The sequence below is a fragment of the Lagopus muta genome, chromosome 11 (genome assembly GCF_023343835.1).
Source record: "Lagopus muta isolate bLagMut1 chromosome 11, bLagMut1 primary, whole genome shotgun sequence".
NCBI classification, from domain to species: Eukaryota; Metazoa; Chordata; class Aves; order Galliformes; family Phasianidae; genus Lagopus; species Lagopus muta.
In genome coordinates, this window is record NC_064443.1 from 6,539,869 (window position 1) to 6,765,406 (window position 225,538).

General features: G+C 44.0%; 4 protein-coding genes across 11 annotated transcripts; 1 reads left to right on the forward strand and 3 right to left on the reverse strand.

Moving 5' to 3' along the window:
* Positions 1-13,845: 13,845 nt before the first annotated feature.
* NINJ1 (ninjurin 1) lies at positions 13,846-32,078 on the forward strand. Its single transcript, XM_048957173.1, has 4 exons — positions 13,846-14,236; positions 22,711-22,945; positions 27,147-27,308; positions 29,739-32,078. Exons 1-3 carry the CDS (start codon positions 14,165-14,167, stop codon positions 27,290-27,292), a joined length of 453 nt encoding a protein of 150 aa, XP_048813130.1. The 5' UTR covers positions 13,846-14,164; the 3' UTR covers positions 27,293-27,308; positions 29,739-32,078.
* A 3,920-nt stretch (positions 32,079-35,998) lies between these two features.
* CARD19 (caspase recruitment domain family member 19) lies at positions 35,999-57,011 on the reverse strand. Of its 4 annotated transcripts, none has more exons than XM_048957170.1 (6): positions 56,866-57,011; positions 48,975-49,117; positions 47,466-47,619; positions 43,789-43,830; positions 41,737-41,808; positions 35,999-40,342 (listed from the first exon to the last, which is right to left on the reverse strand). In XM_048957170.1, exons 1-6 carry the CDS (start codon positions 56,879-56,881, stop codon positions 40,230-40,232), a joined length of 540 nt encoding a protein of 179 aa, XP_048813127.1. In that variant the 5' UTR covers positions 56,882-57,011; the 3' UTR covers positions 35,999-40,229. The 4 variants fall into 4 exon arrangements, with proteins under 4 accessions (XP_048813127.1, XP_048813126.1, XP_048813129.1 ...); XM_048957169.1 differs by having other exon boundaries at positions 43,771-43,830; XM_048957172.1 differs by lacking the exon at positions 56,866-57,011 and adding an exon at positions 54,610-54,848 and having other exon boundaries at positions 43,771-43,830.
* A 1,761-nt stretch (positions 57,012-58,772) lies between these two features.
* Positions 58,773-111,268, reverse strand: SUSD3 (sushi domain containing 3). 2 transcript variants are annotated; one of them, XM_048957166.1, is made up of 5 exons: positions 111,154-111,268; positions 72,527-72,715; positions 70,922-71,069; positions 68,119-68,286; positions 58,773-60,934 (listed from the first exon to the last, which is right to left on the reverse strand). In XM_048957166.1, the coding sequence occupies exons 1-5, from the start codon at positions 111,251-111,253 to the stop codon at positions 60,721-60,723; spliced, it is 819 nt and encodes a 272-aa protein (XP_048813123.1). In that variant the 5' UTR covers positions 111,254-111,268; the 3' UTR covers positions 58,773-60,720. The 2 variants fall into 2 exon arrangements, with proteins under 2 accessions (XP_048813123.1, XP_048813125.1); XM_048957168.1 differs by lacking the exon at positions 111,154-111,268 and adding an exon at positions 85,368-85,512 and having other exon boundaries at positions 58,775-60,934.
* Positions 111,269-113,065: 1,797 nt separating this feature from the next.
* FGD3 (FYVE, RhoGEF and PH domain containing 3) lies at positions 113,066-213,451 on the reverse strand. 4 transcript variants are annotated; one of them, XM_048957160.1, is made up of 19 exons: positions 213,252-213,449; positions 160,496-160,666; positions 155,254-155,422; positions 153,721-154,318; positions 144,864-144,953; positions 144,035-144,171; positions 142,070-142,226; positions 138,015-138,153; positions 137,138-137,196; positions 133,875-134,021; positions 133,204-133,296; positions 132,688-132,767; positions 132,213-132,243; positions 131,594-131,695; positions 128,809-128,868; positions 124,157-124,279; positions 122,122-122,274; positions 119,021-119,161; positions 113,066-114,052 (listed from the first exon to the last, which is right to left on the reverse strand). In XM_048957160.1, the coding sequence occupies exons 1-19, from the start codon at positions 213,397-213,399 to the stop codon at positions 113,828-113,830; spliced, it is 2,823 nt and encodes a 940-aa protein (XP_048813117.1). In that variant the 5' UTR covers positions 213,400-213,449; the 3' UTR covers positions 113,066-113,827. The 4 variants fall into 4 exon arrangements, 3 of the variants coding, with proteins under 3 accessions (XP_048813117.1, XP_048813118.1, XP_048813120.1); XM_048957161.1 differs by lacking the exon at positions 213,252-213,449 and adding an exon at positions 193,560-193,602; XR_007379238.1 differs by lacking the exon at positions 113,066-114,052 and adding an exon at positions 120,353-121,354 and having other exon boundaries at positions 119,053-119,161; positions 213,252-213,451.
* Between the last annotated feature and the right edge of the window lie 12,087 nt (positions 213,452-225,538).

The following is a 225,538-nucleotide window of genomic DNA, read 5'->3' on the forward strand; positions in this document are numbered from 1 at the left end:
CCAGGAGGCACAGTTCTGCACAGCAGCTGAGGTCAGTTTTGAGCTAGCTTTGCACAAAATAAATTGGCAGATGACCACTTCAAGTTTTGTGCTTTTTTTTTTTTAAATAAATAAATAAGAAATTATATTAACATTACTTTAATAACTTCATTTGGTTGCACAATAATCTATTCCCTCCCTAGCTGCGTGCCAGAACTGGCTGAGACGTCACAGAGGTAAGTGATATAAATGCTGCAGCCATCTCTATGGAACTGCCTAGAGATATCTGACTCATGCTGTTCCGTGCAGTTAATTCTGTCTTCAACCACTTTTTTCTTTTTTTATTCATGGAAAGAAGCTTATGCATTAATTCCCTAATTAACGCCATTAATATTCTATGTAAATGAAATGCCTTTCTTTCTGTGTATTTACATGATATCTCAGGATGTACTACAGCAAGCAACAGACCAACCATTACCAAGGGTATAGAGCACTGCCTGGTGTGCCTGTAGTACATTCAGCATGTGCCAACACATCATCTACATTTCAGATCTTCCATTAAAAGGAGAAAAACTTGCCACAAAGCATACCAAAGTTCTACCTGCTTCTTGCTGTCTGCTGTACAGCTCAGCCAGGATAGACTCTGAACACACAAAACTCAGTATCTTAAAAAAGATATTCCCACTTACACTTTAAATTGTAGGATTGTTTATGTAGTCAATGCTTCCCCTGGCCTGGAGGCTGAAATTCCTGGTTTGAAATTATAGCTCTAGTAAGGGCAAAAGGTAATGTCAGCTTTGGGATCTTACCATGCCTCTCCCTATCACTGAGAAAAGTGAGGCAAGCAGTGATGACATCCAATCACTTAACAGGGCCATATTCCAGGTGGGTTTACATGGGCACCCACAGCCACACATACGTTGTCTGTATATGGATGCAGACTGGAGATACATGATCCTTGAGGTCCCTTCCAACCTTGGCATGCATACAGCATACATATATAAATGTATGCACTGGTTAACTCTCTCAACTATGAAGATCTTTCGGCTATCAGCAATAACTCAGAAAAGCTGCTCAGATTGCTTAAATTAAGTCACTACCATTTAAGCAGGAGTTACCTTCCAAGATTTTTATTATTATACATCACTGTAAGAGCACTGCAGAAGTCTCACGGCATTCCTAGAAAGACATCACTGTGATGGTAAAACCTTCAAGATGCAGAAACCTGTACTTCCCTGCATCCCTCAGGTACCATTATTCCATGTGGAGAATGTTTTTATAACGTAATGGTAACTCGGTGGTGTTACTGTTATTGCATCTTAATAACACATGTTTAACTATGTAAGATGATGGACATACATGCTGTGAAAAGCCATGGCACTGTAATCGTATTCAAAGCAACCACCCTCACAAAAAAGGAAGAAACTAGAAACCTGATTTTATGTATGTTAATTACAGTGGGGAAAAACTAATGGCAGGCAACAGAATAGTGCAGCAGTTAAAGCACAACAGTCAGGCAAGGGAAATTACAGATTTCTTTTAAAATTAAAATCAAACACCGGCTCTAGACACAAAATATGCAAATATCCCTACTGAAATTCAGCTTCTTCTCAGAACCAAATCTCAGGCTCCTCTTTGGAGCACTACTGCAGCAATCCTTTGTGCGTTTGCCTAGCAACAAGCCTGCTGGTGCCCGTACTCTCAGGAGTGACACTATTACCAAGACAGTCAGATCTCTACATTTTCCTTTATTTTTTTTCTGATGTTTCATTTATTTATTTTGAGGCAGGGCAGTGCTTGAATATTTCTCCTTGCTTGTTCCACCTGAAACAATGAGCAAGCCAGCATGCAGTGGGGCTCTATGCAGCTGATGCTGAGGTGTGTTTTTCACCTGCAGTGTCACAGAAGACATTGTGATGGAGGAGTCAATGACCTTGAACAAGCAGTGTCTGCCCTACTCATGCTTTGGGCCTGAGAAGCCCAAATGCAATTCGTGTAACCTGTAATTTGTTATACTTTTGGGAAAAGTAAACTGTAAGTGAATCCCAGGGTGGAATGTGCTGATCCTAACTGGGCCTGCAGCACATTGAGGAGGTAGTGATGCACACAACAGCTTCACCTGAGCAGATACAGGCCCATGCTGTGCTGCACAAACTCCTTGGGTGCAGGACATTCTCAGCCAGGTCTCTCACCAAGTTCTCATGAGAACATCCTTTAGGAACAGAGTTGTTTTCTTGAAAGGAAATCATCTATTAATCATCTAGAGTGAGCAAAAGGGAGAGCTTCTCTCCACAGAGAGGATCTGCTCTGCACAGAGCACTGAGGGAAAGTCTTTTCTGGGCTCCATCCGATTCCACATGAACACAGGATGCTCGACATCTAAAGATGTAACATTTGTTCATGTTCTATACTCTTTTCATGTCTTATTAAAGCAGTTATCTCATTAAGCTGTTTGTTGTCAGGCCTTTTTATTACTGAGGTTCAGAAAGAACCCTGCACTGCCTCTCTTACCTCCTCACCCCCTGTGCAGGACAACAACCAGCACAGTGAGGAACCAACTCCTTCCAGCCCTCTTGCTTATGTTTATTTAGCCACTGTACATATTTACCATAAAAAACTGAAGCCAATTTTTAATGTTCTCTCATTGTACAGTTCTATTCACAATTACATAATCTAATACATGATGTAACCATGTTTACTGGCAAAAGCTGTTTTTTAAATGATGACCAAGGCACCTTATGGCTTTAATTTATTTATAGCAATGAACAAAAGATCTAGATACAACTCTTGTTCTCATATTGCCAAAGGCAATCATTAAATTTTAATGGACAACTTGAATCTGCCCCAAGAGATATTTCCTCATCCCTTCCACAGACTTGCAGGGTCCTGTTCCCTGGACCTGCCTTCTACTCACCCCGAGTTGAGAAGTGCACATGTAAGCACTAAGATTTTGGCCAAGCTTGATTCAAACCCTAAGTTCTAGAAATGATGAGTAATGCACCAAACCTATGTCTGATCCAAAGGCCTCACATCTTTAAATGATGGATTAGAATACTTGGGGCAGATGTTGTTCATTCCCCATGGGTAGGATTTCCAGCGATGCATTGCGCCCCAGTCTGAGCACAGAGAATCCTTCACTTACTGTCTCTGACAGTCACAAACCTTGTCCTTCAGCAGATGGGATTTGAAAAGTTCTGCAAGGAGAGATCTTCACTCATCAGCCAAAGTGACAGCAGAACAAGCCTGCCACTAGAACCAGGGTTCTACAAGGCTTCTAATGTAGGGTGGGACCTCTGTGGCTTTCCCTCAGCAGTGGCAAGGAAGAACCTGCAGAGGACAGCACACCACACACCAAAGCCTTGGCTCTGTAAATGTGCACCTAGCAGTACATTCCCAGACCATCACTGCCAGAGCTGCCCATGTGACTTTCAGAACACACATGGGGCTGCACATTGCCACACTGAAGCACTGCCTCCACGAACCAGTATTTCTGTTAGAAAACAAACAAAGGTAACAAAAGTGGCTGTCGTGATGTTATAATGTATTCTGGTGACCGACACATCCATGTCAGTACAGATCCAGCCATAGACTACAACTGATGCTTCAGAAGTTGGAGTGTTCTTTTTCCACCCTCTGCACAAAATACATGTGCATTCCATGGCCCATGTCTATTTCAGGATATAGACAGGTAATGAAAATTTAATTGCATCAACACTAGCATAGGAAATTATGACGATGAAGTTGTTTACATGATAAATACAGTAAATAAATAAGGAAGATTGGAGAGAGCTGTAATATTGCTTCAGGTTGTGCTTATGCACTTCCATTTTTCACCTGAATATTAAAATTAGCTTATATTAAAAACTGCATAGAGAATCCAAGACACATGCTGGCTGCAGCGTTTGAGCTTTTCCCACAGTAAGCATCTTTCTATCTCATGAATCCTTTTTCACAGGCCTGTTGATACAATAAAAAGCTACCACTGATGGTGCTGTGAAATAGGTTATGCTGCAAAGTTATAAAATCGTTGCTCTGGAAATGCAGATGGACCAAAAATATCCAAGCCCTCATGCAGGGCTGTGGCGCAGATCCTGTATACCATGCAAGCACAGATTTGCTGCTTCCATATTAATCTGCAGCTCCCTAATCTTAAAACAGCAAGCACTTTGTAAGGAAGAAAGAATTTTGCCCTCCATGGCGAGCTACCACAGGTGCTCAAAGAGCCGTGACGGAAACATTTGCACAGAGCCTACAAAAAGGAATTGTTCACTCTGCACACATAAAGGAACTGTTGAATATGCTCCAGAGGATTAAAGAGTAGTTAAAGCACTAGGTACAGCAAAGAGATCACAGTAAGACAGAGCAGAAAAACGCTGCGTGGCAAGGAGGGGTCAAAGACAGATAGTCTACTTAAGTAACATCAACCCTATTAAAAAAAAAAAGCAAACAAATGACCAAAAAGCTCCAGACCACACCACCAATGACAAAACAGATCAATATGGACACTAAATATGTTTTTCCCAATTAAGTTGTAAAGGTAGCTGGAGCAGTTGGCTCAAAACAGTCTGGCTGTCGCTGCTGCTGCTGTATTTTTTGTTTCTACAAAGGACTACCAGTTAAGGAGAGAATCTCACAACTACAGACTCTATCAATTAAAAGAGTGACATCCAGAAAACCTAAAATAGGCAAGGTTATGAAAAGGTATGGCAAAGGGATAAAACAGGTAAATTACACAGCAGGTAACAAATCATCACCTTACATCTTTTACTGCAGTCTTGGTTGGTTTTGAATGCACTCAGCAAAAGCTCACTGCAGGATTTGCTTCAGCAAGGGCTGGATCAGCTTATGAAAACCTGAGCGTTCTTCCCTGTATCATAAGGATGCACAGAGCACAGGCAATATTAGCAAGGTGCTCAGCCATGCCTCTACTACTTGGAAATCACACTGGTATCAGCTCCATCCCCATGAGCTATTTCACTTTAAAAATCAGCTGTCTCTTTAAAGATGCATCAGAATGATAGCTTGGTCTCAGTGGGATTGCACTAGCAGGTCCAGGAGTATTGTCTGGCAGGCAGAACACATGGCTATTTTCTGTGTTATAGTATTACCTAGCTAGGATATAAATGGTGAGTGGGCGAGATAGTTTATGTTTCTCTCCCTGGTAAGTCTTACTGTATATGTTAATGGAATAAAATACAGCCCTGTGCCTGTTTGCTTCTTAAATTACTGGAACCATGAAACTATAGCAAGGTGGGAAATAGTGTTATTAAAATTAGGCATGTACTCACTTACCGAGGGCTTCTTCCTTATCCTGGCTCTTGGTCATTACAGTAACATGAAGCTGCTTTCCACACCAACTTCATACTGAATTTTATTTGAATAGAAGGGTCAAGATATCATTAAACTTCCAAAGCAAAGAAGACCATTTCTAAATTTGAACATATGTGTAGAGAGACAGAATACATTTTAATCTTTCTCTCTTTTAAATTAAATTGCTGGCTCTACAGCTGCGTAACAGGAAAGCCTGTTCAAAAGCCTACAATTGCATGCTGTACTCATACTTCGACAGAGTAACCCAAAGTATCCTCGAATGTACTGCCTGCAGTCCTGGCTTACCTTTAATAAGAACCCTTTTGTCCTCTCTGAGTAATTTCTGAAGGCAGGTTTCAACATACTCTCCATTTCTGGCTTTTAACTTCTGCTAGAAAGGCCGACAGTGGCTTTCTTTTCAGCACAGATATCAGCATGGACAGGAATCTCAAGGTATCGGATGGCCCCTGCAACAAGCTGTGCATTGTACCTGTTACCCACCATCCTCCAAAGGGATGGCATGCAGGTCCTGCAGCAGGACAGCCCTCAGCACACTGCTGCACCCCTCATCCTGCATCCAGGCAGAGCAGTGAGGAGAGCTCTGCCACATACCCTCACCTTAATCTGGCACGCTATTACTTACAGGAACAGTTTTATGGCTTCCTTTGTTTCCAGCTGCTCAACCAAGGTTTAACTCACAATTCTGCTCCTTCCTCCAATTACTCAAGAGGGTTTAAGAGCTATCTTTGTTAAAAGCCTTGAGAAAAGATAAACAAATCAATCACCTTCATCAGCCATTTTTCAGTCCCTCTGAAGAATGAAAGCAGATCAAGAAACTGCAACATACTCTTAGTTAAATTGTGCTGTTTGGGCTTCCTTGGGATATATGTATATATATTTCAGGTCCTGTGTAACTGTCCTTAATTATAATTTTGATTAATTTCCTGAATGGAAAGTAATACCAGGTACAACGAGGTGCACCACTTATAAACAAAAGAAATCATTTTGGGGATTGTTACTGCAGCACGGTAATACGGACATCTATTTTCTACCCTGAGCAGCAGTGAGACAAACTTCCTCGTTGCACTGCTTACTGACAGCCTTGTTGTGCTTCCAGCTCTTCCCAGGCTAAGGCATACGCACCTCTCTTACATGTCACCCAGTTGTACAGCTCCTTCTAAGTCCACACTAATGCTTTTATTTTATTTTATTTTATTTTCCTAGATAGGAAGATGGCAGAGCAGCAACAACTAAGTACTTCAGAGCAGTTTCATTTTCAACATTTTGTATTCATCCTGACAGCAGTTGCTTAGGAAGCTATATATTCACAGTAATAAATGCTTTGCTTCCCAGATAGCCAGCACCACTGCAGAAGCCTTTGCTGAGCAAACTTGCACATTATCACCAAGACATTAACCATAATTGCTGACAACAATCTAAATATGCAGACCATACCATAAACTGAGGCTGTAGAACACTGTGACTGCTTAACAATATTAGACAAAGTGAGGATTCCAGATTTCCTTCTCGCCTTCATGATTAATTTCATCAGGTCACGGATATGAAACAATGCAGCATTTCTAAGCTAACAATATTATTTTTGCCTGCATCCAGAAACCCCTGTTTTGTCTTTTTTTTTCATTTTTTAACCATTTCAAACATACTGTTCTGTGCTCTGAGTTTCTGGCAGCCATGCCTTTAAGATGTCCTGAGATTGCCCAGTGTGCTGGTATAAGCACCCATTATTCTTACACCCTACCATTAGAGTTTTGCTTCTGAAATGAAACCCAAGTCCCTACAAGTGCAGCATGCAGCAATATCCAAACCACAGTTGTCTTGAGCCCAGCATTAGAATGTTTCCTGTCTCGCAGTCATTGATTATCTCTTGTTTCTGTACCAATAATCCTGCAGAAAAGAATGCCAGAGAGAAAGATAAATTCATGTCTCACCCCTTCTACCTACTTAAGGAGCCAGAAAAATGATTTGGTGGTACTCAAAGAGGAAATCCTCAGAAGGGACTAATGACTTCCCCTTTGACTGTAACCCTTTTACAATCCATCACACTGACTGGTAGATTTAGGGCTTCACAGTTAAACCTGCTGGCAACAAGCTGCACAGCAGACAGGATTCACACACAGTCTGCAGCAGAGACGGTTCTCACCCAGGGAATTACAGCCTGCATGCATCAGGGCCTTCAAAGCAGCTTTCCCTGGGACCACAGACCCTGGCACAGGGCTGTAAATGAGAACAGCCAGATGTACCCTGTGCTTAGGGTTGCTAGAACGTCCCTTAGAAGCCAGATCATCAAATCACAGAATGGCTGAGATTGGAAGGAGCCTTAAAAATCATTGAGATCCAACTCTCTGCCATGGGTGGGATGTCAGCTTCTGGAGCAGGCTGCTCAGGGCCCCCTCCAACGTGGCTTGAATTCACTAGACAACTTACGTATTGAAACGCTTCATCCTGAAGCACCTGATCCTAAAGCAAATCTGGGGGTTCCATGGGCTCCAGTCTTGTCAGCACAAGCTGCATGTGCTGTGGTGTACATGGTGAGCAGAGATCCAGATCCAGAGCCCTCAGGGAGACAAATGGAACGGCCCTTAGTATTCAGGCTCCAGCGTGGGCAGCTCCTGACCTTAGATAGAAGCACAGCTATTTATTTTCATCTCCAGCTAGACAGAGGTTTTAATATTTTTGCATCTAAATCTCACCCACCTGTGCTCCACTTAAAACACTGTTTATCAGTTCTGGTTCATTCCCTCCACAGGTCACTATTTCAGTTTGTAGCACTGAACGGATGCTCAGCTCCTTCACAGGAGCAGTGCAAGCATTAAGCAGAGATGCTTGCAGTGCAGTTTGGCAGATGTTACAAATGCCACAGTAGCCGAGGTCCTCAAGAGTCCCAGGTGACTCAGGCTTTAAAATTAAACCGTGCATCTCAACAGGGCAGTTGCCCTAAAGTCACATCTGTCATGAGCCTCACAAAGCTTACAAAACAAACAGATGTGAATGAATTAGAACGAATTCCTCGTAAAAACAGATATGTTTTCATATCTGTGAGCTGTGTAATTGACATCACAATATTCTTGTTAGCTTTTTATACTTCTTTTATGACCTGCTAATGACTTATATATTTATAAATTGTAAATCAGGCAAGATTATTCACATCTCATGCAAACATTAAGGTTTAATAAGAATATAAAGGTCACACAAGTAAAACTACAAAAGCCAACAGTGAGGAATCTTTGCAAGCATAGGCACCTAATGAAGTGAAAACACAGCGCTAGTAAAGTGGCTGCACTGGAAATTATTCTCACACACAGCTTCAAACAGTCAGTCAGTAGAAGAAACAAAAAGCCAGATGGCGCTGCTTTCGTTAGGCTGCAGGCTGCTGACGGCTTACACGTCTGTGCATTCCTGGAAATAGGAACCACATGAGAAAACGAAAGCGTTAGCAGTGTATTTCTGAGGGCTGCCACAAAAATACCAACACCAAGCTGTGTTTCCATAGACACCAGGAACAACGTAACTGCAGAGGGGAAAGAGTGGCTGAAGCTCATACGTGCAATGAAAGCATCTGCAAGTTCTGCCAAATGTGCACAGCACTTTCAAGCCTAAGCTGATTAAAAAAAAATCAGCTTATGTATTATATTTTATTGCTTTAGTTCAGCCTCATCTGTAGGCTGATCACTGACTGTATCTCAAAGCTGTTGAGCACGTTTATGTCAGTTTTAAAAGCAATGCAAAGGACTTACAGGTTTTCTAAAGCACGTGCTCTGCCACAAGCTACTTGGCAAACTAAGTGGTGCTGAGTGACATTCAAGCAAAAGGATCAGAGTGAAGATTTCTGGCCTTGAAATGTGCATTTGAGGTGGAATTTCCTACTGATACTTTAACCTGTGACTTGGTAATAAAGGCACAAGAAGAGCGATCCAATTGTGCAGGCATCTTATGAAGTGATACAGAACTACCTAAAGATTTCATGGGTTCCTCCAACCAAAAAAAAAAAAGAAAAGAAAAGACAAGACAATCAAAACAAAACTATGCTGCCCAATTCCTGACTTTCCAAAAACCTGCCTGTCAACGTGATAAAAAGACAGGTGTGAGTGTGAAAGGAACATAAACTGCTGTTTGTAAATTGATATATCAGAATACCATCATGGCAAAGAAGCTATAAATAAAGTCTTAAAAACTGAAGATCATGAGCCAGCAGTGTGCTGTGCTAGCAGTGCCTGGTCCCATCCTGGACTGTATTAACAGGAGTGTAGCCAGAGATGGTAGGAAATGAACGCCTGAGCACTCTGTGCCTTTGGAAAACTGCTCCCAGGGTTGGGCTCCCAGAGCAGACAGACATCACTAAGCCAGTGAGAGTTCAGCACAGCGCCAGTGAGGTGGTAAGGGGCCAAAGCAGTCACCCAGTGGGGAAAGGCAGCATGAACAGGGTTTGTTCAACACTGAGGCTTTGAAATCTGGTCCCTCTTTGAGTGAGGTACTGGACAAGAGAACCTACTGGGGCCTTTCTGCTGTAATTCCATATACAGAATTCCATATATACTTTCCATTTAATCAGACTGTTCAGGGATTGATTTTTAATCAGTAGAACTTCCATGGTCTTATTCTTTTCTTATTTACACTATTGTCGACAAGTTGTGTAAGGATGTACAATTCAGATTCACGCCTGTGCAAAACCTGGCGTTTTAAAGAGATGCACTCTCCACTCCTGTCTATAGATAACCTGCCACCCTCTCTAATACAGGAGACTTTCTTTTTCATTAAACTCATTGTCCTGTAAAGTAGCACTGACAACACTTGTGTGTCTTTACATGGAGAACATCTGCACTGCATCCTGGCATGCCATTCACAGACAGCATCGTGGGAACTCCTTTTGGTCTATCCTCTCCCTGAGCACTTCACTTAAACACAAAGAGCAAGGTGGTTAGATCAGTGGAGCACAAGAAAACAACTAAGCACATAATCCAGGTGAAAACAGAAAGAAAAAGAGTAAGGCTCTTCCCTAGGCTTGCTAGAAGTCATGCTCTAAGAAGAGATCAGGGACAATGAATAGCTATTTTTTTTACAGTTAATTTAAGCTTGTGGGAGAAAGGTTGGCATATTTCATAAACTAAGCATTACATACGTTATTTATTTTTAATGTTAATTCTAGAACAATGGTTTTTGGAGAGTGTAATGCAATTTTTGGTGGGGAAATGCAAGTTTTTGAAGGAATAACAGGAAACCAAAAAAGGAAGAAACAGCACAAAATAATATGCTTTTGCCCCAAATAGTTGCAGTGATACAACACAAATCCACCCCTTCCCAAAAGAAATAAACTAACTACATGTCTTTCAAGAGAGGAAGCCTTTTTTGCTGAGGATAGCTGACAGAGCAAGGAAATAAAGTTTCATGAACATAATAAATCTACAAGCCATTAAAACAAAGCAGAATGTGCTGATGGAGGCAGTTCTATCTGATATCAAACACTGTTTTTTAAATCACAACCTCTCCATTCACGTCAGTTAGTTTAGGCTGTCTCATTTCTCCAGTACCAGTGCTCTCCTCCTTACACCTTTCTCTCATTTTACTTTATTGAATGGCTGATCTGTTTTTCTCATAGAGTGATCTTACCAAAAGCCACTTTGTTTACTTAAACTTGTGCTCTAGTGCAGAAGTACCAATTTGCAGAGTTACTTGTTTTAATAGTGACCACAGAACAGGCAGTGCCACATACTTTTTGTTCTGGGCTTCCTTACACCGACTCCATGCACACATAATAGTAATTGCTCAGGGAAAATGAAGGCCTAACTTGAAAGTAAAAAAAATTGTAAAATGCCATTGTAATTTTAGCCAGAATACAAAATGCTGTTCTCTCTCTGGTTAGGTTTCATTAGTATTCTAGCATCATTTCACACCTGTGACATAGAGTACATTTGAAACAAAACCAAAACCAAAACAGTTATCCATGATCTATGGCTGAAGTGCCAAATACTGACTGTAACAACCAAGTTGTAAAGATGGAGAACAACACATCTTTTCTCTCTTGAAAACTGCCATGCAGGTTCCAATGGCTGTTGTTACAGTGGTCCCAAGGACCCTCTGCAGCCTCCAGTACGCGCTCTGTGTAACGCTCATCAAAATTCCTGACTCAGACCCACGTGGTGACACTTGCAGAGTTCTCATTTTATAATGACTATGCACAAATCCACACAAATAAGAAAGACCTACCACATAGTTTTGTCATCACACAGCTGCAAACCGATCGCTTCGCCAGCCTATTAACTCTTCTGCCACCAGCTTGAGTCTGCAACTATTTTTCTACGTGGATCACAGCAAAATATAATGGTTGTTATTATTATTAACCCAGCAGAACTAACCCAAAGGCTGGGTAACAGGAAAACTTGTTAAAGTTTATTGTTAGACACTGAGCTGATGAGCACAACAACATACAGATGCAATGCAGAATCGACTGCTGCAGACCGTACACAAATGCTGGCTCACAGGTAATTTCAGACTCAGGCTAAGCTGTTTCTCTGTTTCAGAAGGACTGCACCCATTTCCTAAAGGCTAACAACGGGTTCTGTTTGCATAAATCTCTTTGGTACGTGGCTGTGCAATGCAAATGTGAGATAGCACAGATATCTTCCATTCCAATATACCTTCCATTCCTAAGTGACACCTACAGAGAGCAGATCTTTAATTTTTTAGGCTTAACGGCAGAATATTTTCATCAGTGTCAATGAAACCTCTACAACTACCAACAGAAGCGATAAAAATGCATTTGCCAAGAGCTTTAGAAGATGAAAAAGGGGCAATTGGAAATATCCAGTATCTCTGAAAACATCAATGGACAGTTAATGGAAAGGCTTCTAACCAGCTCCTCTTGGCAACTATACCACAGCAACCATGTTCAAAGATTTTTAAGTTAACTGGTTAAGTGCCTGATTAAGGCCAGCCTAGTTGAGTTCATGACCAGTATTTGGGCACTACAAACCCTAAAACTAAGGGAAGTAATGTGCTTTTTCAAGCACTGGACTTCATAGCAGCTGACATCATGGTGTAGTTTATAGCTTTGCTTCAAAGTGACCCTAGTGTCACCTCTCACTGTCTTACTCTATCAAAACAATTGTGCCCACCCTGACAAACTGTACCACCACCCAAACAACTAATATAGAATTCCCACCCTCTAGAAATGCTGCGGGTGAGGTGATCCACACAGCACTGGATCAAAATCATTCAACAATGTTGATTTTTCTTTTTAGAGCTTATTTTATTATCTGCTTTTATTGTATATCCTCCTCACCATAAGAAAAAGAGGTACAAATATCTTTGCTTTCATATGTTGCTTCTTCCATTTTCTATAAGCTGTAATAACAAAACTTCCTTTCTCTTTCCAAATAAGTGTATTCCAGCTGGCTTTTCTAAAGAGAAGCAGAGAGGGCTGCAAGGAATCAAGATGGATGAGGGCTTCTTAGAATGTCCAATTCAATAATTCCAATTGAAGACAGTAACTTGTAACTGCATGCTTCATCAAGGGGATTTTCTAAGAAGAAAATTAATTATTAATTCAATGCGTTTCTGAGAAGAGTTGAACTGGAAACTTCTTTGACCTTTAGTATTAAGATTGGAAGCCTAACTTGGGCTCAGTTTGTGATTACCCACATCTGGTTGCCCGTATGCTTTTCCATGAAATCTAAAAGTGAATTCAGCTGACAATTATGCGTCTTTAAACTAAAAAAAATTATTGTAAGCTCAAAACCAAAAGTCAACAGTGAGGAGACATTGCATCTCAATGCTGACATGAACATGAATTTTGGAATTCCAGTGGAGGAAGTTCAAAGGACAAGAAAAATCACAAAGACTCATGAAATGTTAAGGCCATCACCACAGTTCCTCCCATTTCTCAGTAACGCTCTCATATTAGACGAAGCATGCCTATCTATTGCATGAGGAAAACTGCAGTCATATGGCATGTGATATTTTATCTGATGTGGCAAAACAGCCCTAGATCTGCATTTTAAGGCAGACACGCAGCAGGGCACACTGATGTTCAAGACCTCACACACACCTCCTGTCCAAAGACGCACCCCTGCACAGCTGAGCCCCCTACTCTCCTTGCAGCTGAGGTGCTTTCTCAGAGCACATTTGTGAGGCTCAGACTAAGGACCAATTTCCAAGCACACACCTGATGTAAAGTGAGAACAGCCAAGTGCCCAGACCTCTTTTTGCAAATGCAACATGTTCCTAAGTGTAGGTCCTACAGCTCTGCATTTATTGCACCAAGCAGTGCAGCCAGCTCTTCCTTGTACAGGATCTGCCAAAATCCTGCGTTGATGATTGAAGAGCAGAAAGTAATGCTTCCACATTGTCTCTTTACGAGTATGGCCTAGCAGGAGCCGGGTCTGTACTTCGTTTTCAGTAGGTGTTTATTTACGTTCTGTAAAGTATGTTTCAGCACTATTCAGGGCATGAACTAAACCCAGCGGGAACAGTTTGTAACACAGACGACTCCGAAGGCATTAACCTGCGGGGTACGTTGTACCTCAGACGCCGGCACAGACCTCTGGAGAGCATTTTCAGCGCAGATGCAGCGCTGCCAGCCCTGCTGCCCACCGAGGAGTTCCGCAGAAAGAGCCTCCCTCAGTCCCACACAGCGCCAACGGCGTCCTGCAGGGCCGCGCGCAGAGCCCGGCCCGGCTCAGCTCAGCTCAGCCCAGCCCAGCCCCGGGGCGGTGTGCGCGGTGCCGGCCCTCCCTCCTCTGCGCCGCCGGAAACTTTCTCTCTTAACCGCGGCCAGAGGGGGGAGCCGATACAAAAGGGGTTCCCAGAGGTTGCCGGCAGCAGCTGCCGAGGCCTCTCCTGCTCCGCTCGGGGAGCCGAGATGGACTCCAGCGGCGAGACCCACGAGCTGAACGGGCGGGCGGAGGGAGCGGAGCCGGCGGTGGTCGAGCGGGTAAGGCCCGCGGGGCTGGGGCGGGCGGGCGGGCTGCCCTGGGGCTGTCACCGCGGAGCGCCGTGCTGCCGGCGATCCCGGCTGTTGCTGCAACTCGGCGCTCCCCTTTCTGCGGGGTACGGCGCGCACCTCCCGTTTTGTCTTGGATCAAAGACGGGCCGGGGAGAGACTGGAAGATCCTTTTTAGGCCTGGCGTGGTGGCTGCAGAGCTCCTGCGCGGGCCAGCGCCCAGCCATCAGATGTCCTCCTCACCTAAAATCTCGGTACGGAGACAGATTACTGATAGGAATCTTGATAGGGCAAGAGGGGTTGGCCTTAAACTGAAAGGGGGGAGATCTAGGGGGAAATTTCCCACTCAGAGGGTGGTGGGATGCTGAGCACGGGCTGCCCAGAGCTGCGGGCTCGCCATCCCTGGAGGTGCCGAGGCCAGATGGGATCGGCCATGGGCAGCCTGAGCTGCTGGGGGCAGCCAGCCCACGGCACAATTGGGGCTGGATGATCTGCAAGTCTCTTCCAACCTACGCCATTCTATGCTTGTATGATTTCTTCCTGGGAGGGATTTCCTGCAGGAGCTGAGCTGCCCTGAAGTCCAGGACTGCACGTTTGCATGCAGTCATCACATACCAACAAGGGAAAGCACAGCTTTTCACTACTCCATGTAGTCAAAACATGTCTAGAGATGTGCACTGGAAAACATTTCATCCCATATTATGTTTACATATAAAGGGTATTTTCCAAGCATGCTGCTTTTCTAAAACGCCAAGCGGCTAAAAGAGCATCTTTCATGTTCTTCTGAAAGAGACCAAACTCTGAAAAGCTTCTCTCATTCTCACTGAGGACTGCCACACAGGAACAGCTGCAGCAAACCACTACCCACATTGCTGGCTGGTCACAGGTGGTTGCAAGACCGTGCCTTCCCTTCCTGGAGCCCTTGGCATGGACAACAGACCAGAAAAATAAAAACCAATCTGGTTTTAATAAATCCTGGAAAGTATCTAAAGAGAAACAAGGGATGTGCAAATCGAACTGCTGGCCTTTAAGCCACTGAATTCTCAGAATTTGCATTTATTTTTTAACAGCCAGACTCGTGATTGCATCACAAGTACATGTAATGGGGATTTTTTTTTTTCTTGGTCTGTTCTAAGAATTTTTTTTATGACTTTCCTGTTTTGCTTCATCTCTGGTTGCATGCGATTATTGTTTCATTATTGCTTTCCCATAAAAGCTGTGTAAGTAAAAGAATAAGCAGAGAGACTTCATATCGTATTATGCATACGCTCTATTTAACACTTCAGAGAACTTCCCAAACACCTTTTCATTTTCTAAAATATATATTAAAAAATTATACACACAAGATGAAACAGGCGACAGATTTCTTAAAAAACAAGTTTTGAAGAGTAGATACCTTAAGAATATGATCAAGTCCAGCATTCACACAAACAACCCACAGGGCCTCAACGTGCAGGGACTGGAGCTGGGGGTGTTTATGTGCCTGCTGTGAGGAGAGCTTGCTGATATCTGTGGCAGCCCTGAAGTTCTTACTGCCCATCCTAGCATCAGCCCCGCCTTCAAAATCCATTCTCTTGCACATCACTCTCTTAATGGATTTCTCTTGCGCTAGCTGATACAAAAAGCAGGTACCATCAAAGGAAAAATGGCTTAGTTACCTTCAAAGCAGGGTAGAAGCACAGTGATTTTATTATGTTGAGCTCACTGCAATTCTGAATGAGTGGTTGCATTCACTCTAAATTTGATTTATTTTAACTTGGTCATTAACTTGGATAATATTTTTCACCAGCTGTCACTCTTTTAGAAAGAAGCTGGGCATTTCTTCCAGTGCTGGCCTGGCACACCTCGCTGACTAATGGCAATAATTATGGCTGGAAGCTGTGCTTGCCTTTTGTGCAAAGGATCTGTTTGATGCCAACAGTAACTGTTTTTTCATGCTCCTGTGTTTGCTTCCTTTGTTCATGCCCCGTATCGAAACAGTCCAGGAGCTGCTTTGCTGTGAAAACTAGCACAGCTTGGGCTTCCCATGATGGCAAGGAACGCCAGTGGAAATGATTAAGGGTCTGTGAAAAAGTGAACAACTATTGGATGGTTGAAGAGAACAGCTGTGGAATATTTGCTTTCTATAATGGTCACATTGTTGCTAAAAACGTATTGAAGTTTGTGTATTGATTCCTAAGCACTTTGGGACGTGTCAGTTTCTTGGCATTGCAGCACAAGTAACAAAATTTGTAAGAACTTGTAATAATTATCCTGCGCACAGAATGACATGGCACATTCCAAAGAGGTATGGTGTACTTCCCATCTAGTCTGCCATAGTGGTGCTAGCCTCACAAGCAAGTAGCTAGGACAAACAAGCAGTGCCTTGGCAACACAGGACAGGCAACCTGCTGCCCAGTGGTGAGGAACAGCTTCTGTTCCAGTTGCTCTACAGACAAGTCTCATTTATAACTTCACTTTGAAGCCATCAGGTATGCTGATTACTGATGCCGTCACAGCTTTAGGAAAACAGTGCTCTGCCCTGAGCTAACAGGACTGTACCGTTCCCTTCTATTTGTGCAAGGTTTCTGAAACTCAAGAATTAACACAGCTACCACTTGTTAGCTTTTTTTTCTTTTTAAACATAGTTGCATTTTCATTTTCTGTTTTCCATATACAGTGTGGCTCTTATTCAGTATAGGCTTTTAAAGGTGCTAGGAAACTGAACACAGGCTGAAGTGTTGCTTTGTTTGTTTTGGTTTTTAATATATATTTTCTAGATTACCTGCAACCACACTGCCTCCAGACGTGACTGCAGCAGCCTCCTAAGCTAAGTAGTGCTGTGTTAGGTTGGTGCTTGAACAGCCACATCTCCCCCAAATGGAATTCCTACAGGAAATGGCACTGATGATTCAGAGCCAGATTTAGGGATTTTTTTTATGAGTCAGTGCTGAGTTGAACAAGTGGTCTAATGTTTTGCTGGGGGGGAAGGAATCACATCTTCCCAAGGAGGTGTACACAGGATCTAATATTCCACTGTATGACTGGCACAACTTGCCTTGGGAGATAGTTGTGTTTTTTTTTTGAGAATATTTTTCCCTATTTTCTTTCCATATCAGAAAATCACAGAATTGTAGGGGTTGGAAAGAACCTCCATGGGTCATCAAGTTCAACCCTCCTGCCAAAGCAGGTTCCCTACACCAGGTCACGCAAGAATATTATTTGAAACAGGGGGAAAGTCTGATTTCAGTGGCCATATACTGACCCATTCCATTTCTACTATGTAGATGACAGATATTTGGACAGAAATTCTACATCCATCAGCATCATTAAATAACTGTATAAAGTCAGTGGTTCAATTCTACAATGGCAGGGTTAGTCTTAGAAAGAATAAATTTAAAACCTCTGAAATTGTGTTTTGTTTCAGTTCTATGTAATTTCTTTTATGTCTGACCCTTCTTTGATATAAGTGGAATTTTGTGCTGGATGTTTTCAGCTTATATTTAATTAGAAACACTACTTCAAAACACAGCAAAGAACCATTGACTCTGAGATCTCCGTGACTCAGCCTTATATTTGCACAGCCTGGTTATTACTTAGCAACTTTCCATCATTTGAAAATAGGGACTGTCCCTAAACACAAGGATTTCAGGAAACTCACTCTGTGATGTTACAAACCCAGAGGTTCTACTGGCCAACAACCAGACCAAAAGTTCATCCCGTCTCATTTTAAAGCAAGGTTGCTTGGCTTTTAAGTGTGTAAGAACTACCCTGCAATTGCAGTAATCACTAACCTAAAGTAGGAAGAGGACTGCATACAGAATTAGAGCAAGCCAAGGGTTTTGAAGATTGTTTCAGAGTAAATGTACTCAAAGGCAAAAGCAGGTGTCACTAATCAGACACACAGATCTTAGAAACCTTGTTCTTAATATATCAGCAATAATCAGTGCTATCTGCCCAATCATCCTGAACAAAACCATGGGCCTACTGTGTTTAATAAGCACTTTCTACTGCAAAATGATTTAAAATTACAATATTGTGAATAGCTGTACTCACACCAAAATGAGTATTAAGTATTAATGTTTTAAGCATAGAGCTCTGGGTCCTGCAGTCCCAGATGCTGCTAGGCAGCTGCCGTCACAACTGCTAATCAAGGCCAGACCTCTGACTTATGGTGTGTGTGTAGGATGTGTGTAGAATGTTTGCCTGGCTAACTGCAACACTGGCTTTCTAGGTTTTTAAATAAAAAAAAGGTAACCGGTCCTGTGCTACTGCAAGTACTTGCTAATGTCATTCACAAGAACAGTCACACAAACATCAATGTTCATAGCAAATCTCAGTCTTAGCTTGGAAATTTCAAGGTGCTATCAGTTCAGGCAATATTTTTCTCAGATGTGTTAATTTGTAAGACTTTCTTAACATAATCCCTTTAAGAAAATATGCATATGAGGGGAAAAAAAGAAGCTAAGTGAAGTACCTGGGTATATCCCAAAAGGAGAGAGGTGAATTCTCAAGATTTGCGCTCACATTTTATCTTTCCTCCCCCATTCATAGGGCAGTGGCAGAAACAAACATAACTAAGCTTTAAAATATTCTCAGTTTTCACTACTGCTCTTCTCCTCTACCTGTCCCAGATGACTGGCATGTGAAAAACTCCACCTGCCTTCTCCTGGCAGACTGACTGGTACCATTCTGGGCAGCTCAGAGTTCAAGCTGGACAAGACACCAAAACAAGACACCAAATTGCTCCTTCTCTTCCTCTTTCTCAGACTTCCAACAGACTAACTGGACTGCTTCAGCAGTCACTAGTGCCTGACAAATACCCCGTTCAGCAAGCAGCCATATAAACTTTGTCACACTAAGCAATTTACTGTCATAGTGGAAGCATGAATCCTTACCATAACTGGTCACTGCATTTAACAAAGATACTTTATGATTTGTTCTCAAGGGTTTCCATTTTCAGCACTGTTTCCTGCCTGTTAAATCAGCAGGTGTGCCTTGGATCTGATTCAACTCAATATTTAAGGACATCTACCTCAGTGCCGTGTCTGTTTTTTAATAAGTGTAGTGAATAAATCCTTTCTGTATTTCAGGGGGACTTTCAGTTATTCTGGGTGTGCCATTAAGACAACTAGTGAAGCAAAGCAGAGGCAAAGCCTGTACCCACAGAGTTGTCAATAAGATGACGTATTGTAGAACTCAATTCCCAGTGTGAAGTGAACACAAGGTTTATTTTTGTGGAAGCAGAAAGCGTCAGCTTCTGGTGCAGCATCCTGGCATCACCCCTGGGAGCTGACTGCCCTGTGGGCACTAAGTGCTGCTGCCCAGAGACAAAGCAGCTCCATACAGCCCTTGTGCAAGCACCTGTGACTGTGTGCTGCCTTTCCTTGGACTCGTTTGACAACACAAAGCACACTGATCACTTAATCTGTACCAGGCAGTTGCTGTGATTACATCACAGGAGAAACAGGTTACAGGATTCCCCTTGCCCAGCACACATGCTGTCCCAAGTGGCACCTACACATCTCACAGGGAATCTCCAGTGGTTTCACTCTCCCTGCATCCCAGCAGGTGACAGTAGCACGGTAACTGCCACTCAGTGCAGCCATTTGGCACCTCCCTGAAACCACAAAGCCACATAACAGCATCCCCGTGTAATTTCTTCATGCAGGACTATCATTAACCAGAGGTTAAGGCAGCAGCTCTCCTTTCATTGCCTGTCTATATATTGCCGTGCAACACATTGTCTGTTAAAAACTGCTTCCAGAGTACTGCCTGCATTTGTTTTGATCCTTTGGGCAGTTGCCTTCAAGTTCTGCCCTGAGTCCATGCTAATTTGCATTCTTTTGGTTTTATGGTTTTCCATCACGAGACAGGAGGCTCTATGTCTTAAGAAAAGGGAAACAATCATTTCTGGGGCTTCCATGATTGCACACCCTTCTTCCCAGCACGAGGCACAGCTGAGGACACTCTGTGCCACAGATCTGGTGCCTCTGCCCTCCCTGTGCCCAGCTCCAACTGTGTCTAGTCTGCTGGCAGCAGCACTGGCTGGAAGCCTCCTCACAGAGTAAAATGCCTTCCATTAGACTCACACCTAGTAAACAGCTGACTTGGGGTGCTAGAAGCACAAAGTTTTACTTCTTTGCTAAAGTCTTCTCTGCTTATCAGAGTCCAGAGGTGACCCAGCTTTTGCTTCCATAGCAATTCAAATGCCATTGGCTGCTGTGTGCTGGCTGGCCATGCAGAAACGGGATTAGCAGACTGCAAAGTCCTGACTGTGCAGTCCTGTACTTGCCCCGGAAAAGAAAGAGTCTGCATTCTGCTGACTGCATAGGAAGAGCCCTGTATCTCATAGAGGTAACTAAAAGAAAGATGTAATCCAGATTGTTTATTCTCCAATATAATTTTTTTAAAAAGTAGTCACCTCAAGCTCATGATCACATTCCTAAGTAGAGTGAAAGCTGTCATCAGTACGCTATCAGCACAGCTCCTGCTGCAGCCTCCTTCCATCAAGGTTAAGACTACAGCATAGCTACCTTTGCCTGTGTTACATACTGAAGCCTTGTGAACTCAAGGAATAATTTAGAGGTTTGGATGTTTAGTTTTGGTCAGGAAATAGTTAATCTATCAGGAAGTCACTACAAAATTCTGATGTTTGCTGAGAAGAGTTTCTTTTTTAAACTCATACCCAGAAGTTTTGCTGTTCCACATGTAATTCCACACCCTGTCTTACATATTATGTAAGGCAAGAATAAAGCATCTTAATCTTTTTTTCTGTGCAATTAATAGTGAAAAATCTTAGTCTGGATTTTTGTAGTGAGTACTGCCAGTGTATCTTTCCTGCTGCTCTAGGTAAGGAAATGAGCATTCACACCTGTTGTGGAGCTTGTGGCAGGGCTGCACTAGGAGCAGACACTAACTCTAAATATCCCAGTGCTAGGGCAGCTTAGTGCAGCTGGGAGTGGAAAGAGGAAACTGCTTGGGGAGAGGAAAGGTGATGAACTGAGGCACAGACCCCTGAGTCACAAATTTCATTTTTAGGCTGCAGGACACAGACGAAAGCAAACTCATAACTAGCTTCCCCACTGAAGCTGCTATCAGTTTCAGAGCCATTCTCTTCCCTGAGCAACGGAAGAGTAAACAAGCCACCTGCACGAAGCTATAGTTACACGGTTTAATTCCCTCTGCAGAAAGAAGTCTGCTGCTGCTGCCCCATGACATTTTTCTCTCAGTAAAATATTTAGACTGTGGTTGGTTACGGCATGTCTGGTGAAAATAGGTCAGGTTGGGCATTTGAATGCCCTGGAAAAACTGGGAATGTGTTTGCTCTATGTATCAATATCTGTCCTACTAATAAAATGCTTTTAAGTCTGGTTAGTGGCAAACTTGGCTCTGGAGTTGGAAATTGGATGGTTATTAGAGCCACTAAAGAGAGCGATCTGAGGGCGTTTTCTGCATTTCTCTTTAAAAAGAAATTTCCCTCACAGTATTTTCTGGCGAGCACAACATACTTGTGCAGTAAAAACATCTCTCAGAAGCAGGTTTGAAGCAGTCAGCCAAAATAAACTGATATTTGAATATTATTTTTATGAAGTCTACAAGTAAGATCCACAAGAGTGAAATCCTAACCTGTCTGGAGACTGCAGAAGAGCAACACCTCACCTTCCTTCATCTAAGAGTTATGTTTCCACACCTACCCAAGTTACACACACTGCATCCACCCCATGAGGAATTAGGAACCACTGGAGACACGCTGCCAAATTCCAGGTTAGGTCACCTGAATCGTCATCAGGAAATGCTCATTTTATCCAGCCCTCCAGATTGACCAGCTCTGGCTTTGCCCCACAGTAGGCTGTTTTTTTCCTATTTGTTTGCTCAGGAATTCAAAGACCTCTGCTGATGGGAAAAAAGCTACCCTTGTAATGGGGCAGTGCTTGGCAACCACGAGTCATACGATATTTCAACAGAAACCGTTGTCTGTGCGAGGACCTGGACGGTGGTACAGCAGAGTGAAAACAGCAGGAAAAGAGGTCAAGCAAAGCTCATACAGTGAGCAACTCCCATGTAAATCCTCAAAATGAGACTCAAGACCAATGAAGAACTAGGCAGATCTGCGATGTCCACTGAGTGTGAAGTTAATAAATATTTGTGGCTTTAAGTATGTCTTTGGGAGTTTCTTCCTCCCAGCCTTTCTCAGTGCAAGCACTGCAGATTTTCCAGTCCTTACTTTTCTCATGGTAGAAACAATGATTAGAGTGATCCTTCAAGATGGACAAAGTTTATCTGCCCAAGTCTAATACAATCACTACAGTTCTGCCATCAGATGGAGGGCAGTGGTAGCAGTGAAGGAGAGGCATGTAGAATCTTAGTCCTACTGTAACTTTATCAGTATCCCTACAGAAATCAGTTGATGGGCTAAGTCATCTCTGACTCTCTACACTAACTAAAATAGATACGAATAACCTTTTTTCTTCTCCCACTTTCAGTACAGACCATCACAGTGGTTTCAGAGAAATGGACCTATGAATATCAACCACTACGCAAACAAGAAGAGCGCTGCAGAGAGCATGCTGGACATTGCGCTGCTGATGGCCAATGCATCACAGCTGAAAGCTGTGATTGAGCAAGGACCTTCTTTTTCATTCTACATGCCCCTTATTGTTCTTATCAGCCTGTCGCTCACAATGCAAGTTATGGTGGGAGTACTCCTGATATTCCTGGGTATGTAGCAACTGCAAGAGCCACTGATGTGTATTTTTCTTACGAAATGCAACCTGAGTATGTAGACTCCGTTTATTTTTAAAAATAGTTGTTTTTGAATGCCTTGATATCGAAATTGATTACATTTTTCTTTAAGACCATAGAGATATTACAGCACAGAATCACCGAATTGTAGGGGTTGGAAGGGACCTCCAGAGATCATCGAGTCCAACCCCCTGCCAAAGCAGGTTCCCTACAGCAGGTCGCACAGGTCGGCATCCAGGCAGGTCTGGAACATCTCCAGAGAAGGAGACTCCACCACCTCCCTGGGCAGCCTGTTCCAGTGCTCCGTCACCTCACTGTAAAGAAGTTCTTGCGCACATTGGTGCGGAACTTCCTATGCTGCAGTTTCCGGCTGTTTCCCCTTGTCCTGTCTCCACTCACCACTGAAAAGACAGCAAAAGGAATAAGGGCAGCTTTATGTGGAATCTTCAGTTCTGATTAAGATCCTCATATTCATTTGTGAAGAGCATGAATATTCCTCTTTTCAGAAAGTCTCAAGGAGGAAGGAAACTGGTGAAATACCATAAAGGAAACATTAGTAGGTCAGATATGATCATGCAGCCTGCCCAGTTTCATAATACTGTTTTTGGCAAGACTTGTTACTTAATCTTATGACCAAGATATATTTACTCCATATCAGTCATATCATAAGTGATATTATAAGAATATATTGTGAATATAGAACTGTGGAACAGAAATGGAGATTGGATTGTCCATATTCACACTGGTGTTTTATATTATCATCATTGGCTTGCTTGTATTTCTGCAATCAAGTCAGAGCTTTGATAACGCGTGTTAAAAATTCCTGTTTTTAAATTTAGGGAATTATTCAAAGCATCTTAAATCTCTGGGGAAGGAATCATAGAAATGTACTCATCACTGGTTTTTCAAACCCATGTTAAACTGAAATTAAAGCTAAAAAGATAAGTTCTCTTTCCTCGGTAGGAGCAAGATTGTACCCTAAACGCATTCAATGACATTAGTCAAAACCATGACCTAATATCAACATACAGCTTCCTTAGCCTACTACAGAGTGATAGCCAGTATTCACATAGAGCATTTACTAAGCTATATGGGCTACCTTGGGCATTCTGATGCTCTGTCAGTGTTCCAGTTTCACAACTGAACAGCTTTGTGATCAAGGAGGAAGTTCTCAGGAAATGAGGATACATCTGGCTTGTAATATGGATGTGCAGCTGACATAGCTTTTTTATTCTTACGAAAGAGACTGAGAACATCTGTCTCTGCATTTGGCAGAGTTGGCACAAGGGCAAAATCCAGGTCCTGGCACAGGGGAGATTCCAGAAAGGGACTGGAAAAAGTAAGCTCATGGTACTGGGGAGTGTGGCGAGAGTCACAGAAAAATGAGCAAGAACAGCAACAACCACTTATCTGTATCATGGTTGAAGGCATCTCCCTGGTGGTTGTGTTAGTTGTTTACAGCCTAAAAGCCTGCTTAAGGACTCATTTATCATTTCTGCCAGGCATTTCCAAACTGGCTTCCTCCTCAGTAATTTCTTTGACAAAATTAGCAAAAAAAAAAAAAAAAATTACAGAATAACCCTAACTCCAAAGCTGTGGTTCACAGACTGCTTCATGAATAGAGAGATGCATCAGGAGCCCAGCCTGGGCTCAGCAGTGGCTGTATGTCTGGGTCTTGGAGTACACCAAAGTCACACAGTATGCTGGTTGGGGTAACTTTTGTAGAACATAGTTTTGCTGAGCTCAAAAGGTACTGAGGATAGGAAGCAGGCACGAAGGTACAAAGATGAAGGCACTGCAGCAATAGCTTGCTTTCTACAGTGTGCATTTGGTAGTTTTGGCCTACAGAACAATTTGCTGTTGCCTTAAGCCCTCTCAGAAGGGCACACAAGTCCCAACAGATGTCCAAACCATTGACTGGTTTCTTGCCTTGAGACACTTTCATCCCAGGAGCTACAAGTTCTCACTGTTCTTTATTAGGGATTAAAAGCTTTCCCTCCTTCAAAATTGCATTTTGTGGTACTCATAAAAGCCCTATTTTTGAGCTCTGACAAAGAAGGCGGGCAAACGTTTTGTACAACACCAAGAGGCCCTTTTCCTCTCAGAGCTTCCCAATTCAGCCCATGGTTCTCTCCTAGCTTTTACGCTTTTACGCAGACTTCCTCCCATTTGTCTTTCTGATTCGAGACAACTCTTCCAGAAAGTCACACCAATACAGTTGTGAGCCTGAAATAAGGGGTGCTCACAGTCTTTTTTTATGAAAAAGGAAGTGTTGGAAATTCCCTCTCAGACTAAAGCAGCACCAAGACTCCTCCAAAGAATCTCTATGTCCTTCTACAATCACATGTTCAGAATATGTAGCTTAAAAAACTGTAACAGATTTTCCAAAATTGGTATTTTGAAACTGATTTGGCAGTCCTAGCATTTTAAAATAAAAGTAAAGTATGTATTGAAATAGTAGAGTTGGCATGAAATGGCAGCATTCTAATCCCGCTGTAAAACACAGAGAATAGCTCATCATTTTTGCAAACAGTATGATTTGAAGTACTGTAGTAACAGAGATAGGATTGCTGCAATCCTGCTTCAAAATTTAAAGCCCAACCTCAACTACTAAGCTGCCTTTTCTGTAGTCCTCATTGTGGACAAAGGGACAGCTCTGAAAGTGGCAGTTCTCCTTCAAGCATGATTTCTTCTAACTCACAAAACATGTTAGGCCATTAGAGCCTTTTTATTAGTGTTAAAGCCAGCCAGCTGTCTGAAATGTCTTTCCTACATACTTAAGGATTAATGTTCCATTTCATTTATTCTGCTTCATTTACATGAAAGCACCGGATTCTTTAGTGGCACTATTAGGATGCAAATCTCCACATAGCTCCCAATGCCTTACATTCACATAGAAAATCATTTTCAGGTTTAAGTATTGCTGAGCTTAAGTTATTCCAGGTCAGCACAAGTGTGCAGTAGCTTAAGCTGTTGAAGTTGTTCCCCCACACTGTCAGTGCTTTGACCACTCTGCCCAACCGTACAGCAAACAGGAGTTGAGCAGGTGCCCAGAATTCCTTCAGACCAAAACAGCAGTAGACTTCCTAATTGGAGACACCAAGGGAATCTGGCTTTTAATGCTTCAGTATCTTGGATATGTTTGCCACCACTTAACTGATTCAGAGTGAGCAAGCCCTGGTTCTGTGGTTAAGTTCCACAGTGTTGACAGGGACATTTTATTAAAAATAAAGTTTACTTCACACAGCAGAGCTGTAAGCATATGTATGCACCTATCATTAGAAAAAAAAGTCAGCTTTATTTATGTTGCTGAAAGAACCTGTCAGGTATAAGCTTTTCCCTGCAGGAGAACAGAGGCAGAGAAAAATCTTGGCTTTTCACATGAAGACAGCCAGGCCCCCCCATTCTTCTTTGCCTTAAATAAGCACATTTTAGTCTATCAAGTCTGTTATCAGTACAGTGTAGCTTATCTCTGTGTTTTCACAAGGCCAGGAATCAAAGCTTAAGCTAAATTAATAGTATCTGCCTTGTGTGGTCTTCCCTATCTTCTATTAGCAGTTTAACCAAAGAACTGCAAGAAGCAGAGAAAAACATTTACACAGCTGGTGCTGCCTGTGACAAGAACTGCAGCTACACCGCTCTGAAACCTTCCCCTGTTTAACAGACAGTGCCTTCTGAAAAGTCAGTGCAAGAGCTGGAGAGGGGAAAAGCTGCACAGCTGGAAAAGGCACCAGGACAAAGACGTGCAGCACTTGTTAGGAGGGAGGGCTGTCTGGGAATGGCCTGGAGCATCTAACTGTAGGAAATGTACTTTCGTCCCATCCCGTCAGGGCTTCAAGCTCCATAACTGAAATTATTTTTAAAGGTTTGAAATCTAGTTTTGTTGCAGACTTTAAGAGATCAAGAACTCAGAAGGTTCCTTGTAATGTTGTGCATGCCTTTGTGCATTCACAGAGATTAGATGCTAATTACTGGAGGCTATTAGGCGCCTTGTGATTAAAGATCTTCTCCTTAGCTCTTTTACTGACAGTGCAAAATCGTCCTTCCCTTTTAAGTATGAGTGCTGCAAATAGCTCCTTGTAAGAAATTCTTTAACTACATGAATAATGAAGACTTTTATTCTGGATTTTGAAATATTCATATGCTTAAATCTCTCTTTTCTCCTTTCTCTTTGAAGTAAAATATGACCTTAACAACCCTGCAAAACATGGCAAGCTGGATTTCCTCAACAACCTTGCAACTGGACTAGTGTTCATTATAGTTGTTGTAAACATTTTCATCACTGCCTTTGGAGTTCAGAAGCCAGGTACCAAGTCAGAGTAAAGGCAGTAAGCACAAGGTGAGTATTGCCTCTGTGCCGTAAGACAGTGGGATGTAGCACACAAGAACACACTGTCCACTGTGGCATAACTTGTAAAAACAGCAGTGAGTTTCCCTGTGTCATTCCAGGCTTTACAGATAAATGAGTTGTCTTTAGACTGCTGCAAAAGCAGATGCTATACTGTAATAACAGTAGGAGTTCCCTGCATTTGTAAACACAGAGTTCAAAAGTTGACAGCAGTGCCTAACTTTGCCAGGGACCCAGTGTGTGTGTCACAGATAGGAAGTGACAGGGCCTTCCTTCTGGCTTAACCACTCCTTTTTCTCATTGCTGACTAAGCCAATTATGAAAGTAATAATACATTGCTTCCTCCAAATGTCTTTTTTTTTTTTTTTGGCAAGGAAAATTCTGCAATATATGGCACCCAGTCTGTGAGGAGAATTCTTAATCTTTAGTCAGGGAACTACTAGGGCTGATAAATCCAAAATACAATATGGACCTCATGGGGGCCCTTCAGTACCTGTGCAGATAAAGCGATTTCTCTTTCCTCCCAAGTTGCAGTTTGTTGTTTATGGCAGATTCAGCCCAAAGATGGACACTATTTGATGTGTGGACATAAGGATAAATATGGAATTGTGAGAATCAAACTGGGCATCTTCCTGGTGTCATAGCTATGATGAACAATTTGAGAAGAAGTAAACCTAAACTGCAGGCTTGCAGTCCAAGAAGCACTGTGTTCCAACCTCTGCCTTTAAAATAGCACTGCTGAGTCAGCACAGGCCAGCATTGTTCTGGCTCTGTCTTCCAAATCTCAAGTCACAGATCTCCAAATCACCTTCAGAGGACCTCCTGAAGGAGCTGCTTAGTTTTCCTGGCAAGCCTAGGTAGTCTGGCCAAGCCTGTAATATTGTGTTTGAGTGAACTTCCAGACAAAGCCCTCTCAAGATACAACCTGCTATGAAAAAGCAGCTCAAGGCCTTACACTGAGACTTTCAAAACACATTCTGCTGGTATTAACACTTTGTATGAAATGCAAATTGCCCTTACACCTCTAAACTCATTCAGTCAAAAAGCAAAGTACAAAGCATTAAAGCCTATTAGTCTGAAGAGGAACAACAGCAGAAATCTGTAGCAAGAATGGAAACCAGACAATAATCTATTGAGATGCTGAGCAGGATGGGGACCTAGGATGAAGAGTCTGCTTTCACCAAGATCTGTGCAGTTCTGGCATAGAACTGAGATAGTTTAATTGCAAGTCCTGGCCATCTTTTCTACAAATATTAGGATTAGTTTTAACAGTAGATGCATGGATTCTCTGAGACATTATCAAAGAGATACATCCATCTTAGCAGCACACATGAGAACAGCGCTGAAACACTAGCCACAGAATTACACTGACAAGAAAAATAGGCTGAAAAATTGCTGGAGTTTTAGCTGTCTTCACAAGAAAAAAAACACAGAACTCAGTAGCAAAGGGCTTAACAGAACCCAACAGACTGATGGAGAGCTTTGTGCACTACAGGCCAGTTCATCTTGGGGAGGCATTAATGCACATTAATTCTGCATGAGGCCGGGTTCTGAACATCACTGTCATGAGCTGTATAAATGTGCAGAGTGCTTCCCCCTGAAAATTTTGCCACCTGTCCACAGACTTTGTCTCCTTCTCGCACAGCTGAGTTGTATGGAAGCACCAGTTGCTTTGTGGGCTCCTTCTGTAATCCATATACTCTCAATCCAAAGGATGTTATGGTCTAATTATGAGTAGGACCATGGATCACTAGTTAAGGAGTTATACTTTAGGTGAGATGTCAGTTTCCATGTAACTCATCTGAAATCAGCATGACAGCATGAAACAGTTGTGCCTAGAGGCTGGTGATACAAAGCTGTATTGCTTTGCACAGCCAGAGCATTCTTCTCATAGAGAAATGTGATCTGTATCTACTGCTGAAAATGGTTTAATAAGTTTGCAATGCCTTGATAAAGGGGAAATAGATAATTTATGTAATCTGGGGTAAAGACAAGACCAAATTTTATACCCTTAAAAAACAATAGCTGCATCTTCTCACCTTCACGCTTTTTGCACATGGAGTTTCCTTATAAAATGGCTGGATGCAGTGCCTGGAATTCATGTTTTTTAATCCAGATTTGTAAGATTTGGAATTTATTAGTTAGTTTGGATAATTACATCTGTTTGCTAATTTGTACACATTGCTTCTGCTAAAAATACCTGTATGTAATGATCATCTGAATGGGGTTTGAAAGAGAAGTGTTTTTCACAGTGGGCTTCTGTTACCTCAGAGCCCTAAGAGAAACAAGCAGTCATTTGCTGGCCTCATTTCTACTACACACTCTTTTGAAGAGAGAACTTAATTCCCCCCCAAGGTAAATTTGTCATTTACTATAGTTCCTGAACCACTAATATCTCAGTATCTTTGTTTCTAATTTCAGAGATCTGAAGCATTCGTTCTTCCATAGATGCCATCTGCACTTGGGCCAGCTACACTTGGACACACTCAGAAAAAAAACTGAAGAAGCCAGACACACAGAGCAGCTTTCTCAGGTTTCCAACAAGCAACACGTCATTGGAAACCTGGCGTTTTCCAATGTGTTAATACTTCAGTTGTTTGGCATCTAAGAAAAGATTGCTTTTGACCCAAGGACACTGCTTTTCCACAGACTGGCATTTCAATTCGTAGATCATTTTTCAGAAAAGCAGCATAAGCAGGTCGTATTGACTGATGGGACTTCACACATTTCAGGACTTTCAGTTTCTGTGCCTTTTGCTTTTACAGTGACTTGACATTTACACAGTGGTAAAAAGCTGCAGGCCTCCAGTCTGGCATGTTCCCATTGTCCTTCATTTCATTCACTTGACACCTATGCTGTCCATAGCACAGCAGTATTCCCTTGCCTTTTCCCAAGGTAGCTGTGTCTTGTTCTCTTTCCCTCTCCCAGTTCCATTCTTTAACTAAAGCAGTGCTACAGCTACAAGCAGTAGACTGTCTTCCGGCCAGTTTTTCCTCACAGGTAGTCCTGCATTTTGTTTCTTCATCTCTGGACCACAGTTAAAGCTCTCTTCTGCGTGCACAGACACACAGAAGACCTCACTGCTCCATTACTTACTGCTACCCTCCATGTTCTGAGCATCAGACATATTTCTAGGAATCCTATCAAAATAGCTACGTATTCTGTGTCCAGCTGGAAAACTAGAGGATACAGAGTAAACTTCACCTGCTAAACTGGTGCTGAGAGCCTGCCAGCAGCTCTAGTAGGAAGCTCGTGACTTGCTTTGTCCTCTTTGAGATAGCAGTTGCTGCAGTTATGCTATTTTTATGAATTTATGGCTAAAATAATTTTAAATACATACATACAAATATATGTATAGATATATATATATATATCTCTTTCAGGTTATTACCTGCTGGCTCAGGGACTGATGCTTTTTCTAAATACAGTATTGCAAGACATGGTGTATATTAAAAAGATGGTAGCAATTTTTACACTTTCAAAGAATCACATCTGCAGTTACAAAGTCCTGCTTTACTAGATCATACTTTCTTGCCGTTGCAGATTCGTTCTAATGCATTTCCTTACAATTAAGTTTTAAATGCTGTCTTGCACATATTAATAGAACTTTGTCTTCCATGCATCTCATCTCATTTCTGTTTTATGTTCCAAGGTCCATTCATGTATCATATCTTCATTTACATGCTCTATAGCAGTTATTGACAGGAAACAGATCAAAACTTGTCAACTAGTAGTAAAATAGGCCACATTCTTTTTGATTTCTTTTTTGTTGCTTTTAACTTAACATGCATTTAACCAGTATTTGACTAACAATGGCTTTAACTACGTGCACTGTACAAATTTAAGCGTAGCTCCAAACAATGAGGTATTCAGGACCTCAGGACAGTTTTGTTTTTTCTTTTTTAATACAAACCAGTGAAGTGTTTATACATGCTTGTGTTGCAGCAGCGTCAGTGCTGTACTGCAGTGAACTGAGTGGCCACACAGCACTGCAGAAAGCCTTAAACATATTTCCATCTTGGGAAAAGGTGACTGTAGGCAGCAGCCCAATGTGTTTTTGGCAATTAATGCTCTAATATTCTGATTTGTCCTCACTGCTCTAAAGGCAGATGTTGACAAAGGCTCTACTGATGCATACTCTATTTATACATGGTGATAACATGGCCTGGTTTTGAATGGAGCTTTCCATTCCTGCACCACTTGTTGCCACAAACATCTCTCACGTGCACTAAAGGGCTGCAGTACAGATGTATCAGAAAGACAAAGCACAGCAGCAAGGCTCCCTATCCCATCTCTCAACCACCTGCACTGTAGCAAAGAAAAGTAACAGTGTGCAGAGCACTGGGGTGTGAAGCATTCACCATGTGATGATATGTCAACTACTGATTCCAGTGGACCCTTCCAAGACAATTTTGGGGGCATACAGGAGGAAAAGAAAAATACTTAATGTTGAGTGCATTGCTGAATGCCAAGGGCTAATCTGTATTTAGGGGAGATGCCTGCTCACCTCTACTGGAACCAGACTTAGCACAAGAAGTCCTTCAGTCATCCTGAGCTGCTGGAGGTGCAACTGCAACAGCAAAACAGGGATGACTGCAACTTCAGAAGGCCTGATTTCTTCTAATCCTGGCACATGAAAGCCTGATCCTAAGGCCATCCATCTCTGCTGGACATCAACAGTATTCAACTTACAACCAGACATCTGGGTTTTTTGTTTGTTTGCTTTCTTTTAAAAATAAAATTAAAAAGGATGATGGTTTATTACTGCATGTTTTGTTGTGCTTAAGTAGAACATGAAACATTTCTTCAGACATGCAATCTGGGTTTTAAGTCTCTGAAGCCTCCAGAGGTCATGTATTTTTTATCAGACAAAGGCATCTTCAAGTTGGTTTCAAGTATAAATAATTCAATCTCATGATTACCATTTTTTAAACATTAGGTTCTTATTTTAAATCTTAGTATGCATTTCCTAGGGACAGCAAACAAATACATCAGTTTGAATGAATCTTTGGTCCACTGTGCTTCTCCAGAGTTCTTGGTTGTAGGCAAACATTGCACTTAAAAAGAGGTCATCAATAATAAAGCGAAATGAATCTTCGCTGGCTCTCTCAGGAAACAGTTCATGCCAGGTCATCTGTTTACTTGTTTCATAAGCTGCTGGGCAGCGTAAGAATTACACATGCTGCTCTGGTTGTTCTCATTAGTCCCTCAGCATCAAGGCCTGACAATGCTGAAGTTTTCAACATAGCTGTATTTACTTTAGGGGATGACAACAATTATTTACTGGAAGTTAACTGTAAGCGTTTGTCTTCTAAAACAGGTCACTAGCTGACAGCTGAATAGAACAGGCTGAACTAGCAATATAATCCTGCTCACTGCTGCCCTTGGCCATCACTCAGGAGGTTTTGGCCACTTGGTTTATCCAGACAAACACTTTATCCTGTTTCTGCTATGTGTTCCTGTAAGCTGTACCATGCCTGCTGAGCAGGATGTGTGCAGGAGGAGGGACATGGCCCTCTGCCAGGGGCTGTCACTGCCCTGTGCTCAGAGGGATACTGCATGTTACAATAAAAGCTCATACGGTTTTTGTTGGTAGCAGCTGTAAGAGGCATTACAACGTCAAGCATTCAAATATTTACAAAAGAACTATCAGGAAAGAGTGGCAGAACCCAAAAAGCTATACATGCTTTCCTTATTTGCTAGCTTAGAAGAGATGATGGTGCTGCAAATTGTATCTGGTTCAGTAAGCACTACACGTGGCACCCATACATGCACTGTTTTTATGTGTTTCCAAAAAAAGGCAAAGATCCAGTGTGGAAAACTGGTCATCCTACAGTGTAATCTGTCAAACCACAGGAAATGAGGCTCACTGGAAACACGCTTCCTTGGGCAAGAAGAAGCTGGCGGTAGGCATTCGTATGCATAACTCAGTTCTGATAACCTGCACGCTTAACTTGAAAATAAACACTCCTTGTAAATCTGCAGACCTCCCTTAGGTTAGAGGCAGCACACGGCATGTCAACTGCATTGTGACTGACGGGAGCAGGGCCTCTCTTGGTTTGGATCCATGGAGGGAAAACCACAGTGCTGCTGTAGGACTCTGTTACACTTTCAGATCAGTGATTTTGAATTTAAATAGATGTTATTTACATTATAATACTAAAATACGATCCCGTCTTTACACAGCCAATACCACAAACACTTCATTTCCATTAAGAAACGCAAAGCCAGTAGTAAATCAAGAGACTCAAGCAGCATTGTTGCACCACACACAGAGCAGCAATCTAAAAAAGCTAAAGTAGTGCTGTTTAGTTCTTCGGACAGCAGCTTTGTCACTGTCATACCAACATCCAGAAAAGGATACCACAGGAGAGCACCACTGACATTGCATTTCACTTAGAATAACCTCCGGAAACAACTGGTACCCCAGAAACCAACATATAGTAATTATTTACAAATTGTCACTTTGTAGAGGGAGTCATGGCTCGACACTACTTGAATACACATAAATACATTGACCTTCCCTCAACGTGCCCCACAACACTTGGCTCCAAAACACCTGCTCATGCTGGGTATGGAGCTGCAGAACTGGTGACCAAGCACAGCCCACACCCCAACTGCCTGACACCTTCAAGCCTTCAGTACAACATACCTGGTAACAAGGCATCCTCCAATGGGTTTGTGCTTGTTCATACAGCCCTCCAGCCATCACGCAATCTTCCTATCAGATCCTCTCAGCCTAGACAAGAAGCAAACATCTTTTCTCGCTCCACTGTTGCCCATATATCACCTCCCCCACATTCAGTTACCCATCACATCCCCAGCTGAGAAAGGAGAGCCTACCTCCACAGCTGAGGTACATAACGAGTGAGGCAGGAGGGAGCCAATCCCAGTGCCCCAAGGGCAGCCCCCACTCATGGTCCCATTTCTCACAGCTGCTGGTGATCACAAGTGTCAGGAGAGGAGCCACAAGTTACCCAGCATACATCATAGCAAACAGTGGAAGACATGGAACATGATCTTCTAGAGAATCCACAACCTGCCATCTGGGTTCTGTGTGGGAATGGCAAAAAGATGCCCTTCCTTGTGATTGCATGCAGGGAATGAGTCTGAACTCCCTTCTTCCTCTTTCCACAGACTGTTGAAGCAGAGATCAGTTCTCATGGCGCTCTTCTTCTTGCATTACTTCCTGGCACACACTGTTTGGTGCCTAGCTGCTGTCCTGTGGCAGTGCCACAGCCCCACAGGAGAGGCAAACCTCTTCCTGGTCTCCCCTGCAGCTGGTCTAGGAGTTCTTCCTCTGTTTTTTGGCAGGATAGGACTGAATTATTTAGGAGAAGAGTTGTAAATCAGCAGCTACAATACACAGAGCCACACCAGAACTGCCAAACACTGCCAGCTGTTTGCCCTGGCACCAAAAATATATGAGAGGAACAGTTTCATCACCACCCAGTATTACCCCAACTGTTTGGCACCAAGGAAGAAAATTAATTAAGCTGTTGGAAATTAATTAAGCTGTTGATTCTCACATCTGTGCTGGAACTGTGAAAACTATGCTGATAAAAATCACGTGGGAAAGCCCAGCAGCAGTCCTATCCCATGCCACCTCTGAGAGCACGACTGTGGCATAGGGCCGCAGTCATCCAGCCCAGATGCTGGCAGCCTTTCTGCTGCCATGCCCTTTGTTTTCCATAGGTACAGCAGCAGTGTGCTTGTTGTTTCTGGGTCTCACCTTCCTCTTTAGGGGTAGGATTGGGAATGGCTGCTAGCAGCATGGGCAGCAGCAGCGATGAGTAGGGCAGGAAGCCCCTGCTTGCTGTGGGAGGCTGCAGGGTAGGAGGTGCACAGGGCTTGGGCACCCATCGCCATGGCTCACGGCCACACCAGTAGCCCGCATGGAGCAGCCCAGCTCTGAGAGGTTTCTGCTTCACTGGTATTTGCAATGCTATTAAAGATTTAGCAGCACCAAAATGTAAGAAAGCTTTTTCTTGCAGCTGCAGTCTAGCACGGCCTGTGCTCCAAAATGGAAAGGGCAGTTTGGGACTCACCTGAAATGCTCTCCTGCGCATGCAGAAAGGCAGGGCCCCGCTCTGCGCTTCTGCTCCATCAAGTCTGGGGTATAGAGCTGCTGAGGTTTGTGCAGCCATGCCTGTTTGTCACGCACATCCTGGCTGTGGCAATGACCATGAGAACAGCTCCTTGCCCTAACGAACCTCATGGAGGCTGGCATGGGAGGCCTCTGTCCAGCACACCCAGCAGACACACTGCAAAGGAGCGCAATGGCTCAGCCACAACCCTCTTGTTCATTGCCAGACTTAGCAAGACTCCCCTTGAAGCTCACACACAGGAACGGGCTGCTAACAAGTCTGTCTGCGTGCTCTTTCCACCTGCAGTGCCTTTAGGGGTGGTCAGAGTAAACCCAGATGAGCCACAACACAGCTACAACACAGCTGTAAGACCCACACCAGCCTCACTAGGCAATGATTCATAGGGCTGTCAAACCGACACCATGCCAGGGCCTCCCACGTGCCCCACAGCAAATCAACCACTGGAGAGCAGCAGGCAGACAGCAACCATGAGGACAAGGCATTGGGCCCTTCTGGGAGGGCAGAGCACATCACACCACACAGCAGCGCTTTGCTCAGTACAGACTTTATTACAGTTTACATGGCCAGCTTCACATAAAAAAAATGAATGTCATTAATTCTTACAGAATTAAAGAAGACCTATGTGAGGATAAATGATTACAAAACACAGGCCCTGTGCAGTACAGCAAACAGTTACTGTTTCTTTGTGTAACAGCAACACTTGATCACACAGCTAAGGCAAGACACGTTTTCAGAGTAACTTTTGATTATGAAGAACAGCAGTACAACGCATCTGCAACTGCAGTTTTTAACCAAATGTTTTCAAATTATTACAGTATAAGAAAAAAAAAAACAAATGAAAGAACTTAAGGAAGACAGCTTCGCCTAGGCAGTTGCAGCAGCAGCTATCGAGCAGCCCCGCATGCTCTGCAGTGAATGATCTCCTCATTAGAGCCCTCACTAGCAGGCACACCAGCCAGCACCGAAGCACTTTAAACATCAGGCTGTCTGCACGTGGGGCTGTGCACACCGATAGTGTGAACTGTCACCTCGCCTCCCAGCTCGGGATGCAGACGCCCCACTCTGCCTGAGCTGCTCCGCCTGCCTGCTCGCTGCTGGGAGCTGCCCAGCAATCCTGCTGGGACCTCGGCAGCACGGACACTAGGGCTGAGACAACCGCGGGCAGTTCAGCTTTGCTTTAAATCAAAATGCCCATTCATGAGAAAAAGCAAGGAAGGAAGACTTTGGGGTAGATATTGGGACAGCAGTGAGGGGCTGGACTCCCTGGAGCTGCAGTGAGCCCTGCTGGCGCAGCCCTGTGGGCACTGCTGACAGCCCGCATGCTTCCACTCTTGTCTGTCAGTCTGTCAGATGTCAGTCCTCCTGCCCACCTCTCTCCAGTGCTATGTTTGCAGACATCAGAACTGCTGGGCTCCTCAGCCCATGCTGCTCCTTATGCTGCAGGAGAAAAGCAAATATTTTTCTTCTCCAACCAGAGCTGCACAATGTGAGAGGTTAAGCTGAAAACAGGACTGCTTTCTATTAGCTCCTCTATGTCTACCATATGTTTACCACAGCGTTTGCAAGAACATCCTCTATCCTCTGTGCGCTCAGCCACCTACTGAATTTTGCAAATGCAGGACAACTTCCCCCCACACACAGCTAACACACTCCCAAATACCAGCACAGCTACAGCAGCAAACACAGCCTGACTAAACAGGGGAGCTGGGAGTCTGCAGCAATACAGGCTCATCCAGGCCCTACGTAATTTACTTTGAAGTGAAGAGCCGTGCTTGCCCAGAAGGACCTGACTCCCAGGCAGGTACATATGTACCTCCTCCAGGAACTAAGTACAGCATTGTCATTTCATCTGCCTGCACTTGCTGCACACTTGTGAAGAAGTGTATTAAGCCATGGCATTTGTTCCTGAAAGAAAAATCTTCAAAGAAAATGTGTATCTCCCAACAGTCTCACCTGCAGTGCTCTGTTCTACCCCAGAGAACTACAGAACTCTTGCTGCAACTCTGCCTGACTTCTTGAAACCTTTTGTAGGGATTACAGCAGTGAAGGGAAAAGGAGGGAAAGGAACCAAGTCATTGTTTTCTCCAGAGACTACACACTACACAAACCTATGCACATAACAGTTCTAAACCTTGCCTCAATTCTCACACTAACAACTAGCACTGACAGAGGAACGGATAATTTTCTGTTCTTTGCTGTCAGGTCATCACCAGTGCTGGGATGAATCCGAGCTTGTTCTTCCTCCCAGCCCTAGCCCTGAGGATTGCTTGTCCTGGCATTTTTTTCCTAAGAGACATTCTCATCTTAAGCAACCTAAGAAAAGGAAGAAATACAGCCACAGCCTTCAGTAAACTTTCCAATTCTCATTGTTTTCAAGGCTCAAGGAAGCCTCTTGGCATAAGGAAGTGCGAGGGCCACATGCAACCTCACAGCCACTGCTGCTGCAGTTCAGACAAGGCACTGACAGCTTCTGCAGGCTACAGCAACAGTTCACAGCAATTTGCAACCTGTTATTTAAGGGTGAAGTGCTGGATAACCCCAGCAGAAGGAACCTGCCTGGCAGCATCATGACCTCTGGCTTTGCTTTGAAATGAAATGTGACTGCTGAGAATATTGTGAATAATATTTCCATGTAAAATGGAATACTGTTCCTGTGATGATGTTTCAGAGTTGGCTTTAAGGCAAAGATTTAAAACCCCTTTGGATTTCAAATCTATTTTTTCTAGCCCCCTAAAAAGGTGCTGCTTAAGGGATTTAAGCAACAGAGGGGAGCGTAACAGTTAATTCCAAATGCTATAAATTACAGATGGTTTGTTGGAGGAAAAAACAAACAGCAAATACAACAGGACATAACTAAAGCCCATCCCAAGATGGAAGGCAGCACAGCAGCAGCTCATGGTGCAACTCAGGCAGAAAGCTGTTTGGCAGTGCTACAGGAAATGCTCTCATCCCCATTAGAGTTCTCTCCCTAGTAAGACTCCCAAGGAGATTAGATTAAGGAGACATGAGAGATGGTGGGATGGAGACAGGGGAAAAGTCATCTAAAACTGCCCTGCTGGGTGTTACTTTGCCTGGCATTTGTATGTTTTCATCAATCAAGCTGTCAAGTGTGTATCAAACCCTGTGGCCCACTGCAGACCTTGGAATATGTCCACCTACACAAAACACTGCCCTGTAGGTTCTCAAGATCTCACCTCCTGCGCACTGTGCAGAAGGCAGAAAGATTGTCAGAAGAGTAGAATCAGGAGCTGTTGAGCCCTTTCATCTCTCAGATGCTTCTTGAAAATATGCTTTGGGTCTTTTCTTTGGAAACTTGGCCCTGTACACAATTCTTCTTTTAGACTACACCCTTGCTACTGTGTCTGGTGAGTTGTCCTGGAAAGAAATACAGCTACTGTGAGACGATTTGCTTGCGAGAAAATGTTGACATTTTTATAGCATGAATGAAGCTTATAGCTTCAAGGCAATCTTCAATCTGAATGTTTTGAGAAAACCACTTAGTCTTCCATGGGATGGCTGCCTGAATAAGTAGCAGCTACAGCACAAGGCACCATGCACTGAAGGATCCCAAGAGAAATTCTAACAGCTTTCAATCTGATTTGGAATTTTCATTCCAGTGAAAGAAGAGACAAAGCATCTTTCTCACTACATCACACACAGTCCCATCCCCTCACCAAATTCTTTACACTCTTGAGCAAGCAACTGAAGAACTACCCCCTGACAATGCCACTTCCCACTGCCATTTGTACTGAGCCAGGCAGGACCATGGTTAGAGTCATAGACCCTGCATGCTTAACTTGCAGCCCTGTCTCCCTGAACCACCCTCGAGAACTCTGATCTTATTCTGTTTGTTGAAGATGCTATTTGCAAGTTTTCCAGGTTCCAACTTACAGACGAAAAACATAAAACCAAAATGGCATTATGAGCAACCTCAGGCTCTCCAAACAGGTAGACATATTTTTGGCCATTAAAAAAAAAAAGTCAAATTTGACGTCCTTGCAAAACACTGTAGATTTCTTGGATGTACAGTCCCCAGAACACCCCACTTGGAAAGACAAAGCCAAATCTGAGAAGTCTCCTTAGTAATTTCAAGTGCTTCAGATCTGACCTTGCAGTCCCCCAGAACACCCCTGGGCTGGGTGCTGGCCTGCACGAGCTCCTGCGCATTCAAACCGTGGTGTACAGCTGAACACAAGCTGAACAATGCAGGTGGAAGGATGCACAAACAGGAGGACTACAACACATGGCAAGGACACGTGTATGACTAGGCATACAGAGGTAACTGGCACTGAAAAGCTTTGCAAGAGCCAGTGCCCACCTGAGCTCAGGTAGTAAATATAAAGGATTCAGACAAAACAGACAGTCCTGAGATAGAGATCAATTTCTTAGTAAGGCTTTGAGTGTGTGTGGGTTTGGTTTTTTCTTTTAAGTGCTTTTCTTAAATTAATTACCATAAAAGACAGGCTAGCATTCGTTAAACAGTTGTGTTCCTTCATTCCAGTATAAAATACACATATGCAAACCCGTGATCAGATAGGATATCGTTTCAGAGTTTGTATTAAAAATACTTTTATCCAAATGATAAATATTTTAAAATAAGCATTTACAAAAATAAATGGCCCATTCCCACAAGGAAGGACATATATAGCTGCAAATCTAAATACATCTTGAGGCAACACAATTATTGATGAAACTAGTTAATAAAATCTTTGGTATGAGAGTATAGTACATTAATATTCATGCACCGTTGTCTTCCCTTGGCAGACACACTGTACAGATGTCTAAGCGAAGAGGCAGCTTTTCCTCAATTTCTTGAGATGTCTTCCAAATACAGCATACAAATTTTTCTAACATGTCTTCCTATGATAATAGGAGAAAAACCCAAGATTCTCCTGGATCTTCCTATTACTTTTGCATCTAAAACAGAAATGAAGACGGGAGGAAAAAGAACATAACACAGTTAAATTTCATTCTAGCTAGTGAGCAGCATCTTCAAAAAATAAAAATCAATACAAAAATTACTCTAGAGGAAAGCCTGTTTCCTTCAATATTGCATGCATCGGCTGCCAAGGCAGGATAACGATGAATACCAGCACTGCTGCAATTGCAGACACACACAGGAGCCGACTGAGCTAGGGATGGCAGCAGCTCTGCACCCAAGCATTGCCCTGAGCAGTGTGAGGACCTGGCTCTGGTGGCCATTACTGTGGGGGAACAGAGACACTGCATAGGTACAGGAAAGAGAAACAAAAGCTGAAAAGTCTCAGAACAAAAGACCTGGGGAGCTCTGGGGACTGGGGAGCTCTGGGTAATTAACTGGGATCAAGGGAAGTTACAGGAAGTTGTCTGGGGTTCTTTTTGAAAATGCTGGTACTAAAACAGGTGAAGGAAGACAAAGGCAGCTAAGAAAGCAGTAGGGTTAGCCTATGCTATGGCCTAATGGTTCCCTTTTAGTCTTAAATCCTGACTCCAGGGAAAGTCCTGCAGAGGGACTCAGATCTGGGAACGAAAGGGAACACAGCCCAAACATCCATGAGCTGGGCTACAGATCAGGGTCAGCAGCCCACAGCTCCTGGAAAAATGTCAGCAGCAACACCCAACTGTGACTGCTGTGAGCAGGAAATGAGGAGCAGACGGCACCGATCCAACATGAAGTTTGAGTTCTGCTCCCCACCTACCACACGAAGTCTGACACCTCCCACACTGCAGAGGCACAAGAGGATCCCTCTGCACCAGCTGTCTGCTCCCACTGGTGCTGGCTCACCAGAGTCAACCCAGGAACACGTACCAACACCTCTCTGCTAAGAGTCACCCTCTGGGAGAGCAGCAGGCAGGACTAGGAAATGGAGCAGGTATCTACAGCGTGATGCAGAAGCTCCCAGTCACCAGGCATGGCAAACACCCAGCACTGCAGGGTGAACACTGCAGCTGCTAAGGCTCAGTGACTGCACCAAGTCCCACCGCTGCAGATGGTTGTGGCTCCCCAGAGGTGTGGGACCAGCAGGTTTGGGCTTCCTTTCTGCCTCCGCCTCATAGCTGCTGGGAGCCGTGACCCACTGCCATAGCAACAGGAGCTCACATGATGACTGACTTTTAAAAGAGCCCCTGTTTGTGGCATCCTCTGTCGACAAACAATCCATTATTTATATCTCGGCATGTCTGAAGTGCAGTTTGCATCCTAACCTCATTAATGAATGATGACACCTTGACCCGCTCTATTAAGTAAGCTGTGTTAGACTGAGAAGCACACTGCTCTCCCCGTCACAAGCTGAAGTAAGGCAATCAACAGGAAAAATACCAGGGTAGATTACCTGAGTTACAGCAATACCAAAATAAGGCAAATCCTGCTGCTGCACTGAAACAGGCGAGGAAAAACACTGGGCCTAGAGGAAATGGAAAAGGGACTCATTAAGACAGAGCAGAGAAGTGAAAGTTTATCTCAGTTCATAAATCATCGATTGCTGTTCATATGCATAACTAAGTGTACTCAAATGAGGTTAACACATTCACAGTTATGTATGTGCTGTAGCTAACGTACTATGAAGAACATTTATTGTACTGCAATTAGTTTTTATTACAGTTACTTTGACACCATTCATTGTTCATCTCTGTTCACCTGTGTTCTAGTCAATGGAAGCAAGAGTCTTCTGAGGCATTTTCTTAGCCTAAAACTTGGTGTAAAGAAACCCTTTAAATACTACAGTCAAATAGTAACCAGATCACTGGGACATAACCCACACAGTGCAGTGTCTTACTCCAAAACTTGCCTCTGTTAGGTCAGTGTACTGCCCACGGGGAAGAAGTATTGTGAAAATACACCACAAGATAACTACAATTCCATACAAGCAAGGTGTTACGGTTTTGTATGTTCCCTTTCTTTGCTTTTGCCTACCACTGAAATTGCTGCTTTCTCTGAATCCTGTCGCTCCACTGGCTTCAATCACACCTCATCGTCCTTCTGTACAAAGCATGCATGATCAGGCTTCATCAAAACAGCAAATGCCTGAGAAGGAGAACAGAGCTGATGCCAGAAGCCCAGGCACTGCCAAGCATCAGCTCCGTTGCCTTGTTTGCAATTAGCACACAGGACTCACTTGATTCCTGTGGCTATATGTCTCACTTATTCCAATAGCATTTGTGCATGCCTCCATATAAAATGGAACAGGAAAGGACTGTGTGTGATATATATATATATGTATATGTATGTATATATACACAGATGTTCCACAAATGATGCTTCCATGACAAAAGCAAATATTCTTGTTCCTGTTCACGATTCTGAAATGCAGCACCTCACACATACCTCAAACAAATCTCTCACTGGAAACACTGCTTTAATGTGCCTGCCTGGAATTACACACAGCTTAATGCTGATGCTCAGTATTGATGCTCAATGGAACCTTTCTAATTCATGCTTATCCATTAACAAAGACCTCAAAGATTTATATCTGCCTCTTTATCATCTAATATTCCATTTGTATTTATGACTTTGCCATGACTACACCTACATTTAAACTGCACCTGTCAGTCCAGACTAATGAGTCAGTGGAGCCAACCACATTAGAGTATTCAAGAAATAAGCAACCAAACAAAACCACACAATGAGTTACAGTGTGTTCATTTCAGCCTTCTTCCCAGGCAAAAAACTGTCACAGAAGCTTATATAAGACTCTTGATCTCTCATAATCAAATGGAAATTTTTAAATAAAACATCAACTAACATTTAAATGAGAAAAAGGTCACAATGAATTAAAAAAAAAAAAAATTACATCTTTCTTTCAGTTTCTTTCATTCTTCAATTCCTTTTCAAAACATCTTCTAGTGACTAAAATTACTGACCTCCCTGTAATCTGGGCATTGAGAAGGGAAGAGGAAGTAAGCTTAACATGTTATTCTACAGCAGATATACCTAAGTTTACTCTCGCTCATCTGTTGTTTTGTTGCTTTTTGTGCTTTGTTTTTTTCCCCAAAGGATTTGTAATTAAATTGGAAGCTTAAAAAAAATAAAAAAACCCTGAAAGCTATAAAAAAAAAAAATCACAGCAGCAGGATAGCCTTTACTATTCAAGCATTGGAGAAATCATAGTAAATGAACAGCTTAGCTAAAACAGCACAAGTAAAAATACCACTGTAAATATTGATTAAACTCGTCTCTTGAATTTCCTGGCACTGGCTGCCTCAGCAGCAGCTCAGTAAGCTTCCTTCCATTCATTCTGCTTAGATGGTGACAGTAAAGACATCGTAAAACAAACTATGTTACATGAAATGCAAATTATACAATAAAATAAATTGCATCATAATCTGAAAAGCCATTCCGTAAAGTGACACTGTGTGCATTTATTTACCCCTGTCATTTAGCATACATTTCTCCTTGTCAGTGTCTATCTCTGCGGAATCTGTGGTTTCTAGAAATAAAAGCAACATATCAGAAGTTAGTATTCAGCTCAAGCAAACACAAACATAATAAGCACATGCAAAATACCACACGGCCAAAAAATACCTCTTTTTGACATGAAATATTAGCCCCTCCAGAAGTAAATCATTGCTACACTTACACCTGGGTATATATCGATCAGAAGACAGCCACAGGTCATTTGAATGCACCATGAACAGCTGTAAGGAGCTGCAGCAGCACCTCCCATCTGCTTAAGCCCTGCCTATAGAAGGAACATTGCATACAGCAGCTCTTGCATTCACACATGAGGGACACCGACTGAAAATCCCTGGCACACTTGATTACTTCAGAGCAGTCAAACTGCTTCCCAAGTGAGGAAAGCATGAAGTACTCCTTCTGCAACACCAGAAACTTGTAGCGTAACACATACAAAACATTTGTGGGCCAAAGCACACGCTAATCTGAGAACAACCTTCTGATTGAACGTACCACCACCCTTTCTGTTCCTGAGTAAGTCTCTGGGCATTGGCATATATGGCAGATGGAGCCCTTGGAACAAACTGCTTGGCACATATTGCTTATCCAAATTCTGCTCTCGGCTAAATACACATACAGTCTCTTTTGAAATCTGGAGGGACTACATACTAACATTTGGCATAAGTAGTTTTGGCCTCTAGATGACATTTTTCTGTGAACTCAAGAAGAAAAGGAGGTTGACCTTAAGCTTTCCAAGAGTTAGCAGCAATGAAGCCATTTAGTTGAAACACAAGAATTCAGAAGGCAGCAGTATTGCTAGGTCTCTTCCTTCACTTAGAGACCTGCCATGAAGGTGTACTACAAGCTAATCCTCCACACTTGTAGGACAAAGGAATAACAAAACAGCCTTTGGAAGCGCTTGAGACTGGACAGACATCTAGGCTCTCCTCAGGCATGCCAGGATGGGTCAGAGGACACTAAGGAAGCTGCTGTGGAGTAAAGTACCCAAATAGTATCTGTGCTTCACTGGAGCAGGCCCAGCCTGATTCTCCTCCATTTCTGCATGTCTCCCATCCCATGAGGGGGGACAGCATGGCTCTCCTGCAGAGCAGCAGCATTGCAACCACTTGGCTGCACACTTGGGAGCCACTGAAGGAGAAAGAATTGCTGCAGAGCCTCCCACAACGTACTCTGTCAATGGCAATCACACATGCAGACTGCGTGTTTTGAGGGCAGTCTTCTCCAGATAACCTAGCACACAATTCTTCACGCTTCCAGCTCTGCGCTCCTGTCAAGCTACCATTGGGCAGAACTGAGCGGATCCTTTATCCTTCTAGTTCGTGTAAAAACATTCTCTGAGTCACATGGAAAACTCATTTGGCTTCAGTAGCTGCGACAGGGTCTGTACCATGTGCCTTCTCCACCCTCTAGTGGGAACTCGTAGACATTGCTGAACATCTCACTTCCAACATTGTATTCGAGGCAAAGAAACTTTGTTCTTGCACAAATTTTGAAGGTTTTGTTTGTTTTTTAAGTAAGAACAAAGTCTTCGAAAGATTCACCTGTGTGGAAAATACTTTTCAGATGCATAGCTGCATGTAATTTATGGCATGCAATCTATTTTGTCCAGGCCACAGATCACCAGTGCCCCAAAACATTTCCAACAAGCCTGCTTGCTTCAGTTGTGTCCTTAGAACAAACTCCCCATGTTAGCAGTGACTGTTCCCTGCGGTCCCTTTGCATAATGCAATAGCAGCCAGTGGTTTTGGGGGACCACAGTCTATTTTTAAACTAATATACTGACCCCTATTGCTAAACCAGCCTGTATCAGTCACCAAGGTGCAAAGCTGAGCATGATTCTGCTCTGGCTAACAGCACTGTGCAAATTTCCTTTCTGCTGCCTGTCCAGCTGTGACAAGAGCAAATGCAGTGGGAAGAGTCTTTGTCTCAACATCACACAGCCTCCAACAAGGGTTTTATGGGTACAGATGGCCTTGGGCACAGCTATGCTATTACGAGCACCCAGCTAACTTCTCTATGGGATGTAGGCAGGACTTGGCTAAGCCAACTTAAATCTCATTTTCAGAAATGGCTCAATAGTAAAAAGTATTGAATACTAACAGAACTTAAACCATCAAAATACTCTTAAAATTACGTTCTTAGCTGCTGTTAATTACTAAAGACTGTCATTCAGTCAGTTTGGCAGAAAAACCTGTGGCTCTACACCTCTCCCTCAGGTGAAAATGACAGATTCACAGCTATTTGATCGAGGAGCCTGTTCCCTTCTCCCTATGGGCATGACTTCTGCAAGGTGATCAGCAAATTACAAGTATGCTTTAAAGCTGCCATGAGGCTGAATCCATAAGGTCTCCCTGTTCAGTATGATTTGGGTATGGAATTTGGAAAGCTAGGGCAACTTGGCAGCCTGTCTGTGCAGGTAGTGAAATGGTGTAGTCTCCCAGCTGTTTTCTCTTTGTGTTAGATAGACACAAACCTTTCAACACAAAAGGCTAAACAAGGCTAGACAGTGATGTACATTAAAAAGTCTTTTTTTTTTTTTTTTGTAATTAATATGCCACAGTCTAGAAATAAAGGAGATACAATTTTTTGTTTGCTTTTGTTGGTGGTAGTAGCTTTTGTTTTGCTTGTTTGTTTTTAAAACCTGTTGACTTTTGGTGCAACACTTTGCATCTAACTGGAGCTTGACCCACATTGCTAAAATTTCCCCTCAGCACATAATTGAGTTTCTAATAACTAGAGATCAATTGTCCAGTGAAGCAATAGAGCTGTTAGACTGTTTATAAGGACTTTTTATACTACAATCCCTTTGCAGCTTCATTAACTTAAACATAGACCTTTTCCTCAAGCTGCTCAGGTCATTTCCGTGTGCTGGAGGCCTGAACATACTGCCCATGCATTTGGAACACCGCTCTTTTTCTCCAGATCACTAGATGATAAAGTAAAACCAACACATAGGAAAGTCAGGCTTGATACTTTTCTTTAGAGAAATGAGCTCCTTTGTGTATAGAGTCAAACTTGTATATACGTATGTACCTCAGAAGCATTGAGGCCCATACATGTACATATTTTTGGTGGGCAATTTTATGGACATCAGTCAGGCACGTGAACTGCACAAAATATGTCCTGCATTTAATGTCATGGAGATTGGTGTCTCTGTTCAGCATCACAAGGACCTATGAATGAAGCATGATTTAACAATGTGGTTGCTTCATCTTCAACTGGACACAACTGGACGATCTATGTATTGAGGAAAAGGCAAGATTCCCAACCATTGGGTTTTTGTGATTAACAAATCTGAGGTTACTTTACTGTAATGTTCTGATTTGCTACCAATTAGAATAAGCATAGTGAAAATAAAAAAGCCAGGAGGGGCAACCATTACGTAGAGGAACTGTCCTTCATATGAGTGATATTGCTATCTTACATGTAGAAATTGAGCTGTTTCAAAGGCACAGACTCGTATTTCAAGGCTGTCAAAGGATTTCAGACAGCCTACACCAGCCAACAAAGAACAACTATGCAGTCAAATCCACATATGGGGGATAAATAAATAATCATTTAAATAATCTGAACAGAAGAAGTGAAATGAGGTTTCATAATTCACTGATGAGGAAATAGACAACTCAGTCAAGTTACAAATCAACTTACTCAAGATTTTCCTGCTTGGCAGGTCATTATAGAGCTGTTCAGCATTGATCTGTAGAGCCCTGTAAAATTCCTGACAGTGTCTCTCTCCTTTCTTCTGAAGGTGCTTTATCAGATCTGAGAGCCTGGTATGGAGTGATGCCTTTGGATTCCTGAACTGTAAAAGAAAAGCACTCATCAGAAAGGAGATTACAACAGCTAGAGAACAATTTCACATTATTTTATGGTATGACAGAGAATTGAGCCCATTTTATATTGCCAAAAACAATGTGCCAGAAAATTAAGGGAACCTACGTATACATTGCATGGGACACTTCAATACGCTGAGCTCCATCTGGAAGCATCTCTTGATGGTGAGCACATTTTCTCTGCCTTTCCTCTTTTATTTTTCCCTAGTAAAGTGACACATTTGATGTTTCTCCCCATTCAATTCAATACTTGCCACTCTACAATTTGATTCTGACAGCAAACAGAAAACATGAACGTACACCCTATGGAATTCTAATGTTTTCAGGTTTTCCCTTAGTTGCCTAGTGGTGATCACCCAAAAAGGTATTTTATACTGATGACATTAGTCACAATATTGGAGTGTTCATCATCCCAAGACTACACATTTGATTGCTTCCAGCACTGCTGCATACCCAATGCAGCATTTATGAGTTCTCATTACTCAAGCACCATGGCAAGCAGCTGCAGAAGAAAGCTCTTTTTTCTATGGTCTAAAATATGATGAATTCTAGAAGACATTACAAAGAGAATGAAAATGTGCACTCTACCCACATCAAACTGATCCCAGAGTATCTGGAAAGCGACCAAAACCATTCTCAGCAGAGCATTAGATTTCATACCAGTGCAGCAGATAACATTTGCAGTACATTTAGTTAGGATCAATTCATTCTCTAGGGGGACAGGAATACAATGTACCTGATACAACACGCCTTATTCTGACAAAGTTCTCACAAGGTCAAATGGATACGGGAGGATGGTAAGCTTCTCAAACTGTCAATAGAGTTGACAGAAATTTCCCTGGACCTATAGGAAAGCAGTACATTTATGTCTGCTAAGTGTAGAAATAAAATAAAGATATATTCTTTTCATATTTATTTTGAAGTTCCTGAGCAAAGGAGGCCTTTCTCCATATATAGTTACATTATTAACTCCATCCATTTCTCAGCTCTCACACTTATAGCTGGGAAAAGGGATCAGTGGGGTGAAGCAGCAACCCAGCACAAGCACGCCAAATCCATCCTTTGAGCTGCTACCTACAGAAAAGAGGTGGTCTTATCTGGAAAGTTAGGGATACAATTTTCTTAACACAGAGGCACACTGTGTGAAGACACATTTACTAATCCCAAAAGTGCTTAAGGTCTGCTAATATCAGCTCCAATAAAGCTCTCCCCAAGGAGATGGGGCAAACTGTGTGCTTTTTTAATTATGTGGGCAAAAGGGTCCTAGACAGCTCGCAGAAAAACAACAGAACATTCAGAGATGGAGTAAAATTAATTAAGTTACCTTTTCCGCTTCTGTATTGGTAAGAATTTGGGGGTAGACTCTGTTAAGCTGAAGAATAATTTTATCAACCACTTGCTCATTCAGTCGGCTATTGCTTGTAAGAAAATACATGTCGTGTTGCAGCCGGTGACAATACGACTGATCTAGAGACAGAAGAACACAAAGAACAAACCACAGTAAGTACTTAGCAAGCCATTTTTAAATCGTGTACATTTCATTTTTCTAAGAGTGGTTAAATACCTAAAATACACTGAATTAATACCTAAAATCCAGTAAATTACCAGCAGATAATTTTGGAAAGCTGACCTGCAGCGCAGCTGTGTGCTTCAGAGATCCATGCACTCAAAATTACAGGTACCCAAATTCCTGGCAGTCACCTGAGCATCTCTGTCTTCCCAAAGGAAGAAGCTTCTAAACCACTTGATGTCAAGTACTGATGGATACCTCAAATACATTGACAGTAACCATCCAGTCCTAAAGTTAAGTCACTGAAGGTTTTCTACCATTTATAAATAGAAAGTTCGACTGCACAGTTTAAAAATAAGATTTTATTTAAAAAAAAAATGATGGAAATGTGTTTCATAAAGTAAGGTTCTCTCTTAGATAGAATGGCAAAAGGTCCATATGTGACTGGAACATAGCACAGGGCTGGTCTTTGCCTGCTGCTGAGGACCTGACGACAGCAGGGCTGGTGGTACAGGATGGGAGGCAGGGAAGCTGGGCACAACAGGGTGGAAGATGCACCAGCATCACCCAACCACCAAGAGTCAGTGATGCCTTTTGTCTAACAGGAGAAATCAGCAATTTGCCCTGTGTAAACAGCTCAGAACATTAGGAACAAAATCTCTGCTAACATGCCATGAAACTGTTCAAAGAAGGCAAACTTCCCTTCCACATCACCTGGGAGAGGGGAGAACAAGCATTCAAAAAGCAGTAATTTTTTCTTACCATGACAGTACACTCAAATACACATCTCACTAAAACACCTTTTTTATTTTTTTTTATTAACCTGGACATCTGCAAATACATGAATCAAGACTTGCTGTCATTTTGGACACAGTTTCCAATTTGATAGTAATGGATTTTGTAGGAGTTCACCTCTTAGCTGATAGCTTTCCCTACAGCACAGTGTTGTGCCACTATGAAATTAAAGACGCAGACATGTTCAGGTAGGATTACTGTGCTCACATTAGATTTAGAAACAGAACCATCTGTTACAATGCCTGAAATAAGCATTAAAACACCGAACCTGCATGAATGTGCTCCACCAGCTCCACTGGTCACCAACCCTGGAAGCACACACATCACACCTGATCTGCACAAACCCCTCCATTCAAACTGAACAGAGTAAGAATGCAGTGCCTTCCCCATACTTAAAGCACACACATGGGTTTATGGCATTTTATGGTATTTTTTATGGTATTTTGGCTACCAGAATAGACCATCATCAGCTCTCTGTGCCCTGTGATTTAGAGAAGATAAACAAAAGAATGAAGGGAAAAAAAGCCAGAAAACAAACACGTGATGCACTGCACCTTTGCAAAGCCCTTCTCCTTCCTATATCATGTTTGTTAATTTTGCTACATCCCCCTTTTTTCTGCACGTTTGTAGCCCTAACTGCACTTACAGGAAAGGGTTCACAAGAATCTGGCATCGTGATCACTGTGAAGTCGCAACTTCTCTAGAATCAAAGTTGCTCCCACTCAAATAAAGGCACGTGGCCATTGATACTGCACAGAGCTGCAATTCCACAAGCACAAAAGTACTTCAGTTCCATTCTCTCTTTGCATACAGACACGTCTCATTTCCATGTGTTTCTAATTCCTAGCCTTTCTGCTGCTGGCTCTCAAGGCAGCCTCACAGCATGCTGTTAGAAACACACTGCGCTATTTGCTCTTCAGTTCCCTTTTGCTGCAACAAGTTCAACACTCTCTGACTCAGGGCTGAGATCAAACATCTCTTCAAACCCACTCATCTGGATGCACTACAGGCTGAGGTGGGGACCAGGAGACACTGATAGGGCATCAGGCTCTGTCAAGTTGTCTGCCCATGCCAATACATTGTGGGGAGTGAGGTGCACCTCGCTCTCTACCTCCTCCCTCCTCTGCATCACTTGCATGAACCACAGCGACACTGGATGTCATAAACAACTCTGTTCTTTCTGCAGCCTTACAAATAGTACGTGTTAAATTGAGGTCTAACAAGCTAGAGAAGAAATTTAACTTCAAAAAACACCTTGACATTCAATCAACAAACCACAGCAAGTACCAAAAGAACAACAAGGTTCCGACAGATTGAATGTATCTCAGTTTGTAAAATAACAGCAGCCCTGATGTATCATCTCTGCTTCCCACACACTCCATCGCTGCCTCATCATTGCTGATTCCATGCAGGCAGCACGTGGAAGTCTATCAGCAGCAGCCACAGCAGTGAAGCTAATTGTGACCAGCTGGAGATCATATTTGAGCTGACACTCTTTTCTGAGCAGTCAGGAACGCGGTGTGTCCTCATGGCACATCTGTACAGATTCACTGAATCATCACCGGTCTTATCAAGGGCTTTTTGCTGCCATCTGAAACCCGCACACTCACACACTGCAGATTGCATTACACTGCATAAGCCTCACTCAGATTTTCTGGGTGTCTCCATTTTCCTCTGATCTAAGCCAAACACACAAGCAAAGAGTGAGTCAATGCCCCCTGCAGACAGTGCTACCTGTGCCATCTGAGGACATGCCTCAGGCCTGGCTCCAGCATCTGTGTGATGCACCCCAGCCTCATGGGATGCTCCATTCTCTGCATCCTGCAAAGACACTTCACACACCTGTACCACTGCCTCCCCATGTTACTTCACTCTGGGAGGAGGGACTGGGCACAAGGTTTAAAACATTCTAGTGAGATGTCATCATGCTCAGCGCCGCCAGAGCAAAAACAAAGCCCAGCTCCTCCCCTGCCTCTTCTGAAGCCCGCCAGCTCTCCTCTAATTGGAGAAGTCTTTGCTCAAACAACAGAGCAATGGCTGTGTTCAAGTTTCTGGTACATACACCAGGGAAGAGAGACCACACCACAGAACCACCAACCAGTGCACCAGCTGCTAAATTACAAAATAATAATAATTACATTAAAAAAAACCAAACCAAACACAACACAAATCGTCACTGATGCTAATGGCTGAGATGCAGCACCCTGCCCAGGGGTGATAAGGATATCTAGGAAACACACACGTGCATTTCAGACTCCCACGTGCTGCTCCACAGCCTTGCTTGCCCCAGCCAGCTCCTGTCCCCACCAGTGCCACCAGCAGCACAGTGTCCCGAAGAGATGACAGCTACTGAAAGGAAAATTCAAAACCTTCATGCTATGACAACCTTGTTTCTAAGCCGCAGCCATACCAGCATTGCAAGGACCATCAGTCCTTCAGCCAGCACTTGCCTGAGCAGCAGAACTGTGAGACTGGGGTCTCAGCCACAGCACATGGCACTGTCAGCTGTCTGAGGCCACGGCCTGCAGCTCCACAGCCAGCTGCACAGCCCACAAGAGGAGCAGGCACCAGTGGGGGGCAGCCAGCCCGCAGCACGGGTTGGAACTGCATGGGCTTTAAGGTCCCTGCAAAGCCAAGGCATTCTATGACACGCCTCTGCTCTTCCTTCCAAGGGAGGCTTTCTGGCTTACCAGCTTTCTGTCAAGAGACATCAGATGAATGCTGGGGACACCACTAGCATGACTATCAGGTTACAGTGGCAGTCAAGAACTGCTTGGTAGCTTTGTTTTTGCTTATTCTTTCCTTAGAAGACTCCAAATAGCTCTCTGTATAAGGAACAACAAACAGGACAGAGCACACTGGATTTTTGTCTTTGTGTACACTCTTCCACATCCTACTTTTGCTGCCCTTTCAGATAAAAAAATGCATATTCCTATGGACACATCACCCTTAAATTGCACCCTTAAACCTACACCTAGCAAGGTTTAAACAAAAAAAAAACAGAATTTCAAACTTGTAGGCCTGCGCTCAGCCCTTCCATGCTCGATCGCTGCAGTGAACTGTGCTCCCTGCTCCAATCCCAGCCTGGGCCCAGGGGACCTGAAAGAAGCCAGAAGCTGTGCAGGTGGGCATCCCCAGTGAACCACCATGTTGATATTTGCATAAGGACTTGTGATACTGCCTCTTACCACTGTATCTTTATTATGGTGTTGATCGCTGGTTATTCTCCCTTAATAGCCTGCCTCTTTCAAGTTACCAAGCAGACAGATGAGATAAAGCAGATAAAATTTTAACACAATAAACAAAACCCCAATAGATCTTCTTGTTCATCATGCACACCGTTCATAAACATCAGTTCTAGAAACTCCAGCAGCATCTGCTGGGCAATGCAAGGTCAGGTTGCAACTTCCTGCAGAAATACCCAATGATTTTCAAAAATGTCACAAAGCTGAGCTGATAATTAAAACCTTAAGGCATGTGACCAACAAAGTGCACATGTCTCTGCAGTCTCCCTGCTAAAGCATCTCAGCAAAATTTTAGCCTTCACACTCATCTAGTTGTTGGCTTTCCCCCTTCAATAGTCCAACAAAGGGGTGTGGAGGACTTAAGAGAGGAAATCTGACTGCATGGAAGTTGCCTGAAATGATCAAACTTCACTGTTAACCAAACCCCTTCCCCAAGAGGAGCGATGGCTCTGCTCCCCAGGCCTGGAAGTGCAGAGAGGTGGGAGGCACCAGGCCCCCTCCAGGCCAACTGCTGCTAACTGTGAGTTCGTCACCAGAAAGTGAGAGTCCTTGATAGCAACCTCGGTAACTCAGCATTATCTGACTGTCTTCTAAAAACAGAAAAAAGCAAAGCATTAAATGACTCTTGAGAGTTGAACGTGGTGCTTCCTTATACACTTTCCTCTACTCCATGTAAGAGGTAACCAGTGGGCCTTTGGTAAGCAGGAGCACGGTGCCTTGCAGCTGCTCGATCCTAATGAGCAGGAGACTGCGACCCGGTGTCAGTGGCACACTCCCCTCAATCCCGTGTGCCAGCTGGGCTGTGGGATCTGGCACACAGCTGCTGCCTCGAGGTGCGTTCTTCTGCCCACGTCCATTACAAATTCCCCACTTGCAGTGGAAAAATGCATACGCTTAAGTTCAAACCCACGCTTATTTCCATTCAGCAACCACGAGCCTCAGCACAAGCTCACACGTCCCGTGGAGCCCTCGCGTCCCAGCACCAGGCTCACACACAGCCCGGCATCGCCGCGCACTTGCCAAGGGCTTGAGGTTACGCAGCACCGCCGCTTCCCGAATGCCACCCGCAGCCCGGTGACTCACGGGCTGTGACTCACAGACGAAAGCCAGCTCCGAAGCTGCAGCAGCTGCAGGGGTGGCCCCAGCGCGGGGATCCCGAGTTTACAAAAGACGGCGTTGAGAAACGCGCGATGGCACAGGTGAGCGGCTGCACGCCAACGGAGCGCCCCGTGCGCTGAGCCCGGACACGCAACGACGGGGCTTCCGAGAAAAAAATACAAATAAACTTCCGAAAAACACACAAGACCGCCAGCAGAACACCCGGCACCGCCGCGCCGGGAGGCGACTATCGGGACGCGACCGGCGTCCCCGAAGCGATGCTCCCGCAGACCCCACAGCCCCGCACTCACCGAGCATAGCGGCCCAGCCCGGGGCTGCGGCCCTTCCTGCCGCCGAGCGCTCCGGGGCCGCCCTGGGGCCGGGCAGCACCGCCCCGTCCCGCCCCGTCCCGCGCCACCGCCCCCGTGCGGCCGCCGCTGGGGCTGTGCTGCGAAAAACACCTCGAGCCGGCGTTAAGCGCCTCGTGAGAGCCGAGAGCAGGAATTCACACTCCCAGCTGTGAGGTTTGTAACGATTAAATGCAGAATTAGCACGGCCACGATTTGCTTTTTCCACAGATAGTTTAACTGTTCAAATCCCGGATATAACTTCTTCACGAGGAAGCACAGGAACTCTGCGTGTTTTAAAGCTCTCATTAGCACAACATTCCATAAACATTTAATTACCCGTTGACTCATGGAGGCAATGTGCCATTCCTGGCTACAAACCCTGCAGAGAAACAAGGCTGAACCTTGGCTTTGCAAATTACGATAAGGAGATACATTATTTATTACTGCAAGCTTATTTTCTTTTACTGAAAATTCTGATATTTTTCTAATGTATGGGGAAATCCTGCATCCTCATATGGCAAAGGTACAGAATGAGCTGTGAGCAGCTCCCAGCACTGCAGCAGAGCCTGGGACAGCTCTGATGAAGGCAGCACATCCCAAGCTCTACAGTACCCCCAGGCATCACCCATTACTGCCTGCCCTTCAGCCTGAGGCTGTCCCCTCCCTGTGTTCTATGGGAGCTGCCTGCAGCACAGGGTTCCTGCAGCCCATCTTGCCACGAGTACCTCCACTAACAAACAAGCCCCACGATATGCATCCTACAACTCCTTCCTAAAAGGGAAGCAGCCTCCTTACCTTTAGAAAGATTAAGAATATAGAATAAAAAACTCATTGAAGTATTTTTAATATTGCAAAATACGGCGATGTTTATGGTGCCTGTTCTTGAGAAAATGGAGAGGGTACAAGCATCCAGAGTTAGTGCCATTTACCTTCAGGAAGTCAGATTTTCTGAGCAGCATGAAAGCAGATTTTTGACTTACCACTATTATTACAGCACACAGCACAACCTTGACCTTGTTGTGGCAACAGAAAGAGGCACTGCCACTTTATGTCTCCTTTCACCACACTCTTAAGGCTATTTCACCTCTCTACTGATATACTGCAGCAGTGGGACAGCACACATGGTGACACATGGCCGTGTCACACAGCCACTCACAGCACTCCCCTGGCACCTCCACCAGCACCTCAAGGGCAGAAATGGAAACACCCAGCGTGGCACAGAGCAAAGCCTCCCCCCTGAGTACTGAGCATGGGGTGAAGCCGAGCTGCCAGGAGAGCTGCAGCATGCACTGACTGGAGGTATTTTTGTCCCGTCAGCTCTGATGATGATACGGGAACCGGTGGTCAAATATAGCTCCTGCTCACACCTATGGCATGTATGCCTCTGAGCCTCCCCTGCACAGTGTGGCTTGGGCTCAAGGTGCCGGGAGAAACGTGGCCATGCCCCACTCACACAGCACTGCGCTGGGGTCCTGGTATCACTGCCCACTGCATCCCCTCCTGAGGTCATCGTACCGTGGGATAGTGTTGGTCAGAGGGGACCTTAAAGGCCACCATCCAGCTCCAAGCCAAGGACAGTGCCCGTGGCACTCAGCACAGGGCTGTGCCCCGTCCTCAGGACCAGCAGCAGCAATGGGCTGGTACAGTCAGCTCCACAAACCCCTGTGCTCTGGGCGCAGATCCCGCGTGTTCCCAGAGCACCTGAAGGCAGCAGCTGCTTCCAAAGCACAGGGACTGCTGGAGCTCGGAGCTGGAGCTCGGCTCCTTGGCAGCCCACCCCGAGCTGCTCCCGCGCGGAGGGCAGCCGTGCATTTCCTGTCGGCTGATCCAAAGCCGCGGCTGTTTCCTCCTGCTTCTTCCCAATCTGTTTATTTATGGAGTTATTTTATTTGCTAAATGTTATACCCTTGCCGAGGCAGCCCCAGCACGCAGTGTTTTCTTATTTATCCGTTAATTGTTACATCGCAATCCGACTTGTTATTTTCCCACGACCGAACGGGAATGGATCCCTGGCAGTACAAACTCTCGTGCTTACGGAAACGCGAAGAGACGCGCTTTACAAGCTTCAACTGCACGCTGTGCTCCCTCCGCCAAGCCTGAGTGCCCGGCACGCAGGCAGCCCCGAGCAGAAGCCCCAGAACCCCCGGCTTCACCCCGCAGCCCCCGAGCAGAAGCCCCGCAGCCCCGTGTCGGGTCGGCACGCCGGTCGGCACTCACGGCTCCGGTAGAGCATGGCCCATGGGCGGCGCGGAACGGATCTCTCCTTGCGCCGAGGTCAGGGCGGCCTCGAAGCGAAAGGAAAAGCCGGGGGGGGGAGCTGCAGAGTCGAGACGAGCCGAGCCGCCCCCCCCGCCGCCTGCGAGCTGGTTGGGTTGGGCGCTTTTTTTTCTCTCTTCCTTTTTGGCTCCGCCGCAAGTCTCAGCTCTTTGCTCCCTGCCCAGCCCGACTACTGGCTGCAGGAGGCTTGTTACACAGCCTACAAAGATGCTCCGTTGCTTGTACAGAGGATAACAGTAGGTCTCACAGTGGTCTTCAAAACCACACAGCTCAATATCTGATCCCTTTTAAAATAGAAATCAAATTATAAATGAGAAAAATGCTCAGCCCATTATGTTCTCTCTCTTTTTTTTTTTTTTTCTTAAAGCACTGAATTGAACAGGTTGCCTGGAGAGGTGGAGGTGCCTCATCCCTGTAGACACCCAAGGTCAGGCTGCTTGTGCTCTGAGCACCTGATGGAGCTGCAGGTGTCCCTGTTCAGTGCAGGGGAGTGGGACGAGATGGCCTTCAAAGGTGCTTTCCAACTCAAATGATTCTGTGATGATTCTATGAATTCTCTGAAGGCAGGAAGCAAATAAGGCCATTTGGGTATCCTCCCCTTAAAACAGGTGAATAAATAAACTGAGGCTGAGAGAGCTGCTAAAGTGAGATGGAGCTGAGTGCCGAGCACAGAGCACAGCCCCTGCCCGCACTGTGCTCACACTGCAGTTACCACCCTGCTGAGCTCCACCTGACTCGGGGCCAGGGAGGACAGAAGGGTGCTGTGCAGTCATGGGTTTGGGAGCGATGGGTGCAGCCTCCAGCTGCAGGCACCTCCTGTGAGGACACCAGCATGCACGGCCATGGGGCTGTGACCTTGAGCACACAGACAGCCTAAGCGCAGACGTGCTGAAGTGCCAGGGACCCAGGAACAAGCTGCTCAGTTCTGTCTTATGTCAGTTGAACTTTCATTCCCTGCTTGCTGCTCTGCCAGAAGAGTTTCACGTTTCCCCCACTGCAGTGCATTCTAGCACTGGCTAGCACAAGAGGAGACTGCTTCTGAAACATCCTGCCTTGGAGAGGGCTGGGAACTGCAGCATTCCCATCAGCTGATGCATTCTGGTTGTGGCCCTTAGCCATGGATAGTGGTGGAGTGACTGCACGAGAGCCTTTCAACACACTCCGTAAAGCAGCCTTCTTTGTAACAGTTCTTAAAATATAAGTAAGAAAGGTCACCTCTCCCTGTTACTGAAGGAGGGAGTGGCCCAGGTTCCTTGTATCACACAGAGATGTGCAGAGGAATCTCAGAAGCTACTGGCCTGGCATGCTGCTGAGCTTTATGCTTGGTCCTTTTAAGCAGAGGATTCAATTAAAGTTTAAAAGTTGTGCTGTGTGACATTGTAGATACAAAAAACAAAAAGTTGAGCAAACAATTCCTATATGACACTAAGGTTTAGCAGATTCACTAGTTCCTGTGCTTCCAAAGCCTCACTGATGACCAGGATGTTTGTGCCTCTTGCCCGCTCCAACCCAACCCCAAGCTGTCCCAGCCCCCAGGCTGACCCCCAGCAGTGGGTACCCAGCTGAATGCTGGCATGTCCAGTACCCTCGTGGAAAGCCCAACAAAAGCAACATTCACTCCATGGCAGCACTCTGGTGTCCATCCATGCTTCCTTGATCCACGGCTCCAAACGTATCCTTTGCTTTTTCCCAGCCACAGCAGACAGCTCAGGGCCATACGGGCACTGCCAGGCAGTCTAGCAGCAGGAGCCAGGCTTCCTCCCAGCCAAGTCAGCATCATCAAGGAAACCAAAGGGACTTGTGGTTGTTTCTGTTGTTGGATACCTCCAGTCTGAAACTCCTCCCATCAAACACGAGAGTGGGACACCTACATATTTTTGTTTGGAAGCTCTGATTTTCACATCAAACTTACATTGCACGTTAAGAAAACAAGCAGTGAGAGCTGTGCCAGGGCTCACAAAACCCACAGTGCTGTGCTGTGCTGTGATGAGGGCTCCCCATCCCTGTGACCCCAGGAAGGGCTCTGCCAAGGGTGGGGTGCAGGGCTCCATCCAGCACTGCATAGACACTGAGCCTTCCCAGCATGGCAAACAGATTCTCTTTCATTTGTTCCAAAGAGTGGATTTTCATTTAAAAGGATGTCAGGATCAGAAGCTTTCCTACAGCAAACAGCGTGTCAGCTGGCTTAAAAACCAGTCCCTCATCAGTACTTAGCTTAAGATCTTAAAAACTATCTCTTAGTTTTCTGCAAGCAGCCAAAGCTGAGCAGGAGAGCAGTGCAGCAGTCCCAGCAGAGCTGTCTGCTCCAGGAGAGCAGCCCTAAAGCCCAGGGCAGGGAAAGAAAATGAGCAGTACTCTGACAAACACAGCTGGCAGGTTTTTCATCTGCAAGGAATTATCCTATCATCAAGGAACTATCCTATCATCCTGCAATGTGCAACGATTCATTTCTGAGCACCTCTGCAGGGAGGGGGCTGCACTGTGCTTGTGTGTGCAGTTCGGGCTGTTTCAGTTGTTCCATAAAAACATGGAAATGCACTTCCTTTGGAGCAGAAATGGGAACCTGAACCTGAGATCACTGGCTGCCAAGCATTTAAGGGTTAATAAGCATGTGTACTTAAGCCTCTATTATAGGTTCTCAGCTGCTTTCATCTCCCTGCACAGCGCTCCTTTTCCTCCTGACAATAAATAATGTTTATGTGAGCAATAAAACCAACTCCAGGGGGTGCAGCTGTCATAAACTGAGCACAGACCCAGAGGGAACGGAGCCACAAATCTCATGAAAGACAGCATGGGTGTTGTTTCCTTATCCTGTTGTAACTGTGCTGCCTCTTGGATTAGACACCTCAATAAATGCCAGTGACTGGTGCTCTGCGCGGAGGCACTGAATGCACCCACTCGCACTGCTGCTTCCTGTGGCCTTCTGTGCCAACTGATACTTCAAGCATACATCCTGTGGTCTTTGTGGCTATCAGAAGCACCTTTTCCCTGGCACTTCTCGTGCTTCTCAGCTCTCCCCTTATTAAAGCCCTTTTGCACCTTCCCCAGCCTTCCTCGTCCTTCACAATTTCCTGAAGCTGCAGCAATGATGGTTCAAATTCTGCTTTGCTAACTCATTACTACTTTTACTTCCATCACAGAATCAGATTTACCTAAACACCTGCTGTCTTCTTGCTTTACTCTAGGCTGCAATGTCATTGCTGGGTGAAAACTCACTGGGTGCAGCAGCAGCAGCTCCTCAGGGCTCCTGGACCAGCTGGGGGTCTGCGGCTGTGCCCTGCTGCACCACTCCATCCATGGCCTCTAAACACAGAGCAGTGCAATTAAGCAGTAAGGCCTCCCTTCTGCAGAACAAGAGGGGCTTTTAATTAAAAAACATCTTACTGTCATTCTATCATACCACTGTGTAAAAATATGGGGGATTTTTCTTCCTGATATGTTTACAATAAACACGGGTTAAGGAAGGCATAATGAATGTGTAATTATCACCAGTGAATTTCTATGAGGCAGAGACACAAACCGGCTCCCATTCCTCTCTGGAGGTACACAAAGCCATGGTGCTCTGCCACGGCCACAACACACAGCGCACTGCAGAGAATGGCTGCTGACGGCCAGCCTCAACATTCCTTATTTTATTTATATCAGACCTCAAAGTATTCCTGTTAAATAACCACTTTGTAATATATAAAACTTTCAGATTCAAATGAATAGTTAACTTCCTGCGTTATCTTTAAGGCACATTATTTTGATCCACTTCTTTTTGGTCCAGAGAAGCAAGTGCACTTCAGCCAGCAGCTAGCCAGGTATCTGACACCTGGGTTTGTTGTATCTGTCTGTGTGTCCATAGACCTCAACCACATGGACTGAATTCACTGTGTGCAGAGCAGTGCTGTGTCCCGGCACTGTGGGTCTCTCAGGTGTGCTGCTGCTGCTGCTGAGCTTGGGCAGCCGCTCACTGGCTTTGCAGCGCCCCGAAGCTGCCATGTCCCGAGTCCACTCCTCCTGGAATCTGTAGGCATGAAGGGAAAAGTTACTTCAGTTTTGCTTGCTCTAATGAGAATACAGAACCTTCCAATCTGTTTTATTTGCATATCGGGCACTTTGCAAACTGCTTGTGCTGTAACACAGGGACTCGCCTCTTCCAGCATTAAAAGCAGTAGGTGGCAATGGTGCAAATAATTGAGTTTGTAAAAGCTGGTGCAGTGCTTGGAAAGATCTGTAGAGTTGGAGCAGATGTCATCTTTTTATTTTCAATAAAATGAGCTTCCAGGTTCAATTTAATGCAGTGCTAACTACAGAATACTACTAAGAGCACTTGAGTGCTGTGAGTGGTGCAGAAGGAAAGCCCTCGCTTGGTTAGAGGGGAGTGCAGCAGTCTGTGCACTTGCATCCTGGACAGCCCGGCCTTATCCTATGCACATCCTATGCAGCCCCTGTGTGCTGCTTGCATTGGCTGCAGGAAACCAGCAGGAGCGCTCGCGGGAAGCATGCTTCTTACAGGAATGCACAGGATCACAGGGAAAGGGCAGAAAATAAAAGCACTGTTACAAGTAACTGCTCTGGTACAGACACTGCAGATACATCTGTCTTGTAGAGGACATTAAATCTCCTCCTTCACTGAAAAGCTGTTACGAAACTACTTGGGGCATGAACTACAGCCAGGTAGTGTAAAGCATCTGAAACCACCTCTGCTTTCAATCCGGGATGGCACTGATCAGCACAGAACAGAATGCAAGGAGGTGCCCAGGTTAGCAGGGAAAATATGACCCCTTTTGGCCCCCTAATGCTAGTTTTCAACTGGGCTACTCCAAACCATCCTAGTCAGAAGGTTAGAATCCCTGTATTCCTAGCTGGAAACATGAGAGCATCCAGGAGTGTCATATGCTGAATATCCCATCTAGATGCAAATAGTTGACATTTGAGAAATAAGTGCAAATTGCTGACACAAAGGAGCAAGGCTTTGGTTGGTTGGTTCTGCTTTCTCTTTCACTGCATTTTTATTTCTCTTACATTAAGTAAACAGGAAACGTGCCCTGTAACTCCTGCCACTGACACAGGGCCCCAAGACTAAACCACAGCCCACTTCCCCCGCCTGGCAGTTCTGTGAAATAGGTGCATCAGAAGGTGCTGAGACTTCAGTGGCAGAGAGGTGGTGGAGCACAAAGCACCATGATAACTGATAAGGGGAAATGAATAGAGAATCTCAGGTTGGGACAACACAGAGTGCAGCTGTCTATATAAAAAGCACATAAAGGCCCCTCGGCTGTGCCAGAGTCTGCTTCCCCCCTCCTAAGAGCTGCACAACCAGACAGTCCTCACACAGGGAATGGCATAGATTGTGCACACTGTATGAGACACAGTCTGTGTTGTTTGCAGCTGCTTCACCAGATGCTTCTTGCAGTGGAGTCAGCCCTGCACTGCTTCCTGCAGCACTGCTGCTCTCCACACACAAGGATGTCATGCAGATTGCATCCCTGGGCAGTTGGATCCTCACACCAGCTGTGGGCTCAGACAGAAGAAATGGAAGCTCAGAGGGAGAAATGAGCTCAGCTCTGCCCCTTGTGCAGCCAGCGTGGTGCCAGGTCACGGCATGCAGAGCTCAGGCACAGCTAGAGATCCAGCTCGGCGTGTAGGACAGCAGCATCTTCAGCCAAGCTCAGGCAGTCTGACTTCTAACATGAAATCTAATGAAAACGCAGAACCAGTGTGAGCTCCCACAGCCCTTCATGGCGCACCAGGTGCAGAAGACACTTTGGGGACCCCGACTGTCTTGCAGGAAGTCACTACTGTAGAAGTTTTGGAGCCTTAATTCTCTCTCTGATGCATCCCCTTGCTCTGCAGCTCCTAGTGGGGGGCTGTGACAGTCTCAGGCTATTCTGGTGTCTTCTACTACTATTTGTGTTTTCCATCCAGCCCTGCAGCACTCTGTCTCTCAGCATGAGCACTGCCCCTCATTGCAGTAAACTTGCACCACAGCATGCTGCCAGCAAAAGGCCATCAGATCCTTCAGCTTTGTAATCTCCTCTACTAACATGTTTATAGGGGGAAAGCAGCTGGGAAACTGCCCCGATGGGACAGAGGGAAAGATGGGAACGTGGCCAAGGGTCTTTCCCCCTCTGGCCAACAGCCATGTCCTCCATGGGCCTGGGCACACGCTGACACTGTTCAGAGCAACACAAGGTTCTGATTTGCACCTCCGGTGGAACCCCTTATAAAAGGTAGTGGAAAACTTCAGCCTCACTACATCAAAGGGAAAAAGAAAATACACTGTTTCACTGTGGAGGCCAAAGCTATGAGCTAATTTTGCCAACTCTGTGCACTGCTTCTTGAGTCCACTCAAAACGCCAAGCTGCCTCTCCTAAGAGCACGTTAGCTTTTTTGGGGGAAATCTTTTCACTTGGACATCATTTGTGTTGGATAGCCCTTACTTGCTCTATGCCAGGCATGCTGGTAATGCATCTTATAGTCAAAAAGGGCTCCAGTACAAAAATTCAGGTGCTAAAAATATCTTGGATGTGGGAGATTACACTAGCCTCTTTCTCTGCAGAAGAGATTTTTTCTTGCTGATAATATGCTCCAGCTGCAGTGGATATGTGAAGGAGGACTTGAAGCCTACCGAGACGTGGGCTTTTCCATTTGACTCACTCCTGCAGTCAGATTGCTACTTCACAGAGAATGCTTTATAACTTGGCCTAGAGCTGTGTAAAATAATTCACCTCAAGAATAGTCCAAACGTTGCTTCTTCCAAAGGCTTTCACAGCGGGGGGAAAAATCACTAAGTTTTTTTGCTGATCTTTACATGTATTTTTTGAGTGAGGCTGGTTTCTATCTGGTTGTCCTCTCAGCTGACAGAGGAGTAAAAGGAATCATAGAATGGAATCACAGAATGGCTTAGGTTGGAGGGGCACCTTAAAGCCGTGGGCAGGGCTGTCACCATCAGCTCAGGGTGCCCAGGGCCCCATCCAGCCTGGCCCTGAGCACCTCTGGGGATGGGACACCCCCAGCTCAGGCAGCTGTGCCAGGGCCTCACCACCCTCTGAGTAAAAGATTTCTTTCTAACACCTAACTTAAATCTCTTCTCTTTTAGTTTAAAGCCATTCCCCTTATCCTATCACTATCAGACCATGTGAAAAGTCAGTCCCCTTCTGTAAGTTCTCCTCAAGTACTGGACGGCTGCCATGTTGTCTCCCTAGAGCCTTCTCTTCTCCAACCTTAACAAGTCCAACTCCCTCAGCCTTTCTTCAAAGGAGAGCCACTCCAGGTTCTTGATCATCTTAATGGCCCTGCTCTGGACCCACTCCAGCAACTCCACATCCTTCTCATGCTGGAAGCACCAGGTCCAGACACTGTACTCATAAGAGCCAAGTAGAATTGGAAAATCACCTCCCTTTCCCTGCTGCCACCCCTCAGGTGACATAGCCCAGGATACTGCTAGCCTTCTGGGCTGCAAGAGTACAATTGCTGGCTCATTTGCAGCTTTTTGTCCATCAGGGCCTCCAAGTCTGTCTTTTCCAGTTTACTCTCTCCCACTCTGTAAGAATGTCTGCAATTGCCCCAACCCAAGTGCAACATTCTGCACCTTGCCTTGTTAAACCTCATTAAACTGCCATGTGCCCACTTTCTGAGTATGCTGAGGACCCCCAGAATGGTGTCCTTTTCTTCTATTGTGTTAACTGCACCACAGCTTGGTGTCATCAGAAAACCAGCTGAGGGTACACTTATTCCCACTGCCAATGTCTTTGATAAAGATGTTGAAAAGGAGTCAATCTCCAGGTGAACTCAGCTCTCCCTCAGGGTGAAAACACTGGACTGTCCATTCTCCCTTGGACTCTCACTACTACTTCCATGCCTTTCCTGCATGTCAGTGTGTAACTGTGCCATTCGTACAGCCACGTCTGCCTTTACTGCCCTCATGTGCCAAAAGCAGTTTGCTGCCTGCCACCACGCTGGCTTTGTGAGCTGGTGCACATGTTAGTGATTTGTCACAGAGGCACCATTGCCTCGTGGAGAAGAGGTGGCTGCTGGCTCAGGCTGCCCAGCTTTCCTGGCTCCAGGCAGGGATCCCAAGGCAACAGACTCAAATTTACTTCAATTTACTCAAATTTACTGCTCAGGAGCTTGCCCATTTGAAAAACAAGAACAAAAACCTCTTAAACTTAGAATGGTACTTTAAGTACTGATGTCTGATGTCCTCATGAGACCCACGGTGATCATCTAATCCAAAGCAGCGTGATGCTGTCTGCCGTTCTGAGGACGGTCTTCCACCTTGGATGGATGAATTTAACATCCTTGGTTTCATTCTGCCACAATTCTGCAAGCATTGCACCCTGGCTGCCAGGATGCCCATAGGCTGCTCTCATCTCCTGCAGCTGAGGATCAGCCTTCTGCTAATCTCCAGCCTTGTTTCATGCAGCAACTTGCTGCCTCTGCTCCAACCTTCTGGGGGAAGCATATCCCTCCCAGTACCCTGTGCCTTGTAACTTGCTGTTCCTACTCAGTGTTAGTGAACTATTCCAATATTATAAAAGAGCAAATAGGCTTACAGCTCCTGCATGTATGAGCTGCTGCTAAAATTTGCTATTTTTAACCTCCTTATGGCTCCTTATACCCAAGTGAAGCAGCAGCATCAACAGAGACTACACAGCCATTAATGATCCCAGGTATTCGTAAACATGTTTCTCAGCATTTTAAAGCAATTTGTTCACACACCCAAGAAGCCAGAATGGGACTCATTATAGTTACAGCAGCTGTCATTAAAATTCAGTGTTTTCCAGTGAAACTACATATTCATCACATTTGTTCCACACTTCAAACATGAAGGGATGAGGACCTCGTTTTAGGGCAGACAGGATCAGAACAACACATTGGAGCCTGAGTTGTCCAACAGCCAGGTCCTGCATTATTTATAACTTTCATGTCAGCATTTTGGATCTCTGTTACGGTACCTCATTACAGTCAAATTGATCTCATCAGCAAACTAAGGCATCACTTCAACAGATGATAGCGTTGTGCTCCTGAGTTACTCTACAAAATATAACCTGTGTCTTGCCTTGCCTGAAAGAACTGGCTTTTCATTGTATTTGTTACTAAAGCACATTTGTTCCTTAAAGCAGCAAATCAAACCGTTTGGTAGACAATGCACATAGGCAAGATCTGGATCAGTCTGAAAGGCTGTTCTCATCTGAACAATGATCAGCCAAGACATCTCTGGAGCACAGCATGCTGAGACCTCACCTAGTTGCGACACGCACCATTCTGTCCTGCAAGGGGTGCAGAGCTGACAGACCACTTGTTGTCTCTGAGACTTGGCACGAGACACGTTAGCATCATTTCCACACCTCATCCTCTGTGTATATCCACTACACAGAAATAAACAGGAAAAGGGAACAGCTTTTACTAACCCTGATTAAGTAGACCTTATTCGGGTGAGAAAAGAGAGTGTGGTAAGAACTGATAACAGACCACGCTTGTTCCTAGAGCAATACCAAAACCATTTTATTTGGCCTGTAACAGTTTGGATACTATGTCCAATTAGAAACAGCATCTGTTCTTTATGAGAGAAACAGCTAGACCCCTCCTCTGCTGTGCACAGCATGATACCCCTGTTCTTCCAGCTGATTTTTGCTCACCAGTCATTAGCCAGGATCACATCACCTCTGCATCCTGCAAAGCAAGCTGATGTGGCTGACAGTGGCCTCGTGCATCAGGAGGTGGGTATGTGCCCCAGTGCCCAACACAGCATCTCTACTGTTCAAGCAGTAAAAACAGAGCTCGCAGGCATTATCCTCCTGCCCTCTGTATTTCCCCACTGGGGAACTGCACACCCTTCCAGTTTTCTAAAGAAATAATCAAACTGTTTAGTTCTGGCCCCAGAGAAGCCACTTATCCAGAAGAATTGTGTATTCCCTGCTCGTTTCAGTTAAGAAAAGATGTACAGAATTCGGTAAACATAACACAGCAGCTTCTGCCCTGTGGAGTGGTGTAGATAAGCAGCAGAAGGAGCTGAGACTCCAGCAGAGCTCTAAGCCCTGTAGATAGCCCTGTGTTTATTTATCCCTGCTATTTTAAAAGCAGATTACACTTTTTCAAAACATTTACACTGTGAAAGACTGAAGTTGTCCAAAGTTAAAAATTGCATCGTTAAGACTTCTGAAAACTGTTAAGGTTATAAATTTCATTCAATTAGCTTTATACATCTTTCTGAAAACACCCAAAGCTAAGAATTGATTAAACAGCCATCAGACTTTCATGTAAGTGCTCCATTGGAATAAAATTTCCAGCTGCACTGTGACATGGAAGCAGGTTTGCAATCTGCATAAAGCTGTTTTCTGCAGGTAACCACTACAAATCACAGGTATTGCTGTTCAGAAAAGCTCTACAAAGGAGCAGTGAATTAAAAGCAAACAAGGATCGTGCTGTATATCCCATACACAATGACAAAGGAGCACTCAGAGGTTATCAAAGGCACAATGACATGTATTTGTACAGATGGCACAAATTTCTTTTGCTGGTGACAACACATCCGGACACATTCAGAGGTGCTTTTGAACCAATAAAAACGCCTCTGCCCACCCCACATGCATTCACACCACAGGGCACACCTCGTTTCAGCATGGACATTTCTCTGGGCAGCCACAGGGTTGGATTTCCACCATGGTGGCATTTATGGGGCAGTGGCACACTGCAGCTCAGGATCCCACTGTGCTTCCCTGCACATACTGACTGCCATGTTTCTCTGGAGAGCCCTCCAGGCAATGAGGAATGGGAACACCCTGGGCTGACCCTGGTTAGCTCCTCTCCTAAGGCTCTTAGGCAAGCTTGCTACCACGCAACCACACAGTGTAGCCACTTACCTGCTGCTGTTTAGTATCCACTTAACAAAGCCAATTAAAAACCTTTCTCCACTTAACCTGGCGCAACCTTCTCTGCACGTCAGGCTTCACCAAGCACTGCTGTGAATAACCATGTGCTCAGCTTTTCTGCTCTGCCACCTTTGGGCAACACAACTCCCACAGCACAAGCAAGCTCAAGGAAACCCATATGTTCTGCCCCAGCAGGTGAGCCTGCCTACTCCAGGTCAGTGCTGCTGCCATACCCTGACCTCCTCAGAGCAGTCTGCTAAGCACATCTTTAGCAAATACTAAAATTTCTTCAACAACCTCATTCAAAACCACTATATTTTAACAACCTTACCTGTAGAAGCCTTGGTTGTCATATGCCATGTTAGTCACATCGTCAAATACAGAATTATTCCTGAGTTTCTTGTTGTTGTTGTTGTTATTCCTTCCCTTATAACCAAAGTAAGCAGCATGCATGTTCTCCAGTTCTTCAGTTCTGAGCTGATACCACAGCTGCATGTCCCTGTGAATAAAGCAAGGAGTAAAACAGCACTGTGATGAACAGCTGCATACCTGAGCTTTTATCTGACCACAGATCTACAGGAGTTTAAATCTAAATCCACGTCTATTATCTCACCAGCCGTGAGGGGGCTGGGGCATGTGTCATATGGGGAGCAGCTGAGGGAACTGAGATTGTTCAGTCTGGAGAAGAGGAGGCTCGGGGTGACCTCATTGCTCTCCACAGCTGCCTGATGGGATGTTGTGGTGAGGCGGGGCTCAACCTCTTCTCCCAGATAACAGCAATAGGATGAGAGGGAATAGCTTCAAGTTTCAACAGGGGAGGTTCAGATTGGGTATTAAGAAACATTTCTTTTCCAAAAGAGTGATCAGGCACTGGAACGGGCTGCCCAGGGAGGTGGCGGAGTCACCATCCCTGGAGGTGTTCAATAAACATTTAGATGCCGTACAAAGGGACGTGCTTTAGTGGGCACTATTGGTGGTAGGTGCACGGTTGGACTAGATGACCTCGGAGGTCTTTTCCAACCTTAATGATTATATGATTTTATTGACTTCTTGAAGAGAAGAATGTGTTTGGTTGCCTTCAGAATTTCCTCCTGGATGTGCCCAAGGCACTTGTCATACTGCTTTCTCCAGCTCTAGGGTTTAAAAGAAAAAAAATCACAATTGCTTTTCCTGTTTTTAAAAGTTCTAACATTCACAGAGTCACTAACAATCACACTGGCTGCTGGGATGAGATTAGATTGTGAGGACTGGCAATGCTCATTTCCATGACTTCTCCATCCTCTCAGGACGCAATCCTGCTTCTACCAAAGAAAATGGGTGCTATGCTTGTGCCATGGGGTGAGGTCTGTTAGTAGGCTATGCTATGGGAGGGTATTTGGATGCCTCTGTCTGACATCTCCCCAAATGCAGGGACAAAGCACAGCATGGCACGTCCTGTTGGATCATCAGAAACCTTACAAGCAGGCTTGTAGGCAGAGGTGACCTTTTTTAGCAGATCTACTATGAGAGCCAGAAAAAGCAGACAGGTAGATTTCAAAGCTGAAGGGGAGATGAGGACACATTCCCTGCTCTGCAGATACAGACTGCCTTTTCTTTCAGAGATGGCCTAAAAGACACTTATTTAACCAGCCTCCTCCTAAGTGTTCTCACTTTGTATTACCAAACCTACATCTCCTCTTTGGATCAAGAAACACTTTGTGCATCCAGAGGTTGGTCCTCATTTTCCCACTACATCAAGTGATCTAACAGAAGAGGCTCCCTCTATGTGCACTTGCTCAAGCTCTCAGACACCCAGCTGCAGTAAGGCTACTGCCACAGGACAGAGGGCAGCAGTACACTGGGAAGCAAAGGGAACCATTTGGTGTCCTGGGGCAAAACTGGGTAAAACTGCCCAGAATAAAAGTCTGTTTCTCTGGTAGGAGAAAAATAACAAGACATCAAAGTCATGTGGATGGCTAATTTTGACAAAACTTCATTTTAAATAAATGAACAACAAGGACTTTGATATGAATAGTCTTATCAGAAAGAAAAGCAGCAATCCTGAAAATGCCAGTCATCCTTTTCATTTCAAAAATTTATTTCATGCTGTGAGTGAAAACCTAATACTATGAATGACACCAAAGGCTTCTTTGCCATGCAAAATCCTTTCAAGGGAAATGAGGAAAAAAAATCATATTTTGGCTTCAGTCAGTTTTTGAAATTACAGAATTTTTCCCCAAAGAGAAGGTCTGGCTCCCACCCAGGTCTGAATAAAACACAGCTCAGAGCACAGAGACCTTCACTTGGGTCCTCTCCGTTACCTCACTTCAAATGCTTCTTTGAAGCAAGAGGTGGCTAAAAATCAACAAGAAGTGCAGCTCATTGGCTTCAGCTGGGAGCAGCCAGCCCACTGGGAGAAGAAGGGAAAAGTGAGAAGGAAATGAAGCACAGGTGCACACAGAACACTTTTTGCAGCAGGTAAATTTGAGTGGATGCTCTCATGAACAACAACTGCTTGAATTTAGCATTCAGACACATTTGGTCACTCAGTCATCCTTCACAGTAAGTTTTTATAATGGACTGGATGAATAAATTTTACTTCTTTCCTTGTCTGTTTGTAATTCTGCCCACTGTCTCGTGCTTCAAGCCGCATGACAAAATCCTAAGTCTTTCCAGCTCTCGTTTGTCGCATCTGTGTGACAGCACTAAGCACACTTTGCAGATGGTGAAGGCTTTGATGGTTTTGACATGGTAGATTGGATTTCCCAGAGGAGTTCGATGAGAGCAAAGGAATAAAAAGGAAGAGAGAGAAGAAGAGAAGTGAAGATACAGCCAAACTTAAGTAATTCAAGGAGAGAGAGACTGGGCCAGAGAGCAAGACTTGTATGTTCAGCTCCTGCGTAATTCTGGGTAGACCTAGATCTGTCCAGGTCCACTTTAGTCATTCAATATTATAAAAAATAGGCACCTAAATACTTCTGATTTTACATTTTCCTTTGCCTAAGTTCTCCTCTACAAATGAAGGATTAAGTAGTTGACATCATCATGGTGTTCTAAGCATCAAGTCCTGGAAAGGAGCTCTGTGCTATCACAGCAATGGAGTGCACAAGGCGTACACCTTTTATGCCAGGTCTAAAAACCTTCTCTTGACATACCTTTCAGTCCTTCTCCTTTCACTTTTCTTCACACACTTGATGAGACAACAGGTTAAAAAAGCCATGGACATCAGCAGAATGATGGCACAGCTCACGATGGAAGCAATCACTGCAACTTTAAATCCAAAAGTCTCATACTTCGATATGGCTGCAGCAAGGCAAACACAGGAGAACATTTCTGAGGTCAACACATTTACCTCTCATATTTTCATTAAACCATGCTGAAAACTACCTGCTTTACACTTATGCTAATAACAGCTCAGTGTTAAGCATGTGTTACAATATTGAAGTATCTTGGCTTCAACCTAAAGCTACACAGATCTTAAACTGGGCTAATTAAAAATTCCTGTTTATAAGTCATTGTTCACAAGTATTTTAGCATTGCAGTTAAACACAATGCCTTTAGCACTGCAACTAAAAAGCACAACTTGGTCGGTCTAACAAATGCAGATGAGCTACCAGACTGTTTTAATCAATGGTTGACAAGGAGTGGAAGTGCAAACACAAACACTGAAGGGTATGTGGGTTTAAAGAAGCCTTTCATACTGAGGATGGCTCTATGTTTTGGTATGCCATATGCCAGGAAGTGACCAACTGGTCTTCCTCTGTTTGGGGATGGACGGGTGGTATCTGTAAGGCTCTGTATTCAAGTGATCTGACATCAGAAATGAGTTTATCCAGACAAAAGAGGAGTGAGAATGCGGTATGACAAAGCTAATGCAGACCTCTGCCACCTCGTTTTGAGCTCTAAACATATCTCACTTCAGAACTCATCTAGTTATTCTAACACGAATACCAGCACAAGGAATGGTTCAGCTCTACACAAAGTGGAGGGTTTCTGTCATTTATTTTCTTTACTGGAGTCTCTTAAATCAGAGATATGAACGCCTGAATTTCAGAAGGACTGATAAGAGTCTAAAGAGCTACCCAACTACCAATGATTTAAAATGATACAAATCTGAGATACCAACTGAGCTCCCCAATTCAGATACTACAAAGCCCAGCTCAGAGTACCATGCAGTAGATTTTTGCTCGAGTCTACTTCCAGTCAAATTACTAACTGTTTTATAATAAATAAGAAGAAACACAGCATGAAAGTTAATTAATGATGTGCCATTCAAATGCTATTTGTTAATATGGTAACTTTCCCATGCAGCTTCCCACAGGCAACAGCCTGATATTGTTGAAAAATATTGCTGTGTTTCTTTTACAGCAAGTTATCTTCAGAAATGAAAGCCAGCAGATTAGAGGTCTGCAAATACATTTGCAGATTAGTTGGTCATATCTCTACAAGAGATGTTCGTAAAGAACAGAACACCCTGTAGTTACAGAGCAACGTTTGTTCCGGGTGCAACTCTACCAGAGCCGGTGATGTAAGATCAGGCAGAAATCCGATGGAGTCTTTTCTATGTCACAATAATTAACGATGTCAGAACACATATGGAGCGCAATTACAGTCAGCGGGGGCAACTTTGAAGGAAATTGAATTTGTCTTTTTTCTTGCACAGATGTCTAGAATTAATCCTCGGGTTGTAGGAGATACACAAAGCTAAATAACTACACTGCAGCCCAGAGGGACTGGGAATGGTTCTGGAAGAGCCTTACGCTTGCAGGAGGGCACTTCTGCCGTCCACTGGGTATCGTTCCCCTTCCATATGCAGGTGATGACGCCCGGCCCCTCCAGCTGGTGCTCGGCCGCACACTGGAAGGCGATGACCGTCCCGACGGCTGTGCCATTGCCATGAATGATCTGCAGGGTGCCCAGCTGGGGAGGGGGTACATGGCTGCACTGCCCTGCAGAACAAATACACGAGGCAACGCAAAATGAGAGCAGAAAGTGGAGGTTCACTTTGGTTGGTTGATCATAATCATATTTTAAATCAGCCCAAGTTAATGGGCAAAGCAAGGAACAAAGCTCTGCACAGGCAATGTTGCTTGCTCTGCCAGGTGCCAGTCCATAGCCAGACCCTGTAACGCCAGCCAGAAGCTCCTCTGCTCTCCACCCCATGCAATGGGGTTCACTTATGATGCTACACAGCTTCTTTTACACAATGAACATTAAAACCAAACAAATAAAACCAGGCAAACTCAAACAAAACAGAATTTGATCTATGAGTGGCATGGTCTCATTGGACACGTTCTCATATTGCTGGGCTCTGTGTTTAATTAAGTATTCAGGATGGCATTTTCCATTCAGGGAACATTCATGACACATCCTCTCTCACACAAACTTTCCAAGACCTAATGGACTGACCACATCCTCCAGCACCCCAGTCTATATGGTAGCCTCTTATCACAACCTTAAAGAATCTTCTCATGTTCAGAGACTACTGCACCTCTGCTAGCCCTGGCTAAGATGAGCTGACAACTCTTACAGCCTTTGCACATGGAGGGGAAAAGGAGAAAAGTGGCCAAAGAAAGACATCACATCTCCATTTCCATTCACAAACACTTCTGCATCACTCATGCGTTATACATTTTTTCCTTTTGGCTTTTCTCTTTCTATTTTTTGCAGCACATACAGCTATTCTTTGAGTTATTCTCCTCTCAGCAACATATTGTCACCCGCTAGCTTTATACGTCAAGTTTTGTTGCCACAATATTCCTTGTTTCATTCATTTTTAACATAAATGTTAATGGTCAGTCATGAGGACAACACATAATATCCAACTATACTTCAATAACAACCACTGCGTTTTTCCATTCCTGTACCTGTGCACTGACAGAACCTGAGAATTGCTTTATTTATTTACTTATTTATTATGTCTAACACTCACTTACTTAATAGCACCATTGCTTCTGCATCAGAAACCAAATTTCACTTCTCTCAGCTGATTTCCAGATGACTTCAGCAGGGCCACGGGCAGCTCAGAGGCAATGGGATTGCTCTTGCAAGGCCAGAGTGGCAAACACCAAGATGGCATAGAAAATAATAAAGGAGAGAAAAATATGCCTTCCACATGTACAAATAGAAAGAAATTGAGAGTTTTAATAGTCTCCTCAAGAACACTTGGACAGAGCTGCAATGTTGATATCAAATCTATTTCATTTTTCGTACCAAAAAACCCTCCAGTCATTAATTAACTCTAAACTGCTCCAATCAAACTGCAGGAGATGGGCTTACTACTGACTCATCTTCAGTCTGCACTCTTAAAAAACCCAATCCCTGGAAAACCAAAACCAGAGGAATCTCAGCAAAACACCAATAAAACCACAGAGTCAATTACTGGTCTGATCTAAGTAAATACGCACTGAGGACTGCATTTTAAAAACATGCCTTTCTTAATTCCATATAGGTTATTACTGCTCGTTTTGCCTTCTCTTTCAGCCCCTCACAATGGCAGCAACTTGCCTTTACAAGAGCAAACCTTTTCTAGAGTGTCATTTCCCTTATCTCCTGTCCTTCCTTCCAACATCTGACACTGGAACACACTGATGTGTGAGCTGGACCATCTTCTACCTCACTTTGGAGTGGGACCAGCTTCTCTCTTCACCTTAAACACCCAAGATGCTCTGAAAAGCCATAATCATAAGCTGCAAAAGACCCACATCGTTGCATTTTACAGTTTCAAGGCATATTTAGGTACCAGATCACATACTTAGAGCTCATATAGTGACACTTCTAGCTGCAAGAGATGCAGAAAGTATCTCAGAGCCAAGTCCGATCCAAGTTACATTTCCTCAGCCTCCTAAGCAGTCCTCATTAGACTCTTTCAGCAGACTCGCCATTTTACCTGGAATCATTACACAGCCAAAGAACAGATAATTTATCTCTTGATGTTTTCTTCCAAGTTTTTCTTTTTTTAAATCTTTAATCCACCATTGGTCATCCTGACTAACACGTGGCTGTTGCCAGCACTTTTACACTTGCCTGCATTGTCCTTGCCCATAATTGCATATGTTGAATGATTAAAACCTCAGAATGTCAGTGACCTTTCGTCATTATTATTTAAAAATACTTCCTTCACTTGATCACTGCAGAGATCTGCAACAGCCACTCGTTTGCCAGAGTGCCATTAAGCTGTGGTTATTTCCTTGCTTTGGCCAGGGCTGTAATAGCATTATGTCATCCCCAGATGACATTCCTGCACAGATGTAACTGAAGCAGTAATTCTGAGTCTCCTCTTGACAACATCCAATAAGTGATAAAATTTTGAAAGCTCCTATGCTTGTGTTTACACAGAACCTTAGCGAAACGTTCATCACCTGTACTCCACATATCTGCATCTGGCCATACAAGAAATGCTGTTTCTTCTTCTTCTTAGAGCTTTTCAATACCATTTCTTCTTTGGCCAGCATCAAAACATTAAAGGCTTTTTTTTTTTTTTCTTTAAATAAGAGCTTTTATTGAAAGACACAGATGGGATTTTTGCCAGTACGAACTTCTGAATTTTATCCAAGTTCAGATTTAAAACCACTGGATCAGATTTGCCCTAATTTTCTTTGGCAATAGTCTTCTAATAATTCATTTGTGAATCTCTCTTGTGAGCTCCAGCATCCCTTTCTATTAATGATCCATGAAGTCCTTGCAGTTACTCATTGCACCCACTCTTCTGCCAGCTTACTTTTATCCTTCCACTTCTTGAAAATTACCGTTTCAGTGTGCTTCCACCCTCGTATTTGTACAAGGAGATGTTCTGCATGGATCTAGCCTTTGAATGCTCTCCAGGCATGCTTGTTTGACAACACCTGCTACAAGGAGGAATTTTTGTTTTCATCTGAGGTCTGTGATGGAGGCTGCATTTTCTGCTGAAGTAAAACACCAACACTGCACAGACACTCGCACTGGCCAGGTTTACATCTCGATTTGTATTTATTTTCTAAATATCTAGAAAATATCAAGCCTTGGATTGCAGTAACTGTCATTAGTCAGAAATGTAATGTCAAATAAGAGCCATAAATATTGCTTATTTCACTTTTGCAACAGCTGAATCTCAAGCCCCACAGAGTGATGCTTGGCAGGCAGCACTTACAGCTGGGAGGACTGTGCAAGGCATTACCGTGAGCCTATCAGCCATGTGTGAGTAGTTCACAATAAACATCCCCAGCCATGATGTGCTGTTCAGTTTTGATTAGCTTCATGGCTTCCCTCCTAGATTTGATGTGTCTCCCAAACCTAGTTCCCATGACTCATAAGTTGTTCGCCAGTCCCAGGTTGTGCTCTGCTTACATTTTCAGATACAGGCTGCTACTTCTAAGCACAAGAAGAAAACTCACTCATTCCTACAAAGCAAAGGGTGAAAATCACTTCTTGATTTTGAGCTCTAAGAGAAGCTGTGAAGAGAACTGCTGGTTCATTCACTCACTGCACAGGACTCACAAAGCACCTCATCCATGCTGCCCACCACCCAAAGCGTTGCTTCAGCTGCAGTCATCACAGACCAGAGGCCATCAATGGGCCAGTTTGGGCATAAGGAGCCAACTACCTTAAGTATCCTATGGGCACACATGCACGCCCTCGTAAAGAAAGAGATCCTTCATACCATGCATTTCTTCAGTTCACACTAAAAGAATATTTGACACTCAGAAAGTGTCAGAATCTGAAGCTGCTGTCTGACAAGACAGGAGGGCACCGGCTATAGCAAATAAACATTATTTCACATGACAAATACCTGCCCCCAAAGTAAAAACACTGAAGTTGAGCATGCTCTGTTAATTCTTAATTCACACAAACCACTGAGTTCAGAAACATCCAAATATATAATTTCCAGGTGCTGAAACTTAAAGAGTAATGTGAGAATTAAGACAAAATAATCCAAAAAGCCTCTTTCCATGCAGACACAGGGTCATCTGTATTGCAAAATCAATTCGTCAGGAAGAGTTACCATATGGTTTCATTGTCAGCATGCTGCAGATTTATGTTTTGCTGATAAGGAAACAGAATGAGAGAGTAACTGAAGAACGCTTGTCCATTACACATTGCCTGTGCTCCTTCTCCCTCCACACAGCAAAACACAGCAAATGGAAATCAAATACATTGCATACGTATATGCCAAAATGATCTAAAATACAGCAGCAGCTATCTGAAAGCATTTTGTTAAGATAGCCACTTGCTGTCTGTGCAGAAATAGAGCCATCCGTGACTTCGCCTCATTATTTCCATACACGCATAATTCAAGCTTTTGCTTTGCTTATTGTTGACTACTTAATGCAACTAAAACATGCTGTAATAGCCAGATGCCAGAAATAGACAGAACATTAGGTTCTATAAAACCCGAAGAAACTCAGCAGGCTGATGATATTATTTCTGCAAGTCTATTTTCTTAGAAAAGCACGCATTAGAAATTACTGTTCCTAAAGTCACAGGCGTAATGTCGAACATCCGCGGCAAGCTCGCAGAGGAGCTCTTGGAAAAGCTTGCCATGGGAGAACGAAGGAAGAGAGGGAAGAGAGGGAACACAACCATAACCCACACACCTCCAAAACAGATGAGGACCAGCATTCCCTGTTACTGTGTACCAGCAGCTAAAGGTCTGGTTAGCAAACTGTAATTAGAGATTAAGTTAACCATTTTGCAGCCAACAGACTCTAATTGGATCACATACATAAGAGGAGCCCATTTGCCATCACATGCAAGCCCAAAACTCAGGCTTGCTCCTCTCAATGGCTTTCCCTCATTCTTTCCTGCTGAAAACTGACTTTTCAACGCACTGCTTGCAACACAGCAATGATGGCAGAGCATGGTGGCACAAAGGGAGCTTCCCTTTTGGTGGCCCATTCAGGGCTATGGAGAGCTGAGATCCATTCAGACCACAGGACCTGAAGGGTCAGAGCAGGGACAGGAGAAGGGACTGATGGGCAGATTCCCTTCTGTCCTCCCAGTATTTTTCATCTAGCTTTTTTGCCTTGGTGCATCAAACAAGCTGCAGTGAGATTTAGGAGTCAGCACTAAGCACTTCCCAGCTCTGAAATGCTCCCTGTCTGCAGGGCTGTGAGCAGCTTTAATCCATGCCAAAGCCAAGTCACACATCACCGAGATGCTAGGTTAGGGTGTGCTGACAGCACACACAATCCACTCCCATTTCAAACATAAATAACATTTGGAATTGGTGTAAAATGATTCTTATTTGCGTCTTTCATGTTACTCTTAAGCGAGGATTTGTTCCAGTCGCTGTACTGCCATCTCTGTGATTGATTTTTTTTTTTGCCAATTTACATCAAAGTCAGGTTATTCTCATCTGTAGATTTTACTCTGGGATCTAGCAACAAGGACAATACTGAATATGTTTCTTATGGGAAAGATTAATTGAGAAAAAAGAACTCGATGGAAAATGAGGTATTTGATGAAGGCCCCAGTAAAGCAAGAAACAAGAACAGATGGGTTTTCTGCACGTTATTACCCTGTTTTCCAACAGAACTGAGAAAGTGGGTTATGGCACTTCTGAAGAGTTAACAGTTTAACTGAACAGGAAGGGTCCACAACGCAAATGTGAAGCATTCATCTCTCCCTCTTTTTTCCATATTATCGCTCTTATTTCCATATTAAAAAGAATGAAAGTGGAAAAAATAATAATCAACCAAGCATCCACTATGGAGCACACCAGAACTGTGCCTTGACGTGAACTGTTCGCAAACAAAAAAGACCCAACAGCTGCTTTTTGACTGCTCAGTGAATGGAGCTACTGATGGGCTCCTCAATTTGTCACCCCAAAGCAGGTGATAAATAAACAATGCAACTTGCAGAACACACAGTTTGTGCCCTACTTTCTAAAATGAAACTCAAAAGGGGATAAAATTATAAGGAATAATTTGAATTGAGCTTTTCACCTGCACTTGTTCAGACCCCGATTGTATAAGATGTGCAGAGGCAGATGGAGCTAAATAAACAGAATAAACTGTAGAGAATACTCTACAGAACGCTGGGAAATCCACATACCAAGCACCCAGCTTGGTAGTTAGCACCTCACTAACATGGATCAGGTATTGGTGGGAAAGCAGGCAAGCTTTAGGAGCCTCCAATCTTCAGCAAACCATTCACCATGCTCTCCTTATCTCAACGCCCTCCCTTCTTGCAGAGATAATCAAGAGCCCATGAACACTAGCAGCCCTGCCAGTATTTACAAGCAGCTTCATTCTCTTTACCAGCAAGTAATCACAGGCCAAAAAAGAATGGGTGAACACAGCAAACGGTGTGCACACTTCGGGCAGGAAAGCAGAGCTCAAACCATTCCTATAAAAGGCTTTATGGACAAAAACTGATGATGCCACAATGTCAGAGCTGAGCACTTTCTACATTATATAAATACATATATATATATTGATTGACCATGTTGCTGATAGGCATTTCTGAGGTCTGGAGACATCTCCAGGCGCTTTCTTGTAGAAATCTGACAACCTGAATCTTCTGACTAAAAGCAGATGCTCTGGTGGAATCAGCCTTTCACTTTTGTTCCCTTTAAAATGCCAAAACCACATCGTCCAGCCAGTTCTAACACAAATACATCACTAGCACCAGTCCTACCAGTGGCTCCAAGACAAGGCCTTGCTGTCAGAAAATGCTTCATCTCTGTGGCTTTTCACCTGCACAGTGGTTTAGCACCCCTAAGGAGGTGCTAAAACCTGTAAAACCATTTGGCTTTTTCTCTTTATAGGAGATGAATTTTTTAATTTTTGTTTTACACACCTAACTTCAACGATTTTACATTGAACCTGCAAGCAAGCAGGTACAAATCCAAATCCTGCCATACATTTGGGCAGGGCAAGGGCTGCTGCTCTCACTGCGTAGCGCTGCCAGGTCCCCCTGGATCCATATGGCAGTGCTGTGGCACAGCCCCAGGATGCCCCCCACTCACTACTAAGTGCAGCCACACACTGGGCACACCTCACTGCAGCTGAGGGCTATCTGCCTCGAGCAGCTGGCATTGTCACTGATAAGAGCAGATGAAGAAGCTGCTCACTCCCACATGACAACTGCCCCATGACCACCTCTGCTGGATGGCACTGGAACCTGGGTCTGAGCTAACTGCAAAACCCACCCCAAAAGGAGAGCTTGGGAAGATGAAAAAAGCTTTTTGCCTTAAATAGAAGCATTCACTTTTGGCCCTAAACAACTGGGCATAAGAACTCTATTTGCACAAAACATTTATTTGAAAAGAAACCTTCTGCCCATCCCCATGGCTTCCAGCTACAGGAACCCACCTGAGCGTTGGGTTTGCAGCCTGCACTTCTCCCCTTTACTGTTCCTTTCTCAGTTTGCTATTTGAAGCTGCTAACTGCACACCAGAGAACTGTGTCCTGACACTCACAACTGTCAGCAAGAATTTCTGTGAATAATTGATTTTTTTAGACACTGGTCTGAAAGAGTTAGCAATAGCACGCAATTTACTGTGCTGATAGAAATCATTCATGAACTGAGAAAATAACAGTCAGATTTAAGAACCTCCTGCATGGTTTCATGGCTTCTGGTCTCTCCCATCTCCCTGCTGCCAGGCCGGCTCTTCTGGCCAGGTTGTGCCGAGGGCAGTGATTCACAGTGGCAATCCATCAGCACAGCTGCTCGCAGCCTCCCCAGCCCTAGAAGCCAGTGGAAGATGACATGAAGATGGATGGGGACAGCAGCGTAAGGACAAGGAACCACTCCATTGTGTTTATGGTGTCGATTAAAGCAGTAAATGATTGCAGGTGGGTTACACACAGTGACAACTGGCTGAGGCAAGCAGACCAAAGGGCAGCCCTCCTGGCACGGCACACACCCGCGACACTGCGGTCTGAGCCAGATACACTGCTGGCAGCTCTAGGAAGGCTGCATATCCTGGCAGCACAGCAGGCAGGGACAGCCCATAGCTGTATTTACAAAGAGGAAAAAACTTAGCTCTGTCTGCTTTAACAGTGATGGCTGTGCACTGCAGCTCCTCCTTGCTTGCACAAAACCACACTGTCCTAGAATCACAGTTTGAGTTAGAAGGGACTCTTAATGTTCACCTGGTCCAACCCTCCTGCAACAAACAGGGACACCCACAGCTCCATCAGGTGCTCACAGTCCCATCCAGCCTGACCATGTGTCCCTGGGATGGGGCACGACCACTTCTCTGGGCAGCTTGTGACAGAGCCTCATCACTCTTAGTGCAAAGAACTTCTTCATGTCCAATCTAAATCTCCCCTCTTTTAGTTCAAAACCACTTCCCCTTGTCCTATTACACAGACCCCACTAAAGAGCCTCTTCCCTTCTTTCTTACAGCCCCCTTAGATACTGACAAGCCACTCTCAGTTCTCCCTGGAGCCTTCTCTCCTCCACGCTCAACAGCCCCAGCTCTCAGCCTGCCCTCAATAGGGGAGGGGCTCCTTTACTGTGGCCCGTTAATTGCTTATGGCTGCACTACAGGAAAGGCAAGCAGTTAACCTGTCCTCTTCCCCTACACAGCGAGAAGTGGGGTGCTGGGCCGGCCCTGCACCTGCATATGGCTCTGCTGCCAGCAAACTGCTATCAAACCAGGCACCCATTGATTTATTTTGGCGAGCACTTGCTCTTTCTGCAACTTCTGCATTTCTCACCGTCATCTGAAGACAAAACAAAAAGCAAGGCAGGCAGGCTTCCTGCAAATGCAAAATCCTCTTCCCATCGCTCTTCAGGCCCACGGCACCAGTCCAAACTGCTTTGCACAGTAGAACAGCTGCTTATCTGCAACAGCATTTGAAAGACAGCATGACAATAAGAAGGCCAAGTGCAAACCAGCAACTATCCCACACGCTGCCTTGTCCCTGTCAATTGATTGAAGGCAAAATGCTGCGGTGCCGGCTCCATCAGCACTGACCAATAGGCTGAGTACATCGTGCTGATTTCTGATGGGAGCCCATGGGCCCCCAGCTCAGCTCAGCAGGAGCAGCAGGCCCACCTCAGTCTTGCCCACATCCAGCCCAGGGTTGAGTTTGGGTGGTTTGGGCTTTATGGTGTGAAGCTGACTTCTGATTTGTGAAACATCAGTGTTCTGGGTCCAAGACATTCGGCTCATTTCATTCCCTCACAGAAAGTTGTAAGCCTTGACATAATTCATCTCTATATCTAGGTAATTTAGAAGCAGCCTGGACAAGGTATTGGAGAATACAACAGGGAACAATCTTGTGCTGTGGAGGACTGTGGTAGACGACCTCATAACTCTTCTTCTCTATTTTGCACCATTCTAGAGTTTTCATGACAAGTACAAAAATCATTCTCTCAAAGCAATAACAATGCCTGGTGCAAATGCACAGCCACTGAGATTCGCATCCTGCAGTACAGGAGCTGAAGTGTGGCTGGAAATCTGTGACTGCCACTTCAGGTATCTCATTTAATAAAAGGTTTCACTTTGATCTCATGGGAGAAAAAGGAAATGGAGGTTACAAGCCTATGCACTCCAAGTCACCTCACCTTCTGCTCTGCAGGATGGAAATTCAGGATGAACATTTTCTCCGCCTGCCTAAAAACTGAGGTAGGGACCAGAGCAAGGAGCTGGGACCCAGCTCACCACCATGTGCAGCACTTGAGGCTCTGAAGCACAGCTTTGCCTTTGCTTTCCTGGAAGAGCAACCAGAAGCTCACAGTGACGTGTCTTCAGTTGCTGCACCGGCAGAGATAAACTCAGTGCAAAAAAACCTGCTTGTAACAAAAGAACCGATACCTCGAGGGACACCAAAGGCACACCCAGCCTGGTGCACACCAGCAGGGCCACAACAGCCACCCAGAGCACGTACACAGGGATATCTCCCCCAGCAAACTGCAGCCTAAGTCGGTCCCAACCCAGAGACGGGGCCTTTCCCTCAGAGCTGCCTGCCAGGTGACCTCTCCCAGGAGCCCAGCGGGACGCACTGCTCACAGCCTCCTGCAGCACACTGCCCAGCTGCACTGCAGGCAGTCTCCTTCCTGGTGCAGGAAGGCAGAGGGACAAAACTGAACCACAACTGCCAAGAGTTCAGCAGCAAGAGACCCATCTGGGCCACAGTCCTGCACAGAAATATTTCCAGCGTGTTTTATGTTTCTTTCCTCTGTTGGCTTTCTTTGTGGCTGCACTGATATGCCGGCTCGGGTACCACCCAGCCAGAGCCCAGCACAGCCCCAGCGACACAACCAGTGCAGGGCTCGCTGCGGCTCCACAGCCACAGGGCCGTCCCTGCCTTCCTGACAAGCAGGAAGCCTCAGTCAGCCCTTACATGAGCAGTTCTGCTGTTTCTCCAGACAGAGCCTGCAATCACCCTGGTGGGTCTGCACTCAGTACCCTGCGTGCTCTCAAGGTGAGAGTGAGGGAGGCAGCAGGAGTGGGAAGAGCCGGGCACACCATCACCACACATCTATCCTGCACGAGGCTGTCGGAGCCCTAAGTGGTCAAATATCAGGCTGCAATGAACTTCTCCTAACTTCTTTCCCATACACAGACTAATTCAAATGGAAACCTTGAAGCATTTCTGTTCATCCGCTGCAGAAGTGCATGAGGGCTTCTGTCTGTGCTGCCATTCCGGGCTGGAAATATTAGTCAATCAAAGCAGCAATGAAAAATGATCACCAATAAGGACACAATAAATGAAAAACACAGTAGTTGTCATCAGCTCTCCCTAGAGGTCACTTCTCCTGCAAATATCGCTGCATGAATAACATGTCCCACTTTAAATTAAGCATCCCAAGCAAGAGTTTAATTTAAAACTATACAAGTAGCTACAATTTAGCAATCTAAAGCACTCAGCCACATGCAGCAACCAATTGAGAAGTATGCAGACCTCCAGAGCGGTAGGGTGCAGAAGGAGCACTTGCAGAAGGACCCACTGCCAGCCAGCCCACTGGCCCCACAGACCTGCATGCAGGCACATCTATACCCTGCTCCTTTCAGCCCTTTTGACTCCAATTCAGCACCTCTCTGGGTCCTCTGGCCCACACCACTGGTGCAGCAGGTCTGGGGAGGGCAGTGCTGGTTGTTCTGGTTGGACCCAGCTGGGAGAGCACTGCACAGCCATCCCTGCCCTGATACAGGTTTCTCCCTTTCAGTCTCTCCACACAAAGCCCCAAAAATCCTTTTCTTTACTAACGGGAGAAATGTCTCCTGAACAGCACTGCAACATACATAATGCTATATTCTCTTCTTCTGGCTTCAAAAGTACAGACTGTAAAATGCTCGTGTTTTCTAGGTGAGGAATGCAGTGATGCAGTTTGACCCCGCAGTCAGGTTTGCAAACACCCAAGGCATTAACTGAGGGGATTCCAGGCTGGCTGCCATTTGTTTGTCACGGATCCCACATCTCTGGGAGCCCTGCCACAGATCAGCACAGGACAAGATTATGTGGGATCAGAGGGCTGAGCACAACATGGGCCGTGCCCTGCCCAGTACTCCTTACTGCGGGCACAGCAGGGCACAACCAACACGAGCAGCCAACAACACACGATTTTACAGCAGACAAAAAGCTCAAGAATTAGTAACAATAGCAAAAATTAGAGCAGCTCGCATTCGAATTGTTAATTCTCAAGCATGTTTCCCAGAGCCCGCTCCATATTTTCAAAATGAACTGCTCTATTAAATTCAAATTAAATGCACAGTTAAGCACATTTAAGCGGATGCGACCTAAAGCGCCGCTACGCCGTCAGCCCGGAGATGTTTGCTTCTTTTTGTCGACGTAATAAAACCCGGCTCATCGACAGCGCCCGTGAGGAGCGCACAGACAGATGAGACCACAGCCAGACGGGCAGTGCGGGGACGGCTCCGCGTTCCGGGAGCGCTGCGTGGCACGGGGAGACGCGGAGCACCGCGCGCAGCAGCGCGGATGGGCGCGGTGAACCCGCAGCCGCTCGGCCCCGCTGCCGCTTCCCCCCGCATCTCCTCGGACCCCGCGTCGTGCGGAGGTCACGGCGTTAGAGCCGGACCCTCTATCAGCTCCCATTACCATCAAGTTAATCGCCCCCAAAGAGATTCACAGAGGCTGTTGGGCTCCACAGGATCGAGTTGAGTAACGAAACTGGAGGATTGGATGGGGGACAGGGGGCGAAGAGGAAGCAAAAAACCGGTGATTCATTTCCCATTTTACTCCTCGGTGCAGCACCCTATTTCATTAAAGCACCGATATCTCCATTTTCTCCCTAGTCAACGTGCCTCTGTTGGAAGCTCCTTCGCTCCGCGGGCTCCCGGCGCAGCGCTCGCTACGTGCCGGACCTTTCCCTCCGAGCGCCTCTCGCTTTCACGCCGCCCGACCCCCGCAGACCCGCGCCGCACCCGGGCGAGCGAACTCCCACCCTCCGGAATTCACCCGGTGCTGCCCATTTGGGGCACCGCAGCCTCCAACGCGGGCCGTATCCCTTGACCGCGACCGGGGTGACCGCCGGAGCGTTCCTGTGCCGGGGGCTGAAGCGGGGACACGAGCCCCCGAGCGCCCGGCCCGGCACCCGCGGTGATCCCCCGTTCTCCGCCCGCGGCCCCGGCGGAGGACTGCGCCGTGCTCTGAGAGCTCCGCACCCCCACCCGGGCTGGGGTCCCGCACCCCGCCGTGCCCGTACCTGTGTACCCGCGGGGGCCACCGCCGTCCCGCCCGGGCGCAGCGGTGCGCGGCTCGTCCGGCCCCGGCGCAGTGGCTGCCGGCATGGCTCCTCCGAGCCGCGCCGCACCGCTCCGAGCCGAACCCAGCCCAGCCGCGCAGCCCGGCAGGTGCAGCCCGCGCCGCTTCCGCCCGCCCTCCGCCGCCGGGCCGGGGGGGGGTCGGAGTCCCGCGGGAGCCGCCGCCAGCCCGCCTCGCCCCGCCCTGCCGGCACCCGCAGGGCTCGGAACGGGAGGAGGGGGAGGCGGAGGGAGGCGGCTGCCAGGGCGCTGCCCCAGCTCCTACCCGCGGGTTGACCCCCCCCGGGCTGACAGCCGCATCCCTCTGCCAGTTACCGGGGGCTCGGCACGTCCTCCTTAGGGCTTGTCCTGCTGTTACGCTGCGGAGCTGTGTGCGTGATCACGTACGTGCGGTGCTTGGTCTTCAAAGTTGTGGCTTTTTGCAGTAGGATCTGAAACTAAACTTGGGAGGTAGATAGATGACGTGAAGGAGCACCGGAGGCATCGCCCTCCTGCCTGCAGCCGGGTGAGACAGTGGCTAAAGTGCTCACTGCCCTCACTGCAGCCACCTGTGACATCCTGCTCCCATCACCCACTTGTTAGCAAGCAGCACGCAGTGAGGTTGGGGCTCAGCAGTGCTCAGAGGTGTTTGAGGGGCTGATGCCAGCAGCTGGCCACAGAGGTATGCAAGGTACACAGTGGAGCGAGGTGCCTGTGCAGTCAGAGGAGAACAGAGAAGCACAGAGATGCTTTTCCCTTAGGCCATCACCACTATGCCTGCCATGCTAATAATGAACACAGCTGTGCCACAGGCATGGGGTGTGGGCCTGCCCTGAGCAGAACTCTGACTGCTGATTGCAATAGGGAGGGTGGGCAGTAATGCTGACCCAATTTCTGTAGTCCTGCAGAAGTCTTAAGTCCGGCTGTAACAAAAGAGAATTTTCCCCAAGTAAGGAGCTGCCATCTGCCTCTGAACACCAGCGATGTGATCTCACTTTCAGAGCCACCCCTCCAGCATAAATATGCTTTAAATTTAGTAAAAATCAAAATAGTGGGAACAAATATAAGAGATAAGGGGAGAGAGAAGGAAGAAAACATACAACGTGTCTCAAAAACGAAGATGGCTTTGACACAAAAGTGCCATTTTCCACACTGCACCCCTCACTTGGCTGTCAGCAGTGGTGGAGCCGCGCAGCCCCATCCGGATGCTGCTGGTGTAGGGGCTGTTAGCTGCTGGATTTCATTAAGCTGCCCTAAGGCACTGTACTCCTTCTGATCCCAGCTATTAGGGCTGGCTCAAGGCACTCCAAGGGCACAGGGCTGCGGCTGAGCTGTGGGCCCTTCAGCAGCCATGGGCTGATCCCCAGCTCTCCCCTTTTCAGCCAGCCTGCCCACCTTCTCCTTCCTTCCTGCACCCCTCCTGACTCCTGCTGTGCATCAGCCCCTCGTTGCAGAGCCAACAAACCTTGCTAGGAGCCCTGAGCTGTGGCGTGGGTTAAGCAGTAATTCCATAGAAGGACAGTAGCTCTCAGCTACAGGTTGCTAATCTAATCAGATAACACATGCACAGGTGTTATAGCTGGAAGTCCTCCTTGGGCTCAGCGGCTGGATTCCTGAAAGAAAAACTTGACCCTTTGAAATGGCAGTGAGATCATCCATTGGGTTATAGGAAGTGTCTCCATTCCCACGGTGCTTCTGAATCAGCACATGCCCCTGCTGAAAGGAGCTGCTTCCTCCTCCAGCAGCAGAGCAGCCCTGAGCACAGCACCTCCAACAGCTTCCCCCTGACCCCACACCTTTGCAGAATATCTCAGAAATCCTCAGATGTGTAAAGGAGCCAACAGGCCAGGATATAGGGAATAGCTGGTTGGGATTTTCATAGAAGGGCTTTCAGGGTGGGATATTTAGGATGCGAAGAATACAGCAACATTGTTCAGCACTGATCAGTCAGTTTAGCAGACACGGCCTCACAAATCTGTGTTTGGTTTGGGATTTGGGCAATGCTGTGGTAATCTGGCATATGCCACACTTTCTTTCCCAGCTCTGTTTCTTAAAATTATAATAGAAAGCAAATAACAATAATTCCATTTCTCCATTTGCATTGTTTGTGCAGAGTCTAGGAACCAGAAAACAAAATAAATGGTAAAAACATGCAAATCCTCACATTATGAATATGTAGAACACAAAGCACCAGGGGTTCAGCAGCCCTGCTGTCAATGTGCATGAGTGCACTCCGGAGTGCTGAGCTTCCACCTCCCCACTTCACTCCAATACCAGCATCTGATATGCTGGAGATGGTTCCAGGAGGAACAGCACTGGGATAAACACACGTAGAGTAAGGAGAAACAAAGAATCCCTGGTGGAACGGGGGAAGAGGAGACAGAAAGCAAGCGGCTCATTCAGAAAAGAAAAGCGTGTTTAAGAAGAAATGGGCAAATGTCAGGTTCTCCCATCCCAGCTTCTGGGAGATGGACACTTCTAAGGAGAACTGCTTGTGTTCACTCCGGATTTGGAAAGGCTTCAAGAGTCTAAACTGTGGGGTGTTCATTGGGGCACCTCTGAGGCTGAAAGGGCTCTGACAAGATTTTTTTGTTCTTATATTTACGATCCAAATGTGGAAGCAGTTCCAGAAACCAGAAGCTGCTGTACAGGAAAAGACGCTGCGTGGCACTGAGTAGAGGGATTATATGGAGGAATAAAAATGTGAGCAAGCAGTGGGATTTTCCTCTCTGCTTAAGACCCAGAGCTCTAGGAAAGTAGATCTGCTGTGAAAATTGGAGCTGCAGATTTCAAACAAAAGCAGCTTTCTGCAAGAACACCTCTCTCAGCACTTGGCATCATTGATGTGTAGCAGAACTCTCTGTGTCAGGGGAAGAGGGTTTGTTTCTTGGAGAGGATGACGTCTTTCCTCCTTGTGGACCACCAAAACCAGGCGGGAGCATCAGGTTGGCCTTGCTCAGTGACACCATGGAATCAACATTGAGAACAGTGTGAGGTTCTGCCTCCCAGCCCCCTCACCAGGGCCTGCTCTGCTGTGCTGCCATCGTGGGAGCTGGCATGGAGGATGTCATAGAATCAAAGAATGATTTGGGTTGGAAGGGACCCCAAGGATCATCAAGCTCCATCCCCCTGCCCCATGCAGAACCACCAACTTCCATATCTAATACTAGACCAGGCTGCCCAGGGCCCCATCCAACCTGGCCTTGAACAGCTCCAGGGACGGGGCATCCACAACCTCTCTGGGCAGCTGTTCCAGCACCTCACCGCTCTCTGGGGCCACAGGATATTGATGCCCATGGCACAGCCAGCTCTTACAGAGGGGCATCACCTTCTCGGCACAGCGAGACGGCCTTTCTCAAAGCACACAAAGAGGGGAACGTGGGCAGCTTCACAAATAAACTCAAGGCTCAAGCAATAATTTTTAAACTATCCCCAAGAAGATGGACAAGGCTCGCTCCTATTACGTATCAGCGAAAAAATGTTCAAGTCAGCAAAAGCTTGGCTTCAGTTTGCCATTGAATTGGAGCCTGGGCATCTTCCTCACACACAGCGTTTTTCACCACGGGGGGTTTTAAGCAAAGGTACGAGATGTATTCCTGAATGCACCTATTTTGCTAAAGCTGAAAATAAATGCACGCTTCTACATCCTGTTTTTTCTCTCCAAACAAAAATAGCCAGGACAGACACAATGTGTGCCCGAAAGCTCACGTTTATACCAGCGAGAACAAGCGCAGCACTCAGCACCTCTGCGAAGGCTCATTAAAGGAGTTATTTCTCCCCACAGGACTTGTCAATCTGATTCCACAGACAAGGCAAGTAATTATTAGGATATTTATGCTAATTTTATTTTCTGACCGCAAACTAACCCCTGGAGTTACAGCCCTCCAAAACACATTGTGTGATCTGGCAGCGCTTCAAGCCCTGCTGACTTACCTCCCGTAATTAGTGCCCTTACCTCAGTGGGTCCACTCAGTCCTGTACCCTGGCGCTCTGCGAAACCCCAGGTGCTTATTTTTAATGAGTACAGCCATGAAGAAAATATATTTGTGACACAAGTTGTGAAGAGAAGCACCAGCAACTCGTGGAAGTGCAGGCTGTACGTATGCTGGCGGCTGGAGTGAGATCGAGCGGATCTACCCATCCCCTCACTCCCTGTCCATCACTCTGCGTACAAAGCAGTTTCACATTTATGGAGGTGGCTCTCTGTAATAACTATTTGTTAGAGCATACCACGTAGCAGCATGAGCAGAAGAGCCATAGCTTAAATATTTTGCCCAAAGCAAAAACCTCTTCTATTACTGATGTGTGCGGTTTCTTATAACTACCTGTGGATGAAATTATGTTCTTGAGGGCTATTAAATGAGATGTCTCAAGTCAGCCTCATTCAACTGAGAAATATCTTCTTTCTAATGAGAAAAGCCAAGAAGAGCAGCAAACTTTCTGATAGAAGCCTGTTAGGTGTACAGTTCACATAAAATATTTCATTCTCCAAGTCCCATCACCTGGGACTGCTTATTTTGGCTTACTCCAAATTGCTGACCTCGGCTCCAGCTCACCAGCAGCCCCATTCTCAAATAGACAGCAGGCACAGCAGAAGGTAGGAGCAACTCCTTGGGAGTAAATAAAGGAGAGGCATCGCTTTGGCCAGCACGGAACCCCCCAAAGCGTCCTGCAGCCCCATCACCCTACATGAAATCCTAGCCTACATCTAGAAAACTCCAGGCATTCCAGGCCTTACAAACGCTCACATTGGGCTGAAGTTCTTCTTGCAAACAGTAGGTTTTTTACCCTCAGGAAGTCCTAAGTGTTTCTCAGTTCTCAGCTGGAGTGTAGGGTGGAGACACAGCCGGGATGGATCTGACTTGTTCATCAAGAGAAAACTCAAGTAATTCATTGGGCAGCAGCCATATGAGATCCCTTATGCATGGTCAGCATGTTTCTTTGGCCCCTTTGTCACAGCTGCCCAAATTGATCCCTGCAACCCCAAGAGTCAAATGGGAACATGCTGATATAAAGCAATAAAACACCATCTGCAAGCATGCAGGCATGAATGAAATATTGAAATATGCATAAGGCAAAAAATATCTTTTGAGAAGCTAGCCCATAGCCTCCAGGAAAACATTCTTGAGTTTCAAGCAAAGCAGCCTTGGACTCACCTATTTCTAGTGTAGTGATCTCAACTGCAATCACATTGGACACCCATAGGATCTTCAACATTACCAGCATGAACAACAGGGATGAAGTATATAAAAACTTAAAATACTTAAAATACTGAAATGAAAACTGTACTTGTCTGCATTTTTCCCCTGCAAATTCAGACAGGCCAGAAGGAATTGCTCATCCACACTGAGTACCTCTCAAGACTGTGAAATGGTTTGTGCTGCTGTTGTCAAAAAGCCAGAATTGGCCTCAAAGACAGAGAAAAGGAGGAGTAAATATGTGAAACTGTGCATTCAGCTCCTACGCTGAGGTTCAGGACAAGCTCGCTGCTATAGAGGTCAGTGCCATCTGAAGCTGGTTGAATAGCAAAGTACACAAACAAATATAAAAATATTTTCTTGAAGTTGAATAGCACTGGTTCAGCAGCCTGCTGATGCTGCTCCTGCTCGTGGGGCTTCCCCAGACAGGTGAGCTTTGTGAAACTCTAAGTACGTACTGTGCTCTTGAGGTGGTACAAAGGCCTTTCCAGTGAAAACTGTAATCCAAAATATGTCATTTGCTCTTTGTTAACTGTCTCTGTGGCGTAACTGACACCAAAAAAAGGACACCTTATAGGTCACTATTTAAATGAGGGAGAGGAAGATGAGAAAATAAAAAGCATTCCCACGTACGATTTTTCATCTTTAATAGAAATGGTTTACATCATTTTAAATTAGATTACAAATAGCTTTTACTCTGTGTCTCTATGATAATTGCAAGACTGTTTTCTCAGCACGGTCAGCTGCCTGATTACTGGAACACATCATTTTTGGCTGTCTTCAATATCTAACCTCAAGTGAAAAAGCAGTGCAGTTGTGCCATTCCTTTGGAGACTACTCATGATTGAGCAGTAAGTGATCATGTCCTAAGAGCACCAAGGCCTGGACACATTTCAGGCTATCCAGACAAAATGATGAACCTTGCATTTAAAGAGCATGTGCAGCCCACGTAGCACGTTCATCTTTCTTTCTCCCTGTAAACACACATTAGAAGGGAGAATCATTGACTGGCACAGTGGCTTCATCGCAAGAATTATGATCTCAGGCTGAGATCCTCATCTCTCCTCATCCCTAAAATAGCTTATATTTAACCTAGCTGCTTGGAAGGAACTAAACATTAATCTGAAGGAGTTGGGAGAAGTACTGAACGCATTGCTGCCACTGAAGTTAGAAAATACAAGCAGAAAAAAACAACTTGCTACAAATCCAGAATTACTTGATCCCAGTTCTAGACCCAATGGAGTCTAGTGGTGTTTCATTCTTTTAAATTCACTTTCTTGTTTAGGAAAAGAAAAGCTGGGAAACTGAATGAAAAGCATAGCCTAAAAATAGAGAAGGTGCATAGGATGAAGTAAAAAATTCAGGGAAGGCAACATCTCTCCAAATGAGAAAGCTGCAAAGGAGTTGCAAGGCATCTCTCCTCTTTGTATTAGAATGGTGATCAAAGAGTGCTGTGCATTTATTCCCCAAAGAAATATTTGTATGTTGTTGGTTTTGCTTTCCTGCAGAAAAACGACTGTGAGAGCTCTGACTGCTGTAGCAGCAGCAAAGTTCAACCACCTCCACGTGCTCAGCCCCGACCAGCAGGGCCTGTGCAGGGCCAGCCATGGGAACCAAAACACATACAAAGAGCTCGATCACATTGTTTGATAGAGCAAATTCTCAGCTACAAAATGCTATTTTTCAGCACAGTCACCACCATTAGCTGTGCATTTTCACCAGAGGTGAACCGCCACCTGAGCTGGGAACTGTGCCTCTTCCGTAGCAGCCAACCAGAGCCCTTACACCAAGGCCTCTCCGAGCCACAAGGTTCAACCTCCATCCCACCTGTAACAGGCAGATTCTTTTTGTAATTTTAGCTTCTATATGAGAAACAGATTTACTCCTGTGTGCTCAAAATACCATTTGAAACAGAGAAAAAATAGTTCTCTGGAGAGATAGATGCACACGCATCCATACAAATACAAATTTGCATTGCAACATCAAATAGGAGTGTGGCATCTAGATTAAGTGCATAAATATAGTGGTATTTTGTGCTTGCTTGGTTTTTAAACAGCATAAGAGCAAATTCCCTCCAGCTCCAGCATAGATATTCTGTAAGAGGCTGTTCTACATCTGCAAGAAACAATAAACTGAAGAGAACAAGATGATTTCGTATTTTACTTTAAAGCCAAGTAGAACATAAAGCGAGTATTTCTCTCAGAAGAGCTTTCTTGGTTTTAACTAATCCACTACAGTAAAACAAAGGAGAAATAGATAAAGTTCTGCATTCTGTGGGAGCTTGTGTACTCAGGCCAACGCCCCCAGAGCCCTGGGCTGGCAGGGAGCATCTCTGTAACCAGGAAGAGCAAAACAGGAGGTTTGCAAGGCTTTCACCAGAGGAAAGAGCAGTGCAGGCATTCTGCGCACCGTCGCAGCCCCGCAGCATTTGTTTGCTGTACTTACTTCAAGAACTGAAAGAAATGGGGCTTAAAGGAAACCCCATGTGATAACTTTGCTTGCGCGGTCAGTAATGGCGTTTCCATCCTGGCATTTCCGTCTCCCATATACAAAAGCAAGACAGTTCTGATGTGTGAGCGCCGGCGAGGTACAAGAAAGGTTTCTAAAGCAAAATGGCCTGACTTGTCTTACTGTGACATACATTTAACACTAGCAACAAAACCCAACATCCCCAGGGGATCAGTGAAGCAGCTCTACTTATCCTTTCCCTTCCTTCTGCTGTAACTCTGACTCCAGTGTCACCAAACAGAGCTGTGGTTGATAGGAAGCCATTGCAGAGCCAGAGACCTTTTGAGGTTGCAGGAAAGAGCTCTCCAGTGCTCCTGCTTGCAGACAGGCAAACACTGCATTCAGAATCCAGAAGTGCAGCCAACTCAAACTATAGATACCACCCAGCAACAAATGCTGGAACAAACAACAAACCAGACCCATGCCTGCATCCGAATCCCCCGCTGCTTGCAGCCTGCCTGCTCAGCACCTCCAGGTGCTTTCACTCACCCAGAGTTGCCCTCCAAGGACCCCTTCCTTCCCACCCATTTCCTTTCTGGCTCATGCTGCTGCACACACCTTCCCACCCAGAGCTGCACACACTTACATTGGCTTCTATGCCTATGCTGAGTGCTGCTTTGTTCAGAGCCCCACTGGGGGAAATCAGTACCACGATCGCACACGAAGCTGCTAGAAACAGTGTCATTAACCAGAGCATCCCATGACCAGAATGCCAGCAACAGACACGCATCTCACCTCTGTTTCAAAAGGCCACCCTGGAACTCTATTCTGCCCATGAGGCTGGGGATACTCCAAGGTGCTGCTGTGCTCCAGCAGTAGAACGAAGGGAAGGAATCAGCAAAGACAGAGGCTGGCATTGTGCTGCCACCCAAAGGGAGCAGCATCTCTGGGGGCACCATCATGCACACCACCACCGCCAGCTGCATGGGATGAAGGCACTGGTGACAAAATTCCTTCCTAAACATTCCATTTGCTGCTATTAGGTTTATAAGATCCATCATTGCTCCCCTGATATTGCTGCCATAATTATCTGGAAACCTATCCATAGCTCCAGGTCAGGAATTTCAATTGCAAGTAGGATGAATTGGAGGTAAAAAGAATGAGTAAACGAGGACATTTTGCTGTCTCTTACAAAACCCCTGCCTTCCTTACAATGGGATGAGTCCTTGCTCCAGCAGCTGGCACACCTGCAGCACAGCAGCTCCAGTTACTTACATTTCCCAATGGTTTCCTTAGATTCACAGGCAGGGAGAGGCTTCCTCTATGCAAAGCCCTGCTTGCTCTACACAGTGTCTAACCTTAGCAGCCATTATCCAAGGATTTTCCTGTGAGCATTTTATCAGTTTTAGATATTAGCAACCTTAATCAGAAAGCAACAAAACAGCTAAGAAAGCCTCTGTCTCCCCATCTGACACAGATCTAGAAATGCTAGCTGACAGGCTCTGGCTCTGGCCTCTATTTAGCGAGCATCACATTGTAGCACAGCAATCATTTTTCTCCTGTTCTCTGTAAAGGGGGAAGTGAAGTCACCATCATTCTCTCAACAACGTGAGGGATTAAGGAGTTCATTTCCAAATTGCTGCAATAAAACACAATTGGCAGGCAGGAGGAGAATGAGAATTAAAAAAAAAAAAAGAAAAAAAAGAGCGTAAGAGGAGCAGGAAGAAGGAGCAAATGGCACTTAGAAGCAAGGCATGGCACTTGCCTACCTGAGCTGCACAGAGGGCTGAGGAGGGGGAGTGTGACATCCCTCCCCTTTCACACCCCGACAGCTCCTTCTCACTGCCTCAGTCAGTCTATAAATAAAAGTGTCCTTGTCATCATCTTCTCTGATCCACCCCCTCTGCTCTCCTTCAGGCTGGCTCTGCCTTCCCTGTGCTCAGCCTTCAGGATCACCCCTTTGAGCCAGAGATGTCCTGGGAGGCCTGGAAACCACTGACTGAATGAGCAATATTGGAGAGGTGCTCAGGTGAGGCTTAGCACATCCTCAGAACAGAGCACGGCTGTGCCCTGCTTTCAGGTGGGGTGCAACTTGCCCCAAGGGTTCAGTTAAGCACTAGCATCTCCATCCAGCTTCATCTTCTCCTTTTTCCTTTTTCTTTCCTTCTTAAAACACAAAGCAAAACAAATCCCAGTGTTTATGTAGGCACAGTGTGAATGTACGTACATTTGATCTACGTTCCCCCTTGCCTCATCTTCAAACTCCAGATTTTTATCAGGAACAGAAGAAAAACGTTCTTCCTGAGGCACATGTGATTCAGCCCCATGCTCTTGCCTAACCCTAGAAGGGAGCTTCCCTCACTGCTGCAAGAAACAGGCTCACTTGGTACCACTTGGATGCAGGTCTGGCTGTCAAGCTTCTAGTCCTTCAAAACACAACGATATTGGGGAAATGGCAAGAGACAAAGACTAACGTGCCTCCCTTTGTCCCCATTTGCCTTCTAATTTGCTATCTCGCCCATGCAGAATACAAACCCTTCTGGGCAAAGGCTCTTTGTTCCCACACAGTGCAGTAACACAATGGGACCCGAACATGCCTACAGAAGTTGCCCTGATATATTTGTATTACCCAGTATGTCATCCTGATGTTGCTGACATTTATATTTCTGTTTTTAACACGAGAATCCAGAAAAGTGTCCATAAAAGAGTAGAACCACCTCAGAATGCATTTTAAAACCATTTTCCGTTTCACACATCCCCATCTTCCTTGGGCACGGAGAGCTCAAGGGAGGTGAGATAAGAAGCAGAGCCCTTCAGGTTCCATTCCCTCCCAACAGACACCAAACAATTTAACTCCCTTCTCTTCTAGATGGCTGCATCTGCCCAGCACAGGCTTGATTTATATCAGGCACTGCAGCACTGTGCTCAGGAGCTTGCTAACCTTCCAAAAAAACGCTTCAGTGCATCAGCTCTATCCATACACATATCTGTGTTTCTTTCTTTAGACCTTTCTTTTTCTCCCTTGTGAGAATGCAGTACTTTTGGCACAGACTGAAACTATTATTCCAGTTACTGTGGGCAAATGAGTGCAATGGACAACATGAATAACACATACCAAGTATGTCACTGAGTCAGAGGGCTCTGAGGACACACTGGAGATGCCTCTGCTGGCTCCCACAGAAGCACTCAGCAGTTGGTACAGGGTCTAAAATTTCACTTTTCATCACTTAGAGCTCTGAATACTGAAGAATACTGAAGAAGTTGGAAACCACATGTTGTGTTATGGTTTGTGTGCTGGGACAAAGAATGGAGGAGCTCCTGAACCCCATGCAAGTCTACGCTGGTACACAAAGCTTCCTGGAGATGCAGGTTACATAAAAACCAAGTGACAAAAAAATGAGTCATCCCTTCTTTGCACTTTTGCAATTTGCTGGAGGATGTGGTTCTGGGGTTTATTTATAAAGAGATAGAAATGCGTTTCAGTTGAAAGCACTTTGTTCTATGCCCTCTTGCCCATGTCTCACACTTGTAATAGTTTGCCACTGAAGTACCCACAGCAGAGGTGAAATGGTCAGGATAGTAGCTTGGGGTCTGGGAAAAGGATGTTTGACTTCTTGTAGTTCTTCCCTCTGCAGACAAGATGAATTTTGGCTTACACACATAAAGGTGTTTGGATCCTTGTTCTACGGAAGTGCCTAATTCTTCTTACATAGGAGCTACAAATATGAACACCTCTTCCAATATGGAATCGACTATTTGAGCTCCACACAAATAATTAAAGGCATGAGGACCATGTGTGTAAGTTAAAACACGCGGGTTTCCCCCATGACCCCTCTCCTACAGTGAGCTGCGCTCCTGGATCCCAATCCTCCTTCCAGAGGGATTAGCAGGGACTGACTGCAGGCAGGCTGGCAGCTTCTGAGCAGGGATTGTCGCCTGTCTCTGTGCCCATGCATTCCTGTGGTGACCGCTGCTGGGCAATGAACTCTTCAATATTGATTCTAATGACCCGGAATGGAGTATGACCTCACCAAAGGCAAAGTTAAATGGTTTGGGATGAAAACAAGAAATTTGGGTTAGATGTAAGGAAGAATCTCTTTACTCAGGGAAGGGTGAGTCCCTGGCACTGCTACCCAGAGCTGTGGGTGCCCCATCCCTGGAGCTGCCCGAGGCCATGGGTGGGCCCTGGGCAGCCTGAGCTGGGGGGGGGCAGCAGGGCTGGATGGGCTTTAAGGTCCCTGCTGGCCTAAGGCATTCTGTGAGCCTATCAAAATTTGCTAATGAAAGATGGTGGAAATCTCAGGAAAAAAACCACGAGACCTCATAGATCTGCTGGAGGGAAGAGAAATGGGATTATTTCATGTGCAGTTATAAATACTGGAGCTCACAGACAACACTATTTTATGGCTCTTTGGTTAAACACACCACAGCATCACCAGACCTGAGCTGAGTTCTCACGGTGTGACATTACAATGATGGCACACAAGAGGAGGGGGATGCTCCCAGTGCTAAACACAGTCCTGGAGAATCCTTACTCACACAGTCACACTGCCATTAACTTTCCAATTAAAAGAATCTCTTCTCTCCCTTGCTCAGCATTTTACTGAGAGCATCAGACCTGCCCTGTGCAAACCAGAGTGCTAAAGCTTCAACTGAGGCAGTCGCATCCCCCAGCTGCCGAGCTCCTTCAGTGACACATGTCACTGTTCCTGCACTCTGTCATTCACTGTGTGTTGTCCTGGATTCCAATTTCTGTGTGTTTGAGTGCCAATTTAAATGCATTAATGGCCATTTTCATATGTTTTCTACTGAAATTGAAAGTATTTTTTGTGTTGCCTTGAATTAGAAATGAGGACACATGAATCCTAAATAGTGTCAGGGCGATATTTTCCTCTACAAATGGAGTTCTTCATACGAACACAGACACCTTTCTAAACAGCACTATTTTTCTAAAGCAAACGCAGATGACCTCCAGCAGCCTTGCTCTTCCACCAAAATTTGGTTGCAGAGCACTTTTGTAACAGTCATATCTAGGAAAGCTGTCATCCTGTCACATCAGGGACTATGGTCCATCACTCCATAAATCATTCTGACACCAGCTGACAAGAAATGTCCTTTTCGTTATTATTATTTCTATATTTTTAGAGAACAGAACAGCTATCTGTCCTTTTGAATGAATACACTTTGAAATTTTGTGTCCAGCCTGAGTTTCTACAGATAATCCATATGAAAACAGCCCAACCCTAAGTTTGTGACAGTGCCATGTAGCCTTCAGACACTGACCTTCCTACTGCACACCCAGCACGCTGCCCCTGGCCTGAGTCTCCAGGGGTCACCATACCTCATGGCTTCTAGAAAAGCTTCCAAGTGTTTTGCTCCGCAGGAGCAGGGCAATGGCATTTGCCATTGAGCCAACACTGGCCCTGACACTCGCTGCTATGGGTCCCAGTTTTACGTACCTACGACATACTCTAATGTCAAGTAACCTCTCCTGACTTCAAAGAACAGCTGTTCTCTTGGTGGAACCCACTCCACCTCCAGACAGACCCATCCAGGCCCAGCACTGACTGCTGTATGCATCCCAAAGCCAGCCCACATGGGCGTGCAAAGCCCTGGGTCAAGCGAGTCCTGGGGATTTGGATCTGCGTAATGAAGAAGAGGATTGGACCCATGTGATACCAGCATCTGCTTTAGACACTTTCACGAGAGGCACATTGGATTTGCTTTATCCCTTCAAAATGTCACCAGGAAGACATCTCTAAGAAAATAGGAAATTGTCTGTGTGCTGTTTCAGTGTGATGACACCATTATACAAGTATTGTAAAACATTATTATACCACGTCTAGCACTGACTATGGAAATCAGGGAAGAAGTGTCAATATGCTACAAATCCAACACAAAAATGATCCCTCAGGCAGAAATACAGACGTAACTGCAATAATAATATGGTGTCTGGCTGCCTCTGTGCTGATGGAAATTGGGGAAAATTAACTAAAGAGAAAGAAAATGAACTAAAGAGCTATTTGCAGTCAAAGAACAAGGGAAATCTGATGAGAGACAGTCACTGTGCCAGGGGAGGCAGCACCCGTGTTGTAATGATGTGATACTATCACATCGGTTAGCAATTTCTATGAGATAAGCTTTGCTGCAAGGAAACAGGGCCACAAAACGGAGCAGCAGCAACGTGCTTCTATGAGCATCAGGGCAGCTGAAGTCACAGTGTAAATCCCTGATCAGCTGGGGCTTGAGAGGAGGCAGAAAGTATCTCATGCTGAAAGATCAAACTGAGGTACGTGGTCAGATCCTCAACTAATTTAGCAGAGCTGTGTCTAAATCCATCTATTTCTGCGGCCCAGGAACTGCTTGCTGCCCAGTTCTACAAAGATGGTTTTGGGCTGAATGCTCAGTGTTTGTCAGTGCTGCAGTCCCCCAGTGTGGTTGTAAAGGGGTTATTACAACACGTCATCGTATTAAGCCATCTGAACTTTAACCTTTTGCCTTTTTCACTTCACGCAATGGATTTATCAGAGTGGTGCATTCAAATGCAATAGATGCTGTGCGACATCATCAGTTTGTTCATTTAGCAAAGGGCAGTGCCTGAAGGATATGCACACACGGGCTAATTCCAAGCTCCTAACTGCACTCACCTGGCAGGGCCTCATGTTGCTCAGCCTCAGCAGAAAGCCCCACACACTCACAGCAAAGCTCTGAAAGGGTGAACAAGTTCATACTGGTGGCAGCTCATTCCAGGAGTGCCACGACTTTCCCAGCCATTACTGCATGCTACTCCTCACCCTCATTATCTCCTGCATTAGACACCTGTCAAAGTCCATCCCATTTTGAGAGAAGAGAATAAATAACTGAATGCTCACCGTGCCTGCTTGCTTTGTTGCTTCCTTTCTTTCTTGCACTTGGCAGCTCTGTCATTTTTGATTTGCCATTGCCAACCCTTCTCTCTGCTGGCATAATGTTACATTTTGGGAGGATAGGAAAATTAATAGAAAAGCACTCATACTGAATGCTGCACTGGGATGATATTAGGAACACCTAATTGACTTGTTAATGAATGCCTCGTGCAACAAAATCATTTTGGTTCCAACTCCTTAATCTGTGATTCTCCGTTAAAAAAAAAAAAAGGATAGCAACAGTCACCAGTTCAGTTAAGTGCAAAAGAAGGATGGTAGGCAACTCAGAAATAGGCAGAGGCTCCTAGGGACGTGGCTAGTCAAAGAAGGGCCTCACCTACCCAAAGTGCCCATCCCCTTCATCCCCTTGAAGTAGGGCAGATGGAGGCAGCTCCTCACCACGCCACATGTCTGCCAGGCTGCAGGTAGGCTGCAATGTGCAGCCCGAGCTGTCTGCCATCAGGGTACCCCATGCTGCAGCTGTTACATCCTTCAGCCCCACTTCACTTAAATTTAGTCCCTGTTTGGACTTGGCTGCTGCCACCCCAGTGGTGTTCACTATGCTGGATCACAGGGCTGAAGCCAATGGGATGGAGTTCAGCAAGATCAAGTGCTCGGTCCTGCACTTTGGCCACAACAATCCCAGGCAAAGATACAGGCTTGGGGCAAAGTGGCTAGAAGACTGTACAGAGGAAATGGACCAGAGGATATTGGTCAACGCTTGGCTGTACATGAGCCAGCAGTGTGTCCAGGTGGACAAGCAGGCCAATGGCATCCTGTCTCATATCAGAAACACTGCAGACAGTAGGACAGGGAGGTGATCATCCCCTGTGCTCAGCTGTGGTGAGGCCACAACTCAGTGCTGTGTTCAGATTTGGGCCTCTCACTACGAGAAACACATTGAGGCCCTGGAGAAGGGCAGTGAAGCTGTGAGGGGTCTGGAGCACAGGTCTTATGGGGAGTAGCTGGGGGAGCTGGGATTTTTCATTCTGGAGAAGAGAGGAAACCTTCTTGCCCTCTACAACTGCCTGACAGGAGGTTGTGATGAGGTGGGCGTTGGTACCTTCTCCCAGGTCACAGCAATAGGATGAGAGGGAATGGCCTCAAGTTGCTCCTGTGGAGGTTCAGGTTGGATGTTAGGAAAAACTCCAGAAGTGTGGTCAGGAACTGGATTGAGCTGCCTAGGGAGTTGGTGGAGTCACCACTGTCCCTGGAGGTGCTCAAGAAACGTGGCACTGAGGGATGTGGTTTAGTGGGCAATATTGGTAGTAGGTGGATGGTTGGACTGGATGATCTTCAAAGTCTTTTCCAACCTTAATGATCCTGTGATTCTACAATTCTCCATTTTCATCATGGCCAGCATACGAAATTTGGCTCTATACAGAGAGCTAGAAATGGACTATTAGCAGCATAAATCTTATTTATGCACTAATACGAAAGCATAAGTAGGATTTAGGTGGTGCTTAATCCCTGTGCCAGCCCTTCTGCACAGAAACAAGCTGTACTTAGAAGAACAGATTTTAGGACGAAGGAAAGACTTAAGCTTACAGCCTTTTTGACAAACACTGCCAGTGACTTCTCTATCTTCAGCTTTGGAAGCCCCACTTCATTACAAGCGATGATAGAAGATGAAGAATGAGAAGAAGACCAAGGTCCCCACACACTTTGGAATCAGAATCATTTCAGTTGGAAGGGGCCCTAACAGGCCATCTGGTCCCACTCCTCTGCACTGAGCAGGGACACCCACAGCTCCACCAGGTGCTCAGAGCTCATCCAGCCTGACCTCGGGTGTCTCCAGGGATGGGGCACCACCACCTCTCTGGGCAATCTGTGCCGGTGCCTCACCACTCTTAGTGTAAACAACTTCTTCCTTGTATCCAATCTGCATCTCCCCTCTTTTAGTTTGGAGCCATTTCCCCTTGTCCTGTCAGCACAGACCCTGCTAAGTTCTATCCAGTCAAGGCTGGGTGCTGCTGTAGATTTATTCCAAGTCCCCAGTGACCTGCAGTGACAGCCGCAGAGGAAGGCAGCACTGTGCCCTGGGCTTCTCATGCAGCTTCTTTAGTACAGGAAATGGATGCAGACTGAGATAGTTTTTACTACGTAGCACTTTGACACACACCCTTTCTCTGGGGGTGCTTTGCTGTTGGAAGCACAACTTGGTTGCACCAGCCTTCAGCCCTTGTGCCATCACCAACATGATTTTTTTTTTGTTTCCTGAGATGTTGCCTAAAAACAATGTATTTTTTTTACAGTTATCTTATAATCGAACACTTCCTCATAGAAAATGCTTTGAATAACTGAAAAACCTACCTAACAAAGAAAGCTTTTTATTCTAGCTTATGATTACAAAATCCATCAGCAAAGCAGCACAGATCTGAGCTCAACCTTGGTCAGCTCATGTGACAACTGATGAAATGAATCTGCTCTCTTTGGCGCAGCTTGCTGGAGAGATACCACTGCTCTTACAGAGACCTGGCAGTGTGGGTGGGTTGTGGGGAACCCCAATGAAAGAGGCACCGCCTGCACTGCGTGTCTTGTCCGATGCTACATGATACACACAGTGGTACAGATCAATTTCAATAGCACGGCTTCTAGGAGAGATAAGAACGGGCATTATTAACAGCAGCAAAGATGATAACACAGGGAAAACCAAACGTCCAACGGTTTGCTACAGGGTTATGAATATTTAGTATTTATTCTAAACATGAATGCCTCCATTCAGTTCAAGTTTATCCTAAAGAGAAGAATTGCTTTAATCCCACAGTTTTACTACTTAGAGCCAGCCATAAAATGGAAATGGCACAGTGCATCTCCGGAAAACTTGAACTACTCTTCATTTACCTCTCCACAATTTCTCCCTTGTGCTTGTTCAGTACAACAAACTCATGTCCCTGGGGGAGGAGAAGAAGTGGGAAGGAGATCTTTCCTCCTCACTGAGCACTCAAAAGCCCATTTAGCAGCCATACCTTTTCCCAGATAAGAGGAGGCTCTGGGGAGGCCTGAGAGCAGCCTGTCAGTACCTAAAGGGGCTGTAAGAAGGAAGGGGACAGACTCTTTAGTAGGGTCTGTGTGATAGGACAAGGGGAAGTGGTTTCAAACCAAAGGAGGGGAGATTCAGATTGGACATGAGGAAGAGGTTCTTTATACTAAGGGCAGATACGCACTGACACAGGTTGCCCAGAGACAGTGAATGCTCTGCCCCAGAGGCACCCGAGGTCAGTCTGGATGGGCTCTGAGCACCTGATGGAGCTGTGGGTGTCCCTGTTCGTTGCAGGGGAGTGGGATCAGATGGCCTACCAGGGTCCCTTCCAACTCAAACAGTTCTGTGACTCTATGACACACAAAGGAAGGCTGATGGTCCAAAAGGAACCTCTGTGGCACACACCTTAGTGCCAGAAATAACAGCCAGGAGGGGCTGTGTACCATGGGCAGATCAGAGAGGGGCTGCTATGCAGGCACTGCAGGCAGAATATCCCTGAGTTTTCACTGATGTATTTTTATTTGAAGTGGCAATAAATGCAGTCCCTAATAGCGGTGTGAATCTGCAGCACACAGCGCTGCGATCAGGGAGTCTGAGTATAGGGGAACCCTGGAAGAGACATTGGTTGAGGAGCTCCAATTCCAGCTCAGCCTGAATGCACAAACCTCACAATGAAGAATACATTAAAAAATATAATAAAATATCCCTGAAAATCTGAGGAAAAAAAATAATATTTGACAAAGAAAAATAGGTCTAAAGAGAGGTCAATAGGAATTTTACCACCTGATTTCTAAGCAGCTAGGACGTGGTTTCAAACTGTGAAAACACAAGGAAGGGAAATTCCTCCATTTCCCCCTATTTCAGAAAACAAACCCATTATTTGAACCTGAACCGCAGGGTTCGGCATGGCTGCTTCCTCCCGGCATTCAGGCTGTTATCGCTGCCAGCAGCCCGCGCAGCTCGCCATGCTCTGCATGAATCAAACCAGCATCAGACTGATGCATTTCTTAGTAACAGGCAATTAGATCTATCAAAATTATTATTAAACACTCTGCTCGCAGCGCTCGCAGGAAGGATACAGATGGTTTGCGATTACAGCAAGGTTTTACAGATCTTATTCCAACTTCAGCATAGCAGTGAACTGAAAGCTCCCTGCAAGAGCCCTGGGGCACAGAGGGATGCCTGGCCACGACACTGCACCGCCAAGCCCAAGGAGCTGAGGATCAGCACGTTCTTTCTGCAAATGCTAAGAATGTTACAAATCCAGTCAATACAGCCCGAATCCCAGCCCTGCTTATGAAAAGGCAGCACTCATTTATTCTAGTCTGCTGAAGGTAAATTCCAACTAAATTGCATTCTGAATTAGCGTTTCATTACGCATAGTGCATGCAGAAAACTCTTTTGGAAGGGTAATGCAAAACAAAGCCTCACGCTTTTTAATTGTCGCTATTAGCGTTCTCGCTGCCAGCTCTCGTTTTGCTTTCCAGTGCATCTGATGCTCGTGCAGAATCTGCTAAATCTGCCATTACAGAAAGTGCTAATGGAGGTAATTAAACTTAAGGATTGTTGACATTTACTGGGAATCAGTGCTGGGATTATCGACAGTGCTGTGCTCGGTCCCGAGCTCGTATGGAAGCAACATCCAAGAGCTGAGCGACCCGCTCCTGTCTGCAGGGCTGGGCGGTGGCAGGGCACAGGACATCTGTGGCACGCTGCGGTGGCACTGGGCCTTCCTTGAGCCCCCCAGTGGGTGGCAGAGCTCTCAGGTATCAGCCACGCTCTGTAGTGGCACAGACAGAAGGCTTCGAGAATTAACACGTTTGGCCTACAGATAGGCAGCTGCTTTCAGCTTCGCTGCGCAGAGCTGGCATGGCCATCGTGTATTTTTATAGACACTGGTGATTGAAACATAAAAATAAAGGAGATTGAGCTTAAACAGCCTGTCAGGGTTTGCGTGGCAGGATGGCTGTGATTAATACCCAAACAACACGTTGTTGGTTCTCACTAGATCAAAGTAGGATAAATCCATAAATTTGAAAAAATAAAACCAGTGTCACAATTCAATACCCAAACTCCAGCAATTACTCATTTTCAAGGATGGCGCTGCTGAATAATAGAAGATTTATAGGCATCCAGTGGAAGTTCTCCAGTTATTGTAATTAGGGGCTGTGAACATGACAGTACAGAGACGGGCTGTACCAGTCAGCGCCAGTTAGGAGCTGCCAGCTCTGCAAACAGATCCTGCTTTTGGCCACAGGTACTTTTCGTTAAGGCACTTTGTTCAGCAGGCACTGCAGAGCAGCATGCTATTCCAGGATGAGCTCGTTAGCAAGATTGTACCAATCTGCAAGCAATAATTTTGTGGGTGTAGACACACAAGATGTAGGAAAGGAACTGGGATTGAATTTAAGACTCCTGATGCTTAGAAGCTGCCCATGCTGAAATAGCTGGAGCAGGCTGGGCTCCTGACACCCCATGGCAGCTGAATAAAGCCCCAGTGTGCTGCACCTGCCTGCATCTCAGCCAGCAGCCCCACGAATGGCATGATAGTATTGCATCTTTTTGCTGTTTTCTTTCCTGCTTGGCAACACAGAAAGAACATGGCATGTTCTAGAGGACTTTTCATCATCTTTGTTTCCAGATTTGTCTCATCAGCAAATTTCATATTTTTTTGGCATTTGCTTGGACTACTGCAATTTTGTTTTTGAGGGGACCCAGATGTGCCTGGGGGAGCACCAGGCCCAGCACAGAGCATCCTTCCCTTCTTGGAGAGGACGTCAGTTCTTAGCTCAGCAAGGCAACTTCTTGACTTCTTTCTATATTTAGAAAGACTTTTAACTATCACCATCACCACACATGGCTCCTATTTGGGCAATGATAGCAAAGGGCAAACAAAAGCAAGCAAGTAGGGAAACGACGGTCAGTGACGTACGAGGCTGCTTTTGAGGAAGGCAAGGAGCTCCCAGCCTCTGGACGCCAGTCCCTAAGCACCTGAAGCAAGCAGGTTGCAGGATCAGCTGTGGAACACACCTGAGGCACTGGCCCTGCATGTAAAGAAAAACTGACAAAAGCAGGCAGGCTGCACCTCCCTGCATTGCGCTCAGCCTCAGCGCATTTGAGTGTGGATTTGTGCGCCTGCTGCGCTTCAGACGCCTGTCAAAACAGCTCCAGTTTGTGAGACAGTGAACGTTTCAGCGTGGTGTGCTTCTGAAGATGGGAATTCAATTTAGAGTAAATGCACCCTGCTTATGCTTTCAGATGGTATTTTTCCTGTCAACCAAACACACAAGTAAGGCTAAAGTAGCATTCCAAAGGGAGGAAAGGTGCTCCAGAGATGCAGGAAAAAGGATGAACTTGAAGAACAGGAGGCTGTTAGATGTATCCAAAGCACGGGGCAAGGAAGGAAGTGGCACTAAAATGGAAATTCTTCAGAAACTGCCATAATTCTCTGAATAATCCTGCTCGTCTAATTAACATTTAACTGCATTAATTGGTGTCTGCCCCCTCAGTACTTCCAGACAAAAACAGCCAACAAAAGCTCCTCATATGAGGATGCTTTGGGACTCACAGCCTGCGCAGGCCCAGCCTGGCAGGAAGGCACAGCATTGCCCACCTCCCCACAGCACGCTGCTCTTCCCCCCCTCACTTTGCAAGGTTTGAGACAAACCTGCCTCTTCACAGTTCAAACGCACCTTCTAAAGTAAGCCTTTGTCCTCAGGATCTTTTTTTTTTCTCCCCCATTTAATTTAACCCAGTTCCACCCTGTTTCTCTCAGAGCGTTGTTTAATTATGTTTCTCTCAGCCCTTGGGGATTGCTTCTTTAAAAATCACACATGATTCTAGTAATTGCGGATGATGACCAGACTGCAGGAAGCACAAGTCACATTGTGGTTTCTCAGTTTGCAATATACTCCATAACGTGATGCTAGAACACACATCTGGGGACAGCAGCCACGTGCTGCTACCTGCTCTGGACTCCCACATCCTCCTACCTTAAGGTATAACTAGGAAAATGAAAGCTCCATCAACGTGGAGCCAGCCACTATTTTTCTTTATGTTTGATGAATTCACCTTTTCAAGCAAAAAACATCCGACCATCTCCCCCGCTACCTCTATCACTTGTAATAGAGGACCTACCTTTAAGTTCTGCCTCCGTGAATTCAGTGAGCCCCCTTCCTATTGATAAACAACAGTACAAAGAGACACTGCACTGTGTCACACAAACTTGAACAGTCTGTTATAGCTGATTAAATCAGTCGTGTCACCACATCATCTAACGTGACTTCATGGAGACTCGTTGCCATCCACCTCGCAGCATGTGGTATTTCTTGACGCTGGCTAGCAGGGATTCAGAGCTTGTTACCAAAAGGGATTTCCTCACATGGACTGACAGCGCATGGTCCATACCCTCTCTCCAGAGGCTCAGTGCTGCAAATACACCCAGCTCCTTCATTGTGAACTGGACACGTGCAGGGCTGGTCACTATTTGAGCACTGGGTGTTTCTGGCACAGGCTGCAGATTTTCTCTGAAGGTACACAGCTTTACTACTAGAACAGTACAGGGTTGCTCCCAGCTATTGGTATACCAGCCCTGAGGTATCACGTAGCTCTAAGCCTAATACAACACAGCAAATTTATTTCCCCGTCACTTTATTTTAGCACAAAGGTTTTCCTATTTTAATTCAGTTCCTTGGTCCTTTTTTTTCGCTTGCTGTGGTTTCAATGGTACTTATTGCAATTAAAAAAAAGATTTCTAAAACCACAATGTACGATTAACCTTGTGGAATAATTAAATGGACCAACCACCCTATGAACAGCTCAAAGGCACTGGAATCCCTGAATCACTCACCTACCCATAAGAGCCTGTGGAAACGTCCCAATCTTTTCACGTTTGCTCAATGCAGCCAGCCACTACACCAACACCACAGGCAACTTTCTGTGTTGAAAACTAAAATTTCCTGAGACTCCCTTACAGCTTCAGTACGTTCTGAATTAATACTGGGCTGTTTATCAGAGCAAAAATGTGCTGACCCTTACGAAGCGTGAAAGTTACAATGCATGCGTAGGCCAACACACAGCGCTTAATTATTCTTATCAATTCAGAACTCAGCTGGTACTTGTTGTCACCAGGTTCACACTAAACATTGTAATCTTCAGCTCGGAATCTGAAAGCAACTTCATCAGTATTGGAAGTAGGACAACATCACTTATCCCAGTTGAGCATCGTCGTGCAAGTTGCCCAGCACTAAGGCCCAAGATCTTACAAGCACATGGATACTTGTAACAGTGTACAAGTCTTGACAGATTCTTTCCTATTCTGAGATACTGGGACAACTGATTATTCCTTTTCAAGTTTATATACACTAGCTACAGAACGTATGAAATCACTTTGATCTGAACAGCAAAGTGAGAAGCTTCCATGTTAGCAGAGCATCATCCTGAAACACAGGAAAACTACTTGCCATAGGCAGGGAAAACAGGCCCACTTGACTGAAACAATGTGGGGACTTGGAAATTATAGTTTTCCAACACAGCATGCATAGTCTAGACACGGGAACACAGAGTCTCTTCACATTGTAGGGATTTTCATTCATTTCCTTATCGAGCTGAACATGACTCACCGTTGCTCAGCACACACCGCATGCACATGCTGAGCTGAAATTAGCTTTAAATAAGCTTTCTGCAGGGTAGGGCAGCACAGACAGTGAAGGGGGAAAAGTACTGAGGAAATCTTTCTTGAAAGCTACTGTCAGTGAACAGGAACTCAGCACTGCAGCCCAGGTCCTAAGATCATTCAAATGTCTGGGTAAAATCAAAGTCATTTATTCCAGGTGAGGGTCTGTTACTTGAAGATTGAATCCTGTTGCTAAGACATGCCCGGGTACCTTTCTTTCACACTGTGCACATAGCAGAAATGTAAGTTCGTTTGGCTGTGTTTGAGCAAGTCATCTATGTAAGCTAGTTTTAGCTTCCCAAAACTCTATTTTAGAGACTCCAAACAGAATTCCTCCTTCAGTCTAATCTCATGGTCGTAGATCACACAATATCCGTGTGGGCAGCCAGTAACTGCTTTCTGAAAAGCCAATTTTATCACTATTTCATTTTACAGCAGAAGGTAATCACTCAACTCTGTCAAGCTTCCCTGGGCCTGCAGAGTGCCCAGCCAAGTGAAAACACAAAGTGCAAGCCAAATGAAATCCCTGCCATGCCCCACACAGGCCTAAGAACAAAAAAGAGAAATGGTAGGTGTGTAAAAAGGGAAGGTGCTTGTTGACAGGATGTGCAGGCGCTTATATTTAGCGGCCAATGTTCCATGCTGCTCGTGCAAGACCAAGACAAGGAACGGGTGTCAGGCAGGTTAACCACAAGCTTTGAGCTACATTTTCAGCATTGCTGGGCAGCTGCTTCTGGGAAACTATGCCAGGATGCAAAACAGGCAGGAAAACCCAAAATCGTGTGTTACCTCAACAAAAAGAACAGGAAAAACGTTGCTGCATTTCTCAGGCCTAAGATCTACTAAAGGGAAACATTTCTCTTCTCCCCGACTCCCCACTCGCTTTGTGCACTGCTAAGTGCCTGCTAAACTGATAGCTCAATTGTCTTTGTTCAAACCAAATAAATGAAGAAAGATGCTCCATTTCAGAACACCACTGAAAATAACAGAGCCTGTTCTGTTCTTTTCAGGACAAAGTATTACTTTTAGCTTTACCACCTGACACGTTTCTTTCCCATTAACAGCCAAAGTGCTGGAAATGCAGTGTTCTGCACAAGAAGGAGGAGGTTTCTTTATTCTTTCTTAAATAATTTTAAACAGCATGGCAACATATTCTGCCACACCTCCCCAAGTATTCAGTTATGTATGCCCATGCCATTCATGCAATTCATTTACTGGAAGGACAAGTGCAGAAACAAGATGTAAGAAGCATCTCTTTCTATTTTGAGTGGCTCTCAGAGATATACATACAGCAAAGGCACCTCTGGGCTCATGGAAGCAAACATTTACACAGATGGCTGCTCCTCACCAATGTGGTATTTAAAAAAAAAAAAGTAAATTCAAAGAAAAAAATCAGGGAACGATCAGGGAAAGCGATGTGAGGCTTGGTACTGTATGTCTGACCTTTATAAATGCAACACTTAAAACAGAACTCTTCCCCTCTTTTGCACATGAAACTATTTAAGGGAAAAAGCACACATCTAAGAGATCTCCAATAGTGGCTACAGGCAGAAGTGATGGTACAAAAAAAGCAAAGTTTAAGACCAAGAAATAAGCTCATTATAGCTGATCATGTAGCTCTTAATACCTGTAAAGTTTACTGGAATCATTGCTTATCCTAGTCCCAATATTGTATAGGCTTTTACACATGCCTTACCTTGCTCTGGAAACAACAATGGAGACACTTCACTAAGTTGAGCGTATGCTCAGTATCTGCAGGATCTTTTGTCTTCTAATACTAAAGACTCACCATCAGCCCCTCATCCTCACTAACCAGCATTGTGTATTTTTCAGTTACAACTCTTCATCCAACAGGCCCAAATGTTCAGGTCTCACTGAGAAGAAAGAGCCAGGACCAAAATGAAGCAGACTACAGATTCATACAGCCAGCACCCTGACAGCAGCCAATCACAGGTGATGAGGAAAGAGCACTGGATTAGAGGAAACATTTACTGATGCCTCCCCCAGAGCCACATCAGTTTGCACACCAAGACAAACTGAGGCTCACAATCTGAGAGCATAATTATAAAACTAAATGGAGAGAGAAACAGACTTTGGGAGCTCAGGACCCCTGTCTGGCAGAGCTGACTGCAGTTCTGGTATACCTGCTTATTATCACGTGAACCAGATTGCAATCTTAGGTCTTCTTTTGCATTTATATATTTAAAACAAACAAACAAACAACAACAAAAAACTCTGCTTCCTTTATGTATCAAGCTACTCAGGATTCAAGGAGCTCTGGATTGCTCCTTGCATTCTTAGAAGATATGTACTCACACTTTGAAATTCATCATGTTCTCAACCTTCACATTGCTGAATTCATTTGTATGAACAACTCACGTGTGCCCCAAGAAAAGAAATAACAACCCAAAGTCTGAACAGTGCCCGCGATGGAAAGTACAGCAATAGTGGCAGGGTGGCACAATCCTAGGTGTAGGAAATGAGGACAAGCCGAAACGCAGCAGCTGAGGATGCAAAACCGAAGGAAGAAAAACTGCTTACCTTTGGAAGGCCTCAGGTGGTCAGGGATCTCCAGTGAGACACCCTCACCTCCACTGCCAACCCTACAATGAGCTCTGGAAAGGGGGTATCCTGGCTCCATCCCTTCTGGTCACTCAGGTGCATTGCATTGATAACACCTGAGCTCCTCTGGGTTGGCCCTGCCTTCCCACCAGGTGCTCATCAGGCCATGACTTAGCATTTCTGCTACACTGCCTCAAAGAGAACGGGGTATCTCACTGTAGGTGAATACAAAGCAACTCCAAGTTGATGGAGACTATTCTGTCAGCTTCTCTGGAAATTTAACTGGGCTTTGGAAAAAGCTGACTGGGTAACATCACAGACTTGGATTGAGGCCACAATGCTGACCATGGCTGAAGGCATGAGGTCTCATCCTCAATCACCACTACCTGTTTCAATTTATGCTGTAGGCTGAGTGTTTTCATGCTATATCAAAAAGGAGCAGAGCTCTGGGATCTGCAGTGGACTCACATCAGCTCTCCAGACAAGGTTTAAGTTACCAGCTTTAGGCTACAAAAGCTCTTTGTGGGTTTATGGCTTAGCCATACAGTGGAGATTCCCCAGGCAGGGGCCATGCTGTTTCCCCTGTAAACAGAGATGAGCTGGAAATGAAACAAAGCTACTGCACAGGAACCACGGCACAGATGCCTGCTGGTGTGGTCTTGTTCCAAGCAGACCATAATAATTTTTACAACTTTCTAAAAAAGAATATTTTTGGCAGAAGGTGATCTGAGGTACAGGTAATATTAGATAAGTGCCTTGACATACTTAAAGTTACTTGTAAGAAGAAAAAAAGGCAAAATGAGGAAATGAGGATCCCATGGAAAAAAATGGAAAAAAAAGTGCACTAACAAGGTTTGCTTTTGGTTAATAAAACTAGAAAACGAGTGGTTTATTCCTTTTGTTGTGCTTTACCATTCTTCTTTCCTATTTCTCTCTTGGTAACAAAGAAAGAGAAGAACAAGGGGGATGGACAGAAGAAATAAAATGCACTAAGATTACAAACCCAGTAAATTTTCAAGGCAAGCATCCTAAATCATTATATTTAGGCAGGAAGCCTGGGGGGTCTGGTGGGAAGAATAACACATGCTGGAAAGAATTCCTTTTCGTAACCTATACCATAAAAATTACCTTGCAAGGAAGACTTTCCACATTAACTTATTGGAGGGGAGGAGGTAGGGAGGACAGAGAATTTTCAGATCATTGATACTTTACCAGCAGCTAATTAAATACATCTAATTCTTTAGCATCACCGACTTCAAATAACTGATTATACCTCTGTTTAAAAGAAAAGAAAACAGCCCCATGCAACCAAATCCTTCTCTATAGGTAAGAAATACACTCACTGATGGAGACTGCTAATTTTCAGCAATTCTAACCGATTCTGGCTGTATGGAGCCTTTCTTTCTACCAACATCACAAAATGCAGAAGGCTGAAGAGGAAACAAAAGTTAAACCAAACCATTTAAAAATTATAGTACTGTGACAGATTTTATTTCATTTTTATCAGAACTACATGCTTGCTACCACTAGGAACACACAGTCCTTATTTTTGTTTTTATTTTCCCTCTTTTTAACCTATATTAAATGCCAACCTAAAGCTTGCTGTGCCTTGGAGATCTGGCTCAGGAGTTAACTGCACGAATTTTTATTTAAATAGATAAGCACTTAAGTTTGAAAATTAGACAAATACAAGTGAACAGGAAAATTAAATTACAAATTCAGTTCATACAAATATGTCTTATTCTAAGCACTAAGTCCTGTTAATTAGCTCAGATCTTTTAAAAATTCTTAAAATACTTATGAAACATTATTTACAAAATATATAAATAAATCCTAGGGCACTTTTAAATTAACCAGTACAGCAATAAAAAAGTCACCTTTTTGTACTGTGTGTACTAAAAATGTTCTCGTTTATTGATCATATCCCAGTTGGCAGTATAAAACATTTGTTCACTTACATTAAGATGGGCTCAAATAGAAGTAAGGAAGGTATTGGTTTCAAAAGAAAACAAAACAATATTATAAATGCTTAAAATCATTGAGGCTTCTTAATGTTCTTCCCTGCACAGTTTTGCAGTCATTTTTAGAAGTCCCTTCTACAGTATTTGTCTTGTGAACAGGTCATCTCAAAATAGCAGAGACAAAGTTTTAGCAAAAGAAAATATTCAGAACGTTGCTCACACTTCACAAAGACCTTTTACCAGGAGGGAGAGGACAGTGAACGGAATGTCAGTGGCCAGCACAAGCCTTTACAACATTTAACTTAAGAGGCAGCATTTATAGAACTAATCACAGACTATACACATCCTGCACTGAACAGCAATCAAAAGGACTGGAAAATATACATTTAGGAAAACAAGAGACCAATGGTTTTCCATTACCTTTGATAAAATTAATGCTTTTCTCCTTGTCTTTTTTTTTGTCTTTTAACCAGCATCAACACCACCAACAACTACAACTACCTTTTCCATTAACATAACATATGCCAGATAACTACTGTACGTGAGAAATGTACAATAAAAGGAGAGAAACCACTGAATTTCCTATGCAGACACATGAAAATATAAAGCCATACAGATTTCAAAGTGCCATGAATACCAAAATTCAAGTGATGGTTTATAGCATGTACAAAAGAAACTAAATGAAACTTGCTCTACGGGTTGTTGAGCCCTTCAGCTACATCTTCAGTTTCCCCTTTGGCTGCTTTGGCGAGAATTTCCATCCATTTCAGCTGCAGCTCTTCGTCTTCTGCACTGAAATATATAGTTTGCTGGGACTGGCAGAGCTTAAAGACATGCTTCACTTCAAACTTCTCACCAGAACCTGGAAAACTGACTTCGTATCCCGGCAGAGGAATAGGACGTGGACCCCGTCCATCCTAAAAGAAGAGGAAAGGGAAAATGTAAAATTCCTACAACCAATTCTACTTGAAGACTTGAAAACAGGTCCAGCAGTGTGATTACTGGGGATTTTCACGTAACTCTACATAACCTACACATTTTCTTTCACTGAAAATCATTTCATTAGGTACAGGCAATTGTGTCCAGCTCCAAATAGCTGCACGTAGTCCCTCTGGACCCCGTGGGACATTTGAAAGTTTGGTTCAAGGATGACAAGTACACAGAGTTGAACACTGAGAGCCACAGTGACAACTGCCAGGGAAGAGACTGGGAAATAAAAGAAAATTTCAACTTTCAAATCAATCAGCGAATCTTGTCAGCAGGTCTTGGGTTATTTATGACCCCTGTCAGGATTGCAAAGGAAAGTCAAAGCCCAGATTTTCTGCCATTCTTTAAAAGCGAGATTAACTCAGAGATGTAGGCAGCAATAAAGCTCTCTAACAGTCACATCCTGAGCATAAAGCAACTCCCCTGCTAAGCTGTATGCAGGTAGAGAGCAAGCAGCCTGTTTCACATCATGCCAGCACCTTCAATGTTAAGTCCCAAAACTCAAGTCCAAACCAGTCAGACACCAAGCATCTGTAAGGAGATGTTGTCTTCTTGCAGCTACGTGTGTAGCAGCCTACTGAATATCTGCATCAGAGCTGACAACATTCTCCTCTTCCCACACTGAATACAGATGACTTTGTACATCTATAAGGAAGCCAGAGCCCTGAGAACAATAGCAATTAAAAATCTGTTTTCTAACACTCAGGCTAAAATAATACATGTCTCACAACTGCTCACATCAGTGCAAACAAAGACCTGCATGTACAACACATATTAAATCAGGAAACCTGTATTAATTTATTTATCTACCATTTCTTATTGTTATACAAAAATGTCAGGGCCATAAGCTTGAAGACCACACATTATCTGAGGAGGTTTAAGGCAGCTTCACGTCAAACACAGAAGAATTCAGTTCCTCTTCTAAGTGCTTTATTAGCATACAGTTTCTAGGTACTGCATACACAGAATTCAGAACTGGCACATACTGAGTAGACCTAGAGCTGGCTATATGGCACAGCCAAAGCAAGATGGTACAGGACAGCACAGTGGACACAAAATGCACAAAAGCACAAGCAACTTCCACCATGTCTGCTCTGCAGATCCTGTATTTAAGTTTTATGAAATACACACTAAGCCTTATCACATGGCAAACTAGAATTTGCCCACGACAGTGAAAAATTACATTTGTGTAAGAGCAAACTGATGTTTGAAATGTACGTGTTGCACCTACCCAGCAGTGCAGACACAAATTAAACAGACTGCCTTTGCCCTTTTCTTAATATGATGTGCTTGTGACTTCCTATTTACCTGCCTGATCCACAAGGAAGGGATGTAAATAATTTCTTAGAAGTGCACTGCTGTCAGGTAAGAGGTGAAGCACTCAGCCTCTGGGGGAAGGTCTGTTCCAGGCACCCTCAATACAGACATCTTTTCCTACACATCCTTTTGTATTGTACAGGCCCTCTTGCACGATCACACACAGCAGCAGTTACCCTCTTTCATCTTTTCTGCTTTCAAGTAGGCTTACAAAATCCCTTTGGTTTCTACCTCCACTCCTTACCCACTTCTGACCTAACCTGAAACACAAATCACTGAAAGACCTGACTGGATCACAGACCAAGACATACAGCTCTGCAGAACCACAAGAAAAGGACAGGCTTTGTTCTGTGCAGAACCAATTAAAGCTTCAACAAGGTCAACTAATGAGCCACAAAAAAAATCTGATTTATTAACCCCAAGCTCTACCAAAACCAGTTACTCCCTCATTCGCTAGGAGTAAACCACATTTAAGTGACAAATACAGGCTTTTTCTTAGGGACTTATAAAGCACAGTTTCCACCTGGATCAAGCACCTGGCTGTGCCAGATTCCTGCTCTGCATTTCTCCAAAATTACCTGCTTCTCTAGCTAGCTGTGCTTCCTTAATTCTGCGTTTCTCATTGACACAGAAGTTAGTATCAGTGCCTTGGAGCCAGCTGTCCACACAGGACAACAGGAGAAGAATGAGAAGCTCCAGTCAGGATCTGTGGAAAGAGCCCAGTAAAACCAGCCATCCTTAAGCCTGAGGTGGTTTGTGCTTACAAGCAAACTCCTATAATTCTAGTTGGATAAACACGACAAACAGCTGCACAAATCCAGTCTCTGTCTGAGGACAGATCAAATTGGTATGATTTCCACACATAAATAAACTGTGAATTTTATCCTCATGCATAAAGCCCTGCACAAAATTTAAACTGTGAACACTCAGGAGATTTACTCATTCTCTTGGAACAAGTGTATAAAGCAAAAGAACACAGCTTTTGCTATTTTAAAGCCTGACAGTCATTCTGCTATTTGCATGAAATTCCTTCAGCAGCACACAGTGTGAATGCTGTCAGGGCCACCATTAGTGTAGCAGGAGTCCCAGGCTGGGTTTGGTTCATTCCTCCTTCCCAAGAGCCAACTTTCTTTTCTTTTTAAGATAATCCCACAACTAATGCTCCTATAGTCATGCTTCACTTGATCAATACCTTCAATATCACTGTTGGCAATATTATTTCCAAAAGGTACCTCTTTTGGGAGCTGTATTTCTCATGTATTTTGCATAAATTCAAACTAGTGGATTAATATTAAGGATTCACTTCGTAACTTTTTCCCTTCAGCTGGATGCTGAAGGGAAGATGAAGAAAGTATGTGAATGGGAACAGCAGTCCTTTGAAGAAAGGACTCATTGATGTTGTTTATAGTCTCAGCCTGTACTTCTGGTGTCTGATAGTAAATCCAGGCTTGGCTGTTGAATGTAAAACAGATTAACCTTGTCCTGTATGCTTTTCTGCTCTTCTATCAGGTGATATATCTCACATCTGAAATAGCTGAGGACACTAACCACTATATTCAACTGTCATAAAATTGACAATCAAATGACAAAGGCACCCTTTCCCCTAAAATACGGGATCTTACTAATAATATCAGAAGGCTCAAGATCAAATCTGGCAGGACACAGAACAAAGAATACAGCATATGAAGCACAGAACTTCCTCCAGCTTTTGACCGTGGCTTTGCATGACTGCCAGAAGAGGGTCTGGGGGATTGAACATCTTTCTGCTTGTGCTAAATATATCTGTCTTACGTCTCTTGGGTTATTACTTATGCTGTCCTGAGACGATCAGCTGAGCACTAGGAGAAATTCTCTTTCTAGGTCATACCATGTAAGAGATGCTGCATTCCTGCAACTTCTAGTTCCAGTCACCTATAGATGACATACACTGCTCCTGCGTGACGAAGGCCAAAGAGTTCAAACCTCTCCTTTCCTTCTCTTGCCCTCCTTGCCCAAGCTTATCTGTAAGTTAGGATGAATTAATGTATTCAAGAAAAACATGAGAGGTCTGAGAATGGATTTATCTTAATATCAGCTGCAGTCAGGACATTGATTCTTGGCCCTGACATCAGACCTCATATCAATATTTGATGCTCTCCAAGGAGCAAAAGGCATTCTGGCACAGTTTGCATGGAATATAGGGCTTGCACTGGTGCTTTGCTGATGTATAATTTTCACATCAACTGAAAAGTTTTGCAGTAAATCTCTTCTCTCTACTTTGCTTTTTAAAGCTTTTCTTTTGTTTCCCCTGACTGACTTCACAGAGATCTAAAGATTGGTTTTGCTGCATTAGATTTTAGTGTTTCATCTGAGGCAGTCTGCCTTTTCAACTTGTTATTTCAGTCATGCATGTCCTGTTGACTGGAAGGGAACCCAGGCAGCTCACTGCCCATGGGAGAAGTTGGATATTTAGCCAGTGAGGGCTTTAGCAAGTGGGCTTTGTCTGGAGCTCTAAATTTATGGTTTCAGCTTCTCAAGCACTACAGCATTAGACATGCTTGTTCAAAACCAGAGGCATTCTCTCTGACAAGAAGCAAAATAAATACAGTTCCAAAGACAACACATATTTCTAGCTGAACATTTGCTACATGGTAAGCTTTACTTCAAATACCTTTATAAAATCATGGGTAGTATTTAGTTTTCAGACCATTGCCAGCCACATGCATACAAAATGATGCTAATTAAAAGAAAATCCCTTGTATCATTACACATACAGCAGGGTAGTAGCAGGCTGAATGTGAGCCCCACTCCCTCTTTTATTCCATCCAGAAGATGAAGCAAAGCTGTATATAAATGTTATCAAATGCCAAATACAAAACTGGAAGTGGGGGATCTGGTGTCAGTGCTGTCACATGATATCATCAGGGCTAAGGAAGCATGATTTGAATCTCTGCCTTTGAATTTACTTACTTGTATCACACTCAAATGCTAATTAGCTTCAACAGTTCATTTAAAAAAGAAAAAAAAGCTTCCTACAGCAATTATTTGAAGTAATGATAAAATCATGATGCTATGACAAGCTTTACCAAAGGGCCTCCCCTTTTGAGGATGATGAACATCTACACTTCCACAAATTCCTGCACGTACAGGAATACAACATAGAAGAGCCTTAATTATAAGAAAAAAAGAAGAAAAAAAACAGGAAAAAAAAAAGCTTGAATTGTGATATTTAGAAAAGACATTTTATAGTAAAGTGCTTTCCTTAATATTAAGGTAATATAACTTTTGAATATATCCATCTGAAGCCTCTGGAAAACAAAACAAAACAAAACAAGAAGTTATTTATCCCTATTTTGTCCTTCATTGTTAAAAAAAAAATCAGAATAAATTTAAAAAGCTGTGACTTTTAAAACATTTGCTTGCAACTGTATCAGTAGCAACTATAAATAAGAAGGACATCTGAAATTTCCAAGGCTTTGTGCTAAATTCAGAATACCAAGTTCATTTCTGTTGTTGCAACCAAGTCAAATCCTTTGACCTATTTCTCAGCTAAACTTATGCTTTTTTTTGCTGTACGACAGCCTTCATGAATGTCACTTTACCTGGCTAATTCCTTGCAGGTACAGAACAAGAGGTTCAGTTTTGGGGATGGTCACCCACATTTTGTACCAAGTCTTCCCTTTTTCAAGGAACTGGAGGTAGCTGCTGAAGAGGCTGTTTTCAGGTGCTAATAAGCTTTGCTTCTGCAGAAAGAACAAAAGAGAGCTGTTTCAATCATTTTTACAGAGTAAAAATACTTACAATACTTAGTTTTCCAGAGTCAAACAATACTGAAGGACAAATGCTGGACAGACCACATCTTGCCTGGATGAGGAGCTACGAGATATGGTTTAGTGCTTGTGGTACTAATAGGAATGGGAGGGTGGTTGGACTAGAAGATCTTGCAGGTCGTTTCCAACCTTGTGATTCTGTGTGATTCTGTGTAAAACAAAGTTTAATCATCATTATATACCATCAAGAAATAGCAGCATTCCATGTAACAGAAGCAGATGCTGAACTGCTGTTCCCAGTGGACAGGAAGTTAAATTTCACTTCTACGAAGTAAATTGAGAATGGCAATTAAGTTGACACTGCTAGTTTCTTGCTTAGCAAAGTAGACTGGGAGGTGATTTCAAATGAATGAAAAATGTGCCTCAGCATCAGTGAGTCTCCTTTGTACGTAAGGGATGGTGTTGCTGCAAGTCTGTACAGAAGACAGCTCTAATATCACTGGTAAAGCAGCACGAGCCTAGAAATAAGAAATAATGGTTGCTTGGAACCTGCCCCACAGAGTGCCAATCTTCCACAACCCACTTTCATAATCCACTTCACTGCACAGCCAACAGTGATCACACTTTACATGTCTGAAACAAGTATTTTGGGAAAGGAGAGAGCAAAGAGAAAGCTGGTGCCTCTCTACATTTTAGAATTACTGTGTAGACAGTGCACTTGGTTCATTCATTCAGAAGCAGTGCACCAAGTGCTCTGTGCTTGTTTTAGATACTGCTGCAAGAGAGATGGGAGATGTTTGGAGTTTGGAATACAAACTGTATGCAAATACTTGTGCTTCTGTCATTCACATCTTCTCAGCGCTGGGATTAGCAGACACTCTTGTGCATGGCTGCAGAGACATAAGGCAAATCAGAGAGTGCTACGGCAAAAAAAAAGATACAAGAAATTTCTGCCTTATGATAAAAAGCAAAGAAAAAGAAAATTCCTTTTCACTTCAGACTTTGCACAGAAGTCTCCCAAGGATTTCTGCTAATAACATTTGGAAAGCAGCAGTCTCCTCAGATGCTATTAGGTTTGTTAAGACAGTTTCACGTAAATAGGAGGGAAAGAAAAAGTCTGCCTCTGATCCTTCTTTTTCATATCCATATTCTCTTGCATTTTACCTGATCCTCTGAGGACTTAGCACAAGGCTAGATGCATGAGCGTATAAAGGAAAAATAAGTGTTTCTCCTTGGGTTTTTGCAGCTTTCTGCTGTAATCTGCTTTCTGAAGTAAAGCCACAGGTCACATTTCACTGGTTCGCTTTTTGGCTTTTCAGATTAACACAGCTCACTGCTGGGTACGTGTAGGTTTTCACTTCACTGGCAAACAGCTCCACTGAAACAGCATTGGAAAATTTATCCTGAGATTCCTCAGACTGTTTTGAGGCATATTAAGTGCACTTCATCTGTAGGCACAGCTACTTTGTATACATGAACTTTCCGATGGTGTAAAGCTCTAATCCAGAATCTGCTCCATCTTCTCCATGCTCTGTAAAGATGTGAGTTTGGGGAAGGACATCACGCATTTGTAGCTCTATATTTCTTAGACTCTAGGTGTGCTTTGGGGCACAAAGTTGAAAAAGAATTTGAGTAGCAGAGTTCAATTTGGCACACAGCAATAGTTTTTATCAGTGTGCTGACCTCTGAGACATTTAATAGCCTGGAAATAAATATGACATTCTGGGAAGTACGGGGGCAAGGGTGAAGGTGGATTTATTTGAACAAGCATTCACTGCAAGAGCATTGGATGAGCACCAATAGGTTTGTATTTCTTGCACAGAGTTTAGCTCTTTTCCATGCCGGTTGCTTCTCTTGAGGAAGTATAACAAAGCTGAAAGGCAGTCTGGAGGCTGTAAGGAGAGGCTTCAAAAAAGAAGTTTTTCAGTTTGATGTTTTTCAGCACAGTTTGCAACTGTTCGCTGGTTTTCCACGCAGTATTCAAGCCAGGTTAGCATATGTCAGCATATGGGGGGAAGGATGGCTCACGAAGTTAAGATCTCCTGGTGTTTCAGTAGCTCTTTCCAGAATCTGTTACACTCTCTGAAGATATGCCTTTGTGGGTCCACTTTCAATTGAAATGAATGGCCCCTTTTATGCATGCAGTGACTTCTGAATGACTTCTGGCTGTAATTCAAAGGTAAAATAAATAAAAATCTTTTCTTCAAGACGACCCAAGAAATTCATTGCACGTCATAGCACTCACAGCTCTTCCTGTAGTCTAAGAAAATGAATTGGTAAGAGAAGGTTCATTTACTGGGAGATGAAAACAAACCAGTTTGCCAATATATTTCTTGTTTTTGTAAAAATAAGGGTAGGTGATGCTGCTATCACAGTATAGAGCTTGGTGACATCCATAGCAATTGTGAAGCAACAGCTTATGCAGTACAATTTGCAGAAGTTATGTCTTGGAGAAAACAGTCTGCATGCTAGCAGGGTTAAGAATATTTCAGTGAGTCCTGACAGTCTTTCTTTTTTTGCATCATCAAGTAAGAAAAACGTGTTCTAATGATATTTTGGCAGCAGTGCAAAAAAACCCCAAACTCTACTTTGCCAAGCTCTGCCAACAGTTATTGTGAGAAACTCAAGGTTGGAAATGCATTGGAACAAAAAGCAGCCAGAAGCTTTTCCTGTCTTTTGTTACTTTGAAAGGTGAAGCTTATTTGCAAAACCCGTGTGCATCCCTATGCCATAAACATCCTATGGGAACACCCCCACTAACAAACAGAATTCAGTGTGCACGAACGCTCAAATGTCACTGTAGGAAAAAAAAAAGTAACCAAATGATTTGATTTGTTTTAAACAAACGCACTTGAATAACAGTAATAGTAATAATGGTAACAGACACACGAGGGCAGCTAGCACACCAGATGTTTCTTAGATAAACAGCATACCTCTGCAGCTTGTCTTTTCTTCTGTTCTCCTACTGCTTCCACTCCAGGGCTGCATGGGCTTAGCGGTAGCTGAAGAAAACACTCTTTACACACTCGATTGTGACGACTGTTATCTGCAAGTGGTTTGAACTCTGAGCATTTTGCACAGATCACCTGTAGCAGGACAGTGCTGTATTAGTCATTATGAAAACGTAATCTTATTTATGCTCTAAACAAACTGAATTGCAGAATGGACGTTACTGAAGTAAAATCCTGAAAGCTTTTGTAAATATAAAATAAAGTGATCAATCCACAATGCTTACTTTATTTACCTCCATTAAGAATTAATATCTTTGTGATCCCATCCCAAGAAACCCATTAAAGAAAACACATGCCTCTTGGGGAATACTTTATAATTGAGTTAAAAAGAGCTTAGGTTTACAGAGTGATCAGTGTTTCCCAATGCCAATCATAAGACAGTTTTGGAGTGAAGGTGGCTGGCACCTCCTTATCAGTAGGCAGTTCAGCCTGAAAGAACTGAGGCATCCAAAATAACCAATCATTTTATGAACACAGCCCAATATAATATGCATTACAATTTTCGTCTGATGCCAAATTAACAGCTTTTGATTCCAAGAACATGCAAAGAAACATCAGTCCCATGAAATCAGTGCCTGCAGAGAGTGATGGATCTGCAGCTCTGGAACTGGGTTCCAGACTTAAATCTACTACTTGCTTTTGCACAGCTGCTCCAAGGAGAGAAACTGTCCCCCAGGGTGCAATGCAAGGGCAGTCAGATGGATTCAACATCTATTCAGAAATTACTGTATAATAATACACCACAAATGCCCTTCGGTTACAAGTATATGTTATTACATGCTTCACTGCAGGGCTGTGAGAAGGTAACTGCTTTAATTCAGCAAGCGTTAAGTGAAGAGCCGTTCTGCCAAGTTATGTAAACAAAAGCAAGCTGGCATTTTTAGAAACATGATAGTCTTTCCTTGAGGCAATTTAACTTCTTTCATTTGCTGCTATTGCCATGTCAGAAAACATTACATAACCAACAACTATTTAACGATAAATTATTAATAATGTAATTCTTATCATCTCTCTGTCCGTAGGGGAAAATGATTATTTCCCTTCTTAAATAATACTCAGCTTTACAGTAGAGCATTTGAAACATAAAGAAACATTTTATGATTTTAGCTATTATTAAAAACTGAACAAAAAAATCCGGAAAGCTGAAAATCCCAGCTCTTTGCAAAGATGTCTCCTCCACAGTAATTTTGTTTCGATTGCTGAGACTGAGTATTTTAAACATCTTAGCTATGCATTTACATCTCCTTCCAGCTGAAAATTTATCTCCACTTCCCAAATGAATAACGGTATTTAAATAACATCATTCTGTACTCGTAACACTGGAACACTGAACCGTGAAACTCGAGTAACAGAAGGGAGGTTGGAAGTCACGTTACAGGAATCAATCTCGTCGTGGCTATGGATGCCATTTCCAGAAAAATCTGAAAATTAAGCTGTCAGTGAATGGCACTGGGAAAGGGCAGCTAAGTGCCCTCTGCAACCTGGCCCTGCAGCTCCAGCACTCATTTTTTCAAACTTTCCAAGCACTTTGGAACAAGCAATTCTAGACAATTCTGCTTTAGGAAAAGATCATTCATCTTAAATACTGTATGTTCAGTTGCTCATCCCAGAAAGAGCTAGTAAGAAGCAGGGCCACTGGAATGCCGTTTTTCTCCTGCAAACGGTTAGCAACCGCCTCCCAGATATATGCATGTTCCCAGAGAATGCATCACCTTTCTTTTTAACCACTGATGCAGCACGTGCCTGTAAAGCAGCACAGACTACGTCACTTGAAAAAAGCAGCAGACATTTGCTCTTTTCTACCCTATCTCTGAGGCACTAAAGCAAGTGGGAAGATCTGCTCTGTCAACAATCTACACGTGAACAATCTATTTAGTTCCTGCACTGAAAAAATGAAGAATATCTTCTATGCTCTCTGCAAAAAAAACTAAAAGCCTCAATGCATTCTGAAACTTACTGCTCCACATTGCTTGCAGTGGTGCCGCCGTTTAGTGATAGAGTTAAAGCTCTCACTGCAGCTCTTGCACGCCTGCTTCTCCTTGTCCCGCTTGGACTTGGAAGATTTCCTACAGGAATCGCTCTGAAATGAAAGATACAACTGTATGACTGAAGAGAAAAAATACACATCACAACATAACTCACAGAGCTCTCACACTGAGAGAGCAAAGCTCCTCCTTGGGTTTCACAGTATTCGAGTAATTCCAGAAAAGAATTCATGCTAACTCTGCTAATGGCTGAAGGCGAAGGTGGAAATGCTGGTTCAGTCACTGGGTGCTCTGTGGGATTATGTGACTTCTGATCGCCAGAACTAATTCTCCACATCCAGCCTGACTGCTGACACCACTCCTACATCTTTCAGCCTGTCTTGATGTTCCCTGAGTACAGAGGAAAACAGTACCTTCCTGCAGAACTATTGCAATCACCCTGGCTTGTAATGGGGACAAAACCACAATAATTACTTCTAATTAGGCTGGATCTTTTAATTTTTACTAAATTTACAACAGCTGCCATTGCAACGTTTCAAACTTTGATACAAGCACATGGGATGTTTTGCAATTCAGTTTGGTGAAGCACAGTCAGATGGGACTGCTCATTCAGGAAAATCACTATACCCTCATATTCATACATATTAATTGTTCAGCAATGCAAAACGCCTGCAAATCCAACACACGCAGAGGCAGAGCGAAGAATTTCACTTTTCTTGTAAAGAACCAGATGTAACCAGTACAGCACTGAGTTCCAACAACTGAACAATGCCTTGGATGATTCACTGGCAAAATGCTCCTTTCAGACACTATTAGAGCTCCCCAAGTAAGGCACATAATTAAGGCAGCCTGATCTTCTTTTACTGACAAAGAGCAATCTACAGAGTCATGCTTTTTATTTGTATCACAGAAGTTGGCCAGTCCTCTCCTGTTTCTTATTCCAATTTTGATGACAGTGCTATTTAATTTTTTATGAGAGTGCTTTTCCTTCCAGTGGCTAGGAGCGGATTCCCCTCAAGTTATTTGATCAGAGCACTACATCACTGGCAAGTGTTACTTTCTCCTCTTCTTATAAGTCAACATTTGAACACAGAATAAGAAGCTTTTTGATTCTTCTATTAACAACGATTTCATCTGTGTCACCAGAACTGCAAGAGCGTGAATGAAGCCACCATTTAAGCTTGCGAGCAAGACAATCTTGAAGAATACTAATCAAAAAATCAGTTTTTGGCTTTTGATTGGTACCTTCATATGCCTGCATAGGAAAAATGCTGAAGCTCCTCTAATATGAACTGAATGTACCGCTTAAATGGAAATTGGTTTACTTGATTTGAACTTGAACAGGAATATCCATCAGCACACCTATGCATGCTTCTATAATACAGAAATGACTGCAGCTGAATATTTCCTTCAAGGGTTCTCATATTTGACTTCTCATCAATGAGAAACACTCTGGGCAGTGTTCACTTTCAGAAATACACGACCCGTGTATTTGACAAAGGAAAGAAAAACTGAAATTCTATTAGGTCTGGTTTATGTTATGACAGCTATGCATTGGTCTTTAATTTTAGACAGATCTTATTTTAGACAGACTTTAATTTGTGCTGTAGCACACAGCAAACTTTTGATACTGATTTCACTGATCCAAAAAGGCCCTGTATGAAGAGCTCCCCATGTTTGATAATACCACCATGTTTCTTAACACTTCCCAACATTATAACAATACAGTAAGAATACAGGAGTCTGAAACATTGCTACTGTGGCTGCAGGAAAGATAATAGAAATGGAAACATATTTTCTTTACAACTTGACAAATTTGAGAAGAAAAACACTGAATGCATCTTATTTAACTGCTGACACTGGGAAAAGAAGCGAGACGTCCTTTACTTTCAATGCCTGTGGAAAGCAACAGACACTGCTGCACAGGCAATCAGCCATCTCAGCCAGTGATGGCTCAGGAGGTTGACACCACCACGTAAACCATCTGAAAAGAGAGGTTTTTTGTAGTAAACAAGGAAACGCACCGTAATTCACAAACCTCATTCGTCAAAAGTCACTTTGCATCTGAGTCATTTATTACTCAAATGACATTTACTGTTGATGTGTGTTGAAAGGGAAACTAAAGCTGCCCTGGCCTCAGCTGGATCCTTGATACTAATGTACCTGAATAATCACTGGATTTGTCTCTCTTGATGTACCCAGTCCTGTTTTGAAGACAGTGGGGAAAAAAAAAAAAACACACAAAATCTGTTCAGAGCTGGAATCTACACCAGTTTATTTCAGGCTGGGCTGCTTTGGTCACTCATTTGCATTAAACTCTCTTGGCAAATCTTGGCAAATGTTTTCACTTTCTTCAGCCTTTAAAATTCTGGTGGAAAAACTGGATAGGTACAACTCATGCGTAGGACTGTAATGTTTGCAAGGTCAGGGCGTGTGGCTGGAGTGCTTAGGAAAGCAGACATCAAATCAGTAGTGTGATGTGAAGAAGCAGAGAAGAAACACCACAGCTTACAGGAACAGCAAGAAACACAGTGGGCTCAGCAGATTGTTTTCTGTTTATTACTTGTAATGTATTTCAATTTGTTCCAACAGCCAGCCTCAATGCTGCACACACAACATACACAATGCTGATGAGGCTCATACGGGCAGATGCATGAAAAGATGTTTTCAATCTTTTTTTTCTTCATATGCTTACATAGCTGCATATTTTCCAGTTACAAATTACATGTTTGCAGACACCCACACTGGGGCAGAACATCATAATGTACTTCTGGAAATGCTGAATATCTGTGAGAAATTAAAATCCTTTGTGTATTTCATACTTTGCAATATAGCTTGCATACTTTGCAATTTAGCTTGTTTCTCTATATGCCAATGTCATACATGCAGGACAATCTTTCAATGGGCTGTACTTTCCTTTTGCAAACAGGAAGTTTAGTATTAAGCCATATAAACTGCACTACAGCAAAAAGCCACCACATACTGCACAACAAGCATATTACACCTTCTGCTTTGTTTTTATTGCCTGATTATGATAATGTGCAACACTAAGGAAATGCCAGCAGACTCTTCAACAGACTCAGCAAAACCACAGGAAGGAGGTATCAGTTTGCTGACCACCACTACCACCAAGTGGTTTGCATGTGGAAGCTGTGAAGCCCAAAATGTACTTGCTCATAAAGTTACTGAAATGCTTCTTTTAAAGGGATATCATTAAAAATTAATCTTTTTCTTTTCTTTTCTTTTTTTAAATAAAACTGCACCTTACATCTGAATTCATTGCCCATGCTAACGCGATCCATATACACATATAGAAATACAGATATATATTTAGCTTTGAGATGTTAGTGCAACTTTCCTATTTATTCCAGGAATTAAAACTTTCTTTTAATATGCAACTTAACCAAAAAGATTTAATTTGTCACAATGCACCATGCAAATCACTGACATAAATATCTATAATCGACCAGAAGGATCTAAATATGTTATCTAGCTACAACTAAAGTGTATTTTATCCCACAGGCCAACAGAAGTGTTCAAGTACCATTTAGGCAATTTTTTTCATAGTTACTTCCCTATAGCAACTGCAACTAAATCAACAGGGCCACCAATTGTAAAAGTGGCCATAAATAAATAAAAAATGCTTATTGCAAATAGGAAGTGTAAACAAACAGTAAATAGCAACAAGTACACTGATGAAGACACTTACTTGTAATAAACTCTTGTTAGAACAGGTCAGGCTGCTGGCATGTTTAACAGTGCTTCAATGATAGTTTGTAAACTTTACCAATAGGTCACAGCCTTGGAGAGCGATTCAGAGGAGCCTTCTAAGTAGCTCCAAGCTAATATATAATATCCTATAGTATGTCTCACTGTGTTGTTTTTTTGTTATTGTTGTTTCTGTGTTTCTCAGTAAATTTCAGCTGACCCTAAGGCACTTCCTGAAAATCTATTCTTCTCTGAAAATACTTTAGAAGGGAGAGATATGAACACTAAAAAAATAAATACATAAAAATAGACCTTACTAAGGACTCAATCCTCTTTTTGAAGCAGTGCTTATCTTGCTCAGAAGCAACCACAGATGTTATAAGAGCAAAATGAAAAATATTTTTTTTCTAAATATACCTCGCCTTTGCAGCAGCCAATCACTGGCAGGCCAGAGATGTACAAAGGCACTACCAACTACTCCTCTGTATTGGCAGAAAGCACGCTGTGAAAGCAATCCTCATCAAAATTTGGTTGTGAAGGTGAAATGCTGACTTGTACAAAACGTCAGCATTAACCAGTCTGGTTTCCTTTTGTTCTCATCCCCACAGGCATTCAGTACAGCTCCCCATCAGAACTTAAAAAACCACAACCCTACAACAGTAACAATCAGCATCCCTCACACTAGGTTCACCACTGGTGCAGCACGCACCAGGAAAGGAGGATGTACACTCCCTGATGGTGCAAAGCCCTGCGAATAGCCAGGAGTATCACTCAGACAGGAAGTTAAGGACAGCACAGCTGCATCAACTAGCAGTGGAATATAAACCAATACGCTGGAATATTTCTGATTTTCTCCTGATGGAAAAGAAACATAAAGCACCCCACACTAACCAAGTATTAGCTCTGAATTACTTACCCCTCCAAGCACGCCGCTGTCTGCTCCTGGCATCGATTCCACAGAGCTCGTACTTGCTATCTGAGGGAAAACAACGACACAGAACAACTTGAACATGGACATTCTAAACATCACAATTTAATTAACAGAAGCACTGGCAACTTTCATATCTCAGGGATGTCACTCAGTTCTCCACGTCTTCTCCTTGCCACTTACTATGAGCCCCCACTCTTCTGAGATCAAGCGGTGGTGAAACGTGTTATTTTCCTTCGGAATATTTTTACATACATAAAAATAACAACAAACTTTTTCTTGAAATGCTGCAGATGACAATGAAGTGCAGAGAAATGAGCGTCCCCTTTCTGCAGGAACTAAGCCACAAAGGGCTCTGAAGCTTTCTGTAAAGATGTCTTCAAAAGATCACTGTGGCAGTAACCCTGCTGGAGACTGACTGGCAATGACACTGAATTATTTCCCTCTTGACAGGTGGGACTTTATTACCATTCCTCTTAGATGTATTATAGAAGTGTCCAAACTGACAACCTCACTGGATTGCACTTAGGCAGACTATGTAAGAGATAAGCAGTAACCACGAAAAACAGAAAATGCACAGTGAAGAGAGAGAGCAAAGGAGTGACAGAGACATGTTCTTTTCAACAGGCTCTGGGTGGCGGTTTTTTGTTTGTTTGTTTGTTTTTTAAAGGAAATCTTAGTGAAAACAATATTACCAGGAACCATAACTGCTGTATGTTATTGCATAGGGATAATCTCAAGAATCAGGTCCAAATGTCAGACACTGCCAAAGCTCTTTACCTACATGAAAGTGTAAATCTTCTGTAGGTGATTCACAGGCAAAAGATCACCCCTCAATGGCTGTACGATGCTATGTAATCAGTAGGGAAAACAAAAGCACGTAAGGATTGCGTGCAAAGGCACGCAGCAGACACACAACTGAAATGAATCACGAGCACTGTAACATATCAAATGTACGGCCAAGGATGGGAGAAAAGCAATTTGGCAGTTTTTCTACAAGCTTATTATAACCAGAGCCCCATTTCTAGTAGCTGTTACAGATCTAGCCTGGAATTTACAAGAGCATCTGTATTTCTTGACTCTCGAGAGTGAAAAAGGAACGTTATTGTCATTTTTTCCTCTGAAGCATGCTGCCAGCATCCTACCAAGATGATGAGGTATGTATGGTAGATGCTGCTCACAGAAGCATACCACTACACACAATGCTCTCAATTTGTCCAGTTGTCCTTATGGAATTACATCCATCTCTTTTTAACTGACAGCAAATTTCTGATACTTTTATCCTTGACATCAGTTTTCAAAGCTCATTATCCAGATTAGATTATCTCCTGAAAATACAGGTTAATATTCTGACATAAAAAATATTAATGTGCATACTATGATCATATCACAGCCAAGAGATGAACCAGAACTCTGTCCTGCCTCAGTTTTATGAACGACTGGAGTATAAACATGAGGCTACACCATTAACACAGAAACAAAATAAAACAGGATTTACAAAGCAGGATAAATTATGAAGTTGAACAGACACTGTCTTAATTAGATAGAGAGAAGTATGCCTATTAGTTTGCCTATTAGCAAAAGATTTTTTCCATCAGAGCATCAATAGTTCTGAAGGCAGCCAGGACTTAAGAATACAGACACAGACTGATTATTTTGCAATTTTTCAGAGTATTTTTAGCTGACAAATAGTTCAAGACCAGTAAGCTATATGGCACATTTTGAAAACACACCATCATTGGCCACTGTAAGTGATGTGATCATAAACTCTGGAGATCTGCAAAGATCTATGCTGCCAGTCTGTGACTTGTGCTGGGATGAAAGAAATGTCTAACAATATCCAACATCTCTCTCGAGTCCCCTGGGAAATCAGTTAAACAAAAATCCAGCATTACAAAATCACTGAGACAGAAGTGGAGGCTCCTCTGAATGTTACACACAATATAAAAGTTGGGGAGGGAAGGGGTAAAAAGATAAAAAGGTTCCCAGAGTATAATCTCTCCAGATAGATCCTGTGCTCCAAGATCTTCCAACTTTGACCACTGATGACATCAATACAGGCAGCTCTGCATCAAATTCTCCAAATTTCTCTCTACCACTTTCCTCTTTAGATTTTAAGCAATTACAGTTTAGGTTATTAACATAATTTTGAAGTTAAATGAAGAGATATTGTCATGGCTTCCATGCGACTCCATCCAAAAACAACATTCCTAGCAAACACAGCACAGAGAATTCACTCCAGTTTCAAGACTATTAAACATTCGAGACTATTCTGCGTATGTGGTTGAAGAGTTGAACCCTTCTGAAATAGACAGTGCTGTTAAGATCCCTATAAAATGCACTTATTTCCTTTCAACTGCTTACAACTTTTTCAATAATAATAATAAGAAAAAATAAGTAAAAAAATACATCTCTGAGGAGATGGGGAAAGGTAATAGAGGAAATCTCCCAGGCACACAGACATCATTCCAGGCAGCCAACCACTCATAACACTGAAGAATTACACCTGTTATGCTAAATGAGCCACTCATCTGGAAAACATGACTGATAGGCCTCTTGCACTGAATTACCCTGGGTAATTTATTCCATACCTGCATGGTTGAATAACTATGACTGATATGCATTTGAGAGCCAGAGAAATAGAGCTGACTGTACTGTAATGTAAAACAAAACCAAGAAATAAGACGACAGTATTTGAAACTTAGCTGAGTAACTGCAGCTTAACTGTCAGTGTAACTGATACAGCAAAGAAGAATTAAGCACTCATACTTACTGATGAATCCGGAAGATGTTCCTCTTCTTGAGAAAATGAGCTATTGAAAGCTCTGAAGGTTTCACTGTTCTGTTTGTGCTTTTCAATTGTTGCTTGGATAACCTGAAATAAACAGGCCAGAGAAGACAAAATGTATTACAAAAGGAGCCTTAGAAAAGCTTACATTAAAAAATACTTTAAAATTATCATAGGAGAAGTTTAGTCATCATTCTATTGAAAACCCCTTTCACTTGCAGAAATGAAATTTGAAATTTAAAAACAACTGTGAATGGCATTGTTGATTCACCACCATGAGCTCAAAAACTAAGAACACTATTAGTGTTTCTTGTAAGTCAGACTGCAAGAATACAATCTCTTACTCTTCACTTTCTTCTCTCACTGCACTTGAGGATTGCAGAACATGGGAACCCACTTGAAGCCTCTGCTCACTACAGTGAGGCAGTATTCAGCAGGGGACACTGAGGGGAGCACTAGATTCTCTGTAATCAGCTTTTCCATATGGGACTACTCTGCTTCCTCACACAGCCTCATTTGTACAGAAACCCAAAAGATCATTTTAAAACCAGAAGGTGCTGACTGCATGGCGATTTCATCCATTTAGTACTGGTTTTATATTAACCTGAATCCATTCCCTCTTCTCTTCTTCTGTCCTGTTAAGACAGAAGAAAAAAAAATAATCAGACAACATCAACATTCTACTCTCAATATTTTCATTAAGTCCAAGTACTGACACCCTCACAGCTTTATATGCATAAATATTTTAACTTTTATATCTTCTACTTTATAAAAATTATTAGTAGTTATTGACCTTCATTATTACCAGACAAAATAACTGCCAAAATGTTTGAATTATTACTACAGCAGAATCTAAAAACACTACTATAAACATCTTACACACTGAACAAAGCCAATCAATATGGCACTTTTAACACACTGAGTGAAGGCCAACAAACTCTCTTGCATATGTAAATGAATCATCTCATATGCTCATCTTCTGGCTTAAAGCTATACCATACCAGCCCAGTCATATAACCTACAGCATAAATTTGTACATAACCATTCACCAAGCCCAAAAGTCAGAACAAGCACCATACCTGGCTTGTAGTTCCAGTGATCTCTTTTTTCCTGTTATTGAAAATGTATGAGCCACGTTTTGCTTGGCAATTTCTTGGACCTGTCAAAAGAACACATCAACTTCTTGCCTTCACCTTCTTTCAGTCATTTTAATGACTTAAAAGTTGAAATGCTTAGCTGAAAGGATCACTCTGAATACAATACAAAGGTAGAAAAAAACAAAGGATTATTTTAGTAATTACTTATCTCACTACAAAACCTCTGAACCTGCAGTGTTTCCCTACAACAGAGAGGGAAAAAAATGGGCTCCTGAGTCAGCTAGGCAGAGAATGAAGGCTTTCAACCAAATCACTATTTGTTTACCTTCACTTTATTACATGGTAATAATAACCCTAAAAAAAGAGAACCAAAGCTGGATTTTAATTGCTTATGTATTTCTATACAGTCATATTTTTTTTAGATTCAGATGGGATCTGGCACTGTCTACTGGAGAAGCAAGTCTAAGCATTAAAACAGTGAAAAGAAGAGAGGCAAACCTGCAGTCCTCCAATGTCCATCTTCTCCCGAACACTGAACTTCTGGCCTATCAGCCTGAGTTTTGGCACACAGTACAGCACCATGCTGTTAAACTGTAACAAGGAAGATATTTAAGTTGCAGAGTTCCACATAGGACACAGAATGCATTTTGACAATTTGGGACTCTTGCGCACCTTACTCTGTAATGTAATTAACAGGGAGAGATTTAAGAAGTAGGCTGGAGTCACACATTATCACTTGAAAAACGCAGACAAACAGAAACGTACCACCCAGCCACTTCCTCTGACACTACGTGCTCACTCTGGTACCCATTCAACTGTCTTGAAAGCAAAGATGATCTATTCTGCCAGTGTCAGAGAAGCTGGCCAACTCGCTCAGCAGTGTGCAACAGCTGAAATGCCCCCTCAGAAGCACATCACAGAAGTGCAGCCTATGAAAGGCTTGCATGGCACAGACCCTTTTAAGCCTGACAAGTCATTGGCAAAGGCATGAGCACGGAAGGAGGAAGGAAATCCTAGAGGAAAAAGCATCAAGAGCAAATTGCTGCTCAGAGGAAGGAAGAGCTGGGCTCAGTTAGTGGAAGCTTTGTGTGTTGTAATTAGAGAGATGGAAATGTATCGATTCACAGCACAACTCTGAAAATAAAAGAGCAGCAATAAAAAAAACTCACCAGGAATAAATACCTATCCTGTGCTGTGCCATTCTTTGCTGAAAGTTTCTGAATGTGTCCTTCCTTAATGAGCTCATTGGCTGGGTTAACAATATCCTCTTCACCACCGAGTCTCTCGTAGACTTCCAAAAGCTTGTGCATCTTTTCCTGAAATTACAGAAACCCAGAAATTAAAATCTATACATACATTTCACTTGGCCTATCACACACAGCATCTTTTTTTGTGGTCAGAGTAAATAAGCAGGAAAGAAAACATTCTTTCCATTCTGATCTAGCTTTGTGTTCAAGAATTAATATCTTTTCCATGCTACAATGCTCTTTCCCTCTCAGTCTCAGTCACTTGTGAGTTATAACTGGATTACACTACTTTAATGATATTTTTTAAAACAACATATTGGTATCAATCTATTTGATATTTTTAGATAATCAGTAATAAATATATATCACTGGAAGAAACATCATGAGGTCCAGTAAAGTCACTTGAAGAACTGAAGGCAAGCGTGTTACCAAATTGTTTTCAAGTCTGAATTTGTTAATTCAGCTTCGACTCAACACTTCAGAGTAAGAATTCTGCTACAGTAGGATCATTTTTCAGCTTTTGAGAAGTTTCACCTCTTGTACTGTTGCTGGCACAATGGTAGGTAGGTCTCCTTTAAGAAGCACCATCACATTCTGAATTTATAACTTATGTGTAAAACCTCAGCTCCACAGGGAACCCCAGTGCCACGGCTGCAGTCCTACACAGGTGCCTATATAGCAAAAAATAAGCTTGTGAAATAGGCCTAAATACATTTTAAAATATTTTCATGTCATTCTGCATCCTTCCACCTTAGCCATTAATCTTTATGAAAGGGGTTAGCTTTTCCTTCTCAGCAAAGCAGTATTTATTCTTAATGTTTAGCTGACTTCATGTTAAAGTCCTACACAGAATTTAAACGGATAAAAGTAACCCACTTGCAGCTGCTATATTAAGTAATGAAGCAGCTCTAACAAGTCACAATAGCAAAAGTGCTTAAATCTTACTACTGAGCAAAAGCATTTGGAAACATTTTGCTTTCAACCACAGGCTGGACAGATATGCTCCAAACTGTACTATAAGCAAATGGTCAGAAAGTGAGGACAGATCTATGCAACTGTGCTCAGAAAATACCACCAAACGCATCTGTAAACCACACCTCAATCTCTATGCAGATTCAGCCGGATCTCAGGTCTTCATAGTCTTTCCTCATTCCCACTTGACACAAACTATTTCACTGTAAATGTACACCACACTAATTTCTATGCTAGTCAATTCACCTATCAAAACAAACCAAAAAGACAACTAAACAAATAATACTCATTAAATAAACACACTGCAAAACAGAATGGAATGGAGGTGGGGGTAGACTCCAACAAGGAAAGCACCTAAGAGGGCCAGTAGACTTTTTCCAACAAACTGGAAGATGAGGCAAAGGCTCCACTAGTTCAAAGAAAATTGAATGCATCAGACTACTTTTCTGGAGGAATGGCTGGGATACTAAGAGCAGGTCCAAAACGTGAGGGACATCTGTCCAGCTAGGAGAAGATATTTTGAAAAGATCGTTTCGGAAGCATGATTTATTTCTTCCACAACAGGAGGAAGCAGCCAACGCGAATGCTAGCCTTCAGATATTTTGCTATGGCCCTTGCTTTTCTTTTGGTTTGGCTCTGACCCCACACAGCTGCTCCAGGGCTTCGCAGAGGTGTGTGCAGGACGTGCCCCACAGCTGGGGCTGCTCAGGCAAACAGTGAGCAGAGCAGGAACGGGGCAACCACAAAGTCAAACGTGAAAGTCTTACTTGGATAATGTTCATTTGAGTACTTGCTCAGGTAAAATCTATTAATCACAGAAGAAATCAGCGTAATGAGACGTCAGGTTCTGATCAGCAAGGGGTACAGAATTATCACAGCAGCCTTTCCTTTTTTGCATACTACCAGAAAAGCATCCCACATGGAATGCAACAGCCTGGTGGCTTCATGTACCTGTTGCCTGTGCAGGTGTTGTGGAAAGGACCCAGCAACACCGTCATTACTTAAGGACTTGCTCAAAACCCAAAACCAGAAAAATTTCCACTGAAATCTAGCTTGAACAAGAGAACATGCAAGACTTAAACAGAAGTAGACAGTTTCAAAATAGGTTTTCTCTGAGACATAGTGAAAACAGACACCAGTTGGTCACTTCCCATAACAGCCCCAGGAAGGGCAGACTCATGGCATCCTGACGGCCCCAGAGGGCACCTGGCAGAATCATGTACTATTGCCCAGCCCTGACACCAAGAACAACTCAAACCACTTGGTTTCTAAAATAGAATTTATAAAAAGGCTGAAAGGGAAGATGGGGGGGAAAAGAAGCAAATGTATATAAACAAACCAAAATGAGGACAAAAAAAATAGGAAGGATCTTCCTTTCAATTCTGTTCTATCCTATGACATTTTTTGATAAAGACAATGTTTTGAAAGGACAGAACAAAGAAATAAGGATCTGATATGGAAGAGTAGATAAACCTTGTAATCTATGAACAATCACAGAGTGTTAAGCGTCATAAGGGGTGCTTTAGATCTGTAAGATATAGAAGGCCCTGAGGCACTTCGGTCTGAAAAACGAGGTAATATCTCTAACTATCAAGTCACTGAATATGTTGGCAGCACTGCAGCAGCTCTGTATGCAAAACATACACAAATATTCAGCATAAAAGGCCTCAAAAAAGTAAGAAAAAAAGTGCAGAGTTTGTGTTGTATGATTGGCTTCAAAATCTCCATTATCTTAAGTTGCCCAGCCTGAAGCATAGCTTACCAAGGCTACTACTGACACACTCTAATCTCTTCTCTGTGCATTTAAAACAAGCCAAAATTCAACTCAAACAACCTCCATGCCAGAAAGGATGTAAGAAATTAAAAACAGCATAAAAATCTGCAAGGACACTTTATGAGTAGACTGATTTGAGATACTTTAAACATTTTCAGTGAAAAGCAAGTAAAGATTTTACTAAGACCTTCTTCTTCAATGCATTGTCCCCTTAAGAATAGGGAAAGTAAAATCTGGGCTGAAAAAAAATCACGGTAACCGTAACAGGAAAATTCATGATAAAGAGAACTCAGATATCCAACTGATGTTTGAGGCCCCATAACACCATATTTCAAAATCCTCTCCAGAGTTGCTTTGCAGAGCCTCTGGCAATGGAGAACGATCAGTTCAAGCTAGCATTTCCATCAAATCACAATTCTATTACACAATTTCTACTCACCATCTTTCTGATGGCAGCATTCGAATGGTTTGCTGCTGTAGATATGAGCTCCAGTGATTCTGTAATAAAGAAAGCATGCTATTACCAGATGCAATCAGAAGAAGGTGTAGCATAGCTGTTTTTTTCTTCTCCCTGATTAGTGTTTTTCCTTGAGTACTGCTGTTGCAAAAGCAAGGACTATTATACTCTGCCCTCCCTAAACTAAAGGGAAGGCTTATAAGCAGTTGCACACATAATAACTTTTGCATGTTCAACTGGTACATGGATATCTATCTAATCATTTGCTATTTCTCTCCTAAAACCACACATGTGACAAAAAAACTACCTACAGCCTAGTTCTTCAAGTCCTTACAAGCATGCTTTAAGTGTGTTTTCCTAAAGCAGAGTTGTGTGCTTAACGGTAACATGAACTTTACCTTTAGACTTCTCCTGAAAGAAACAAGAACTCCTAGAAACCAACCGAAATACATCCCTCGTTTCTCTTTGTTAACAGTCTAACTTGCAGTCCTAGGAAGAATACATGCTTATAAAACCATTCATATTTTCCTCTTCCACCTATTACAAGGATATCCTCCTGCATTTGTCTTTGGGTATACACCTGATTAAATAATAATTCCAGATGTTCTACCATTACAAGCTTCAACACTTTGTCACTGTTTACTTGCTAAATCTCCATTCAGTGCCTGAGCTGACATATCAGCACACTTCTTCTCTAGAAGAATTCCAAAATCCCTTTGTATTAATTTGGACAATAATTTGATAAATTCAACTCTCCATTGCTACCACAGCCCTAGCTTGAAGTATCTGAACGTGTGAAGAAAAGAACACTCTCCAGGATTTTATGGCGTTCATTAGACAGACAGGAGTTTACACGTACTTTCAGCATCTTTCCTGTCTGGAGATTCTTCTGGAAGTTTCTTTAGATAGTCCTTCAGGAGAAGCTCATAACGAGGAATCCTCTGCACAGGTTCAAGCATGTGGTGCTGCAGCGTCAGGTTACCACACACCTCCTGCTTCTGTAATGGAGAGAAAACAACTGCAGAAGGCAGAAGGCTTTGGTCATCTTTGGTGTAAAACAGCAATGAAAAATGACCCGCATAGTTAGAGGAGCACAAAAAAAACTTTCCAAGCTATCAGAGCTGACAGGTCTTTGTCTCCTATTTCTGACATTTTCTGCAGATACACAACATTTTATGTTTTACATTTTGTGTGTTTTCTCACCCACTCAGAAAAGTCCTTCCCACACATGGTATTCCCTCCCCCCACTGCCCTCAAGGATGAAATAAAACCAGAACCTCCACAGAGACACACTGCTTGCTGTATACAACTAACTGTTAGAGCAGCAGATACGCTGCTCACACACCATCTTGGAAGCAGTTACCCCGAGTTCTCTCATTTCACTTGACCAAGGAAGAGGTTAGCTTTAGGACTGATTACACTAAATATTACCCAATAAGGCACTGAACTGCTCTGTTTGAAACAGCACTGAGTTTCGCATTGCTTATTCTCATAGAATCTCTATGAAGTGATATTTCTATAAGGAGTGGGAGGAGAAATGAGAAACACAGTTGAAAAATAACTGACTGGTGTTTAAGTAGACAGAAAGTTTCTCTTAATGATACTATCTCATTCCTGAATCCTGCATCAGCATCTTAACCACATGCACACACAGCCTTCTCCAGACCATTATTTGTAAGTCAGCTCACTAATGCCATGTCTTGTTTCAGCGTAAGCAGCCCCTCCACGTTAATTCAGTATTCTTTTCTCAGAAAAAAGCACTTGTTTCAGGTATGTATAGTTTTCCACATAAATATCACAGTCCAAGACACAATGCTGACTTGCCTCATTCTTGAAGCAAAGCCTGGAGATAAAGAGATGACTGTCTGGTAGAAAAACATCAGCTACCCTTCTGGAAATTTCAAGATATAAATTTGTTTTAAAAAAACAAAAATAAAAACATAGCATACTGAACAGTATTTCTGTTTATAGAAGATTAAGTGAATTTATTATCTCTTTGAGTTTTACAGCACATTTCCCAGAAAATACAACTGGGATGGAAAGAATCTGAGATTCCAGGAAGCACAGATACACAGATTTGCACAACTGCCTTAGTCCCTGGTTTGTAATATTCCCCAATCCACTTACTAATATAGCCTCCATTGTATTCTATTCCTGCAACACAATGAACCCTAACACTGAACAACAGGGAAGCAGAGGAAGACGTCAATTCCAGACTCATGTCAGTTGGAATGAATGTGCCAAATGAATCTTCTACAAAAAGCCAGCAAACACAAAGCAACTGTCCCAAATAGGAGAACTTTTATATTACGTGATCTCTGAAACTTTAGAGTTTGCATTACAATTCAAGAGGGAAGATAAACTTTCGTTCCGCATTTAATGAGTTCACATAACAATCCGAAACACACAAATACAGATTGAAAAAGTTCTTTTTTTTGATGGCTTAACTAGAAAACTGACAAAAGAAGAGTCCTAATAAACTTAGCAGCTATCAGGTTTTCACCACAGTAAGTGGATGCAAAACATACAGATAGAATGTTTGTCTTTAAGAACAGCTAAAGTAAGCTTGACAAGTTGCAGCCATTCACATAACTCCTGTGTGATTTTTTGTTTTCTATTTGCTCTCATTTAGTGTAATTAATAAATGCGAATGCCTGTGTAAGTACTCCACTAACAGCTGGTGCAGACATTGCATTCTTGCAGGATCACAGCAGGCTTCTACTGGTATTCTGAAATGTAAAGCTGAAGGTCGTAAGAGGAGTCACATAAATGCAATTCCGCATCCTGTATGTAATTCTGTACACTGTAAGAACCCTGCAGTAATTGTTCCATGCCATGGAGAGATGTAAAAGCCTACGGCAGCTCCTCTGAAATACAAATGCAACTGCAAAATCATTTGTATATACAAATAGTACAACCAGAACATCAGGCTGAAGTTTTCCATACGCTAAACCACCACTTTCTGATACACTGTAGACTTCTGCTGTAATTCTATTAACAGAGGCTACAGCAGTTCCTTGAGTAGCAGGGAGAGAGGACTCAAAGGACATCGGTTGCCTGTAAAAGTACCTGTGGCTCCAGGTAGCACAGAGATAGGCCAGATGAGTTAACTAAGCCTTTCAGGACAAATCTCTCCCAAACTCACTATACTCACAACAGAAGCAGAAGGTGCTGTGATGCCAGAGCTAAAATAACCTACAGTGAAATACTGCCATCAGTAGGCTTCAGAATCAAATCTCCTGTTGCATCCTCTGCCCTAACACTCCCTGCCAAAGTTCTGCTAAAAGATGCACATGGTCTTGGGCAGCTGCCAATGTGTTTTGCAGAGAGGCAGCTAAGAGGAATTATTTGTGTTGATGGTACGCAGTACAGATACAGAATTTCAGGGAGGGCAGCTCTCTATGCTGTAGAGAGAACAGTTACTAACTAAATTATCCCTCAGAAATGCATGCCAGAAGACAGCAAAATGCCCACGCACACTGAAAGCACAAGTTCTTCTAAGTGCTTGCACTAGAAGAGGCCCAATTTCCTCCAGAGCCCAGCTGTGCCTCTGCTTCCCCCTTCCACGGGACCAGGTCAGGCAGAGAGTGCTGGGAGCCCAGCCGGAGTCCTTGGGGGCAGCAGGCAGGTGAGGAGGGCCACGGAGCCCCTTGCAGGGAAGCCAGAGCCCCAGGGGCCCAGCAGTGCCTGGGCTCAAATTCCAGCCAACAGATGCACTTAGCTGCACAGAGCCTCAGCGAGAACAGGCTGGATTTAGACAGAAAAAGGTTAAGAAAAGGCCACATACAGTGAGAGTCTGGTAGAAGAAGAGATTTCCCAGTTCCTGCTGCTTTTCCTCTGCTCTTCCAAGAGGGAGCTTCTGTCTGAGAAGGCCGGCAGCCCTTACCCTCTGCACAGGGCCTCTCCTCTCCCAGCTTGCTGGGATTACTTGATTCCCGACAGCTGGCCAGCCGACAAGCTCCCATTTAGGGCAGCAGCTGTGCTCCCTGCTCAGCTTAACCCTCTCCCTGCCAGGCCTCACCTCCCCTGAAGGATGGTCCACACTTCCAGAACCTGCGGAGAGATGCCTGCAGGCCTGCATCCTGCAGCTGGACCAGTGCCTCAGACAGGTCCTACTGACACTAGCGTAAGCAGAGCTCTTCCTCCTCCCCACACAGCTTTCCTCACGAGCATGATCACATGAAAATCCATGCTAAGCACCCTCTGGTAGAGCTGTGGCCCTCTAGCACCACGCACAGCTTAGTGAACCTCAGAAACACCAGATCAACAAGGGCATCAGAAACCCCGACAGCTTCCTCCAGGTGGTGCCGCCAGTGATGAGCCAAAGTCAAAAGCATCAGCCTCAGAAGGAAAATGTCCACGTTAAAAAGCAACACTTAGAATTAGTAATGAGAAAACGAGTTTACAGATGGATACGTTGAGTATCAGAGCAAAGGGTGCCCTGCACAAGGTAGCACATAAGGCAAGGCGGCTCACTAAAGAGGCACAGAAGTGCTCAGGAAGGACTGAGCCACCAATAATTCTCCATTCCGCTGTGTAAATATGAACAGAAAATACAACGTACGGCAAAGCTATCTCACTCTCTCCCTTAAGGAGAGAACTCACCCCATTCTCCTCACATTCCAGGACATACATAGGTAACAAATAGAGAATTGCAAGACAGTCAAAACTGCCAGGCAAATGGCTAAGTTTCATTCTTTTACTTCCACTTCTCCTCTTGAATACTCAAGGGGGAGAAAAAGCCAACTATGTGAAAACTCTGTGTTGCACAGGAAAAAGAGAAGAAAAATCTGCCAATAAAATTGTATTTCTTTTAATTCTAAAATAGTACCACCCTGTAGCAAAACACTGCCATGCACTGGAAATAAAATAAATGAGGATCTCAACGCCACATCAAGCTAGTTAACAACATACCTGTATATTCTGAACAACATCTTTGAAAGGAGATGACCTCTGCATGCACGTATTCACCATGTCCATTGCCCTGTCAAAGTTCTTCACATATTCTCCATACATCTTCAGGAAAGGAGCCAGTTTCTGCAGGATGTCTCCTAACCGTGGGTTCACACTCCTATTGGAAAGAGAATGCTAAGTACAGAAATCTGTGAAAATGAATTTTATTTTAAGAGAGAATACACAATAACAGACTTCTACTGTTATCTCCTACCCACCCATGGAACCCAGGAACACATCTGGGCTGGCATCTCCCAGTCCAGCACACCAGGCTGGCCCTTGCTTCTGTTTGGTACTACCAAGCAGCAGCAGGAAGTTCAGATGAGCCTGGAGACCTGCGAAGTCTCCATTAGTACCAACAGCTCTGCCCAAGTTCACAGTTCCAGGCAAGGAAATCCGTTTGCTTTCCTCTGCAGATCTGCGTTTTTAGTTAAATTGCACATAGGAGAAAACAATTGCTGTGATTTGCTGGATTCATACTACAAAGATACTGTAGTATCCCTGGGGAGCTGTGGCAGCACAGCCACCCCTCACCCTCCTTCCCCTCTCAGCAGCACAGCCTGCACCACTGAAGAGCCAGGTAAAGCTGAAGCTGTCATTTATGGGGAGACATCCAGAGGGCCTCTACGGGAGCTACATGCGTAAACGACAATGAGAGCTGCGTATCCAATCTTCTCATGTTCCAGTCCTCTTGACAGAACCAGTTTAAGATTCCCTTCCATTTTTTCCCCAGCTTTCCTCGCTGAACTCCTGACTCACAGTCTGTTTACACTACTGTCCTTTAGCCACGGAATGAGTTCATGCCCTGCCCTGACTTCCAGTCTCTCCAGTTTTCCTTTCCTTTATTACATCTCTCCCTGTAGACACAGGTCGAGTGCAAAGGTGCTGACACTTTTTATTCCTTATGGATATTGATGACCTATGAGAAGAAGACTGGACTCTAGCAAGAGGGATGGGAGCTCATATCTTGACTTCATCATTTAGGATAGCTGGAAAGGTCAACTTTGTTGACTTTAATATGAAATAAGGTGCAGCATCAGCATTATTAGCACCTTCCACTGCAGGGCATTCTGCAGCCAGCGCATCATCCCAAGTCAAGGGTCCTACATCTGCATTGCAATTAAATGGAGCGATAGGCAGAAAGGTGAAAACTTACTACAGTTGCCAAATTTTGATATTTGACTATTATTACTTACATTAAAAAAGGAACTATTTTCTTAAAGAAAGTGTATGTACAGTGTAACAAATAATATTCATTATTTCACAGAAGGCCAGCAAATTATTGGGTGAGATCTTGTCCAACACTGTGGTACTAAACTACAATAGAAACAGCTGCGTAACAGATGTAAACTCATTCATGGGCACAAGGCTGTCTATCTTATCTTTCTAGATTTTCCTTTGTTTGGCTGATAAAATGCTAATTTTATAACAGTGAATTTTACATAATCACTACATTAAAATATCAAATGGATGTGTCTCATGAAGTCTCCAACATGGCACGCAGAGTCCAGACTGTGATATGATGATGTGTCCTTCTTTGGAAAATATCCATATTTTTCAGTATTTTACATTGGGAACAAGATCATCCATGGAGCAAAATAAGCACTTTGTTTCTTTCCTAGTACTACAATTTCACAGTACTGCAAAACAAGGATAGTGGAAATACAGTAAGTAAAACAGCTCCAATAGTACTCTGGTCTGGAATAAAATTCTCACAAAGTACTGTAGAAATGCTGAGTGCTCAGGTCTACTGTATTCAGGAACAACAGAGATAAAAGAGGTTTAAGAGACTCCATGCTAATGTGTTAAACAACAAGCGAACTACTGCATCAAACAACTAAAAATGCTGGAATAAAATCAGATGCCCGGGTCACTAAAGTTTCTTGAAAATGTATTTTAAAAGTAATTGTACTGACAGTTACCCACCATTCTTGTGTAATTCTTGTTTTGAGCTCAGGAAGAAGAAATTGTCCGTGGAAACAATAGATAGAAGAAATATTTGAAAAGATGCCCGTTATCACTTCAGATGAAATACCTGCTTCTGACAACTTAGTGCAAAACACCTGCATGAGACAAGACAGTACCAACACAGAGTTTAAAAAATCCTGAACACGGCGGCATCAGGTTGTAGTACTGCAAAGCTGACTGCCTCAGAACAGAGCCACAACATCTGACTTCTGGCACTCAGTCCCTGGGGATCACCAGCTTAAGCATTCTCAGGAGTTTCACTAAACATAAGCCCATTGTCAAACAGGGTCAGATTTATGCATAAGGGCTTACTTCTCCATTAGAAATGTTTGGGGTGGTTGTAAGTCAAACAGATTGAAACTACTGAGAAGATGAGACATCTTGTATTTGGGAGTGTAAGCTGCAAAGAAGAATCAGTCCCTGAAGAGCACTTACTGTTATTTACACAAAGCAAAATCAACCCTTTGATTATTTTGTTTCTCTGTAGGAAAATCACACTGTACTGAACAAAAGTGAAAGACACTCCCTGGATTTCTAGGGGTCTTGAAACAGCCTTTGCTCATCCAAAGCAAACACTGGAAAGCTTTCCACAGAGGTTGTAGGGTTGGATGGTGCTAGATGACTCTCTGAAGGCTGCAGCTCCTAACAAGATTTCTAACTAGGTGACAGTTTGCCCTGTCTCTTTTTTTCTTAATCAACATTAATCATCTTCATTTTTCCTTCGCTCTTACTGCACATTCATGTTTTTCTTTATGTAATAATTACATATACCATCCAATTGAATTACCTGATCCAACAGATGGAGTCTTTTAACATACGCTTCTTCTGTATGGAGCAGTTCATTTGCAATGTTGAATAGCTTTTGGGGCTCTGTACACTGTTAAGAAAAAAAAAAAAAAGAAAGAAAAAAAAGAAGTTACAAATAACAGAATCCATCTGCTCCAGCACAACTAACCTTCACCAACCGTCCTCCCTCCCATTTTTCCGTGGGTCAAACGCCCTGCCGATAAGAAGCCCAAAGTGAAGGAGCATGACACACTTCAGAATCTGCTCCACACTTCTCACCAAAGGATCAATTTGCCTTAGAGAGATTTTTTTAAGCCATTTTCTGAAAGCTGGAGAGGACATCACTTTATTTCTTTGTGTTTTCATTTGATGTGTTTTTCTGTTTTTGGTTCCACTAAATCTGGAGATATATCTAGTTTATTTGATTACTGAGACATCAGACTGCAAATTAACAGTTCTCAATTTTTAACTTGGGTCATGCATACAAAAACAAACAGAAACTAGGAAAGACCTGTTTGGGCACACTTCACACTCTCCAGACAGTGCAAGGTTACTCTCTGCTATATTTCTATGAGCTCTGTGCAGCTTTAAACACTCACCAGTTTCAGCAGTGTAACTGAAATTACCCAGCAAAGCCTTACACTGTGCTCATTAAAATAAATAAATAAGAACTAAATCAGAAGCTTGAATACAACTAGGAGGCATAAACTTACTTCACCACTTACATAGACTCCACAGACTCTTGCTTTCCTGTGTGTTTAGAAATACCTGAATTAGGGTGACACCAGCTCTAGCTTTCTGACAAACTCTAGATACCTTTGAAAGTCTAGACTTCAAACTCCATGTCTACATGTAATCAAATCAAAACTGTGTTCCAGACTTGAGGGCTGGTTGGTAGAAACAGGAGTACAACACCGGAAAGGGGCAGCAAGGATAGTAAAGGGTAAGGAAATTTCAATGGGCTGGAGCTGGGAAAAAGACAACTGTGATGTAGGTTAGAGAGATGTATAAACGGTTAATGGAACAGACAGCAACAGCCTGGTGCAATTATTCACCACTGCTTGCATTGGAGAACTGACTGCATCAAATCAAACCACTGAAGTGCTGCTTCAAGACCAAGAGCTGCTTCCCTAAGCACCACATCCCTGCGTGCACAGCCCTGGAGCACACAGAGCAGCAGGCAGCAAAGGTTCCCACAGGCTCACAAAAGGACCGGACAAATCCGCAGAGAATGAGTTCAGCTGAAGTCAATTAAAAACAAAGCCTGCTTCTGCTCCAGGAAGCACCTGGGCCCCCAGCAGCAGCAGAGATTTCTGTCCCTAACACCTATCTCCATCTGCTTGCCAGCCCCTCACTAGACACACAACACGGCTAGAAAGTGTCACTGAAACTCTCTCTTTAAGCTTCTTCAATGCCATCTTGTTTTGATTACGTACAAAGTCGAAAAGAAACAAATTTAAATTAAAAAACACATTCAGACAAACTGCTGTGCAACCAAAAGACCTGAAAGCCTTTTCAAAGCTAGCCATGAATCCAAGCAAACCAGGCCCACAGCTACCCTACACGAAATAAGGTACCACTTAGCCCAAGTACCTACAGCTCTGTGACAGAAGCAGCAACCAAGGGACAGTGAGGACTTTTGCTGTATTGGAAATGCTGGATTGAGTGACTATATGATATATGTTAATATTCTGGGAGAAAAGAAGGCACAGCACAATGCTTTGAAGTTGTTATGGAGGAACACAACTTATTATAGATTATAATGAAAGACACTGCTGGCCATTAAGATTCCAATAACTGGGATCTCTTGCTGAGAAAGAATTTACTTGCCAGATTTGCTGAGTGCCTGAATGAAAGGCACTGATGTCATCCGGCTGGCACGCCAGCACCCAGAACATCCTCTGATTTGTTTGAGTTCTGAATTTGAAAAATAATTATTTTCAACCAAATACATTCGCTCTCAAAAGTAAATCTTTACATAGCACAGGCACTTTCTAACCTCCTGACCTTCACCATCTGCAACTGAGTTTATACTTACAAAAATCTTGCTGACATCTGCTCGAAGGCTAAACGACGGCCGAGCACAATATCAGCCTGAGCTGAGCATTACGTTTTAAGGCAAGATCATCTTCAGCTGCTCCTTCTGCTAGTGGCAGACAGGCATGTTTTTCAGACTGATCTGCAACTTATTCACCTTTCAACTGACATAACGTTGTACTTAAAATAGTTGATGCAGTGAATTACGAGGACAGCCCAGCTCCAACCATCCTGCGTTGTGTTCTTGAAAGGACAGACTTGACACAGGCAGAGCTGTACAGCAGGGAATATGGACAACATATTTCATGGTCTGTGTTTCCTTCGTTTCGAAGGAAAACTAAAAGCATGCAAACTGAAATGCATTTATATTCCTTATGTAACAGCTTTATGTAAGTCTCTGTTCACATTTACTAACACAACTACAGTCTGACAGGAATCGAAGGAGTCCTGCTTGCTGAAGTAAACAGGCTTCAGCCTAATGACTTTGGCAACAAAAACGGCTGGGGGAAAAGTTGTCCTCTTGTTGGGGTAACAAAGAAATCAGCAGAGACACAGCATGCCCAACCTAAGGAGACTTGAGACACACCTAACATCTCTAACCTGAAGTGAACCAGTAGCAAGGAGAATCACAGAATCACAAAATGGCCTGGGTTGAAAAGGACCACAAATATCATCTAGTTTCAACCCCCTGTTATGTGCAGGTCACCAAGCACCAGACCAGGCTGCCCAGAGCCACATCCAGCCTGGCCTTGAATGCCTCCAGGGATGGGGCATCCACAGCCTCCTTGGGCAACCTGTTCCAGTGCATCACACCCTGTGTGTGAAAACTTCCTCCTAATATCCAACCTAAGCCTCCCGTCTCAGTTTAAAACCATTCCCCTTCTCCTCTCCATGATCCACCCTCGAAAACAGCCATTCCCTTTCCTGTTTATATGCTCCCTTCAAGTACTGGAAGGCCACAATGAGGTCTCCCCAGAGCCTTCTATTCTCTAAGCTAAACAAATCCAGTTCCCCCAACCTTTCTTCATAGGAGAACTCACCACATACTTGATTTTGCACCAATTCAAAGGGGCCGGGTATCTGGGGCTGTCACCATCTCCAGCCTACTCAGAACAGGCACCTGGTAACCAGGCCTCTGCCCATGCAGGTGGCTTTTATCAAACACGCTCAGCTTACAGTACAAACTGCACATGATCTGAGTGACTGCTACAGGGGACTGGTGAAGCACATTTAACTTTGCTAATAGAGCCCTGTAGAAAAAGCGTGCCATTTACAAGGCATGTAAATGACATGGCAAATAAAATACTCAGCTTTCCACTTAAAATGAATTCTAAGCTGTTTTATTCTTTGTAAATACGTCTTCCTCCTCCTTTGCCCACCATGACCACTTGGCAGGACCACAGTCCCACACGACAGCTGTACAACCGCTGCAGGACCTTTTCAGAGCAGCTGAGCTGGCAGAGTGACAAGGAAGATGAGAAAAGGGAAGTGTAGGTGCTTATTTGTGACACAGGAAGCTCACTGCAGTGCTTGGAACAGCAGTTGCGTGATGCTCTTTCACTTCTGTGTTGAAGGTCCAACAGTTCGTTTTCAGCTTTACTTGTGTCCATAAAACATTTTAAAATAAAGGAAATGCACCACCAGCACGAGGTTCTCATAAAAGGGCAGATTCCCACCTGCAGTGGGAGTACATCTGCCCCCGCAAACGCGTAAATTTGCCAATCACAGACACAAAGTGAGTAACAGCAGACACTGTTGTGCAATGAAGGGCCCCAAGCACATCAGTGCTTCCTGAGAGTCTGACCAGCTGCCCACCAGGTGCCAGGCACTGGGAGAAGTTGCTGCAGGCATTGCCCTCCTTCAAGCTGTGGCTGCCTGGAACAGGGTGGTGGGCTCAAGCCAACCTGTTGCCCTCCTTCCTCTGCACAAGGTCCCAGAAAGACCATAGACAACTTCCTAAGCAAAAATGTTAAAGCAATATGGAAAAGTTGTTGTATTGCAGGGCTTTTTTGTAGTGCTGAGATCTTACTTTATTCAGCATATTCGACGAAAGTGAAGACGAGAACGTATCCGATTTTTCTTAACTTGTGCTCTATGACTGGCTACACTGGTTCGCTCAGTGGCTAACTTGTGTGGGTTCATCTAAAGGCTTGCAAAGTATCACTGAATCAGGAAACAAGACAGAAAGTCCCCAAACAAAGCTCCCCCACTAACCTGCTGTAAGCCAACTGATGCACCAAATCAGGAGGCCTCCACAGATTCTCATAAGAAAACGATTACTTTGGCCACAATCCCTAGTGTCAAATCAGGAAGTGCAGATAATCACTTCATATCCTCTTCAAGGCCAAGTCAAAATCTTTTTTTCCCAAATACATGTGGAGATAATCTTACCCAGAGGTCTGACTTTCAGGACTGCAGGTCACGTTTTCCAACACAAACTGCACTGTGAAATCAGAAGCACAACTCCAGCTAGGTACAGGCAGAACAGGAACACGTCAGTGACTGTACGAGGCCCAGGGGGGCTCTCCATTATCAGCATTATTTTACACAGCAGGTTCTCATGAAGTGGGACAGATGGAGAAAGGCATTTTTTTATGATTATTAATGAGCACACGTTACTATTAGTGAAAAATATCTGAACAAAAGGACACGAGAAAGCATTACCCATCTCAGCAGCATCACTCCACTGCTCCCAGGCAGTGGTGGTCAGCAGAACTTTGGATGACAGAGGCTGCAAAGCATGACAGCTCTTCAGTCATGCTTTTGTCATTGCTTTTTTTGTACCCATCAAGGCTAACATGCCTCAGTTCTCAGAGCTCCTGACATTTTCTGAAACATTATCAAAACTAATAAGCTCCCCTTGTTCAGTCTCATTCTGATAAAAGATTGCTGGAAATCCCAGCAAGTCACTCCTGTGATTTAAAACCTATCTCAATAATTGTGTGCTAACAGTGAGATCTGTGAGCTTGCGCTGCAGACTCCCAAAGGAAGCCACACCACACTGCAGAGCTGAACCCAGACTAAATAAAACAATGCAAGTCATCCATCAGGCAGCATGACTTCACCAGCCAAGGGATGTGTGAAAGCTCGGGTGATAGACAGCGCTCTGAAGTACAAATCTAGAGAGGAGAAAAGCAAATACGATTCTTTTTCTACTAATGTTTATTCATGAACTTCGCTTAACGCAATACCCCAGGAATCACTGAGCCATCGTTAAATCATTCTGCAGCTGTACTTCCCATGCATCCTCCTCCAACTACAACAAAGCTCTCTGGAAAACGTGACTGTTTAATGAGAGCGCTGGTTACCTCCGCCGCGCAGCTGCAGCCCGGTACCGGCAGCGGGAAAGGGGAGGCAGGAACAAAGCCCTGACACACAGCCTGCCCTGGGACAGCCCGGGGGGAAGAAAGGGTCTCTCCTGCTCACACACCAACGTGGGTGCTCACTGAGCTCTTCCTCCCAGCCGTTCTGGCATGTTGCTTTCTGGAAAACTCCCCGCTTCCTTAAGGGTGATGTGAACTCAGAGCAACCACATAACAAGGCAGCTTCAAACTGAATCATGCTTGTTGGAAGCCATGGCTCTGTACCCTTACAGACTCACTCTGCAGCATCCAGATTTGCATCAGAACCAGAGGGCAGACTGAGAGGGTGCTGTGAACATGTAACACACCAGTTGGCTACACCTGATCTTGAGCTGGTGCACGCTGCGTCCCCAGAAGAGGGCACAATCCTTACACTGAAGGAGAGGCAGCATGTCTTTAAGCCTTTCCCCACACGTGGCCATAAAACTGGGCTCACTTCTTGTGGTCAGTGTCAAAACAGCCTTCTCAAAACTGCAATCAACCCAAACTGCAAGGATAGACCTGAAGTACATCACATTAATGTCACACCTGTCCTCCCGTACTCATTCAGATGAGAAGTCCCAATAGGAAAAAAAGGAACACAAGAAAACAGAGCATTTCCTCCTCTAGAGATCTTGCCCTTTTAGAAATTCATTAAGCACCCTACTGACAAATATGACCACGTAACTCAGTGTTTAATTGCATTATTTCACACTATATGGACATTTAGCCTAAGGAGCACTATTTAAAAACAGCCATCAAAACTCCAATGTCTTAGACCAGTAATTATTTGTAATATTTATCAGTAAAACTCTTCTTAATGACACTGTAAAGTCTTCCACCTGGGCTTGCCACAGCTGCTTTTATACTGCATGCCTAACTCGAAAAGGAAATCTAATACCCAGATTAAAGAATCATTCCAATCATTATTCATCTTTTTCTTGCTGATATGTTGCAAGTAATAATTTTTTAAATAATACTTTAGTTGCACAAATACCTATATACATATATTATGAAGATAAAATAAATGAATTATTTCATAGTATAGGTGTTTATGTATGAAGGTACACATAAAGGAAAGTGAACAGCAGCAGACCAGAAGCCATGCACTGTGATGGTGACGCCTGTGATGTGAGATGTAAATGAGCTTACACTAGTGGAATATTGAAGAGATACCAGATGTTAATGGACACAAACTAAGTTTTAGCAGATGGTAATAAGAATCTCTCCCACTAATAGCTTTCTGGAGGATCCCCCACACCGATTTCTTGCATACAACACACATTTTCCTTGGCAGGGCAGACCAGTAGTCCTGCTGGATCCCATCTCATATTGCCATGGATTATTCCTGCGCAGGACGCGGGCTGCCTGCCCTGCAGCCTTCCTGCCCAGCTGACAGGCTGCTCCTCTGCCATCCCCACCAGCTACCAGGTGAGACTGCAGATCTGCAGGCAGGCAAATGAGATCACATCCTCTCCATATACAGCAAGCACCCAGGTTTGCCAAGCAGACCCAGCTCTCATGGCCCTCCCTACTCCCCAGTTTTCAGGATGCTTTATGGCATTCCAGTCCACAAGTCCTAACAAATGGTGGCAGGGGTGAGCAATGAGAACTGTGCTCAGGCTCCCTCCTGGATGGAGTTGAAGAGACCCTGGAGATCCTGACACCTGAGCTGAGGCTCTGCTGTGCCTTGGAGCCTCTAGGATGAAACACTACTAGCTGAACAAATGGAAGTTGGTGCAATTAGGATGGAAAGTGTCAGTTCCTTTACAAGGATACAAGCAACTTTCACTTTGACAAGGACTACTTGCCAGAATAAACTCTCAAGTTTTGCTTTCAGGTCACTATTTCTGTGACACCAATGGTATCCATGACACCAAAATCAGAGTTTCTATCCTTTCCTCTTGCTGAACTCCCACTGGTATCTGATAGACCTAAGGGAATTCATCTGAGTCTGCAGTACTTGGGTCTGCCAACATGCAGCATGCTCCAGGCAGGCAGCAACCCCCACCTCACGCACACTCAGGCAGCAACTGGGCAGCAGGAGAAGGGTCTCCTCTTTGAGATTCTTAGTTACGCAGCACTTTGGCTGCGTTGTCTAACAGAACCATCAGTGTAAAGCTAGGGTGGTAAAACCAGTCAATTTCAATGAGTTTGACATGCACCGAAATTGCAAAAGGAGCAGCAATTAAGTATTGGATGGGCAACACCTGACCCAGGCAACAATGCTGGTGTTTGAGCCATGTGAAGGGAATGTGACTCTAGTCACACAAGCCTGAGCTTGTAATAAAGAGAAAGGACAGCAGCATAAAGCAGTGCATTCACTGGAGAAGTTCCGGGGCTTTTTCATACCCTCCTGGAGGTGTGTTTGTCTCAGCACACTGCTTGGAAAAAAGGGGGACATCACAGAACTTTAATTTTACTCTGAAGTTACAGCTGTCAGCACTGAATGACAGAACTTCAAGCACATCACAGACTTGCATACAATTTCATCACTCTGTAATACTGGTTGATCTGATCTAGGAGCTACCAAATGAGTTTAAACTGTCACCTCTCCCAGAGGGACAAACTCTTGACGTACATAACTCAGGATTTATTCTGTGACCTCAGCAGAACCACTCCATTCACACTGAGATGTGAGCACTACAATTCACTAGTCTGGCTGTTAGTGCTCATGGTATTGTTCTGAACACAAACCGTACTCTCATGATGTCCAAATGAAAAACAACCCAAACACAAACAAACAAAAAAAGAAAAAAAAAATCAAGAAGGGGAATATTTTGCAGACACATTGCTTGAAGCATCTTGTTTTCCTGTAATGAGAAGTCTAACCTATTTTTAAATATAACTGTCCTGATACACAGATAATCAAAGGAATGCCATTAACGTTAAACAGATGCAGCAAATATACAACAGCATGGACCCCCTTATTTTCCACAGAATACCCTCAAAATAACTTTTTGCATTCAAAAAGTAGCCACACTAAAAGAATCCCAGGCTTCTTTAAAAAAATTATGTATATATATACACTGCTAAGTGAGATTTCCAATGTGCATGTCCTTCCAGAATATAATGCCCCGACCCTGGAAGATTAACTATCCAATTAGCATGTCATCTCATGGAGTCCCACTGCAAACAATGTGATCTTGTAAGTAGGAGCCAAACTTGCACAAATTCAAACAAAAAACACAGGGGTCTAAGTCTTTACCTACAAATGGAACTTCAGTTTTAACAACTTGTCTCTGCCTCTGATGCACTCTCATAAGAAGGAACCTTTTAAATTAAGACTGGAAACCTTTCTAACAGATACAGTCTAGAACAGGAACAAGCTATGAACCAAACTGAGCAGGAAATCAATGTCTGTCATGATCCTCTGACATAAGAGCAAAGAAAAAATCCCAAACACACAAAAGTGAAGCAAGAGATCTCTGGGAAGAGTCAGAAACAGGCTTCAGGTAAAGTAACGTTAAACCTCCTTACCTTGTTTATATCCATATACTCTAACTTTGGCACTTCTGCTGTTTCTTGTTCCTCGCTACTTCCTTCATCAATATCACTGTCTTCATCCTGTGTGGAGTCTCTCTTCTGCTCTGCAGAGGAAGATTTGGTGCCCTTTTTGTCAGGTTCCATCTCCCCCGGATTCCCAGACACACCGGGCTTCTTCTGCTCTGCACCTTCTTCGTTGGGGAAAGTTTCCCCTGCCACGCTACAAGAAGGGCTGTCAATGCCACTGTCTCTGTTGGGAATTTTACCATTACCGTTCAGTTCTGCAGTTGAGTCTTTACTGCCAAGCTCTCTAGAGGGTTCTTTGCTCACACTCACAGCAGTACAGTCTTCATGGCTTTTGTTATCGCCTATGCTTAGCTCTTTAATTTTCATTATGTCTGTGTTGGATAGATCCGCACCGCACGGTACGTCTGGCTCATTTTCATCTGCTTCACTTTTTTCATTTGTTGAACAGCCGCTGGAAGCTACCATGTCACAGTCACACGAGCTCGACTGTTTGGATGAGTCCAGGCCTGGTTCCATCTTAAGAGCTAAATTTAGCTGGTTCCTTTGAAGAATATGTACAGGTTGCCTGCAGGTGAAGAGAAAGCACCCCAGCCATTCACATTAACAATGAGAAGTTTCAAAAGCACCTCAAAAGAGACTGGGCCTGATTATCATTTGTTTCAAGCCACATTTCTTACAGCCCCCTGACAATACCAGGAGGCGTGTGAACAGACACTGCTGTAACAACATTCACCCAATATTCAGGTAAAAAACACACCATTCCTAACCATAAGTTACCAGCAGAATCCCAAATCTTTAACACTCCCCACCTTGCCCTGAAGTACAGTTTGGTTTGAACATTTGGGGCAAGAGGAATCATCTGTTAAAAAAAGCATTTGTTTATGGGTTTGTTTAAACAGGAACTCACCTTCTTCAAGAGAACAAAGTCTTTGTGGCAAGTTATTTTCTGTCAGAGAGGGGACCTTTTTTGAAGCACAAGAAAGCATTACCTCTTCCTATCTAAAAGAGACCTTACTAGATTTACCCAGGTGGTAACACGCTAAAGGGAACAAGTACAGTGTCTGTCTCCATTCCCTCTTTATGAAAACAATCATTTAGGTCCATCAGCCAAGTTTAGTCTTGAAAAGGATTTTCACGTGTTTATGAAATGAGCTGTTTTGTACATCAGCTCTGACCCCACTCAATGTTTCATACTTAAAGTTTCTAAGGGAACTGTTATACACTATGCCATTTCAAAATACATTGACACGGAACTATTCCCCACCTCCAAGCAGCAATGCAACAGTAAGCCTGACACTTACTGAGTCTTAAGCAGAGAACTCAATTATTTTGTATCACAATAATCAATTTCCTATAATGCGAAAACAAGTCAACTTACTAAAAGCAGACTCTGAGCTACTCACTTGTGGGAGAGCACTCAAATTGAGCAGATCTTAAACTCCAAGTTACAAACTATAACCACTGCAATATGTAGTTTAAAAGGTACAATAACATGTTTACCTAATACTTTCAAATTTCTCAATGAGCGTGTTGACTCCTGCCGATATTGGTATTTCCTCCTCTCCAGGTGCTAAGCTCCTTGATGACTTGGGATCAGCTGGTAAAGGCCGAGAAGGTGCAGGAGGAATTCTTTCTTGCCCAGGCTTGAGGTGGACAGGCTTAGGAGGTACTAATAAAACAGGAGGAAAAAACAGGAGGATAAATCTTCATCTTCTTTATCTTAAACTGGAAAAAAAAATGCAGGCACGTGATGCAGAACGAGGGATATCCATTCTTTCAACCTTCATAAATTACACTCAGCGCAGTCCCAAACTATTCCTTACACAAAAGCAAACTGTTGTACACTAAAGAAAAATGATGGTCTTCTATTTTGCATCTCTGCAGTTGTATATAACGAACAGTGCGGCTCGCTGAAATTTACCGCTTCCTTGTTACCAAACAGGATGCACAGCTCGCACTTCGTTCTTGCAAATAGGCTCACCATCTCAACCACGCCACTGAGCTTCCCCTCCCATGACTTCTCAAGACTCCAGCACTCTGTTCAATCTCTTATGTCGGGGAAAAAAAAAAAGGAAAAAAAAAATCTGAACCAAAACAACCCACCACAGAAACAATCCCACCATGGATTTCAGTGCCTTCTATTTGCTTGGCCAAAAAACCCACAAGCAGAACATAATAGCTTTTCTTCCTTTCATTCTCCCTCCCCCATGTCTTCCGTGGTGTAGTCTTCATAAATTTCCTTCCTCTTTTGCTTCTACATTGAGTTATATACTATATAAATAAAACACATTGTGAGAACGTGTACATTCTGCTTAAGAATTCATCGGGAGGCAAAGGTGCAAAGTTAAGTACAGTATTTAAAAAAAACCAGTAATTAAAATATATATATATTCAGCCCTTACATTGTTTGCAGAGTAAAGGGTTTTGGAAATACGTAAGCAGTAACCCATGGCAACAGGTTCACGTGCTGCTACAGTTTCAGACAGAGAAAGCAGCCACATAGCAGCAGACGTTACAGTAGAAGGTAGGAAAACTGGCAGTGTGATTACTCCCAAATGTGCACTGCTTGGAGCACTGCTGCCTAATGATCCCATCTGGGCTATTCAAGGAATTAATACACAAATGGGGGAACTCTACAAATGTATTTCTTAAACATTGTTTTCAAGAACAATGTACTTCAAGCATTTCCAATTTTTAAATAGCACATGGGTGTTATGAGATTAACACTGTAATGAAGCTTTAATCAGCAACTGTTCTAAGTGTAATTTCAGGGTTACTTTCTTGAGGAGGCTACCGCTGAGACGTATGGTCCCAAGAAGTCAATCTCTGTTGTCCCTACCCTGCAGAATGCTGACTGTTTGAAGCTCCAGATCAGCCTATGGGTCCTCCCTCCTCTGGCTATGGACAGTCGCTGTCTGAGGTCAGTGATGATGAATGGCTGGAGCCTTTGAGCTCTGCACACAGTCAGCATTAAAACTATCTAAGTGACTGAGGTCGCTTTCCACCAAAGAATAAGATCAAACCTAATGATTTGAGCTCTAATGGGATGCTTCTCATAGGATGACTGCCTAGGCAGTACGCAAAAACATTTGGAATTCTTGTCTTAAAATGAAGATGTTACAGTTCAATTTTGAAAACTTCACCACAAAACCTGTTTTACACACACACACAAAACAGTCAAGCAGGAAAAGAAAATTATTATTGCATCATATAGGTGCGTCATGCAGCAGACAGCTACAAAATAACCTACCCTACATTTCCTGTTAGGTTCTTAAGAGCTTTAAACTGGGTTACAACACTCTGCAGGTGAACTTCACTGCATCTGTGATATGATAAGGTGTAATAAAAAGAAGGAAAATAAAAAGTAGCCCCTTTGGTTAGTTCTGAATTCTGGTATTTACCAAGGTAATTTGGAGGAAAAGATGAATCAGCACAGGGGCAAAGATCCTGCCTTTCTTAAACACTGCTTACAAAGCAAAACATTAACCACAGATGTCTACTGAAAAGTTGACACAAAGAACCTATGTCCAGAATTTCAAGGAAGTGGTATTACTTGTCACAGTATCACAACAGCCAGGCAGCTCGTTGTCCAGCCAACAAGCAGGTATCTAGTCGTAACTCAACAGAGAAGACAAAATAGACTTTTCAAAGTCCACATTACACCAATCTGCAAAAAGCGTTCACACCATATTGCTGATTTCTACTCCCAAGCCCATTAAATGACATGGCAAACATTTGTTACCCCTCACACATTTTACATACATTTAAACTAAAAATCATTTTAAACTCCTACAACAGCAGTAACTGATAGATCTGCATACTGAAAAAAAACATAACACCAGATGAGCTCCTTTGTACCTGCACTGCCGTAATAAGTACTAAATGAACAGTCAATCCTAAAAAACCCAAAGCTGCTGCTTGCACATGTGGGTGCAGAACCCGCAGATGGAGCTCAGCCACAACCACCATCGCCCTCCTGTTCCATTCTAGAGGCACCACTGTTGTTTTGTCTCTCTGCACTGAACTCCCCTCTGCCTTGCACGCTCATTCCACAGGCCCAGCCACAGAGCACAGAACCTGGGTGAAGCTCTCAGTGCCCAGCTTGCACACAGACAGGCAAAATGGTGGAGAAAGGGAAGAAAGGCAGCTGTGGAGAAGAGAGTTAGTGTCATGGGATGTGTTTCAGGTGGTGGCTGAGAGCTGAAGCCACGTGCTGGAATGGCTCTTCCCCAGCCTTCCTCCTGAAGGTTTTACGTAGCAACTCAGTGCTGCGTGGAGGAAGCAGAAACCAAGCAAGATACACTGCCTTTATTGCAAAATAAACAAGTGAAATAATGAGAAGCAGAGGGACAGAAATAGAAAAGGGGAAGACGTGGTTAAATATCCAGGAGAAGTTACAGCCCAGGGCTGGCCCATACCTGGCTGGCCCATAAGAGCAGGGAGTAAGGACCCCTCCCTCACCTCATGGCAGGGAATAAGGATCCTTCCTTAGCATGACTAGAGCATCTCAACCACTGTGCTACTTCAGGCCTCCCAGCCCACAGGTTGTCCATCTCACAATAATGCCAAGGGTGAGTACACACTTGGTAGGTGATCTGATGAAGGCTTTCCTATCAAATCATCCCAGCAGTGGTAGGCTTGTCACAGCTTGCAAGGACTTAAGTGCTGTGATTTGCACTCACAATATGTATATCTAGATGATACATATGCATATTTAAATACAGACACTTAAATATATATAGTTTATATGATTTCAAAGTGCGTGTACATAAATACATAAATAATATTTATAATTTTATGTATCTGTATATGATAAATCAGACTATGAAGAGCTATTCCCTGGGAAGCAAATACAGACAGAAAAAATAAAGAAAAAAGAAAAGAAAACATGATCCAACAGCACACAGCCTCAGGTAGCATTAAAGCAAGCTGTTCCTGGAGTGTCTGGTAGTGATGCCAGCACGTTCCACTCAACAAATCAACAAGAAAGAGCCTGAATGAAGAATCCATGTAACTCTAGGATAAAAGCTTTGGGAATAAAAGTTCTTGCCCAAAAATGCCATCAAAAATTGGACAGAAGATTCATGTATGAATCATGAATGATTCATGAAGAGAGGCTGAGTGAGCTGGGTCTGTTCAGCCTTGAGAAAAGACTGAGAGGGGACCTGATCCAGGTCTATAAATATCTAAAGTGTGGGGTGCAGAATGGACCCCGGACTCTTTTCAGTGGTGAGTGGAGACAGGACAAGGGGAAACGGCCGGAAACTGCAGCATAGGAAGTTCCGCACAAACATGCGCAAGAACTTCTTTACAGTGAGGTGACGGAGCACTGGAACAGGCTGCCCAGGGAGGTGGTGGAGTCTCCTTCTCTGGAGATGTTCAAGACCTGCCTGGATGCCGACCTGTGCGACCTGCTGTAGGGAACCTGCTTTGGCAGGGGGTTGGACTCGATGATCTCTGGAGGTCCCTTCCAACCCCTACAATTCTGTGATTCTGTATTTTACAAGGAAATGCACCACACTGTTACTATTACTTTTTTAGAGATGGCCACCAAGATAAGCAAGGATAGTTTAAGGAGAAATGTCAACCTAAACACAGGCAATTTAATACACACTGACAACAGTTTGGGGAACTGTTTCTGTCCCATGACTATTTTCGTATTTGTTATTTTGATTATTTCACTTTTCTAGAGGCAAGAAACATTCTCCTATCTTTACTTAGTATACAAACTATGAAGGTTACCAACAAACTATTACTTCTAAGGGACAGAAACCATTTCAAATTTACAGAGTCAATAAAAGCAAAGAAAAAAAACCTTTACCATCTCCCAACCTTGCAAAAGATCGTACATACTGTCCTCTACTGTTACATGTAAGTTAACTGCAGATACTGTTTAAAGGTAGTTTTATTATAAAGAATATAAGTGAAACAGTAACACCACAAATTGTAAGATGAAGCAGTGTCTTCCAGGAAGATGAATGGCCCATCTACAACCACATCTTGTAATACTTACACAAATCACACAAATACTTTGTAGTTCTGTATAACTTGGCACACTCTGAGCCACTAGGTCTGACTTTCAAATATTGGGTACTGTGTGACAAATTCCCATGGGATCTCTGACTGGGACTTGTTTCATGTTAGGTTACTTTTACAGCAGCATAAAGAAGCCCAGTTAGCTGGGTTCTGTCTAAAAGAATAATAGCAAGAATAACTATTCAAGAAAGCATTGTACCGTTGGGTCATCTACTTCATTGAGTCTGGCAGGACTGTGGAATTAACACAGCCCACATATCTCCTGGAAGTGATGAGTTTAGTTTATTTTTCATTTTTAAAATGCATTAACTCTATTCTGGCATTTCCTGTTGCTACATGTATTTCTTAAAACGAATGGAAAACAGATCCAGGTTTAAATAATAAGCTATTCTAAACACTTTAAAAACAAAAACTAATGACAGAGAATGAAAACAATATTGCTAAATTAAATTTAGATTTCACAGCTACATGAAGTATAATAACAGTAAAGGGAAGGTAAATCAGTAAGTTAAGCAATCAATTTCTTCTTGAAGGCTTCCCAAAGATGCCTCTAAAACTGGAAAGATAATACAACCCTCCTACTTGTATTGGAACCTCAGAACACAGAATAAGTACTTTGCTTTGACTTAAAATTTAGAAAAAATAATTTTAAAATGTCACGTATGATAGAAGCTTGCAGAATTGCTAAGAGGTCAAAGCCACTTGCCTTGGGGTTTCTGCAGAGGATGCATTTTGGCCAGTGGAGTTTTGGGTTTGGGCTTCCTTCCAGTCTGATGGATACATTGCGCCGGGCTGATATGTTGCAGTTCCCCACATGCTTCCAATGCTGGATTTGAGTCAATGTGACATTTGATTTGAAAAGGAGAACAAGGGCAACCTAGAAGGAAAAAAAAGAAAAAAAGCAACATTTATTTCCTTTTATTAATCCTGGAGAAAATGTGTGCTAGATCTAGAAGCATATCGTTCTCATCATATCCTAAGGAAAGGGGCTAGAAGTGCAAGCCATTCACTCAGACAACCAGTCTATCGTTTCAACAGTCATACTGAAGCAGTTGCCTAGTTCCAGTCACCAGGAATTTTGGTAAAGTTAATAATTATTATTATTATTTTTTTTTTTACAACAGACGCCCAAAATAAAAGAGTCAATATAAAAAAGCAATTTCAGGAAGACTCCTCCAGTCAGAAATAGAGGTACAACATCATGCTATTTGGTAAAACAAACATAAACAAGCAAGAAGCATCACCTAAGTTATGGTGAATGTGTCCCATGTGGATGGGAATGGTACAAGCTCCACTCCTTCAGAGATGTATTCAGTCAAGCTGTATTTTGCTGCTATTTACTATTCACCCTTACACAAAATATTAGTATGCTCCCAAAAGGCTGCAGTCTAAAAGATCCCATTAAGATATGATCCAGTGGGAAAGGAGAGAAAGGCGTGATGAATGTTTGCTTGCCTTTTAATTTCACATTCTCAATTCATTTTCTGTGGGTACTGTGGAAAACCCATATGTTCACTTCCACATGGTGGACACTTCTTTTTTCACTTCTCTTGTAACAAGTCTCCAGGAACATCAAATCTTCAAACTACCTTTGATAGCGTGTCATATAAGAAGGCATAAAAGTGGTTTTAAAAGGCTGTGGTTTAAAATTGCTGCAAATGAACGCAGGAATATATTGGCTTCCAGTAGGATGAAGAAGTGGAAAACCTATCTGATGTAGAAATGTGAATGCCAATCCATAAATCAATAGCAAAGGGAACTTGACAAATTCCTGTTTTGAAGTGGACTAGCTAATTGCCCAGCACCCTTCAGGAGAAGGAGCTGACCTGCCCCACATAGAAAGGATTCATCTGAAGGTGAAAATCAATCTTAGCCTTCCTGTGATGTGTTTGAGAACACAGCATTAGCCTCACAAATGCAACCTACTCTTGGTTAGATTTATAGTAAGATCAAAAAAGTGAAACGACGAGCACCTCCACCCACATCAACTGAACGATCCTGGGTTTACACTAATGGTATTAAGTCAGGATGTGACCTTTGGGATAATGACTTTGAAACCTGAGCCTCACGGACTGCTTGGGAAGATTAGCTGATGCTGAAACTTTTGCAGCAGTACAGATTTAAAGAAAAAAAAGTCATAAGATATTAATGTTGCTGACAAAAATAGATACAGACAGCACAAATATATTGCTCTGCAACCCAAATATACAACCTTGAATTCCTTGTCACGGCCGCCAGTTACTGCTGCTGAAGCTTCATTAGCATTTCCACTACAGAATCTGCTTTTCAGCACACTTAAGATTAGCTATTAAGACACGCTTCTATTAGAAACCAGACATTTATAAGCACTAGGTTTTATTCAAATATGATTTCACTTATCAGGAAAGTGCAGTGAAAGCAGAATAGATTGTTAGAGCAGATTAATAGATTATTTCAAACAAATCATCACAGAAGGAGCTTATGCAGCTGCCCCAGCTCTGGGTACCAAGAGCTCTCCGTGACAACAGCCATGCCGTGACGCAGCAGCTTTCAGGGCAAGGACAATCTCCTTCCCATTCTCTGTAGCTCAACACAGCAAGAAATTAAAATCACACACATGAGAAAAGCTGTAATTCAATAAAATATAAACGGCAGCATACAGAAGAGCCCCGAGTGCTTCTGCACGTGCATTTGTTCCTAAGAATGACTTGAACAACCCAACTCTCAGTGGATGTTTGTACCTACAGCAGCTCCCTCCTACAGCAGAATCCATGCAAACAATCGTGGTACAAAATCTCCTGATGAAGGCAAATGCCTTCGTCCTGCCCAAAGCGAGCTCTGAACTTGGCTCCACTTGCTCCAGCACTTGTGTTCAGAGGCACTTCCAGAGCAAATACTTTGCAAAGCCTTACTACTTCCCATTAAAAACACCTATTAAAAAAAAAAAAGAAATATATCATCTTCCAAAAATACAGCATTTTTGTACCATCTTGTATATTGCTTACATGTTGCTGCTGTTCACCTCCTGTCTGCATTTAACCTTCACAAATATTGATGACACACCTAAAGAGCAAGTGAGGAAGCAAAGCAGAAAATAAAATTGATAAGGTCTGAAAAAGAAGAGAAACTTGGAAAGCCACAAGCACCTAAAGCACAAAATGTAGTCCTGGCCATAAATCAAGAAAAATATGCATGGATGAAACCACAAAAGTGGCTTTCATTCTTTTTTATTTAATCTCAGCCAAGATGGTTCCCTCTTTTCATCTCTGATGTGGCCCCTAAGGACTGCTTTTTGCACACAAGACAAAAATCCACTTTCTTCACATATTTTTTCAAGCACTATAAAATGATCTTTGAAAACAAGATTTACTGGATTATTTCCCATGGAATTCTCCAGAAGTACAACCCACAGCTGGAGGAGTGTGCCAGGGTGCTCCTGGGAAGGGACATGGAGCGAGAAGATGCATCTCTACCAGAGACCCTGCAAGAGGAGGCAGCTCAGAGGACTCACCCAGCCCTCTTCCAGAGGAAGATTCAGGCCCAGTGGGACACAGCAGCACCTTGCCATGCCAACCCACCTCCTGCTCTCCCTGGAAAGTCACACAGAATGACCAAGGATTAAAAGGGATGAAAAATGCTGGACTTGCAGAAAAGGGCTCAACAAACTACACACACTACAAAGGCAATGATAAATAATACCTACTTTAAAAGTTCACTTTTTCTGAAAATTCATATCATCAGAGGATTTTTCCAGACATCCATAAAGATGAATCTGACTTCATTTCATTGCATTACATTGCATTTTTTATTTTTTTCCCCTTCTTATGGCAGTACAGCAATGCTGAACATGCAGTGCATAGTGTGAGCCCCACACCTCCATGGACACACTCAATCCACGTGCTTTGGGCACCAGCACAACCAGCAGTCAGGGTGAGGCCATTCCCAGTGCTGCTGACAGAGCTTCCACTGCTGTCGCCCACAAGCTCCTCAGGCTCCCACAGCCTCCAGTTTCCTAATAATTTGCTGAGTTAGGCTGTCATTGAAGTCAACAGCTACAAAAGGCAACTCAGTGTAATGTGATCCACAGGGTCCAACTCTAAGAGCACAGGAAGACATTATAATTCTCTACTCTTTCTTCAAGCATATAAAAGGGAAACTACTCCAGATGGAAATGAGCTGCTATAGCACAGATGCATCTGGTTGTGGTGACTCCACTCCTGATGCTGTTTTGCAAAGCGCACATCAAGTGGGTGAGCGACCAGCAACAGTCTGACCAAATACTGTGAGAAAAAAAATTCAGACAAACAAACCAGAATATAGGTAATGGCACAAGATGCTTCTGCAGTTAACCACTCCGTGCCCAGAACTGAGCAGATTTAACAGCAACTCTCCAATATTAATAACCAGAGCTATTTTCATTAGGTATTACAATGGAAACATCGCTCTTCCCGCCTCCTGGCTACAAACTGAGCATACACAATGACCCCTAGCCTCTCCTAAAAGGTTCTCATTATTCCCAGTTCCAACATCTCTATTCTCAACTGAAACATCCACTTAGGCATTCCCTGACGCTGTGTCTGGTAGGTTCTCTCTTTGTTCCTCCTCCTTAGTGAAAGCCTTTCAAGGAGCAGAGGCTCATGTTGTCCTTAAGGCAGAAACCTGCTGCTAGAAAGCAAGGGGCTGCAAGGGCAGAACTAATGTATGCTGTGAATGAGAAAACTGTGGTAAGAAGAGCCCTGCCACAAATTAGAAGGTGCTGATTATGCCTTCCTCATGTCAGCAGGAATCTGTTGAGTGGTATAATACTTTGCCCTTCACACTCAGGCAGTGTTACAGACACAGTTGTTTAAGGATGTTCTTAGAGAAACTAAAGCATTCACCACGCTGGATGGAAACCCAGTTTTGTGAGCCTTAGGTGCAATGAGCTGCAATGAAATTTGTCTTGCAAAGCAAAAGAAAGACATCACCTCTAGCAATGGCATGACACTACCCTTCTTGTTGCAGCTAGTTACAAACACCCAGCAGCACTCTCAGAGGCCTCCAGAGAGCTGCAACTTTCACCCCCTCTCCAATTTCATGCTGCCCTGCCTCCGTCTTGCTCCTGACCCCTCTTGCTGAGTTGGAGGCAGCAATGGCCTGTCCCCACGCTGCCATCTGGCATATCCTTCTTTCTCCTTTCACACCGCTTAATTAACTCCAGCCCTTCCCTCAAATCCACAAGAAACTCACCTCCTCCTCCTGCCCAGTGCCCAGATGAAGCACTGGCAGAGCCTCATGCACGGCTCCCCAGGTCAGCCTGCACTGCCTCCTGTCCTCACGTCTCCCTGCCTCCCGTCCCTACAGAGCTGCAGGTGCCACCAGCACCACTCGCAGACACACCGTGTAGAACTGCAGAAAAGGCAGCATGCAATGGGGCTGCACTCATGTCCTTCTATCAAGCTCGATGACATTAACAATGGTGACTGCACATGACATCTATTCTTCTGGCATTCCAAAAAGTCAGTCTCAGTAAGAAGAGTGACAGCAAAGCTATCACCATAAGCTTACAGAAAGAATCCAGACGACATTATATTTGAAAGCAAGCAATTTTATATCAATAGAGATATATATCACTTACTTGTATTCAAGCAGAGACACACACATTTTTCTTCTTTGCTCAGACTATAAGGCAACCAAAAGAAGGCAGAGCGGTTCCTGCTGCAGCTCTTGTTTCATGGTTTAAAATGCCATGCTCACAGGAACTGGCCTCCCCCATCCCACTTCCTATGATCAGTGTGGTTAGGTGACTCAAAGTATACAAACGTGGCAAGTACGAGCTGAGGCGCTTTACTAAGCAAAAGTCAAAGGAGATTGCTGCAATCTGCAGAAATAGGCACTTAGCTTTACGTTTCTGAAACACAACACGCAGGATGTAGATGATTTAGAATCCTGAATCTTTCTAAAGTAGTAAAGAGGATAAAGCCACATGTCTTTAAAAGCTTTCTGTTTAGATACAGTTCGATATTAATGTGAGAATGGCATGTCACAGAAAGCAAAAACTCCCAGTGCTCTGCTCTGAAACTCTTAGCCCCAAGCGCAGTCACACCGTAGCCTTCCCAAAGGGCCAGCTCGGGGTGACTGTGGAGCCCCTGAATGTAACAGCATTAAAGTTTGCTGTGAAACAACCCACAGTGACTGTAACTCAGCAGGGACAGAGCTAGCCAAAAGATTTCTTTAAGTCCTGAAAACACACAGCCCTCCTCTCCCTTTCTGGTTTCGGCTCTCAGAGCAGAATGCTCTCCTGGGAAATGATGGTCTGTGTCCTTACGAGAAAAATACAAAGTTTGTAAACCACAGCAAACTACTGTGTGTCTGAGGAGGGCTGTGAGAAATCGTGTAGATTGAGTTTAACTTACAACCACATAGAAACACATCCAGAAGAGAGATTTTCTTCCAGAAAAACAGCTAAAACAAACAGATTTGTGTATATAATGCACAGGAAGGTCCAACAATCCCCAGACCTGCACCTACAGCATTTTGCCCTCAGGTTCATTGTACTTTTACCCTCTTCTGACTTCCTTTAAATGACTCAGGTAAGGACACTTCCTTTAACAGACACTTCAATAACACCCTTAGGGTTACCACTGAACATAGCTGTCACAGTATTTTACATAAATCTGCATGAAGATCTCCCACCTTTAACATCATCAGCTAGTTTTAAAGCAAATTACTGCATGCTAACCCAAATAACTCCCGGCTATGCTTCACTGGCAGCGGTACACGCTTTATGCCCCTTGCCTTTCATCATCTGAATCAAAACAGACACGTTATTGAGAAATCAGTTTTTAGTTCTGAGTTGTTCTTCCCTGAACCACTTCTGAAAGCCAACTGCTGTGGGAGTACAGGTCCCAAAAATGAGCTCACTACAGAGGTACAGCATGCGCTTGTCAGTCCTGAAGACCTGCACATAGAGGTAGGTGCACTGCTTTCATTGCAATTAACAGTACTTGCTAATACTTGACCACTGAATAGCTCATTATTGCCTTCATAAGGGGATGAGATTTCACTGTTGATTTATAACCCCTTCCAGCGCTTCTCAATTTTTTACAAGTGCTTTTCAGTACTGTTAAAAAACCCAGCAGTGTGATCTCCCACGTGCCTTGGACAGCATTCTGCTCACACAGTAAGGTCACCCCGCCTGCGGCTGCAGGACGAGCAGCACTGCTGTCCCTCGGGGTCCTGGCCTCCCCCAGCCACTTCACCAGTGCTCTCGCAACAGGGTGAGATGGTAAAACCCTTAGGTACTGACTATAAACCCCTAAGATTCCTAAGGTAAATGTTTGCTCTACATTTATGTATATATTTCATAAATTATAGATGTGCGTAAGCGGAGAGAAAATCTCCAAATGACAGAAACGGGGAGTTTCGCATGTAATTCTCTCACACTGCACTGCTTCAAATATATGTCTAAAACATCCCTACTGAGACCTTCACACTCCTCATGTCACAAACCAAAGGCAGAAGCACGAGCTCAGGAATCCAGCTGCCAGAACACCACTGCACACAGCCCTGCACTAGGGAAAGCGAGAGGACAGCCCACCAAACCAAAGAGGCACTCAGCTGTAGCTGCAGGCTTTTTGCTCTGAATACAAGCAGCCATCATCCCATCCCAGCTAGCTCAAAGTAACGACTCCTAAAGATTGCTTGGATGTTTCATATTCACACCGCAGCCAATCAACAAGATCTGCTGGGTGTAATTCAGCTTCAGATCAGCTTGCAGCAGACAGAGACACTTTAAACTTTCCAGGACAAGTAAGATGAATCTGTCAGCCATGTGGAAGGTCACTTTTCCCTAGCAAAAAGCAGTCATTTCATACCAGGCTGCCAAGCCAGCCCTCCTCAGAAGGAGTGAAGATAAGAAAATGAGCAGGGGAAAGGCAGCAAGGCCTGGTTCCTGATATTGGTGAGTTAAAAAGGAATGGAAGTAGTGACCAGAAAAGCCATACTGAGAACAGCCTGAAACAAAATAGAACTAGGTTCACTTTAAAAGTAAGAAAGAACGAAACTGAAGCAAGGCATTACAGAATACCTTCCCCAGTCAGAACTAACAATAGGCATGTTAAGCCCAAACACAAAAATACTTCAATTTCCTGTACGAAACAGTACGAAACAGGATGTGGTAGTGCAGTCAGTGCTCGTTTACCTGTGCTGTCTGAGGCTACTGGGGACATAAGCAGCAGCTGCCTGCTCAGCCAGGCCCAGGCATGGTCACACCAATGGGCAGCCACGAAGCTGCATCCAGGTCACAAGGTGCAGCCCACCCTGCTCCAACTTTGGCAAAATAATTCCAAGGCTTAACTGAAAATCCCTCATGGGAGACAGGAAACAGCATTTCAATTTTAATTTGTCATTCAAGTGCTGGTGATTACTCAGAGATCAGTCGATTTTTGAGTCTGGCCACAGTTTTGCAACATTTACACTCAACTTGCTTTTCATACAGGCATACAGAAAGCAACACTGCAGGATACTGAACCCACATCCCTATAGCTGGAAGGCAGTGCTATGAACTTTTGCAATTAATCAAAGTAAAAAGGACAGGCTAAGACAAACTCATTCTTCTCAAGAAAGCATTTGCCTGGCTTTTCCCCTTGAATGGTATAATTGAATTACTCTAGGCTAAAATAATAGGCATAGTAACTTTCTGTGACACCAAGATCAAAGGTAGAAAAAGAAGAAGGACAAAAAAGGAGATTCTTGTATCTAGTAAAGAAAGCAGGTTAAAGAGTGACAAAGTAAAGGGGTAGCAGCCTGGGGCAGATGTCAGCTGGAGTGACACTACAAGGGACAAGAGCCCCACCAGTAGCAGCACGTGTCGGTATGCCGTTCACCTCGCAGGGAAGGCAAGAAACATCCTCTGCAGCAGAAAGGCAGCCAGGGAGAGAGGGGCAGCCAGGCTCATCTCTTCAGTGCAGCGCAGTCTTAGTTTATTTCTGCCTCCTGGAGCGTAGAGCAACTCGTCTGACTTCGGTACCAGGTTTCAGATTTAATTCCAGCAGCAGGCAAGGTCCAGGTGTCAGAAGTTCTGCTTAAGTTACTGCAGGCGCCCACTTGGACTACAGATAATCAGATTTATGTTCATATATTTCATTGCAAGTATAATGAAGTCCAGAATTCTTTAATCCATAAAACCTAATTTTGCTTTTTCTCTTTTGCAAGAAAATGGAAGACAATGCTCCCTCCCTTCCTAATTTACTCCTGACTTACCACTTCCTTCACACCACGCAGCAGAACAGCAGCAATTCAGAGTACCCTCCCCTGCCCCTTCCCCTTGCAGTCCCCAACAGGCTTCTCATCTCCCTTTGCAGGTTATGAGCTCAGTTCAGTGCTGGCCCCCAGATACAGCCTGACTATTCCATGCACATCACTGGGAGCTTCCCCTTGGGCCACCCCAGAGGCTCCACTCCACGCAGTGCTGCCTGACTCCTGCACACAGCATCTGCAGCCATTACCTCAAAGGTCCCCAAGGACACAGTGCAGGATGCTGCTGCAACTGCAAACTCATTTTCACCACAGATTTCCCAAATGAAAGCTGCCACTGCACCCATCCCTAAGCCCTCACTGATCCCAGAGACCACACTGAGCCCCCCCACAGAGGAAAGTTGGAACACCAGTTATTTAGTGCAACTCTGACTTTCCTTTTTTTTTTTTTTCCTTGACAGGTAACCGGTTTTTCATTATGATAAAAGAGTCCTGATTTACACTTACACTGATTATGCAAATCAAAGAGTATATTTCAAGTTAATAACACTCCCGGGAGTTCACATCTGTACTGCTTTAACACAGGAATCACAGCACCAGAACAATCTGTTACAGTAAAAATCCAAAGAGATTTTACACAGGTCAGACACAAACAAATTACCCCAGCCAACGCCGCTCCAATTTGTTCCTCTCAGATTACCTGCATCTGAGTGATTTACTGTCTTGGGGATTCTTTTCCTAGAACAAAGAGAAAGATGGCAGATCTGCCTTTTGCAGAGTTATTTATATGGTGGGGAGGAGAAAGAGCATTACGCTGCCCAACCTCCAGTGATTTACAGGGCGAACACAAAGGCCAGGACACAGCCAGGTGCTAAGAACCATCACTGAGACCCCAATCTTCTTTTCAACCTGCTCACAGAAAAAAAGGCTTCATCTATTTCCCCTCTTACTTGAAGCTTCTTACATTTTTTGCTAATGACAAAAGGAACATGCAAGACTCTCACACTGCTCTGCTGATGTGTTTGTGAATCTTCTTAATGGCACACATTACAGTGGGTAAACTCTCATTTAGCCAATACGGAGAGATTATCCTTCACTTAAGATTTAATGACAATATAATGCATCTCCAACTGTGTCCCAATTAACTGTCCTTTTTTTTTTAATCTTGAAATATTTTATTGGTTTTAGTAAACTGATAATTATCTTTTGCTCATTTAAAAGACTATTTAGGTCCTAAACAACACCAGGCAGAACAGGTGTTTTTTTGCTAAGGAACTGAGCTTCTCCAGGAGAGGCTACCTTTTCTCCATTACCACAAGGTGCTGTAAATTCATACTGCGGCATTTAAGCAAAATCAAATTCATTACTGAAAACTGTAATGAGTATTTTAAACTGATATGCTATTTTGGTAGCAGAACTGCCTATTGCAAAGTATTGGCAGTAATGCACTTCCAGTATAACATATTTCAGCATATATTTCTAACTGCTGCTTGGTATCATCCTACTGGAAGTGTCCTGCCTTGTCAGAAAACAGCACGGTCATGTAGTCTTCAGGCAGCTCAAACAACGCAGTCACATTAGGCCACCAGAAATCTGAAGGTTGAGATGCTTAGCTTGTCTTCCTCTCCCTTTGCGATCCAATAACAAATAAGGGATTTGCAGTTACAAGCACTGTTGGAGTACATGTATATCTGACCTTCAGCTCCTTCAGAAGCAGTACAACCAACGCAATGGAGGCCTCATAGAATGGCTCTTGTTGGAAGGGACCTTAAAGTTCATCCAGTTCTAACCCCTGCCATGGGTAAGGCTGTCACCCACCAGGTCAAGCTGCCCAGGGCCCCATCCAACCTGGTCTTAAGCACCTCTCTTAAGCACAGGACTTGGTAAGGTCTGGCCATGAGTTCTGGACGCCCACATCTCCTGGGCCTTTGGTCCCAGCTACAGTGCATCTCAGCTGACTGGATCAGCAAACCTCCAATGTCTGCATACGCTGCAAATCTGCTTTGTCTGCTGGAGGATAACACTTGCATGGAAGATTGTTAGATCGTTTTGTCCATTAGTATCTCGCTCAGAAAATGAGAAACATTTCATTGTATCTGCTTCAGGCCTCCACCAGGGCTTTAACCAAAACAAGTATCCTGACCCCCAAGCAACAAGCAGCAGCAGGCGTACAGCCTGTGGCTGCACCTCTCTGGGCTGTCAGCCAAACCTCCAGGAGCAAAGCTGGCCCGAGCGCTGCGCCCACCACAGGCCTGCTGCTCAGCGCTGCCTTGTGCAGAAGAGTCTGATGGTTCCCAGTTCCTACCCAGTGACTCACGAGGTGAGATAAAAAACACTGACATACACATCATAACCAGGTCCAATAAAGAAACCTTCAATGAAGCAAAGTGGTTGAGATAAGGTGCCGTTTCCCAAAACAAGGCTAGTCCCACTGAACTGAAGCAACACTGGGCACTCCTGATGTCAAACTCAGCCCTGCTTCCATTTCCAAGGAGATACACAAGCATATTCTGTATTTTCCAGATGGAAGAACTCAGAATCAAATGTTATTTTGCTTGCACTAACATCATCTTGGCCTAGATAAGTGCTTTTATTGACTGTGATCTACTGTCTCTAAGGACTCAAGCAAGAGCAGGAAAAAGAACCCAGAAAGGTTAAAGGTGCTCCACATAAACAGCGCAGGGATAAGTAAACTGGAAGAGAATAAAAAGCACTGAACTGATTCCAGTATTTTGGATCCCAGAGCAGACAGGATGGGATAAAGCTTCCTTTATATTTACTTCACCCTGGCAGGCACCAAAGAAAGTGCACCAACTCAAAGGCCTGTAAGAAGGACCGTGCAAAAAAAGCTACAGTAAAAAGATCTATTGTCGGTTTTCCCAACAAAACTCTAGCTAATTTACCGTATCTGTAGTAACCATTTCTTTTCTGTTACTCCTAATCACATTTTCATCAAATCAGTAGCTACTGACAGGCTGTAAGAACATTCTGCAAGCACCTAGCAGATTATCTGAAACAACAGCTGTAAATCACAACACTAAAATCCCGGTGACTTACAGCTAAATCTTTGTCCTCAAGAGAAGAACATACCATACATGATCTCAAAATTGGATTACAACTCTGACAGTTTAAAGAAAGCTAGGAAAAAAATGAAACTCAAGATGAACATATACATATAAATACACACACATTACAATTTCAGAATCAGATCATAGCACAAACTGTGCTAATGCAAATTAAGACCATGGAAACAATTTACATTTTCTCTTGCTCAGTGACAATCTTCAATCCTGAAATAAGAGTCTGGTCTGTCATTACATGAAATACAATTGGCATTTTTGAAGAGAATTATATGGATGATAAGGACAATTATAAACCATGTTACTTGCTCAGGATGTATCTAAATAATTGTGTATAAAATTTTATTTCATAAAATAGCATTTACTGTACGGCAGTAATTGTTTCAATAATTAGTGGTTTTCAGGAAATCTCTGCCTTGTTATTTCATATTGTCTTTTTATTGATGGAGAATACTGAACATGTACAACGTATGCTTGCTGGCAAAGCTGAATGATAAGGGGAGAGGACAACTGGAAATAACAGAGGGATTTAAGAATAAGGGTGATTATTGAAACTTAGAAGCCATGAAGAAATACACACAGAGATCTAATAGTAGAAGAAGGAAGAGGAAAAAAAAGGTTATTGAAAGATTATTTCAGATACTGAATGACTTGTAATGAATTTATAATACTGATCTCTTACTTTACTTGGCTAACTACATAATTACTTTATATCGTCACAATTTTATCAGTTCTTTAGAATGGGTTATGGATAAATGTGTTCTGTCATTGTTGTCATTTTTCTTTGGATTTATTATCATCTATTGGCTCAAGCTAGCATAAACTGCTGCAAATATCACAGCACACAGAAAAACACCTTTGAATGAGTCACCCTTTGGAACAGTAACTTTATACCCAAAGCAAACAACTGAGTGAGCATCAAGCAACCGAAGTGACATACACACCTTTAAATCTGCCAGTACACTTTGTGCTTCCTTAGCAGCACATTGCTCAGTGTCAGCAAACTTGAAAATTCAGAAGCCCTTCAAAAAATAACAACAATTAGAAGAGGCATAAGAAAGCACACTCACAGATGAGCTGCAATGAAGCCTGATTATGCCTTCGTGTTTGCTCCAGCCCGCTGGGTGCCCAGCACCCCACAAGTGACTGGCACCAACCACTGACCTGTGGCATCAGAAGACGCTTCTGCATCCTGAAACATGTTGTGATTGTCACCTTAGTTAGCACTCAGAAAGCGCCTTAAGCTATGTTATTCTGCTCATAAATTCATTGGGCTAATTAGCTTAGGCTTCACCCTTCCTATACCCAAATGGAGTATTCATAAATATATGCAAAGTGTGCATTATCTTCCACCTCCCTCAGCAGGGAGTGACAGCTCTCTTTTGAGAAACCCAAAAAGAAGATGACAGCCACAGGTTCCAAGCTCAGGTTCTTGTTCCCCTCTAAGCAAGACACCAAGCCATGCTGTAACCCCAAGGCATCAGCCCAGCAGGAATTGCATCCAGATGCCCAACACAAGAACCAAAGCTGAGGAGGGCTCCCAGCCCACAGTGCTTTTCACCCTCCTGAGCACTTGCTGCTCTGCAATCACCACCAATGTGGGCTCCATCCATCAAGGCTTTAACTGGCAGGTCAAAACACTCCATGACAACACACGTATCCCAGGACTGATTTCATCTTTGGAGTTCATCTTTTTTGTACACCTTAGTTTCCAGGTATAAAATGGGAAAAGAATACCGTGTTATTAAAGTGTTATGAAAATTAACACACCAGGTTAATGCTATGAGGAAGGCACAGAGCACAAGACGTACAATAGAGAGCTACTAAATTCCTCTACCATTTCCTAAAGGAAGGAGATGGATTTGATTAAGGAGAAGTGTGCCCGGCTTAGATTTTGATACATTTTTTGTAATCTTAGAATTCTTTAAATGTCATCTGAAAACATTAAGTAATACTTAAACTCGATATTGGAAATACATGTGAGGGCATAAAATCTCAATCTATTCAGTGATTGTGTTAAAAGAGTGTTGAAAACACAAATCATGATGTTAAATTAAAATTCCTTCGTTTTGGCATTTGAAAATGATACCATTTTAAAATATTTTTAAAAATTAAGCTACCTGAAAGGCAGATTGCTGGATTCACAACATCTGAATATGAAGTAACACGGCTGCCAAATTGAGTGACTGTGGTATTCAGAGAGGATGCGAACAAGTCCATTAAGGCATCGCCATCTGGACATGGGGGACTGGGAATGGTGGGGGCAGGAGCCTCTGTCCTCCCCAGGGAGACACTGCCTTGTGAGACCATCATTACCTTTATTATTTATACCACAGCACTGACATTTTACAGACAGATAAAAGACCAGAAGCCCTACCCTTGGGAGTGAGAACCTGCAAGGACAGAGCAAAGCTATATGACCAGCACCAGCCCCAGTGCCCAGTTTCTCCCCTTGTATGGGGAAGGAAGGAGATCACAGATCTGAGAGCTCTCTCTGGAATAGGCAGTGACGCACTGGGAACACCCAGGCACTGCAGTGACAGCCACAACACTAAGCAGCAGTACCTGGAAGTGATGACAGGCTATCAGACTGAGGATTGCTGAGGAAGGTCAACCTGTGACTTGCAGTGTGGAATAAGTAGGTAAGAACCAGCAACAGCATGAAATACCCCACTCCTACTTAACCGTTACTGATGTCTTTCATTTTCCTTTGCATTATGGCTGTAGAAATGAACATTTTAATTTGTGTATGGGTGGCTCTTTGCACTATTTCAGAGAGATGCAGACTGTCAGCCCAACATGGAACCATCTACTGAGCAGTCAAATCATTTTTTCATTCCATTTTCATTAGGTCCAAACCCATACTCTGTCTGAGCTGGCACCAAAAGATGGATACCAGCAATAACAGCTCCAGAAGGCAGCAAGAAATGGGAAAAAAACACAGGCAAACATTTACCACAAAGAAAAATCACTTCCTTCCCCTCTGATGCTCCAGGCAGGCCAGAGCACCAGAACTTGGATTCACTCCCTCCAAGCAGGAGCACCTCCAGTCACTGCAGCCTGACGGCGTGCTGCCTCCTCAGAAAACCTGCTCTCACTGCCTGTGTCATCAGGGAGAAGAAACAACCTCAATCTGACACATTTTATCTCAAAACTGGGGCAAGCTAGCAGCTCACACATTAACCACTGCTGAGCTAAACAGATCGGCGGTGCTTTACTTTTCTGCAGTAATGTAACTGCCAACAGTCGCATTCTTAGACTCCTATTTTGCTCAAGTATGTTCCTAATTCACGTAAAATTAATTAAAAAGGCAGGAAAAAAAGGTCTGACATATAGGAGCGTGCCAAAAGCCACTCCCTTACTTACTTCAGTTGCCATTTTCAGACTACTTTGAAGAAATCCAGGGTCCAACAGCAGAGAACGCCATCCCTTGCACTGCAGAAGCAGCATTAATTCCATTTTCTCACTTAACTCGGAGCTTAAAGTTGGAAAGAAAACTCATTCCTAGAGATTTTTCAGATGTTCTGTTTTCTAATACAAATGGAAGTTTTTTCTATGAGCTAAAGAGAGGCAAGTCTCACTAAGGAAAACAGAACTCTCATATGCAGCACTCACCTACAACCAAAAGATCCCGAATTTGACAAATAACCATTCACATGCATTCAATGAAGAAACTTTCCAGGTTATTACTACGTTAGGAAAAATGCCTTAAACAAGAACAAGTTCATTATCCAGACTAGATGAGCTTTAAGTAACCAGGTCTAGTGGGAGGTGTCCCTGCCTATAGCAGAGGGGCTGCAATGAGATGATCTTAAAGGTGCCTCTCAACCCAAACCACTCGACGAGTCTGTGATTACAAATCCATGCACCAACGCACTTGTAAGGTGAAAAAATCTGTTTTATATATGCCTTCACCTTTCTCACAAACATTTCCCCACTTCCACGTGCTGGATTCACTGCTGCTGATGCAGTAGATTAAATACAGTTCGTACGTACATCTAAACACATACTCACATACCCCCACGCCGACTCCCAAACTTCCTCCAACACCCGATCTACTTAACACAGTTCTCAGCACTGAATCTTCACCTTGCAAACGCTTCTTCCATAGCATAAAGCCCTGAACGTGCATAAAGTCAGAGAAACTTTTGAGAAGGATCACCAAGTTTTAATTAGCTTGCTTTTGTTTATTTTTACAAAGCACATAACCAAATTTCCTTTTGTCTTTTAATACAGAGGAAGAAATAGGTTAGTATTCATTGTGGATAATTATCTCAAAAAGCTGGGCTCATGTTTCTGCACAATGCTTTCAGAGGTACGCAGACAAATTATAGCAGCCAGTATCAGTACCCTTTCACAATGCCATATTTTGCAGAAGCTATTTATTCTTGGCTTTGTCCTCGACAATGCTTTAAATCAATTGCTGATTTGTCTGGATAATTAACATCCCAAATCCAATTCTTCACAGATGAATTGGAGCGGGTTTGAGTATCAGAGAATGCAGCTATTCATCAGCAGACAGTCCTCACTCAGTGGGTGCACAATGGCTTAAATTTTACTGCACACTGAAGATGATGCAATTACCAAGCTTGAAAGGAATGTAATCTATACCACCAAAGAAAATGTTCACAGCAGTATGATCAGTGAAGGATAAACAAGAAAGCAATATTTTACCATTACAAGAAACAAAAGTTCTGCAAAAAGATCTGCAAAACCCAATTGCCTACATAATGCGCCACTATGCTGATAAACAGTAAGCAGTTAAATAGAAAACTCATTACGGAGAGGTGGATTAATGAAAATGTGAAATCTGCTACCCTTAGGTGGCTGCTATTAGTCCACTCACATCAATCTAATTCTCACTTTTATTATTATAAGCAAACTGGTGGCAAGTTATTCATCTCTCCAAAAGAAGCACCTGAACTCTTCCTCTTTTGACCTTCCTAGTCAAAATGTTGCCCAAAAGCTCAGCAGATCTGGCAGTGCAGGACTCATTCTGGGCTACTGCAGTGCAGTTTGCAGCCAGCAGCCCTGTAACAACTTCTGATGGCCCGCCGAGTGCTCTGCGCCCTGCCTCACAGCCAGCAACAGCACTCACCTTCCAGACCCCAGAGCTTCATCCCAGTCACAGTGTGCGCTCCTGCCTTCCATCCGAGTGCTCCCAAATTGTAATTCTAGCACTTGTCTTCCCAGCAAACACAGACTGGAAAGCTAATCTCCAGCCAATCACACCCAGAACACAAGGCACAAACACCTTTCCAGGAAAATAAACTGCTGTGGCCAAAAGACACGGGCAACAGAAGTTTCTGTAGGAAGCAAAGAACTTACTGTTTTGGCTTGTTTTTAAGATAAATTAACACAGATGGAAAAAAATAAGAGAATCTGATTTCTTCAGCCTTTCTTCAAGGTCCCTTCATTGGCTCTGCCAACAGAAAAACATTTCAATTTCTGCAGGTATTCAGATACTCCTTTTGTTGAAAGTGAATTTCCTGTACATTAAGGATGATTATACCTGCTGTGTTTCACATGACCAAGCTTCTACTTTTTCATCAGCTATCCAGGATCATTTACATGTCGCCATGGATCTGTCTATACCTTTCAAGTCATTTTCCCACCAGCAGATTTAATGTTTTTTTGCCTCACCACTGAAGCCACTGATGCCATGTTGATAAACCAGTGACATGTTCAACTTGTATATTTGCTCCTCACCTTTCCTCCCCCTGCTTCCCTCAGCTGAGCGACCTGAATGCCCCACAGGTGTCTGCAGGAGATGGCAGCAACATGGGCCAGGTCAGCTGCCACTGTGTTCAGAAGGAGTCTCTTCATTTGCACAGCATGATCTGAGAGCATTCTGACCCAAACCACACAGTGTATTACACTGCCTTCTAACCACAGCTTTCACTCCTTTTCTCTGGGTAACGTTCAAACTAGCAGTAGATGCACAGTCTGAGACTTGCACATGCCCCCAGGAGTTAAGTAAGCGGCTTAGAAATAAACCCACATCACATTAATTCAACATAGATTCCCATACTATCGGGGAGAACTCCTCATATCGTTCCCACGTAGAAAGGGATGAAGGAAAAACAAGATTAGCTTTACTTTGAAATATTCTCTTACTCTTTGCTCAGTCTTCCTCAAACAAAAATAAAAAAACATTCAACCCAAGTGCTGTACTTGGGCACGCAAGTGCAAGAATATATCTGAATGTATTGATTAGGTAATTTCACTGTCAAAGGACTACCTCAGGATTCCAGATTGTCAGACTGCATTTCTACATTTTAAAATAATAACAGGAAAAAGTTAATGAAACATTTTCATTGGATAACTGCACAGAACAGGCACAAGAGACTGCTGCTCTGAAAATGCATAGGTAGAAATGATCTATTTTTGCATGAAAGAGCAATCTTCCAAATCATACATTCTAGAAACTCTTTGTTTCAAGAACACTCAAGATACAGCTATGCTTGAATTTTGTGAACATTTTGTCTTTCTGAACTGCAAAGGTGACACCATGTAATCTAGTGTGATTCCCCTGCCTTGATCTATCCACGCAGAAGATGACCAAATGAGATCATTGTAAAAGCAGGAAGACATAAAAGTCACAGGTTATACAGTAAAGTACTTGCTATCTATTTTTACTATGAAGGGCTTTTTTTTTGTATAAAAGCATTAGGAGAAAACACACCATTAATGGGAATGTTTGCCTGCCTTTTCTTGGTATTTTCAAGTTACCTTCCTAAGCACAGGGGGGCTTGAGAGCTCCTTGGGCTCTGAACCTCCACCACAGTGATTTTTCATTTCCCATGAACACTGATGACAACAAGTGTAGTTTGAGCAATTTTCAACAAAATGAAGCAAAAAAAGAACTCATTCCAACAGACAGATACTCATCTCCTGAAGCAGACAAGAGAACTAATTATAAACATGAAGCTCAGTGATGAGAAAAAAATTAATTACTGAGAATTACTTTCACTGAATGCCAATTTACTAATTCTAGCACAATAACCAAAGGCATGAAACGAGCATTTCCCAAACACACTCAGCCTCTCGGACACACGGCCACTGCTGGAGCAGCAGAAGAGCTTTGGTGCCCCTGGCCCACCTGCACCCACACTGCCCGGGGTGCAAGGAACCCAGCTGCAGCACCTGACAGAAGACACAAATAATGACTGCAAAAAGCCCACACTGGGACCCATTCCACACCTCACCTGGTGGAAAGCAAAGCTAACGCAAACACAAAATACAATCAGGAAGTCAAAACCTGGTGTGAATATTAGATGGAAGATATTCCCAGTACTCGACTACCAAACTAAAAACCACCAACTGTCAGGAATATTCGGTCTTTCTCCAGTCTCGGTCCTCCATGACCTAAATATTCACTGATTAGCACTTCTGTGCATTTAACTCTTCAAGGGCCCAATCCTACAAGAACGGAACCTCCTGCCCCTCCATCCAGACTGCTGAAAATGAACAAAGAGCACTGCTCCTTCATAAGGGAGACTTACCATCTCACAGGGGCAGGCTGTGAGCTCCGACAGTCCCCTGCATCTCATACCACCCTACATGTCAGTACGTTCATGGCAACTGCTGTTCACTCTGCTTCTCATGCCAACAGGTTCCTGTGCAACCTGCTGTAGGGAACCCGCTTTAGCAGGAGGTTGGACTTCATGATCTCCAGAGGCCTCTTCCAACCCCTGTGATGCTGCGATTCTACGAAAGACCTGTGTTAGAGGGCAGAACTTCACACAGGTGCTGGCAGTGGGACTAGAGATGCAGTTTTATACTAAACCTAATGCAGCTCATCCATTGTGTAGGGAAGCATGCTGAAAGCAGGCCGCACTCTGATGGGAGCCAGCAAGACAAGACCACAGCCCCCAAAAGACAGAACGGAGCCATTTTGCTTTTCCCACCTCACCGCAATACACAGCACATCAGCAGGCTGCACCCAGCAGAGCCCAGTCACAGCACAAATCACCTCTGCAAACAAATCAACACAGATTCATCTTCTTGCTTTCTCAGACCGAGGTGTCAGTTGTTCAAAGAAAGCAGCCCACATTAAAGCCAAGCTGTCTTTGATAAACCAAACAGGTTGAGACCTACAGTACTTTCAGTGAAGCATTTCCTCCAGATACAGCATTCTGGAGGCAAAGGGTTTTTAATGCCACATCTGCATTTTTAGTAGAAACAAAGCTTCAATGGATCTCATGCTTAAGTGAAGATGCTCTGTTTGGGTTTCCAGTTGGAACACACAACTGCAGAACCTTTGTGGTTTTTTTGTCTTCTAAACAGTTCTGTAAAAATGGGATTCAGTTTTAACAACAAACTGTGAATTCACCCATGCTAGTGAGTTTATCAGTTTTGGTGGGGGAGCAAGCAGACACCCTGTGTCTTAAGGAATTAAATTAATAAAATTAAATGATTTTGGACCTGGCACAAAGTGCCTTGTTGCAATCCACATACCAGCACTCCCCATGTACCAGGGAAAAGACCAAGCAGAAGGACTGCACTGCAAGCTAGCACCAGTCTTGGACAGAGCAAATACAGATTGTTTCTAAACACATACTGCAAAAAATGTGATTGCATTCAGTACCTGAAAAGCTTGAAATAAAGTCCTTCTTTACTCCACACAGAAAATGACAAAATGAGCAGAAAGATATCTGTGTCTATCTATCTATCTATATCTTTCTCTATACATATCTTGGTTTGAGGCACCAGTGGCTCTTAGAGTACTGCTGTTAACTTTACATGAAGTAAAAACTGTAATTTCAATCTCCAGGATCCATCCTTAAACACTAAAAATGCTGCAAGCCACTGGGGATGTCAATCCGCCCTACTCCCATTGCACCTTCATACATCTAGAGGGTTTGGATTTCATTACAGCATCAAGGCTGTCTCAAGCTGTGGGAATAAGGGGAAGTAATTTATTGTTAGAAGAAAGACAATTACACTCCTGGTTCACTCAGCAAAGAATTCAATTGACACAATCACCACATTTAACTTCAGTATCACTAGGTACACAGAGTACATGAGGAGGAAAGAGAGTGACAGGAGTAGCTGAAATCTATTTCTGGTCTGATCTTTTTTTTCTTTTCAATGCTATTCCCAAATTCATGACTTTCAAGTTCTTGCCTCTAGCATTTAAGGTACGTTTCCTAACTTTAAGGCTCCTGAAAGCAAGATGTAAAACCACAAAAATCTGTATAACCTAACTGCAGCAGATTCTTGTTCTTACTTGTTCTCATCACTGATTTATCTCATTGCTTTGGGCCTCCGCTCAAACAAAATCTTTTCTCAGACACTCAAGCTGTATTTCCAAAAAACTGGATTTTCTACACAGTTGCTGTATTTGAAATGATAACACCAAGCAACAGTAAGGAAAAGGGGAAATAATGTCACATTGACATGAAGTTCTTCAAAGGGCACCATTCTACTCAGCTCCAGGTAATTCCTCTACTTGGAGCTTCAGTTCCAGTGTTAGACAGAATTCAGTACTCTTCTAAATTTAAGGGAAAAAAAGTCTTTATATGACTTGTGTAGCAGCAAGTAAAACGTTAGGTTGATAGGAATAGAGGGGAAAACCTCCAGCTCTTTGTTTTCTCAGGTCAGGCAAGTGTAGTAACATGGCAAAGACAAAAGTCATGTTGTATTTGCTTTTCAATTGACTTAATAATGAAACATGCTCACTACTCTGCCACAGGAACAGCCGAGCCCATATGTTCTAGGAAGATGTCAAAGATAATACACTTCATCTCGAGATTCACATATGATAAGGCAAAAGAAACAATTGCAACTTTTACTTCAATGAATCCAAATTACAGTGTTGTTTTTTTTTCCCCTCAATAAGTACGCAGGTATCTTAAAAGTATTTTAAAAGTATTAATTACCCTTCTCCACCAATACTGAAATGTCACCTCCATCATCTCCACAAAACATCCACATGTTACTTCATTAAATACACACGAATTACACAGCTTGCTGTTACAAATAATAAGCAAGTACCTTCCCTCCCACCCTATAAGCCCTGCAAAGATGGCACTAGAGAAAGATCTGTACATAACTTACCTAGTTCCCAAACTAAACATTGCCTTAGAAGAGCCCTGAGACCTGTCACCCCAAAATACTAACCCTAATGTAAGCATCTGTCTAAATTCAGACAGCATATGAATGCATATGCCAACAGCTGTGGGACTGCAGACCACAGCCACTGCCTTTCTTGCACACCCTCTCTTCTCGTACCCCCCCCTTTAACCCAGTTTTTCGTTCCTTTCCATACACTGCCAGCACTTCAGAAGAGCCCTGTACAGTCCAACCCTCAGCAAGCTGGAAAAATTTGTACCAGGTGAAACTGTAGTGCCTCAGAGAGAGGGAAACTGAAGACAAATTCCACCTCACACCAGACAGGGTGTCTTTAGCAAGTCTCTATGAGTGGGGAGGGGCAACCTGCATCACTTCTTGCTAAAACCTCCAGGCACTTCTCTTGTACTAGGTGCATCCAGTTCCACTTAGCAAAGAAGAGAAAATAACTGTCTCTTGACCAAAATCCGATTTCTCCTTCACTGCCCATAGGCTCATGATATATTCCAGCCTTATTTTGAACACAGATGTTCTTATACGCATCAGTTTACAGGTAACTTTCAGAAGTGATGCCACAACTGCACAGAACCATGCAAGAGCTCAGCAGAAGTTTTTGGGGCTGCAACACCAGAACCAGGGGAAATGCAGACACCTAATTCCTGGCTGCAGGTCCTCATGTCCCTGTTTAGATTCCATCTGAGCTACACTGTGAATTATATATATTACAGCACTTACCCAAAAAGCCCCACAGACACAATGTACACTAAAAGCTGGATTACACCGAGTGCTGAACCAACAGGAGCTGTAAGATATTCCCTGCAACATCTCAGAGAATGCACAGATAAATATTTAGAAAACAACAAAACACAGAAGGGGTGAAGGGAGAATCTGATCCAGGTCCCCATGTTGTCATGGTGACTTCACAGCCATTATGTACTTCAGACACATTTAGAGGAAAGCTACATTTTTACCCCTCCCCAACCAAATAATGCAAGGAGAAACAAAAATCCAGCCAGCTTGTCATAAGTCGATCAAATGGCAACACAATTCTTTGCTTGGGGCCCCCTAAAATACTTTAATAAATACTTTCATTGCACTGTGATGCTTGTACTCAGACAGCATATAAAAGGACATCAGCAGAAAAATAGAACTAAAATCTGCCAAATCGGTTTTCTCGAGCAAGATGAAATGTTTCTGTCAATGCTTTATCAGACAGGTTTCTGCCTTCAGAATATTTAAAACATCACTACTTACAACACCATTTCATTCCTCCCCATTTGCAGATGCTGTTTGCAAGCAGTTGGTTTTCCTTTAACAAGTACTACCAGTTCCACATGCTGCCGTTATCACACAATCAAAAACCCTCTCAAAATCTACACGCAAATGCCACACAAATACGGATTTTAGAAAAGCAAGCAAAGAGATGATAAAATCAACCTGGCTCATTACAGCAGCCAACACAGCGAGTGCTTTACCACCAGCTTCTCAACTGCTCCCACCAAACACGCACTGCTAAGCGCATCGACACCAAGCAGCGGCAAACGCACAATGAAGCCAAAGAGCAGACAGCTGTTAAGGCACCATTTTCTACGTGATACCTGAGCAGACATTACCGAGCCCACAAACAGCACGACTTCAGCAGCTCGCAGGCTTACCAGAGGCGCACCCGCACAGCCCGGCCAGCCATCTGCCCGCTGCCACCTCGAGCTGGGTAGGAAACCGCCGCGTCCACTTCTCAGAAGGATCGCTCCGACAGCCCCCACCCTCCAAGTTAATCAATTAATGAAGCGAGACTGTTTTTCCTTACTAGGCACCGTACGGACACTAGGTCACTTGAAGGTTGCCCGTTCTTTCCTGCTGTAGGGCCTCCCAGATAACAAACGCCCATCCAAATTCAGCTTCTTTTTTTTTTTTTTATTCATTCAAAGCTGCAGGAATACCCTCAGCCCTTGACAATGCCAGCATGCATGATGAAAGAGCAAAAGTAGTTTGGAGGCTGCCGAAAGCCGGCCCCGGGTTTCCATGGCAATAGGCGGAGGGGAGCGAGGGGAGGGGGCTGAGGCGCTGACAGGCCGCGCTGATGGCTGCGCAGGGCCAGCGGGAGGGGACCACCAGCACCAGAACCACCAGCACCAGAACCAGCACCCTGTGTTCTTCCACATTCGCTGAATCTCCTAAGGATGCACCTTGTTACACACAGCACTTGGGTGTGATGGGGAACGCTGGCCGAGGCACATGATGCCCATGAGCCCTGCGAGGAAGAGCAGAAGAACTGGGAAAGAACATATTCACATACTGGTGTTTGCACTGATGGCAATTCCCATTCAACTGCAATTAAAAATTTGCTAGCAAGGATGAACCTGTTGCAGAACCAAGACTGTAGCAGGGATGACCAGTTTCAGGCAGGCTCGATAAGGAGCATCAGCTTATCACTACAGCACAGCAAGCAGTGAGTGCCATTGCTGGCATTATCGAGTGTATTCTGAAGTACATCAGTCAGTGATTCTGTTACTGGTGGCAGCAGACAGGAGAAGCACTGAGTGACTGCAGGGCAGTGCCACTGCTGTGGTGAGACCCCAACTTGTTCCCACTGCATCATTAGAGCTCCCCTTAGAGATCCGCCAAAATAACCCATGGCAGAATGAAGCCTGTCACTAAAATCCCAGCAAGGCTGGCTAATATAGTCTAATTGCTATGGGTTTACAGCATTGGTTAATGTACTAAAATTTAAAAATAAGTTAGAGGTGACACTTTGTGTCAGCTATAGTGGTGTATATACTGAGCTGGGGTTGGGCTCACGTACATACAGCCTTCACTACGTACAGTTTTAAATGTCACTGTTACCACGATGATGATCTCGGGCTAAATACAGAAGACAATGAAACACAAGACAGTTGCACATGGCCACCACATGCAGTGACAGCAGTGCGATGTGTTAGACTGACACAACACTTGGCTCTCCAGAGCAACAGCAACTTCCACAGGCATCAGTTCACTATTAACTACTACTGAAGGAATGTATTTCAATTCTGCGTGCTAAGGAATACCCATTCACTACCTCTGAGCGTACAGGAATTGCTGAAGGTCTTTTAATAACAGCTGTCAAATGGCACACCAGCCAGATCTGTTGCCTCAGCATCTCAGCACAGGCATCGGGACACCTGTGTCACACCAGCTCCCTTGGGATCTGCAAGCACAGCAAACAGCAGCACAGCAGCTAAAGGGAATCCGTTCTAAATTCCACGGCGTGTTTACTTACCATTTCCAGCAGGCTTATTTAAAAAGGGGAAAGTTAAGCACAGAATGGAGCTGAGGGCCATATGAATGGCCAGCTGCACTGTTGAGTCAAGGTTAAGACATTGTGAGAGAAGTGGAGAACCAGCTGGGCATGAGGCTGGAAAAGCCCAGCCTGGCTACAAGGATTTCACGTACAAAAACCCCGGCTGGAGCTGGTCCTGGTCCCACAGCTGCTCCAACACACCCAGAGCAGCTGCCTTCTCTTATCTCCCTCCTCCTCCTCTGGGTCCCACATGGAAATATAAGGTGGCACTGGAATGCCAGTGCTCCTCAGGAGGTATAGGTGGTCTCTCCCCCAGCTGTGGGGAGAAGACCCCTAACCTGGGTCTTCTGGTCACTGCACTGACTTCTGACTCTGGTCACAGCACTGATTTCCACTTTGGTTTGAGGTGACAAAATTAAAGTAACTCATCTTGTGCAAGACCAACTTTTTTTTGAGAATTAAAAAACATTTTCCCTAACAACATTTCACAGTATGAAGCTGAAACAATTTTCTATGTATACATACATCATGCCTAAAATGCACACTGCTGGAACAGGAATAGGGAATCTGTAAAGGAAAGGTAGCCCATCCTCCTGTAAGCAGCAAACAGCCTGATCCGTGAATTTGTACAGATTCTCCTCCCCAGCCAAATATGATTTCAGCATTTCTTCTCTATGTCATAAATTAAAAACCCTTATACAAATAAAATGGAAGTCATACTTATTCTGTGACATCAAAGAACGCTCCCCTGATCACACAGCGCCCAGCTTGCACCAAGCACAACTCCATGCCTTCCCATGCTCCCACAGCTTCCCCACCAGTGCATCCTCGTAACCACTAGTAGCAAAGCATCGCTCAAAGCAGAAATCCTAATCTCTACACAAACTCAGAAACAAATCTGCCAGCACAAACATAGCAAAAGGTTTTTAACTCCACACAGCCAGAGACCCACGTAGCTCAGCTCTGCTGCAGCCAAGAGGCAACAGAGCCACTCTTGGGTCACAGCCCCACAGAGCAGCGCAGAGCAACAGCATGCAGCTCAGCACACGCAGCCTGCTCCTGCATGTTTCTGGCCTCATCCTGCACTGCCACTGATGCCAACTCTCTTGTGCCTCTCCCTCACTGCCAGCAAGCTCCAAATGCTATCAGTCTGCAGCACTCCATGTCCCCTGCCCAGTGGCAGACATAATCCAATGGCCCGATGACTTCACCATTCGTCTCCTTCCCATGGGGAGAGCAGGCTATTTGGCTACCAAGTTTTTGTAAAGCTGAAAGTAAAAAAAAAAAAAAAAAAAAAAAAAAGAGAAAATAAACAAAAAGCCACATATATTCTGGAGCCCTTGACTCCTTCATCCATCTGCCTGGTTTGAAATGAGCCTGTGGTCCTGAGAGCAGTGAGGTACAGGCAGCACAACGGCAGAGCCTTGCTTCCCTTGCTTCCTCAGGAAGTCAGATTAAAGAGTTGCTGCTGATACAAGGGAAGCTCAGGCAGCCCAGGGGAATTTGGCCGGGAGTAGCTCAGATGTATTATTCTTTTTGTTAAGAGGCAGGCTGGCACACGGAGACAAAGGCTACAACCGAGGCACAGCAGAAGGCCAACAAACTGCTGCAAGAGCATATATTGTAAGAAGTTGTCATGGTTCTATGTCTAAGTCCAAGAAAATATATCTTTATACATGTCTATAAAAATCACATTTGTACAGGTATGTCTGGAAATGATAGCCAGAGCGTTTCTCCAAAGACTCCCTGGACAAGTAACAAAGCATTACTGCTTCCAGCCTCTGTAACAGCTAAATAGCAAGACTCCCACAAGCCAGCATTCCCGTGATTAAGAGGCTAGTATCACTGTGCTCCGATGAAGTAACACGCATCATGCCACGTCTCCTAGTAACAGGGCACAATATCAGATGTGCAAAGCTGAGAAAAGAGAAAAAAAACCAACAGACTTCAGTCTTTTATTGAGAAAGACAAAGTAGAACAAAAATGACAAGCGAATGGCTATTTATTACTCTGTAATCTGCTTGAAGCTTTTTATGAGAATTGTTCACACTGAAAGAAATGAAGAATTAATCTTTTGGTTGCTGGCGGCCCTCAGATTGCTGATAACCTCTTCCTGGTGGGAAAAAATTAGGTATATAATTAGAAAAAAGAGGCCATTGTTAAGGATAAGCTAACACTTCATATCATGTACACAGCAAAAGAGGGAACAAGGAGATCCCTGACATTTGTTCACCACCTATTTAATAATCTAGTAACCACATCCACCTGCGAGTGAAACTAAGGAAAGCTGTCAGCCTGCCTAATTGCAACATCATACATTTGATACAGACCTACGATTGGCTATGTATTAATAGCACCACTATCAGTTGTATCAATTAATAGTATCAACTGCAGAAAAAAGTCACAAAAACCCAAAGGCAAAGTGACTCATTCCAACCAGAAAGTAACGCTGCGCTGAAGAACCATTTTTTGGAAGATATTAATAACTTTTAAATAACCACCACAGAATCACACTCGCATCTGAGAGCTGTGCAGGCACACTACGAATACACTGCAGCCGCCCACATACAACAACTGAGAGCCAAATGATACAGCAGCTCCTAAACGCAGATTCAAGAGACAGCTGGCAGTTTGTAACACGTATTTCTGTAATGCTCTCCTGATCAAAGATGGCTGTGTTGGCAGAAACAACTCAGGATACCTTTCACGAGCCATTCAGTTTTTCCACACACTCTAACGCAGTCCAAGTCACTAGAAATGAGCCCATAGTGATTGTTTTTTTAATTTATTTTTTACAAAGCTGGCTTTTCAAAACGTTTATGTTTCCAGCATTTAAAAACCTGTCTCTGCTAAGTGCTAGCACTTCCTTTGTGCAGAAAAGGAAAATTCCTCATAGGAGCTCAAAAGGCTTTCAGATGCTGCCTAGAAACAAAGGCTGCTTTAAAATATTAATCTAAAATCTTCATCAAACACTGCCATTTTTTTCCTTGAATCTGCATTTATTTGAGTTGCATTTCCAACTCTAAAGCATGATTTTTGCAACCCGAAGTTTCTTTGGCAGCAATGGGTCACATCAGTATTCATTTGCAAGCTAAATTTTTGATAACTAAATACATTTTGAGAAAATGGAGTTAGCACTGCTGTCAGTCAGCTCTGCTGCCAGAATACATCCCTGTGAGAACCCAGCAGGCTGTTTCTGCCTAAGATATGCATTTTTCAAGCTGAGCATCCTTGAATTGGAGGGGGTGACTGAGTGGCACTGCATGGAGCAGGATGCAGGCTGGGAGCAGCAGGACTCACTGCTGGCTCCCTCCCCACCTGCTGCTCTCCTGCTGGGAAGTTCAGGTGCACCAGCTGAACCTCATAGGATTGCAGAAGCTGCTCCTACAGATTTTATTTTTTTTTTTGGAAGGATAATCAAGACTTTGAAGGTTGAAAGCAAGCGTATTATGCTTGCAACATTCTTTTTGTAGAGGGAAGTTAAACTACTGAATGCTAACAGTCAAGGAGAGCTAGATGTCCCGTCCCTGCAGACAGCCAAGCCCGGGCTGCACATGCTCTGAGCGCCTGGTGGAGCTGTAGGTGTCCCTGCTCAGTGGGCTTGGACCAGATGGCCTCCGAGGGCCCCTTCCAACTCAAACGGCCCTATGATTCCAGTTAATCGTTACTCAACTGCCCAAATGATCTCCACAAAATAAACCTTTGCTTTCCTGGACTTAAGCAAACTAAACTAAAGTACTGCCCCGGTCTTATGGATTCGTGCAATTTATTGTAGGCACTTCCCCTTAAAATCCTGCAGGAAAAAAAAAAAAAGTTGTATCACTTGTTGGGTTTAACTGGTGTCAAGAGAAGGTTAAACATCCCAACAGATTGAGCTACTGAAAGTTCTAGAAGAAAAAATAACAAACAAAAATAATTCTGCAATGAAATGAGAGGCATCAGTCCTTATATAAAGATCTTTGATACATCCATTTTACACCACATACTTGATACAGGTTTTACAGGTCACTGTACACAACTGTACCTAAAGGCAGCGCTGATAACACCTTCAGCAACAAGCACTGAAGTACAATTAAACTATTTCAATTCTCATTTTATTTATGTGGTCAGTGTATGCTTCAGAAGTAGCTCTCCCATGAACTCCTGAACTTGTATGCAATCACTAATGTGAAATTTATAACCACTTGTAAAACATTCAGAAAAGAGGAAGAAAACTGGAAAGAAGAAGCAACAAAATACAACATGCATATTTATTCACAGTTGACTTTGCAATTTCCAATTCGGGTTTATCAGGACAAAAACCCATGGACTCATTTCCTCCAGTTTCCAGTGAAACCCATTATTAAAATACAGAGTTTTAAATAGACCGTGACTTCACACAAAACACAAAGATAGTCTTTGTACAAGGGGAAACACACTTGTGTGCTCTGAATGGTGCATAACACTGAGCAGCTCAGCAAGAGCAGGAGCCAGGCCATGTCTTTGTTAATTTTATATATACGTGTATACACATAAAAATTAAATATAGATATCTAATTAGTACACACGCACATACATGGGAACGACTGTCTAGGCACCTTGACAATCATTCCCTTCAATAACTAGGAACCTACTAAGAGGTAGTTTGCTGCTCTTACAGTAATTTCTCACACTTACTTTCACAGATCCTCTGTTGAAGAGTGATAGGAATAAACAGTCATTCACAAACAACATGACAGTGAAGAAATCTCTTCCAAACCCTTCCCACACTGCTCCTACAGAGGACAGTGCCAGAGAGAGGCTCTCTGTTACTGCTCAGGTGAGCAGCTCTGCAGTTCACCTGATGTTATGAAGACAGGCTGAAAAAGGCTCCATCATTTTTCCTTCTCGTGCACAGCTCTGCAGTGCGGAGCGCCAGCCCTTGCCCTGGGTGAAGCACTCTGACAGCTGCCTGCTGGACCAGTGGGCAGCTTTAACTTCATTATTACTACAAAAGCACCTAACAATCCCAAAGGAAAGCAGAGCCCAGTGAGATAGGCACTGTGCAAACACTTACTAAAACAGTCTTTGTTCACAATCCAAACAGGGAATGCTTGAAAGTGAAAGAAGGGAAAGAAGTCCTGTGTTGCCAAGGCTTCCCAGCAGGAGCAACTCGAGCAGGCACTCCTGGCCAGGGCTCAGCCACCCGCTTCCCTCTGGCAGCAGCTATCAGGTGAGAAAGTAAGTGGGGCCTCAGACTTCCCCCCAAAGCATGTAAGTGAAGCACATCTTGGATTCACACAACTCCTCACTGGCACACGGGCAGCAGGGAAATTTTGATGGGAATCCCCTGCTAAAACACTGGCACAACATCACTAGTGCTACAGAAATCAAATCGTACATTAGTCATGCTCCCATGGAAGCAGAATGTGTAATTCTGCAGGGGAAAAAAACGCAAAGGAGTACACAGAGAATAGACCCAGTGCAAAGAACTTAGCACCATAAAGGCACTTCATGCAAGAAGAAGTAAAAAGAACACAGTATTCTGCCATACAGATTCATTTGTACTGAGCACTAAGTATATTTGCTAAGAAATCGTTCCCTTGAACAACTTAAATTGGTGCTTCCAAGCAAAGCTTCGAGGCTTTCAAAGCACTCGCTTCCTCTCCACGCTACGCTGGAGCACTCATTCCACAGCTGTCATTAGAAGTCTTAATGATCCAAAGGCCTTGTCCTGCACAACTAGAAGTGCTGGATTGACTATTACAACTCTATTAAAAATTGATTCTAAATGTATCCACAGACACATGGGAAGAGACATCATGGCTCACACATACATTTTTACCAAAGTAATAATACGCAGGAACAGAAGTGCATGTTTGTAAGAATGCACACGTAAATACGTGATGCTCTAAAGACAGACCAACTCTCATTCTGGAGCACTGGCCAAAAAACCACAGTCTGGGCCAAAGAAAGGGAGATGTTCAGCAGACCCTCAGCAATGGCAGCACTGTGCAGTAACGTGCATTTTGCACAAGCAACGGTAAAAGAACTCCAAAGCAGCAGCCGTGGTGCTGAGCTGCTTTCAGAGCTCCTGCCAGGGCTGCTTTCCTCAGCAGAACACCCAAAGGGAAGCATGGGGCTCCTGCTTCACTTACTCTGTTTTCATACGGATTCAAAGACAGTAAAAATGGTATAAATCAAATGGCTCTGTGGAAAGTTGCACGGTAACAAAAAGACTGTCATTGTATCAGCAATTTTTGTACAGGCTATAGCTCCTCATTTATGACAAACTTCTTGCATTCACAGCTTTTTTTCTGCAGCTTTTGCAAACATCTGTACATGTGTACGCCTTCACATAGAAGAAAGTCCTTTTTTTTTTTTTTTTCTTTTTTTTTTTTTTTTTTTCCCCTCTTTCACATTTTCTTCCACTTTATGCAAAATGGAAGGCTACAATTCACTCAATTGCTCATGTCTCTACCAGGCTTAAGAGGTACAAATGACCTAGATTCCTTGCCAGGAACAAGCAGCAGCACACTTGCCTGGCATGGCAAGCCAGCATGGCTTACTAAGCCAAGGCAGAAGTTAGAGCTGTACTGACACAGAAAAAAGATTCTGAGCATTCCTGTTAATTTCTATATTACATCAATCAAAAAACAGTGCTCACACAAAGATCTGTGCCATGATGATCAAGAGAAGCCTGCAGTTTCTAGAGCCTTCATCCTGGATTCTGGAATGTGTTCGATCATAAACTAACCAGGCTTAATAATAATCTTATTACCACAAAAGACTTTTTCCCTCCAAACCCCAAAGCACTTTATGACGTAACACTTCTGTTGACGTGGAATAACTGATCAATGACAGAAACTGCAATCACCTCCCAGCTGAGATTTAGCAGGCTTTTTCTCAGAGGAACCAGACAAAGGAAAGCCAAAGCGATAGGCTGAGCTCCTTGCTGCTGGCCAGCTGCCGCTCTGCTGCAGCCACTGCTGCTCGTAGGAGCACTGCTGCTCAAACAGACCAACCAGAGCTGCCCTGCACCCAAAGCACGCTCAGTTCCTGCAGCAGGATTTACTTTTGTTCTCTCATTTTTTTCAGACAGCCATGAAACTACATCCTGCCTTGAGGAATAAAGTTACCAGGCCCTCTTGCCTTGCACCAACGTGCCTATTTTATGGCACCCAGGGCTTCTATTTTGAATGTTGTGCTTCTAAGCACAGCCTCTTGCATGGGTTTAAATGTCTGGCACAAGATAGTCAAAAGAGTCCTTTGTTCCAGCTGGCTGCCAAGAGGTTTGGATTTAGGCTGGTTATCATTTGTTTCGTCCATACTAATGACATGCTTTAGACAAACATTTGGCAATGCATTCTTGGCTGGAAAAACCTATTTTCTCGAGGAAATATCTTTCCATATTGCTAAGTGGATAGGAAAGACAGGACCCCTATACGGAAAAGGTGGAAAACTATACTGGTTACAAAATAAAACACAAAGCAAACTGGACATACTGGACTACAGAAAAAAGAGCTGGGCAAAAGTGAAGCAATGAAAGGCAAAGCACAATATTAAAGAAATACCCAGGTTTCCCACAGTGAGAAAATGTGTACACCATGGAGTCGAACAAATTACCCATGCCCTCTGGTTATTTGCAACAGTTTTAATTCAGAGTTTCACTGAGCCACCGTGTGACTGCTGTCCTGCCACGTTCTTCTCCAACCTGTAAAACACGATTTTCTACACGAGTAAGGTCAAGTTTGTATTAAGCTAATTAATTTGTTGCCTTAGGAACTTTGCAGACTTCTGGCTGCCACCAGAATCAGTTCAGATCCTCTTTAATCAAAAAGAAAAATAAGTTTTATGCCTTACTCCTTGTCCCCCTCAGTGTACGTGGTGCACCTTGAAAAGATTCCTAAGGGTGCTTTTCAAGTTTGATTTTAAAAAGAATGAGGGAATTTTCTTAACCTTGCAGTGAGCCATGGGCAGGACAGAGCCCAGGACCACTGTTACCACTGCCACCAACAAGGCGCAACGCCCTTCTCCAGAGCCCAGGAAGACCCAGAATCTGCAGCTAAGGCAGCAATAATCTGCTGTAATTTACTAAGCTGAGATTCAACAGACGCTTAATTGAGGCTAAGGTTTATCAACAATAAATTCATCACACTCACCTGGCCTTGCTTCTAATTGGCGATCCATGAACTCCCATCACCTCATTTCAAACCTAATCTGAATATGGTTTAAAGGTTAGGCTTGCGTCTGACAACTGGTTCTTTGTTTTCTTTATAACCATTTCATGGGGTTTTGGGACAAAGCTGAAGAAAGGAATAACAAAAGGTTGACCACAAGCAATGCAAGAGAGTAAAAAAGAGTGAAGTGAGAAACAAAGAGTTTCCATAACAGATGGACAGGGAAGAGGGAGGGCAGCAGGGAACCCCGCAAATGTCCTGCAAACTATTTCATGCCAGCTTAGCTTTGTTGAGATTGGACATGGAATTTCTCCATTTTAATATACTGACAAGGTATTGGGGTGAAGAAAGTGAAAGGGGAATTGAAGCCAGACATGCTTTTAATCTGCGCTCGGGATAAAAGACAAAGCAAGACTGAAATTTAAATCACAAAGGCTGACAATTAATTTCAATTTTGCCAGCCCTCCAAACACAAGCCTTAACGTTCATCCTGCCACTGAAGAGCTTTCCAAGCTGTGTGTAGGCCTGCCAACCTTCCATCTGAACGGAGGCACCCCAACAATGCCAACCCCACGCAGACCACAGAGCTTTACCAATTATGCACTCTTAGCCCCACTTCCAAATGGATCCCAGACTGACCCTTTGACTGAGTAAGACAGCATATGAACTACTGCTTGACCTAAAGCCAATACACACTACCTGGAAAATGTAGAATTGCAGCCTTGGAAAAGTTAGCTCAAATCCTGCTACTATAAATAAAATATGGGTCATTTTCTCCATAGTGGAACACTGCAAACCTGGTGCTAAAGGAAGCCTGGAGCAGCTACAGGCTTCAGCTGCAGCAGCTCTGAGTCCAGCCCTGAGAAGCAGCTCTCCAGGACAGCCACCCTGCTGTGCTGCTGGGCTCTGCTCCCAGGAGGTGCTTCCAGCCCCATGTGCAGCCCCACTGCTTCACATCCCAATTCCAGGATTTCAGGACAAGCGTTCAGCCACGTTACTTGGCTAACAAACTCTACAACTCTTCTATTTTTAACCTTTTTTCTTTCTTTTTTTTTTTTTTTTTTTTTCTTTTTCCTCTACCATGATTTGGGAAGAAACCTATCTGGGTTAATATTCAAGGGCATTTTTTTTTTTTCCGAATCTTTTCTGTATTCTCTACAGCTGAAGGGAAAAAAACAAAGAGAAAAAAAAAAAGCAGGCAGTGGAAACCCACAGGGTGGCCACGTAGCAAAAGTCTGCAGCTCCTACAAATTAGCAGTAGTGAACAGACAAGCAACACGATCTTTCCAACTGTGCAGACTGAACTGAATTCCTTAGCGAGAGCCTGCTAATGAAAATGACCCATCGATTTCCCCAAGATTAATGGTGGGACAGATTTCAAGCACAGGTGGACTTGCCAGCATACATACTGCAATGTCACTACCTGATTGGGGATTTTTTCAGAGGAACTCAGTCACTACATCAAGAACGTACATAAATTCATGAGCCACACTCGCACAAATCTATAAGCAGAACTTATGCAAGACTTACTTTAAACATCTGCTAAGCAGATGATTCCCAGATCTTCAGCAAGAAGCATCATTCCTCCTTGCTTCTCATGTACAGCAGCTTTTTTGCCCATTACTCGTTGTCTGGGGACAGACTAATAAGTTATATTAGATTAAAATTTACAAGGTAAGCAACATTTATCAGGTATTTGGTTTTTATTCACTTTAACTAAATAAGGAAACAAACAAAAAAACTGGAACCAAATTTGACACTGTAGAATTTCCCCACAAATTCCTGTTCTTCATACTTTGTTACCGCTCATAAAAATGTAAATTTTGAAGAGCAAAACAAAGCACATAATCCAGCACAATTACCAAAAGCTGGAACACTGCGAGGAACATAGAATACACCTCCGTGTGGCAGAGTACAGGAGAATGCCCCAGAAACTTTCATGCACAGAAGGAGCCACTGTGGCTCCTTCAATCTCCATGAATGGCATTAAGTGAACAGGAACAAGAATGTCAAGTGTCTCTGAGAAAGCTCCTTGAAGCAACAGACCAGATCAGGGTCACACACAGCAATCCTGAGCAGCCAGAGCTTCATTTTGCTGAGAAATGTAAAACAGCTTGTTAGTAAACAACAAAGAAAACACACATGGGAAGGCAAAGCCATCGATACATGATTTCCATTGGAGAAGAAATACAGGTCACTTGCAAGCTGCCTAGGTTTTATTGTTTGAACAACAGTATCAACAAAATCCCAATCTTGACATTTTTGATTAAAAGCACAGTGAGGCACATTACTCCCAAAACCGCTGTGATTGATCCTATTGATTAGGCACAACACCTGAGCAGCATGCTCACCAGATGGTAAAGCCACATGGTAGGAACAAAATCTACAGCAAACCAAGTTACTTAGAAGAAGGCACCAATACTTCATATGAAATTATGCATTCCACTACTTTTAAACCAAATATTGTTTTCACACACCCATAAGCCTCCTAGATACCACATGTTTTGAATGTGATGGCTAGGCCCACCTCTTACTCCCCTCACTCTACTTACAAATTCCTTTTTAAGATGAGAAGCAGTGAGAAACGTTTGCACGTGGACAAAAGCATTGCTAAGTCTAACACAGAACAACATGGAGCTGCAATTCCTTGCCACAGCCTTGTGCTGCAGGGACCAGCCCTGGTTCTCTGCCCTCACAGCCTCGGGCAGCATCCCACTGTGCGAGCTCACACTGAAAAAACCATCACAAGGAACCCTTTACACCAAAGTATTTTGTTGACTTGTATTTCTACAGCAAAGTTTTCTGCTCATTTGTCTACTGTCTTCCACACGCACAAAAAAGCACACAGGAGATAGGCATCAGCCCCAGACTTTACCCCTCAGTTTTATCACACAACTTCAGCATACTGAGCTCAGCTCTGCACTGAGAACCACCTGTCCTCAGCCCCACATCACGGCTTGCATAGCCAGGTATGTTTTCTAGACACGCTGCACTGGCAGTGCCGTGCCGGTGACATTGCACATCTGTAACTGCAGTCAGTACTGCAGCATGGCCTACACACAGAGCAGGGTCACAAAGCACTCTGCTTCCCATGAGCTGAGCGGTCTAAGAACACAACCTACGGTGTCTGCCCTTGCTTCTGCTATCAACTTCACACTCAACAAGAGCATCATTTTTAATACCAGTTCATCAGAAGGTGATTACGGTTTGTTATCTTTTGCCCTTATCAATTTTGTTCAAAGCCTTCACATAAATCTCTCAATTTTCTTTCCCTGCAGCATGTAAGCAGTTTTGATACATGGCATTGAAAACTTCCATACAAAAACATTCTGGAAATTAAATGTTCTGATTCTTTCCCACATTGATAAAGAAATAGAGTGTTCTTACTACACGACCACTCATCTTCTTTTCATCTTCAAGCATCAAGTGTCATCTGGTGGATTGACACAGAACTGCACTGAAAGTAAACTTTCTTCAGAGTATATTTTAAAGGGAAGTAAAAATAACTAAAGAAGAGATTCTATTTACCTACAACCTCAGAGATGCAAATAATACAAGTACAAAGCTCTCCTGTGTGCAAGGTGACAACGAGAACAGCCGTAAGACTCCCAGAACACACCTAGGCACTTCACTGCCTTACCTAGGGGAAGTTCAGGAAACTCCAGGTACCACAGCTTAGTCAGAAACCTACTGAAAAGCATTCACCTTTCAGGGATAAGGCTGAAGTAACCTCGCACGTTATTTAAAACAAAAGCATCTGATGTACAAATAAGTGTGAAGGTGTTCTTGTCCTGAACCTCTAAGGTGCTGTGTGTCTCCTGCAAAGACGAGAAAAAACTCTAAAATTACTTTTCTTTTTTTAAATGTAATCTGAGATCTGTAAGTAACTATCCGAGGCTGGAACTGAAGCTTTAAAGGAAAAGTTGCCCTCAGATACGTCAAAGCTGTTTTCCCTCATGGGGCTTTGGAGGGGGAAGAAGAATACAAATGCCTCAATCAAGGCCAATGAGTGTGCTGCAGTGCTCTAAAGAGAAGAGCAAATACTTTCTCAAAGCAAAACTTACTTCTCTTGTTGTGAATTTTCAGCACATTTCAGTCTCTCTTCTCTAAACCAACAATGACCTTTGACATCAGGATTAACAAATGTACACCTCCTTTCTCATGGGTGGAGGGAAGTTTGGGTAAGAGAGCAAGAAAGAGTAGAGAGACTGCAACAAACTGCTAAGGAAGCTAAAGGGAAAAACCAAACAAAACACAATAGCCACTGCCAGGATCACTGCCAAAAGAGTAACTCCACTCATAGCATTAATGCTTCGACTCTGCAAGCATCTTCATCTCTCCTGCCCCAACACGAACGCTTTACTTTACAGGCATCAATTTTGAAATACATTATTACATGACTGGTAAGCTTGATAAGCAAACCATGGAACAGACACCTTTGGGAAACATCACAGTTTCTAGGAAATAGAAGAGTATAAATGAAATACATAGCAATCAGGTGTATTTTCAGACAGCCTTTCCAACAACCTCATTACCTGTTGTGGGAACCCCTGGCTGCCAAGAGCACTGCAGCTGTTGCATGATTGGGGCCACTGCAATGTCTGCTCACCAGGGAGCAAACAAGCTTGCTTACTAAGCACTGCAGAAGTGAGCCTCAGATAAGTTCAAACATAAATCAGAGGCCAGCTGGATGAGCACTGACAAACCTCATCTTGCACGAGAGCCTCTGGCTGGCCATATGATTGTGTGGACTGCAATTTGTCCCCAAGCACAGCCAGAGTTTCACCTCTCTATCCTATGCCTTCATCCATACAAAAAAGCAGCTTCTCTGCAACCCCAGGGGAACATCTTTCGGTCTTCCCCCAAACCTGGAGCAGAGGGAAATCAGTAACTGCTGCATGTTAAGCAGAGTTCAGGCTCTGTGTGAAAAGGGAAGGAAGCAAGCGTCTCACCAGATGCCTGACGGGCATCCACCACTGGAAGAATGTTTGTGGTCACTGCTCCCTCAGCACCCCAAGGCACAGCTGTTGGCTGGTGTTGACAGCACTCACCTGAGAGTGGACCCACCTGGTTGCAAGGGAGACCGCTTGTTTCAAACCTTAAGGGTTATCCAGAACATAATAAATCCTGCTCTTCAGGCAAAGAGCTGCCTTAGCAGTAACATGTGGTGCCAACTCAAATTTTTGGGTAGCCTTAAAACTAAACCCATGTCCAACAGTACAAATTACCCAATTCTTCTCCTCTTCAGACTGTAAATAAAGTCCTCAACTGCCCCAGTTGAGGTAAATCAGAGACAAAAAGCTTCAACAGATCAGAGGAAACAAAGCCAATCCTCTTCTCTGACTTTCTCAATAGCTGTCAGAAGTCCAACTGAGCTGACAAAGCCCGAAAAGCATTACCTTAAGGCTCAATTCAAAGGTAGCTGATCCACAGCCAGATTAAGTGCAAGTACTGTATGCTGACATCCAAGGCTTCCGTTGTTCGAATTATACAGTGTAAGCCAGTACTTAAAACAGGGCAAGTTTCTGGCTCTCCAAATTAAATACTGTAAAGAGATAAATGCAAAATGTAATCTACATAATGGCAGAAAAATCAAGAATCACAGGAGCAGCTCTGAGTCTCTCAGTAACCTCAGTCACCTGTGTCCCAACTGCAAAGGAAAATGTATTTCTTATCCAAAAAAGACGAAGAACAAGAAGTCAGGTATTAATCACTGTACTGCTCCATGTGCGTCCCACTCTTGTTCTGAGGTGAAGATAAGCCCTTGCCATTATTCTAGCAGGATAAAAAGCTCCCAGCTCTACTCACATGATAAGAGGAGCCCTCTGCTGCGAGCTGCACACAGTGCTGTGCCAGCACCAAGTCATGTTACAGCTCAAGGCCCCAGAATGTCTTAATCTAGTGCCAAGTAAAGCCACTTCAATGCGGTGTCTTCATAACCCATTAAGGATTGCAAACCCTATGTTTAGGGGCATGGAAAGAAGTGGAGAGATTTATGAGAATTAGCATGGCTGTATCTAGAGTTTCCTACAACACCCACTTTTTCCAGCAGAAGAGATCTGCGGTCTTCTGAGGATTCAACTAAATGCCAGTTTATTCAACAGGAGCAGACGGAACTCCACCAAGCACCAGCTCCAGCTCGACAAATCTTCTGACATACATCTTACAGATTCCTTAAATACAAATCTTTCTAGTGCTGCCTTTATTGTCAGTGCCAAGTACACTGTCTGCCAGCACGGTAGTAACTCAGGCTTGCAATGTGAGAAGAGGGAGGGGAGGGAATAAGAAGAAAGGAAAAAAAAGAAAAAAAAAAAAAAAAAAGACCAAAAAAAACCCATTCCTAACAAAACTAGCAATTAGGAGTTTCTTGCAACACACCAGCAGAGCATTGGTGATCAGCAGCAGCAGTACAGCTAAAAAAGCTGTTCTTCTGTTAGACTCAGTTTGCTGACACACAAAGCCAAGGCAGACTGTGCTACCACAGTGACTCCCTGCAAGATGCCAAGAAGTGGTGCAGGGCAGTCCATGCTTTCGTTTCCCACTTTAAATAAGATCATTGCAAAGCTCCTCACTTTGACACAATCTACATCTTCCTATTTTTCAGGATGCAGCACCTTACTTCTCCCACCACCCCCCATAAGTACACACACAAGCCCTGAGTTGCTAATCACGTGCCATGATATATTCACAAGAATGAGATACTTCTGAGTGCTGCACTTTCCCCCATCTTCTGCGTGGTTTCATACAAAACAAAATCTCCCAAGTTCAAAGTCTTTCTAGAGGAAACCAACCTCTTCATAAGCAGAATCACGAGAGGAGCCTATGATTTCCACCGCAGTCAACTCTCACCCATCCGACACAGAGGAAAAAGAAACAGTCTGTTTTGTTCCTACATCTATTTTCCCAGTGGAACAGAGGGGTGTAGCACAGAGCAAGAGCATGTCCCTCTCATTTCCTGCTGCTACTGACCGAAGTCCATCATACCACCTAGACGATAAAACCTCTATCAAGCTCGTAATTAGAGAGAGGAAAAGACAGTAAAATAACAACCTAGAATAGCCTCGCTTTTATCTAATGATATTGACATGTTGAAGAAAAAAAATTAACTGTTAAGCACCCTGCATGTTAAACAAGATATTATCTCACTATCTGCATCTTCAAAGAATTTTTAAATAATTTAAGGATTACCCAACATTTGGCCACAAAGGAGGGAAAACTAGCAACACGACTTACAGGATCTCTAACCTTGGCTCCTTGAGCAGCTGCTACAGATCTCTGTGCACACTTATGACCCCAACTTCAGCAAAACAAATAACAGTATTCTTGCAAAACTGGATGTAACTTCAAGGGAATATACTGAACCTCCAAGAACTCACAGAATCTGTATTTCCTGACAACACTTTGGTAAGCATTTTATGCTCTGCTGTACAGGGTCTGCTCAGTACTGACTAAGCTGATAACAACATTAGGAGGCTTGTGCTTGTTTTTGAGGTGCCATCCTAAAACCCATGAAGTTAAAGATGACTGTGCAGAAAGCAGAGAGCACAATTCTGAATACTCCTGGCCAGATGAGATGTGACTATGGCAGGCCCAAGCCTACAAATGCCATATATCCTCACTTAATAGTGGGTTGGCTAACCTGAATTCAGGGGATAACATTTGTTTTCTTATAACAAATCCATCCAAGGTTCTGGCAACATGTACACCATGAACTCTATTATAGCTACAACAGATTATGCTATTTTCAAAGGCCCCCTAAAGCAAGCAAACCAACCAACACAGCAACAGCCCCCCAGCACAACTATGGGCAACAGAGACGTAGCCATCCTCCCATGCAGCAGACCCTCAGCTACTCTGGCCACACTTCAGCACACTTTGAGCATTCAGGCCCAAACAGCCAGGCCCCAAGCATCTCCACTTCTCAAAAGAGAGCTTTAGGAGAGCTTCTAAACTTGGAGACGTGCAAAAGGAAGCAGCTGTTCAGATTTAAACACAACCAGTTATTTTTACATGAGCGGTGTATCAGCGTATGAGGGCAGGAAGAAAGTGAAGGTGTTTGCATTAACGTTCTGGATGAGTTACTGTGCCTTGAAAGGATTCGGAAACAGGTTTGCTGGATGGAGCACGGGTCTGCTGGATTGCACCAAATGTTTAGAGCAGATCTGCCAGTACTGAAGAAACATCCTCAGCCTGGAAGGAAGTCATTATCATGACAGCTCTCAAGAAGGGATGGTGCTGCAATTAAATAAATTAAGAGAAAACTAAGGGATTCATTTCAAATATCAACAAAAACTCGAAGATGCACTGAACATGATTTTAGCCCTTGAATTTGGGCTACGTGGAGCACAGATTTAACGGTGCACCAGAACAGCAAGCAGCAGCGCTGACCCACTGAGCCCAGCTCCAAGCAGGACACGTACCTCAGTATCCCCACACTGTGTGCTGTGCATTTCAGCCAGGGCACAGCACCAAATGCTGTCATTGTCTAACTGCTACAAACACTCCTAAGCCCCTCAAAAATTCTGCTTGCAGAAATCCACAGCAATGTCTGTGCTACAAACCCTCCATAAATCAGACTTTATCAAGACTGCCATTAAATAAACGAAAAAATAACAATACAGAAAAATTACAGACTTCCAGTTTTTGTTGGTTTTTTGCTTAAACAAACTTGCTCAAATCCTGCAATTGTGAGGTCCAGCATGGGGTTCTTAAAAATAGGTTTATCAAGATGGAAAGAGAGAAAAATTCAGACACTGCAGTTTAATCACATCAGCAACACCAGCAAGTTTAAATAAAGAATCTGGATCACATACCATTCAAAAAGGCCAGCTGGGTGCAGGGAAAGGGGACAAATTCATAGGCAGTGTGTCAGCTAAAGGCACAACAGCACTTTCTACAGTACTGAGAACCAAAAAGACAGGACCAAACCAAGAAAACATCATCTACATCCAGCCTCTGCACATTTCCAACACCGAAAATCAAACTTGTTGGCTACACCCTTTATGAAGAAAAATCTAATCAATTACATCTTTTATTCTTGACACAATAAGCAGCAGAAATTACATTAACTTACTATAAACATTTCCATGAACTGATTATCCAACCACAGCACCGGCCAGAAACACGTAAAGAAGCAGCATTTAAAACAGAACTCTGCACATAAACCCAACAGTAACTTGAACATCCCCACCACTATTTCCAGCCAAGACTCCCTTTTCCATTAGTGTTTGTCAGACGGATTCTTTTGCTTTACAGGCATGCGATATGGCAGATCAGCTCTGGTCCTGCCATTAAAAGACATCCAGGAGGAATCAATCCCCATGTAAAGTACTGCCTACTCAGGCTGTTCAGACAAGGCTTTATCTTGCTCCATCCCCTATTAATCCCTTTACGTGTGACCTCCCCTCACTATCTGGCTGCAGAAGCATCGGGGATAAATATGTAATATTCCTTCAGGCTGTGTCTTTTAACACCAAAGTTGCTGAAAAGCCAAAAGAAAACCAGAGCACTCAGCATAGTTTGCTGTAAGTGAAGTGACAGTCTTCTGCATTATTATGCCAGACTGAAAAGCAATGATTTGGATTTGAAGGTCTGACATCCATTTTGAGCATGTTTGCACACTTTTTCCACCACTAGATTTTTCAAATCTAAAGCCATGATGGAAGTTACAGAATCGAGTTACATTTGAACTGCTCCTCTTATATGTTTGTGCTGTTTTTGCAAATCCTAACCAATGCTAAAAAAAACTCAATAAACTGAAATTATATTCCAAAGAAATGTATTTTCAGGCTTTTGGTACAAATGATGCATTCACAGCAATCTTAAAACTACGGCACGTGCCATTTAGAAATCCTTAATCCACTTCAGAAGTTAGATCAATACAAAATACCTATTAACGAACTAAACGCCTATCAGATGGAGCTTCATCTCTTTTCCCCACTGCTTGAAGCCACCATCAGTTTTCAGCACCAGTGCCTCCTCCGACAGCCCCTGAGGGATTTCACATATGATGTGCACTTCTATGGAATGACAGCGATGACCGGCCTCGCTGCTTATCGTATCACCACACCCAGGGCCCTGCATGCTACACCCACGGTCTCCATGCTCAGCAGTCTGACTTTACAAATAAAGCTTTTTTTTTTTCCATGGCAAGATAGAGGAACTGAAATTCTGGGGAAAAAAAGAAGCCAGGCGAAGCAGCAGCACGAAGATGCAGTTAATGCACTGCATGCAAATGAGCCACTTAAACAGTGAACTTCTGATCTAAACCCTAACGTTTTAAAAGGCTGCAAGCACCAACATGCATTTTTGCAATCTGGTCACCGGTCGGATATGCAGATCAACATCATGTTTGCCCATCACTGCAGCAGCTTATGAATGTTTAAGACATACCGCCAGCCAAGCAGATGCTGCACAAAAAACACATCTTGGAAAAAGACTCCAGCATGAATATCCTGAAGAACAACAGTACTACAGAACCATGTGGGGAGAGGAGAGGTAACAGACCTGGAACAGAAGGAAATGGAAAAAACTCGTGGATGGTGGACGGTTCTCCTCCAGCAGCAAACAAGGGTAACTCAGCTGGCCTGGAGCAGGACAACGAGGTGAACAGGAAAGCTCAGAAAAATCAACAGGATTTGAGTGTCATCCAATGAAGCTTATGGAGTGAATCAGGAGGTGAAGGCATGCAACCTCATGTGTCTGGACAACCTGGAGCGAGCTCTTAGCAGCTGATACCTGGGCCTGGGAGACCTGAGCAATGTATGTGCAAAAGTGGATGTAGCAGAAAACAAAGAGCAATGCTTAAAAGCAGCCTGTGCTGTCATAAAGCATATTTCACCACGTCATTTCCAAATTACAGACACCATCTTTGGCTCCTGGGTCTCCAACCCCCCACTGAACATAAAACAAGACAATACCTTATGGAGGTCCTACTACCACAGTTCACTACTTAACACAGTCATGCTCTATTTTTGACAGTGGTTTTCTTTGTAACCCAGCTGAGCAAGGAGAAGAGGAAGAAAAAGGAGCCATCAAAACAGTACATGCTGTGCTGCAGTTGAAGGTGACTTACCTGCAGGTTTCTTATTTGTGAGAGTCAATTAGGATTCAAAATGCGGTACTTTGCTGGTGCACACAGCAGCTGGGCTGAACATTCCCCACCTCCTCGTGTTTGTTGCCAAAATACAACGTTTTAAGAGTTTGAGCAGTGGAACCACTCAGGTGATTTCTGCTTGCCAAGAACAATGAAACTAACAAATCAGAGCCAACCCAGAAATGAAGGCAACAAGCTCTTCTTATGTCTCTGCATCCTGCGAACACCAATGGTGGACCCTACTCCCCAAGGATACCGTGGCTGTGGCCACTGGCAGAGCACAAACACTGGACAAAAACAAAGATTAACAAAACAGATCCTTTAGCCTCAAAATTCACTTGTGCAGATTCTTTGTCCTCACAAGAAGATGAGCAATTTTTAAAATAACTCTTAGGATTTCCATGGTCTGGAAAACACACATTAAAAAACTGTCTCAGTGTCTTCTCTTTCAAGTGAATAGAAGAGCATCTGTTCTGCATTCCATGTGAAGCAACTCCTCTGACTGCACAATCATCAAAACCAAGCAGCTCTAACTCCGACCAAATACCCAATTCCAGCCATTCCAGGGATGAGGCAGGCTTTTATTACCAGTTTTTCATTCTAAGGAAAATTTACCCTCCCCTGGCTGGTCGCTTGTGAACACTGCATTAGAAAACTAGGAATGGCTAGACATGTATTTGCTGAAGTTGAAGATACTTTTAAGAAATTAATTTCTGAAGTGCATAATAGCAAGGGGCTGTTGTTCGCCCTCAACTTCCGTATTTGGCTCCGCACTTTTACAGCTCAGGAGCTGGCTGTAAGAATTTCAATAGCGATTAATAAAACAGATACAGAAGGGCTCAGCAGGCAGCACTGTTTGTTTCTCCATGGGAAACTTCAACCAAGAGAATGAGTCCCGCAGCCAGCGCGAGCGATGCACAGAGGTGGCACACCTGGCTCCAGCAGGAAATTGGAAAGCTGAGATTTTCCTCTAGGCAAATTCATCCACCCCCAACCCAGGGCTTTGCAGATATTCCACAAACAGGAAAAAAAGGGAAAATATTTAAATAGAAAAACCATATACGCTACTTCAATGCAAAGGGTAACAGTTCCAACATGTAGCTATCTGCTGTTATAGCCGGGGGCCAGACCTTTAATCAGCGTCAGTAACTGCAGATCCTGCCACAGCTCCAGGAGCTCTGGGCAGAACCGCGTCAGCTCCGGCACACATCTGACTGCAGGGGCACAATCCCACTGCTGTCACAGATTTACTGGAACACAATGCACTGCTTGTGCTGGCTTTGTGTTTTCATGCCAGGTAGAGGACAGCAGAGACGGGCTGCAGAGAGGAAGCTATGCTGGTGCTCAGCCATGCTGAAGCACCCTGAGGAACCTGCCTGTCTCTGCAAGTGGGAGAACCGAGCTCACTGCCTTCCTCACTCTTTTCCAGATCGATGCAGGCAGCGCTGGGCATGCTGTGGGACAACAGCAGCATCCAGAAGACAAAAGAATAGGAGGCAGAGGTCTGGATGAAATCCACAAATACATAATTCCATTTTCACCTTGTTTATTCAGTTCTCTATTCTTCTGCGCAGTGGAGCATCTCTCTTTCATTTCTGTGGTGTCCATAGGTTCAATTTCAAATGTACATTCCTCAAATTCTCTTCTTCCTTTTTTGAGTGGTTTCTGCATTTCAAAGGTTGGAAAAAACCTCTAGGATCATCTAGTCCAACCATTCACCTACCACCAATATTACCCACTGTACCATGAGCAGATGGATTGATGGCAGCCACCATGGGGACACCTGCCCTTTCCTTACTTACCTTTTACTTACCTTTTCCTTCTTTTCCACCTCAGCCGTCCCTTTATTCCATTCACTTCAGTTTAACACTAACATTTTCATTCACTGTTTTGAAGATATGGGTGAAATTCCAGACTCAAAGCACCTTCAGATACACGCAGGGATGGCAGTAGGTGACATCGTATCTCTGCAGAACTTATTGTGGAATGCTGCGATGTTTGTGAAGCGACAACCAAAATACGCTGAGCAGGTGATTCTTACCAAGCATGGTAAAACCACATCTGGAACCTTCTTCAGCCCTCCTTTCCTCTCTCTTTCCCCATCCCCAATGTTTGGTACAGTAACTTTCACCCCGTTCCAACCTCAAGGCCCAGAACGATTGCTGAAGTAGCAAGAATCTCATGAATGTAAATATTTGCTCAGGGTTAAGTTACCAAGAGAGAATTTCTGCTCAGAGCCTGCAAGCTCAAAAAGAAAGAATAAAGAGAGGCCAAGAGTTTAAAAAAACTAGTGCCCAGTGTTAAATTCCTTCATTACAGTTAGACACCTGCCTGCTTTTCAGAAGCCTGAAACAAGGCAGAGAAACCTCTGACATTTACATGTCTCTCTACCTTCCAAACGATACTGGGACTACTTGGCTCTTTGGACTTTTGGAAACAGAAAGGCACCAAGTCTCCATACAGCTCGCCATGATGATGTGCAAAGAAGGGCATGCTGCACCCATGCTGTGTCTGAGTGCTCATCCAAAGGATGTAGGTTGGGTTTCCCATAACAGGCTAATGCTGAACCAGAGTCCAAAGTCTCAGTGTTTCAGCCTTACACATTAATTAAACAGATCAATGAGCACCACAAATAACAGCAGATTCACGTATAGCTACACATAGCACAGTGGCTCTGTATACTTCAGCAACTCAAAATGCTCGTCGAGAGAAAAAAGGCAAATGCCATGAAAAAAATCACTCAGCAGTCCAGCATAAAGACACTCTGTACTTCTATCTTTATTAACTCAAAGAATTTCTGAGATGTGTCAAATCAGACTCTGAGGAAATGCAAAGAATTTCAGAAGGACTGCACTTCACAGCAACTACATTTCAAAAGGAAAAGCTTCAGCCTTTAATGTGTAATTTCAGTCACGTCGCTATTTCTGTCCGTACTGCAGTTCACGAGGACCCAAACCATTGAACAGTCGCTCGCCTCTCTCAGCCGTTTCCTGTGGTCTGCTCCATCCCTCTCTGTTAACGCCTTCAAGATTCTGTCATCCAAGGAAATGCCTTTTCCTACTACTAATAGCAGATTCGAAGACCATGAATCGTACATTATTCCATTCGCTGCCTGATGACAGCTTCTTAGCGTCAAGAGCTCGCCCCAGCGCTGCAATCAATACTTCTAACACTGCAGTGCGCTGTACAAACCCGCGCAATGCGAAAACTTAGAAATGGCCATTCTCGCTTTTGAGAACTCTGAGCGCTCCAGAAAGTCAGCAGCATCTAAAGAAAGTCACAAAGGCTGTCTCAGTGCCTGACAGATTCCTACCAGACAGAAAAACTCCTTCTCCAGGCAATCGCTGCACGACACAGCTACAGAGAGGAGCCCAGGAAGGCTGCCAAGCTCCTCAGGGTGCCGGCCACGCTGAGCCCAGGCTTCCCTACTCCTCCCACCAGCGTGCACTACGTCTCTCAGGCAGCATTAAGTGCATTCATGCAAAAGGAAAGTTAGACTTGGGCAACTGTTTTATACTGCAGTCGACCACATTACTGGCCAGCATGTCTGACCAAGTAACACAAATGGAAGAAGCAATCTGCTGCCATCATGCAGGGATGCTCCTGCAAAGACACCCTGAAGGGGGTTGCAGCATTCCAGGCCCTGAGGCAGGCGGCTCAGCTCTCTGTTAACACTGCTTCTGGAGGCAATGAGTTTGTGTAACCACCTCTCTGAGCACCCCAAGGAGCGTACAGGGAATCCTATGTGAAACGACTGAAGTTATGCTGAGCAAACCTCCTCCTCTCCCCAGCACTGCTCAGCCTGCTCCATCACCAGCCCGCTGCCTCGCACCACTGACTGAAGCCAAATAATTCAGTGCAACCCCAGAAGCAAGTAAGTGCAAATACCAATAAATGAAATAGGGCTGCATTTTGCACAATGACCAAAATAGCAACAACAGTCAGTGCACCAGAAGAAAAAGCAGGAAGTATTTTGAGTGGTAGTGGTCAGGGACCGCAGAGGCAACGCGCTGTAAATACTGTCATTACTGGGAAGCCAGTTCACAACAGTGCACCCTGGGTGCTTCCCACAGAAGTACACAGCGAATACTGCCCATAGGAAGCAATGGCCATGCCAGGGAGGGAACGGAAGGGAGCATCAGCCCCTGCCTCCATTCAGTGCTGCAGGGCAGGACTCCCTACATGAGCTCTTCTCTGCGGTGCCACAGCCTTCCAGCACCAAGATACAGCACGCAGTATCCTAAGGATGCTGAGCACAGAGTACAAACGTGCAAAGTCACTGTCTGAGGAATAAAACTCAAAGACCCATTAAATTTTAAGACACTGCAAAGAATAAAATGCAGATATGGTAGCATGGTTACGCTAAACCTCTTGTAAGAGAGGGATGGGGAGTGGGGGTAGAAGGAATCACAGAATGGCCAGGGTTGGAAGGGACCTCAAGGATCATGAATCTCCAATCCCCCTGCCACAGGCAGGGCCACCAACCTCCACATTTAATACTGGACCAGGCTGCCCAGGGCCCCATCCAGTCTGGCCTTGAACACCACCAAGGACGGGTCATCCACAGCCTCTCTGGGCAGCTGTTCCAGCACCTCACTGCTCTCTCTGCAAAGAACTTCCCTGACATCCAACCTAAATCTCCCCTCCCTGAACTTAAAACCATTTCCCCTTGTCCTGCAGCTATCAACCATTTCAAAGAGTTGATTCCCCTCCTGTTTGTAGGCTCTCTTTAGGAAGGAGGGGCAGAAGCTTCCCCTCAAGCACTCCCCAGCACACCTCCACAATACTTACACCAACAAAGGCCTTCTCAGGTTTCACTCCTCATAACCCCCAAAGCAGGCAGTGCTTGCCAGGACTGCCTCCCGATTACCGTAGGCTGCAGAGAATGCAATGCTGATGTGCCAACATCTAGCCCCAATTTCATGGGAGATTTTCGTGGTGGTGGAAGTGTGGGGTGCCATGTCTGGCTGAGCAGAGCTCAGTGCCTAGCAGGGAGCTGGGGAGGGGAACAAGGAAGTTGAGTGCTGAGAGCTGGAGCTGGGAGAGCAGCACGGATGGATGGCGGCCACCTCATGGGGACAGCAGCTGAGGAGCTCCACCACCTCCCTCGCTATCCGTCCTCTCTCACCCACCTGTACTTCAGTTCACCCTATCTCAGGCTATCTCAAATTCTCTCTGTTTCCGTGTCTGAAAAATAAATGATGTTAATTTTTCATTTAAAAGGAAGTTCAGGGAATTTGGAATAGGAGAGATATTTTGCAAATAGCACCATCATTCGTCATGAGACAATAATCATAAACCAAGGTCTCTGAAGCAAAGCATTCACTTTCACATTAAAATTTGATAACGCCAACAAAAGCAAATGCCACAGTAGTTATTACTACTTTTAATCTACAACACTGTTTATTGCACTCAGGTAAGTTAGTATTCACATAGTCAACAACTCAGAGCCCCAGTACAATATCTGCGATCAGTCATGCAAAATAGAAGCATTTATTACTTGTTTTTTATCGACCGCCTCTCTTTAATAGTCTTACAATCTTAAAGTTTTTATTATTTTGTAAAAGAAAAATATTTAAATTGTTTACAGAACAGCCTGAGGAAGCAAATGAATCTTATTCATAAGCATTTGAAAAGTTTACAGCTGGAGAGAAACAAAGCATTAATCACACCACAGCTACAGTAACACTCGTTGTCCTTTTGATTCACATAAGGACTGTGCGGGCACACCGACCAAAGGAGGACCATCTGCACCAGCATGCCTGCTGTCTGGGGGTCTCCACAAGATTCCGACATCACAAGTAGGTACAAACAATTTGAAGGCAATACATTCATTGCCATCCAGCAGGGTCAGCAGCAGCAGTTATGCTTCAGTCCGGAACAAGAGCGTTCACCCATCGAACCGATTCATGTGGAAGGACAGAACCGTTTCCAAGGACAGCCCAAGGACGCCGTTTGGTTTTCATTGAAAACCAGAGGGAAATGTATGAATTTTAGATAGGATTTCAGAAGGCTGCAATCTCCAGATCACCCCATCGCACACAGCTTGCTTGAGAACAAAGGTTTCCCAAAAACAAACAACTAAGAACTTAACCGTGGAGCTTGCAGTATAAAAACCTAGGGCTGCACTGAAGACAGACAAAAAGCAGCCACAAAGCCCATCCTGAAAATACTGCAATGCAAACAATGCACAAGTGAGAAGTTATCACCTTGGATTCCGACCTCCTGTGTTTTTCTTCCTGGTGTCCCAGGGTCCCAATAACCTGCTCCCACTGCTACTGCCTTAGGACTCTTCCTCCTCTTTGATCACTCTACAGAAGCTCATCCCACATGAGAAGCCACGAGGACCATCACTGCTCTGTTGAATTAATCACTTCCATTGGCTGGAATAGAAAATCCTTTCCTACATCTGTGACAGATTTCAAGACCAAAAACACTTTCAAGCCTCAACCTTCAGTGACGTGGTACAGGAGACACTCACAAGAGCTCTGCAGGTCAGCCTCTCCTGTGGCACTGCCAGACCACACTGGATTTTCCTTAAGGAAAAGGTACCCTACTGCCATCTCCTATCTTTCTTCCCACCCCTGTGGAGGATGATACCCTACCGGGCTTGTATCTACACATCTGTAAAGACACAGAGCTCATCTGTAAAGACAAGGTCCTGCATTCATTCCTGGCAAGACACGCAAGGTGCCACACAGAAGGTACTCTGATTCCTCCTGAAGTCCAGTCTGGACTGAGCCTGGGCTCAACAAGCAGGACACATCTGATCAAACGCACAAGAGCAAGCAAGCTCTGCATCTGCAGACATCACTGACACCAATCACCACACTCCAGCCGCTCTAACTTTGAAAACAGAAATAACTCACTCACCAAAGCCAACCACAGTCACCAAAACTACATGTTCGTGCACACGGTGGGATATTTATAGCACCTATCTACCAACATCTAACTAGAGACCTTTGGCTCCTTCTGTAACTAATGGAGACAGGCTGCTAACGCAGGTATCCCAGACCACCTCCTGCAGGTGTCAGTCCGCACTGCAGGACCTGTCTGCAAACCCAGCACACTGCAGCTCGCTACCGAGTTGCTCAGGAGATGCCAGAGGTCAGACTGGGTGTCCCTGGAGCCAGAGCAGAGGGGGAACATCAGCAGGTCTGCAACTCACAATCATCTTCCTGGGGTTTGTCCAGCCTTTACCCACCAAGAAGCACGGCAGAGGAGAAATTCCATTTTTGAAATATTCGGATTCTTTCTTCAAAAGGATTTCCTTTGAACTCAATTTAATTTTAATCACTTATCTCTAGCTTTATTAAGCTAAAAGAAATACAAACAAAACCAGCTCGCTCACGTCAGCCCATGATGTTACAAACACAGCTCTCCTGGTTAGAGTATCATCTGTGTAAATACAGCATCCTCACAAACAGGATGGAAACTAAAATACACACCTTATAACGAGCATAAAAAACACTTTTATCAGTGTGTTGACCAGTACATATTCCATCTGCATTGTGCCCACTTCTCTGTGTGGACAACAAACCCAGCTCTGCTCACTAACAATTGCCAATGGTCTCTTTCACTCCTTGGTGCTGCTGCGTTTCAGGCACTGCAAGAAGACGTTTGCCTCCAATTCTTTCCAACTGTAGAGCCATTTTCCTTTGTGTTAAAGTTCCCCCCAGCCTGCACAGGAACGAAGGTAGAGCGTATCCCTTTAACATAGTTTAACCACTCTTAATATTTGGAATGGAAAATGTGACTTAGGTACCGAGGTTTAAAAAACAGCTACGATGTATGCGGCCAATTCTCTAAACACGAATCTCATAAGGATTTTCAGGGTTTTTTTCCTTTTCTTTTTGCACGAGAACGTAGCGCTCAGGGGAGACAGCCAGCTCAACGCAACAGCCCATTACGGCTCAGAGCTTTCCAATTTGCAACTAGAAATGGTTTACATTAGAAGCACTAACAGCTCCAAAAGGTATTTAAAAAGGAGAGAGCGGAGCAAAAACTTGGCATTTCGCGACGCCTAAATATGGATCGGCAGGAAATAAATTTGATCTCCTCGGTTAATAATAGCCCTACCCGAAGAAGAGTTTCACAGAACCGGTTTTATGTGGTTTTCGGAGAACTAAAAATACCCGGCCGCAGCTCGGCGGCCGCCGGACAGCGCGGGACGAGCCCAACAAAGGTGCGGGAGCGAGCGGGGCGGCCCGGCCTGCAGCCGAGCGCTGCGCCACGGCGGGAGGAAGAGCGGAGCGGAGCGCAGCGCTCCCACGCCGCGCCGGCCGCCCCGCTCGGCCCCGCGCCCCCCCTCACCCCCCCCCGGGCCGACAGAGGGCCCGGACCCGCCGGGGGAAGGGGGAGGGCGGGACGCGCTGCCCTCCGGCCGCGCACACCTGAAGCGGGGCCGCCCGGGGGCCGGCCTCCGTCCGCCGAGCCCCCGCCGCCCGCACCCGGGCGCTCCCCGCGGCCCCCGACCGCCCCCGGCCTCCGCCGAGAAGAAGGCGGCGGGAAACTTCTCCCCGGGGACGCGGGGTCCGGCGGCGCTCCTTACCCGCCCCTGCCCCTGCCCGCGTCCTTACCCTCCGGCTCCATCTGCTCCCGCCGCCGCGCTCCGGCGCTCCCCGAGCCGCGGCGAGTCGGGCCGGGCGGCGCGCCGGGCTGAGCGGTTACAAAGGCGGCCGCCGGGCGAGGGGGGTGGGTTTCCTCTCCCTCCCACTGCAGCTGCATCGCGCCGTGAGGCGCCGCGAGCGGGACGAGGCGCCCCCGAAGGCGGCGGAGGCGGGAGGGGCTCGCGGCGCCTCGGCTGCGAGCCGCCCGCCCCGGCGCGGCCCGGCCCGGCCCAGGCGGCGAGCGGGACCCGCGGGCGGGGAGGGGCCGGGCGCCCTGCGGCCAGGTGCGGCTCCCGGCCCGGGGGAGGGGAGCGCGGCGCTTCGCGAGCCGCTCTGCGGGCCTCGGGGCGGGGGTACGGGCGGCGAGCCTGACGGCGCGCCGAGCCCCGCGGGGGAAAGAGGGGCCCGAGGGGACGGAGCTGCGGGGCGCTGCCCGGGCAGACGGCTGCGGTGCTGAGGGACGGCCGCTGCTGCCCCTCCAGCCGGCTTCTCGGGCGAGCGACCCTCCGTGCAGCAGGGAGGGTTTTGTGCGTTTTGCTGGGCAAAGCCCCGCAGTCCTGCGTACAAAAGCAACGTGGTGTGCAGGCAGCCTCACCAGCTGTTGCCTGCAATGCTGAGTCCTCGCGGTGCAGCTGCTGAGGCGCGGGGCGTGTGGCGAGGCCGAGCCGAAGGAGCACATGGCCACAGACAGTGCCCAACACCACTGTCCTTTCCTTGGCTCGCAGGGTGGAGAGCGAAGAGAAGATGAGCCCTGATGCTTTGTCCTCTCGAACAGCCCAGCTGCTGCCCCCCTCCCGGAAAACCACCCCACGCCATAAGGGCTTTCAGTGCTGCTTGAAGGCCGGCACTGACTCACTGCTCTGGGCCTTGTCAGCAAAAGAATCAGAATGGTTGGAGGAGACCACAAAGGTCAGCAACCACCAACCTATCCCTACCACGCCCACTGATCACATCCTCAGTGCCACATCTACACGTTTCTTGAACAGTTCTGTGATAAAATTCATAAAAGTGGATTTCTTTGGACTAATTATTTCAGAATATAACGGCTAGTTCTAGAGTAGGAAGTATGAATAAGGACTAGCTAAACCAGAGGAAGGCAGTCTGAAAAAGACTTACCAGCAAGGAGCCAATCTGGATTTCTTGACACTGCTTTGATGAATCCCATCTATTACATTCAAGATCCTGCCTCAAAGCACTATTACACATATACAAAAGTAATACGCAAGCAGCCATTTCAGAGATTAAACTCTTTGTATTGCTATTCAAAATAGTCGTAGCTCCCTGAAATTAGTCCTGTCCTTTAGTTCAACAAGACTGATCATCTCTGAAGGACTTTCTTATCAGAGCAGATCCAGCTTACCTGTTGCTGTTGCACAGTGGTCAGACATGGCCCATGTTCAGCAGAAACAGGCTTAACAACTGTTGGACAGTATCTAAGTTCTTTGCTCTCAGGAAAATGAGGTCCTTGCTATAAGGTACTGAGCTAAGACAAACAATTGTTTACATTAAGCATATTTGATATGGCACCATAAGAGCAAATGACCATCATTCTTTAAAAGGGTTCTTTTATTTCCTGTGCATTTCTTTCCTCATCCTATCCAGCATTTGGGTTTGATTGGCTTGCTTTCTCAAAGAGTTAGGGAATTTTTCATCGGCGGTGCTCTCAACTCTTACAGTCTGGGCATGGGCAGTATTTAATTTGCACCTCTGACCAGAATCTGTTGAATTCAATGAATACTTCTGAAGGAAATTTACAATTTAAGCAAATATTAAGTTGTGGCCATTGCAACAAAGGACCAGTGTAAGTTTCTTCACATCTAAGAATAAGCCATTTCTTCAAGTAGGGTAAGTAATCTGCAGTCAGAGAGCAATTTCAGTACATAAGCAACAAAGAAAGGTGTGCTCTTTTTTGCAGCTCTGCAAAGGAGTTGAAGGAATAACAGCTGCTGAGAAGATAGGTGGCCACTACCAGCAAAAGCAAACCAGCCACAGGAGTCGTTCTGTAACAGGAAGGTGTTTGCTGGGACGCTTCCTCTCAATGTAGCTTAGTTGCATTTTTCCCCCTGAATTGAGAAGCATTCCATCTTTTAAAAGTGTGGGGAACGAAGCCTGGAGGGGGCTCTGGGGCACAGTTGGAGTAAAAGCATAGAGCTGAACCTTCGACTGACCTGCAGGCTGTAGATCCATCACCAAGTTCAGCCTTTCCTCCTCGCATGACTGTCAGAGCTGCCTCCCTTCAGTCTCTCATGAAGGAAGTCATAATAGGAGCTAGTTTGTCTTGCCAACACTTCTGTCATTTCTGCTGTCCTCAGGCTTCACTTCACAGAAGTCAAAGCTTCTGCTAAATAGAATATACACTGATTGGCTGTCTTCTGCACCAAACTGCATCTTGCTGAGCAGCATACAGCCTTAGTTGTATTAAATCTTACTTACAAATGCAAACTGCACTTAGCACAGCATACTTCCATCCTTGAAGCTTTGAAGCGCTGGGCAACATCCACTGAATGTTCCCTTTATCATGGGATATTTTCTATTGTTTTCAAACCCTTTGTGTCTAATGCACATATACACAAGGCTAAGAGAAAAGGGCCCATACACACAGCAGAAGCAGTTAGTGAAGTTCACACAAACACTCGTTTCTTTCTCCCTGCAAGAAGAAAAAAGTTACCTGTCACAACGCATTAAAATTCTTCTACAAGAAGAGTGCTCTCAACACAAATTAATTCTCCCACATGGTAGGCTGTGCAGTTAAGTAAGGATTAATATTGCATGTCCAGGAAAGATAAATGTTAAAAGGGTAAAAATAACCTCTATCCATCTAACAAGACACTGGAGACCAAGAAGCTAAGGCTTTGCTAATACACAGTTTTGTCTACATGCTTTTCATATAAGAGATGCATGTTGTGTTCTCTTCCAGATGATGTAATCCTCGGGGTGACCCTCATGTGCTTGTGCCATCATATGACACTCCTCTACTGAATATACAAAGTTCCTTTGTGTACAGATTCCTTATTTATAACTCTCAGAATTTTGATCAGAGCATGATTTTTTTTTCTCTTTCAAGAGACTACTTTTAATTCAAAGATGGAGATTTGGAGATGAATGTAACTTGTCTTTGAGTATTTATGCAGTTTCATTTTCATGAATCCGAAACCGAGCCTTTTCAATTACAGAGAAAGATGTACTGCTTTATTTCTCATTCACAGTGAGATTAAACCAGCAATGGCAACACAAATTTAAAATTTATGGCAGCACTGAGGCTGATTCTGATGCTTTCACTTTATATTTAGAAAAAAACTGGGAATAAATGATTCATCAAAGGTGGCTTTCGAGGGGAAATACTTTTGAGATGAACCCCACTGAGGTAGGGTGGTTTGTTGTTTTTTCTTTTAATGATACCTTAGGCATAAACAAGTTAATTCCATATTCACCAACACCAGTTACCAGAGCAGCAAGGAATCCAGAGAAAAATAAAGAACAGAGCAGCAGAGAGACAAAACTAAGGAACTGCAGATAAGAGTAAAGTCGTCCGACATCCAAGACGCGGGTCTTGCAGCAGCTTGTTTGTACAGCCGTCAGATTTTTTAGCAGAGTGGAACACTTAGTCTTTAATCCCTGCTTTGTAAGTGACTGAAATTTGTACTGGGGACTGTAGTCCTGAACACTGAGGGATTTCAAATCCTACAATTTCTGATCTCAGTGGTATACATCAGCCTGACAATTCTTTTGTCATTGATTCATTGATCAAATTGATTCAGATGGTAAAATACATGAAGTTGTGCTCTGGACTCTCTGAAAGCAGAAGCAGGCTGATATCATAGATAAGCTGTGATCACAGTGTGTCACCTTCTCTTTCCAGAACCTGATCTTCACAGGAACAAAAAATCTTCTTGCAATCCCCAAGGAAGCCAACAGAGTCATTGCTCATCTTTTAAATGCTGTGCTAGCGAAAACAATAATCCTGTTGCTCTTACTCTGATATCAGTGGTCTGTAAGAATGCTGGGCTCGCTCGCTTTGCTTCTCTCCAATCTTCTGTGTCTCTGCGTGTGAAACAAGGGCAGTGCCCCGCATCACTGGTGGACTGTGGGTGTCCTGACCAGGAAAGTTACACTTCATCTGCAGCTATCCACAGTCACAGCTGAGGAGGAGGAGGAGGAGGTGTTACTGACCTCTTTAGCTAAAAGCCAACCCGTGTGGCAGCCAGCAGACTCTTGGTCTGTCGGTGAGTGCGGCTCTGTTTGCTAGCCACAACCAGAATACCAAGGTGAAATTAAGACAGAACACAGCAGTGTTGCAGAAACCTCTGTGCATATATGAGGTGGTGTTTACAGCGCTTCTGCGTTTGTATTTTTAGCCTACTGAAAGGTGTAGACTGGTCAGCCTACATCCAGCTGCAGAATTAGGGATGAACTCGGTGACCCAGAGGGTCCTTTCAGTCCCACGTTTGTAATTTACTTTGTGTCACGTTGTAAAGTAAATGAGGAGTTAAAGCCGCCATTTGATTAACTGTTTTCAAACAAAACTGACTTTTATACTACCTCAAGAACAAGATATGCTTTATGAATGCAATCATCTGACATGGCACAGACACATCGAGGTTGGTATTTTTCAAAAGCAAAGCCTTTCAGGAACATAAACTCCGTTATTCAAAATGAAAAGGACTGAGGTATCCAAATGCTCCTGGCTTTGAGCAGCACTCGGATGAAGCCTTTTGAGAAATTATTAGTTTGGAAGTAAGTAATGTCAATGGCATTGTATATTTTTACCCCCCAAATTTTCAGTAAAGTAAAATCAGCCAAAGTGAAATTCTGTCCTTTTTTGCTTTGATAAATTATGTATTTAAACTGGAATCTCTGAAACAGAGAAGGAAATACCGTTTTTCTGACACAGTTTGATCAGGAGTTTATTCCAGTTTGAAAAACACTGGAAATGTTGACTTTTAAGATCTGCCGTGATGGTCCAGCAGACTTAGGTTAGCTTTTCATCAGGAGGAGAGAATTATAGCTCCTGATTTTGTCACCCCAGCCAATATTAATCTGGGTGCAGAAACCAATGCTGATCTGAGCTTTGCTCATGGCATTCTCATAATGTTATCGAAGTACTTCAAATCAATTACTTCAGTATTTGTCTAACTTATGGGTGACCCTGCAAAGAAGTTAAAGCCAAATCGTTTAAAACTGCTCTACTCTGACAAAAATCGTCGGAATGGTTAGTACAATATTTACAGAATTAATGCAAACATTTTTCTTTAAAAAATAGATTCCTTCACCCCTCAAGTGATTACTTAAGTTTTCATACAAAAACCACCCTTCAACCATCACGTATGAAAGTTTCAAACCAGCCATCACCACTTGCTCTTCTGACAGACGTAGACCACGCGTTATCACAATCTCAGTGAAGTTTTGCCTTAATCTTTTGTGTAAATAAGCAGCCTCTTTCTTCAACCTCTTTGAAGACTGAACCACTCAAAAAAGAAAAGATGGCAGAATGAGGGCAAACCATTTAACGTAGGTCTTTCTTGTGCATTAAGCAAATTCTACTGAATAGTCTCGGGGCCAATGTTTCCCCACATCTGCATGCACCTCCATATCTTACCACGATCCAGTAGTGATTAAATGTCTTCTTCTTCTTGCCTTCATACCTTAATGCTGCCCAGTGAAGTCTATGCTTTCATTCAGTCTTACCATAGAGAGGGGCTGGTTGGCGCTGGGAGCTGTTTTTACCAGATGGTAAAAGCATCTATCAGATTATTTCACTTATATGAAGAATGATAGCATCTAGAAAGGGACACCATGAATTCACGTCCAGCGCAGACCAGAGCCATCAGCCTGTTTCTTCATTACTTTTCAGACCAGTTGATCAGGTTGGGAGCAGACACCGGCATGTCCTGTAGCCATTGAAAGAAGGGCAGAAAATATCCGTAACAAAGGAAATTGCTATTGAAGGCATGATAGGCAGGAGACAAAAGAGGAAACAAAGCGCCAAAGCAGGTCACACTGCATAAGCACAGCTACACTATCTTTGAATGAGTGCATGGGATGGCCCTGAGCTGAAGGTATGCCTTCCCAAGTGCTGAAGCAAGCTAGACAGAACTGGCAAGAAACAGCCAACGAGGAGATCAAAGATGCAGGAGTTCGTCATTGCTTTTCAACAGAAAGTATTCGGGGTGGTGCGGAGCCAGTGAACTTCTCCCATCAGTTCTAAATCTCCTGCTGATCAATTGCAAAGCAGGAGCAAGTTTCTGGTTCTCTGACTCCTAAAAATAGTGTGAGATCCCCAACTGTCATGGAACGGCAGGGAAGACAGCCAAAGCATGACAGCCCCTATAAAAATGCACATTGAACCTCACTCTGTCTGCCATGCATGTGTGGCCATGCTGCCCATTAGGAAATGAGATTTATGGTTTATTTCAGTAGCTCTTGCTTTGTTCCTTTCCTTACAACAAAGACTCAACATTTGCTGCAAGAGCCTGAGCAGTGCCGGCCTAACCATTGCCTTTCACAAAGACCCTGCACAACTGGCAATGCTGGGAAGCAGCAAGATGAAAATATGTAGAAGTGTTCTTTTATTTGCGACTGCCTCCACTGAACTGGCCACAGCCTGCTGCACTACCACGAGATCTTGGCCACGCTGCTTGGAAACAGTGCTATCAAACTCCTGATGGAGGAGAGGCCAAGAGGCAACGCAGGCTGAGCTCCTGCTGCATGAAGCCCGTTCAACCAGTGCGCAGCTGGAAAGAAATTACTTGTGCTGGCCCACCACCCATCCCTACAAGGGATGACAATTAGCAGGCAGGGCAGGCTCTTGGTCATGGCAGGTCCAGCACGAGCCCCAAATACTTGATTATGTGGCACAGTGACAGATGGCAAGTACTCAAGAACCAAGCTGAGGGAATAAAAAAGTAGAAAAAAATCCCTTAGAACTTGTGGTTCCATTTATTGTCTATCATGTGATTCTTAGGGTAATCAGTTGCAGCAATGGTAACCATTCATAAAGCTTTATGTTCCAAACCTGCCAAACTTGTCAGAAGAGCAAGAAATACATTCAAGATGAGCTGTGAAAAGCCATGGGGAACACTGGCAAAGCTAAAGAGGGGAAGGAAGGAAGGGGAGTGGGAGGGAGGGAGGGGGAGAATTCTTGAGACAAAAGTCAAATCTTTGAGCGTGGAACAAACGGGATGATTTTCGCTTTGCCATCAGCGCACGTTTTCTCTGCAGGCAGCCAAGGAGAGCGGGCAGCCCGAGCGAGGAGCCGCTCTGTATCGCACTGCCATCTAGCGTTCTCTTCGCAGACCTCCTCCAAAACAACGCCGTTGCAAGAGATGGGATTTCCATGCTCAGGCACACTGAGCGTAGCCCTTTCACATTTTCTACCCGTTAGTGAAGAATGGAATTCTGTCACGTAGAGCTACAGCTCGATACAGGACTTTTAGAAATGATTTTAAATGCTTACCCTTAATCTGGAATTAAAGAGTTAATGAGAATGAAGTGACCCTTTATAAGGCTGTAGAGAACCAAAGAGAAGAAAAGAATTACTGTAGGACATGCAGTCCTTTCCCAGCAAGCTGCAGCGACTCAAGGTTTTCCTTTTGAAACACTGCAATGTTCTGCAGCCAAGACCTCAAAACCAGACGCTGGCACTACATTTAAGCATTGGCACTTGGACTTCTATGGGTGTTTTGTTGTTGTTGTTGTTTTCTCTATCCTAATATGTGGAAGAGAATTCTAGAAAGATGGGAAGAAGATTTATCTTCCGTACTTGGTCCCTCTGCCTCTCCTCTTAGACCACAGGCAGTGGTATTTCACAGAGCTGAGATTACGGAGACATTCCAGGCATTTAAGCAGCTCTTTAATTAAGCACGAGGGGGCTGGACTGGAAATGTGGTACTTACAGCACCAATGCCACGTAGAAGAAAAACAGACAGACCTTCATTGGTGGACAGACTTGGTAGAGAATATGATTTAATAGGCAACTTTATACTGGCCAGATCCTCCACACATTCTGCACAAACCAGTAGGAATTTTAAGCCATCTGTCCAAACGTGCACCTTGTGCCGGGCACTGAGAACAAAGCAGTACCACCAGTTAGCAGCGGGCAAGGAGCCGGCACTGCTGCCCGGCCTCCACCAGCTGGTGTCCCAGGCAGGGACTCACGCTCCTTCCTGCTAGCCTTGAAGCTTCACCTTACTTAAACCAGTTTTAGACTGGTTCAGCCTGTTCCAGTATAAACTGCTGCACATCAGAATAGCTGTATTTTGGGTCAGGTATGTAGGAGAGGCCTTCAAGCAAACTTAGTTCTCTTAATGCAACACTACAGGAACAAATGAAGTTTAAACCATGTTCAAAATCAACCTAACCTGCGGCTAGTCAAATTTATCTGCTTAAACTTGATGCTCACATTCAGAGAAGCGTACCTGTATTTAATTTGACTCAGATATTAATTAGAAGTACTTTGATACCTTGCTTCAATAGAACATCTATGAACTTCAATTGAAGACGACTGCTGCATCCTAGGAAACATGCATGAAATATTCTGGACTTACACACACCAATATATTCCTTTCCTGCACCTTCTCATCTTACACTGTTCCTTCTTTCTGTAATCTCACGTGCCTTTTCCTATCCCAGCAGCTAATAAAGGCATGAGTCGAGCCCTTTAAGATAGAGAAGTGCACACTATGCAGTCTGTACTACCAGACTGCACTAATTTGCCAGCTGCTTTTTTGGAATTGAGCTGTTCTTAGGCTTTATGCCAAAAAATCCCTGCCCACAGCAGCTCCAGCTGCTCCAAGTTGCTCCAACAGTCCAACCTAATCCATTGCTGCCATTTTTTCCTAGCTGCCTCCTTCATATTCTTGCATACCTCCCTCTCCTTCTCCCCACCCCTACAAACACACTTCAGTTAGCCCACAAGGAGGTATTTGGGATAGGACCAGTGGCTGCTTTTGCTGCTGTTCTTCTGCCTCTGTGAAAGCAACATCTCCTGTGCAGGAGATCTGTAGGAGGCCCCCCCAATTCCTCTGAAGGCAGATGGAAGCTGCCTTCAGAGGAATTGGGGGGCCTCCTACAGGTGATGCAGAGATGTAAGAAGAAATATTCATTGTCCCTTTGCTGGGCAATGCTCTGCCAGGTCTTCTCAGAAGAGTTTTGATCCCCACAGACACGAAGAAGCAGCACGAGTGACAAGTCACTACTCCTCAGGAAACAATCTTTAAGGCTAAAATGAAGAGTTGAACTCACCTCAGGAAAGGAATCACAAAAGATTGAGACCACAGTGGCTTTAAAAGTGATTTTAAAAAAAGAAAACGAAGAAAAAAGGTTTGTGTTCTTATCATTTCCAATACCCAAACAGCTTCTGAGACTGGATTAGAAAGACAGAACACGAACATCCATCTTCAGCACTCAGCCATTCTCTGGGCTCTAACTGTAGTTCTGCAGCGGGGCGCTGATAACGATGGGGGTTGTAAACATCACCAAGATCTTAACTGTGCATTTCACTGAGTCAGTGAAAGACATTTTGGAAAATAAAATACACTCGGGCTTCATCCATATAGCACCAAGGAAAAGAGATAACAAATCAAAGATGCAAACCTTTTCTCTCTTCCCCTACTGCTCCAGTATTGATCCTACAACAGGAACTCAACAAAACCCCAAACTCTAAAGCCCACCCCTGGTGAGGAAAGTTCAGGCATAGAGCTCCATTGGCTGTGTCTGGGTTGAGGTCGAGCATATCAGACCTGAAGGCCAACGACATGGTCAGGGAAAACAGATGAAAGACAGACAGGGAGCTGGGGCTGAAACAGCTTTCTTCCAGCCTGGCCCTTACTGCCCACAAAATGCGCTGCTTCACCTCCTGCTTGCCTGGGCAGCTGCTTCCTCCTCCCACACCGCCACACAGTCAGACACACTGACAGAACTGCGCACCATGAGGAACCGGCCCAGTTCCCAGCTGGTTTTACAGATCAAGGCATTTGGAGACAGGAAAGAAACAGGAACTCCCAACTTCTTGCCCGCAGATCTGAAGCATGGCAAACCTGTGGCACGCGGGCTGTGCCAAGCACTAAGCAAAGCAGCAGCAGCTGAGGCCACACAGTGACCTTCAGAGCCACCAGGTTCCTTGGCTCTGGCTGCTTCAGTCACGCTTGAACTCTGCTGTTTGAATCAAGTATTTGCACTAATTAAGAAGGTTCCCTAAGCATGAAAAGCATGCATAGGCTGGAGATAGAATTCCTAGCTATCAGCTATCTCTGTGGAGAGATGAAACCACAAGGAGTTTGCCTTTACAAAACCTGACCATTGAGAGCCATTACTAAATAACCGCACAAACACTAGCTAAAATAAATGAATTCTTTCCCCATCCTAATACGGCCGAAGTTCAGGCTATTCTTTAGATATAGAAAAACCTCCTGAAGCTGCAGGTTCATCAGCCTCCACCCTGAGAGAGACTTCTGCCTTCTGAAGGAGAACGATTGCTAGCTGGTGTCTCAATTGGAACTGGATGGGCTTTAAGGCACCTTCCAACCCAAACTGCTCTGTGATGCCATGAATAATTGTTCATTTGGGTACAACAGGATGCTAACATTCCACTTCTGCATCATTCAGTTGCACTAATTTGAGTCCTAGGGTAGAAGCCACACAGGGAAAAAACCTGTCACATCTGAGATAGTAGAAGCTGCCTGCTTACCCAATGTGATTTGGAGAAAGGAAACAAACTGTCTTAGTCAGGAACAGTCTTCTCACTAGAAATGACCATCATGCATTCATTCAGTGCAAGTGCATGTAAAACTCTCAATGAATACATATATAAAGTTTTAAGTACTCTTTAAATTTTCAGCATAATCAGATTTACACTGCTCCAGCCTGGTGTTGGCTTTACATCAGAAGTAGTCTATTTTAATATCTATAACCAGACCCAGAATCTTTTCCTTCCTTAATCCCTATTTAGTTGTATCTATAATATGTAAGTTTTGACATCTTACAGCCACTTCACTTGACAGCTGCCAAATCCGATGACTTAGGAGCACGTCCCAGCACCACAGGGTTGGATATGGCACGGTGATGCAGATTCCATGTATGAAATCAGGTCTCAGATTACCTTGGAGATCCATGCGTAGCACCTAAGGGAAAATAAGCCCCCTCTGCAGCTGCAGTAATTTCTTTTTGTGGAGATCTGCCTTTGCACTGAGAAGCAGCAATCTGTGTCCTCTACTGAAAGGACTGCAATACCCTTGGGAAAGTGAAAGGAAGAAGATGAAATCATCTTTGGAGTAGTTTGTACATGAATGTTTTTCCTAACAACTACCAAGGAATGTTTATCTGCTCAATACAGAACTCAAATTAACCAGATTTATTAGCTGCTTTGCTTGTTTTCAAGCTCACAGGACAGACCGTCACAGGTTTCCATTGTTTCCAATAGTACCTGGGCTGCAAAAATACCTTTACCTGGCGCTGATCATCGATCTGTATCATCAGCTTTTACAAACACACAAATGTAAATATATTTTTTAAAGTGTAACTTCTGTAAATGTTTGCAACTGCATTTTACCATTTATCCAGAGGGATCTCCAAAAGCATGCATGTCCGTTTGCCTTGCCCCCATCCCACAAAACGAGGAACATGGCGACTTGCAGGCTTGCTTCTCTTTATCTTTAGGTGCCTCAGTAGTCCTGAAAAGCTGCCCTGCTCCTCCTCTGGCAAGTTTGTAGCTTTGTTCAAGACTACAGGAAACAAGGATCCTACCCACTTACTGAATCCATGGCAAGCATTAGAGCTGATAGATTCCCCCAAACTAAATACAGCAACATCTGTACTCTGGAATTTTGCTGGTGACCCACCCTCACAACTCAGCACCAGCAACATCCCCCTGCAGGCACTGAATTTTTTCTACACAGAAAACAGACGAAGAAATTGCTGCTTTAATTTATAGCTTTTAAGCTGAATATTCTACTTCCATTGTTTTATTTTTCTATGAAAGCATTTTTAATTCTGCTGCCTTCGTACTTAAACAGGTCTGTTCTTGTTCTTCTGTCACTTGCATGCATCCCTCAAATCAAACTGCAGGTACAGCTCCCACTATAGCAAAAGCAGAACTACACAAGGAGGCCACACATCGCAGCAGATGTACTCTGCTGGTGGAACGCACCAACAATTCAGCAAGCTTGTTTGAGGTTTTGTTAGAAATTATGCCACTCTCGAGTTACACGCCGTGATGATTAGCTGGTGTAATAAACCTGATTGCTACCAGTGATACAAGCAGT

Coding starts and splice junctions, on each gene's coding strand:
- CARD19 (XM_048957169.1), bottom strand. Junction 47,620..48,974: donor CCAATACAGAAGCGGAAAAG/GTAACTTAATTA, acceptor TTTCTTTTACAG/TTCAGGAATCCAAAGGCATC. Junction 40,343..41,736: donor TTGGTATTGCTGTAACTCAG/GTAATCTACCCT, acceptor TTTCTGTTTTAG/ATGCAAAAGTAATAGGAAGA.
- SUSD3 (XM_048957166.1), bottom strand. CDS start 111,253: ATGGAGCCAGGATACCCCCTTTCCAGAGCTCATTGTAGGGTTGGCAGT. Junction 72,716..111,153: donor CCACCTGAGGCCTTCCAAAG/GTAAGCAGTTTT, acceptor TTTGTTCTGCAG/GGCAGTGCAGCCATGTACCC. Junction 60,935..68,118: donor GACAACCAAGGCTTCTACAG/GTAAGGTTGTTA, acceptor TCATGCCTACAG/ATTCCAGGAGGAGTGGACTC.
- FGD3 (XM_048957160.1), bottom strand. CDS start 213,399: ATGCAGCTGCAGTGGGAGGGAGAGGAAACCCACCCCCCTCGCCCGGCG. Junction 160,667..213,251: donor GGAGCAGATGGAGCCGGAGG/GTAAGGACGCGG, acceptor TTTTCCTTCTAG/GTTGCCCTTGTTCTCCTTTT. Junction 154,319..155,253: donor GAGAAATTTGAAAGTATTAG/GTAAACATGTTA, acceptor CTTCACCTGCAG/GCAACCTGTACATATTCTTC.
- NINJ1 (XM_048957173.1), top strand. CDS start 14,165: ATGGACTCCAGCGGCGAGACCCACGAGCTGAACGGGCGGGCGGAGGGA. Junction 14,237..22,710: donor AGCCGGCGGTGGTCGAGCGG/GTAAGGCCCGCG, acceptor TCCCACTTTCAG/TACAGACCATCACAGTGGTT. Junction 22,946..27,146: donor AGTACTCCTGATATTCCTGG/GTATGTAGCAAC, acceptor TTCTCTTTGAAG/TAAAATATGACCTTAACAAC.